Source organism: Rhipicephalus microplus, chromosome 2 (assembly GCF_043290135.1).
Source record: "Rhipicephalus microplus isolate Deutch F79 chromosome 2, USDA_Rmic, whole genome shotgun sequence".
Classification (NCBI taxonomy): Eukaryota; Metazoa; Arthropoda; class Arachnida; order Ixodida; family Ixodidae; genus Rhipicephalus; species Rhipicephalus microplus.
In genome coordinates, this window is record NC_134701.1 from 59,815,584 (window position 1) to 60,082,000 (window position 266,417).

At 45.1% G+C, this 266,417-nt stretch overlaps 2 protein-coding genes, 1 long non-coding RNA gene and 1 other non-coding gene across 4 annotated transcripts; 1 reads left to right on the forward strand and 3 right to left on the reverse strand.

The window, feature by feature from the left end:
• Positions 1–18,434: 18,434 nt before the first annotated feature.
• Positions 18,435–18,507, reverse strand: TRNAT-CGU (transfer RNA threonine (anticodon CGU)). Its single transcript has one exon. It is a non-coding gene; the product is annotated as a tRNA-Thr (tRNA).
• Positions 18,508–53,248: 34,741 nt separating this feature from the next.
• LOC142784940 (uncharacterized) lies at positions 53,249–58,528 on the reverse strand. Its single transcript, XM_075883319.1, has 2 exons — positions 58,173–58,528; positions 53,249–53,837 (listed from the first exon to the last, which is right to left on the reverse strand). The coding sequence occupies exons 1-2, from the start codon at positions 58,509–58,511 to the stop codon at positions 53,559–53,561; spliced, it is 618 nt and encodes a 205-aa protein (XP_075739434.1). The 5' UTR covers positions 58,512–58,528; the 3' UTR covers positions 53,249–53,558.
• A 19,181-nt stretch (positions 58,529–77,709) lies between these two features.
• On the forward strand, positions 77,710–239,012 carry LOC142784945 (uncharacterized). The gene is made up of 4 exons (XM_075883328.1): positions 77,710–77,879; positions 100,302–100,484; positions 210,809–210,925; positions 238,715–239,012. Exons 2-4 carry the CDS (start codon positions 100,329–100,331, stop codon positions 238,913–238,915), a joined length of 474 nt encoding a protein of 157 aa, XP_075739443.1. The 5' UTR covers positions 77,710–77,879; positions 100,302–100,328; the 3' UTR covers positions 238,916–239,012.
• Positions 175,155–178,635, reverse strand: LOC142796259 (uncharacterized). The gene is made up of 2 exons (XR_012893667.1): positions 178,082–178,635; positions 175,155–177,357 (listed from the first exon to the last, which is right to left on the reverse strand). It is a non-coding gene; the product is annotated as an uncharacterized LOC142796259 (long non-coding RNA).
• Positions 239,013–266,417: the final 27,405 nt, after the last annotated feature.

Consider the following 266,417-nt stretch of genomic DNA (forward strand, 5'->3'; position numbering starts at 1 on the left):
AATAAATTAGTTAAAGGGGTTTATTGAAGAAGCTGAGCAAGCGGGTGGTAGCCCGAAAGGAACGCAGGCATACCCAGATGACCGTGCTCGATCGCCAATCTCGTGCGTTTTTCTCTTGTTGATGATAGTTGAGCCGATGGTATCATCATCTTTCTTCTTCACTATAATTCATATAGATCATCATCATCATCAACCTGACTACGTCCACTGCAGGACAAAGGCCTCTCCCAGATTCCGCCAGTTAACCAGGTCCTGTGCTTGCTGCTGCCAATTTATACCCGCAAACTTCTTAATCTCATCTGCCCCTCTAACCTTCTGTCTCTTCCTACCCCGGTTGCCTTCTCTGAGAATCCAGTTAGTTACCCTTACTGACCAGCAGTTATCCTGTCTACGCGCTACATGCCCGGCCCATGTCCATTTCCTCTTTTTGATTTCAACTATGATATCATTAACCCCGTTTGTTCCCTAATCCACTCTGCTCTCTTCTTGTCTCTTAAGGTTACACCTACCATTTTTCTTTCCTTTGCTCGCTGCGTCGTCCTCAATTTAAGCTAAACCCTCTTTGTAAGTCTCCAGGTTTCTGCTCCGTAGCTAAGTACCGGCAAGATACAGCTGTTATATACCTTCCTCTCGAGGGATAGTGGCAATCTACCTGTCATAATTTGAGAGAGCTTGCCAAATGTGTTTCACCCCATTTTTATTCTTCTAGTTACTTCAATCTCGTGGTTCAGTTCCGCGGTTATTACCTGCCCTAAGTAGACATAGTCTTTTACACCTTGAAGTGCACAATTGACTAAAGGTAGGCTGGCAACTATAGTAGGCAGCCTCTGAGGAGGACAGTGAAGTAGTTCTGTGTGCGCGTGCTCTGGTGCTCGCGTTTCTGGCCCTTGGGTTACGAAAGTAAAATGCCCTGTTTAGTACCTGCGTACCTGTGTCTTTGTGACATTTTCTGGTGGAGGTGCGAGGTACGGTAGATGATACGGTCCCCTGAGAAAACCCCTGACGCAAGTCTATCGAGTAGCTAAGCCTAGCTTACCCCTGTGCATGTACGTTCCAGCCGTCGTCTCCAGGGACTCGAGCCACAGCACGATTTGCTGCCTGAACGTCAGAGGACTATGAATCAAACACCGCCTAACGTCACCGCCATGTGCACAGGAGCACCAGTGCACATGGTTATCAACCAGCCCAAGACGCCGAAGACATTTCACTGAGCTGCTTTTGAAGATGCCGACGACTGTCTCAAGCATTTCGACCGGGTCGCCGTCATCAACAATTGAACCCCAGAGCGTAAGCTACGCTATGTGTTTTGCTTCCTGGAGGACTCCGCGAAAATGTGGTTTGAGAACCTTAAAGCAGCGCTTACGTGATGGGATGAGTATCACCAGCAGTTCCTGAAAGCCTTTGCCCGAGAGGACAGGAAAGAGACAGCGGAGCGTGCTAAAGAGGCAAGGGTTCACGGCCCTAACGAGAAGGTGACGACTTACGTACAGGACATGGATCGGCTTTTCAGGCGTGTGGAGCCCTTTATGTCCGAATCCACGAAAGTTCGCCACATAATGCGTGGTTTTAAAAAAGATATTTTCGCCGGCCTTTTTTGAAACCCACCTGCGACACTTGCCGAGTTCCACGAGGAAGCCACTGCCATGGAGAGGGAACTTCAACAGCGTGTCAGGCAGTATAACCGTGGTGTACATCCAAGTGAGGTCACTTCTGTCACTCTCGGCATTGATACCAGTGCGTTGCGAGAGCTTCTCCGGGCTCTCATTAAGGAAGAGCTATAAAAGATGCAGGTGACTGCTTCACCTGTAGAGCAGCTCCCCATTGCAGAGATGGTACGCGCCGAGCTACGGCAAGCCGTTCACGCTCCCCAACCGTCCGAGGCACCACGACAGAGGCACTGCGTCGAGATGAGCTATGCGGAAGCACTGCGACGTCCTCCATTGTGCAATTCAACCAGCGTATTGTACCCCAATGAGCGACACGCTCAGCCAATGGAGGTAGGCTTCCATCCACGCAACTCGCCGTTGATCGCCGAATTAAGACCGAGAATGAGTGACATCTGGCGTACACCCGACCTCAGGCCCCTTTGTTTCCACTGCGGGGAAGCCAAACACGTCTACCGAACGTGTTCATACCGTCGTGTGGGTCTCCGTGGCTTTTCGCCTAATGCCCCTTGTCCACGACCTCGCGAGCGACCACTGGAAATAGAGTTTCATCTCTAATCGTCGTAGTATCGAACATCGGTAGCAAGAGCCTCGCTCGTCATCACCTGCTCGCTACAGGCCACCGAGCCCAGCCTATTCACGGGGCGCTTCGAGACGCGGTTCACCCAGTCCTGCAAGTCGGGAAAACTGAGTTCAGCGACCTCTGGAAGTGACGCCGCTGACGCTGACTCTACGGAATCTCCTTCACTACGAAGATAGCGACGGCAGAAAAAAGATGTACAGACGCAGTCAAACGTTGTATGAAGAGTGGTGACATCAATCAATGCGGTGGCTGTGAACGACGAAAAAGTAATGGCGCTAATTGACACTGGAGCAGAAACATCCGTTATAAGCATGAGTCTTGCCTGCAGGCTGAAGAAAGTACGTATCTGCGACCAAGTGGGCTGGGTTGCATATACGTACGGCAGGAGGCCGTCTTCTCACTCCGGTTGGACGGTGCACAGCGCGAGTCAGTATTCACGGAGATGCGTATCTCGGAGATTTTGTAATACTGCCAAGTTGTTTGAAGGACCTAATTCTCGAACTGGACTTTCTGCGTGATAATGAAGCCGTGATTGATTTGCAAGAGTCGCAGGTGACGTTTCCTACGGCACACGCTTTAGCGCGCAACCCTCGCGGTTTACGTCAATACTTTGAGAATTGTTGACGATGTCGTCACGTTACCGGCGAAGAGTAGCGTGTTGACCTTGGTGACCTTCGACGTTTTTGATGAATTCAACAACTATGAAGGTATTGCAGAGCCAAATATCCCGCTTCTGCTCAAACGAAACATCTGCATAGCCCGATGCCTTGTTCGGTTAGACAATAAGTGCTCTCGAGGTCTGCTGACCGACTTCAGCAATGAGTTTCAGCACGTTCCTAGAGGCACTACTGTCGATTTCCTCAGTGAAATCGCCGACTTTTTCGATATCGGCACATTGGATACGACTTCACCGCATGCAAAAGATTGTGCTGACCTGGGAAGCCACATTCATGTTATTCTAGACTTTCCAGACTCACGAAAAGAGTGGCTGCTAAACATTGTGAGGGAATTCTCGGACTGATTCTCCACAGCATCGAAAGTTCAGCGTACCACCGTTACAAAACACCAAATGGTTACCGAGGAGTCGGCGCGGCCTCTTCACCAACATCCATACTGTGTGTCCCGGAAGAAAAGAGAAGTGATTAAGCGTCAAGTTCAAGAAATGTTGAGTGACGACGTCATTCAACCCTAGACAAGTCCGTGGGCGTCACCTGTTGTCTTAGTGAAGAAAAAAAAACACACTACGCTTCTGCATCGACTATCGACGGCCTAACAAAGTCACAAAACGCGACGTTTACCCCCTTCCACGAATTGATGATGCCTTAGGCCATCTACGTCACGCCCAGTTCTTTACATCATTAGATCTCAAGCCATGGTACTGGCGAATTGAAGTTGACGAGGGCGACCATGAGAAAACCACGTTCGTGACTCCTGACGGGCTCTACGAATTTAAAGTGCTGCCTTTCGATCTCTGTTCCACTCTTGCCACATTTCAACGCATGATGGGCCCTGTACTAGCTAGACTAAAGTGGCAGACGTGTCTTGTATACTTGGATGATGTCGTTGCGTTTTCAAGCACGTTTGATGAGCATCTTTCAAGGGTAAAAAGTGTCCCCACTGCAATAAGGAGAGCGAACCCTACTATCGAGCTCGAAAAGTGCTACTTCAGCTATCAGGAACTCAAGTTTCTCGGCCATGTGGCCAGCCCGGGGGGTATTCGACCAGATCCGGAGAAGTTGGCTGCCGTTGCCAATTTCCCTCGTCCTGAAGACAAGAAGGCTGTTCAGCGATTCCTCGGACTCTGTGCGTACTACCGCCGTTTTGTCGAAGGATTTTTGAAAATTGCGGAACCTCTTACAAGACTTATACGGCCAGATGTGCCTTTCGTATGAACGGAAGAACAGCAACAAGCCTTCGTAGAGCTACGCAATCGACTGCAGACAGCTCCAGTGCTGGCACATTTCGACGACACTGCCGACACCGAGATCCACACAGACGCAAGCAACGTAGGAATCAGAGCCATTCTAGTTCAATGGCAGAACGGCGCTGAGCGTGTGATCGCTTACGCGAGCCGCAGTCTCACAAAAGCATAGGCTAATTACTCTACCACCAAAAAGGAGTGCCTAGCAGTCGTTTGGGCCATTAGCAAGTTTCGACCATACCTATATGGCCAGCCATTTCGAGCAGTGAGTGACCACCATTCGCTCTGTTGGCTTGCCAATCTACGCGATCCATCACGCCGCCTCGCCCGCTGGAGCCTCCGCCTTCAAGGGCATAAGCATACAGATGCTGACTGCCTGTCTCGTGCTCCTATTTCCCTGAAGTCATCTGACACTGAACAAAATGTACCGTTTCTTGGCATCGTCGATGCGGGGCGGATGGCTGAGCTTCAACTAAGGACACTGAGCTACTTCCTGTCATCCAGCATCTTCAAGGAGAAGACGTTATCGTCCCACCCCGGCTCTCACGTGGTTTAACAACGTATTGCCTGTGGAACAATGCTTTCTACAAGAGAAAGCTTGAGAGCTGCCAGGAAACTTTCCTCCTTGCCATTCCATCGGAACTGCGTGAGGAAGTTTTGCAGGCGTGCCACGACGATCCTTCGGCCGGTCACTTAGGCTTTGCTAGGTTATTAGCGCGAATCCGCCAGAAGTTCTACTGGCCACAGCTGTATTCGTCAGTTCAGCGCTATGTCCGCACCTGCCGTGACTGTCAGAGGCGCAAAGTTCCACCTGCAAAGCCCGCCGTTTTCCCCCAACCTTTATATCTACCTCGAGCACCATTTAAGCAAGTGGAAATGGACCTTCTTGGTCCATTTTCTACGTCATCCTCAAAACATAAGTGGATAATCGTCGCAACCAACTATCTGACTCGCTATGCAGAAACCAAAGCTGTGCCTAAGGAAACAGCAGTTGAAGTCGCAAGATTCTTTGTCCACGACATTGTTTTGCGCCACGGTGCACCTGCTGTTCTCATAACCCATTGCGGAGCAGCGTTTACGGCAGAGTTATTGCAACAAGTCACCAAGCTGAAGTGCACCAACCACCGGAAAACAACAGCTTACCATTCCCAAACGAACGGCTTAACGAAGAGGTTAAACAAAAGACTGGCCGACATGGTATCTATGTATGTTGATGTAGAACACAAAACATGGGATGAAATTTTGCCGTACGTCACGTTTGCTTATAACACCGCTGTGCAAGAGAACACAGACCTAACACCATTCGAGCTTGTTTATGGCCGTCGCGTCACAACACCATTAGACGCTGTGCTCCACGTAGACCAAGACGCCAGCGGAAATGACAGCGCTGACGACTTCGTATAGAAAGCCGAGGGAGCCCGCTAGCTTGCACGGAACCACATTCGCGCGCAGCAAGATATCGACGCTCGCCGTTACAACCAAGGCCGAAGGAACATCCACTATCAACCAGGTGACTATGTATGGGTGTGGACACCGGTTCGACATCGCGGGCTTTCGGAGAAGCTATTGCGACGCTACTTTGGCCCTTACGAAGTTGTGCGCTGCCTCAGTGACGTGAATTACGAGGTAGTTCCCTAAAGCTCCGGCACCAGTTCAAACCGAAGACGTGTACGTTTAGAAGTACTCCATGTAGTACGGATGAAACCATACCACGCCCGCGAGTTATCAACACTTCGAACTTTTTTATTGTTATCCACAACAGCGTGGGCTTAATTTTTTCATTGACGTGATCATTTTTCGGCCACCTCTATCATCTCAGTCAATAGACCCGGATGGTCGCTCTTGAAAGAGGAATTGACGCAAGGTAGGCTGGCAACTATAGCATCCAGCCTCTGAGGAGGACAACGAAATAGTTCTGTGTGCGCGTGGTCCAGTGCTCGCGTTTTTGGCCCTTAGGTTACGAAAATAAAACGCCCTGTTTTGTACCTGCGTGCCTGTGTCTTTGTGACACTATTAGCCATCTCAAAGCGCTGCTGTTTTCTGAGGTTGTTGTACATTACTTTCGTTTTCTGCAGATTAATTTTAAGACCCACCTTTTTACACTCCTTGTCGAACTTCGTAATCATGAGTTGCAATTCGTCCAATGAGTTACTCAGCAATGCAATGTCATCGGCGAAGCGCAAGTTAGTAAGGTACTTTACATTAACTCTTATACCTAACTGTTCCCATTATAGGCTTCTGAAAACCTCCTGTAAGCACGCGGTAAATAGCATTGGATAGATTGTGTGCTGCTGCCTTAAACCCTTCTTGATTGGTATTCTGTTGCTTTTTTATGACGTACTATGGTAGCAGTTGATCTCCTGTAGATTTTTTCAAGGATGTTTATATATACTTCATCGACGCCCTGATTCTGCAGTGTCTGCATGACGGCTGATATTTTTACTGAATCAAACGCCTTCTCGTAATCTATGAAGGCTATGTGTAGTGGTTGGTTATATTCTGAGCCCTCCTCTGTTACCTGATTGATAGTATGAAAGTGGTCGATTATTGAGTAGCCTGTTCGAAATCCTGCTTGTTCCTTTGGTTGATTGAATTCAATGTTTTCTTTACTCTGTTAGCAATTGCCTTTGTAAATAGCTTGTATAATACAGACAGCAAGCTGATTGGCCTGTAATTCTTCAAGTCTTTGTCATCTACTTTTTTATGTATTAAGGTGATGTTAGCGTTCTTCCAAGACTCTGGGACTCTTCCCGTCAGAGACACCTCGTAAACAAGGTGGCTAGTTTTTCTAACACAATCTGTCCTCAATCTTTCAGAAGATCTGATGTTACCTGATCCTCACCAGCAGCTTTGCCTCTTTGCATGCTCTCCAAAGCTTTTCTGACTTCTTCTATTATTACTGGTGGGGTGTTATCTGGGTTGCTGCTAGATATTATAGTATTAAGATCGTGGTTGTCCCAGATACCGTACAGACCTGTGTAAAACTCCTCCGATATTTTAACTATTCTATCTATATTGGTACTTATTTTTCCTTCTTTGTCCCTTAGTGCATACATACGATTTTTACCTACTCCAAGTTTCCTATTCACTGTTTTGACGCTTCCTCTGTTTTTCAGAGCATGTTTAATTCTCACCATGTTATACCTTCTTCAATCGCATAACTTACGCCTAATAATCAACTTCGAAATCTCTGCAAGTTCTCTTTTGTCTGTTGTACTTGAGACTTTCAAGATTAGACGCTTCTTAATGAGATTCTTTGTTTCCTGAAAAAGCTTGCCAGTGTCCGTTTAACTACCCTGCCTCCAACTTCCACTGCACACTGCGTGATGATACTCCTCAGATAATGATTAATTGTATCTACGCTAAGGTTGGTTTCCTCACTAAGAGCCAAGTACCTGTTTTGAAGTGAGACTCTGAATTCCTTTATTTTGCCTCTCAGTGCTAGGTCACCGACTGGCTTCTTGTTTATCAGTTTTTGTCGTTCCTTCTTCAAGTCTAGGCGAATTCGAGACCGTACCATTCTATGGTCACTGCATTCTACCTTGCCAACCACTTACACATCCAATCACTATATTAACTCCTACCGAAAAAGATGAAGCCATCCTGGCAATCTAACACGTGGGGACAAGCGGGTCGAAGTAGGGTTTGAGACGGTTTACGTGAACAATATGACGTCTACGCCGACAACGGTCGCTTGGTGGCGTGAGGGGTTCAATGTCGTAATTCACGGTCGAGGTACGCTAGACTATGTGGTAGGAACCATGATATCTACAGAGTAGCTTAGGTGATACACCAGGGGCGCAGGACGGTACATGCAGCCATACGAGTGCTTCAGAAATGAACGTTGGTGCAGAACGATGGTCGTCGTCACGGGTCTCCTTCTGGCGCTGTTGGTCGGCTGTAGTTAGCCGCATGGCTAGCTTGCGGCTCTCTTCTGCGTAACGAGCGGCTTCCGAGAGAGGCGAGCATTCAGACGGATCTGATTATTTTGGCTGTAAAGTGTGGATAGTGTGCGATGGTTGGCGACCGTACAATAGAAAAAATGGGGAAAACCCGGTAGTGACTTACGTAGCGTTGTAATACGCGTATGTCACAAATGCAAGAACGAGGTCACAGTTTGTTTGTAAAGAAGCGACATGCGCCACGAACATGTCTCCCAGAGTACGAGTTAACTGCTCAGTACTCTTCCGGTGTACATTATGGTACTGTTGAAGAGGTGCTTGGATTACATTGAAGAGGAAAACACGCCCACTGTCACTGAGGAGTTCGGGAGGAGGACCATGACGAAGTACAAAGCGATTGAGTATGAAAGTTGCGACGTCTTGTGCTGCAGCTATGGGAAGAGCAGCAGGTTCAGCGTACCATGTAAGATGATCCACAGCCACGATGGCCCAATGGTTGCCTGCCGTTGTCAATCATAGTGGCCCGTAGAGGTCAATTCCTACGAGGTTGATTGGGTGGTCTGGGCATGGAAGTAGCTGCAATGAACCTGTTGCAAGATATGGTGGATTTTTCTGCCACTGACATTCGTGGCAGCCGCGAATAAACGACGAAGGTAAACACTCCACAACAGTAATACCTTTTTTCAAAGCGCTCGTAGGTCTTGAAAACACCTGCGTGAGCACATTGGGGGTCGGAACGAAACAATGCGCAGACAGTCGAGCGCAGCGTTCGGGCAATGACGTGTAGCCATTTCCTACCATCTTCTGAATCGTTGTGCCGGTACAAAAGGCCATCCCGAATACTGAAGTGTGGAGCCTGGCAGCTCAGGGTTCGAGTGGTTGGAAGTGTCGGTGCTTTGGATAACGCATCACGAAGCGAAGCGATTCATGGGTCATTGCGTTGTGCAGAAGAGACAGTGTCCTCGTCTGGAGCTGACAACGCGTTGTCCGAGGAAACACATGCAATTTCCGGGGATAGGGGAGGTCACGACAGTGCATCAGCATCAGTATGCTTGTGGCCGGAGCAATATACGACGCGAATGCCATATTCTTGAAGCCGAAGAGCCCAACGAGCAAGACGACCAGATAGATCATTGAGTCAAGACACCCAGCGTAATGCGTGGTAGACCCACACAACATCAAAAGTATGGCTGTGAAGGTATGGCTGGAACTTGACAAGCGCCCAAACGATTGCCGAGCATTTTTTCTCAGTCACGCTGTAGTTCGATTCAGCCTCGGTGAGAGTTCTGATGGCGTAGGTGATGACATACTTAGCGAATTCAGGCTTTCGTTGCGCGATATCCGCACCGAGGCTGACACCACTGGTGTAGGTGTGGACCTCAGTTGCTGCCGTAGGATCGTAGTGACGCAGTAATGGTGGTGAAGTGAAGAAATGACGAAGTATACAGAAGGCTTACTCACAGTCGGAAAACCATAACAAAATATCAGTGGCGCTTCTTATAAGTTCGGTGAAAGGCGCAATTGTGGAGGCGAAGTTGCGCAACACCGGCAAAGTAGAAGCACAATCCCACGAAGCTCTGTAACTGCTTCATAGTCAATAGTTTGGGAAAGTCAGTGACAGCACGTAATTTAGCCGTGTCTTGAAGTATTCCGTCCTTTGATACGACGTTGTCATGAATCATAAGTTGCCGAGCAGCAAAGTGGCACTTCTTGAGGTTAAGTTGGAGCTGAGAATTCTTGAAGCACGTGATAACGTGTTTCAGGCGTTCGAGGTGTGTGGCAAAGTCTTGCGCAAACACGATAATATCCTCGAGACAGCATAGACATAATTACCACTTCAAACCGCGAAGAACTGAGTCCATCATGCACTCGAAGGGGGCAGGCGCATTGTAGAGGCCGAAGGCGTGACATTGAACTCATATAGACTGTCAGGCGTCACGAAGACTGTTATTGGTCGATTGGCATGTGCAAGGGGAACCTGCCAGTACCCTGACCGCAAATGTAACGATAAAAAAAACTCGGCTCCTTGTAAAGTATCAAAGGCATCGTCTATCCTGGGTAAAGGATACACGTCTTTTTGAGTGATCCTATTTAGGCGCCGGTAATCCACGTAGAACCGATTGGAACTATCCTTTTTAACGAGCCCTACAGTTGAGGCCCATGGATTTTGTTAAAGTTGAATGACGCCGCGTTGCAGCATATTGTCCACCTGTTCGGTGATATATTGGCGTTCCACCGCAAAAACACGGTATGGTCGTTGCCGTAGTGGCGCATTGGAGCCGGTATCGATGTATTGTAGAGTGGTAGAAGTACGGCCAAGTGAAGGTTGAAGAAAATCGAAAGATTCGCGGTACAGGTGCAGCAGTCGGAGGAGCCTAAATTGTTCAGATGGTGACAGTCTGTGTGCGATCGCTGGATCAAACACTATCGAAGCCTGTAGATCAGAGTGGTCGCGGTGAAGCCACTTGTGGATGATTATTGCTGCATGGTAAAAATTTGTCCATTATCAATGGCTGTACGCATCCAAGAGATTTGCTTTTAAACAGTTCAATGGTATACGAAAAGGGATTGGTAAGGCAGAGAGCACTCGCTCCATTAGAAAATGAGAGGGCCGAATAGGAGAGCAGAAGTGGTTTCCAACTTAGAAAGAAGCTTGATGGCTCAAAAAATGCTACTTAATCACACAAGCCGTCGGAGACCGCAGAGAGAAAAACAGCTGTTGCCGGTGCCATGTGAGTGTATTCTTTGACAACTAGCTTGTGCGCGGCTTGATTCATGTGTTCGTAGGGCTGCTCGAAGAACAAAAGCAGTTCGGGTTCGGAACGGGCACAATCTATAATGGCGTGATTATGCGATAGGAAATCCCACCCAAATATGATGTCATAAGAGCAGGAGGAAAGGACGATCAACTCAACAATGTAGTGGTCCTCCCCAATTGTGAGTGGAGCAGTGCAGGCGGCTACTGGTCGAAGAGGTTTTCTATTTGCTGCATGTAAGGACATCCCTCAAGCGGTGTGGTCACCGTTCGGCGTTTGCGGCAATGTTTAGCGTCTCTAACAGACACAGCGGCACCAGTATCTACAAGAGCGTATGCATAGGCGCCGTCTACAAGAACTTTGACGATATTTGACGGCAAAGTGCGAGGATTTGAACGTTTCAACAGCGCAGGTCTGGGATCCTGAACTGCGACGGCTAGTTTCCCTCAATTTGGGGGGCTGGTCATGGACACATGGGTGACAAGGTGCGATGGTTGGTAGATGGTGAGTGACGTGACAAAATTGCCGGATAGTCACGGGTAGACGCGCTTAAGTAATGACCCGAGCTTTCGTAACCAAAAGGGGGTAAGTCCAAGTAGTCGCTCCATGATCGGACGTTTTTGTAGCCGAGAACGTGACGATGGCAGTACCAGGAGATATGACCAGGGCCGCCGCATGCAAAACAGATCGGCCGGTTATCGCACGTTGCCCAGGCGCTTGCAGCGAGGGGCGCCGCCCACGTGGCGTACGGCTGAGTCGAGGCTGTGGTAGCTAGAGTAGGAGCCCATGCAATGGAAGACTGAGTAGAAGCGGTGGCATGCGGCAGTCCATTTGACAGCGAGGGCTGGTGTGGCTGCGGCCTCGTTACTTCGTCAGCATAAGATGCGCGGCGACAACTTGCTGGTGAAAGGGCACTGGCATTGCCTGGGAAATCTGGTCCTGAAGCGCATGTCGGAGAATGGGAACCAACGGGGTCGGTGGTCACTCTTGCTGCGGCTTCGGGAGCTTTTGGCGCTGACATGCGACCGCCTCACGCACGAAGTCTTTCATTCGTGCTGGAAGGCGGGAGTGGTAGGGCACGACGTCCAGTGCAGCGAGTGGTTGGTTAAGCTGAAGTATACGACAGGTGAGAGCTCGTTATCGTCGCAATTCGTCGTAGCACTGGCACAGAGTCACCACTTCAGACACCGTGCCAGGAGACTTCACAAGGAGCATTTGAAATACATCATCATCGACACATTTCATATTGTGCTGGATCTTGGCACTTTCGCTCATTGCGGCATCGACGCGCTTGCAGAGATCGAGTATGTCTTCAATATAGGCGGTAAATGTTTTGCCTGGTTCTTGTGCCCGCGTACGCAGGCGTTGTTCTGCAAGCAACTTCCGCCCGGCCGGGCGAACGAAAACCGAGGATATTGCCTGCTTGAAAGCGGTCCTGGTTTTGAACTAGGATTCGTGGTTTGTGTCCCACAGCTTCGCCACATTAGCCAAGTAAAAGTTGACAGTGCTAAACTTAGCAGCATCATCCCAGCTGTTTGGTCCACTTAATTTTTTGTAGGACGACAGCAAGTCCTCGACGTCATGGGCTTCGGTGCTCGAAATGATCGGGGGGTGAACCAGGCCGGGGCAAGTAGCGGCCGCGAGAGGTGCTGTCTGTTGGGCAGCGTCAACTTGCACGGTCGACGGCAGGGTGCGGGATTGGAGTTCCAGGGCGTAGATGACGTTGTTACCCATTATAATCCACTAAATTGAAAGGGGGTTTATTGAAGGAGCTGAGGAAGCGGGTGGCAGCTCGAAAGGAACGCTGGCGGACCCAGATGATGGTGCTCAATCGCCGATTTCGGGCCTTTTTTTGTGTTGGTGATAGTTGAGCCGATGGTATTAACGCATTTCTTCTTCTATATACGTTAAACTAGCAATTCACACGTGATTCCGAACTGCGATAGTGTGAGCACGCCCTCCCACTGGGTATTACGTGCGCACCGTCTTGTCCGATGTGGTGTACACATCTGTGTACACCGCCTCGTTGAATCATCTCGTCTGCCGAACATCTTGTTTTTCGTACTGTCTCACCGCTTCGACCGCTGGCGTGCAGGTGTAGCCCCAATATCCTTATTGCTTCTTATACCCTTTTGTGAAAATATTTCCACCACAAAACGCATAATTTCTTGTCTCCTTAGACAGGTAAGCCAGTTCTGTGGCCCTTGTTCGTGGGTCTGTAGAGCAATAGCTCGGAAATGGTCGCCAAACATTAGAGGCTCGTACCTTGCGAGAATTCCTGGACCGCGTTCACGCCCAGCAGAACAGTTTGTTCAGAGTAGCAGTGTTATGCTAATTCAAGAACCGAGATGGTCATTTCATCTGTGTAGAGCACCAGAGCGAAAGGACCATTTCGCAACGATTGCACAGATCACGTCGGCTCCACATACTTTCGGTGCTCACGCCAGTTATTCTAACCGTATTGAGATATTTTTTACAGGCGGGCAGAGCGAATTTCCAGGATTATTTTAACACGAGTTCGGTCGTGATACTCTGTTGGGCATGCCTAGGAGAGCCTTTGGAAATCTCAAGAACGCCATGCACCTATCTGGGCCTACTTAAGGGTATGTCGATTGCGGGCTCAATCCGGTTCATCGCTGCCGGTCTCCTGGCTGCTCACCACCATGCAGTACATTGTCGACGGAGAGGAAGCGTCTCCTAAGGAACTATCGAATTGTTCCTGGCAGTCGCATGGTCTTTGTACACAAGAGCGACGCCGCGAAGCACTACGCCTCATTGCGACCTTCGACGCCATCGCAGCGGAACAGTGCTTCGCCACCATGGCCTCGCCGTCGAGTCGCGACTGCTTGTCTACCAGCCGATGCCAGTCATGCCAGCCGCGTAGTTGGTCATGCTACTACTTTCGTCAGGCTTAATGAGCTTCAGCCTTCGCACTTATATTGCGCCTTACTGCAAGCAGCGATCCTGGAAGATCTCCCACCTGCATCCAATGGCAGTGTGCGGATCCACCCGGTCATCACTACTTTCAAGCTCAGCATCGCAGACTCGACTAAAGCACAAGCTAACCTACGCATCACCACCCTCGCAGTGTCCGGCACTACCCCCACTCTGCACCTTTATGCTCCGCCACTAAACGACCCCTTGTGAAGCATTCTATATTATGCGTTCCGCGACTTCATGAAAGAAGCCATTCTCAAAAATCTACAAGCTAGTAGCCCCACACTCTAAACCGCGTAAACCTTATTATAGGTACACTTTTTCAAATTCTAGTATACCTATATTTTAAAGGTTAAAACTAACTTAGATGCATGTAACCTTTGTTATAGAAATACAGAAAAATATGTAACCCTTATTATTGTACGTGTAAGCGTTCGAGCACCCAAATTGTTGGATGGTGACATTCGGTTAAAAATATAGATTACGTGTGAAAATCTCTGCTATGTTTTTGGACATGCGTGGCAGCTTCAACGCCGTTTACACACACACACACACACGCACACGCACACGCACACACACACACACACACACACACACACACACACACACACACACACACATTGTTACGTAGTTTATTTACGTATAGACCTACTGGAAGGTCGAGGAACGCCAGTAGAGCGAGGAACGTCAACAGGCCGAAAAAACAAACAAGCCCAAGCTCGAGGCGCGCGTGTGCACCCACCAACGCTGTGGTTTCCCGTTTCTTGCTGCTTCGTCGTCGTTCGCATAGATCCCTACACTATATATTTATATATATATATATATATATATATATATATATATATATATATATATATATATATATATATATATATATATATATATATACGGCTGATAGGGCCATTTATTTTGGTCGCAAAGAGAAGCGGTGGAGTGGCCATCAGGTTGATGATAGCAGCGTCGTCGTCTTTCCACTTCCTTCAGGTAGGGCGGCCAGCACGTTCAGCAATCTGTGTTTTCTTTTTAGGCATGCGCAACATTCCTCCCCTCGCAGACGAAGCCTGCCCGGCGAGGTAATTGATTTACTTTGTTGTGTACAATTTTAGTCGAGCGACATGCACTGCTTGGGTTTTAGCGGCTCTTCTACCACTTCTCGTGAGTTGAGGTATTGTGCACGTGACTCCCGTGATTTTGTTGAGAAAAACAAATGGTCCGTCATATGTGGCCAAGAACTTTTGGCATAACCCGCGTCATCATACCACATTCCAGAACCACACTAAGCTGACTGGATGGTAAGTTGCAGGCCGGTGGTGGACGTCGTGGCGTGCCTTAAATTTTTCCTGTGATGCCAAAGTGCGTAGACGAGAGATACGACGTGCCTGCAACGCAGAGGATTTTGGCGACAGGGAGGTTTTCGTACGTCGAGAATGACAAAACTGTGTCGAGTGTGTACCACGGTGGTTGCGCGTTCATCATGAAAAGGGGGCTATAGCTTGTTGTCTCGTGCTTAACCGTGTTGAACGCGTACTTTATAAATGGTAGCACGTCATTCCGGTTCTTGTGGTCAGATGCCACATACATTAGAATTGTTCGGTTGGTGCGCTCGGTGAGCCCACTTGTTTTGCGGATGGTATGGTGAAAAGTGACGAAGGTGGCACTCACTCAATCGAAGCAGCTCTTCTACTATATCTGCCGTAAATTGTCGTTCACAATCACTGATGATCACGTGAAATGGGCCATGTCGGAGGATAACGTGCTGCAGCAGAAACACAGAGACGTCACTGGCAGTTGTGGTTGGTATGGCCGCCGTGTCGCAGTAGTGCGTGAGGTAATTGACGTATACAATTATTCAGCCATTGCCCTTAGCCGACTTGGAAAAAAGCCTACGATGTCAATGCCCACTTGTTGGAGAGGTATGCTTGGAGGTGGCAAGGGCTGTAGAAGACCAGGCAGAGCAGTAGATGGGCGTTTTTGGCGTTGACACTGCGTGCAGCTGGCCACATACACCTCGACGGACTGACGCATTCCTGGCCAATACAAGCTTTCCTTAGCACGGTAAAGCGTCTGCTCACAACCTCAATGTCCAGACGTAGGATCGTCGTACATAACACTTAAAATCGCTGTCCGAACACTTTCCGGCACCACCTGGAGGAAACGTGCGCCAATGCTGGAAAAGTTCTTGCTATACAGGAATCCGTTAAGTACACAAAAATAGCATGCCGAAGGAGCTGTGCAGAGCGGTGATAGTCTGGTGTCCTTTTGCTGTTCGTCTGTGAAAGTGTTGAGGTCGGGAACCTTTGGTGACACAGAAGATACGAGGTGGTAGAGGTCATCGGCGTCACACTCTGTAGTACTCAGTGGCATGCGCGAAAAACAATCTGCGTCGTTGTGTCGTCGACCGCTTTTGTACGAGACTATGAAATCATAAACTTGGAGCCGGAGTGCCCAGCGCGCTAGACGGCCGCAAGGGTCCCGAATGTTGATGAGCCAACACAATGAGTGGTGGTCAGTGGCGACTTTAAAAGGGCGTCTATATAGGTAAGACCAAAACCATTGAATCGCAAATACTACCGCAAGGCATTCTTGTTCTCTTACGGTATAACTCTGCTCGGGCCTACTCGAGATGTGACTTGCGTATGCGATGACGTGCTCGCGGTTACCATAGCGTTGAACTAGGCCGGCACCAATTCCTGTGTCGCTGGCATCAGTGTGCAGTTTTGCTGGAGGTGACGGGTTGGAGTGTCAGAAAACAGGCCGCGACGTCAGGAGGAACTTCAGTTGATGAAAAGAGGAGTCGCACTACGGAGTGAACTCGAAAGAAATATTTTCACGTAGCAAACATGTCAGCGTATACGGGACATCGGCAAATTTAGGTGTAAAGCGGTGAAAATAGGACCAAAGCCCAAGAAATGTACGGAGCTTTTTAACAGAGAGTGGTGCACTGAAAGCTTCAACGGCTGCTTTCTTCTGGGTATCAGAACGGATGCCATCCTTATCGCGTAGGTGTCCGAGAACAAGGATTTGTCGGTCTGCGAAGTGGCATTTATTTGATTTAAGAACAAGGCCAGCGTTTCCCATGCAAGTCAGTACAATATCCAGACGTGATTTGTGTTCCCTAAAGGTGTGGCCAAACATGAAGACGTCGTCGAGATAGCGCATGCAATTACTCTGTTCATGCCACGAAGAACAGTGTCCATAAATCGCTCGAACGTCGCCAGTGATTTGCACAGTTCAAATGGCATCACGTTGAATTTGAAAAGGCCGTCAGGGGTTACAAAGGCTGTCTTTTCTTTATCTTCAGGATGCATAAAATTTGCCAGTAGCCTCTTGTTAAGTCTACAGAGGAAAAGTAAGACACCGAAGGTAGACAGTTAATGGAATCATCAATACGTAAAAGTGGGTACACGTCTTTTTTTTCGTTATGGCATTCAATCGGCAATAATCGACGCGAAATTTCCAGGATCCGTCTTAATTTTTAACGGGAATCACTGGAGCTTCCCATGGACTCGCCGACTTTTAAATGACTCCGTTTTAAATCAATTCGTTCACCTGTTCATTAATAATCTGCCGCTCGGATAGTGAAACACGGTATGGTTTTTGAATAATAGGATTGTCCAAACCCGTGTTGATTTTGTGACATCTCAGAGAAGCAGGGATTAAAGGCGCTTTATTCTGCGCAACTTTGAATGCGGAGACGTATACGGCACCTCCACCAATTTGTTACGCACAAAGAGGACCAGGATGTATATGGCTGAAGGGGTCGTTTACTTTGGTCGCGAAGCGAAGCGCCGGAGCGGCCAACGGATTGATGATCACAGCGTTGTCGTCTTCACCCTTGCTTCATCTTGGGGCGGCCAGCATTTTCAGCCATCTTCGCGTTCTTTCCAGGCATTTGCAACAATATAATGCGTATGTGTGTGGATGGAACAGAAGCTGTCCTGCATGCCCAAACAACATAGCACTGATTTCCACACAGAACTTTTGTTTTTTAGGTCGGAGAGTAACATTTGAAAAGTAGGTATTTATCCTACATTTGAGTAGGTAATAGGACACTAAGGGTTATTTATATACCCATTCACATTATAGCATGTTGAGGTCTACTTTCAATAGCACTTTATGTGAATGCTGAGGATGCCACGGTAGTAAAAGGAGATTGCATGCTGCTAGAATTATGCCACACAGTGTTTAAGGCTGAAGTGCAGCCTGCTTATTGCACCAAACAGATGTGCGACATGCTTAGCAAAGAGTCCAAAGGGATGCAATGAAACAAGTTTTATTCAAAAAATTGTGGACATTAAGTACTATGCCGAACTAACTTAGTTACAAGGACAAAACTAGCCAACAAGAAACAGGTATTAGTTTGTACTACATTGAAACCGAGGTAACAAAAAATAGTGCTAACAGCCCGGTGCACTTCAATATACTATGAAAATGTTCCTGCTTTCTTCACGAAAAAATGTCAATGACATAGAGAGATTAGCAATGCTATTTACTGGTAATACAAAAAAGGGGTTCTAATGTATGGAAGATATATATATATATATATATATATATATATATATTTATTTATTTGTTTATGTATATATATATATATATACATATGTATATGGGAAGTTATTAAAACCAATGGAATGTAAATAAGAAGAAACAAAAGTGGATGAAAAAATTACCAACTGTGAGCAGGAATCGAACCTACGACCTTCGAATTACGCGTTCGATGCTCTAACCACTGAGCTATCACAGCGGCCCTCCCTCCATCCACTTTTTTGGGTTTATCTGTGAATTTAGAAGTAGGAGCGACAGTCAGCGCCATCTATAAGCCAAACAACGAGTGTGAAAACACTCTTATGCGCATGTTTGGCATCACGTAGCACGTGAACTCATTATGAGCGGGCAGCTGATTAATTGTCTCTCTTATACAACCTAAACACACCAAGTCTGCCAGTACGAGACCCTCGTTCAATGAAATAAGGGAAAGAAGTGTATGCCTAAGGGCTCGCTTTTCCGTGTTTTAACACAATATTATTGAGATATAACAGACAGTAATGCCAAGGAATGTACAGGGGAAGTTATTAAAACCAATGGAATGTAAATAAGAAGAAAGAAAAGTGGATGAAAAAATTACCAACTGTGAGCAGGAATCGAACCTACGACCTTCGAATTACGCGTTCGATGTAATTCGAAGGTCGTAGGTTCGATTCCTGCTCACAGTTAGTAATTTGTTCATCCACTTTTCTTTCTTCTTATTTACATTCCATTGGTTTTAATAACTTCCCCTGTACATTCTTTGGCATTACTGTCTGTTATATCTCAATAATATTGTGTTAAAACACGGAAAAGCGAGCCCTTAGGTATACACTTCTTTCTCTTACTTATGTATATACATATATATATATATATATATATATATATATATATATATATATATATATATATTCGAAAAAATCACAACTATACAACTGATACTTTTCAAAGTTTAAGCATATCATAGGTTCATGAAACTTATGGAGAAAATAAAAGGAACCTTCCCTGTAAAACAACTAATTTTAAGACATAAATCTTTTTTTCAGCAATGCGAAAAAACTCTTCAAATGCTTGCACGCACCTGCCACACGGCCAACTTCAGAGAGTAGTAAAAGCTTCTACAATAACAAAAGCATTTGCGAAAAACAAGAAGGGTACTCCAGGCTCTTAGTTTAATACAATAAAAGAAAGAGGGAGAGAGCACGCTCCTGACCACCACTAGAAAGTTAAATCACTGCACTCAGACCGCCGGCAAATATGCGGATTTCCTCTGAACTGATGACAATATGGGGATGGTGACAGCAGGCTCTACTGAAGCCAGCGGCATCTATAAACTTCTAAAAAATTATGTAAACAATGTACGCGCTACACCACTACACACACACACACACACACACACACACACACACACACACATATATATATATATATATATATATATATATATATATATATATATTGAAGTACCACGGTTTCCCTTAGGCTTTATTTAGGCAACAGCAAGATGACGCCCATAATGAAGAGAGACGAAGCGAAGACTGATGATGGTAATTGGCAGATGAGGAAGGCGAAGTACAACGATTTCTTACTTTAATTTCCCCCGTCCACGGAAGCGCCGAGCCTCGCGCGAATTACGCTGTGGAACACATACGATAGGGCTTGAGACATGAAACGTGCAAAATCTCTGTCCCGCGGAAGCGTTGGTAAGTGGGGGCATTAACAGGTGTGATACAGTAGTTCACCGCTGAGGTCTGTTCTATAACATTGTAGGGGCCAAGATAGCATGACTCAAGCTTCTCGCAAAAGCCAGGTGTTCGTGCAGGAGTCAACAGAAGGTCATGCTCGCCAGGGCGGTAGAGAAGGACGCGATGAGTGGCATCGTAACCCTGTTTGCGGTCTTCTTGACAAGCTCCATTGTTTAAAAAGGCAAGACGATGGCATCGAGCAACGCGGGACAGAAACTGGTCGCAAAAAATGGTGAAGAGTAGATGGGGCCAGAAAACAATGAAACGTCGAAAGGTGAAGGTAGTTGGCGTCCGTATGCTAGAAAAAATGGAGAATAGCCCGTGGTTCGTTGAACTGACGTATTATATGCATACGTGACAAAGGGAAGAATGGCATCCCAATCGCGATGGTCCGGTCGGATATATATGGACAGCATGTCGCACAGCGTGCGATGAAATATTTCTGTTAAGCCATTGCTTTGTGGGTGATAGCTAGATGTTGTTTTATGAACTGTTTTTTATGCTTGAAGAATTTCACTTGGAATGCTTGAAGAAATACCTTGCCCTGGTCGCTCAAAAAACACGAGGGGCTCCGTGACGTAGGTAAGGGGCATTCAAACTAAACAGTTGATTGATTTATATGTGGGGTTTAACGTCCTAAAACCACCATATTAATATGAGAGACGCCGTAGTGGAGGACTCCGGAAATTTCGACCACCTGGAGTTCTTTAACGTGCACCCAAATCTGAGCAGACGGGCCTACAACATTTCCGCCTCCACATTCCAACGAAAGCTGCTACTTCAGAAGCAGTTCCTGAAGTAATCTAGGCTGCCTCAGCGTACCGGGTCAAGTGATCAACCACGGTGATGGTCCATCTTTTGCCGTCTGATGTAGTTGGGAGGGGCCCGAAGAGGTCGATTCCGGCGACAGAGAACGGCTCTGCTGGGAAACAAAGTGGTTGTAGAGTTCCGACTGGAGCAGTTGTGGGCCGCTTGCGGTGTTCGCAAAGTTCGCACGATAAAATGTACTTAGCTTCCGTCGAGAAAAGACCTGGCCAAAAGAATCGACTGTGGATGTCCGCATAGGTTTTGTAGCTACCCACGTGGCCTGACGTCAGTTCGTCGTGAGAAGCGCAAACCTTCAGTGCGTAGTGCGCGTGGTACGACGGGAACCCATCGATCGCCTTCAGGGAGGAAAATTTATCGGTAGAGCACATGGTCCTCTAAATTGAATAGCCGGAGTTGTTTCCGTAGCCTGGCATTTGGGGAAGATTAGGAAGATGAGGCAACGGTAAGCCGACCGATGAGGTCAGTGCAATAAGAATAGGCTCGCTGGTGAGGGGCATGAACTAGCAAACGGGTGTATGAAGGTAGGGAAGAAATAGATAAAATCGACGACGCGTTCTCTGCATAGCCAATTTGACAAGGGGATGTGCCGTGCGCTGAAGACTGCGTCAAAGACATCATGACAAAGCGTCGGCATCTTGGGGTTGTTTCCCGGTCTTGTAGATGATGTCAAAGTCATATGATTGTAACCGAAGAATCCAGCAGCCAAGTCACCCCGACAAGTTATTGATTGTGAACAACCAGCAGAGCATGGTGGTATGTCACAACCGTAAAATGTCGACCATGTAGATACAGAAAATATTTCTGATTGGACTGGAGAACAACCAAGCACTCTTTTTCGGTTATCTAGTGCCTCTTCTTTGCAGAGGTTAGAGCGCAGCTTGCATACACGACAACTTTCTCGCGAAAGGCACGGAGGAAGGAAGAGGTAAGGAGAGGCCCTGACGTCACTCGTTGTGAAGCCGCGATGAAGCCAGAAGTCGGCCATATTGAGTAGGCAAATTCTCCTCTCTTGTTTACATATGAATGCGAAGCAGAAGGCGCGACTCCCTCTCCGGCTCGGAAAGCACGTGGGCTGCGCAGCGCGTGTGTCGTGACGATCCGAAACTAATGGAACTGGGCTCATCACTCAGAGCCAGCGGGACACCTTCAGCGAAATCGCTTCGTCCGAGTAATAACAAAGAGTAACAGCTCGCTGACAACGAAGCAACTACGAGAGAAGGCGCGCTAGAGGCACTGACAACGGCGAGTGCTTTCACGTCATTAATTCAGCAACTGTACAGACAACACGATCGGTCGTGCGCCTTCTACGGTTGCATTCCGCCACGCGACTGACGCAGCGTCCTGCCACTGTGTCCGTGTTCCGCGTGAAACTCACCTGCGTCAGCATTCTGCGACCGTGGTGACTTAGAGCACGGTGCTAGTGACAGTTGAACGTGGTTGCTGTTACGTTGAGATTACATGCAATGCTGGTGGAGAGTGTACCAAGCGGAACAGAAAAGGTGTTTTAATACGCACATGCAAGTTGTTACTGTACACACACAACACGAAACTACGTATGTGCACATGGTCCTCACGTCGTCTTGCTGGGCTCAACAGCGTCGTCCGTTGTCACAAGCAGGAGCACTGCTCAACCGTCACTGACCTGCAAGGCGTTCGTCGTCATTCAGCTTCGTCATGGTGCCCAACGCCATTTCGCTGAACACTAACTGCTTCATCCGCGTCATCCGCCGCACGACACATGGATATGCACTTGTTCTACGCACTGTTGAAACCCCGTGATGGACAAAGAGATTTGTAAACGTTGCTAAGAGTAATGTAACAGCCAGACGAACACTGCGTAACCAATAACGCGGCTCAGAGCACAGATATTGTCCGCCACGGCTCAGCACGAGACCTGGGGAGGCACACATTCCGCCGCCAGCCGCGGCCGCTCACTGCTAGACCAGCTTCACTGCGCAACACGTTACCATAACAACGCCGCCATTGTGCCTAGTGAATATGGCCGCCATGATGTCATTTCCGCCACATTTCTTACGCCCTGCGCTGGCTGGGCATGCCCTCTCCTTACCTTTTTCCTTCCTCCGTGCGCAAAACGCATGGTCGCACTTTAGGAGTACGGCGCCAATTCCTTGTCCACTAGCGTCAGTGTGTAATAATGTAGGTGCCTTGTCATCGAAATAACAAAGTACCGGTGGGGATGTCAGTGCGTGCTTGAGTTCTTGAAATACGGCTTCGCATTGATCATTCCAGTTGAAAGAACCGGTACTAGCAAGGAACTTATGGAGAGTAGCGGCAATGGTGGCAAAGTTGCGAATGAAACGGCGAAAGCCTTATGTGAGTCCAAGGAAAGTGCGTAGTTCTTTGGAACGAAAGGGACGCGGAAAAGTGAGGACTGCGGAAATTTTGTCCGGATCCGGCTAGATACTATGTTTTCTAACAAAGTGTTCCAGAACTTTTATAGCTGTGTTGCCGAAACGGCACTTCTTTGTGTTTAGTTTAAGTCCAGCATTGGAGAGACATGTGAGCACTTCATCTAGGCGGTGCAGATGATCACCAAAAGTGGAAAAAACACTACGATATCATGAAGGCAGTATAGACAAGTTTTACACTTGAGGCTGCAAAGAACAGGGTCGATCATTCTTTCAAATGTGGCGGGAGCATTACATAGGTTGATTGGCATTACGTTAAACTCGTAAAGACCGTCCGGCATAGAGAAGCACTTTTCTCTGTGTGCTTCGTTCATTGAAATTTGCCAATAGCCAGACGGAAGGTCTACGGTGGAGAAGTATTCGGTGCCTTGCAATGAGCCAAGTGCATCATCTATACAGGGCATCGGGTATACATCCTTTCGGGTAATCTTGCTAGGCGCGCAGTAATAAACACAAAATCTTACCGATCCATCCTTCTTTTGTACCAACACAACCGGTGATGACCAAGAACTGGAAGAGTGTCGCATAATGTTTCTTTTTAGCATATCAGTCACGTTCTCCTCGATGATTTTGCGCTCGGCCAAGGAGACTCTGTAGGAACGACAGCGTACAACAGTCTGATTTTAGTGTCGATGCGCATGATGCGCATCTCTGGTCTGTGTTTGTGCCACAGCATTGAAGTCAAAAGAGGCCTGGTGTTTCGTTAGCAAATTTAGCAACGCCTCATGTTGAGAGGCAGAAAGGTCAGGATTTTTTTCGAGAGCAAAGGGGGAGGAAGTAACAGACTGGCCCTGTTATGTCCACATAACGTGACACTGCAGAACCTCCGGGTAGGAGGGTAGGCTCTGGGGTAGGGTTCAAGCCAAGGATTATCGCAGCAATGTCTTTGAACTGCACCAAGCTTGAGGGGAGTACAATGCCGCGAGCTAAACAGTGGCTTGAAGGGGTGATAATGACGTCACCATTGGCAATATTCAGAGAAAAGATGGTGATGAGTTGCTCCTGACCCAGGAGCAGTATGGAATCGGAAGCTGTGAAAAAAACGCAATGGTTCTCGTCGACGCGTTTGCTGCAGTGATCCGTCTTGGTCATCTGGACTACACATTCATGGCAAGAAATGATTGGAGATGCTGATAAGAGAAAGCTCTACCTAAAATTAGTGCTTGAGCACACAAAATAAGACAGCAAAGGTGCTGTGTTGGAGAATATCATCAAGGAAGACATGCACTGTACATTGGGCCGATTGTCTAATTATTGCTCCATTGACCCCAATGAAAGATGATCCAAGTTAAGGCATCTTCAATTTCCGCAATCGAGAACACAAGTCGGCACGCATAACTGAAATAGTTGCTCCCGTGTCCAACAAAGCTATTACCTGCACACCTTGCACAGTCACCAATAACACATTTGGCGGTCGTTCAGGAGGACTTGCGTGCTTTCGCCGCGATGAAGGTTTACCTCCAACAACTGCACTGTAGTTTTCCGATCGCTGAGCAGACAGTTGAGAGACAGGCCGAAGTGGTGAAACCAAGCGTCGGAGTGACCAAGGGGAGCGTGGTCGGGAGGCACGTGTATTATTGGTTGTGTTGAAACTGTGCACAGGAGACGGGGATCGGTGGTTGGAAGAACTGTAGGCATAATGGTAGTAACCTAGAGCACATGTGTCGTCACATTTAGAAGCGGCATAACGACGTTTATCTTGCGTCGACGTCGGCAGAACCGGGAAATGTGTCCTCGAATTCCACAGTAGTTGCAAATAGGCCGTGGGGCCCTCCAAAATGAGTGGTTGGTAGAGTTCGGTGGAGGGCAACTAGAGGTGCGAGATGGTCGTGATCAGGCACAGGTGGTGGTAATTGAGACGGCGAATGTTGCATTGCAGCGATCTGTTCGTATGAAGCGGGTTGGGCGCAAGGTGGAGCATGGTAGGTGCTTTGATACGCTGACCTTTCTTTCCTAATAATGCCACGCAGATCGCACTAGACAGGCTGAGCAGGAGCGTTGTTAGAAGAAGGTACAATGAAGGCTTGCGATTCTTCACGAATACTGGCTCAAATGATGCATCGGAGGTCCATACGGTTTGCCAAAGGGTTCTCAGATAAGTCGGATCACAAGCGGATTGGCTGTAAGGTATCAAGCCGGTGGCATACAAAGACGACGTCGGAAACCGTTGAAGGGTTGTGTGCGGTGAGGGTGCTGAAAGCGGTAGGTCCTATAACCTTCAGAAGGTGCCGGACAGGATCAGCTTCTGGCGTAGTGTCGTCGATACGGTGCAAGGTGCAAGCACATCCTCAATATAAGAAGTGTAGGACTCACTGCAATGTTGAACGCGTTCTGCCAGTTTCTTCCAAGCAACTTCTGAATGGATAGACGGTGTGCCGGAAATACGTCAGAGCTGGTCTTTTCACATGATAAACATGAGATGAGTGTCATGTAGCAACGTGACTACATGCTACGCTCTTGATACGCACGCGGCCGTTTCGCTAGCTTCTCATGCACCAAACACGGTATTACGTGACGCGACGGACGTCATAGGTAAATGACACATGAAAACATGATAATCACGACATGCGTGTCATGTAACAAGACTACATGCCACACTGATGATGCGCTCGCGGCCGTATCGCTAGCTTCACATTTGCCAAATTTGGTATTACGTGACGCCAGTGGATGATGAAGATATGCGACTGGCACAAACATGATAATCGCGAGATTTGTGTCACGTGAGAACATGGCTACACCACAGTCAAGGCGCCAATACATTTCGACGTGATGCTGTGCGCGTGCTCACTGGTGTTCATTTCGTCGTGTCACAACGGTGTTGCTACGCCCGGGGCCGGTCCTCACTAGAATAGATAAATAGATTGATATGGCTGTACCCTTTAGATCGGGTGGTGACTAATGCCACCAAGCCGTAATACTTAGTGAACAAAAAGTTAGATTTATTTTTTTCTTCAAGTAGAGAGGTTGACGGCTCGTAATTTGCAGTGAAGGGTTTAATTTTCACTCGTGCCTAGACATCAGCCGCTAATCAGATAACCTTCTTCCAGTTAATTCTACCCGCTTATAGTCTATTTTGCCCTCCCTGACCCTAAACCCCAGGGCTTTCAAAAACTCTGCGCCATTATCCTGAACTATAGGGTGAAGCCCTTTACAGAACATTATCAACTGTTCGGCAGTTTTCTCCTCCTCTCCACACGCCCTGCATACCTGTCTACCCATTCGTATTTGGCTCGATATGTCTTGGTTTGCAATACTCCCGTCCTGGCCTCAAACAGAAAGGAACTATCCCTAGTAATATTATACATTTTTTCCTTGGCAATTTCCTGTTTAAAGTTCGATAGATCTCTAGTGCAAACATCTTAATCATGCCAACTCACCTTCCCCTTCTTCCTAACCGATTGTTCTTTTTGGTTTGGCGCTCTGCTCTTTTCTAGTATTTATCCATCAATTTTCTGGTTCGCTTCCTCCAGTTTGTATCGACATTTGTTATGTATAATTAGCTGAAAACGTTCCTAGCCCGAAGCTCCTCCCCCGTTTCTTTCAGTCGCTTCTCAAGTTTTATCTTGCTGCTGGCTTGCCTGCCTTCAAATCATATCCATCCCGTATATCTTGTACTACCTGATTTGGGGTATTCCCGTGAGCTCTTAAAGCAAGCCTACCTATTCCACGTTTCTTAATTTCTAATCTTGCTTGAACTTTTGAACTCATGCACAAGACCGCATTGCGAACGTCAGACCAGGAAGCATGACCCCCTTCCATATTTTTGTCACAACATCATACCTATTGTAATTCCACAGTGCCCCATTTTTCATCACTGCTGCGTTCCTGTTACCTCAAGTCGCTACGTAAAATTCGTGTTCCCTTAGATACTCGGTCCCATTGCTTATCCATACACCCAGATATTTGTATTTATGCGTTATTTCTGGCGTGATCTCCTGTATCCTAAGCTCACTTCCTTCATTATCCTTAAAAATTATGACAGCTGATTTTTCCTTACTCAACGTGAAATCTAAACTATCTTCCTCATTAACGCAAATGTCCATCAATATCTGCAAATCTTGCGTGTTTTCGGCCATTAGCACTATATCATCTGCGTACATCATTGCTGGTAAAGCCTGTTCAATGAGTTTTTGTTTAAGAAAGAGAGGTTGAAGCCAAGTCCAATTCCCTCTAATTTGGCCTCTAATACTTGTTGATACATTATGATTAACGAAGGTGACAGAAGACACCCCTGCGTAAGCCCCCGTTTTACCGCTGTGGGCTTGGATGCCTGCTTTTCCCACTTTATAACTCCCTTGTTTCTTTTAAAAATATCCTTTAAAAGATTGGCGACTCCATCTTCCACACCTAGTGTGTGCAGTAGAAGCCACAAGTCCTCTTGAACTGCGCTATTGTGAGCTCCTTGATATCCAAAAATGCCAGCCACAGGGGCCTGTGTTCTTTTTCTGCTATTTCGATGCATAGCGTCAGTGACAACAGATTGTCTTGCAACCTTCGTGTTTCCGAAACCCATTCTGCAGTTCCCCAGCACCCCTTCTACCTTTATCCATGCCTGCAGTCTTTCCTTTATAATCTGCATCGCCAGCCTGTAGACCACTGATGGCACTGGTATAGGACGGCAATTGTTTATGTCAACTTTGTCTCATTTCCTTTATAGATCATGCTCTTCCTGCTACAATTCCATCAATTAGGGACTTCACCATCAATTATTGTTCTGCCCACTGCCTCTCTCAAAGTCTATTTAGACTTCGGACGTAATGTCTTTATCAGCACAAATGAAATAATATCTGCGCCTGTTGATGAACTACTAGGAACTCTCATCCAAGCTCTTTCCCACTCTCGTTGTAAAAATGGACACATTGTGCCACTTGATCCATCCTTGTTTGTTGTAACGCGTAAGGCACTTCTTTGTTGAAATTTTTTTGTCACCCTTGTTCCTACATATTCAATAGCTTTGTCCCCTTCTAGCCTAACACATTGAGCTCTACTTATAAACTTCCGCTTTGGGTTTGTCTCGTTTCATACAGAGTTTAGATGGTTTCAAACTTTCGCAGCTGCCTTTCTATCCTTTTTATGTACTCCGGCTGGACACTGAGCCCCCTTTTACTGTGACACAGAGGCATTCCTACTGCGACACTCTCAATTCTGCGCCGTCTTGTAAACAAGTTTAACAAGTAATATGTATTTTCTTGTAGTAGTAAGAACGTGTACCAAAAAAGAACTTCATCGTAGGGCTACAGGCTGAAGCGGCTTTCATGATCTTTCCCACAGCCTTCGCATTTGCTGAAATGTTTTATCCTTTCGCCACCTTTTCGCAGGATCTAGTGAACACATAATCTGTAAACCCTGCTCTTGGGAAACTGTGGATCTGATTATGAACATTGATCGATACGTTGTCCACACATGGCTTGCACACAGCCTCCTGTACGAAAGATGCAACCAACCTATCTTCAATCACTTTGGAATAAGCTGATGTGCAAGCCAAAGAGGCTTTTGCGACCTGGGCCTGTACTGCCAACACACAAGCATTGGGCAGGGGCGAGACAGCTGCGCATATTGCGCATGTTTTATGCGTTTCTGTTTTCTTGCTGGAAGCTGCTCTGAGAGCATAAAATTTAAGAAAGTTGCACCGAACTGCTACGAAACAGCTTCAAAAGCTAGAATTTTGATGCCAACCTCAGTTTCAGTGTGCAAAAAAGGGCGAGTTTGACTAATAAGACGTATCCAATTGTGTTTTTTTTTTTCACTTTGCACCTTTCTGGTGACAAAAGCTCCCGTGTAGCCACCATAATCTTGAACCTTTAGCAAATATGCGCGACCCCACAAAAATGTGCTGCCGTTAAGTGAGCGTGCTGCTTCTACTAGCTAGGCTGCGTGTTCTAGAGCCAGTGTCGGCTAGTGAATGATCACCGAGTTGGGTGGCAAGCATAGCGGAGTTTACTCTTAGGTTCTCTGTTGTGCGTAGCGCGTTCCTCCGGTCACTGTTGCGTTCATGTCGACGCCAGAGCATGCGGTCGCCTGCGAGTACGTGTTTGCGGTGAGTGAGTAATTGTAAAAGTAGAGTCATTTTTTCCTGCCTTCGACGCGTCTCCCAGATGCTCTGGCGCGTGCAAATGGGTTCTCAGAGTGGGTTTCCCGAGTGGCAGAACATGTGCAACCTATTCCTGGTGTACACCTATTAGCTACTAATTCATTTAGACAGGCGAGCTATCATCGCATTTTGCATTAAAAAAAGGCCAGGGAAAGTGAAATCCACACGTCGGTGTCTGCAAGTAAAGAGAAACACTTCGTTCCAGCGAAGCCGCGGTGACAAAACGAGAGTTCAAACCCACGTGAACGATAGTATTGGGCACCTCGGCGCTTTATTTATGACTCATGACGCATCGGCAAATACTTAACACAGTTTTCAGTATTGGCTATTTGGCACTGCTCAGTTTTGTAATCGAAACTCTCGATGAGTGCTTAAAGAGGCGTCGCTGCATGCGTGCCGGTCCTGGGCTACACGAGCATTTGACTTATTTAAATCAGTGTTTTGGTTGGCGGCTGTGTGACTTCGTTTTCTTTCTTTCTTTCGTTTTATGCAATAAAACCTGCCTCTCTATATTCAGCGGCTTGTTTGAGTGGACACGGATGTTTTCAACTCTGCTGCGCGAGCACTTTACGCGAGTCATGGAGCGGTGCGGGCAGCAATCGCAGGTCGATGTATTATTGGGAGTTCTGCATCGAGAGGGATGACCAATAGATAATGAAAAAATACATATCTGGCCAACTTTTGCTGTATTAATAACGCGTGGTTGCTTATGTGGCGAGGTGTTAACATGTCAGTATCACTCGATTATCACTTAGTGCCATATGAACGCACTTTACGGTATAGTCGATATGGTGAGATTTCATGGCTGTCGCACTGCCCTCTTGGAATCGATCCTGCATGAGGTGGCCGTGAACGGCAGCGCAGCATGCTTTTGTTGTCTGTAAAAAGCTCTGGAGGCTATCACGTCAGGTTTTTTTAAGAGAACAACTACTGTTACGTCACTAATATTCTTGTGCAATCACAATTTTTATTTATTTTTGAGTGTGATGCGTTTTTTATGTTTCCTCGGAACCTAGCTTTTAACAAAACTTTTTTGAAGTATTATTTTACATGTTTGGAGGGCTAGACAGATCACGTGCTATGTAAAATGTAGTGCCGTTCATACCCGGCGATAATCTGTTTAAAAGCTTCCTTCAAAATCTCTTTCAGTGTATTGTGTATTATAAGCCAAATAAAATATGCACTGATGCCCCAACGTTGTAAAACATTGGTATTTTTAAGCTCCCAGGTGAACTTAATGAAGGCTGCTAACTGCTCCAAAATTAAAATTTCGCTGCTCTAAACACTGCCACAAATTTAGTTTCAGCCTTCTGACACCTGTTTTAATAAAACAAATTATTTTGGAAATACTCTTTCATATGTTACAAGGGCTAGATAGATCACTTGGTATTTGGAAAGGCAATTCAGTTCACCAAGCTATGATTCCTTGGTGTCACAGAACGAGCGCTAACAAGAGAGCGCGCCGCCAAATCCTTGCGACAACGGGCGGTAGGAACGCCGCGAGGTAAAAAGAAAAAAAAAAGAAAGCAAACATCCAAGGCTCCCGGGCGCGCGCTCTCCCCGCAGAAGCACGGCTTCGCAGACGAACCTCCTCACCCCACAGCATCGGCCGGGCAAGCGCTAGAAATTTCCAGAACGAAGGAGGCGTGGCTACGCCGAGCTGAGTCACCCGACGCGGAGGGCTGACAAACCGTCTCGCCTCTCTCCAGCCTTCGCTGCGTATCGCGCCGACGAAAGGACGAGAAAATTCTGGAAAGTGGCGCGGAAGGTATTTAATCGAGCGGCCGAGACGAGAAAGCAGGTGGTGACGGAAGTTAACGCCAGAGCGCGTAGGAATTCCGCCGTGGAGTCGGCGAAGGTTCTGCCCGTAGTGACAGAACAGGAGGAGACGGAAGTGAGCGCCAGAGTGCGTAGAGAGTCCGCCGTGTAGTCGGCGAAGTTGTGGTCCGTAGGGACGGCTCGAGCTACAGGCAAGAGCGTGGGTTTACCGCTATCGAGCGAAGACGCGGGCAACAGCTGCGTGTGTGAAGCCGACGGGTTCCGGCGAAGAAGTTGAAGTTTGAAGAGTGGCCAATTGAAGACGGGAGGTTTCCTGGAAGAGAAACTCCAGAGAGCTGCGGAACGACAACAACGCTGGACTTTGAGTGATTGATTCTCGGAAGAGTATCATTCAGACTTTTGTTCCAAGGACTTTGGACTGAATAGGTTTTCTATCTCTTTAGTCCTTAAGTGTCTTGGTTGTTCAATGCATGTGACTGCATCGTAGTGCGTATTGTTGTCTGTGTCCGTTGTTTCAAGTGTGGTTGATTGTACTGTGTAGTACATTGTCTGTTTGGTGACGTATTGTATGTAACTATTGTGGAGTGTGCATACGTGTGTATTGTTTTTGATCTGCCGTTAATGAGAATATAATTTTGTTTGTTTATCATCTCTCGGCTCTGTCTTGTTCTTTGGGCCACAGCCGGCGTCCGCTGGCGCACCAATAAGGACCACTTCTAAATTGTCCACGCTTTCGTGGTGCGGTTCGGGGGGCCGATACTTCGGCTCTTGGAATTAGCCCGGCGATCGCCTCCCTAATAAACGGGACAGGTGTGACAATTAATCTGGCGTCCGCGAAACAGGACCTTTTGGTGCACAGTGTGTCCAAAGTAGTGAGAAAGAGCCTCGAGTTGTTGATAGTGCTATCGGAACGATTTTGTGTGTTGTTCAGTGTTCTCGTTAACGAGTGCAGGAGAGTGTTCCGATAGACTGATTTAGGCAGATACTTTTTGCACGCGGCAAGGTTTTAGTTGCGAGTTGCGAGACACAATGGATCTCGAAAAGTTAGTTGCTCTTGGTGAAAAGATGGGTCTTTCTGGCGCCGAACTACGGAAGTGGGTCACCCAGAAGGAAAAAGAAGAAAAAGAGAGAGCCAAAGAAGAAAAAGCAGCTGAGCTGGAAAGAGAGAGGTTGGCGGCAGAGAGGGGCAAGGAGGAAAAGGCAGCTGAGTTGGAGAGAGAAAGGCGGGCCGCTGAAAGGGCGAGAGAAGAAAGAGAAGCAAAGGAGCGACAGCTGAAAGAAGAAAGAGAGGCAAAAGAGCGACAGCTGAAGGAAGAACGAGAGCAGCAATTGAAGTTGGAGCTGGAGAGAGAGAGGTTGGCAGCTGAAAGGGCGAAAGAAGAAAGAGAGGAAAGGGAACGGCAGCGACAGCACGAGATAGAACTCGAGCGGCTCCGTTTGCAACAGCGAAGTGAAACTCCGGTCCAAGCTAGAGTGGAAAGCAGCGAACGAGAGGATCACGGCTTCCGCTTGAACCCAAGCAAGCTGCTCGTAGCGTTTGATGAAAGGAAGGACGACCTAGACGCGTACCTCCACCGATTTGAGACGATTGCGAGGAGCCAGAATTGGCCGGAACAGCAATGGGCAACTGCTTTAAGTACCTGCTTGAGTGGTGAAGCGCTCAGTGTGTACGGTAGGCTGACGCCGACCGATGCAGCCAACTATGCAAAGGTGAAAGCTGCTTTGTTGAAGCGATTTAGATTCACTGTGGAAGGATTCCGGGACAGATTTCGGACAGGAAAGCCAGCTGATGGTGAGACAGCTACGCAGTATGCTGCCCGACTTTGCCACTATTTCGACAGATGGATTGAACTTTCAGGGACAGCACAGGAGTACGATGAGCTTAGAGAGCTGCTAATTAGAGAACAATTTCTTACTAGTTGCCACCCAAGCCTGTCGCTGTACTTGAAAGAGAGGAGAGCTAAGTCACTCGAAGACATGCTTGAATTAGCTGATCAATTCTTGGAAGCGCAAGGTGGCACTAATTTGGCCAAGGTCAAGAAAGATTGTCCCGATGATTCGAAGAAATTGGCTCCTGAAGAAAAGAAGCGAGCACCAGAGAGCATGCAGCGATGTTTTCTGTGTAACCGAGTGGGTCATCGCGCGAAAAACTGTCGAACGATCTTTACGAGCCCTACGGTAGTGAAATGTTTTAAGTGTGGTCAGACTGGGCACAAAGCAGATGCATGTCGGAACGGAGTGAGTCAAACTCACCAGGTATCCTGTGTGCAAGCAGCACCGAAATCTGATAATAATGCCGTCACTGATGGATTCGTAGAGTTGAAGAATGGGGAGAAAATTCCTATGGTGGGGGCTGTAATGTCAAAACAGCCAACCGGTGTTACGAAAGGAATGCCAGCGCGGCCTGGAAAAGTTGCGGGCAAAAAAGTTACGGTGTTAAGAGATACCGGCAGCTCCACTGTTATCGTTCGGAGAAATTTGGTACGGGAAAGTGAGTTGACAGGCAGAACGAAACCGGTTTGCCTAATTGACCGTACGGTCCGGATGCTTCCCGAAGCAGAAATTGAGGTTGAAACCCCGTACTTCAGCGGGAAGGTTACTGCGTTATGCATGACGACCCCCCTGTATGACCTTGTCATCGGAAACATCGACGGGGCGCGAGGGCCGAATGATCCAGAATGTTTGGGAGAAGACCCGAAGATAGAGCCCTCGCCAACACAGCGGCCGCGAGATACAGTGGAGGAGCATCCCGTGACGGATCTCACTAGAGCCCAAGGCGAAGCCGCGGCGCAAGAGACAGCGAAGGAGAAGACGATCGTGTCGAATAAGTTCACGGGTCGAGCAACCGGACTTAAGTCGGCACGACCTCAACCGACTGACAGTGTAAAGGAGACGGAGTTGGCCAGCAGGGAAAAATGTAGAGGCATGATCAAGCGGGTAAATAAACAGACAGGACCCGTCGAATGTAATGATGCGCTAACGGCGTCGGAAGAGACAACGATGGCTGAGACGACGCCTCAGATATCGTCGTTGGAGAAGGCTCGCCGAAAAAGAACGTGGAAGCACAAGAAGAGATCGAGCGAGCACCGCAAAAAGGGGCGCCAGCGCTGTTCGAAGTACTCAAGATAGGAGCTGAGGTGGAATCAATGTGTTCGGCAGGGCTGAGTAACATATGTTGTGTTAATGTTCTTGTTATCCTGTGTCTCAAGTGTATGTCGAGTGAGTCAGTGTTCTGTGCGATGGTGTGATGTATAGTGTTGTATAATTGTTGGATAGACAGAACTTTGTACGTTTGTATTGTTTAGAATGTGTGATGAAGTGTTGTAGGCATGTACCTGTGGCTATATTTCATGTGTTGTGGAATTGAACTACAATGTACGATTGTATTGAGTGATATATTGTGAAGGTGAAGTGTCATGAGCGACGGATTGTGTTACAGTCTGTGAGAATGTGTGGTAACTGTTCGCGCTCGTCTGTGTGGTTTTTGAATATTATGAGATAATATTCTTAAAGTGGGGGGCAGTGTCACAGAACGAGCGCTAACAAGAGAGCGCGCCGCCAAATCCTTGCGACAACGGGCGGTAGGAACGCCGCGAGGTAAAAAGAAAAAAAAAAGAAAGCAAACATCCAAGGCTCCCGGGCGCGCGCTCTCCCCGCAGAAGCACGGCTTCGCAGACGAACCTCCTCACCCCACAGCATCGGCCGGGCAAGCGCTAGAAATTTCCAGAACGAAGGAGGCGTGGCTACGCCGAGCTGAGTCACCCGACGCGGAGGGCTGACAAACCGTCTCGCCTCTCTCCAGCCTTCGCTGCGTATCGCGCCGACGAAAGGACGAGAAAATTCTGGAAAGTGGCGCGGAAGGTATTTAATCGAGCGGCCGAGACGAGAAAGCAGGTGGTGACGGAAGTTAACGCCAGAGCGCGTAGGAATTCCGCCGTGGAGTCGGCGAAGGTTCTGCCCGTAGTGACAGAACAGGAGGAGACGGAAGTGAGCGCCAGAGTGCGTAGAGAGTCCGCCGTGTAGTCGGCGAAGTTGTGGTCCGTAGGGACGGCTCGAGCTACAGGCAAGAGCGTGGGTTTACCGCTATCGAGCGAAGACGCGGGCAACAGCTGCGTGTGTGAAGCCGACGGGTTCCGGCGAAGAAGTTGAAGTTTGAAGAGTGGCCAATTGAAGACGGGAGGTTTCCTGGAAGAGAAACTCCAGAGAGCTGCGGAACGACAACAACGCTGGACTTTGAGTGAGTGATTCTCGGAAGAGTATCATTCAGACTTTTGTTCCAAGGACTTTGGACTGAATAGGTTTTCTATCTCTTTAGTCCTTAAGTGTCTTGGTTGTTCAATGCATGTGACTGCATCGTAGTGCGTATTGTTGTCTGTGTCCGTTGTTTCAAGTGTGGTTGATTGTACTGTGTAGTACATTGTCTGTTTGGTGACGTATTGTATGTAACTATTGTGGAGTGTGCATACGTGTGTATTGTTTTTGATCTGCCGTTAATGAGAATATAATTTTGTTTGTTTATCATCTCTCGGCTCTGTCTTGTTCTTTGGGCCACAGCCGGCGTCCGCTGGCGCACCAATAAGGACCACTTCTAAATTGTCCACGCTTTCGTGGTGCGGTTCGGGGGGCCGATACTTCGGCTCTTGGAATTAGCCCGGCGATCGCCTCCCTAATAAACGGGACAGGTGTGACACTTGGGCCTTTGGTTTAAAGTCTGAAGGTTTAATTCCTGCGGCAGTTCTGTCGTAAAGTCAAATACGCTACCATTCTCTCTAAAGGAACACTAAAGAGCAAAACAATTTTTTACATATCATAAACTGTAATTTTAGAATCGGAAAAACACCTCAGTTACCGCGACATGATGCTTGGCAACAGAGAAAAAATGCAAGAAGAAAATTTTGGTGGCGATTCCACTAAGATTCCCGTGCTAAACACAGTGACGTACGAAATATCGAAGGCATCTACTGGGTCCCACATAGCTACAACTCAATAAAAAAACGAAATACATTGTCTTCAGTGGGTGCACTAGACCTAGCGTACGAAGGATTGGAAAATTTATTTCAGCTAATGTCGTGAAATTACGAAGAGGACTTTTTGAAATTGCTGCCAGATGCGAAAATGCAGGCATGCAACAGCTGCGCTGATTGTGCTTATTTGATAAAATTACTCAATTGTGTGCCGAGCTATGTCGAAACCATGAAATTTGCCGAAAGTGCGCCACGATGCACCAAAATGCTTCACCAGCCTCAAAATCTACTCAATTGCCCTAATTTGAGCGAAAAATGAAGATCACTTTAGCTACCTGTAGCTTGCGTCATCAATCTATGCGGGCACACCCTAACCCTAAACCGCTTTTAAGATAGCTGCTTGCTCATTAGGCCAAGACACTCTCGAAACGCGATCGGCCCGATAAAGTAATAACGTCGCGCGCCAATCGGTATGCTGACCGCACCAGATATTTACCGGTGGGATGACGCAACTTCAAGACAAAAAGGTGTTGCCGTAGCCAGCAACACTTCATAGTAAATATGAGTTCCTGGGGAGTAAGTGCGGCCTTGGCATGTTAAAAACCATTAGGAACTAAACCTGGCAGTGTGCAAACTCTCAGCACTTCGAGCTTGCACGCTTCCAGCTTTACATTATGCCGTCACCACGTCAGTTGCCATAGAAACGTCACATGCGAAAGATATCCGGTGCCAATGCCAGGCCAACAGGTGCGTGCCATTATTACCTTACCTGGTCAAACGCACGTTTTAAGCCCATTTGAAGCCCATTGCAAGATGTTGTTCCCTAAACCGGGGGGGGGGGGGGGTTCGAAAATTTTTCGGACTTGTTCTAACCTGTGCAGAAACACTGCTTGGGCCACCTTCGCCATAGTACATGGGTGGATGAGTGGCCTGCGGAAAAGCGTTATAAGATTTACATGGGGCTTATCTTTGTAGTCTCTAGACACTTCACAGTTTGTTCAATAAATAATGCATGTATACGCCACATAGTTGTGACTTTTCGCTAAAGTAACTTTTCGCTAATGCATGAAAAGTTACTGAAAAATAATTTGGAGTACAATATGACATCTCTGAAGCTTTAAAATGTCAAACAGTCTTTTTCTCTTCAGCAGTACAAATCTCTAGGTCACCATATTAGGGGATCCACATCTGAATTTGCAGAATATGTCACACAATTTGTCAGACATGGTGAGTTCTAATGTGGACCTCTCCATTGTTTGATGTGTGGGGTGAATTTAAAAAATACTACTTTGTTGAAATAACAGTGCTCATATTCACTGTGCATGACTTATGGGATGGTGAATGAGTTGCATATATACATCTATACATATATATATATATACATACATATATATATACATACATACATACACTCCTGTTGTGCCATATCTGATACCTAAACGAAGACTAACTGGCCCATTAAATAATAAATAATTACTCCCACTATATATATATATATATATGAAAGAAGTGTATACCTAGAACTCGTTTTTTCGTGTTTTGACACATTCTTATAGAGATAAAACAGACAACATTGCCAAGGAATGTATAGGGGAAGTTATCAGAACCAATGTAATGTAAATAAGAAGAAAGAAAAGTGGGTGAAAAATAACTCATATATATATATATATATATATATATATATATATATATATATATATATATATATATATAAAATAAATCTAAGCCTTCTTTTTTAAGCTGCTCAAAATTTGGTCTTTTGTGGTAAAAAACCAATGAATGCTTATTCTCTTATCCCCTGCTACAAACTTCGGTTTTAGTGATGCTAAAGTAACATCTTGCTGCTCGGAAAATGAGTCCTAATTCTATTTCGGCTGTTGCACCACTAGCAACTGTTTCAGCATGAAATTTACCATTCAAATTTCGGCAGTAATTTTTATCTAGAAATAATGAACTTATGACCCTGAAACTTGTAGCATCAGAGTTCTCAGACCGCGGTTCGTCAATTCAAATCAAGTCATTGTTTCTCTTCATTGTCCCGAGTCCCTGCGGCCATTCTGGAGGCGCATGCTCGCTTTTTTACGGCCTGTGTACAGGAAAGAGGCTATGCTTCTTCCTGTCACCACAATGTCGCTCCAAACCAACTCGCCACTATTCATTACAAAAAAACAATAGCGCACTCAAATAATGCTCAGGTTCATTTCTACTGCTGTACTTCCTGGTAGTACAACACATTAGAAACATGTTAGAAAGTATATATGACAACTCTTTCTGATACTTCAAGTAGTGATTAAACTGATAAATATTCAATTCTGTACGCATTTACTCTAGTGCGTCACGTTCAGAAGTCTCGGCCACATGATCCGTCATCAACTGGCAGACAAAATGACAGACAACGTAATCTTTTTTTTTGAGAAAAAAGTTTGAGAACGTTTACTCAACGTCCTCAAACTCAAAACTACGTTTACTCAACGTAGTTTTGAGAACGTTTACTTTGAGTCCACATGCTGGCAGCCAGTGCCCATGAAAATCATAAATTTTGCACATTCTTATTCAAGGTCTCACATTTCGTGCTTATTGCAATAAGTACTGTACTGCGAAAAGGTGATATTCAAAACATATTAGGGATGGTTACTATTTTTCACAAGTACGCGCGAGTAGCAATCGCAATCACAAGAGTACTTACAACAGTAGTAAGATTGACAATAAAAAATATTTGTTAAATATTAAAACACTAATCTTAGGAACATGAAAGAGCATGTACTGCCACAGTTTGAGAAAGTTGTAGTGCAGAAAAAAAGAGCCCCAAGCCGAAGCACACCACACTGAGTCCTTACAAACATACAAAATCCCAAGCCAGCACAAGCCCAGATGCAGTCTTTAGCGCAGATGAAAAGATGTGAAACATTTTCTTATGCAATAGGGCTCGCCATAAACGTAGGGCAACAATAAAATTTTTAGTTAATCAGAAAATTTTCTCATTAGTACTAATATATTTTCATTGGACCTAAAGAAAAAAAGTGCTGTTGGCAAAACTCTGTCGTAATTCTTTTTGCTGAAGTAGCGACATTGTTTCCAACCAGAATTGCTTTTGTGTAGGCTTGTAAACAAAGTCAGACGTCATGTCATTCTGATCCGTTATTATTTTTGCAAATTCCTTGAAGAATCCGGAGAAACTTTTCAGAACTAGTAAGCGCCGAGCCTTGTGCGTGACTCTTTCCCACACTTTCCAGGCTGCCCATTAGCAGTGAATCTTCAATATATGGCTCAAGAATCAACTGCAGATTGTAAAGGATCTTCGTTTGAGGAAGTTATTTCACTGATATGTTTATTAAGCACGCCATAGTGAAAGGTTTGAAACATTTTCAACATGTGGAGTTCTTTAACGTGCCCCTGAATGACAAATCCACCAACACGAGCCTCAAGCGTTTTCGAATTCAGTGAATAGAATGTGTTCGAGCCTGAAAGAAGACTTTTGTGCCTTTGTGTTTGCTTTTTCATTACACAATTTTAGTTGTAATAGTTATATTGGGTTTATTGGCGCAAGAGGTACTCAGGCTAAGCTGTACCGAACACAAGGTACCTAAAGATAGCCAGTATGTACATTTTATTCTAAAGCTTATGGAGGAATCCACTTTCTTTTAGGAAATTGATAACACAAGACAGTGAAAAAAGGGAATCATCTCCTAAAATTTCATTCGGGTGCATCGGTGTGTTGTGTTTGTATAGGGCTCTGAAATGCTTTCGTATTTCTGCTTCAATGTATTGACACGTGATTAGAATATGTAAAACCTTTATTGGCTGTTGATGTTTTTCAAATGCCGCAAATATTCTGTTCTAAGCAAAAAGTTGAGCGTGAGGTGAGTGTTCCCTTTGCGGAGTCGGCATACAATGTCTTCAATGAACCGTTCTTGGTGAGCACATGACTTCCATTCGCTCACTGTGGGCTTCACCAAATGCAGTTTATTACTCTTGCAAGAGTCCCATCTTTCTGCCTTTTTGATGATACTGCTACACGAATAGTACGTAGGTTATCTTTAGAGGAATCTTTGTTTGTTTAAGTGATGTATGTGCTGCTAAAAACGCACATTCTTTCGCCTTTTCGTTGCCTGGTATCCCTAGGGGCTTTGAACCAAACAGAAACGGACAGTAATATTCTCAATATTTGAAAACATTATATGTAGGATATCTACTAGTAAACGTTCGCACTCAGATTTTAAGTACAGCGCTTTTATTGTACCTAATGAGTCTTTGCATATGATTACTCGTCTCTATTCCCCAGTAAATATTTTTACTGCTTCCCAAAAGGCGTACATTTCAGCGCTGAAACTGGACATGCACTTTGGTGGTCTAACACTGACAGCGCTTTCTCCTGTCACAATCCTACTGCCAACATAATGTTTTGTTTCCGAGCCATCTGTGTATATTTCGGTATAGCCTTTGTATTTGTCCTGCATTGCGTGAAAATCTTGAATTAGGTGTTGTAGTGCGGTGTCGTTTTCTTAAATTGGGTCAGTGAAAAATGGCACATTTGCGCCAGGTCAGCTTATAGTGGCAGTCTTGGTGGTTTTATGGCAATCTTCAATGCGTCATCACAACTATTGTAGGTGTGGCAATGCTCTTCGAAGCGTAAATTCAATGATTTGATGAGGTTGTGGCCTGTTTGAGTATTGTAAGCCTGAGTGGCATCGCGTGATGCTGTCGCGGCATATATGTCGAGACTGCGACCCCATCCCTAAAACATAAGAGAGGGTTAAAAATAAGTGGCGCTAGCATGGCCGAGGTTCATTGCATTTTATGTACAAACTCTGGACTAGGGATGTTCTATAGGCACCATTTGATAAACGCAGACCAAGATTGTGTACGGGGTCTATACGGCGAACGTAAGGTTCCCTGGCCGAGCCGTAAATAATGCACCCATAGTCTAAAACGCTACGCACAACGAACGATAAACCTTCAATAGGCATAATCAATAAAAACCCCAATGCACATGGGATAAATCCTTTAAATTATTGACACTTCACTAGCCTTGATTTTAAGCGCATAAAATGAGCAAGAAAGTTCAGTTTACTGTCAAATGTAAACCCCTAAGAATATTTCTTCATGCTTTGTCATCATCGCCATGTTGTTTAATGTAATCTCTTGGTCTGGAAATAATGCTTTTTTCAAGGTAAATAGTAAAGCAACCGACTTTTGTGTAGAAAATTTGTAAGCCAATTCTGTCAGCCTAATGTGTTTGCCTATGGTAACTTGAAGGTTCCTCTCAGATGTTGATAGGTGAGAAGCACGAGAAGCAATTTGATGATCGTTAACATATAGAGAGTGCATGATTTTGGGTGTTATGAACATATTAATTGCATTCATTTTTACTACGAAAACAGTAGTGCTAAGGACGCAGCGTTGAGGTACGCCGTTTTTCTGGATAAATTTACGTGAAAGTACAGTGCCTAACCGCACCTGAACTGTTCTTTTAGTCATAAAATCGGATACACATTTTAGCATTTTACCTCGAATGCTTAGATTAGCGAGGTCTTACAGAATTCCGCGTCGACACGTGGTATTGTAAGCATTTTCTAGGTCGAAAAAAAACGCAAGACAGTGCTGCTTGTGACGAAAGTCTTTCGTATTTCGTGCTAAGGACCAACAAGGTGGTCAATGGTTGTGCAACTCCTTTTTATATCCACACTGATGATTTTCTATCAAATTTCTGGAGTAGAGAATCAATGAGGTCTGAAATTTATGATACTTTCGTAAGTTTTCACCAGGGAGTTGGCAAGAGCGATCGGTGTGTAGCTGCTAGGGAATGTTAGGTGTTTTCCAGCTCTCAGAAATGGGACTACTATGACAGTTTTCTATCGTTCTAGCATAGATCCAGATTGCTATACCGAGTTGAAAAATGTAAGTAAAACCTTTGTAGATGATTCGGACAGGTGTGCCAGCATAGATGTGGGTGTGTTGTCGGGGTCTATTGCCGTTTTTTTTTACCATGTGAGATTACGATGTTTAGTTCCTGTAGTGTTAGGGGTTTCTTGTAGGATTCGTTTGGAGCACCGGTGAGCGGTAGTTTCTGCTTCTCTGCAGATTTTTGTGTTTGAGGAATGTATTAGTGTAATTGGCTGAACTCGAAATGACGTACAAACGCTGCACTAATATGTCGGCTTGCTCTTGTGTTGTCTGGATATCTGGGATTGTGAGAATGGGTATTGTATAGGTTGATTAGTCTCCTCTGAATTTCCTCAACTGGTTTCACAATCGATTAGACGAGACAGTGCTATTTATGGAGGATACGTAATTGTTCCATGAAGTTTTTGAAACCTGTCTATGAATATACTGTGCCTTCGCTTTAGCCTCCTTGAAGATCACGAGGTCACTATATGTAGGGTGCCTCTTTAGGACACCCAAAGCTCTGTTTTGAAGTTCTTTGCTTCGGCGCATTTCATTGTCCACCAGGCAATTAGTTTATTTAGGACATGATTTGATGATCGTGGTATTGTTTCTTCTGCAACTGTAATAATGATGTCTGTGATGTTGTCGTTTATATCATCGATGTTCATATCTGGTGGGAAGGCGTCATCGAGTTTTGCATTCTCTAAAAATTGTGGCCCGTCCACAAGATGGATTAGGCAGTGGCGTGGTTTAGAGGTGATGGTGGGTAGTGAGGATGGCAGTTCGATGATTGCAGGTATGTGATCACTGCCGTACGAAGAGTCAAGGACTTCCCACTTGAACTCACTGAATATAGATGGTGAAAAGAATGCTAGATCGAGGCATCTAAACTTGCCTAAGCTTGGGGAAAAGCATGTTGGTGTGCAAGTGTTTAAAAGACAAATGCCATTCGATGAACTAAAATCTTCAATCAGTTGTCCTCTTTGGTCTGTTTGTCATTGCCCCACAGCGTACCATGGGCGTTATGATCTCCTACGAGAACAATTGATTCTGGAAACGGGGTGGTGATGTTTCCGAGTTCTTGTAGTGGTAATTGTTGTTTGGGGGGAATGCAAATAGATCAGATGGATATGGTTTTTTGCGCAATAATGCTGCCTGCCACAGCCTCACGAGTTTTTTTAATGTGATTGCTCGGGTGGGAATGCCGCTTTTTATTTCAATTGCAACTTCTCCCGATAAACGGCTACAATGTTGCCGGTTTTAAGAACATCTGTATACCCTTTTAGTATACGAGTGTGCTTTACACCCAGGTTTATTTCCTGGAGGCACAATACTATCGGGGAAATTTGATAAGGATGTCTTTAATGTCACCTAAGTTTTGAAGTGGGCATCGGACGTTTCAATTAATAATGAAAGACATGATGGAATTAAAAGGCAGCAAATATACTAATAGTGTAGATTATTTTTTAAAATTATGATAGGTGACATATGGTAAAAACAGGGTTCTTGAAGAGCGATTACCACTTAAGTTATCACTTGGACTGCTGCGTTATGGGGGTCTTGTCCCACTTGGTGTGTTCGAGAGAACACTGGTCTTTCGGTGTAGACGACATCGAGGTTTTAATGTCCACCTCCAGTGCCTTGTCAGAGGTGCTGGAGGATTGAGAGCCAGGCCCCTAGACGCGCGTCTCGGGTTTTGGTGTGCGACTGAGTCACGGGCTCTGTGCAACTTAAGCATGTAGGGCCGCCTTGGATGTCGGTGATAGAGCAGCACTGGCAACAAGGGGGCAGGTGGAGCTGCTACCGGACCACACACCGCGATCCCCGTAAGCTCCTGAAGCAGTTGCAGTGTTGCCCCTTGCCACACCGCACTGGCATAGCTTTTCTGAAGTGAGAATCCGAGCTTCTTTCTCGCTTCAGAGAAAGTTAGTTTTTCTTTGACTGTTAGAGCAATCACTTATATTTCTTTTTTCCAGCAGCGCCGCGATCTAGAATACGCCAGGTGATCGCCTTTGCAGTTGACGCAGCGGGGATATTCTTGATCTTTCTCTGACTTGTGGTCATTGATACTGCACTTGGCACAAGTGTCTTTACCTCTACAAGATTGCAAAGCATGGCCGAACCTTTGGCAATCGAGGCAGCACCTCGGGTTTGGTATGTACGGTCTGGCATTTATTTCCACGTATCCGGCTTCGAGGGAGCTTGGAAGTTTGCTTGTGACAAAAGTAAGGACTATGTGTTTTGTTGGAAGTTGTTCGTTTTTTTGTCTGATTGTTATTCGCTGGACATTAACTACAATTTGATCTTGGAAACCCTCGATGAGCTCCTCGTCGCCCAGGTTCACGAAATCTGCTTCCGAGATGAAACCCCTATATGTGTTTAGAGATCGGTGCGCTGTGAATGTGATATCCATACTTCCGCTACTGTTTATGTCACAAAGTTTCGCTACTTGTTCTTTCCTTTTTATTTCTATCAGGAGGTCTCCAGTGCTCATTTTCGATGCTTTGTATTTTTCACCTATTTCCTCGGCTAAGAATCTCGCCACCAAGAAGGGGGCCAGTTTACGCAGAGTTGTACTTCCTTCGCTATGGAAAACGTGGAAACAGATGAAGTCATTTAGGTTGGTTTGGAGATTGGAATGAAGTGGAACTTTGGTGTGACCTCTTTTAAGAGGTCCATCAGGGAGTTGAGGGAACACTTCCGCCACAAGATATTTAGAAAGTTCGGCAACAACACCAACCACCCACCATGGAGCCCTACAAAAGGACGCGGAAGAGCCTCATAAACGAGTGCACGATGCCAGTCGTATGCCGCTGCTATAACCTAGTATGATATACCAAGCTTGATTGACCAGACACAGCGCTTGCCACAAGGAAATTTAGAAGTAACAAGAAGAGAGGAAAAAACAGCAAAGATGTAATGTGAGAGAAAAATACGAAGGTGTAGGTGGAGAGAGAGAGATAGGAAAAGGTGACTGCCGATTCCCCCTGGGTGGGTCAGCACAGGGGTGCCTTCTGCGTGAAGCCAGGACCAAAGGGGTGTGTTGCCTGTGGCGGGGGGCCCTGAAGGTCCAATCACCGGGTGTCGCCTTACCCCCAGGATCTCCTTTTCCCCGGACACGACAAAGTCACGCGTGGCTAGGCGTGGGAGATAGGCGAAACCCCTCCCCCATCCTATTAGCTCGGGTTCGTGGTGTCGCTACACACCAAATGCCTGCTAACGCAGACGCCCTTGCGGAGATTACCCAATGCATCAGTGCCAAAAAATGCAGGCTGCGCCCGCACACACCTCTACTACTCTCACTGTTTCCTACAAATTAAAAAGTAATTAGCACGAGAAAGTGGCCGAAGACAGCTGATTTACAATGAAATGCATGCGCGACAAAAAGCGTTTCCAAGGGTTGGCTTTCGACGCTCTCATGCGGAGTGCGCTGTCACTGTATAGAAACAACTATAGTGTACTCGCGGCGGCTGCTTAGGCCATAAAAGGAGGGAACGAGCGAGCGCATATAGACGAGCCGTGATCTACCATCCATTTGTTAATATTGCTCCCTTCACAACTGTTCTGGTAATCGTGCATGTACCAGAGCACATGCTGCCAAACCATCTATATTTACTGTTCCGGTTAATCTTGTTGGCATCACTTAAAGGAGCACTGAGACGAAATTTCTATAGTTAGGTATTCTTGTTCTATACAAGACCACAGAAGACAATTGGTTTCAAGAAGAGAGTTCATTGCTGCCTGGGAAAGCATCACATATATATTTAATACCTCTACCTTGAAAAGACACTTTCAGTTTTGATCTCAAGCGGGTGGCTTCTCCTGAGATGACAAGGCAATGTGATGTTGCGGGAACTCAGCGATTTGCTACGTAGTTATCGCAGATAAGCGATCTGTTAGTGGTACTCATGAAATATGAGTGCATTGTGCCTCTTCACCATGACAGTGATTTCTGTGATTTAGGCTGCATAGAAGACTCCGTTTGCAAACTCAGAGGAACCTTGTTGACTATTCACGATTATGCCCACTTCATTGCTTGCCAATACACTGCAACGGAAAGTTTCGTATCAAAGTAACTATTTATGCACACTGGCTTACTATTGTGTGGTAAGTGGTAAACTACTTGCATACCGTGGATGCTAAAATTGTTCCTTTGAGATGCCTCAAAATTTTCTCGATACACCTTTGAAAGACACTAAAGCCGAAAACATTTTTCGTGTAGTCGTCAAGTATTATTTGTCAATCCAGGAAATACTGTTTGTACCGTGACACGACGCTTAAGTAAGAAAACGCGCGAAAAGAAATTGTGGGTGGAAGTGCCGCCTCGATCTTCTCGCACGAAACCCCGTGACATGATTAAATTTAAGCGGGTGAACTGGGTCTTACGTAGCTACTGAATCATAAAAGTTAAGTACACTGTCATCTGTTGGTGTGATGTACCTAAGATACGAAGTTTTTGATTTATTCATTCCGGCAATGTTGAAAAAAACAATACATTTTCAGAATTTGAACACTATGAAATTTGAAAATGAACTTCAACCCTAATTTTCTTCGTTGAATATGTACCTGTGGAATGAGAAGTCACGGTGTGTAGCACGTCAGTCTAAACTGAGACAATGTTTCTCTTTAGTGTACCTTTTATAAAACAATGCCAACTGCTGTTGCGACGCGACAGTCACTACCAACACTGCTTTGAAGCACTACTTGATTGTATATGCCTACAAAAGTAGATTTCAAGTAAAACATAACAGGTTATATGTGTTTCACTAACATCCTACTCTTATACTTCATTGAACTGGGCCTCTTCATTGCCCTATGTTATAGCGACTCAACAGTGGTCAATAGTTTTTTAGGAGCAGGGCTTAGCGTTGTTATGATCTCTTTGTTGTGCTTAATTCAGAGGATATCGTAATAGTCCTGTTGCAGAATCATGCGAAAACATCAAATGAATTTAGAGTAGAGGCTGAAGACCTGTGCTACCGTGTAATGGGGTTTCTTTGTGACAGATTTTTCATTTTTTTCCCTCGCTTGAGAATTGTCAACATAAAGGCAAATTAATAATGCCACAACGTTTCTAAAAATTTTTCTCGCACGACGAAATGTTCTACTGATCCGCATTTTTAATACAATGACTCTATTGAGGTTAAAAGCCGTCGCAATATTGTCCCATTGTGTTGAGCAACTTTATGTCAACGTTAATTTTCGGCTGAAATCGATTGAGAAAAAAGGGCTAGCACAAAGCTACACCATAAAAAGATCATTTGAGTTATCTACAAGTGGTTTCTGCTCTAGCAACCTCACAATTGTATGAAAATTTATTCATACACGTACCTCATCAATCAAGAAGTTTTATCTCGAAGATATACCGTTTGCCTACTAACCTAGTGGGTTCAATTGAGTACAGAATGGTTTCTTTTGAGTAAAAAATTGCGTCTTAACACTCTAGCCGTCTCGAGTTCTTTTGGGTTTTCCCCAAAGTGTTGATAATTTGTTTGAGTGCTGTCGCTCATCCTAGGTAATGTGGTCGTTCAAAGTTTTGCTATGTCGGGAATATCTTTTTCGAAGGTTTTTTGTCTGGAACCCACACCATCTAATCCGAAACATTGCTAGTATCGGGAACCAGCGCTGGAATTTCCATGGCCAGCCTTGCGGTAAGAGAGTGCCTTTTTAAGCTGTTCCCGTAGACGAGAGTAGCGGCTGCTAGAGGTGGTGCGTGCGCACATCGCCGTAACAAACCAAAGGGTGATGGTAGTACTGCTGCATATTCAAGTGCAACAATGTATAAAAAGGAAAAAGTAAGAAGGAAAAGAAAGACGTAGAAAGAGGAGGCCGCGTTGCATTCAAGTGGCCAGCCGAGCGAAATTCCGCTCTCACTCTCCTTTCTAGTGCTTTCGGGCTTGTTTCTAAACCGAATGGCACCTTTCCGCTGTTTTTATTGATTATTGAAGAGAACCACAAGTGCTAACCATGGCCAAACAGTCGAGCTTAAACAGTGTTTTGCCGGAAATAAACAAGCTTATTAAGTAACCTATGGCATGGTAAACGCTTTTATCTGGCTCACTGAGCGTTGCCCACTGAGCGTTGATTAGTAAACTTCAAGACTAGTATAGTTTCCTTGCGTCCATCTGTTTGACCATCACCACCGAACTTTCCTTGATGCCACCACGTGACGGGAAAGATACAATACACAGGCAGTCTTTTTTGTAAACAGTTCCGTGTAAAGGACAGCTGCCTTGTCCCCAACACTTATGCGGGACCACGTTCTGACGCCTCTAAGCTGTTATGAAAGAAACTCTCGCGGTGAACACTGGATGCCGAAGTGCCCCTGTTTAACCTAATTTGCACAAAAACAGGGTCTTGTTACGAACAAAGTTGTGGACTACACAAATTTTAGCTTTATTGAGCCAGCCGTGGCGGTAAGCGTTTTTCTCACTTACTGCCGTGGCTAAGTAACCTCGAAATTTATGCGTGCTAGAGAAGTATCAAATGTCTTCAATGTTTTGCGTTGTTCACTTTACCTAACACAAAGTTTGTTTTTTTCTGCTTGCCTGTGTCGGCCTAAAGTGAACATGTCTGTTCAACATCGATATTTGGTAGGCTTTCATGCGCCAACAAGATATCATTCTGAGGTACGCTGTAGTGTGCGTATCAAGATTGTGTTCGCTTGATGTTTCCCAATGAGCACATATCTGTTGGCTTACAGGTGTACTTTTTATATTTAGTCCCCCACCTAAATGCAGCCATTGTGGTCGGAGATCCATTCCGCGCTATAAAGCGTAGGAGCGCGACACCACCCGTGCCATGCTGTCACAGTGGTTTGCTTGATCAACGTCCACGTACATACATACCTCAGATGGGCGTACATACGGCGCCAGAAAAAAAGTGAAGCCGCAGCTACTATCTCGTTTTTTTTTTACTACAGAAGTGCGCTGTGTGGTATCGTCAACGCATGGGCTTTTATAGGCCGGTACTACCTTAGCACAAATTCCCAACCAGAAAATGATGACTAGGGAGTCCCCACCACTGCAGAACACTGTCTTTTCGATGCCACATGCATAGTTGCGGCCAGCTTTGCAGAGCTTCCTTTCGTTTTCATGCGCCATTCATGTGAGAGTAGCCTTCGGAGGGTTTTTCTTAAACCACAGTGCAGTATTACTGGTGCAATGATTTTTAGAGCTGTTCGTTCCAAATTGAAGCACGGCAGCGCCACACGTGCGTGCTTTTCTTGCAGCCGGTCGTGTGGTCGCGAAAGGCTGAGTTTTGTCGCGACTCTCTGCCAAGTGCTATTTTTTTGCGAGCCACCTATCCCGTCCTGGTCTCCTATGAAACCAGGACTTCGGATAGATACAAGTCCCAAAAAGCACGTGAAACTTCGGAGGTTTATTTAATGCGAAAAGAACAACATATGAATCCACATCAGCACATCTTTCATTGCATTTGGAGATACCAGTTTAAATATAATACATGAGCCTTGCAATATTCCACAAGTATCAGTGCTGAAATTGTGTTTCCATAGATTATTTCATCTTGTGCTGGCTATCTGGCGGTCAGGCATCCTCTTGTGTAGTATTAGCTGACGTGTGCCGAAGAATAATCCAGAGTTGAAAGTTCGTGCGGTCGTATGTCTTGTTGTACTGTTATAAATTTATACAGCCATAGGCTAAAGCTGCAGACTAGTTCACCTGGCTTGCAACTCTGTAAGTAATGTTCGAAATCATGAAAGGCCTTGTGTTTATTTGTAAATTAGTCAAACAAGTTTGTTTTAATCAACTTTCATAGAAACCTATTTTTAAATATTTTTGTCAGTGGCAGATTTTTTTGCCAAAATGACTGTTGAAGTATTTGTTCATTTTTCATAATGACCGCATGGCATGTGATCTGGATAGTTTAGCATAACGTCTGCTGTCATTGCTCTTATCGTTTTAGCTTGCATATATGTTATACTGCAGTGCTTAGAACTTATTTTTAGGTGTATATTTCTATTCACGTATACCGGATTCTGAAAAAGCCCAGCGTTTCATCAAGGCATGGCTGTTCAAATTTGTTGGCCTTGAAAGAGGTTAGAAAAGGAACTTCACCGATATGTTCATAGTTTCGCAGTTCGATCGCTGCTGCCCCTCAGAGCAGGCATTTGCGACACCTGTAATAGTTGGTTTGCTGCCCAATCGCTGATTTCAGAACACTGGACAGCCCACCTTCTTGCCTCATCTCCTCCTGCAGCCTCTAAGTTATCACCCCACTTCTGCTGCCCTGGCCAAACCTATCCCCGTAGAGCCTTGCTGAACTCACCTCCTAGTTTGGGCTGCATTACTGAACAGCAGTAACTTGAAAAACTGAACAGAAAAATAAATGGTTTGACTTGGTATGCTTAGACATTAACTTGTAAAAATTGTGTTCTTGTATTGTTATTTAGAGATTGCTTGTGAGCAGGATATTTGCGCCGGGCAGTGTTTTCAGTGATTGAGTTTTGGTAATACTTGGTGGAACAGTTTAGATTAGCATTTCTCGCAAGACTGAGAAGGAATATTTGAAGAAAACTAGACAGTAACTAGACTTTTGCAGTCGTTCGCCCTACATGTTGTGAGGGTATTAGGCAACGCCCAAACAAAGCATAAATGGACAATTTAGTGGAATCGCTTAATGTGTCTACACTAAGTCTTTCAGTGGTCAGTCGCCCTGAAGTTTACTACACTGCGAAGCTCGTACGGGACAGTTATAAGCTGCTACGCGTAGTTCTTGGGGCGTAATGCAAAGTCTACCAGCTGAGAAATGTCAGTAGTAAAAGGGCCATTTCAATAACGATGGCATAATGGCAAGGCAGTGGTAGCTAATACTTCTTGGAAAGAAGTCATGATTGTCCCGATTTAAAACAGGGCAAAGAACCATCCTTGGTCTCTGATTACAGGCCCGTTACCCTTACCAGTTTCTAGTGCAAGGTCTTCGATAAGATGAGAACTTGAATACTGGTACACTTTCTTGAAACAATCTACTTGAGCCACAGCAGTGCGGGTTTAGAAAAGAAAAGCCCACAATGGACTACAATACGTGTATCGAGGCACAAATTCGTGACGGTTTTCTGAATAAACATATTTTTTCTTTCCGTGTTTCTTGACATGGAGAAAGCCTATGGCACTATGTGGCGCTTTGGCATACTCCGAGACTTCTCACATTCAGGTGTGCACGGCAGTATGTTTTCTTTAATTAATGTTACTGTCTAATTTGATATTTAGTGTTTGTATGGATTCTCTATTACAAATACTTATGCAAGAGACAGAGTACAAAAATGGAGCTTTTTTGAGTTGTATGCATTTTAAAATCAGTTTGTTGCTTATGTTCAACCCACAAAATGTATTTTACCACACGTATGTCGATGACGTACAAATCAGCTTTGAATCATGCATTCTTTCAATAGGTAAACGCCAGGTTCAGTTGGGCTTGAATAAGTTATTGAATTTGGAAGATAAAAGCGGGTTGAAACTGAATCAACAAAAAAGCACTTGTGTCTGATTCTGCAGAAAGAGAGGTCTATCGTCTGATCGAAACGTTTACCTACATGGTCAATGTTTGTCTTTTAAAAGTGAGCATAAGTTCCTAGTTCTAATATTAGACAGCAAACTAACGTTCATAGTACATATTAGGTGTTATAAAAGAAGTGCTGGAAAACCTTGAATATTATAAAAGTGTTGTCATGGGCTTCAGGGCGTACTGACAAGAACTGTCTCATACGTATGCGCTTAGATAACGTTGCAATAACGCCAACTGCCCTAAAAAGGCTCGGCCCGTTTCTCCATTTTAAAATTAGCCTTTATACAGGGAATGTTTCAACTAGCCCTGAAAGCCTGTACGTTGAATCGAACGAGTGGTCACTACATCTTCAAAGACCCTACCTTTCATTTATATACTTTTTAAAAATAAATGTAAACGACGAACAGCCTACACCATCACTGGCTTGTCCAGTTTTACTCTATTTCAAAACTGCCTTGCCATGAGGCCGCCCTAGGCTCTTTGTGCAAAGGGTCTAGCTGAAGAGATGGGTGTGCCACTTTGTGAACACGGTTTGGCTGCTCCAGCTGTATATGTGGCGCCCTAGCAGCGGTAGCCCATATATTGTGATACGTCCCTCGTTGAAGTTACTAAAAGTGCGCCTATCGCACACGTTTATGCGCACTTCGTTAAAATTCAACATAAATAATCATGTCCGGAATTCGGCACCGATGCCTCAAAGACTCGCACTTCTGTGTCCTATGCCGCGGTTCGTTCATATTTTTATCTGCATCCAAATGCGAATATCTTCACTGCAGAGGCATACCCAGTATAATCGGCCATCAAACATAACAAACAATGGAAACTCTCAAAAGCTGTGATAAAAACTGATTCTCTGAGCGCGGTAACAGCTCTGAAATCCCTTAAACACACGAATGCTATTCTGGTCTCTGTCTACTCACTTAAATGCACGATCTATGCACAGCAACAGTCTGTCATAGTCTGCTGGCTTCTAGGACAACGCGAAATTCAAGAAAACGTTTTAGCTTATCAGCTCGCTGTTTCCGCCCAAGAGAATGCCACCATCAATACATCTACTATTCCTGTTTCTGCACTTGACCTGAACTTTTTCTATAAACGAAAGCTCAGGGAAATTTGCTGAGCTCATGGGATAAGCAAACCAAAAATAAACTTCACCTCATCAAGCCACAAATCACGAATGGGCCACCAATATCGAAGTCGCACTGCAAAAAAAATAACACGTACAAGGTTAGGAATAGGACAGAAACACAGTAACACTCACACCTTTTTTGTCTAGTGACGATCCGCCTCTCTCTGAAAAGTGTGGTGAACATCTCACCAAGCTTCATGTTTTAATACAATGCAAAAAAAACTGGAAGCAATTAGAAAAAAACACTTCACCTTTTCCTTCAGCCATCCAATTTTCTTGCACCTATCGATGTTTATGGGTAAAGAACCACTTTTTTCGAATAATCATTGCTCGCGTTTAAAAGTATGTAAAGAATTGTCTCGTCATATTTTCAGGCATTACTGCAGCTCGACCTCTCTGAGAAGAGCTCGCTGCTGCGATGACTACAATGAACAAAGCACCTGCTTTGTGGCTTTTGGACACAAGGGCGTAGACGATCGAGGCACTTGAATGACATACATATTTGAATGCCATACATGGTTTTATTATCATTACCTTTCGCCATTCGTTCACACTACACACATTTCACGTCATTGTCGTGATTTTGATACTTCTGTGTTCTACCCGCCTTAGCACGAGGAATTTTGAGGCCCTTATACAGCGGCTTTTCATAATCATTGTTCATATCTCTAGTCCCAAGACGTGGCGCTCTTTGACCATTGAAAGGCCCTTGCACCTCAAAACACCAAACATCATCATCAAAGTTTCTACGAAAAAAAAACAACACTCTACTAGCCTTTAAGATTATTTATTCTTTGTATCTGTTTCATCAAATACTCGACAATCGAACACCACCGGATGGAGCGAGTCCAACCAAACGCTTCTACATCACAAATCTTTGTGAGAGACTTTTTTTTCAAGGTAAAGTTTTACTTGAAAAATCACCCGAGTTACAAGTGTGCCCAGCTAAGCGTACACGAACGAGGCCGATGCTGGTCTTGGTCATGTTGATTAACAGTGTCGAGTTGTATGCCAGGAAATCCGACGCACCTATGAAATGGACGTAAATGAAGCAGAAGTGAGGGAAACCCCGAGTAATAATTTCGAAGGGGAAGAAAGCGATCCTATCAGACGAGATGCAGTCGGTGACGTGGAGGGCTGGATCTGTCACGTACAAAAAAGGGCCGTGTGAACCCTGGTGAAGAAACAGCACAAAGAGGCACTTGTTTAAGAAGCCCGACACACAGAGTTTAGAAGAGAATAGTGTGCGAGATTTTATAAGCAAGCAATATGCCAATGCTACTTGCAGATTATATCAATCAAATCGTCAGACCAAGAGACAGGCTAAGCATTAACAGACATGAAGAGCCAGCCTTGACGAAGCGATACACCAAGAAGCAGGGGCTAGCAACAACGACGGAGAGGGAAATGTTGTTGCTCCGTGTGCTCAGATTTCGGTGCACGGTAAAGAATCCCAGATGGTTGAAATTTCTGGAGCCCTCCACTATGGCGTCTCTCATAATCACACGGTATTTTCGGGACGTTAAACCCCTTTTATCAATCAATCAATAAATTTATTTATTTATTTATTTATTTATACATACTGCCAGTCCCAATGGGGACTATTGCAGGAGGGCAACCAAAAGATACTATAGATACACTTACATTGAAAAAGTGAAAATGTATGACTACAGATCTTATACAATATTACATGGATTATATGGGAGCATAAACAATGTGTTGAAAAACATTTAGAACACAGATTTGGTACATAATAGACGGTTATTAATAACATGCAAGAAATATCACTAAGAAACATGAAAGACTATTCCATGCGTACGACACTGATATACTTATCATGATCAAAAGGCACTCAAGAATTGAAAAAAAAATCTATTTAACTATGGGTGGCACGAATATGATTATTAAGCAACATCAAAAACGTTTTCAAATCTTTACTAATAATTATACAGCCGGGTAACCTATTCCATTCTCTAATTGACTGTGGGAAGAAAGAATACCTGAAGCAGCTGCTGTTGAAACGGTATTCCTGTAAAGTTAATGGATGTTTATGGCGTGACTGTATAGTTTGCAAAATTGATATGAACCTAGAGCTGTCGATGTTTAGCTGTTTATGAATGAGTTGGAAGAGCATTTTTAAACGTGAGAGTTGAGCGCGATTTCTCAATGTTAGTAACCCAGCTTTTGCGATTAATTCAGTAGGTGAATCGAGCAGACTGTATTTGTTGTAAATAAATCTAACCGCCTTTCTTTGTACACTTTCTAGCTTTTTAATTAAGTTATTTGTGGCCGGGAACCAGACTAAGTTAGCGTATTCTATTGTAGGTCGAATGAAGGTTTTATAGGCTAAGAGTTTTGTTTGAGGTGGTGCGGATTGTAGTCGTCTTTTAAGAAAAAATAATCTTTTTAAGGCTGAGGATGTAACGTAATTAACATGTGCCTCCCATCTAAGGTCACTAGAAATGACTAGTCCAAGATACTTATGCTGTTTCAGGGAAGTTAGTTGCGTGCCGCCAATAGTGTAGGCAAATTTTGAAATGTTTTGTCTACGGGTTATTCTTAACAAGGCGATTTTTTTACGTTTAATGTCATCTGCCATTTCGTGCACCAATCTGACACTGATAATAGAGCATTGCTGAGGACCATATGATCTGAAGGTGAGTTAATTTCTTTGTAAATAATACAATCGTCTGCGAAAAGCTTTATGTTCGTCCCGATGGATTGAGGCAAATCGTTGATAAAAATCAGAAATAGAATAGGAGCTAGGACGCCGCCCTGTGGTACACCTGAGGTAACTTCCGTTAGTTCCGATGTTTGCTGGTCTATTTTCACAAACTGCGTCTGCTTGGTTAGATATGCTCTAATCCAGTTTGTGATTGGTCCTTTACCTATTGTCACCTGCAATTTTTCCATGAGCTTTTGATGCGAAACCCGGTCAAATGCTTTAGAAAAGTCGAGTGAGATGAGGTCGATCTGCTTTTGATGGTCAATGGCCGATGACAATTCATGTATTATTTCGGTAAGCTGCGTAACGGTGGAAAGACCTCTACGAAACCCGTGCTGAGAAGGTGTCAAAATGTTCTCGTTTTCAAGGTAAGTAGTTATATGTTTAAGAATAATATGCTCAAATATTTTACAGATTGTGCTTGTTAAGGATATCGCGCGATAATTAGCGACGTCAGCTTCGCTACCCGATTTGTGAATTGGTATGACCTGTGCTATTTTCCAGTCATTGGGCAGTGAAGATTTTGTTAGGGACATGTTAAATATAATAAACAGATATTTAGTTACCCATTCGGCGTAACGTGTGAGAAACTCATTAGGTATATTATCAGGCCCTGGTTGTTTCTTGATCTTCGTTTTTAGCAAAAGGTCAAATATACCTGCTTCGTTTATACGGAGAGGTTCAATGGGGTCTACTCCATGAATTTCGAGAGGTGGTGGGATATCGTTATCTGTAGTGAAAACTGAGTGGAAGTAGTTATTGAACAGATTAGCTCGGTTTCTACTTTCTTCTGGAGACATTGTACTATATTTTTTATTTTTTGGATTTAGGTAGTTCCAGAATTTTTGAGGTGCATCATTAAGAAAATTAGGTAGAGTATAAGAAAAGTAGTGATTCTTAGCTGCTTTAATTTGAGACTTCATTGAACTGATGGCTTCCGCAAGGTTTTTACCAGTTATGGGATTCGATGTTTGTTTGAAAGACTTTCTTAGGCGCTTTACTTTACGTTTAGCATGAATAATGTCGCGGTTTATCCATGGATTGAATTGTCTTTCTTTCTTTGATTTAGAAGGTATATAGTGAGAGACGCAATACGAAACAATTTCTTTAAAGTTCTGCCACAACGTTTCGATATCAACATCCGGATTATCAGCAAGCTGCTCGAATGAGCTAAATTCGTATGATAAGTGGTCCAGTACACTAGTGTCATCAGCGTTGCTGAAATCAAGAAATGACAAAACTGAATTTGAATTCTTGATACGTTCATGCAAGGGAATCGAACACAATACTATCTTGTGATCTGATGTACCATCAGTTAGCTCAATGATGGCCTCATCTGCAGGAAAGTGGTCACTAATAAAAACTAGGTCGAGTATATTTGAGGAACACCCTTGTACACGAGTGGGCTCTTTCACAATTTGGGAGAGGTTGAATGTCAGCATAGTATCAATAATAATGTCAGACGAAGATGATTGATGGTTCATGGTGAGCCAGTCGATATCAGGGAGGTTAATATCGCCAACAAGTATAAGCCTACATGCAAGAGCGTGAATGTGCAGGTATTTATACAGGGAATGCATTGCTTCCGAGTGTGACGAGGGGCTCCGATAAACGCAACCAATTACCATTGGACAGGCAGTCAAGTGCATTTTACAAAAAACTGCTTCCACCCCATCGACATCGGGGAGGGCCGTGAAGGCGATATCTTTTCTTATTAGGATGGCCACGCTCCCCCCCGTGTAGCTCTGTCTTTACGTAAGAATACATAGTTGGGTGGCGTTATTTCGAAGTCCCTGACGTCACTTGACAGCAACGTTTCGGTGAGTGCGACAAAGTCGGGATCTGTGCTGAGTAAAAATGATTCTAGGCAGGTTGTCTTTAGAAGAATGCTGCGAACGTTTATGTTTGCGAACTTTACTTGGTGCGTGACTGAGTGTTGCGTGGTCGCAACGCACGCACATGGGATTCTTCGTTTTTTGGCTTAGGGTTGCGCTTAACAGGCCGAATGCAGTTTACATCATCGTCCCATTCAAACACTTCGTTGTTGATTTTTAATTTGTCAAACACAAGATTTATCTTGTCACCTTCTAGTTTCCTTGCCTTAGCTGCTTGCCACAGTTTCTTTCTGATGTCGCGTACACGGGGAGTGAAATCTTCCCCCACCGCGATCTTTAATCCCTTTACTTTATAGCAATTCTTCAGTATGGTAGTCTTTTCCCGGAAATCTAAAAGCTTTAGTATTATCGGCCGTGCTTTGTTGGCAGAAGGTCTTCCTAGTCTATGTATCCGTTCGATAGCCACGGGTTCTAATTCGAGTACCTTCTTTATTACATCTTCATTAACCATTTCAGCAAGGTCCCTGTCATTTTCTTTGCCGTTCTCTGGAATTCCATACAGTATAAGATTATACCGTCGCGAACGGTTTTCAAGGTCATCTAGCCTGTTTTCCATAGCAGAAAGTGATTGCTGTAATTTGTTTACCGCGGTTACACATGAGGAAACCTTCTCATCAAGAGCTGCTACTTTTTCCAGTTTGGATTCTATGACAGTGAGCCGGTCATTCTTAATTTCCTTGACATCATCAGCAATTTGTTGAATCTGTTTAAGAAGGAGGGTTAGGTCAGGTCCAGGTCCAGGGTTAGTTTCAACGTCTCCACAAAGTAACAGTAATTTCTTAATATGAGACAGCATTTCAGTCAATATTAAGCAGAGCAGCCCTGGGCACGGCAGCACAACTAGACAAAGGTTATTTGAGCGAAAGCATTTGCCGTAATGTTTTCTCACCTGGACGATGAAAACAAACGGATTAGACGTCATGTCAGTGATGCCGCCGTGCCCTATGGCGTCTGGATGGTTGCGATCCGGCTTTATACTCCAGTGAATTGCTTGTAGCGCCGTCGCTCCTCCGTCGAGGCCCGCCAGAGCACCAACTGCTGTCGATGAAGGGGGCGTAGTCCAGATATCGCTCAGGTGCGCATGTGCGGTTGACACGTTGACAGGCAGGAGGATAGCCGGTTGCAAGGCGTTGATCGCAGCTTGCCAGCCCAGTACATCGCACTCTGCCGGTATTAGCAGAAGGGTAGCGACGAGCTGGACGATGAAAACAAACGGATTAGACGTCATGCCAGTGATGCCGCCGTGCCCTATCAAATAAATCAGGGGCTAGCAACGCCGAAATCTCTAAGAACCCTTTTTGTGTTCTAACTCGTTATTTGTATATTCTAACGGCCTAGTTGCTGCTGTATAGCTCGTTTGAACTCGCTACCGCACGTGTCACTGAAACCGGGGCCACCGCCACCACTTTCTGCCACACCATCAGTTCACCCCGCAGATCCGCCACCGATAGGGGAGGCATCAACGTTCCCAGCTTACCTCTTGGTCGTTGCTATTGTAGTATTGCTGCTGCTAGTGCCACAGTCAGTGGCTTTTGTTTCTGTATTGACTGCTGTTGCCATGGTTAGCGAAGCTTCTGAGCTTCGATATGCAAAAACCAGTCAGTGATCATGAACGTGAGCATGCGCTAGATCTCGAGTGAGACTTCTCTGTACCGTGGCTCGCGCCGATCCTGGCCGAGGGTCCTTCACTGCCAAGGTGTGTGTCTAGCGAGGCGTGGTAACAGCTAGCGGTACTGCTGCTCTTGTAGCCGTTGATGCAGAGCTTGACCGCGGTGTATTCTTCAATTGTTTTTCCCACGGGTGCTGCTTAAGCAGATAAGGGGTGTTGTATCTAGCCTTGCGCTTGTGGCATCCCACGAGGTGACGCTTTCTATATAGTTGACACTTCAGATCGCATGAATGTTCCCATGAAGTGGGCGTTGCCGTAGCCACACCCATGGCCGTAGTCCCACCTACGCCACAATGCAACCTTGTTGGTTAGATTGCAGCACATGGCGACTCATTTTCCCAGGCTGTCACGCCCACAATACAGGTCGATATAATTCCTTTATAGCATGCCTCTGGCGAGCATTAATCTATAGTGCACCTACCTCGGCACGTAGAAGCCGTCGAAAGGTCTATTACGTCGTCCTTGTTTCCCATGCGTTCAGCGTGCAGCACGGCGAGATTCTTCATGAAGTTCTTGATGATGTTCTGAAGGCTCTTGTCACTATAAATGCCTCTTGCGAGTCTCCTAATTAGAGGTGTTTTTAGACGTGACTCTCATGACGCTCGCTTCAAACTCTCCCTCTCTATTTCGGTGTTTGGGGAAGGCTCCGTATCACTGGCCTCGGTCATTCGACGGAGTGTTGAGCACCACCCTCTTTGGTTTGAAGCGTAGGCAGATGGTGCCCTTTTCGACTGCTTCGCAATCTATCTTCACCGTTTTTCCCAGACATCAATAAAGTCACCCATCTTGTAGTCAGAAACAACAAACTGCCTCGGGGGCACACAACGATCTCATAGTGGTCTGTCGATTCTGTGTGATTTGGCGTCCTGCTTGCATCGAGTCTGCGTGATTTGGCATCCTGCTTGCCCTGGCTATCTGAAGCACTTGGTGATTGATCTTCCTATGCCCGGTCCCCACCAGCCGTTGAGGTTTACTTAGTCGACGTGGTACCTGTATGCTACCGCTGTAGTTGCTGCTATATCTTGGGCTTTGGATATCACACCATCCGGAGCCCTCGCCGAACCCGTGTGGCTCCAACTCCTCTCCTTCCTAAAACATATGTCAATGAACTAGTTGGTTTGCATTCATGGATTGTCAGTAAACGCAAACAGACATGGACGCAAAAAAACGAACATGAACGGAATGCTGACACAAACTTACGAATCCGGTTCTTCAACACGCACGGTTTCATTATACTAAAGTTGATATCATGCATTTTTAACAGATAGCGGCCCTCTCAAATGTCGAGGGACACATTAGGCCTAACCAGCTCTACCACATAAGCGGCCGGGCACTGGTCAATTTAAGCTTGTCTTCACCAATAACGTGATGGCACAGAACGTGATAAAAAGTCCAAAAAACGGGTGCACCTATCTACAGAACTGAGGTACCCACAACTTCCGTCGATAAATGGTAAGACAGATTTCACTAAACATTCCAAAATCTACCAAAGAACGTGGTAATATCACGAAGCCGGCATGGTACAATTCTACACTTTGTGGCCCCCTAGCAGTGTATTCCACCGATGTCAAAGCTAAAGTTCTTAAGTCAACCCGGTGTCATTCTATAAGAGAAGCGAAGCTTAGGCCAGCTTGATCATTACACGCCCTATCTTAGCATAGTTGAGTGTTCCTGGGTATCTGTTTACACAAATCACACAGCTACCATAGAGGCTCTCTAACGCACAGCCATGCGTTTTTCTTGGTGATAGACGGAAGCGCACCAACTCGCCCACGCAGATGTCATCAATGATCAGCCTTCACACAATAGCTGGTCATTCATTGCTTCTCCCAGTAAAATTTTAAATGCGAAAACATCTTATGCTTGGAGCACTGTCCGTTCTGTGGCGTGCGCTCCTGTGTTGCTCAAGTGCCGATTCTATCCCCTCGCGAAGAGGTGAGCGATGGGGTGGAAGAGTTGGAGTGAGCGTATAATAAAGACCCAACTTAGAAAAGGGAAACTTAAGTTTTGACAAGGGTACAAAAAATTAGCAGTGGTAGCGCATGGAAGTACCGAGGGCACCCAAGAGATGGCGCAGAGCTGACAGCTATACGAGTGGATTTGGGTTTCAGGAAGAAACATGGAAAGCAGAACACGTCTGCGACAGAAGCAAGTAAGAGATGGTTATAGTAATGGTTGCAGAAAAGAAGAGATAAAGAACTGAAATAGTCGCAAAATGACATCGTTCTGCCTGATGAGGCAAGGAGATGGAACACGAGTTTGTGTTTTCTTTGTTATATTCAGGTGAATTTATTAGAAGTGGATAAGGCAATAGGCTGGCATAGGATGAAAGATGTATTTTCGTTTTTATGCGAACCTGGTGGTACGCATGTCTCCATCCAGTTTTAAAAGGGACGCCCATAGCATTCAACTTATATTTCATACAAACCAAAATATATTTTGCTTTTTGTTTCACGCAAAAACGATTGCCGCTCTTTTCAATTTGTAGCGGTTCCGCATGCAAATCCGTGGTTGTCACGGCTGTTTCTTTATTCTATGATTGGCCTTTTTCAACAAAAGTGGACGAAAAGGCTTGTTTTAGGCGCGTCGATACGCCCAGCAGCAAACCAAAACCGCCTTCTGAAAATTGTACCTGTGCGTGTGAAGACTACTTGTAGCCGAGAGGCATATATCGGCAACCAGTAAAGACAATTCACGAGTGAGTAAAGAGAACATTTTTATTTATTGACAGCAAAAGGGAATGATGTCCAGTATGAAAAATAATTGTTTCATGTTAAAACCGTTACCTTTTTTTTTGAAAATGGCACGTCTTCGTCTTCAGGAGCAGAAATAATAGGAAATATAAGCGTGTCTCACAGGCACCATCATCTCAAAACAGTCATAAAATACAGCGGCTTCAATGAAAACCTCAATATGCAGCTCTTAATTTTGCGTAGAATGGCTGCACAATCCCCGTTTTATTGCATTACGCCATAGTGCGGTCAAGCAGTGGGAAGAAACAGCGGTGGTTTCTCGCAAAAAATTCTTGTTAAAATAAACTTGAAAGAAGCAAGAGCGTTCTAACACGCACAGAATCATTGCATCTGCACGTAGTTCACAAATACACAACACTGAACATCGGCAAAAAGGTGCCAGCGTGAAATCACCGACAAAAATTAAGAAATTCCACGCATCGGCACAACTAGGTCTCCTATCATTGCCGTTGACCCTACAGAGCTTGATGCCTTGACCGGCATGACAGCTCGTGCGGCACCATCCAACACAAGACTACCTACAATTGCTACAATTACTTACAAGGGTCAATAAAATACAATTTCAGAAAGAAAACGAAAAGCAGAGAATCACGCCAGCCATCGGATGAGACATAAATGCGCATATCCTTTGCCCTATCGTCGTCTTCTTCATGTTTTTTTTTTTGAGAAATAAAGAGATCACCACCACCCCTACCCTCGTTCAACAGTGGTAGTGCTGGTTTTTTTTCGTGGTGAGTAATAGGAGCATCCAGAGTAGAACTCAGATTGCAGTTCGATGATGTCAGATGTGCGAACGTGTGCGAATATTATTGTACTGAGATTGCGAAACTGGAAATTTAGCCCTCATATATATACTACAGACACAGAATTCCTGTGTTACCTTTCCAATGTGTAGGAAGGAGCAGCTTTTTGTAAAAATGATAGTTCTCTTCTCTTCATAACTACAGCGCCTCTAGCAGAGTTTTTTTGCGTCACAAAGAGTTGGATCTGAGCGGAAAAGTTATGCTTTTTTTCTTAGGTTGCAACCGGGTGAATTCTTCCGCCTTCTTTTGGGGATGGCTGAAAGGTCAGACTTTCTGAGGCCTGGTGTAAGCGCTGCGTTCACTTTGTTTTTCCTCTCCCGTTTCTCTCCACCACTACTATGCACTAGTATAGAATTCAGCACGTGGTCGCTTCCAGCGAACACTCCTTTGCATTGGCGTCATGAACGTTCGCGAAGCTGAACGTGAACGTCAATGCCTGCAAGTGAATCTCAAAGCTGCGAGGTGGCCGAAGCGCGGTAATTATTGAGTTTGACGGCTTAAGAGTCCCTGAATTTGTAAGGTATGGGCCCACTTTGGTTCGTTGATGCTTGTACCACAAGCAAGTCGCCGTATGCTACGCTTGTTGGAAGTTTGGACACAGGGTGGGTGTCTGTCAGGCGCCCGATTGCCTTGATTGTCGGAGATGCAGTGATTGGAATCCTGCAGAGTACCACAACTGTAAGCCTTGTTGCATGCTTTGTGGAGGTCGCCACATGACGGTGGATAAACAGTGCAGACAAGGGTACCAGGTTCTCCACGTCACCCGTGTTCGTCGACAGGAGCTAGCCAGGGCCGAACTAGCAGCGGAACAAGAAGCAGTCGAGGTGGTGCAGCTGAAAAGCGTCTCTCAAAGCTCTGGTAGACGCTCGCGCTTTGGGCACCGTGTGAAGTTGAGACAACGGTCACCGTATGAAAGTCCAGCCTCAAGGGACCGCTCAGCGTGTATTGGTGGAGGCGGCAGTGCAGCTGTAAGCGGACCACCTGGGCTACAAGGTCAAGGGTGGAACCATCACAGGCCAAACACGTGAGCAGAGCCAAGAGCATGTGAGCTGCAATCGGGATAACGACAGGATTGCACAATTGGAGAAAGAAAATCATAGCTTAAAAGCATTCATTAAACGGCTTGTTAAAGGGATAGCTGAACTGGAGAAGTTTACAGCCTGGTAACATCGCTAGTGAGGGTAGCAAACCAGATAGCTTGGTTGAGAAACCAAGGTCTGTGGAGGTTCCTAAAGAGAACGTGGCTGACGAGGAGACACCGGCTTCGAAAAAGAGGGCGCTCTTTATTGCGCGGGCCCAGGCTAAGGTTGATTCTGAGCTTTAAAAAATGATGGCAACAATGCAAGAAAGTATAAATCAGATCATAATTTGATTGGAGCGAAAGAAGAGAGAAAATTTCGCGGATCAGCGATTAGAAAAAAATCATGTATATCTTAACGAGACGGTGGCTCCTGCTATAGAGCGGGAGTGCTCTCAGTCGCTGTTACAGTAGGACAATTCCCCTAGTGGGAATAAACTCAACTTGAGCAAACCGAATTCACATAGCCAAGGTGGCGGCTTCATTGGATACCTAATTTAGTGTTTGGCAGTGGAATCGTAGGGGGTTCAATCATAAGAAGGCCTCCCTAAAACAGTTTGTTGGAACGGGCATTGTGAAACCTCAGGTTAACATGTTGCAAGAAACTTTATGATCTAGCGTACCCTTAACTGGTTTCAAAGTGGAGGTTAAAGATAATGAAAAGGGCAGATGGCTCACAACAATCATCAGCGAAAGGGTGTCGTGTAATAGGCATGATCTTCACATGGAGGATTGCAAGTTTGAATATATTAGAGTCGACGTGATTTTAGGACGGCAAGGAGCCAGTCAGAGGAGCGTTTCCCTGCTTAACTTGTACAGCAGCTCCAGGGACACGAAACTGTTTCAAAGCTCTCTTGAGCTATGCAGCCAATCTCGCTAAGGATGCACCGTTGTTTATTGGAGGGGACTTTAATGCATCCTATCATGTGTGGAAGTATGTCTATAGCAAAACTAAAGGCGGGAGACTATGGCAACAGGCCTTAGACCTAAATTTATGTCTCATTACAGACCCTTCGTATCCCACTCGTTGCGGCACGTTGAGAGGTAGAGATTCGACGCCAGATCTTACTTTTGTCTTTGGCGTGGTGGATTCATCCTGGTCAAATTCAAATACATATTTCAGCAGCAATCATTACATACTTATGATTACTTTAGTGCTGGCTCCTAAAAAGAAGCGATTATTTTGGCTGGTTAACTGGGATACATTTAGGAAATGAAGGGAAGAAAAAACACAAGACCAGGGGAATAAGTTGACCTTAGAACAGTGGACTATTCAGCTTAAGAGTAACGTTGAGGCAACCACTGAGAAACGTAAAACCGCTATAGACACAAATCAAATGGATAGTCGTCTGACGCACTTTGGAAGCGAAGCGGTCACTTTTTGCAAAACGGAAGGGTCAGCGGTTGAACAGAAGGCTTAGAAAGCCTATATCATAGGTTAATAAAGAAATTGAAGACCACTGTCTGGTATTGTGTAAGCAGCAATTAGATTAAGTATTCAGTTCAGTAGATGGTGGTATTAAAAAGGGAGGCACCTGGAATTCACTCACACATTTACTGGATGAGACCGATTGTAAGTCTATTGAGAAAACGGTTATAGGTCAGCTAGTCCATGAGGCATGCCGAAACTCATCAGAGGAAGAGGTGCTGAAGAATTTGGCTGAAAGATACCTTCTACTGCAAACCTGCCAGAATACATCTGACGTCCGTTTGGAATATAGGGGAGATGACAATGTATTTATGGATAAGGAATTTACTGGAAGTAATACAAGGATGACATTGTAGGATCCTAATAAGCAATCAGCATCGGGGCCGGATGGCATTTCTAATAAAATGTCAAGGACTTTAGACGAGGGGTCCATTGAGTTCTTTACATGAGAGATAAATAGCCGATGGAAGGACGGATCTTTCCCGCTGGCGTGAAAACTTGCGACTAATGTTTTCATACGGAAACTGCGCAAGAGCGTTGGGCTGGAAAATCTGAGACCGATTTCGCTAACATCCTGTTTGGGGAAAGTCACTGAGCACGTCATTTTAAATAGGTTAACGCATTAGGTTGAGAATCATGGGGTCTTTTCGCACTCGATAATAGAATTTCGTCCCGGTTTCTCGACTCAAGATACCATGCTTAAGATTAAGCATCACCTACTTGATCGGCGGACAAGGAATACTAAGGTACTACTTGGACTTCATGCGGAAAAAGCTTTTCACAATCCCCGACATTCCTTCATTCTTCAGGTGCTGTCAGACTTGAATCTGGGGCAACGGCTTTTTGTCTTTGTTAAGGCTTTCTTCGGGATAAAAAGGACCCGTCTCGGGTTGGGGGAGATCAAGTCTTCAGTCTTCAAATTGCGTTGTCGTGGAACACCACAAGGATCCGAACTCTCGCCGATGTTGTCGAATCTGGCGATGTCAAAGCTAGCTAACGTACTCGACACTGTCGAGGGTAATTGCTGTACTATCTACGCGGATGACGTCACAGTATGGAGTGTCAGTGGTAGTGACGGAGAGCTTGAGGCTAGGCTGCAGGAGGTGGTGTCGCTTACGGAAAACTGATTGGCTCGTATGAAACTCAAGCGCTCTTCTGAAAAGTCAGATTCGTTAATTTTCAAATTCAGGAAGTTAGCTCGTAGGCCGAAGAATCGGGTACCGGAAGTTGAGACTTGCATCAGAGTTCGTACTAGCAATGGGTCATTGGTACCAAAAGTCGATTCTATTAGGGTCCTTCGTTTCTAATTGAAGCAAACGGATCTAATATTATAACTATTCAGCGTATTACCAAGAAGACACAGGAGGCCATGAGACGTATCCAAATGATCTTTAACAGGCAAAAAGGATTAGGAAAAAAAGGTGCTATGGGCTTGGTTCACGCATTTATTTTGTGCCATTTTCGTACGTAGCTGCTATGGTAAATTTCAAAAAGGGAGAGAAAGACACATTGGAAGCTTTAATTAGAACAGCCATTAGGCAGCGCTCGGTTTGCCTGTGAGTACGTCAAATGACGTGTTGTGGCGGCTGGGTAAGCATTATACTCTTGGTGAAATCGCCGAGACTCAGTGTATAGCACAGAGAGTGGTTGCTGGGTAAGCCAGCTAGTAGGTATGTCTTACAGTCCATCGGAGAATCGGTGGCGACTCGTGAAGGTGCGCGCCTATGCGAGATAACCGTGAACATCACGACTAATATCACGGTTCGTCCGTTTCCACGAAATGGGCACCGTGTGCATAATGTACGGAGGTGAATGGCGAGAGCTAGGGATTCGTTGCTCGAGGCAAAGGATCAGGTGGAAGAGTCTGCGTTTGTTCACGCAGCTGAGTTAACGAGAAAGATGCTTACTTGGCGGTGGTGGTAGATAGAAAAGGGAGCGTTCGAAATGCCGCTTCCGTTTATGCGATAAATCCAAGGACCAGTGAGCAGGTGGCTATTGCACTAGCACTCATTTATTTGAAAAGAGTTTTAGTATTTAGTGACTCTCGCTCTGCAAATAAAGCCTTATCGAGGGCAGTTATTCGCGAAGCGGCTTACAGACTGCTGCAGCGTAAGGACATCACTCCGCATACCATTACTTGGTTTCTGACGCACATGGGGTCAGTGGAAGGAGCCCCACGTAACCTCAACTAGATGGCGCACAGGGAGGCACAAGGATTAGTGTGTTGTGCAATCCTTGGGGTGGTTGAATATCCCGCTCCTGAGTTTAGGGACCAGCGGTGGACGAACAACAATATAACCAAACATTATTACTTGGAGCGCAGGGAATTCTCCTTGCCACATTATAGACTTAACAGGCCACAGGCGGTTTTATTGAGACTTCTCCAGACGCGGACGTACCCCAACCTGGTCGTCATAAATAAAATAATTCAAGACTGTGAGGTTTCGATTTATTGAAGTAAGTGTGAGGGCTTGCTCAATTTTGAACACATTCTCTGGCTCTTCTCAGCAATGGTTGGCACGTCTTCTCATGGTGAACAGTAGTGGTAGCGAATGCTGCACAGTGACGCGCTGGCGGACCACCTCAGGGCTCTCCAGAGGGCCCGTGTCGTGGCAGAGGGCTTGTGAGACGGCTGTTCGAGATTGGAGCGCTTTACCAGAGATGGTGGTCACACAACCAATTGATTTTTGGGGTTTAACGTCCCAAAACAACCATATGATTATGAGAGACGCCATAGTGGAGGGCTCCGGAAATTTCGACCACCTGGGGTTCTTTAACGTGCACCCAAATCTGAGCTGAGGGTGCGGCGATGGCGTAGTGGTTAGAGCATCCGCCTCGCATGCAAGAGGTCCGTGGTTCAAATCCCGGTACCGCGCAGTTCCCAACCGGATTAAAAAAAAAAATCCGCGTGTTGATGGAACTGCATTAAGAGGCCTGGGGTGCGGCCTCACCGGCAAAAACACCGCCGAGAACGCACTCCCTCACCAGAGAAGGATTGGCCACCCTGGTGCAGTATCTGGCCACTACCTCCCACATGCTTACGTCAAATAACTCACGGCCCTCAGTCCCCAGCAGCTGCGAAGCAACTGACCACGGCGGCGGTCAGATCTGCAACGCAGCAGAGGGTGCTAAGAATCTCTGGATCCGGACAGGCCGCCATTGGAACCTGAACTTGGCAACGTTTAACGCTAGAACCTTATCTAGTGAGGGAAGTCTAGCTGTACTATTCGAGGAGCTAGAGGGTGTTAAATGGGATATAATAGGGCTCAGTGAGGTTAGGAGGACAGATGAGGCCTATACGGTGCTACAGAATGGGCACGTCCTTTGCTACAGGGGCTTGGCAGACAGAAGAGAACTGGGAGTGGGGTTCCTAATTCACAGAAACATAGCTGGCAACATAGAGGAATACTATAGCGTTAATGAAAGGGTGGTAGGTATCGTAATTAAACTGAATAAAAGATACAAGATGAAGGTAGTACAGGCTTACGCGCCTACATCCAGCCATGATGACGCTTCAGTTGAAAGCTTCTATGAAGACGTGGAATCGGCAATGAGTAAGGTAAAAACACAGTATACTATAGTGATGGGCGACTTTAATGCAAAGGTAGGGAAGAAGCAGGCTGGAGACCAGGCAGTAGGAGATTATGGCATCGGTACTAGAAACGCCAGAGGAGAGCTACTAGTAGAATTCGCAGAACGCAATAATTTACGGATTTTGAATACCTTCTACCGAAAGCGAGAAAACCGCAAGTGGACGTGGAGGAGCCCTAATGGCGAAAATAAGAACGAAATAGACTTTATAATGAGTGCACACCCTGGAATCGTGCAGGATGTGGAAGTGATTGGCAAGGTACGATGCAGTGACCATAGAATGGTACGGTCTCGAATTCGCCTAGACTTGAAGAAGGAACGACAGAAACTGATACGCAAGAAGCCAATCAATCAGCTAGCACTGAGAGGGAAAGTACAGGAATTCAGAGTGTCACTGCAGAACAGGTACTCGGCTCTTAGTGAGGAAACCAACCTTAGCGTAGATACAATGAATGATAATCTGACGAGTATCATTATGGAGTGTGCAGTGGAAGTTGGAGGCAGGGTAGTTAGACAGGACACTGGCAAGCTTTCACAGGAAACGAAGAACCTAATTAAGAAGCGTCAAATCATGAAAGGGTCAAGTACAACAGACAAAATAGAACTGGCAGAGCTTTCGAAGTTGATTAATAGACGTAAAGTATGCGATGTAAGAAGGTATAACATGGAGAGAATTGAACACGCTCTGAAAAACGGAGGAAGTGTCAAAGCATTGAAGAGGAAACTTGGGATAGGCAAAAGTCGGATGTATGCACTAAGGGACAAAGAAGGCAAAATAACTACCAATATGGATAGGATAGTTAAGATAGCGGAGGAGTTTTACAGGGATCTGTACAGTAGCCGAGACAACCACGACCTTAATACTATAAGAACTAGCAGTAACCCAGATTACACCCCACCAGTAATGATAGAAGAAGTCAGAAAAGCTTTGGAGAGCATGCAAAGGGGAAAAGCTGCTGGCGAGGATCAGGTAACATCAGATCTGCTGAAAGATGGAGGACAGATTGTGTTAGAAAAACTAGCCACCCTGTTTACGAGGTGTCTCCTGACGGGAAAAGTACCAGAGTCTTGGAAGAACGCTAACATCATCTTAATACATAAGAAAGGAGATGACAAGGACTTGAAGAATTACAGGCCGATAAGCTTGCTCTCTGTAGTATACAAGCTATTTACAAAGGTAATTGCTAACAGAGTAAAGAAAACATTAGAATTCAATCAACCAAAGGAACAAGCAGGATTTCGAACAGGCTACTCAACAATTGACCACATTCATACTATCAATCAGGTAATAAAGAAATGCTCAGAGTATAACCAACCACTATACATAGCCTTCATAGATTACGAGAAGGCGTTTGATTCAGTAGAAATATCAGCCGTCATGCAAACACTGCGGAATCAGGGCGTAGATGAAGTATATATAAACATTCTGGAAGAAATCTACAGGGGATCAACTGCTACCATAGTGCTTCATAGAGAAAGCAACAGAATACCAATCAAGAAGGGTGTAAGGCAGGGGGACACAATTTCCCCAATGCTGTTTACCGCGTGCTTACAGGAGGTTTTCAGAAGCCTGGAATGGGAACAGTTAGGGATAAGAGTCAATGGAGAATACCTTAGTAACCTGCGCTTCGCCGATGACATTGCATTGCTGAGTAACTCGGGGGACGAATTGCAACTCATGATTACGGAGTTAGACAAGGAGAGCAGAAAAGTGGGTCTTAAAATTAATCTGCAGAAAACGAAAGTAATGTACAACAACCTCGGCAAAGAGCAGCGCTTCGAGATAGGTAATAGTGCACTTGAAGTTGTAAAAGACTATGTCTACTTAGGGCAGGTAATAACCGCAGAACCGAACCACGAGATTGAAGTAACTAGGAGAATAAGAATGGGGTGGAGCACATTCGGCAAGCACTCTCAAATTATGACAGGTAGATTGCCACTATCCCTCAAGAGGAAGGTATATAACAGCTGTATCCTGCCGGTACTTAGCTACGGAGCAGAAACCTGGAGACTTACAAAGAGGGTTCAGCTTAAATTGAGGACGACGCAGCGAGCAATGGAAAGAAAAATGGTAGGTGTAACCTTAAGAGACAAGAAGAGAGCAGAGTGGATTAGGGAACAAACGGGGGTTAAGGATATCATAGCTGAAATCAAGAAGAAGAAATGGACATGGGCAGGGCATGTAGCGCGTAGACAGGATAACCGTTGGTCATTAAGGGCAACTGACTGGATTCCCAGAGAAGGGAAGCGGGTTAGGGGGAGACAGAAGGTTAGGTGGGCAGATGAGATTAAGAAGTTTGCGGGTATAAATTGGAAGCAGCAAGCACAGGACCGGGTTAACTGGCGGAACATGGGAGAGGCCTTTGTCCTGCAGTGGACGTAGTCAGGCTGATGATGATGATGATGATGAAATCTGAGCACAAGGGCCTACAACTTTTCCGTCTCCATCAGAAATGCAGCCGCCGCTGCCGCGATTTGAACCCGCGACCTGCGGGTCAGCAGCCGAGTACCTTTGCCACAAACCACCGCGGCGGGACATGGTGGTCACACAACCAATCGTTGACAAATTCTTTGAACATTCTGGCCAAACCTTGCTGCTGGGAAACCAATAACGATGCTATCACTATACGTTTAGCTTATTACGTCTTAACTGTGTATTTGTAATTTGTTGCGGAACATGACAAAATAGTTGTTAATTTTTGTATAGTGCTTTCATTTCTTTTTTGTGAAATGTTCTTGCGTAGTGTTTCACGTGTAATTAGGACAAAGCATTTATAATATGTTTGCACACCTAATCACAATGTTGGAAATGATCATTACACGTTTTGACGTTTTGTAATACTATATGACGATTGTATGGGTTTGGGAATGTGTATCGAATTGTTTGCATTCTCTTCATACCCACCCTATAAAAACATTCCTGATAGGATTGACTGTGCTGCAACGTAATAAATAAATAGAAACTATTGGGGCGAGCGGCAACATATATACCTTTATTGCATGGCGTCTATTATTGGGTACATGTCGTTTCCCTATTTGTTTGTGTGTTGGATGCCCAATGAAAAACGTTATACTATTGGCGTAATTGTCACAATTTTGCGCATTTACATTGCGCAAGTGCTTCTTTATCTCTTGAATGATGAGCACAACAGAGGGGAAGTAGATTGTGGGAAGCGACACGAATCTCGTACGAGAAAAGTACGACCATTTCGCAAACACAGAAAAGTTATTTTGGCATATTTCATTGTCTTCTAAATAAAGTATTTTCAATTTTCTTTGCAATTGCAGCAGAGAAACCGAAAGTGGTGTGCGCGAAGTTTGGCACACTATCGCCAAGCGCATTCCTTATTTTTGCTCTTGCGGGATTGGCTACGCGCACACAAAGACTGCCAGTCACGTTATGCGAAAATTGCGTCTCGGTGTTTTAGAAGGTTCACCATTGTTTTATATTGTATTGTTAAGAATATGAGCACCATGGTAGCATTACAGACTCTTCTAGAGCTTACGAGGGCGCTAGCGTTACCGCTAAATTATTTGACGACCCATGTAAATTGCCAACGTGCGTAACGCTTGTCTATTTATCGACAGCTGAAGCTCTGTTCGCCGCACCAGTGAAAGTTTATACAAGCGCTAGTTTGCAACTAAACCTACGCCTGCAGACGCCTTCAGTAGTTGTGCATTTCGAAGAATTCATTGAGAGAGAAATAAACGCCGGCACAACCACTGTAAGAAACGGCGCTGTCTTGTGCAGACTGACGGTCTAGAATAGGTTATTAGTTACGCGGGCTTGTGGCTATCCAAGGCAGAATGCCGTTATTACGCAACAGAAAAAGTGCGTCTTGTTTTCATCTGCGCCACGTCCAAGTTCCGTGCCTACCTCTACCACAGGCCCTTCAAAGTTTTGAGCGTCCGCCACGTGTGGTGTAGGTCAGCTATATTGGAGGTCACCGCGCACGATGGAGTCGGATAATTTTAGGTTAGGACATTATTATCGTTCACAAGTGTTGCAGAAAATTCTCTAACGCTGACTGCCTGGCTCGTGCCCCAAACGACCCACCGCCATCAATGACCTGGCTGACGATTGCTTCTTGCAAACGATAACTGCTGATGATTTCGATGAACAGTGAGCTGACCCGAAACTTCGGGGCTTAATAGAATACTTCGAGGGCACGACCGCCATTCTTCCAAAAGTATTCAAGTGGGCACTCGAATTGTTGTCACTGCGGAGCAGCCTTCTCCAAACTTGCTGTTTCGAGCTAAGTACGTTTTTGTGGTGCCTTTCGTTTTGCACCCAGAACTCCTCCGGGCCTCTCGCGATGATCTGATGGCAAGACACCTTGGTGTTTCCCGCACGCTCTGGAGGGTACATGAAAGCTACTACTGGCCATGCCTTACCACTGAGTGCACTCGTTAAGTGAAGACACGCCGCAACTGTAAGCGACGCAAGACACTGCTCACAAGGCCAGCGAGACTTCTGAAGCCCACCGAACCAACTTGCCGATAGTTGCAGAAAATTGGCTTTGAAATACTGGGGCCATTGCGACAGTGACTGTCGGAAAAAAGCAGAGTGTCATAGCTTACAACTACCTTAGCCGCTACACCGGGAGGAACGTCTTGCCCAAAGGCAGCGCATCTGAGGTAGCCAACTTCTTCGTAGAAAACATAATCCTCCGTCATGGTGCCCGGGAGGTCTTGCTCTCCGACAAAGGTACGGCATGTGCTGCGGACCTAACTCATGCGATCTTGGCTTACCGTTGGACAAGCCACCGCTGGACAACAGCATACCGCCCGCATACCCATGGCCTCACCGAGCTACTAAGCAAGACCATGGTAGACATGCTGACTGTGTACGTCGACGTCGAAAACAAGACGTGGGATGCTAGGCTTTCATACGTGACCTTTGAATACAACAGGGCGGTGAAGGCGACGACGCAGACATGCCCATACAAGTTTGTCTACGGAAGGAACCTGGCAACGACGCTTGACGCCATGCTCCTAAAAGTCCCGTTGGAAAAATCCTTGACGTCACTGTCTACCTTGAGGACGTCGAAGAAGCCTCACCACTCGCCAACCTCTGCATTAAGAACGAACAGACGACCGACAGCCGCCTTTATAATTTTCCATGACGCCTTGGGGACTACGAGCCTGTTGATCGTGTTTGAGTATAGAAGCCAACACGCCGACGCGAACTCAGCGAAAGACTTGTGCGACGGTAATTCGGACCGTACAGAGAAGTTCGGCATCATAAATTACTCGACTATAAGGTTGTGCCTGATGGCATAACGAGCTTTCATTGGCGCCGTGCATGACCTGAAGTTGTCCATGTGCGGCCGAAGGAGTAGCATACGTGAACATGACGACAGTAACTTTTTTTAAGTTGTTAATGTACCTACTTGCTGGCCTCAATGTTTATTTCACTTTCTTGCTGTGTTGATGGTATTTCTTGTTGCATGCGTTTCCCTCATTATTTCGCTTTAAGCATCGAGACTAGGTTATTTAAAGGGGATCGCCACGTGTGTTTTTTCGCTTTTGATGTATTTGCTTTATGCCACCAAAAACAATTCGTGACACTCAGTGCCAACCGCGACAAGGTGTTCTGGAAGCGTCAATATAATAGTAGGTCATTTGTCAAGATTACGTGAACAAAGTGAACATTACAGACTCTTCTGAAACATACGTGGTCGCTAGTAATAACATTGAAATATTCCGCGGCACATGTATACGTGCCGACGTGAGTCATATTGCCTATGAGTTTATTGAAGGCGTCGCTCTGATCACCATTACCAGTTCCAATATGTATCTCTGTAACCTGAGTTTTCATTACATGGCCACAAGTTCAGCCGAATAAAGAGTTTCCTCTTTGACGCGCCGACTGTTTCTTTCGTCGACGTTACAATCACATGATAATAAAAATTTAAAGAGAATAAATGGTGATATGTTACCATCTCCTCAGTGAAACGCAAAACAAATATAGCAACACGCAGCCATTGAGCTCGGGTGTCAAGTTCATCCGTAACTGCAGCATAAAAACATAAAATCAGTGTTCGCCAAACTTGAGAACCTAAATTTGGTATGAACTTGTCGAGTCAATATATGCAGAATAAGCAGTAATTGTGATTTTTGAGCTGTCTGTACCCACCAACAATTGCAACCAGGCGTGTCTAACATAGCAGTAGCCATGTAAAAGGGCCGCGTTGGTAGCAAGGCACGTGCTCATCGACTTGACACGCCGATTGTTAAAAAGCATGAATGCAGTCGCGCATTTTTCTTCGTTCAAAATATTCCGTCATTTTCGAGCGGCAGTGTCTGGATGCTGTTGTTATATTTTAGTAGCCACTGTAACTTCCATAGCGTCTCACCAGTAGCTCTTGTCTCCTATAGATGATTTTTGTTCTTTACAGAAGTACAAAACACAAAAATTGCTGCTTGTCTAAAAAGCATTCTGACACAGTAAGCGAAGATTAGGGTTTTGACGCTGATACGGCCCCTACAGTGCACACTGAGAGAATAGAAGCATATTTTGTAGACCAGTTAAGAAAGATGAGGACATGACATTGAATGGTTAAGGTTTGGAATAACTATTGTGAAAGGCCGAAGACGCGTAGCCTAGTATACGGTGGCCGCTTTCACGTCGGGGCTTTAAGACCAAGATATTCGTACGCCCTCTGGACAGCCCAAACATTTGATGTCCGGACTCCACTCTGCGGTATCCCACTTGTTGTACGATGCTGAATTTGGGTCGAATAGCCAAAGGCGCTGCTTGAGCACAGGATGTAAGGTGGCTAAACCACTACAATTTCTACGCGAGTTAGGTAAGAAAACGCCGGGATAAAGCGTGTGGAAAAGACAGGCTTAGAATACGTTTCGGTTTGAAGACATTGAATTAGGTGACATTGAATGTTAGTAGGAAAAGCTATGTCCTTGCTTCAGTAGCGGAGCTGGAAAAGCCGTATAATTGTTTCCGTCAGTATTCACACTAGACATGTTTTCCACTTTGACAAAAGATAGACGTCTGTATTCAACGCAGTCACAGCCAGATAAGCAGGTTTCACTTACGGAAGGAGAAAAGAACAAGTTGTTGGGATGTCTACACTGAATATCCCTGATTCATCTTCTGCGTTCCGGGATCTACTGGAACCTAAAAGTCTACTTGTATCATGTGTCAAGCAAAATGCCAGAAAATAAATGGGAAGTGCTGAATTCATCTTTTTATTTGCTAACAATATCACTGCGGTTCCAGTCGAGACATAGAATTGCAGGTTTATGTAAAAAAGGCATAGAGACTTAACGAAACCACATAAATTGGGCTAAAAAAACTTGTTCTGTAGGTCGTCATCAGATTTCAATATAAGTAGAGCTATAGAGCACGCAAGAAAATGCGGTCAGAGACAGCACACCCAATTGCTGCGCAAGCGCGTACATTGTCGTGAGACTTTGTGGCCCTGTTTCTCGCTACGTGAGGCACAAGGTCTACGTTGAGAACTAGTTATCCACCTCAAAGCTGCAGGTCACTCTATCACAGTTTAAAATTTTGTCACTCCCGAAGGTGAGCGTTGATCTTCTATAAAATTGACGCCGGAGAAGTGAAAAAGAGCTGAAGTTTGAAAGACCAGAGGCTGAGAGGAACTCACAACCACTTATAAGACATGAAGCTTCGGTTTGTGCATTGGTGTTTTATACGCGAAGTGACATTTATATCGAGCTTTGTTGGGACATATCCAGCCAAAAAACTAAGCACTGATTTACCTCCGACAAAGAACTTGACTAAATGTATTGCCCCAGCGCATTAAATGCGCACAAAAGAAATATAGGAAGGGGAGGGGTCGACCTGCCTGACTCACTGCTCAATTTTTACCACATACATTTCAGATCAAAGAAATGGCACTTTCTAATTTTAACACATTTTATAGACCTATCCGTAGTAGCAGCATGGCTATTTTACAGGAAGATGCAGGGGCAGTTTGGGAAGAAAGAAGTACTAACGCTGCTCTTTTTAACACAAAATTTCGAAATGCGTCACCTTGTACAATTGCCTACCCAACAAGCGCCCATGATGCCCTTTAAGTCAAGACATCTAATTTCAGGTTCAAGCTAAAAAAGCACGAGGAGTGGCTGCCACAGTGATAACAAGAGAAGTTCGTTCTTACCAAGTCGGTTATTGCCCAGAATTGATCAAAAAGAGACAAATATGTAGAATGCAGGAAGTTCAACATTCATCTGCGCCTGAATGCAGCAAACAACTGCTTCATTTATTCTTCGTATTGCGCTAAAACGCCACCGTCTGTAAAGCTATGTTTTTGTCGATGGCAGTAAGACCACTCAGCCATCATGACGTGCTATATTTGGCACAAAGCTGCATCATTATTACTACAGCCATTTAAATTCTGAGAGTTTTTGTTTACGTCAGGGTTCAATCAACCAACAATGAAAGTTGAAAATTAATTTTGAAATATATTTCTCGCAATTCGTATAGTTGAAGAATCTCAACATGTATTTGTCGAAAATATCGGACGCGTAATCTGCTCCTTCGGGCAACTCACAGAGTCCTCCTTGCGTGATAACTAGCAAGGTTATCCAAAAGAAATTCATACTAGTGAAACAAAAGTGTTCAGGACAACTCAAATGTTACCAGCAACTGCCAGTTTTTACCTACAAAATATCTAATTAGGCTAATCGCAAGCATCGTTATAGAAGGATATCGATGTCTGCTCGTGCACCGGCCTACTATATTCATGTAATCTCTTTCTTTTTTCTGAAAGTGTGAATTATGCGGAGCAAAAAACTCGATGATTGTATGTTATTAACATTGTGGGTGTGAAAGAAGATACACGGTGCCAAAGGATTCGCAGAGTTTTATGTATGCCCGCACCCTCTAGGTATATGTTATGTTATTGCACGTTGTGCTCTTTTACAATGTGTAAGCGTAATTGGATGAATTGAAATAACATATTATTATCACACCAAGAGAATTGTGTCCTTCAAAATTATTACCTTCATTTTTCTTGTATTTCTACTGAAATTGCCATTTTTTGATCTCCATAACATATTGCACAGAGAAGAGGTTAAACACTGCTGGCTCACGCTTTCAGGTATGTGACCCGTCCTTCTGTTATTAATTCATTAAGCCACACGTCATATCTAAACTACGACAAGCGTCACTATAACGTATCGGATGAAGTCCTGGTCCGCAAGCTCACCAACTGCCTAATTGTACCACCATCCTTATATGAGCATCCTACGCACCCAACCTATGTGCCCTACAACAATAGCCTGGTGAGTATTTACCTCCACTCATAATCATTTCTTAAGTGCACACAACGAGACACTGCATGCAACATTGAAATGTTCTACGCTTGACCAGAATTGCATGACGCTGCCGTACCATCCATAATTTACTTACTCACGACTGTGAATTCACCTACCTCCAAATAAACCAATTTGTAAAATGCGCTCAACCTTTCACAGGCCATTACAAGGAGTAGATGAATGGTTCACATGAAAATACAATGTAGCCTTTGTCAAAGTAGAAAATCATAATAACGACCATAGCAACAAATATTAGTAAATCTTCGTATTCAGAACAGAAAAGTAATACAAGATTCACTAGTTCAATTTAGACATTGTTTACAAGCAAATAAAGAGAACAATACCTAAGCCAAGTAAAGAGTACACAAAAAAGTAAAAAGAACACTGTGGTACGGCGTGCAAAAGTACTATTCTGCCCTTTCCAAACATTGCCCCACGCTTTTTATTGAAACCATTTCTTGCAGCAACGTCTTTTATATTTATTTATTTATTTATTTACAGATACTGCTGTCTCATGTTTGAGACATTGCAGGAGGGGTTACAATAAACACACAAACACAGCATAAAGAAAAACAAACATAACATTACGTAATTAGACGCCTGTTCTATAATGATCGCACAAAAGAAACTACAGCAAAATCAATAACTTCAAATACATAATTGAACACTTGTTCAACAAACAGCGCATGCGGTAGTTGTTTCAAAGTAGTTTCCAGATTCCAAGAGTCAACTGTGCACGGAAAAAAGGAGTATTTACAAAGTGAGCCGACAAAAAAATGAAAAGTTTTTATGTGTTACTGAAGGCGTGAGAAGTATTGCCTCCTGTGGTTACTATGTCAAATACAAGAATGGCGATGCGAAGAATTCAAGTGTACCTCCTTATATACATTTTGCGATTAATATAAAGCAAGGCAGCAGTAATCAAAGACATCAGCCACCGGTGAACACGTGTAGGAATTTCGACCGTCAGCACTGTGCGCGCAGGTTTACACAACAACGTAATCACCTATTGAGCACACTTTAACGCTGTGTTTAAAATGGTTCCCACCTTCAAGAAAAAGCTTTCCATGTTTAGTGCGGAAGTAACACTTATGTTTTAACACGTTGTGCTTACATAAATTCTAAATTCAGCATGGTGAAACAGCTGAAAATGTAAAGAAATGAATTTATGAAAATCAGAACGTGCCAAAACATGCGTATTGTGCCAACAGTCATCAAAAAAAAATGTGTCTGTCTCATACGGAACTAAGCAGTTATGTAGTGAGAAAAATATCATGTGCGTCTAACCTGCACGATTATCATATTTCTAGGCTTTGGTGACAAAAAGTGAAAACGTCAACTTTTGGCAGGTTCACTTAGCAAAAGTTGCCGCTTGTTTTCAATATTCTGCTTCAATGCACAGTTCCACCCGTGAACGAGGATCATAACAAAATACGTGAACATAACGGTTAGAAAGAAAGCTATCATTGTTGGCGTAACTGTAGGATGGGAGCATTCACGTTTTAAAAAAAATGGCTTTAAAAACTTGGGCCGAACTTCCATGTGCTTTAAAAGTATTAAATATGCTTGAAAATCACAAGGCTTGTCGATTTGGACCTTTTTTTTTTTGAAGCGGCACAATCTTTTTTTGAGCGAGATGAAGCACTGTTTCTCTTATTAGCTTGTTTTCTGTTTTCGGCTGAATCTCACCTCCTTGCTCCACACTGAGTCCTTGCCAGGTATATTGAATTTCTAACCTGCGTTTACGCTCTTTTTTGTCCATGCTTTGTGAAGTACCATGAATTTCCCGCTTGGAAAAACAGAACATAACCTAACGACTCCAAATTTCATACAAACCAACACTTCCCGCTCAACGAAAGCGCACGCAGTTTGAAAAATTGAGTCCTACAGCTGAGTAATAAAACTTTTGAACTAAACTGAAAATGCCATGTCCACAGGCAATAGAAAATACTTAGGCATTGTAGCGTTACGTAACAAACATACATAAAGCATTCACGATGCGATTGTCAGCGTTACGGAATAAAATCTTTCAGTTTTGTTTGCGGATGTGCTCACTCGGGGTCAGAAAATTAACACAATTTTCAAACGGCTCAACATAGAAACATGATTTTTTGGTAAGTATTCTTCCATAGACAGGAAGCTTGATAATACATTCATTTAGGTTCAAGAAGTTTGTTAATACATTCATTCAAATTTAATTCATATCATTCAGTTTGATAACACATTCATTCAGTTTTTCAAGAAGTTTGTTTTTGAAAATAGTGGTGAGATGAACTAACGCAATGAACGACGTCAGTGATATAGATAACGAACAACATCAGTCCTAACACTGACTCTCGTGGCCCCCATGGGTGGATCACAAGTAAATCAGAGTCCGTAATTATTATAGCAACAGATTGACAGTAAATAATATTATACGTTTGACTGAAATTGAATTCACCTGAATTCTTTGAAAGGTAAATTGTATTTTTGTCATAGGTTTTTGAGAAATCAATGATTAAAGTACCACGCTCCTCTCTGAACCTCTGTCATCGCGCCATTACACGTGTAAGTGCTTTTTTGCGCAGCCACGCCATTTGACTGAAGAACCTTCGAGACAATCCTACACCTTCAGACGCGATTACTCCCACAACGAGAACTTTACAGAATATTATGCAACGTACGAGGATCCTGGTGATAGCACTGACATATTCGACGACACATGTATAAATACCGACGCGCTTCATCACTTGTCAGTTGATGAACGACAGATGCTCTGTTCGCGGCTAACAGCGCTGTGTATATTGCTGTATCCTGACCTTTCATTCACCTGCCCCAGGTTCGGATGAATAACCAGCTTTATCGTCGACCTACAGCCTGTTCCCTTTGTCGGCAACCCGAACCCGTGACATCTGGTGGAGGTGCTTCCCAAAACATGTACCGAACTTCCCCTTCTGGTCGAGAGACCAGTGCACACCATCAAGAGACATCGACACTAAGGCTGAGCAGTGAGCCAGCCTCCGGCAGCAAGCACTACCTTCGAAATACGCGCTTCTACCCGACAAGAACAAGAAGGCTATGGACATGACTTCAACTGTGTTAACGATGACAGTCGCTGGGCCATAACCCGCAATCGTGATGCAGCTCCCCAGTGAGCCGGTGACCTTCTATTGATCGCCAAGTTAGGATACCGAATCTGGCTGGAGATACTCGAAATGTTCATGGCGTGTAGCAACTAGAGGTCCGATGATAAGCTGCGTCTTGTTTATTTCCACCTGGAAGACACAGCAAAGACATGGTTCGAGAACTGGGAATATACCACGACAACATGGGACATCTCTCGGACGAGCTTTCTTGCTGCGTTTTTAAGCGTTGTTCGAAAGGTAAAAGCTCTCCTTTGCTGGAAACACGGGCTCAACTTCAAAACGAAAGCGTCGCAATCTTCGCAAAAGAGATGATTCGTTTGTCCCACCAAACCGTCTGTGGCATTGCCTAGGAGAAGAATGTTCATTTGCTCCTGCGAGGAATAAAACAAGATCTCTTCACTGGGCTGGTGCGGCGTTCAACCATATTAGTTCATGAGTTTGTATTGAAGGTGATGAGAACCGAAAAGATGCTGCGAATTGGTGCCCACGAGTAAGATCGCCGATCAATGCTAGAGAGCGCAGGTGTTCACGCCTTCGGCTCCGATGACATACGCGAAACGATCCGACAGATCGCTTTTGCTGCGGTGGTCTAGCGCCTAAATTACCCGGCTGCTCACCAGCAGGTCACGGGATAGAAACCCGGCAGTGGTGACTGTATTCTTGACGAGGCTAAATTTTTCCAGACCCTTGTACTCAGTTTGAGTGCAACACTAAAGAACCCTAGATGGTCAAAATTTTCGGAGCCATTCATTCCGCCATCTCTCATATACATACGGTGGTTTTGGAACGTTAATCTTCATATGTTGATCAACAAATGCGACAGATCGCGAGAGAGCAGCTTAATAATCTGTTCCCTTCGTGAAAGCCACAAGTGGATTCAATGGCTGACATTGCCCACGATAAAATTTAGCGATCACTTGAAGTTAAGCGCTAGGCCTCACCCCCACGCCTCCACCAAGGGGCCGTGTGATCACATTTTTGTCGCCAGACACCGCTGCCACCAAGACCGACGACATACAACCCAACAGCCTCCCATCGGTGTGCACCGAGGAAAACCGACGTTTCGCGCACCCCTCACGACCACCCACCAACTACCACAGTGGAGAAGCTGACCCCACATACCACCGCTGCCAGTACCGTCAAATGGACCTACGTGGCTTAGCCATTTACGCACAGTCCCCACAGCATGGGCAGCGACCCCGCGCCATCGCTCAATACCTAACCGCCACAGAACGGGCACCTTGAAGTTCATCCCCTTTGCCATCTTGAACCCGACCGGTCACCTCACCGATGACAACAATATAGTAGCTTCAACAAGAGCTCTTCTGTGAGCCTATATTATTAAAACTAGAGCAGCAACCGATGGAGGTGGAGTTGCTGTACAATGAACTACTGAAGACCCTTCGCCGCCAACGTCACCGCCAAGAACGTCAACGCGAAGATACGTAAACATGTGGCAAGATAGACAGAACCCCGAAGTAGAAATTTTCCGGCTGGAATGAGAGCTAACAACACCGCGTGGAAGCAGCTGAGCAAACCTACTTAGTTGTGACTTGACGCCACGAACCAACTGCAGTGCACAAAGACGAATTAGTGACCTCGACGTATCATTCGACTGCCACAACGTTACCGCTCTCATCGACACTGGAGCCGACCATTTCATCGTCAGTGGGCCTTTCACCGCATGTTCAAGAAAGGAAAACAAGAACACACCTCCTACAACCCTTTTCCTCCGGCCTAAGCCTTTACCGTGAGCTGTATCAACTACTTTTCTGATAATGTCAAAGAAGTGTTGCTAAACGTCATAGACGCCCCCACGTTAACATGGAAAGTCTCGGCAAGTTTGCTTGCCGTGCGAACGTGGTGTCTAAAAAAGATCGTGGTTCCGAAGAACTGCGAGTCGCACTGGCACACAGCGCAGTGCATGGTCAGATGCGTTAGGGGTATCTCTTGCTATGAAGACGGGTGCTCTAGAAGACGTGTATTTAAACATCGGCCTCTCTTGCGACGTACACACGACCACACGACAGAGCAACCGCGCTTCCCGACGTTATCAAGCTTGTTGCCGACCATTGTACGTAGTCTGCACAGCTTGTTACTAAAAGAAAGGACCACCCTCAGGCTAAAGCACTGGACTGTTTTTGAGCTTATGAGAGAGCGCATGCACAACCATCTGTCAGCGCCTCATCAAACAGATGAATTGTATCAATGTATAGAGCCAGTATACCATTCAATAGGATAAAAAGGCTGCTACGCCACACGTTCACGTGCTCTAATATTAGATTACGAAAACATCCAGTGGTTTGGTCTGAGGGTGGTTTTTTCTGCTAGGCAGACCGTAAGAAGCTAAGCAGACCGTGTTCAGTGGTCGGCCACAAGCTTGATAACATGGGGACACGCGGTGGCTTCATTAAACACAAGATTAGATTCGTGTCGTGTAGGGCCTTCTTCATCTATTGCATTTCTCTGTCGTGTGGCTGTGTCTATCTCGGAGATGTTTAGACATACTTCTTAAAGAGCATCAGACTTCGTTGCAAGGGGGGCCCTCAACGCACCTTACTATGCACTGCGCTGAGTCTCTGTGTGATGGGCAGTACTCCGCGACAAAGATCTTGCTTAGACACCACGATCGAACGACGCGAGAACACGACGATGCTTTCCACATTACCGCGACTGCTTGTAGGTGCGTTAGCAATCTGTCTTTGGCCTTATCGGAAAGGGAAGTGATACTGTTCATGGAGAGGGGGCATGAATGTAAGGTTGCAAGAATGTTATGTTTACCATGAGTCATGACTACTCACCACACTCATCGTTTGCTCGCGGCCGTTTCGATAGGTTCACATATACCAACTTTGGTATTCTGGGACGTGAATGCATGAGAAAAGTGTATGGCCGGTGCAAAAACTATAGTTATAAAAAGCGTGTGTTGTTAGAACATGAGTGCATGCCACACTCATGATGCACTTGCGGCCAATCTGCTAGGTTCACATATGCAAATTTTGGAATTAGGGGAAGCAAATAGATGACGAAGGTGTGTGACTAGTGCAAACATGATAATCATGAGGTGCGTCACATGTAACAGCATGACTCGATGCCACGCTCATGATGTGCTCGTGACTGTTTCGCTAGCTTCACGTGTACCAAATTGGGTATGACGTGAAGTACGGGCGATGAAGCTAAATGACACGTCCACAAACATTCCAGACCTACCAAATTTTCTATCGCGTGACGTGAATAGATTACAAAGGTAAATGACACGTCGAAACATGATAATCACGGCAAGGAAGGCATGTACAGCAATATTTACGTCCGCCTGGTAACGTTCTGTTGATTTTCAATTCACATATCAAAGGTCCTCATTTGCGCTTCGAATATCATCTATTCCCACTGTACGTAGGATCTCTCATTTTTTAGAAAAAACAGACTGCTCACACTGCCCAATTGTTCACTGGCCACCTTGTATGTATAAGCCCCGGATCTTAACTTCCAAGGTAGTGCCAGTGGAAGATTGGTCGTGTGCGTTTTTGAACAACGAAAGTTCACAGCGCAGCGCGTAACTAAAAGCGGAATGCGGGTCCCTGTTTCAAATCGAAGTCTTCTGTCTTTGCACATTAGCAGCAATTTGCATGTTTCAGTAAAAAACATTCATTTAGGAATGCGTGCTTTGCGCCTCCAGAGGATTCTCTCCTGCGCATTCTCACGATGAGCCTCAGAGTCAACGTCGGTACCTCTGTATATGATAGTGAAATTAACTATGTCAGTAATGTGATAGCCAAATAAAGCGGATTGCGCATCAGGAGTGTATTTTTCGTAATAATTAGACACTTGTAAATGAAAAGCCTTTTGTCAAGTTTTTCTTACCTAAATGGCAGCATTTATGTACCCACTCCTTTTCACTAACGGAAGTTAGTGAAAAAAGTTCAGTGGTTTCGTCATAGCTAGTTTCATTTACGCCAATAGGCTCATCTGTAACGCAGTGCCGAGACTTATGACAGCTTTCTTCGGAAACTGCTCTGCTGCGTCCACGTTGAAAATGAGTGGAATTTGAATGGCGATAAGCAATGCTGTTGGCAGAACGCATGTCTCTGTTGCCATAAGTGATATGTTATGGTCTTCGCCACGTGCGACAGATGAAATATTGTCTATTGGTATATTTGTGGCTTTTTGAGACAGTTTCAATGTCGGCTGGTCATGCCTATATGTTCCGACATTTTTATATGTAAACTCTGAAAACTAACTTGGTACCGAAAAGCTTGTGTAATTTTCCAAATTCTTTGCTTACTCAACGACCGTCCCTCATTTGTGCTAGCTTAAGAAATGCAAATTTTAAACATAGAGAACATGGAGAGCTGCTCGGAACGACGAAAAAAACTTGAGTGTCTTCCCAGGTAACGCAGAAAGTTGAGTCAACGCAGTTTGAATGTTACGAATGTGAGGCAAAGTTAGACGGTAAAATATAACATTGCACCGACGTTTATAGTATTACGTTGCCATAACACAGTGTTTTTAATGTTGCAGCAACATTCAAATAATGATGTTGTCCTAATGTGTTGTTTTTAACAAGGCAACACCATTCAAATGACCGCGTTGCCCTAACGTGATGGTATTAATGTGGCAACAACAATCAATCACATTGGATCAACGTTGTATATAGACATCAAGCTTGTGTTTAACAGCGAACGTAGCGACAACACGGAGAGCATAATTGCTGAAACAACAATAACACACATGGCCACTTTTTAAACTTCGTGTACTCATTTGATTACTGGCTGACAGTGGCTAGTTACTGTGGTTGAGTAAGAAATAAAAGAAGCATGAACAATACAGACAACAGTTCAGCCTACGTTCGTCACACACTAATCTTTCTATGAATCTGATTTTTTTATGCAGCTGCACTCTATGTGATTATTTATTTATTTGTTTGACAATACACGATTGCCGTAGTGCAGGAGACAAAAACACCACCATGAGTCACGTGGCTAGGCCTCTATAGCTCCGCAGCATACGTTTTTCACCCAGAGTGACTATATTTGCACAAAAAAAGAAACTCAAGAACACAATCTTTAGGACTCCACATTTTCAGGCTACAAAAAGCCTGCTGTAAGCAGGCTTTATCTTAACATGTATGCATGAAAACTTGAAGAATAAATAATTTGTCTAATTTGTTATTTACTGTGTATTTTTAAACATTGCATGGGAACCAGTACATTATTAAGTGAGCAAGCAGTAGTTAAATCAAACTGTGCCTCCAATATGGCACTTCACCACAATCATTTTTAGAGTGCTTTCAGTATAATCACACAAGAAACAGGTCGACTAAAACAGGACCTACTTGCTTGCATGATGCAAGGCAACCGCCACTACAAACACTACGATTGGCAAGAATTATGGAAGTGGAACCAATGGGAACCATGGAGCTAGAAAAACAGCTGTTTCACAGAGCCCTTACCCTTGGGGAACACTAAAAGCAATGCATTGCTTTGAGAAAAAGAAGCAAACAGGAAAATCAGTAACTGTATATAGTAATAAAATAAAGTCATGGTCAAAAGAGGGAGAGAGGGAGAAAGAAAGATATGATATGACGAAAAGCACGGAGTTTCACCGAAAAGCAAGTATCTGGTTTGCTACCCTGCACTTGAGAAGGGAAACATAAAGGTAAGGAAAACGGAAAGACAGAGAACAAGAGAGCGGAAGAAAGCGAAAACACATACACACACACTAGAATGTCACAAACGTTCGGCGAAGCGGGTTGATCGCAGAAATTTTAGGAGGACGGTTGAAGTTGCAATGAATGTATAGACATGCCAAGTTTTCGGACAAAAAGGGTGCCCATTCTGGTTCGAAACTGCCTTGACAACTGTTTGCGATACTCAAGTATCCGGTGAGTCTTTGACAGATGAAAATGCAATAGAGCAGCTATTTCACGTGTTTTGCTCTTACTTTGATGAGAACTCGCATGGTCATGAAAGCATTTCATGTCTCCTTAATAACTTAATAATCGACAAAAAATTAAGCAATCATAAAAAAGTGTGTTATTCTCTCACTGCCAAAGCTATCATTCGCGGCACACACAACAAATACCAGGCCTGCAGAACACACTGTCTGCAAGCAAATATAAACATCGAATTGCACCACGATGAAATGCCACACTAATACAGAAGGACGATCACTCACATCAAACACAGTAGACACCAACATAGATCAAGCACCCCTGCTGAAAACACTGTGTTGAATGTGAAAGAGCACAGTAATCTGCAAACAATACCACCCACAGTAAATCTGAGAGACGCCACCAAGCAGATGCCAAGCCTGCAGAACAAACTATGCAGCACACAAATAACACCAACCACTGCAGTCCTCTTGCAATTTGTCCAAGGCCTGGCATCAGCTTTGCTTTGACTGTAAGGCTTATGTCGGCTTGAAGGAATTCACCTAATGGTTGCGATTCTCTTGCCCGAGTAGGTCGAGCGAGAAGACACACAACTGAGGCAAAGCTGCTACTGAGATACCATTCTATCTTTACATGACTTCACGCAGCTTTTTATGTAGTAGATGTAGAAGTAGCACAAGGTTTAAGCAGCTGTCTGGGCGACTGATACAATCGGTCAACTGCAGTGCCTTTCTGGTTGGTCGCAACACAAACGGCTGAGGTATATGTCACAGGTGTGCTCTTTTCTCCTTAACATGCTACCGTGCACTTCAATGCTGTAAGTTCTGACCACATTTTTCGTATGAAACTCGAGGCGTGAACGGTTGCAGTCCTAGTGGAGTCTTCTTCTTTAAAGGAAGCTTCAATGCTTTCTCTCAGTAGTAGTTCCTTACTAATTCCATTTTTTTTTCTACTAAGTCTGCTGGGGCAGGGTAGGTTTTTTAAGCAGCATGTTTGTCGTCGACAGAGTAGGTATGGTAACTTGTCAGCAGTTAGGCAAGCTTTCCTTTCTGTTCCAGCGTGATGTATATGCATATGTAGCACCACGTTTATGCAGGTGTCTGGACGACTATTACAATTGGTACACTGCAGTGTTTTTCGAGTTGGCCACAACAGAACGAAGGCTCAGCTGCATTTATCAAACTGTCAACTATTAAATTACACTGCGGCTGATTTGAGCTGGAAGTCGTGTGCGAGTTGATACTGCTCTTGGAACTTGGCGCACCCTCTACATTACAATTGTGAACTATTGTCGTTAGTTGGCAGAAATGGGGATTCATACCTGGGGAGGTCTCTTGTCTGATAATCTTGCCACGCTGCTGGTCATTGTAACATTCATGCGCTTCTAGGATTGAGGCAGTTTGGAAAGAGCCGAGACGTTATTTAGCTTGCCGTTTTAAGCAATGGAGGGTGCAGTGGGTATACCCTTTGTTGCGTGCCGGCGTAAAGTGTGCCTAAATGTGTTCATTTCTGGTTGTGGAGTTACCTCTGTTGGAGGACTGAAGTCTAAACTGTTGTAGCTAAGGGCAACAGGTCCGCCGGCTGCGAAAACTCGGCGTATCACCGTCCATTCGAAAGATGCAGTTTCTTGACTTGCAACAGTGAAATAAAGCTGAAATTGCTATGTGAACAGCATCCAGTTAACCCACAAATAGCCGATAATGCACTTACGCACTCAGATGTCTCTGTTGTGGACGTTATTTTGTGTAGGAAGATCCGCATCAAGTGAGCTTACGATGATGCTTAGCTGTTGCTGGTACTCTGCTTTTTTTACTAGAGGTTGTTGTGGTCAGCCACACTTGAACGACTCCTCACGTTTGACTAAGCCCACCTAACCTGACGCCTTTGACCGATAATGCAGAACGAAAACACACAAAAACACGTGCACGCAAATAAAATGCTCATTGCTACTGTGTTACGATGATGATGACAATAATAGTGAGCCAAAATTAAAACTGCACAAGTTTCGATTTCAACTTCATTTTTAAAGTGGTTTTGTTACAGTAAAAAATAGACAGGTAAGGCAGCATAAACGAGTGAGACAAAAGTTCGTAGGACAACGCTATAACCACACTCGTCACCTACTTTTTTTGCACCCTCATGTTCTGTTTTTACGATGCTTTCTACGTTGCGTTCATCAGACGTCACCAAAATAAGAATGCAGTCATGATGAAAAATAATATTACTATTTGCACCAAGACTATCTAAAATTACCTAGTTATGAAACAAGCAATAGCCTTGCAGATTAGCACTAGCTTTCTTTGTCTCGGAGGCTATGCATTGTCAACATCGGATCTCGCCTTGAATCATGGGCTGTTATAGTCACGTGATAGCATTTCTCGCTCAAAATAATGAAGGATTCCACAACAGTTCCTTCATCAGTACTGAACAATGTGAAAGTTTAGTTTATATACAGTCTGCGTTGCTGCCTTTATTGGCTTTGTGTTCTGTGGTGCCCCCTTCTGTCCGTGTACAACTAAAAAGGCGTTCGGCGGCGGCCACGGCTTCCACCTAAACACTCCTCACTCTGCATGATCGGTTAAGTAGCGGGGTTTGCAGTCTTCTCTTTAGCCCTTTTTGCCATAGCGTGTTTCGTTACACTAATTGTCACGTAAGTTACGTTCACAACCGGTGACACACGGGCAAATTTGATCGTGATTTGGCTTCCGAATCGCGGTTTGACTCTTGTTTCGGGCAAACTCGATCCGGAATAATTTGCACCGCTTAGCAAGGATCATTGTTGATCGCGGTCAAGAAATCAGACCCGTCGTCGTTCTATGCTCGCGCAATACCTGTCATCATGCCATACCAACCAGCCCAAACTGCCACACTTCGAAATCACTCCTTCTCACGAGCAAAAGTGCTCGTGTGACACCGATGCAATATACTGTATGCAACCAATATCATAAATGTGTCATCTTTACGTACATTCACTTTGAATATCTCGACTTACGTAGTGTATACGAAGTGTGCACTAAATAAAGTAGAACTATTATCAATTATTCTATTCTCGGAGAGTTGCTTGGCAAGCCTCTGCTTTGTGGGGTCCGGCACAGTGCGCGCATGCTTGCTTTTTGTTACACACAGCACTAACATGACCCAGTTTTAGACAGTTGTGGCACTGTAGTTACCTTCAAATGTATGGTCCTACAACGTGACGAAAGTGACCAACCTTCACACGTGACGGAATGCAGTCACCTCTGAAGGTCACCTTGATGCAACGGAATTCAACAAGTCGGCATACTAGGAATATGTCCGTGTCCTCAGTAGCTGGCTTCACCAGCACAGAAAGGTCTGCCTCCAGTATGGAAACATCAACGTCATAAATGACGCCCGTCGTCGTGTCACTATCCTGCGGATTGTAAGCACTCAGATTGAGGCCTCCACGCTCCGTGACAGTTCACAAGGTATGTAGCGCAGCCGGGTGCTAAACGTCTATGGGCAATATATACCAGAATTTCGATAACACAACTGTGTACAAATAAAACAGCTTTCATGAAGTCATTTTATGGCAAAGAGTCTTTGTTGCCTTTGTTATTGTGCTGCTAGAAGAGTTAAAAAAGTAATTCTTTGTTTCTGCTCAACCAGAGCTTAACATACAATTCACACCCTGACATGTCCCCTGCACATCACTTTGTAAAGCTTGGGGGTAACCAATCTATGCATATGGATCGGTTACCCTCAAGTCTCTATGCACATAGATATTTCTTTGTACACAAAACTCAATTATCTTGATTTGAGTCATTGGAGCCCCTACCTTTTACCTGGAGAAATAATGGAAACTAGCTTGGCATGCTCACTCATGAGTGCACACGGTCAATTCTTTGAAAGACATAAGTATGAGTATGAGTGAGTGACAAGCGGCATGAGAAAACCTTAGTACGAACATAAGTGATTACTTACATGAGTGCGCGAGCTCGCATGTAGCGTGAACGTGAGAGAGTGTCCATGAGTGGGAGTCAGTGTGAGTTTGAATACGATTGAATACACATGAAGTGAGTGAGAGATTGTGAGTATGAGTGAGTGACGGGTGATGTGAGTAGACTTTAGCATGAACATGAGTGAATGCTCATTGATGTGAGTAGGCATGAGAGGGCGCGTTGGTGAGTACTAAAGGAAGGAGTAGAAAAAAGAATCTTCAGTGTATGCGTGGATTTGAGTAAAGTGTGGGTGTAAGTCACATGAATACTTATCAGTGTAAGAAACATAAAATTTTGAGCAAGCCCTCACTTCCCCCTCTCTAATGGGAAATGATAATCTGACCAGATTCGGGAGGGGGGCACTTGCTCGGTCTTCGACTAGTCACTGGTGGTTATTTTAGACCTCCTGCAAAAGGCGTGTTTTATGTGCGAGTCTGAATATGGGTGAATAACAGGGAGTGTGACCAAATGTAGTATGACAATTATATTGTAGAGGGCACTATGATGCAGATTCGGTACTCACGCTTAGAAGTTACGTTTTCGTGCTAAACCTTCAGTATGTGTTTTTATACATTTTATATGCAACACTGTTATTCCTTTGATAAGATAACTTCTATTTACTCAAGCCTGTATTTTTGTAATCTACATATCCCTCTAGTATACATGATCCTATAAGACTGCAGTAGTGAGAAATAATGATATATATTCGGGATATCTCGGGATATCTCGGGATATATTCTCTCGGGATATATTTTCTCTCGGGATATCTCCAAAATATTCGGGATATCTCGGTGTACCAACAGTTCTCCATCAGAGAGGGTGAAGGTTCATCGCAACTCCTTTTCCCCAACAAAGGGAAAGGATGAAGCAGATTCTGCACGCGTCCCTATTAGGTGAAATCTATATTTCAGCTGAAACCTGAAACCTGCTTCCTCTCCTGTGTGAAACCTAAGACAGTACTTTCATGGGCTTCTCATGCACTTGAGGCTATTTGTCATGTGCGCCTTACAAATCCGTTCATTTACAAAGAGGTTGTGTAATACCCCTGTCACACTGAACATTTCAATGTAATTCAAAAGAGATAACATTTGCATCAAATGAGATTGTCGCTGCTACACAGAACTATATTATCCAATTAGAATCGAATGAATTAGGCCATTGAATAAGTTCGAGAAACACATTCACCTTCACAGTCAAACCAAATGCATACCTTCTACCCGAGAGACATAAAAGGTGGCATTCGCAGCATTATCGACATGACCTGCGTGCACTTAAACATGCTAATATTGTAGCTTTTCTTGGCATCTATCTTTTTGACTAGAATGCTGTCACGGATGAATTTACTCTCCACCTCAGTGGCACTTCGCGGCCGGTGCTGATGTGACCAAGCAGACACCTTTAGGCATGTGTATGCGTCCATCTGCAGTTATGACATCAGCTGCATGGGCGCAATGAGCACAGGCAAAGATGCTTGCTCTCACAAAGCTACGGCGTTGCCGTTGCCAGCTGGTCGCCCGCACGCGAACGTGCGAGACCGTTTTTAAAGCGAACACTTGTGAAACGCTCTGGGTTTTCGTTATGCGGGCCACTGAACCGCAAGCTATACTAGAATTGCATCTGAAACTTCGCGCTCTAGAAAACTTTATAGAGTCGAGACGTTCATTTCGCTTTTTTTGTCATGCTGTGCACGGCGTTTTGCTTGTGGTTATTTTATCGGCCGTGTTACAGTGTACCAGAGGGGCTGCGTCTACTGGTTAAGTGGGTGATCTTGGCTCATGGTGGTCATATATTCTGCAATATAAAATTTAAAGTGACTTTCCACATGTCTTTTAAAAGGAATAATTCAAGAATTAAACGGGTCAAGTGAGCACCCGTCCTGTTTACGCACTTCATTCGTTTTTTAGTTGTTATTTTGGCGTGAAATAGACTGATCAATTCAGCATAACTTCAATTTTTTATCCTTTTATATTTCCTTTCTTCAAGTTTTTTGGCCATTTGTTTCTGAGTGATTTACATTGATATCATGTACAATCATAATGATGCTACTTTTTTGGCCGCGGTTGATTGATTGATTGATTGATATGTAGGGTTTAACGTCTCAAATCCACCATAAGATTATTAACCCACAATCGGCGGATCAGCATCCGAGTACCTTAACCACTAGACCACCGCGGTGGGGCTTCTGACCGCGGTGTAGCACCATCAAAGACTGAAAGGCATTCGTCGATCCGACTGCCAGTTCAATCTAGTGACAATAAAAGTTCCAGTCTTATTAGTCTGCTTGCACCCTTTATTTTGCCCTATTTCCGCAAGAAAGTTTTCGTATGCTCCGTATACATTCCTTAAGAAAGTTTCTATATACTCCGTAAACCTTTTCACATTTACATATCTTCCAATATTTTATGTTAGAAAATTTCTTAATACATTACATCACTTCCATATCCTTCCTAATTTTAAGAAGGAACATTTTGTATATCCTACAAGATTTCTTTATCCTTCCGTACTTTCCCTAAAAAGAGTTTTGTATATGCCATACCACTTCCGTATGCTGCTCTAAAAATTCATTTTTTTTCGTATAATTCATAAAGGAACTGAACGGAGCTCATGTTTTTTCCGTAAGATTTCATACGGAACATTTAGGTAGGGTATGCGCGAAAATTCTTGCAAGTGTTTAGCGAATACAACACTCCTCAGAAGATTACAATCAATAGCATAGCGAATGCTGACCCTGCTCGAAAAAATTCATTATCGATTCCCTAGTGGGTATCAAGTAAGTGTGCTTGCAGTAGTTACCCAATGAATGTTTTGAAAGGCTCTGAAAGGCCGCTCTTCTAGCTTTAAACTCACTGTGACTGCGCTGTGCCTGGTAAATTTTTAATAGGCGCAGCACAGTAAAATCTCTGTTGATAATGGTAGACGGTTGCATTTTCTTCATTCAATAAAGATTTAACTTGTAGGTGTATACCATTTGAATGTAAATATGGGAGAAAAAAATCTTCAGATTTGTTTTCGCTTTTCACTTAAGGTGATGTAACTTGACACGGGAGCCGCAACTAAGAGCCTGAGTAGTTCTGTAGTCAGAAGTACTTATGCACAACGTCATTCGAGACTATAATGTGTATGTAATGCGCAAGGACATAAGCCTTTGCAGATGTAGTGTCAATCTAGTGGTTAATTAGGTGTCCATCAGGTCCACATTAGATTCTCGAAATTTATCTTCATAAGGAATTCACAGGACCTAATAGCAAACTTGGTATATGTGGTACTATGAATACGAACGGGAGCATTCTATGAGCGTAGCGTGTTGTCATGCTTTACATGACGCGCATGCCATGATTGGTGTGTTTGGAACTCATCTATTCAGGTCACCTAATACCAAGCATCGAATGTGAAGCTAGCAAAACCGCCACGAGTTATGCTGAGCGTGGCAGGTTGTCATGTTCTTATTTCTTATATTATACGCATGTTATGATCATCGTGTTTGCACCAGTCACACTTTTGTCACCCATGCACATCACCTAACACCAAATTTGGTGTATTTAGAGCTAGTGAGACGACCGCGAGCGCTCAATGAGCGTAGCATGTAGTCATGTTTTACATGACCCGCATGCTACGATCATTAGGTTTGGACGTGTCATTGACTTTCGTTTCCTGTTCGTGTCGCGTAATACCAAATTTGGTATATAATAAGCTCACGCAACAGCCGCGAGAGCGTCATGAGCATGGCATTTTGTTATGTCCTTACATGACACGCATCTCATGAGTATCGTGTTAGCACCAGTCTTATACCTTTGTCATCTATTCATGTATCATTATACCGAATTGGGTATATGGGAAGCTATTGAGACGACCAAGAGCACACCATGAGCGGGGCGTGTAGTCATGACTTACGTGACAAGCAAGTCAGTATTGCCATGCTTGGTCTGTTAGTTTTGTTTGCCATGCAGTCAGTCATACCATTGCAGTTGCAAACAATATCACTTTGAACGAAACCATCACAAAAGCAGAGAGATCAAGGTATGTAACTCATGACATTCATATCATATATATGACGATTTTTACGTTACGACTAGTCACCTGTGCTCGCCATAAAGTAATGTTATTTCATAACAACTTTGGTATGAATAGCACTATCGCAATGGCCAGGAAATTAAAAGTGCTTGGTGGATATATGAATAGAGATCTAGATGCGCAAATAGATACGCTCATAGTATCTAAAGGTTTTAAAGAATCGCTTCGCTTTTATTATGCGCTGGCTCCATACGAACGGAAGAATCAATCAAGGGCGAAGAAGCAAACATAGCCCTTCCTACATTGACCAGCTTAAAAACACTCCTCAACAACACTAAATCTGTCATCATCGAATTGGTACATGCCTTGGTGTCCCCAAACAGAAAACACAGCCTCCACCCCCCGCCCCCATTGGCAAGCAGAATTTTAGGAAACATCGCCGCCAGCAGCGATGTTGAAGGTTCTATATTCATTCAACAAGTCTGCATCCAAGGACACGCAGACAACCCGGTACCAAAGCCGTCCTTAGATAATCTGGGGCATTCTACACGTACTGGTAGGCCAGATTTCCTAGGAAACAAACCACTCCTAATCATTCGTGATGTAACGTGCCACCACAAACTAAATGGCAAAGAAAACCATCCCCGCACTCCCAACTAAACAAATCTCAACAAATCATTTGGCGATGGCTTCAAGGTCACTCATTCGTTTTCCCATACAGCTATCTACACATCTGCCCAGCTTTTTTCACATCAAATGACACCCTTTACAAGACACGAAACATGACTGCAGTTCGACCACATCAACTGAGGACGCAGCAAGGACCCTCCCCAAACCAGAGCTCATAGGCCATAGAAGTGTGGCCGCTTGGGATAGTTGGTATGGCATCTCGATATTTATAGCGCAAGAACAAAGCGACGACACAGAGACAAGAAGTACACGAAATAGACGAGCGCTACCTTGCCACTGAGTTTATTGCGAGAGCACAAAAATATGTAGTGGAGACAGTAAATATGAGATAAAAACCATATGGCACAAGGAGCAGAACACGAGCAAGAAAAAAACAAAGACAAAAATTAAAAACAAAAGCACAAAAAAACGGCAAAGAGAAATCTATAAGAAAACGAAACAGTAAGGTAATGATATAACTACTTGCGCGCACCAAAACCTTCAAGGAACCTGAGTTTCTTCTTGGACAGAGCCTTGGAGGGCTTGGTAGTACAAGGCACCTGTTCGCGTGCCATCTGCGCACCCTCGACAATGAATCGGGTGCGCTCATCTCTGTGCTTGTACAGCGTCGCCGTGTCCTTGAAAAGTAGCACAGAGTTGCACTCAGTGCAGTGCTGAGCAAGAAAACCATCTTTCCCGTTTCTCACATTGTTAGCGTGTTCTCTCAGCCGATCGTTAAGACACCTTCCAGTCGTTCCGACATAACAAGCACCACATGAACGGGGGTCCTATAGACAACTTCCCGGGAGCAGACCGCATACCTGTTTCTATGTTGAACTCTGTATCCCGTTGATGACTGCGTTTTCAGGGGGTTTGTATATTTGGTGAGGCTGATTAATTTGAACGGTGCCGAGAACAGGATACGAATTCCAACACATTTTCTGATGTTTTTGAGCCTGTGTGATATCTGGTGTTTGTATGGAATCACGGCTATCCTTTCGCGCTCTGTATCCGTGTTGCTCGGATTCTGTCTCTGCCTCTGCTCTGCCTTATTAGTCCGCAGGATAGTCTCAGTGACGGAAGCGATAAACGCGTCGCGGAAACCCGAAGCCAAGAAAGTTGAGCCTTGAAGCTCGCAGAGAGATTGTGGGCGCACGACCTATTTAAGGCATTCTCAAGACAAGTTCGTGCTATGCCTCGCCTTACTAACTTGCTGTGAGCGGTAGAAAAAGGCATTAGAGGTTTCTGCGCACGTGGTTCATAACAGCAACCGATGTGCTGTGAGCAAAAACCAGTGTTATATACAAAAAGTGTAACTTGTCATTCTCGGTCATTTCATGTGTCAACAGACGAGGCTTCAAACACTCTTTGAACACACCTATCGTTTGAGTCGCAAACGAGTGGAACATGAAAAAATTACAATTTATAAGAATCAAGAAGTCATCCACGTATCTGAATACTTTGACGACATGCGAGCCTTTTCACTTTTCCTGCACTTTTTTGCCCACTTTTGCCAATAGAAGATCACTGAATGTAGGTGCTATGCATGAGCTGATTGAAACATCCTTTTTTTGCAGATAAATGCAGTTATTCTAATAAACAAAAGTAGAGGTAAGGTACAGCAAAACCAGGTCAAGAAACTCTCGTGCACTGATGCCAATTTTTAATTTGAAGTTCAATTCCCCGAAAATTCCCACGTTATTCCTTATACATTGTAATACCTCATCGTGAGGCAGAGAATAGTATTGGTCCCTTATGTCAATTGAAAAACCAAAAAAGATTAGAGTGATTTGACTGTTTGAAAAACTCTATCAGTGCCTGCGAGTTTTTGATAAAAAATGGGTCATCAATCTTCAGACACTTGAGATGGGTCTGAATAAACAAGCCGAATTGCTTTTGCCACGTAACACTTTTTGTCACAATGACACGGAAGGGCATGTCAAACTTATGTGTTTTGGCAGAAAAAAAACGTGCTGAGCCCATTTTGTCACTTTTGCTAATGTGTTGCGCTAACAGTTTTAACTCTAGTTTACGACACATTTCCTTGGCCTGCCTATTTACTCTATCTAGACGAATGTTGGTACAACATTTGAAAACAAAGTCGATAGCTGTGACCACCTTTTTAAGGTACAAGCAATTACGAAGAACGGCGAAACAACCCTCCTTACCTGACGGCACGACACAAAGTTCATTGTCTCTAAGAAACTTGGTCGTCCTCCGCACCGGAAGGCTGTTGCTGGTAGGCTAACCCCGTAGGAGCACGTCGATGCCTTCTGAGATGCACCTGTCCGAATCCTCTGGTGAAGCATGGCCAGCAACAGAGTTATGTTGGTGTTATGAACAACGTTCACAGAAACCTCTACTTGCTTTTTCTTCCGCTCACAGCAAGTTAGTTAAGCGAGGCATAGCACGAACTTGTCTTGAGAATGCCTTAAATAGGTCGTGCGCCCACAATCTCTCTGCGAGCTTCAAGGCTCAACTTTCTTGGCTTCGGGTTTCCGCGACGCGTTTATCGCTTCCGTCACTGAGACTATCCTGCGGACTAATAAGGCAGAGCAGAGGCAGAGACAGAATCCGAGCAACACGGATACAGAGCGCGAAAGGATAGCCGTGATTCCATACAAACACCAGATATCACACAGGCTCAAAATATCGGAAAATGTGTTGGAGTTCGTATCCTGTTCTCGGCACCGTTCAAATTAATCAGCCTCACCAAATCTACAAACCCCCTGAAAACGCAGTCATCAACGGAATACAGAGTTCATCATAGAAACAGGTATGCGGTCTGCTCCCGGGAAGTTGTCTATAGGACCCCCGTTCATGTGGTGCTTGTTATGTCGGAACGACTGGAAGGTGTCTTAACGATCGGCTGAGAGAACACGCTAACAATGTGAGAAACGGGAAAGATGGTTTTCTTGCTCAGCACTGCACTGAGTGCAACTCTGTGCTACTTTTCAAGGACACGGCGACGCTGTACAAGCACAGAGATGAGCGCACCCGATTCATTGTCGAGGGTGCGCAGATGGCACGCGAACAGGTGCCTTGTACTAGCAAGCCCTCCAAGGCTCTGTCCAAGAAGAAACTCAGGTTCCCTGAAGGTTTTGGTGCGCGCAAGTAGTTATATCTTTACCTTACTGTTTCGTTTTTTTATTGATCTCTCTTTGCCGTTTTTTGTGCTTTTGTTTTTGTTTTTGGTCTTTGTTTTTCTCTTACACATGTTCTGCTCTTTGTGCCATATGGTTTTTATCACATATTTGCTGTCTTCTCTATATATTTTTGTGCTTTCGCAATAAACTCAGTTGCAAGTTAGCGCTCGTCTATTTCGTGTACTTCTTGTCTCTGTGTCGTCGCTTTGTTCTTGCGCTCTAACTATCCTCTTAGGCCAGCCACAACCCAGGGAGGCCTGGGAGATAACGCTCACGCTGACAAAGCTAGACAGCTAACTCCATGTTATCAAACACGCTGGTGAAGTGGTGACCAGGCATGACATGACAGCCATCTCTGCTTGCGAAACTAACGGGTTTTCTAATATTGTTGTTTATTCCTACTCAGAGCCGGACCCTACAATGTACAAGATTTTATCTACTCGCTGAAGTCGACGGACCTGCTGCCTGATGTGGTGAACCTCATCGCGTATCCGATTAACCTCTTGTGGGCAGTGAAGTTCTCCGAACAGGCACCCATGAATAGCTGACTCTTCTTGAATGAGCTTCATGTGAAGGGGTGAAAGATATTGTAATAAACGTGGTGCTTCTTGCATGCCAAGAACACATTTACTTGTCCACCACTTGTCAAAGAAAACGTCCACTGCTGTTTAACGAGTACATGTGAATGTTATTGAACTTTCACGTTGATGCATAAACACAGTAAATATGTTAACTAGTCGAACGCTAGAAAATGAACTGGTTGGTACGAAGCTTTGTGCTTTATTAGACACTTCGTATTCCTCCTTCGACTTTACTCTACGTCACCTCACGCCTGTTTTCTTCTGAGACATTATTACAGTTTATATATATATATATATATATATAATTTTAATTTTTCAGCTGTCCGTTCATAATAAGTTCACGTGCTACGTGACGCCAAACATGCGCATAAGAGTGTTTTCACACTCGTCGTTTGGCTTATAGATGGCGCTGTCTGTCACTCCTACTTCTAAATTCACATATAAAACCAAAAAAGTGGATGGAGGGAAGACTGCTGTGGTAGCTCAGTGGTTAGAGCATCTAACGCGTTATTCGAAAGTCGTAAATTCGATTCCTGCTCACGGCTGGTTATTTTTTCATCCACTTTTCTTTCTTCTTATTTACATTCCATTGGTTCTAATAACTACCCCTGTACATTCCTTGGCATTACTGTCTGTTAGATCTCATAATTATTATGTTAAAACACCGAAAAAACGAGCCCTTAGGTATACACTTCTTTCCCTTATTTGTTTACAGTTTATATATATATATATATATATATATAGATATATATATATATATACATGTGTGTGTGTGTGTGTGTGTGTGTGTGTGTTTGTGTGTGTGTGAGTGTGCGCAGTATCACCCTACAGTAGGCAAAGCAATTGCTGGCTTATAGAAACACATAGTGAATATCATCAGAAGAGCCAGGAAAGGGTTCGTTGTACCACGCATTCTCACTTCTTGCAATGAGCAATGACTCCGTTGCAGCCTTCACAGTGCTGCGCCGCTCGCAGGTAAATTAACTTGTTTTCTGTTTTTATCAACAGACCGAAGCCGCGGAATTCGCCTTATCTATGGGGAACTACATGGGACATTGCAATCTGACCCTTAACTATACGGTGTCGATAACCCTGAAAGCACGGTGGTTCAAGGCAAGTACTGGCTCAAAAGTGGGACTATTGGAAAGGTGCGACAACGTAACGAAAACTGTGGATGTTGATCCGTACTCTGTAAGTGGATGCTTTTAACTATTGATTTTTATGAGTTTTTGAGGGATATTTACAGCGATACTAAAGAGAAAATGCTTTTTCGCTTACTAGCAAAGTACAATTTCACAATCCTGAAAACACCACTCTTACTGCGACACGACAATTGATAAACGAGGGAACCCACAGAAAAAAACTTGAAGTGATGGCGTCACCTTGAGATTCCCACAGCTAACACTGTGACGTTGTGATAGTTTGAAGGCGTCTACCGGGTATTACGTAGCTTCTAATTGACAAAATTGAAGGAAATTGTAATCTGAAGGTGCCACAGACTTCGCCTGCGAAGTCTCAAAAAATTTCGACCAAATGTCGTGAAAATACGAAAAATACATAATGGAATTTCTTTAGTCTTTCATGGAGATCGCGGCACGAAGTTCGAAATCGAAACTTCAACCTTGATTTTACCCGCTAATAAAGAATTTATGAATGGGGAACTTGTAACATTAGAGTTCTCAAGGTGCTGCCTAACAATCTAAAGCAACTCATTGTTTCGTTAGGCGTCCCTTTACCAGGGGCTTCATAAAGCTGGAAAAATTTGGAGCTGGCGACATGAATACGCAAAGGCATTCGCCAGAACGCCTTGTGCTTCTGTTTTAATTCGCGGTAGAGAACCTCGGTAGGTCAAAACTAATCCGCAGAAATTTGTCGCAGCGTGCCGTATAATGACATGGTAGTTGAGGCACGTATTACTCAGCAGTTATACAATATGGTGCTGTCACGCATGCACAGCTCAATGTTACACCATTTGCACTAGAAATTTCAAAACCTAACTGTTATGCTTTTATAAAGGCCTTGCTGAGTTCGTAAGTGCTATCAATTCAGTGCGAAACTTGAAACTGCTACGTTTACCTAGTTTGTCAAGACTTAAAAAATGCATATGTGGACGGTTCGGTGTACTAAATAAAGCACGAGATTTAGCGAAGCCGAACTTTTTGTATTTGGGACAAATCGGTTGTACAAGACCAGCACAAAACACACGCACCTGTGTAGGGCATCACGCCAGCAGGCATGCGAGCAAATAATTTTAACAGTCTCTGGAGGTGGCGGTCAATCCCTTCGTGTGTGACGCCGGTGGGTCACTCCCGTGACCAGACGGGGAGTTAGCTGAAGACACATGTTGCGATTCAGAATCCGATGCGGCGCGCGACGCCACACGCCATGTACGACGAATCACGGCACATGGGGTGAACAGCCATCAGCTCTCAGGCTCCACTCACATACGGCCCCTCAGCTTGCACGCTCGGAAGGCATCGTATCCTCTTTATTAGGCGTCAAAAAAGAAGCTCACGCAGCCATGCCTTGTCGGGTAATAACATTGCCAAGAAAGCAATGCCTTTGCAAGTGACGAACATTGACACAGCCCACATTATTTATCGACTCCGAGAGTAGGCATAGCTAGGCCGCCGTTCTCGGTAGCACCACTCTCTTTCCAACGTGAGCTCATTGTCGAGCGCATCATTTTACCAACGCGATAACAACTCGTATACTTATAATACGCTTACACACGTGCAACTGGTTTATTCGACGGCCTCAATGTAAAAAGCAAAGATGGGGTTGAAACGGGCCGGTTCGCCGAGACAACAGTTGCCACTGTTTGTTTACCTGTGAAATGAACTTCCATCACAGCTCGAAGTCTCGACGTTGGTTCGGAAACGGGCGTTGCCTTGCAGAAATAGCAAACTTCAAGCATCACTTTATTCAATCAAGAGCTATTTCACACCAGAAACAGTTTATCAGATGGTTTTGATGCCACTGGCAAAGGCAATTTACAAGGGCAATCAGTTTAATCACAATGGCGAGGCATAAACTTGCGACGGGCGCCCACATTGTCACGCTCCCGCGTGCCATCGGCTGCGCCCTCCCTACCCGTGTGGTTGCCGCGCGGCCACATTCAGCAAGTTAGATGCAAGCGCACCGTACGAATAGTCGCAGCACGCTGTTCGATCCTGTTGGACTTCTGCCAGATGCGGCTGTTGGCACGAACAGCCATACGACAAATCGCATCCACATTCGCACTACGTGTGTCTCGCTTTTAACTCCGCTGTCATGTTGTTTGCCATCTGGATAATCCTAAGCTGGTCTCTTTCGTCATGGCTTGCGAGGAGACAATTCCACTTCACCTCCGTAAAGGGAGACTCGCTGCTCTCCCGCCACTTAGGGCATTGTCAAAGTGTGTGTTGGATAGTACATTTGGGGTGGCCACAGCGCGGGCACTCTGTATCTATGCCATCAATATATTTAGAGCGATTTATAGGCGATGCATACGCTTCAATCTGTAAGTGTCGTAGAGTGGTGGACTGAGGTCTTGTTAAGCGTGGGTGTGGGAGTGGGTACTTCCACCGCTCCAACTGGTATAGTTTGTAAATTTCATTAAAACTTAACAATGGGTCTCTGAACTAACAAGTAACGTCGTCATTCTTCGAGTGGTACTCCCCAGCGCGGAATGCGAGACCTCGCGCCCGGGAGTGAGCCAAGTCGTTGTCATTTGGAATGGTTCAATTTACGCACCGCCCAATGTGTGCCACGAACCAGGTTATGTTTTTTTCGTCTGACCAATTGGTAGCAGAGAAAACGCGCGCGGCTTCTCGACAAAGAGAGCCCGTCATGAAGGCCCGTGCGGCTGCGCGCAAAGCTGTGTAAATGGTGGTGAGATCCGTGGCAGCGAGAGCTAGTGTCACAGCGACTTTCTCTGCGCGATGTACGTTTTAATTCAATAAAGTCATAAACGAGAAGTGTTCGCCTTTGAATGCTGTAACTACCGAGACAAATTGGTCTATACAGCCGCACTGCACAGCGTATAGGAAGGCCACTTTATCCTCCGAAGCGGCTGCGGTACTCAGTTAGGCTCGCGCCCGTGCCTGACATCTCCCACGTTATTTGTGGGATGCATGTTTCGGGGTATTGGGTAAACTGTAAATTTGCCGCTCAGATCTTCGGGGAGCTGCCGCGGACAGTCTTGGAATACGAAATATTTGAGCCGGAGGTGGGCTAGTAACTGTCGCCCGGCTTCAGTGGAATACAGCATTAGGCCCGTATTCACAAACCAACCTGGACCTTACCTCACGTTTTCCTCAGGTTCCTGTACTCCCTGTGTGCATTAAAAGGACACATGAATGGGAACGTGGTAAAAGATAAAAACAAGATTGGATCAAGCACACTGGCTTACTTTCCTATTCAAGCGCAAGAAATGTTTGAAATCAACAAGAAAATCTTGAAGTAAGTTCAAGGTTGATTTGTGAATATGGGCCTTAAAATTTAAATACTTTTTGAGCTTCTACAATTTCGTTCACTGTGTTATGAATGCCTTAATTGTTGAACTCGGCCATGTGGGTGATGCCCGGCAACCTGAGCACCTGTTTAACAGACCGGCGGATATTAACGTCGAGACGGCGTATGTCTCCATTTCGCCTCAGGCAGGTGGGAGCCAATAATTAATGTAGCTCATGAGGAAAGCGTAGAACAGTCTGTGGAGAATCTCCCGAGATTGTCAGCCGCGCCCGATAGCTACTCTGTTAATTTAGCCATTGCATCGGCCTTCTTGGCAATATCATAAATACTGACGTCATTATGGCTATTGGCATGAATGACCATGAGTAGAATGTGATCTTGACCCACCATGGCGATGGGTGTACCATCCGCCATCAGGACGTTCTTGTTTATTCGTCTCTTCACGCTTCGTAATTCCGGGGTATAGGAGGAATCCTGATTTCTCTGCTGATAGGGAAATACCGGCCTGTCGTAAAAACGTTTGTACCAAGTTTACTGCGTCTTGCCGTCACTCCTCGATGTGACCGTCATTGGCGCTCGTACACCAGACGTAGGTTTTGTCTACGTAGGAGGCGTAACTTAGGCCATCGATCTGAGAGTTGTTGTCACAGATCGCACATGAAGAGATTGAACAGAAACGGAGGTATCAAGACCGTTTGGGGGTCTGCCCCTCGTTCCCAGGTTGAACTGATTTAAGCTCATCTTGCCGAGTTGGGTTGCAGCCATCCTGTAGCACAAGAACTAGCTAGCATATTTGTAGAAACGCGTACCTAACCATGCTTCACGATTTCAGTCGAGGTTGTGAGAGTCCTTTACGCGCTCGAATGCGTTCTCATGGTCGAGCGCTAGATTGGCACTAGTTTATACGGTGTTCTTATCCGTGAGCTCGTAGTGCAGCATCAGCATTACATCCTGCAATGACAGCGATGGACGAAAGCCATTTTGCTTGATCAGTGGAATCTGACGCTCATCCACAAATTTGTTGAATCGCTTGAGTTTTGCGTGTTCGGTCACCTTACCCACGTAGGACGTGAGCAAGTTGAGACGAAGTGAGCCTAGCGCTGGCAGTTTACTCGGGTTAGGTTTAAGTATGACGGTTGCGTCGGGCCATCCTGGCGGGACGTTACCTGTCTACCATATCCTGTCTATGTGCTCGGTGAAAAGTTCCATGTCTTCCTCGGCAAATATTTTGAAAAGCTCATTATTTTTGCCATCGGCCCTTGATCGAGCGGCAGTTGAGTTCGGAGACCAAAGCCTGAGCTTCGGCGCAAGTGAAGGAGCATTTGAACGTATCCTCTTCTGTATCGTTCAGGACAGGCGGGTAATTGGACGGGAAGGGGGTTCGGTACAAGGTAACGAGTAGCCAGCTCGCTGATGATTTGAGTGTTGGTCTTACCCTTGAGTTTCAGCTCTTGTATTAGTCTGAGTATCATGAATCTTTGAGACGCTTTCTGTAGTTTGTCGCCAAGTAAGTGTTTCAACAGGCTCCATTCGGCCCCATTTCGCATTTGACCATCAACGAGTTACTTTCTTTCATTGCTGACGCTCTAGGTTACGGCAAAGTTCGTCGATTTGACGATTAGGGTCAACTATCTTTTTTTAAAGGTTACGATTGAGCTTTTGCGTGTGGCATTTCGCATGCATTGATTTCTTAGCGTCGAGTAGGTGAGCTAGCCAGCAATCCATGCACTCGACCTCCAGTTCGGATTAAACGTCCTTAGTCAAATTTTTAACGTCGTATTTTAGTCGAAAAGGCATGGTAGGGTTTCGGAGTGAGTCTCATTGAGTATCCTGAGCTCTCTAAAGCAATACCAGTCTGTTATGCGAAACTCGAATTTTGTGTGTTGATTCTCACCCAGGTAGGTCCTCGTGGGTTGTCCCGCGTGCCTACTCATATTGAGTTGCAGTGTGCTATCGCGCGAAACCGAGTTACCCACAATAGGAGCGGAAGTTAGATCTGTTAAGAGTGTGAGTTTATGTGTGTGCATTTTCGAAACCAGGGCAGTGCGTTTATGAAAAGAGCCGGGGTACCCAAAGCCACGATGCGTGGCAATAAAGTCTCCCGCGATTATGAGCATGTCGTTCCCTGCAAATTTTTTCGCTCGCTGAAAGAGAACCTCAAATGTATATTGATTGTTTTGGGGTATGCTATATACAATGAAAATAAAGACTAGCTGTTTAAGCGTTGAGCTTGGGTTGAACTCAATCATATTGTGTTCATCTTTGAGATCAGGGTGGATCTCACGGTGAACATATGCGTACTTTTTGAAGATCAGCATCACTCTCCCTCGCGTCCCCACTCGATGATCCGCTTTGGTGCGACAGGTACGGAAAATGGGCTTGGTGGTTAGCGTTTCTTCTAATAGAATTACGGGAGGCCGATTGGCTCTAGCTTGAATGAAATGTTGCAAAGCGGCCTTATGCTTGAAACAGCTAAAGCGAATCCAGTGCCAAACTACAAGATTCCTTGTGTTAACCATGATTACTGCATATGGGTTGTCACATGAACCGTAGCGTGTTGCCATTGTAGTATTTGTAACCATGCGTGAAGGTCGGTGAGCTGGAGGGTGTGTGGGTTTATATCGGCAGCGTGTTCTGCTCCAATTTTTGTGCAGAGGCGGGCAGGAGCCTTCATAAAATTAGACATAGTAACGGGCTGGTCCAGGGGCCCTCGGCCACGCGATGCTTCACTGGGCAGTTATTAGCGGTCGGTTAGTGGAAGCGGGTTCAACGACCGAAGCGGTGGGTGTCGCAGTCTCGAATGCGTGTTGACTCGGCTGCTGCATGTTTCTATTTAGTGCTTCGGATACTGCGTGTTCTTTGAGCAGCAACGCTAGCTCGGGTTTTAGCTCAAAAATCTCATCGTCTTCATGCTGTGACAAGTTACTAGACCGCACGTGACCACGAGTCTGCCCATTACCGGCGAATTGGTCGACCCAAATAGGTGTTGCAGTCTAGTTCTTGGTTGTGGTGGGCAGGTGCTTCCTCGGTGGAGTTGGGGATGGTTGCTTGGGTGTTCGCTGTTGTGTAGCTAAGCCTCCTTGTGTCTGTTGGTTGTTGTTACGCTAGCGTATGTGGTGGCTTCGACGTCGTATGACGTAAGGTACTTAGGCATGTGTGGTCAGCGTACTGTAGGCGTGAGCTCAGAACGCCCACTAGGTGTTACGCACTCATAGTTGGGCTCAGTGGGTTGGATACCGCAGTGTTCACAGACTTTCTCAGATGAGGTAGAGCAGACGTCTTGTCGATGCCCGACGTGGCCGCAGTTGCGGCAGATGTCAAACTGTCGTATGTAGAGCATGCAATGCAGTACGAGCATGCCGCAGCACAGGTAATTGAGAACTTTAGGTCCATCGAAGAGAAAGATGACGGGGGTTGTAACGTTGAATCATCGTACCTTCATTAAAGTGGAGTTGTGTGACAAGACAAAAAGGTGTTGTAGCTTTGAGTCTTGAAGGTCAGCATCGAACCCTCGGACTACGCTTCGGCTGGTGGTGCCAGACGCCACTACTTAAGCGAATACTGAATATGTTCGCGCCACGAGAACAATCGCTCGTATTTTAGCGTATGCTTTGGCCGTTGGTAAGCTGGCGTGCTCATTACAAAGATATTCAGTGTGTCGTTGGTGCAAAAATATCTTCCTCGGTCGTCATTGGCACGAGTCAAGCAGCAGTAGTAGAGCTTGTAGGAACTTAATCTTCCAACAGCACTTCAACTAGGGCGAGTTGGTACATACTTGCATAGGCTTCAGCACAAATTAGACGTAGACAAAGACACAAAGAACACAGACGAGCGCTGACGAAATAACTCTTGAATGACAGGTAGTTACGGCAATCAAATTTGCACATGCCAAAGCTTTATCAGTGCGAAGAGTTCCAGATGGAAGGGGGCCTAATGTAGAAGGAATCTGTTCAAATGCACTTTCCAAAAGCAAATGAAGCAAATCTGTTCTAACAGCATTTCGCGCTGAAGACTACCCAAGTATTTACCAACTCGCCCAAATCAAAGTGCCATTGAAACATAATCAGAAGCATCCTCCTCCACGTTAGGAGGATGCTTGTGAACACGGTACTAATAGTGTGGGCCTATGCACTACCGTCAGTTCCCCTTCACCCTGGAGAAGTCATTTTTTGTTTTGAATTCAGATGCCACCCTTATGAGCTGCCTGACATATGCCTATCTGGACAAACAATAATGAAATGTAAAATAACTAGTGAACATCCATTCTACATACTATTTCTGTGATGCAGCCGTCGTGATTATAATCAAGCTTGCAGCCGTCACGCCAGATTTTCTTGTTTTGTTATGTCTATAGCACTTCATCGAAACCGCCTTGTAACATTCTAGAAGCACTTGTGACAATGGTACTTAATACACAACACAGTTTAATTATTTAGGCGATAGCCTTAGATGTCCTTAGATTCCTCGTCTATCGCGAAATATTATTGTAGGCATCCGTCATGGGTGGTGAAGGGTCGACCTGTACAAAATATACTGCGGTAAGTGGTGTGCTTGTTTCCACTGTCTTATAAGCAATCATAAGTGCAAAATATGGCTGATGGCACTTGCCCGACAGTTTCAACATTGGTGAGGTGCGGGTTAACTCAGGGTCGACTTTTGGGAGCCACGTAAGCTTTCCCGTCATACCATGCTGCTTACACTGTGAGAGGTGAAATCTGCCTGACGCTAACAACGAGACTGCCAAGAATAGCTTGACAATTTACGATCCGAATTGCAAAATGCGAATAAGTGTTGGAATACATTAGTTTGTAGTTTTATGATGTCGTTTTTTGTTAATTTCGCTAAGCAACGAGAACGCGACTGTGATATCCGCACACACACACACCTGCACGCACACAGAAACACACGCACGTGGACTAACGCCTTCTTAATACCTAGAGCTCCTTTGTCCTCGGTCTGCTATCCTTATTGCAAACTTGCCCCACCGTGGTGGTCTAGTGGCTAAGCAACTCAGTCACGGGATGGAATCCTAGAGGCGGTGGCTGCATTGTCGATAGAGGCGAAATGGCTGCAGGCCCGTGTGCTCAGATTCGGGTGCACGGTAAAGAGCTTCAGGTGGTGTAAATTTCCACAGCCCTCTACTATGGGGTTTATAATCATCATATGGTGCTTTTAGGACGTTAAATCTCACATATTGTCACCATAATTATGTTCTCATTGCAAGCACCTCAAAATGTTCAACCCCAGATACCGACATCGCGGACACCTGAATTTTACTGAAACGATCTGTATATTACTGTCGCGTCAAAATGCAACTGCTTTCCACAAACCAATGTTTGGTGGTGTCGGTCCATTTCTATCATAAAAACACTGTTAGCAAATAAGTGATTGATCGATCTGTGAAATTGAACGTCTCAAAACAACCATATAGTTATGAGACACGCTGTATTTGAGGGCTCTAGTAATTTAGACTTGCTGACCTTTCTTTGATGTCCACCCAAATCTGATCAAGTGGGGCTAAAACATTTTCGTCTCAGTTGATATTGTAGCTGGGAAGCCGGTATTCATTCCCGCGAAAAGGTCAGTAGCCGAGTACTTTAGCTACTGTTAGCAAATAGGCTGCATATAAAATTAGGAAGTCAACTTTGTTACCGCAGAGTCCAAGTGTATTATTTAGTGATATGCATGTACATGCATGTGTATATATCCATGTACATGCATGTGTGAACTGTCCTATTTATATATGCAGGGGGAAGACATAATTGCAAATGCCCGGTGTCCAGGAGGAGCTGCTTTGTTGAAACTTGCTCGTGCGAAGTAGGCGAGAAACGCTGGTCATAGCAACGCAGTGTAACCAGCAATGCTTTTTAGGGGTGAAGCTCATTTAGCCGTGGGTCGTGCGTCCCCGATGTACGTAGTAGTCGTCATCGTAACAGTAGTAGTAGCAGCAGTAGCAGTAGTGCGTCATAGTAGTACGTAGCCACCGCGATGGCCGGATTAGAGGAGCGGTACGCGTGCACAAATTTGAGTTTAGGAGGTAGCCCGCGCATGGTAATCAAGAAGATAGTTGTTTCTGATGAAATAACCTATGGAGGCGCGTATCAGGGACTTATTCTTCAATAAAGTATGCCTTAAATTTGATTCTCACTAAACAAAACTAGTATCAAAAGAACACACTTTGAGCACTACCTGACCAGAATGGGCTGCCATGCTAAACTCACGGGGCGCAATCTTTTTAGTCTAGCAAGGTTCGGCCTGCTGTGCACTTAACTAGAGGTTGTGAAAGATTGGAACTAGACACGAAGTGCAGGCCGTAAGAAAGTGCGGGCGTCCCTTACCGAAAGGCCATACATGGCACCTATATAGGTTACATGTGGCCACATGTAAGCATATATGTTAGCATATGTGGCCACATATAAGCATATATGTCAGCATGTGTGGCTTCAGTTTACCATATATCGATGTATATCTGGCGAGGTCGGTTCATGCATGGGATTACATACAGCCATATATGACACGGGTGGCCCTTATAAAGAGTCAAATCCGGCCTTATAAGGGATGCCCACACCATATATAACATATCAAGTGGATCCTTATATGTGTAAGTGCTCCCTTATACGGGATGAACCACGTATTTTTTATGCGAATTGTAATATATAACAAATTGTACACAAAGGTGACCTGCTTATTTTTAACACAACGAGAGTAATAATTATACACATTGTTTCTGCCATGCAAAAAAAAACAAAATTTCAAGTCAGCTTTGTGAACATGATAGTTGCAACTACGCATGCATTCGTGTAATTTAACTTTAAATTTCTTGTGGAATATAGGTTTGAAACAATACTTTACAATCAATACGATGTAAATAACTTTTACGAGAGAAGACATGTTTAAAAAAAAGGAATCGTGTCAGGTCACAAAACGCATTGAATCTGCGAAGCCTCGCTGTTATTATACAGCAATTTTATGTAGTAATATGTAAAAACAAAATGTATGCAACTTATATTGTTCACATTATTGCGTTGTTCGGAGTGGCAGCAAGAAATATTATTTCGATTCATTTTTAGCTTCCACATTGGTGGACAAAACTGCTGATTATTTCAAGGTTTTGATGGCTTTATGCTCCTTCCATATAACAAGATTTCAGTTAATCCTGTTGACCCCTCCCCCTTCTGCTATTGCTCTCAGCGGCGATTTACCATAATTTCATGCACAGTGAATTGTTTAGGAGAATATCTTCAAAAACAAAAAAAAGAACTTATGTGAAATGTGAATGCAACTTGCAGGCACTATTATGAATAAATTCAAGATGAAAGTTGTACTAATTTATTGCTAAAGTACATCTTGCGTTTCCTTTGGTTACGCATAATGTTCTTGGCTGTGCACATAGTAAATTTATCGAAAATTTCATGATTGCACTAGTAAACAATTATTTGGTGTAATGTTTGCAAGCGTCAAATAAATCTCACGTCATGCACAAATACGTTACTAAAGGTGCAACTTACTCACACGTAATATACATTGATTGGACCATGTATTGAAATTCTGAAGATTTATAGCAACGTTCAATGTAGGCTGCCGAGTTCACAAAACTTCTATTTGGTGTGGGTGTGTCATTACTTGGTCGATGTCACTATTGCGCACGTGCCATCATCAGGATTACCTTAAACATTGCCTTCCGAATACAATTAGTATGACGCAGTTTTGCAGGCTGGCTTGATGCCTAAGCCAAACTCTACTTATGTAAACAGCCCCTTGGTGTGCAGGCGCGTAATAAGTAATACTGCTTGCGAATATAAGCTTTCAACACAAACAGTGTGGTGCATTTACCCAAAAAATATATATGCCAGTACATATCCACCAACACATCCGCACAGTTACACACTTGCGTATGATGATTCATGGGCACCCTGACACTAGCATTTCCTTCATTTGGCCAGATATTTTCAGCCATGTCAGAATGATATGAGTGTGTTATTGTTATTTTACTATTAATAATATTATAAAATATTTATTATTATTATTGTTGTTGTTGTTGTTGTATCTCACAAAACGTCTACGTTTCAATTCCATACTGCTCTCAAAACTGTGTCGTTATGCAAGGTTTATGAGATCAGGGACCTTATTGTTCTTTTTGATAGCATGGTGAATATTTTCTACTTGCATTACACGTGCTGCCATGCTAGGCCTTCGTTCTTTCCCAGTTGGAAGAATATCTCTCGATAATCCAGTCCTCCTACAGCATTCTACAAATTGTACACTGCAATATATTGTGCTCAACTTGAGTACATAAGCATAACTGGTCTGGAATGGCCTTGCTAAATCCAGCAAAAACGCCACTGGGTCAGTTCAGAAAAAATATTAAGCACTTACCCCAATCGTTTCACTAGAATCCTTTCGAGAATGCTAGAATATTATCTTTGCCATCACTAAACGGCTGACGAAATCGGGCTGAGCTGTTATTTCTTTACAAGCTATTGCAGGGCGAGATATTCTGCCCTATTTGGTTGTAAATATTTTCAACCTCCGCGTAAGTTATCTAGAGAGAATCGACCGTTGCATGGACCGGCCAGCTTCTTCCAACACTCTCTCCTTTACAGAACAACGAGTCTCTCTAATGTCAATTTTCAGGATTCGTTATTTTTTTTGATAGTCTACACTCATTTTTGTCAGTGAGGGCTGCCCTGTCCTAACGTAAAATTGCACATGCACAGATTCTTCCCTATTACGTCTTTCAGGAAGCTTTCTGCGCGGTTGTGTATATTCCACATTATTTTTCCGTCCCATTCTATGAATATTTACTTTTTCATTTGTTGTTCCCATTATGCGTTGATTTCTTTTCGAGTGCTGGTTTTTGCTCTTTTTATTGGTTTGCTTTTCTGTAGACAGTCTGTAATGTATTGTTTCTTATTTTTGTTTAATGTTTTCGCGCGCAAGCACGAAAGACCTTATGGTTATTCCTGGATACGTTAAAAATGAATGATTGGTTATTGGTTGATTTAGTATTAATGTTATTAATATTAATCTTATGAATGCTAGAGAAGTAAGAAGAAAATCTGGTTGGAACGTGTCTTGGTAGCCAGCGTACATGAAGCAGTGATTTCAGCTCCACAATATGCCTGTCTTAAAGCTCTTGCACCTGCAGCTTTCTGCGTCCAGGGGAGGAAGTTGAGGTCCATTGTCCAAAAAGTCGCTTGACTGCACTGCAGCTGTTGACAGGTTTGCAAGGGGTGCGCCCAATAAAATATACGGAAAAGGGCGGCAGTCGGAGGGGTGGAAAATTCGGAAAACATTGTTCGAAGAAGTGCACGTAGGTGCCGTGAAGCCCTGCCATGGCCCACAGCATGCAGTCGACACAGCAGGAAAAAATTGCCGCTGTTCATTTCAAGTATAGACGAAGAAAATAGTTTGCGCAAACATTCAGTCGTATCGTAATAATCTTGCGTGAATAATTGTTAAAAAATGAAAGTCGTCGCCATTAAGCTCATAAATATTTCATTCCAGGGAAAAGCGCGTAAATTTTTTATCTCAAGAAGTATTGTATGTTTCATTGTCAATCCTGCACTGTATCCATCCGTGCCGGCCATTGTTGCTTTTTTGATCTCCGAAGTCATGGGTGCACTGCTGGTCAAGTTTGTCCCTTTTCATTTTTCTTGCTCTTCTTTCGTGTTCAACTACTGCTCCAATTTACACAAGATAATCACGCTGCTCTCAGGAATAAGCTTCGCTATGCGTGTTGAAATTGTGGACGGACGTGGAAATGCTTTTTTGTGTGCGTGTGCGTTTGTACGCCGCTGGATTGGCGATCGTCAACTTTTCGTGCGAAGAAAAGTGGACACACATGCCTGCCAAAAGCAATATGAATGGACGTACTGGCTTTGAATTGTGATTAGGCTATCAGGATTAACAGGTTTCTGAAAGACAAATCTCGGTAAAGTGGTAAGTTCATCATTTTCATTATCATCGCACGTTGGTCGTAAATATTATCACAACTAAGAAAACATAGCGCATTGCATGCTTTTGGAGTAAATAGCTTCATACTAATCGTGTATAAGTCAATAGGCTGTTTTGTTTAAGTGACAAGATCACACTTTCTTTTTTAATCTCATGCAGACCATGCTCTATTTAATCGAAAACACTACAGCAGTGAAATATGGGTTTCGAGCTATTGTACTTTTCATAAGTAAATGGTGTATATATAGTTGTCTTGTACTTTTCTTATTTAAACGCTGGAGGAATTACCAAGGATAAACTACAACTTGCGCAATTAAAAATAAAAACAGTTGCATATCTCCAACTCCAAGGGTGTCATGAGGTTTATGAGCACGCGTTTGAATTTAGCTTGTGTTTGAAATTGTCTTTCTTCGTCTACGTTCTCCTTGTTTTTATATGTACGCGTGTTTTGATAAGGACAGGCATTGAAAATTTGTTTGCTAGTTTAGTTTGGTTCTTCAAAGCAGGGTGCAATCCTCACGAATCGAAACGGAAAAACTTGAGAATAGTTCATAGTTTTGTTTCTGCCATCTACTATTCGGGTGATATAAGTGTAAATTTGACTAGAATGCATACATCACAGGCAACATTATCGTTACCGATGTCGCAACATCGCGTGGTTATCTTGAAGAACTGCACGTACCCGCATACGTAGTTACATAAAAAAATGTGATGTCACATTTTAATCAGCGAGCACTGTAGATAGTTTTACGCAAGTGGAAAAATAATCTGGTCCGATGCATCAGGGCTTGCTACTGTTCGAAAAAAGCTGGGGGACCATTAGGCTCCGTTTTTTAGAGCTGAACGCGATAGCATTATCCTACTTCTTGTGCGTCATTCAATCACTCAGTGTGTGCTTTTGATTGTATGATACTACATGAGCAACTTTAATTGCGGAATATTACTGTGTAATTCATAAAGATTAAAATGTCCTAATGAAGGTTTCGCATATGGCTGAATTTTGTTTAAAAAAGAGGTAGCATAGTTTAAAGCACGAGCGATATTATGTTATTATTGAGTTCTGCGAAAAAAGTGAAATAAAAACAGAAGACACTGGGACACAGCCCCCACAGACAACTGAAACTTTGTTGAAGAAAACAGACATACATAATCAGTTAAAAGAACGCGGGCGCTGAAAGAAAATAATTAGATAAGCAGACAGATTGTATAAAAGATGCGCTTCCAGAAAAGCCACCTCAGTAGCAAGCAACATAACCGAGAGTAATGTGACACATAAATCACCAGCTTTGTTTATCTAATACGCCTCTTCGATTTCACGCGCTACCGTGTCTCTGATTACACCTTTATCTAATATATCATCAAACAAGGGCACGCCGCCGCACTTTCTACAATGTGATGATTGGTTAGAGCATGGTTGTTCAGTTACAGAAGCTTTGTGATCCACAATTATATTATTGAATCCTAAATACTACTTCTCACCCCACAGTGCAGTGCTGTACACCGCACAATGTCCACACGTGGAAAGAAAATGATCAGATGTCTGCTCATCTAATCATTTTTTTTTCACCTCACATGTTCTTGTAAACGCATATATATATGTCTGTTTTCTCCAATAAAGTTTCAGTTATTAGTGTGCGCTGTGTCCAGGTGTATTCCTTTTGCACTTAAAATTTTTTTCGCGCAACTCAGTTAAGATGAATTACCAACTCGCCCAGTAGACCGTCCATCTCAATATTATGCGTGTAAAATGATTAGAACTTTATGCAACCACTACACAATCGTGAGGGAAAACGCGCAGTAACGTGTGTGCCTTTTGTAATGGTTGGCTGTTTTTAGACCGCGAAGTCACGTTGGTAATAAGGTGTTGTGATGCCCCATGACAATGCACGCTTCTATCACGCAATTTTGCTGCGATATAAAATGTTGTGCTGTGAAACCTACATACAGGATGCGTGTATTTTTTAAGCATGACAGTTATTTGTCTTGCATTTCCAACCAGAGGAAGCTTTATTTCCAAGCAGACGCATAGCTGTGAGGTAGAGCACTTGCTTGCCATTTAAATGGCCTGCTTGATCTCGATTCAACATCACTCATACCCGTAAGTTTATAATATTTGTTTTATTTATATTCTCTATTTTCAGTCATGGACAAGACAATTTTTCACTGAGAGCCACCGTTGCCCACGCCATAATTTGTGCGGAACAAGCTCTTTACCGCTGTTACAATAATGATGCATTATTGGCAGAATAAAAATTGGTTTACATTTACAAAAGACATTTTAGTGTCCCGTTGCCAAGAAATATCGCTGAAACCCTCCGTTCGCACGCACACAGAGACCTATAGACACCAACTTTTGAAGTCACAATATAGGCCATTCCTTGTCACACTACTTGTACACGACAAGCTTGCATACCAATCGCTTTTGACCGAACTCCTTAATGGTTGAATATCTACTCATTTAGGTTATTCAATGCACACGCAGTTGATATGGTCAACAGCAAGCCAATATTTTGTTTTGACTTGCTCTATTGGCACGCCAGAAAAGTTTTAAATAAACACACTGTGGAAAATCTCTTAACGAAACTCAGCTTCGGCTCTTTTATGCTATATATTATATTCAAGTCAGAATTGTTAAAGCGAAATATCTACTTGCATTACACTATGTCTTAGACCATGTTGATCGTAGGTTCAAGTGAGAAAAATTTCATACAAGATTGGCGTACTTCAAAATGATTTTTAACCAAAAGAATCAGAGATTGGAAACAACTGCCTTCTAGCAGTGCCTCTTCTATCTCAAATCATTTGTTTTATTTCATGTTAGAATCAGTGTGTTGCATTTATTGGGTGTGTTACACATTTTATTGATATATGTATTTGTGTTGAAGATTGTGGTTGAGGTGACTTTCATTATTTGTTTGGCTGACTATGTATCTTTTTCGTATTCTACTTTTTGTAAGCGCTCCCCCACTATATACCCAATTGGTGCTGTAGGTAATGTAGTTAATGGATAAATAAAGAAAATGTCGATGAATAAGCAATAGGTTTAGGCACAAAGAATGTATATCTTCAGGGAAAGTGAACTAACAGTCACATGTGCTCACCACAAGCTTTAAATATGTTGCCAAGTTGCATTTTTAGTAGTTGTTTGTTGAGAATAACTCGAATTGTAATAAAAATACCTTCAACAAGAATGTTGAGGGAATAATTACTGAATCTGTTTTGGAGACGGTAGTGACTGCATCCAGATCTTTCAACAAGCAGCTATATTTCTTGCTGAAGAATGATTTGCATGGCTATAATTTTTGCCGGCGACACAAACTGAAGTCATATAGATGAATAATGTGAATAGCTATATATAATGGTATCTATATAAGGCCATGTTTTACCTTATATGGATGCTTCTATATATAACCATATATAGAGGATAGCCATATATGGCCATATCAATCAATCAATCAATCAATGAAGCTTTATTTTCATAAATAGATATATGCAATTACAGGGATTATTTGGACCGATAGCCTAAAGTGGCTAGTGGACGGTCCAATACAATGTGCAACATAAAAAAGTGTACAGGTCAGCTCTGAGGTAACAACATAAAAAAACAATCATGTGATACAGATAACACAGTAATACATTTTTTCTTGCAGATATGCATACTTATTAGCTTGCAGCTAGTTTCTATACATAGGCACTTATTAAAAAAATACAATGAAAATCGAATCACACACACATGCTTACATGTCTTGACTCCACAGAAAAAATGATTTACATGCCATGCTGAAATTACGTGCCGTTTTAATCTCTAGGGGGACCGTGTTCCATATTTTTGTTCCACTAAACTGTATCAGTCTTTCTCCGTAAACATTAAAACATTTGGGCAGATTGAAATTACCATTCGAAGCATGTCGCGTATTGCGTTTAGGAATTGAAAAAAGATCAGCAGGCAAAGGTGAATTTCTATTAATTATGTTATTTACTGAAACAGCAATTTTGTAGTTACGCAACATCGGAACTGAGAGAATGCGTTGTGATTGGAAAATATTACTTACTGATTCACCTTGGCTTATGATTTTCAGTGTACGCTTTTGAAGTCGCTCAAGAGTTTTTAGATAACTGTTGTACGTCACACCCCACGATTCCAGACAGTAACCTATGTGACAATGACACAATGAAAAGTAGAGTGTGCGGAGAATAGCTTGTGGAAAATATTGGCGAGCTTTTATTAGAGAATAGCAGCCATAGGCTAGCTTTGCGCACACACTTTGTACTTGCTCATGCCAGTGTAAGTGTTCATCAAAAGTGACGCCTAAATATTTAAAACAAGGAACTTGTTGAATAGGAGTGTTGTTTATTGTTAGGTTAAGAGATTCAGCGTCAATATGTTTCCTACGAGAGTGAAACACCATATACTTTGTTTTAGTACAGTTAACAGTCAGCTGATTCCTGGCAAATCATTCCGAAATGTTCGATAAATCGGTCATCGCGTCATTTTGTAAATCTGCTAAGGAGTGTCCTGTGAAAACTAAAACAGTGTCGTCCGCGTACATCAGTGCCCTTGACCTTTGTAGGGATCGCGGGACATCATTATTATAAAGAGAGAACAATATAGGGCCCAAAACTGAACCCTGTGGCACCCCGCATTTAATATAACCGTAGGATGATTTGATGTCACCAATGACTACCTTTTGTTTGCGTGCCGATAGATAACTAGAAAAAAAATCAAGCGAGTTACCTTTTATCCCATAAGAATGCATTTTTTCCAGTAAAATGGAATGACTAATAGCATCAAATGCCTTTCGTATGTCTAAAAATACTGCTATTGCTATGTTGTTTTCATGTAGCGCGGAATTAATATATTGCGTAAGCATCGAAACAGCAGTTGAAGTGGACCTGTTTGCAACAAAGCCGTGTTGCTGGGGACAAAGTACATTCTGTTCACCCAGGAAGCGCCTTAATTGCGACGATATTAGTTTTTCAAGCGTAGTGTTAATACTACTCAGAACAGATATTGGTCTGTAGCTGTCCGGAAGATTCCGATCACCAGATTTGTGCACTGGTATTACTTTGGCGGTCTTAAGTATACTAGGATAAGTTTTAGAGGAAAATGCATGATTAAATATATGGCATAAGGGACCACACAATACATCAATATTCTCCTTTAAAATCCTTGATGATATGGCGTCATGTCCAGCTGCCTTGTTCCCTGGTAATATACAAGAACCTTGATACGTGGGTATATGAGCATATAGGTATAACAGGTTGTATAAGACCCATGTATGACTACGTCAGAAATTGTGCAATTAGACAATATAAGGCTCATATATGGGTATTTCATATAAAGTCTTATATGCCCAATTCCTAACGTATTCATATATGAGGATTTTTATATTGGTCCATATAGAGAATTTTTTGTAGGGATGCCATCTCTCAAGTCTGATTTCGCCACCTCTCGTTTAGTCTTCGGTGTGTCCGCTGGGTAGCGGTTTTTCTGTATAGCGAATGTATTATATAAAAAGATGCGAGATGGTGGTACTTGGGGTGTTCGCTAGATAGACGAATGAATGGACAGACGCACGGATGGAGGGACAGATAGATGAACGGACGATCGGGCGCACGGGTGGATGTATTCACGGTTGAGTGCATAAATGAAGAGACAGACGAACGGACGGATGGGCGCAAATATGGACGGACGGTGGTGGTACTTGAAGTGATCAAAAGATTGAAGCACGATTGGAAAAATGCACGGACTGAGAGACAGACAGGTGCACGGACGGACGTATAGAAGAATGATTGAACGGACGCACAGAGGCACGGAGGACTGCACGGATAGACGTACGCTCAGATGGACGGAAGCAAGAACGAACGAACGGGTGGAAGCACGGACGGACTGACAGGTGCTTCGCTTCACTCATCATCATGCACTCCGTGGATATACTGAGATTTTTCGAACAGATTCTAATATGTATAGTGAATTCGTGTTTGTAGTGAGGTGACCAAACGACCAACGCATACACAAGCCTGACCAAAGTCTTATGCGCTTTCAGCTGTCATTTTGTACAGTTGCTTAATGCGTGGAACACACCAAATATTTGAAGAGCTTGTTGCGGATTCTTTCATTGTGCGTGTGCCATTTTGAGTTTCTGTAAAATCTACACCGAGGTATTTAAACTACACAACACCTAGAAGACCTTCACTGTCGTTAGTATTGTAAGATAGTAGCAGCGTTGTGGTCGCGACGGCATTTATCAGACCGAATCGCTTGATCAACGCTTCAAACGAAGAAGACGCTTTTCGTGAGGATGATTATATACAGTTGAAGAAAATGAAGGTCAAACGCTGTTGATATAATGCTTACACTAATTCGCCCCTCGCGCGGAAGCGGCGAACGCGGCCGCTGTTTATTATAATGGGTACGTAGCACGGAAGGTTTTAAGCGCGACAGGTGAAAAACCTCCGTGCCACGAAAACGGCCATCAGAAAGCTTGACAACAGGGGTTACTCGGTTTACTGTTTACAGAACAGTAGGTACAAATACTTGGAGACCCATTCTGAATCCTTTCAATACCATATTTAAGATACCACTTTCAAAGATAACAACAAAAGGCATGGCATGTAGAGAGACACTAAAAGTTGGAAAAGTACCATTGTCGTTGGTGTAAACGGATCTGAAGTGCTCTTTAAGAAGGTTCGCCATAGATTTTGGATCAGCTATCTCTTTGCCATAGCCATCAGTTTTTTTTGCATTCAAATAAATTTGCCCAAATTATCTTTCAAAACTTCTCTGATGTTGTGGTGGACACAGTGGCACAGCTTATGCAATGTCGCCTAATCGCCTTCTGTTCCTTGAACATGTGATGCTGATTGCCGCATCATACCAACTGCAAGCGTGGAACCAGTTCGTCATCTGGCCGTCTGCGAACACGATTGACGCTCAATGGGACCACGCTATCGACTGCAATCTTGGGCACTGTGTACAACGGCAAGCAACACGGATCATGGCTGAACCTATAAACAGCCAGCTTCTACTTACGGCCTCAGAGAGCACAGCGGCACAACTTATGCAATGTCGCCTAGTCACCTTCTGTTCCTTGAACAGGTGATGCTGATTGCCGCATCATACGAACTGCATGCGTGGAACCAGTTCGCCATCCGGCCGTCTGCGAACACGATTGACGCTCAATGGGACCACGCTATCGACTGCAATCTCGAGCACTGTGATCAACGGCAAGCAACACGGATCATGGCTGACCCTATAAATCAGCCAGCTTCTGCTTACGGCCTCAAAGGGCACAGCGGCACAGCTTATGCAATGTTGCCTAATCACCATCTGTTCCTTGAACAGGTTAATTATTACTGTTGTTATGGCTACAAGATCGATTATCACTTTATTGTTGTGGTGCCATGCCCCAAAGTGATTTTTTCTGGCTTTGCATCATAGTGTCTATTGTTTTCGGCGATGTATAAATGAACCCCGGGCCAGAAACCAAAACGATGTTGAAAGAATTGTGGGATGGGCAAAAGGCAATAGAAGCTGATCTAGAAAGCTTGAGCAAGCGAATGAAGGTAGTACAAAGCAGGCTTAAAGCGTATAAAGAACAAGCGAGTACAATAGCTCAATTGCCAAAAACAGTTAAGGAATTGGAGACTACTCTTCGGAAGCAGCAGGAAAGAATAGAAAGCTTCGAGGACAGAAGTAGGATGAATAAGCTAATGGTATTTTGAGCACCGGAAACCGAAAGGAATCGGCTGCCGACCTTGAAGCGAAGATGCTCGTAAACGTATTCCAGAAAAGGTTTGGTGTCAACTTGAGTATCGTGGAAGGAATTCACAGAATAGGGAAGAAAAGCTCTAGGCCTCAGACGGTCATTCTCAGGTTCTATGACTAATGGGAAAAGGCTGAAGCTTACAAGCAGTGCAGAAAGCTGAAAGGCAGCGGCACATCTATATTGGATAACTTTTTCAAGGAAACATTGCCAAGGCGTCAAATGCTCTGGGATTCCGCGAAACAGGAAAGGGATAGTGGGCGCATTATATGCTTGAATTATGACAAGCTGCGCATGGACTCGGACGTGTACACGTGGCATCAGTCAAAGAATAGCCGCATAAAGGTTCAGCGTCCCGAAAGACATGCTGCTTTTGTTAGGGATGACTGACAGGAAAAAAATGTGATCCGAGCACATTACGCTTGATAACTTTGAATGCAAGAAGTCTGGCTAACAAGGTTGAAAACCTAGAATACATCCTGGCTAACTATGATCCTGACGTCTTCACAATTACCAAAACGTGGCTGCGGCCCGAAAGAAAAGACCAGGAGCTTGTGCTACCAAACTATAAAATCATTCACAGGGACCTAGCTGCGCGGGGGGGGGGTTCCATTAGTGATCAAGGCTGATATATACTGCGTAGAAATGAACAGCATTCCAACACACGAAAGTGTTTGGTGCCAAATTAAAGTAGGTAAAAGAACGATAATTCTTGGTACACTATACAAAACACATAACTCCCCTATTTCCTATCTCGAAAATATGCAGCGTTACTTAGAAGGCCTGAAGATCCGCAGCTCTCGATTTATTATTACTGGTGACATCAACTTGCCAGGCATCGACTGGTCGGAGCTTGGCGAGGAGCCTCGCGAAAAAAATCATTGTCAACTGCTCCTAGAAATAACTTTCAGTCATGATTTACAGCAGTTAGTTCAAGATTCACGCGCGTAATTGGGAGATCAGGATCGATTTTTGAAGTAGTGTTCCTGGACGGGCGTTTTGAAGAATATGAGGTATTAGTAAAGGCCAACATTTTAGATCATAAGTTACTTTATTTGCAAATAAAGCATACCACCTCGTGCTCAAGGAGTGAAAGCAAAAATACGCATGTCCCAAATTTTTTCAGAGCCGATGACGCAAGCATTATCGATCTTCTTTCGCTGTGTTTAGACAGCTTCAGTTAGACGATTGACGTTAATGATATGTGGGCTGAATTCAAAGATACAGTATTTCGCTTCATTGGTAGGTTTATACCATTAAAAATAAAACAAAAATAATAGACTTCATGGTTAACCCCTGAAATCGTACATTTAAAACAAAAAATTAGCAGTGAACGAAAAAAGTTAAAAAAAGACCACTGTAAAATTTTCGCACTAAGCGCTGCCTTGCACAAGAAGCTGACTGCTGCTAAGAAAACCTTCTATGATGTTACAGTGACTTGTTTTATGAAGGACGACGCACACAGTTTTTGTCGCCATTTGTCACAAGATAACGAGGGTCCTAGAGACGTTGTCGGTAATAATGAACTCTTGACGAAATTATCTCGTATTGCAACTTGCTTTAATGAGTTTTTTTCCAATCTGTGTTTACTGATAGTTCTGCAAATAATTTTTCAACCTTTACGATACAATTCCAATACATTTCAACAATGCCTGAGATAAAGGTGGCATATGAAGGTATTGAAGCACTTTTGCTTAACATTAAGATAAGAAATCCATAGGTCCTGATGGTATAACAAATGCATTTTTACGCAGGTATTCAGAATGGGTAGGCCACTATCTTGAATTATATAATAAGGCAACGCTAGTACAGAAACGAATCCCAGTTGATTAGCCAGTTGCAAAAGTTGTTCTAGTACCCAAATCAGGTGGTAAGCAAGGCAAAGGAAACTACCGGCTCATTTCATTGACGTGCGTGTGCTGCAAGCTTCTGGAGCACATAATATCAAAAATCAATGTACGGTTACCTTGAAAACAAGAGAGCGTTTTTTTTTCTAATCAGCACGGCTTGTGACGAAACTTATCCACTGTTACACAATTTGTAGAAACAATTATTGATTTTTCGACTGTACTAAATAACAGAAAGCAGATCGACTCTATATGTTTAGATTTATCGAAGGCTTTTACCCGGGTTGTGCACACCAACCTAATAAATAAGCTATTGGAAATGAATATGAATTATAAAGTTGTAGCATGCACCCCTCATATCTCACAGGTTGAACACAATACGTCGAAATAAATTGCAACAAATCAGATCTGCTAAACATAACTTCAGGCATACTACAGGGATACGTTTTGGGACCCCTAGTTTTTTGATTTACACAAATGATATTGCTAGTCACGTAAGTGACGACATTACCGTAAGGTTGTTCTCAGATGATTGCGTAATATACCGTGAAGTCAATAACCGGAATAATCAGGCGTCACTTAAGCAAGCTCTTACAGCTGTAGAAAGATCGGCCACTAATTGGCAGAGGAAAATCAATAAATCCAAATCAGTTACGCTCAGAGTTACGAACAGAAAAAATACGTGCACCTAAATTTAAATATGAGACGAATTTCACAATTCTAAACAAAGCTGACTCGATAAAACACCTTCGCCTAATCATTTCAAATGACTTAAGTTGGAAACCACACGTGAACAGCATTTCTGCAGCTGCCGAAGAAAAGATATGGTTCCTGCGTCACAAACTAAAGCTACGAACCCCGTCCGTTAAGCTGCTTGCATAATTAACCTACGTAAGGCCAACGCTAGAATACGCCAGTGAAGTGTGGGACCCCTTCCAGTCGGGGTTAATAAATCGGATTGAAAAAATACAGAGAAAAGCCTCAAGGCTAACTTTATCGCGTTATTTACCAAGTGACTCCGTCTCTGAAATGCTTCGGTTGCTTGAATTGCCTACACTGGCTTATCGCCAGAAAGTCGGTTGACTTAAATTTCTTTTTTTGTTATCAAAAGGACACCCTAATATTGAAACTAAACCCTAGCTTGTTCCCAGGCCTTCTAGCAATTTCAGATCACGCAATCACTTTGTGTATTCAGTAGCTAAATGGAACCTTGATGTGTATGCGTATTCTTTTTTCTCACGAACGATAAAAGAGTGCTATCAGTTGCGAGTACCGGTACTGAGTTCGAAGAACATAGTAAGCTTTGAACAGTGCATTAAAATATGTGGTGAACATTGAGTGTTACTATAGTATTGTACATATATTGCTATGTTGTTCGAAAATACATGGCGTAGTTACTTCATATTGCATACTCTACCACAGTCAGAATATATGTATGTACATTTTTATTAACAGCGTTGATATACTTTTTCTTTTGTGTACCTAATAAACTTCTGTCTTCTATACAATACGTTGTACTTGTTTTTGTTTTATTTTTACTGTACCCACCCTGTAACGGCTATAACGGCCAACAGTACTTGGAAATAATAATTGAGCTAGCTAGTGACTCACCAAAGTAGCCTTGTTTATCTGAAATAACAACTCCCTGATCTGAGATGTACGTTTTGAAATGTTCTCTTGAGATATCAACTCAGCACAATAGGACTTAGCCTTTTTTTAGTCGTTTGACCTTTCTTCTTAATTTCAATACCTCCCTAGATGTTCATAGATATTTGGTTTCAGGATCTTTACGTGTGCTATGGACAAAGAGTTCAATGCTTCTACCCACATGTCCAAAACCTTAATCCAAAGACATTCAATATATCAGTACTATTGGTAAAATCGTCAGAATAGAAAAAAAGATATCGAGTATCGGCTTTAGAGAAGGCTTGAAAAATAGCCACCTTGGTTTTTCAACGAACGGAAAGATTTGAAAAACTTAACACTTCAGCAAGATGTTCGAAAAGACATGGAAAAACTTCACAATCGCACTGGCTTGTTATATTTCCAGAAAAAAGGATGAACGATGACCCACACTGTTTTTGGAGCCACTTGTCATAAGATAACAGGTGTCCTAGTGACATTGTCGTTAATGATGAACTCGCGACGGATTTCTCTCGTATTCCACCTTGTCTTGAAGACTTTTTCCAATCTGTGTTTACTGATAGTTCTGCAATTGACTTTTCACCCTTTGCGTGAAAATCCTCATACATTTCAACAATGCCTGAGAAAGAGGTGTCATATGAACGTATTGTAGCACTTTTGCTTACTAATAAAATAAGAAATTTATGGGTCCTGATGGGTTACCAAATGCGTTTTTACACAGGTAGTAAGAATGGGTAGGCCACAAACTTGAGAATAGATTTAAGGCATCGTTAGTACAGAAATGAATCCCGGATGATTGGCTAGTTACAAAAGTTGTTCCATTACACAAATCAGGTGGAAATCAAGACATCGGAAACTACCAGCCCATTTCATTGACGTGCCTGTCCATGCAAAATTCTTGAGCATCTATCAAAATCAATCTACTGTTATTTTAAAAACAAGAGGACTATTTTTTCTAATCAGCACGGCTTTTCACGGAACCTATCAAGTGCTACACACTTTTTAGAAACATTAAATTACTTTTCGACTGCCCTAAATAACAGAAAGCATATAGACGCTATATGTTTAAATTTTTCGAAGGCTTTTGGCCAGGTCGTGCACGCTGTTGCGACTCCGGGTCCCACGGGTCTCAGTTTGGTGGTAGGTACCCGTCCTGGGACCCATTGTCGAACAAGTCAGTTGAGGCGCTCGTAAAAACCACAACAACCTATTTACATGGTTAGTAACTGAGAATTAGAAAAGAGGTGATCAAGTGATCAAGTAGAAGTCAAGAACTGTACATGAGAACGGTTGAACTGCAGCGCTTGAAATACACGAAAGTCTTCGGCTTATATATTGCCTTGTTGCCCACTCTGGGCACATTGTCCGTGGCATCCGCCAATTGGGCGCTCCATTGTCTAGGTGCTCCACCCACGAAGGAGAGGAAAGACACCACACAATGCATGCGGAGAGGGCACAGTCTACACGATGCCCAAATATGGTCACCAAAGCACTGCACCGACGTTTTCGCACACGTCACCAAGTTTCGCGCACGTCCGATGATTTCGGTTTCCAAGATTCTTCTTGCAGCTGGGTGAGGTTCGAAAAACCGGCTGCCAGTACATGTGTCAATCTTGCCTGACTGTTTGGGCAGGACAATGTAGTGGTGGGCCAGCATACCATCAAAATAAGCCACCCCATTCAGCCGATAATATGATGAAAGGGGAGAAGGAGGAGTAGTCAACTAATCCCTCGTCACCGAGGTGGGGTCCGGCAAGGGCTGCAGCAGATAGCGCATTATCCTTTTCTTCACCCCTACATTCTATTCCTGGTTGTTTGCTAGAAAATGTGGCTTAGCTGCACATATCCTGGGGCTCCGCTTCTCCTTACCAGGTGCAGCCACAACCAGTTTGGCTTTAGCTTTCAGCCTGAACTGCAAATACCATGCTGCTTCCGAGATTTCTATATCCCTGGTAACCTCTAAAATGGCCAAGTTGCCTCCTTGTCTGCCTCAAAAGCCTTGCTCGCAGCAGACACAATGGCTCTTTCTTTAGTCGAGCTCACAATGGCCTCTCTTGGCTCGTGTGCTTTTTTTGCGCGAACCAGTCCCGCACCCATCGTTCAGGTTTTGCAGAGAGGAAAATCTACCAGTCTTGACGGCACACCCTTGCTTGGAATGCGTCGAAATAGTTTCATCCCTTTCACAAAGGCCGAAAAACTTCAATATTGATAACGGTCGTAACAGTCTCTCGCGCGCTGGGGTGAAGATCTCGATGGGCTGAGGTTTGCAGCCACAGTTCGGAGAGATCAGCGCTGACGTCTGGTCTGGTGAAGACTGTCTTTGATGAAGTAGTGACCACCTGCTTCATTTTGGCTCAACAGACATCACATACGCATATGAAATACAACCACTCACAAAGTGAGCGCCAGACAATTCTGTCAATCCCCACCAGGCATACTTACCTTTTTACAACTGAATAAAGGAAGTACACTAGTTATTCTAAATTCCTCTCCTACGTATGAGTGAAACAGAATAACAGCATTGGAAGCACACCAAACCTGAAACCTTGAATAGCGGTGTCTTTAATGTATTCACCATAAGTTCTACGAACTCTGAAAAGCACAAAACAAAAAACCTAATCAATGGCCCTCGTCTAGGTCCGGAAAAAAAAATATTGCTGAACTCTCGAGAATGGCGTTCGCGTCAGGGACGGCGACCTAAACACTCAGCGTTGCCATGGGGTGTATCTCTCTTTGAAACGTATGTCAAACGTATACTTTTGCAAAACGAGCCTTCAACGCAGAAGGCGACCATTTTTAGAGAACAAAGGCAGTAGCTCTGAGAGGATAGTGCTCCACCTCGATAAAACTCAACTGTTAATCTAGTAAGTTAGTTTTCCGAGCTGCCTTCATTAGGCTCTTCCACCACCTAAACAGGACACTTTCAAAACAACGAAAAGCTCAAAACAAAGAATTCTCGCATAAGTTTCGTTGACGCACAAAGAAAAACTTAAGCCTTTGTGCAGTTCTCTGCGTACGCTATAACCCAAGCTCAAACGTTACCGTTATTCACGTCTTTAGTAGGACACACCTTGACAGACTCAAATATTTCAGATTAGATTCATCTGCATCCTATAATTGCCTGAAATGTTGCTCTAACCTCGACTTTCGGTAACGCGGAACGCTCCGCTTAACCTATCGCACGATACCCAAGCATTCTATCAAAGCCAAATGGACAGAGCTAAACATTGCGTAATAGTCTTGTTTGGTTAATGTTAAATTATCATGCTAGCCACTTAGATAAAGAATGCGCTGGGTTCTTTCAGGTCCTTTAGCTCTATTCGCACTTATAGAGCGCTTTAACATCTCCCGACCAACATACGCTTCCGTACCAACTAAAAATCTTCTAAATGCGCGTTTGTTTGCAAATGTTTACAAAAACCACAATATACCGCATTCGGCACGAACCCTTGGAAACCAGTTTTTTTTTACTTTCCTGAACAAAAAACTTTACTTCAAAGGATCAAAAGTGGAAGAATATTCAAATTATTACCTTCCAGAACTCTGCAGGTCGCATTCTGCGAAAAGCTTGCAGCTGACCTTCACGCTTACAGCCTTGCACGTGGCGGTCGTGTTCTCTGCAGCATTCGTGATCGCCAGAGGCCAGAATGAGCGCGAGCTCCTAGCCCAACTTTGCAATCTCGCCTCATTCCTGATTCTTGCCGGCTTTCTTTGGGACACCGAAGGTTCCTGAAGAGCGGGGGAAAGATTCGCCATTGTCCTTTGGCAATTGGTTCTACCCTGAATTTAGGACCAGAAGCCTTTCTTTTAAGAACTTATCGACATTGTTGTCTAAGCGAACCTGTTCCTTTCAACCGCACCTTCCTTCTTGAGGACACGTGTCCCTTTCCGCTACTCCTCTCGCCAATTTCGCCTGACCCTACGCGTCAAAGGACTTTTGATTGAATTGCCCGATTGCCAACCTTTCCTTTTTCGCTGCGGCGCGCCCTCTGCCTCCACCTTTTATGGTGCCGCGCGTCCCCGCTTCCTTGTTTTGCGGTGACGCTTACGTACAACCTTTCTTTGATTGTTACAATCTTGTCTGGTTGCGTCATCGGTAACTCTACAGTTCAGGTGTGCCTGTGCACCAGTCTTTCTGGAGACTTTGCCCTTTGGTTTTTCTGCTCCATTGCTCTGGTGGGCTCATTTATCTGCGCTACCCCTCACAAAACCAGACGCTGGGCCCTCCACAGGTCTGAACTTTTGGGAATTCACATCCTTCTCAATTTCCGGGTAGATTTTATTGTCCGGCCGATCCATTACGTGCCGCTGCACGAGGCATATCTCCAACACAGCACGAGCTCTGGTCATTCTGCTGGGTTGGGACTTTTCCTCGAACCGATCCTCCACCGACCTTGTACCTATTTGTACACCTACGAAGTCTCGCAATGTAGTTTCTCACCCTCTGAGGTATTTCCCACGCTATCTGTAAGAGATACTTTCAACAGTAGCTCGCCCTCGCTGGCAGTACTGTCGGGTTTCAGTAGCGTTATGTCATCGCTACAGTTAGGACTACCTTCGTCGTCTGTTCTTTCAACCTCCAAAAGGTCATTGCTTTGCAGAGGCTCGAGCGTGGTCTCCAGATCATCAATCTGCTCAATGACGCCACCAGGGCGACTGGAACCAACCTCGGTCTCACATGGAACACCTTTTGGACTTGCTACAGTTTGCATACCAGCCACCGTCCCGCTCTCTATATGCACTACCTTCACATCATCGGAGAGTCGCTTACTTTCACTAGGCGCACCTTTACTAACAATGACCTGTTGCTCTTTTATCTCCGCCGAAGGATCAGTTCACTTGTCGCACTGATAGAGACGCGTACCTTTCTCGGGTGGTACCTCACAAACAGCGGCTTTCTCGGTGACTTCACCCTGCATCGTACTCGCCACTTCACCGCACCTTTCGGGCTCTACACATAGTGAACATATACACGACCAAAGACGCTTCCGATGCTGTGCCCTAGTTATACGATTCATCCTTGCAATGTTTTCGTCTAATGCTCGCATTTTAGCCTCGTGTATACGTATCCTTTCGGCCTTTTCTGCCTCTTCTCTCTGGGCTTCTGCCGCTTTTCTCTGTTGAATGCTCTCGACATACTCTGAGAGGTCCTCATCGCTTGTCCCTGTCCCGACTATCCGCTCGATCAGTTCCATTCTGTTTGGGGAGTCCGACACATCTAGTTTCAACTCCTTTTTTATCGCTAGATCTACGGGTTTTCACAGGACTTCCAGATTCTTGACTGCGTCCGGTACCGTTCTCTGTTCCACGAATGATTCCTGTCTTGCAACTAATTAACCCTGACAACAACGACAGCCCTAGTTTTCTGCCTTGCCTCAAGTTACCTGTTAACTTAGTCTGCAAAAGCTTCCTTAAGCTATTACACGGAATCCTGTTCGTTCACTGTTAACCTTTGCCATCACCCACAGAATATAGCTTAAACAAGCTATCTCAAAATTATATGCCCTACGCAAGTTATCTGTCAGCCTGATGACTAAAATAGCTCTGTCACTTTTAACCTTGCCGTCACCCACAGACTATAGCTTAATCAGGCTATCTCACAATCTGCCTGACGCCAGTTACACAATGACCAAAAAAGCTATTCTCCCTACAGCTGTTACTCACACGTTAGTAAATGCCTCGTAAAGTTTAACAGAGAAAGTCGGCACTCACCAGGCTTGCAGTCATGCCTCCAGCGTTGTGAATCTTAGCAGTGCCTTCCGGTTGCCTATCGCAGTCGGTGACCTCGTGTTATCCCAGAAGTTCCGTTCTGCTGCCTCTCAAGTCGATGAGCTCGCAGCATCCAACCGTTGTCGTCGTATCGCCTCTCGAAGTCGATGGGGTCGTAGCCTCTCACTGCTGTCGTCGAGTCGTTGCTACCTGGTTGACGCCGTCTCTCCGCTCAATCTAGTGGTTGCGACCTGGGTTGACGCTATCCTACTGCTGCCATCCAGTGGTGGCGACCTAGGTTGACGCTATCCCACCACTGCCATCCAGTGGTGGCGACCTGGGTTGATGACATCCCACAATGCCACCAGTTGTTGCGACTCCGGGTCCCACGGGTCTCAATTTGGTAGAGGGCCCCCGTCCTAGGACCCATTGTCGAACAAGTCAGTTGAGGAGCTCGTAAAAACGACAACAATTTATTTACATGGTTAGTAACTGAGAATTAGAAAAGAGGTGATCAAGTGATCAAGTACAAGTCAAGAACTGCACAAGAGAACGATTGAACTGTAGCGCTTGAAGTACACAAAAGTCTTCGGCTTATATAGTGCCTCGTGGCCAACCCTGGGCACATTGTCCGCGGCTTCCGCCAATAGGGCGCTCCATGGTCTAGGTGCTCCACCCACAAAGGAGAGGAAAGACACCACACAATGCATGCGGAGAGGGCACAGTCTACACGATGCCCAAGTATGGTCACCAAAGCACTGCAGCGACGGTTTCGCACACATCACCAAGTTTCGCGCACGTCCGACGATTTTGGTTTCCAAGATTCTTCTGGCAGCTGGGTCTGTTTCGAAAAATCGGCTGCCAGTCCACGTGTCAAACTTGCCTGGCTGTTTGGGTAGGACAATATAGTGGTGGGCTAGCATACCATCAAAATATGCCACCCCATTCAGCCGATAATATGAAGAAAGGGGGGAAGGAGGAGTAGTCAACTAATCCCTCGTCGCCGAGGCGGGCTCCGGCAAGGGCTGCAGCAGATAGTGCATTATCCTTTTCTTCACCTCCACATTCTATTCATGGTTGTTTGCTAGAAGCTGTGGCTTAGCTGCACATATCCCGGGGCTCCGCTTCTCCTCACAAGATGCAGCCACAACCATTTTGGCTTTAGCTTTCAGCCTCAACTGCAATTACCATGCTGGTTCCAAGATTTCCACATCCTCAGCGACCCCGAAAATGGCCCAGTTGCCTCCTTGTCTGCCTCGAAAGTTTTGCTCGCAGCAAACACAATGGCCTTTCTTGAGTCGAGCTCACAATGGCCTCTCTTGGCTCGTGCGTTTTCTTTGCGCAAACCAGTCCCGAACCCATCATTCAGGTTTTGCCAAGAGATAAATCAACCCGTCTTCACGGCACGCTCTTGCTTGGAATGCATTTAAATACTTTCCTCCCTTTCACAAAGGCCGAAAAACATCAATAATGATGACGGTCGTAACAACATCAACTTAATAAATAAGCTAATAAAAATGAATAGAAATTATGAAGTTGTAGCGTAGATCCCCTCATACCTCACAGGTCAGACACAGTACGTCAAAATAACTGGCATCAAATCGGATCTTTTAAACATAACTTCAGGCATTCTACAGGATCCATTTTGGGACCCGAGCTTTTTTTTCAATTTACATAAATGATATTGCTGTTTACATAAGAGACGACACAACCTTCAGGTTGTTCGCAGACGGTTGCCTAATACATCGTGAAATCATTAACCAGAATGATCAGGCTACACTTAGCCAAGCATTTAGAGCCGTACAAAGATGGGACTCTAATTGGCAAATGAAAATCAATCTGTCAAGGACAGAACGGAAACACGAGGAGGTGGTGTTATGATTGCAGTAAAAAAAGATCTTCAAGCGCGTCTGCTTGATACGGGTTCCTGTATTGAAATTTTGTGGGTATTGGTCCAGCTTTCATGTGTAACTTGTGCCGTTGGGGTTTGTTACCGTCCGCCTGACTCAAAAGAAACCTTCGTTAATTGCCTAAACGAATCATTGAGCCTCGTATATGACAGATTTCCTGGCTCTCCTGTGATTCTCGCGGGCGACTTTAACTATCCTGGAATTAACTGGCGGACGGGCACAGCCGATAGCGGCGCAAGGATAGCTGAATGTAAGGACTTTCTTGACGTGATTTCGTCTTACGGTTTAAGCCAAATAGTTTCTATGCCAACACGGGGGGATGCTATCTTGGATCTTGTGCTTACCACCGAACCGTCAAACATGTCTGTTAATGTGTTAGACTGCATCAGTGACCATAATGTCATCCATTGTGAATTCAAGTTAACGCGTAAAGAAAGCGTGAATGAAAAGAAAACAATTTATGATTACGCACGTGCAGATGTTGAAATGATCTATAGCGAACTCTCGTCCTTTTGCGTAGAATTTTTCAACGGCATGCAGCATCGCGACAGCAATGAGAACTGGATGATCGTCTGTCACAAGCTAATCGAACTCAAAGAAAAATACATTCCAAAAATACACATATCTGTGTCTACAGGGAGCGCTTGGTTTACCTCCCACGTGAAGCGATGCATTAACAAGAAGAAGCGCTTTTATTCAAGAGCTAAAACCTTGCAATCTGACGATGCCTGGAAGGCTTATCGCGAACAGTCGCAGTTATGCAAAACCGAAATTGAGGCAGCAAAAGACAAATTTTTCAACCATGACATCTCCAACATGTTAACTGTCAACACAAAAAAATTCTGGAAAGTAATAAACCCCAAGCCGTCGTCTTCATGTTTCATATCGATAATGCAAGGCAACGAGTTCCTCCCGCCCTCTGAAGTCGCTACTGCGTTCAATTCCTTCTTTTGTTCTGTTTTTTCTCGTGAGCTTCCTATTACCGACAATATTCACCTCGGCTCCGTTACCTCCATCATGGAGGACATCGTGATCACTGAAAAGGGAATCGAAGCTGCTATTGATCGTCTTTCTAGCAGCTCTGCTCCTGGTCCAGATGGTATTTGTCCTAAACTGCTAAAGTTAACTAAACCTGTTATTTCTCCCATTTTTGCATGCCTTTTCCAGCAATCGATTCAGTCAGGATGCGTTCCTGACGGATGGAAAGTTTCTAAAATAGTACCAATTTTTAAATCCGGAGACCCGTCATCTGTCACCAACTACAGACCAATCTCGCTGACCAGTATACCATGTAAATTATTAGAGCATATCATATCATCGGCAATCATGAAGTACCTAACAAAGCACAACCATCTTTTCAGCAACCAGCACGGCTTTCAACAGGGTCGCTCCTGCGAGACGCAGTTATTCGAGCTGGTCTCTGACATTTACGAAGCTGTTAATGACTCATCGCAAATAGATGCCATATTTATCGACTTCGCCAAGGCGTTCGATAAGGTAGCTCATAACCGTTTATTACAAAAACTTCGCTATTTTAATATACATAGTCAGGTTGTGAATTGGATAAGGAATTTCTTAACCGACAGGTACCAATTTGTAACTGCCAATGAATTTTCTTCCTCACGATCACTGGTCAAGTCAGGGGTGCCTCAGGGCTCTGTATTGGGGCCTATTTTATTCCTGTTGTATGTAAATGACATCAGCAATAGCATTTCATCTACAGTTCGATTATTCGCAGATGACTGCGTAATTTATAGACGAATAACTACCACCTCTGATAGTGACGCTTTGCAATCTGACCTTGCGAAAATTGCAGATTGGTGTGAACAGTGGCAAATGGAGATAAATACTTCGAAAACTAAGGCTGTAGCCTTCACTAGAGTGTCTAATCCTAAGCTTACTCATTATTTGATAAATGACTCAGTCATCGCGCGTGCGCATACAATAAAATACTTGGGAGTTCATTTATCTTCTAACATTTCATGGAGTGACCACATCGAAGCAATCTGTAGCAGTGCATGCAAAACTCTTGGTTTTATCAGGCGTAACCTTTATTTGGCAAACAAGTCTACTAAATTATTGGCCTATGCGACGTTGGTTCGCGCAAAACTAGAATATGCATCTTTTATTTGGAACCCGCACCAGTCTTATCTCATCAACAAACTCGAAGCAATTCAAAATAAAGCAACCCGCTTCATTACCAAAGATTATTCACGAACATCAAGCATAACTAACCTAAAAAAATCTCTGAATCTAAGCACCCTAGAGAATAGAAGAATCATAGCACTTCTATCTCATTTCCACAAACTTTATCACTCATCATCATCGTTCCGCGTACGCCACATCACGGCCGCCCATCGTATCTTTCCGCGCCTGGATCATCCCTTTAAAGTACAACCCGTTTTTGCTCGAACAAACTTCTTAAGTAAATCCCCCCTCTTTCTCGCAATATATCACTGGAACAAGCTACCTGCCGACGTCGTTTCTTCCCAAAATCATGAAGATTTCATGAATAAACTTAAAAGTTATTTTAATGAAAGTTAATATTGTTCTTGTGCATATCTGTTTTGTTGTACTTGTTGTCGTTGTTCTTGTACGCGGTATTTCAATGAACGTGAATTATCCTTTCTTTGCATCCTTTTGTTGTTTTGAACACTGCGAAAATTTTCCTTAGAGTTTTGTTGTCCTGTTCTTTTCTTTTTTTTTTTTGTTTCTTTTTTAGTAGTACTTTCTTTATTCCTCCACGTAGCATCTCTGTACTGTTAAGTAATAATATCTCTACATATGTATGTGCATATTTATATCAATCGTTTGTATTTGTTATTCAAATTATACACTGTAATTGTAACAGCTTTATTGTGCTACAACTCCCCTATGTAATGCCTACCCAGGCCTTTAGGGTACTTGAATAAAAAAATCCAAATCAGTTATGCTCTGAGTTAGGAAACGGAAAAAAACATTTATTAAATGTCAATATGAGATGAATTCCACCACATTAAATGAAGCTGACTCGATAAAATACCTATGCCTGATCATTTCAAATGACTTATGTTGGAAACCACGCGTGAACAGCATTTGTGCAGCTGAAAAAAAAAAGTTACGTTCCCTTCGTCACAAACTAAAGCTAGCAACCCCATCCGTTAAGCTGCTTGCATATTTGACCTACATAAAGTTAGCGTTAGAATGGGCCAGTGCAGTGTGGGACTCCTTGCAGTCGGGGTTAATAAATCAAGTGAAAAAATACTGAGAAAATCCGCAAGGCTAATTTATCGCGTTATTTACTATGTGACTACGTTTTTGAAATGCTTTGGTTGCTTGAATTGCCTACGCAGGCTCATCGCCGAAAAGTCGGTCGATTTAATTTTATTTTTTAGTTATCGAAAGGACACCTTAATTTTCAAACTAAATCCTATCTTGTTTCCAGGCCTTCCTGCAATGTCATATCATGCAATCAATTTGTGTATTCGGTTCTTAAACGCAATCTTGATGCGTACGCGTATTTCTTTTTTCCATGAACGATAAAACTGTGGAATCAGTTGTCAGGACCGGTACTGATTTTAAAGAGCATAAAAAGCTTTGAAAAGTGTATAAAAATATGTCGTGAATTTTGAGTGTTGCTGTAGTATTGTACATATATTGCCATGTTGTTCGAAAATACATCGCATAGTCACTTCATATTGCTTACATTACAACCAATACAATAAATGTATCTTTGTCTTAATAAAAAATTTTAAATATTTTTCTTTGTGTATTTTTGAAAATACTGTCTTCATTACAACACATTGTATTTTTTTGTTTTATGTTTATTTTATCCACCCTGTTACCGCCATAACGGTCAAGAGTATTGGGAAATAAATAGATAAAAACACCTAGAATTCATTTAGAGCTTCCTTGAATCATTTCGTAGCTTTCGACTGCGTGTGATAAGTGATATTGAAAAGCAATGTCTATCATGGTATTTGCAGTAGCACCGTAGTGAATGATGTGTTGTATGATTTGCCAATCAATATTTGGCAGATTAATTCACCTGCCAAGTTTCTTCAGGTACCTGTCTTTGCGTAAGTTATCATATATTGTCTTAGCTCATAAATAATTTTGCTACCCTTTTACACCCTTATGTATGAAGTGTCATGAACAAGGCTACAAATGATCGATATGTGAAGTTTAACATCCCAAAACCACCATATGATTATAATAGACGCTGTAGTGGAGGGCTCCGGAAATTTCGACCACCTGGGGTTCTTTAACGTGCGCCCTAATCTGAGCGCACGTGCCTACAAGGCTACAAATGCACGGCATATTCGGGCAGTTTTGCTTTTACTGTTAGTATACATTAACCATCTTGATACCAGCAAGGCTCCTACTACTGGCTGCTTGCAAGTCTAGTATTGAATCGAAGCAGGAATTAATGTGACCGAAACACAGCTTTCATAGATAAAGCACGCAAACTACTATAAGGCCGAATATACAATAGGAGCGCCATTTGTTGAATAGAGTAAGGGCCGATTCTCCTGTGTCTGTTTTTTTTCCTCTGTGTCATTTGCGTGATTTTTCAACACTCACAAAGTGCACTGATTTGCCTGAACAAGGTAATGTTGCGCACATTGGTGTAGCCTTTTATACAACACTGCCCCCTCCCCCGTCGTGGCGCGCTCTTGCTCGCGCGCCCCGTAGCCGCACTGTCTCGCTGAGCGATGGAGTACCAAGTGACAGGGGAAGACATTGACCCTGAAGAAATCACGCCAGACCAAGGCTGGCAGACCACCTCGTGTCGCAGAGCAAAAAATGAAGGCTCCAAATGTGTGCCGTCATATAGCGCTTTGAAACGCAACGAGCACAAGCCCCGCAACAGAGAAAATGTGAAGAACAAGATTATTCGAGCAAGCCGAATGCCTCACCTACCAAAGAACGACATCCGCATTATCATTAGGCCCAGAGGGGGTCTTAACATCGCTAGGGTTGGCCCAACGACAATCGCTGAAGCCATTTCGACTTCGGCAGGTATCAGCCCATCGGAACAGCAAGCAGACACGCTCTGCCCCAACATTAAACAGAATATCTTAGTAGCAAGCACGCCGAAAAGAGAAAATGCTAATCGCTACGTGCGCGTTAAAGAAATCCGCATCGCTGACAAGACCTATGAAGTTAGTGCCTACGAAGCGGCACCACATTCTACATGCAAAGGTGTCATTCGAGGGATTCCCGTGCAAGACGGTTCGGTGGACATTGATGCGAAGATTGTCAACGACCGCAATCCACTAGCTTTGGCTGCCAAATGCATCGGAAGTACCACTGCAGTGATCGTGGCCTTCGATGGACATCGTGTGCCCAATTTTGTGCGATACGGATCGGTGCTACTTCAATGTACACTATACCGTAGACAGATAGATATTTGCTACGCCTGCGGTCGGCTCGGCCATCGAGCGGACGTGTGCCCGAACCCTGGAGACGTTATCTGCAGAGGCTGCAGCGTGCCGAACCCCGAAAAAGAACACCGCTGCACACCAACATGCAAGCTTTGCGGAGGAGCCCACCTCACTGCCGACAGGGAATGTAAAGAACGCTACCACATTCCATACGTGGTGCGCCGACGACGATGGGAGCGAGCACACTCGACGTGACACAACAGTTACGAAGCAATGAACGAGTTCTACGCAACCACTGACGACGACCAGGCCTCGAAGCTTTCTACAGATGGTCGATCCGATGGCAGCCGATCCCGGTCCCGATCCCGGAGTCGTCCCAGGAACCGCACCGTGCGTGTATCGAGGTCCCGGAGCCGCCCTCGGACCCACTCTCGCGGCGCGCGAAGTGGGACCCCAACCAAATCTATATCGCGAGGCTACTCCAGGTCTCGTTCTGGTTCACGTCACGGTTCCCGTTCGGGTTCCCGGCCCGGGTCACGCTCCGGCTCCCACTCTGGTTCCGGGCCTCATGCTGGTTCCAGGCCTCACCCCAGTCTCACCGGGGTGTCGCGTCAACGATCGCCTAGCCCATCGGCACCACCATCGCCAGGCAACGCCAACAAGAATAAGCGGGGACCTCTCACTTGGGCGGACGCCGTCCGGAGAAAAGGAAACACTACATCACAGGTAGGGTCGGGTTCACTCCCAGAGCATGATACACACAACACATCTTAGATAGCGATCTTAAAGCACGAAAATGCGATGATGAAAGAAACAATACGTAAACTCACAGTCGCAATTGCCGAACTAAAAACTGACAGAAACGCACGCGCTGCTATGCCCACAACCGACAACGACGACAACGCAGTCACTCCGTCGCAGCCGCAACCCGTAGGCGCCGGTAACGACGACGGCGAGAGCGCACTCAAGAAACGCGCGGTCGCCCACGACCAGCCAGCTTTAAAGGCAGAGTTAGACGACATTAAGAGCACGCTATCGGCGATTAAGGAAAGCCTTCGCTTTCTTGGCGAAAGCATGGCTCTCGTGCAGTCTACTCTCGCGGTACACGGTAATCTTTTGGGCCACGTGGAGCAATATCTTGATCACGTCGTCGCCCCTGCCGTTGCCGCGGATAAGCCGTTGTCGCAACGTACAGTCGTGCCCAGTCCACCGCATCACGCGGCCCTTATGCACCCGCCGGGTGCTGAGGCCAACTGCTAAATGCTTCAAGATGGCCAGGCCAATCGACGAGTTGCGAATCTGGCAATGGAACTGCAGGAGCTTCACCCACAAGAAAGCTTTCCTGCAGCAATACCTCCGTAGCCACGAAGCCAAACCTCACATCATGCTATTACAGGAGACTGTAGTACCAACCGCCACGTTTTCCGGATACCAGTGGTTGCCCGGCCCCTCGGGAAGACGCGGTATCGCCACCCTGGTCGCTAACAAGATTACCTGCACAGCGCACAGTCTCAATGTGCCCGAAATTGAGCACGTTATGGTCGAAATTCTCCCTGGCAACGTATCACAACAAAGCGTATACATGCTCAATGTATACAGTAGTCCCAGCCACCATAGACAAAGATTCACACGCTTGTTCCAGAAAGCTGTCCGTCTCGCGGGGCCTAACCCACTAGTGATTGCAGGCGATTTTAACGCTGCGCATATCGCCTGGGGCTACACGTACGACACACCCAAAGGTAACGAGCTTTGGAAAATGCGAATGACATGGGCCTTATTCTTATTACGGACAAGGCCTTCCCCACTCGCACTGGTACGTCCACGCAGAGATACTACGCCGGATCTATGCTTCGTCAAGAATATCTCCGACGCCCGCTGGTCCAACCTCGCGGTAGATCTCGGTAGCGACCACTTCATATTGGCTGTACACCTCCCCACAGTAAGCAGGAAGACCAAGTCGTACACGTGGGTTGACTGGGACCTCCTTCGTAAGACCCGCGCAGAACGACCTCCTCCTGATACCCCACCGAGCCTCGAGACGTGGACGGCCCAGCTGAAAGCTGATGTAAACAAGGCAACAAAAACTATCAGCACAGACCTTCCAACCGAAAAGATGGATAGTCGTCTCGCCCACCTACTAGAGGCCAAACAGTCTCTATTGGCCCGGTGGAAGGGCCAGCGCCTTAATCGGAGGTTACGCAAACGCATATCTCAGCTGAACAAGACCATGATGGATCACTGCCGCATCCTTTCAAAACAGCAGTGGGACGAAATTTGTAATTCGATCGATGGTCAGGTCCGAAATGGCAAAACGTGGAACTTACTCAAACACCTCCTCAATGAAACCAACACCCGCACAAATCAGCGTCATTCGATCGTGAAGATACTTCATCAGGCTAAACGGACAGTGTCACCGGAAGATGTTGTCAAGAACCTCGTGGAAAAATATCTCCCGCTTTCCACGGGCCCTGTGACCCCTCACCCTGATTACTCTGGCAGCGACAACACTACCTTAGACGCCGACTTCTCTATTGAAGATGTGCGCCGAGCTCTCCATGAGCTCAATGGCCGCTCAGCCCCTGGCCCCGATGGCATCACCAACAAGCTCCTACGCAACCTGGACGATTCCTCTGTCACTTACCTCACTGACACTATCAACGAGATATGGAAAAAGGGTGAGGTACCCGATGCTTGGAAACTAGCTCACACGGTTCTCATACCCAAACCGGGAAAGGCGCCGAGCCTAGATAACCTACGCCCCATATCTCTCACGTCGTGTGTGGGCAAAGTGGCTGAGCACGTCGTCCTCAACAGGGTTGGTCGATACCTCGAAGATAACGACTGCATCCCGCACCACATGATTGGCTTCCGACCAGGGTTATCCATACAAGACGCCATGTTACTCCTAAAGAATCAAATTCTAGATGGCGGGAACACTCGGGACACTCGCGCAATACTCGGTCTCGATTTAGAAAAGGCCTTCGATACAATAACGCACTCGTCAAACTTGAAAGCGATCGCAGGCCTCGGCCTAGGTCATCGATTTTACTACTTTATCCGCTCTTTTCTCACTCGACGCAGAGCCGTCCTCCGCGTAGGAGACCTAGTGTCGGAAGAAGTGGAGCTCGGGCAGCGGGGCACTCCTCAGGGATCCGTCCTCTCACCCACGCTCTTCAACCTCGTGATGATTGGGCTTTCCGAACGACTTTCAAAAATAGACGGGCTAAATCACACTATCTATGCGGATGATGTAACCATATGGTGCTCCACAGGGTCGAATGGCTTCATTGAGTCTGCCCTGCAAGAGGGTATCGACACCACCGAGTTTTACCTCGACCAATCCGGTCTCAGGTGCTCACCTGCGAAGTCGGAGCTGTTGATATATTTGCCCAAACGCAGGGGTGCCAAGCCCAAAGGGTGGAAACCTCCGGCGGAACGCAATATCACCCTCCACACCAGAGATGGTCGTACTATACCCCGGGTAGACACCATCAAGGTCCTCGGCATGATCATCGAGTCCCGCGGAACCAACACCCAAACAGTGCACAAGCTCAGGACTAAGACTGAGAATGCCATACGACTCGTACGTAGAGTAGCCAACAGGCACCATGGTCTCAAAGAAGATAACCTGCTGTGTCTCGTACACGCGTTTGTTTTGTGCCATTTTACCTACGTTGCCGCTATACACAAGTGGCTGCGTGCTGAGCGCGATCAACTCAATGCGCTTATTCGCAAGGTGGTCAAACGAGCCCTTGGCCTCCCTATCACCACTCCAACGTACAAACTCCTCGAGCTTGGCGTACATAACACGCTAGAAGAGAAGCACACGTTCACACAATTGAGAAGCACACAATTGCACACGTTCCGAAGCTCAGGAACGTGTGCAATTGACCCGACTCACTACCACCAAGGCAGGCCGCCATATTCTGCGCGAGCTCGGCTTCTTCTCTTCGAGGGCCAGGGACCCCCCAGAGTTGACTCTAATTCCCCGTGAAATCCGCGACCTTATCACTATCGCTCCCATACCACGAAATATACACCCCGAATACAATAGAGGCAGGCGCCTTGCGCGGGCGACCGCCATTCTGAAGCGCATAGACACGGAAGCGGACAACGTCTCGTTCATGGACGCCGCTGCCTATCGCAACAACCAAGCCTTCGCCGCGGTCGCGGTATCATCCGCGCAGCAGACTCTTAACTCAGCCACAATCCTCACCCGAAAACCCGAAGTAGCGGAGCAAGTAGCTATAGCTATAGCTATGCTCGACAGCAAACGGGAATTCATCTACAGCGACTCCAGGCCGGCCATCAAAGCCTTCGAACGCGGAGTCATCTCCGACCAGGCGTTACGTATCCTGCGCAATGCGGACCCGAGTGCCCTGAAGCACCACACTGTCATCTCGTTCCCCGCCCATCTCGGCCAGGTGCCGGGTGCCCTATCCAACCTCAACGAGATCGCCCATGATGCAGCGCGCGCACTTACTGACCGCACTGCCACAGGGCAACCTCATCTTGCTGGGTTAGATACCAATCGGGATGCACCAATTACGTACAATGAAATCACAAAGCACTTTTACTTGGAACGCCGCATTTTTCCACCCCCACATCCGAAACTTAACCGACCGCAGGCATTAACCCTACGCCTATTACAGACACACACGTACCCAAACCTTGCCACGCTTCACGTTTATTATCCCGATGCATACCCCAGCGACACATGCCCATCATGTGGACACACAGCAACACTCGCACACATGCTCTGGGAGTGTGGAACAACTCCTCCCGACTCTACTTCAAGCAAGTGGGAGAGGGCCCTCAGGAGCTCACTTCTCGCCGACCAGCAATGGGCCGTCCAGCAGGCCCACGAAGCGGCCGCCAGGTACTCCCTGTCGGTCCCTACGTGAGAGACGCCCGCTACGCGCTAAGCGCGTCCTGCAGGACTGAAATAAAGTTTTTTCATTCCATTCCAAAGAAGCAGCAGGTCTGTATTTTTTATTTACTGCGCGCCAGAGAGTTCCTCTTCTTTCTTGTTATTGCTTGCTGCATGAAAGCGTGCAGATGCGCGTATGCGCTGTCGTCTTCGTCTTCCTAGCAGTACGCACGTGGCAATATGTTCTCATCAAATAGTGTGACGCCCGATGCATGCATTGTTGTATTGTCTATCTCGAAATGAAAGTGCTGATAAAATATCGCCTGCGTGACCCTGAATGTGCAGTCTCTAACGATTCATAGAGCTAAGCAAAAAGTATCAGCTTAGCTTTTTTACCAGCATTCACTACAATACGTCGGTGAAGGTACGCCAAATATTGCTCCTTATTATTACGAATGCGCGTTCTTACTAGTACCTCATGCTGGCCTCACTGCACCGGCACAATGTTCACCGTGGTTCATATGCACTGTTAAAGAACTAGTATAACGCAACAAATCACTGCTGCAACAAAAAGAAGAAAAAGCAGCTCCCGCGCTATCAGTAGAGGGCCGGAGCTAGCGTTAAACCGCATCTAGCCGGTCTGAGAGCGCACCGACGCCATGAAGTCTCGTCGCTTAGACAACTTTGGCTGCGCGGTATTGCTGCGCGCTCGGACGCAGAGCGCGGGAAAGGAACCGACATCGTTTTACATGTCACTGCATGCGCTGGCGAAACACCCTCCCGTGTGTGTGCGTGTGGTGCGCGTGGCTTCTAGAACGGTAGAGTGTATTAGTCGGTGTTTAGTTTGAAATGTGCCAGTGCTCTGTGCTCGACCTGTGTTTTGTCAGTGCTGATTATTGCGAAGGTGCGTCATCCTGAATCCTGCACCTGTGAATTCATATTGTGGAGCACTCGAAGTGAAATAGTGAGTACCGCTCTCACGTTATTCCGTTCAGCGCATTGTTAACTCCGTGAGCACGAGAATAACGCCTTCAGATAATTTTGTTTTCAACTAGTTCATGACAAATCAGCATTTGTTTACTTTGCGAGAATATTTGTTCGAAATGTTTCATGGGGATGATGGCAAAGTGTGATTGTGGGCAATTTTTTTGTTTGTTTGTTTAGGTTATTTGGAGTACAAAGCAGAGTGTGCGTGCGCGCGTAGGTTCAGCGAAGAAATGAAACAGAGTTTTGCGGTGTCCTTTGTTGGCAGCCGTTTATATAGAGCCCACTTGTGATGCACACCAATTTTAGTTTAATAATTATACATGTGTGAGGACGGCACCTGTTAGCTCTAAGCATCAACCGTATCTAAGACGCAAGTGCTTTGGCATGTTGGTAGTTCATTTACTCTCTTTTTTTTCTTATTGCACAAAAAGACCGAGAACGGAAAACAAGGGGGTGGTGTCTATGTCATTCTTTTCGGTTCTTTTTCATTTTGTGCGAAAACACTAACGTGATAACTCAGGTTGTTGCATCTGGTGACAACATAGCATATTGCTTTGCGTTAGGTGTGCCTCGCGAAGTTTGCCTGCTTGCTAATACATTCGAATTTGTTGAATTTGTCTTCACCGGTATTTTTGTCACCAGCAACGTAGCGTTACACTTCCGATAGCCGTACCTGTGCAGTGGATCAAGCACTGAAGCTAGACTTTTTTTGAACAGATTTTTCGTCTGTGTGTGTGTGGTGGAATTGCATATTTGAACAGTGCAAACGCTTGTTTGAACATAACTGCTAACGTTCGAGCACATTTTATTCAGGTTGTTTTCATCATGTGTAATTTCAAAATATACTTGCTATTCAGAGTTTTATTGCCATCGCCTTGCTTTGGTGTTTAACTTCACTAAGTAATTCAGATGTTAAAGGTATTTTTGATATGTGAAGCGCATTATTAGTTTTTGTTGCACAAAAAACACTTTATTGTTATACATACTGCACGGTATCTAAGCATGCGTTGCAGGCAAATTGTAAGACTGGGCAGCATATTTATCTGAGAACACAACACGCACAGCCCCTGAACAGCCTACGCTGCATCAAGAAGGAGTTATGCTTTCTCAGCCTGCCAGCATGATTGAAACAAATGGCCCAAATATAGCAGCATGCAATAGACATTGAGTGAAAGTAACAGGGTCACTTTATTTCAATTTTTCCACCGAATTTCACTGCTATGGCAAATGTGTTTGGAAAAACATTGCGCTGAATTAATGCACTGAAAACAGTGAACTGCTTGAATATTCCGGAGACAAAAGGGTTTTGGTCACGTGGTTGCCTTTTAAACTTTCCAGACTGTTGTGTGAGCGTTGTTCGTGAAAAAGAAATATTTTACAAGTACCGCTCCTCTTTTTAAATACCATGTTTGGTACATGTTAAGTAAAGGGTCTTATGTAAGGCGTTCAAAACTAAGTAATATTAATACAAATTTTGGGCCACATACGTCTGCAAGAATTTAGCCAAAATGTGTTATGTTTGCATTTTCTCATTGCAATATTTCACTTTGTATGAGTATCTGAGCGGTGACTACTTACTTCACAGAAGAGATATTTTGATGAAAAATTATTTTTTGACATCTTAAGCTGTTAACCTCTACGAGAAAAGTTCATTCACTTCACAGAACTGTCATTGTTGTCTCTATCGAGACGCAATTCGCACCATGTGGTGGTTCAAATAAACATCACATTTTACCTAAATTTAAAGCTAATAAACAGTTCTTTGTATGTGACAAGTTTCATCATTACAATTTCTATTTCAAGAAATAAAATAATTTTTGAATTTTCTCATCAACAGCAATGCGGATCTTCGAGGCGTCGGCTGCCGTATGACCGAATGGCAAATGGAGAACTTGGAACTTCAAAAAATATTTAGGGGCAAAGCTCTTGAGGCCGTGGGTCGTTCCCTCCTATGTAATCGTACTAGTATTAGGTAGCCACTGTATGAGTTGCACAATACATAGCAATAGTGGTTTTCACAGCATGCACACGGACAAAATGATGATTCGAGGGGCGAATCGTTCCTCCGTAAATTTGTGCTTTCGTGCGTTCGTCTGTGCATCCATTCGTCCGGGCTTCCGTGTGTCGGTCTATCCATGAGTCCGTCCGTCTTTCTGCCTGTCCATACTGGCGTCAGACTGTCTGTCTACTGTTTGTGTGTCCGGACGGAAGAACGCTACGCCCCACTCATCATCATTCACTCCGTGGATTTGCTGTGATCTTTTTCTCAAAACATAAAATGCTATGACACACATGAGAAGAACTGTTTATTTTCTTTCGATTTAAGTACAAAGTATATTTTAATTCAACCAAAACATGGTGCAAGTTGCGTCTCACTATAGACAAAACAACTATTTTGTGAAATTAGCGATTTTTTCTTGTAAAGTTTGAGAGCTTGAGAGGTCTAAAGTATTTTTTCCTCCAAGTATACCTTATGTGGATCAAGTATTCATTCCTCAGATACTCATTCAAAGTGTATAATTGATATAGAAAAACGCAGATATAACACATTTTGGCTAAATATTTTGAGGTGTATGTGGTCGAAAATGTTAATAGTATACTGAGCTTCAAACACTTTACTCAAGCCCTTCACTCAAATTGTAGACAAAATTTGGCACGTAATAAGAGGTACTTATGAAATAATTTTTTTCTCACACATCCAGACGAGATTCCGGGAATTCCAGGAGGCAGCCACGTGACCGAAAAATTTTTTTTCTGCGAAACATAGCAGTTACCCTTTTTTAATGCAGTAAAATCAGCGCAATTTTTTTCAAATACATTTATTATGGTCGCCAAATGGCTGGGACTTTTGACGTAGAATGACCCAGTAGCCAATTCTTCATTTGTATAAGCGTGTCAATGTGAGCCAGTTCAAAAAATCTAGTATCATGCGCATTTTAATACGTAACTGCACAGTACGTAATTTTACAAGTTACCTGCACTGAATAACTTCTCAATGCGCATACCATCATGTATGCTCAGTGGCCTTGTGCTTTTGTGCAAAACAGATAAAATATGTATATGTTGTTACACATCGTACTGTATTCCTTTTCATAAACTAATCGAATGAGTACCATGGGAGATCTGCAGAAATACACATGCAGCTGTGTTGATGCATACTTAAGCATGGAAATTGACACTCACTTATATTAGTCGATGCATGCAGCTATTGTAACATTATTAACTTGGAGCAGCACCTTGTTATTACGCGAGCAAGCTGAAAGCGTAAAGTAAGGCTCATATCAACGGCTCCAAACGTATAATGATTATGCCACACGCGCTTTTTATGGCGTTTATTGCTCAGCATGCCTTTTCTAGCATTTCTCACTGCAGCGGAGCCCGTTGCCACTGAATATGCTTGCTATGCACTCAATTTTCACTTAAACATAAGAAAGCAGTCAGTAATGCAGTGTGCATGCTGTATAATGCACGCTTTGTGAAATTTCGGTCATTGTTCCTTGTGTATTCATTTTAGGTTTCCGGGAATGCATTTCTTGTACAGCAAGAACAGCTTCGCCCAACTTCTCTTGAAGGCACTAGTCATTCCAGCAGCTGAAGATAATTGTGCAAGCAGCAGTGACTTGTGGTTTTGCAGTTGGAAGTATTTCAACACTGACATTACATTAATACAAACCCATTTACACCACTTCGTCGAATGTTCTCATTTTGAATGTCAAAATTTATACTGCAAGACGTAATAGGTTGTAAATGTGACTCCTGAAACTCGCTTACTCTTTCTACGTGTTTTTTGTATAATATAGCTGTCATTCAACGTCATACCTCTCAGTCGTTTGCCCAACTAGCGCAAATGTTTTTGAAAGATGAGGGGATTTATTGTATTGGAAACAATAAATTTCTAGTATAGGAAGGGAAAACTTGGTCACGTGAGATATTTCTAAATTTCGCAGAATGCCGTCAGAGACCTGTTTGTCAGACTTGCAGTTTTTTATAATAAAGGCAGATGTTAACATATGGGCCTAATAGCTTTTGATTGGCATTATGTTCGGTTGACCCTTACGCTACAGGTTACTGCTTGTACTACAAAGGTGTGGTGCGTGCGCGCGTGTGTGTGTGTGTGTGTGTGTGTTTGTGTGCGTGTGTGTGTGTGTGTGTGTGTGTGCGTGTGTGTTTGTAAGTGCCTTCCGCGTCCTACATTGTCGCTTTCGGCCCAGTCTACCTACACAAATATACACTGGTCTTATGCAGCTCACTCAAGACCACAGCACCTTATTTTATCAGATGCGTGCATGCAGCTGTAAGTGCAGTGGGTGACACCAGTATCTTCCTTCTTCCCTGTCAGCCGCAGAAAATGTTCATATATGCTTCTCCCTGAGAACAATTGAGGCTTGGGCCAGCTGGTGATGAATATTTGATGGAATGAAGTGCTATGAATGGCTCTCCTCAACACACAAGACTAAGTAAGCATCACCTCCTGTGTCTCTGCTTTTGTTGTCCCATTAATCGCACTTCATTTGATCAAGTATGCTTATCTATATAACTGCCATCGTTTCAAGGGGGTTTTTAGTGGTACACCCCACTCGCATGGTGTAGCTTCCTCCAACACCCATAGTTTAGGGGTGTTTATAAACACCTATTAAAGTAGGGTGTATCGTTTCTTTACACCCTACAGTTTCAGGGTGTTTCTAAACACCCTATTGTTTAGGGTGTTCCTAGACACCCTACAAGGGTGTTGCCCATGTAACAAAACAAATACACTCCTAAGGGTGTAAAAATATTTAGAGTGTACATTGTCCTACCTCCTGTTCGCGGTCCTGGTGATTTTCCGGACAGGATGGCCTTGACGTTGGCAACTGGCTCAACGTGTATGAACGGATCAGGGCAGCTATAGGTGGGACCCAACAATCATCCTTGCCGATGCGCTTTTTTACTTCGATGGCCCTCCGCGGGTGTAGTTCGAGACGCACACTTTGAAAAATTTTTACACCCATAAGGGTGTATTCGTTTTGTCCCATGAACAACACCCTTTTAGTGTTTCTAGGAACACACTAAACAATAAGGTGTTTAGGGACACCCTGAAACCATAGGGTGTAAAGAAACGTTACACCCTACTTTAATAGGTGTTTAGGAACACTTCAAAACTAAGGGTGTTTCCCGGCTTGGCGGCTGCAATTCCGATGGAGGCGGAAATGTTGTAGGCCCGTGTGCTCAGATTTGGGTGCACGTTAAAGAACCCCAGGTGGTCAAAATTTCCGGAGCCTTCCACTACGGCGTCTCTCATAAACGTATGGTGGTTTCGGGACGTTAACCCCACATATCAATCAAACTATGGGTGTTGGATTAAGCTACACCCATGCGAGTGGGGTGTAACACTGAAACTTCCTTGAAACGATGGCAGGTACATGGATAAGCATACTTGATTAAATGAAGCGCAATTAGCGGGACAACAAAAGCAGAGACACAGAAGGTGACGCTTAGTCTTGTGTGTTGAGGAGAGCTGTTCTTAGCACTTCATTCCATCAAATATGCATCACCAACTGGCTCAAGCCTCAATTTTTCTCGGGGAGAAGCATATATGAACCTTCTCTGAGGCTGTCGGAGAAGAAGGAAGATACTGGTGTCACCAACGGCACTTATACCTACATGCATGCCGCTGATAAAATAAGGTGCTGTGGTCTTGGATGAGCTGCATAAGACCAGTGTATATATGTGTAGGTGGACTGGGCTGAAAGCAACAAAATAGGACGCGGAAGGCACTTACACACACACACACAAACACGCACGCACCACAGTAGCACTAGCAGTAACCTGTTGCGTAAAGTTCAACCGAAGATAACGCCGAAGCAACAAACGATTCGGCCCATATGTTCACAACTGCCTTTATTATAAGAAAACTGCAAGTCTGACAAACAGGTCTCTGATGGAATTCTGCAAAATTTTGAAATATCTAACGTGACCAAGTTGTTTTCTCTCTATACTAGAAGTTCATTGTTTTTCATTACAATAAATCCCCACAACTTTCAAAAACATTTGCGCTAGTCGAACAAACGACTGAGAGGTATGGCGTTGATTGAAACCTATACAATAGAAAAAAAACAAGGAGAAAGAGTAAGCGAGTTTCTTGAGTCACATTTACAATCTAATATGTCTCGCATTATAAATTACGACATTAAAAATGAGAACCTTCCACAAGGTGGTGTAATGGGGGTTGTATTAATGTAATGTCAGTGCTTAAATACTTCCAACTGCAAAACCACTAGTCACTGCTGCTTGCACAATCATCTTCAGGTGCTGGGATGACCAGTGCCTTCGAGAGAAGTGGGGCGAAACTGTTCTTGCTGTACAGGAAATGCATTCCCGGAAACCTAAAATAAGTACACAAGGAACAATGATCAAAATTTCACAAAGCATGCATTATACAGCTTGCACACGGCATTACTAACTGCTTTCTTTTGTATAAAAAATTGAGTGTATAGCAAGCATATTCAGTGGCAACAGGCTCCACTGCAGTGACAAATGCTAGAAAAGGCATGCTTAGCAATAAACGCCATAAAAAGCGCGTGTGGCATAATCATTATACCTTTCGAGTCGTAGATATGAACCTTACCTTACCCTTTCAGCTTTCTCGCTCAGGCAAATGAAAATGTGCTGCTCAAAGTTGATAATGTTCCATTAGCTGCATGCATCGACAAATTTTAGTGAATGTCAAGTTCCATGCTACAGTATGCATCAACACAGCTGCATGTGTATTTCTGCAGACCTACCATGATACTCATTCGACTAGTTTAATAAAAGGAATACAGTGCGGCACACAGCAAAATATACATATATTATCTGTATTGCACAAAAGAACATTGTCACTGAGCATAGATGACGGTATGCGCATTGAGAACGTATTCAGTGCAGGTAACTTGCAAAATTAAGTACTGTACAGTTAGTTATTAAAATGCGAATGATACTAGTGTTCTTGAACTGGCTCACATTGACACGAATATATACTGGAAAAATTAGCTATTGGGTCATTCCTCGTCAGACGTCGAAGCCATTTTAGCGAACATCTCAAATGTATTCGAAAAAAATTGCGCAGATTTTCCTTTATTGAAAAGGGTAACTGCTAGAATATTTCACAGACAAATAATTGTTTGGTCACGTGGCTGCCTCCTGAACTTCCCGGAATCTCTTCTGGGATTTCTGAAAACGATTACTTCATAAATACCTCTTTTTTTCCGTGCCAAATTTCGTCTGCAAGTTAAGTGAAGGGCTTGCGTAAAGTGTTTGAAGCTCAGTAAAATTATTACCATTTTTCGACCACATATGCCTTAAATACGTTTGCCGAAATGTGTTATGTCTGCATTTTTCTATATCAATACTGCACTTTGATTGAATATCTGAGGAGTGAATACTTAATCCACATAAAGTATGTTTGGAGGAAAGAAAATTTTAGACCTCTCAAGCTGTGAAACTACGAGAAAAAAATCGCGAATTTCTCAAAATTATTGTTTTATCTATAAAAAGACGCAACTTTCACCATGTGGTGGTTGAATTAAAATAGACTTTGTACCTTAATCGAGAGAAAATAAACAGTTCTTTTCATGTGCCAAATTTTGTAATAGCAATATATGTTTTGAGAAAAAGATCACAGCATATCCACGCAGTGAATGATGATGAGTGGGGCATAGCGATTGACCGTCTAGACGCACAAACGGATGAACAGACAGTTCGACGCAAGTATGAATGGACACCCGGACCCCGGACGAACGGATGCACAGACGAACGAACGAAATCACAAATGTGTGCATCCCGGCTGCGGCGGCTGCATTTCCGATGGAGGCGGAAATGTCGAGGCCCGTGTGCTCAGATTTGGGTGCACGTTAAAGAACCCCAGGTGGTCAAAATTTCCGGAGCCCTCCACTACGGCGTCTCTCATATTCATATGGTGGTTTTGGGACGTTAAACCCCCACAAATCAATCAAATCGAAACCACAAATGTACGAACGACCGATTCGCCCCACGAATCATCATTTTGTCCGTGTGTATGCTGTGAAAACCAATAATGCTATCTAATGTGCAGCTTATAAAGTGGCTACATACTACTAGTACGACTACATAGGAGGGAACGACCCACAGCCTCAAGAGCTTTGCCCCTAAATAATTTTTGAATTTGAAGTTCCAAGTTCCCCATTTGCCATTCGGTCATACGGCAGCCGACGCGTCGAAGTTCCTCATTGCCGTTGATGGGAAAATTTAAACAATATTTCATTTCTTTAAATAAAAATTGTTTTGATGAATGTTGTGACATACAAAAAACTGTTTATTTGCTTTCAATTTAGGTAAAAGTGATTTTTATTTGGACCACAACATGGCACAAATCGCGTCTCAATATGGACAAGAATGACAATTCTGTGAAATGAGTGATTTTTTTGTCGTAGAGGTTAACAGCTTAGAATGTCTAAAATATATTTTCATTAAAATATCTTTTTTGCGAAGTAACTAATCACAGCTCAGATATTCATACAAAGTGCAGTATCGCAATGAGAAAATGCAAGCATAACACATTTTGGCTAAATTCTTGCCGACGAATGTGGACGAAACATTGTAATAATATAACCGAGTTTCAAAAACCTTACATAGGCCCCTTTGCTTAACATCTACCAAACTTGGTATAAAAAGGAGCGGTACTTGTAGAATATTTTTTTACAAACAACACTCCAACAACATTCTGGGAAGTTTAAAAGGCAACCACGTGACCAAAAGATTTTTTTCTCTCCAATATATTCAAGCAGTTTACTGTGTTCAGTGCAGTTATTCAGCACGAGTTTTTTCAAACACATTTGTCATAGCCACAAAATTGATTGATAGATTTGTTGTGTTTAACGTCCCAAAACCACTATTTCATTATGAGAGATGCCGTAGTGGAGGGCTCCGAAAACTTTGACAGCCTGGGGTTCTTTAACTTGCACTCAAATCTGAGTACACTGGCCTACAACATTTCCGCCTCCATCGGAAATGCAGCCGCCACAGCCGAGATCTGATCCCGCGACCTGCGGGTCAGCAGCCGAATGCCATAGCTACTAGACTATCGTGGCGGGGCGACAAAATTACCTGGGCAATTGGAATAAAGTGACCCTGTTACTTTCACTCAATGACCATTGCATACTCCTAAATAAGGGCCATTTGTCTTAATCATGCTGGCAGGCTGAGAAAGCATAACTCCTTCCCCTGGCAGCGTAGGCTGTTAAGTGACTGTGCGTGTAGTTTTCCCAGATAAATATGCTGCCCAGTCTTACATTTTGGCTCCAACACATGCCGTGTAGTATGTATAACATTAAAGTGTTGTTTGTGCAACAAAAAACCTATAATACGCTTCACATAGTGAAAATAGATTTAAACTCTGAAGTACTTAGTTAAGGTAAATTCCAAAGCGAGGCGATGGCAATGAAACTCTGAATAACTAAAATATTTTGAAAGTTACACATGAACGAAACAATCTGAATAAAATGTGCTCGAACATTAGCAGGTATGTTAAAAAAAGCGTTTGCACTGTTCAAGTAAGCAATTCGACTACACACACAGACGAAAAGTCTGTTCAAACAAAAGTCCAGCTTCAGCGCTAGATCCGCTGCAGAGGCACGGCTGTCGGCAGTGTCACGCCACGTTACGGGTGAACGAAAATACCGGTGAAGATGAATTTAACGTAATTGAAAGTACTAGCAAGTAGGCAAACTTAGCGAGGCCCACCTAACGCGAAGCAGTATGCTATGTTGTCATCCGACGCATCAACCCGAGTTATCACAGTAATGTTACCACACAAAACGAAAAAGAACCGAAATGAATGACACGGACACCACGCCCTCGTTTTCCGTTCTCGGTCTTTTTGTGCAATAGAGAGTAAATGAACTCCCAACATGCCTAAGCATATGCGTCTCACATACGCTTGATGCTTAGAGCTAACAGGCGCCATCCTCACACGTGTACTAATTAGTAAACTGAAATTGATGTGGATCACGAGTGGGCCCTGTTAAATACGGCTGCCACTAAAGGGCACTGCAAAAATCTGTTCAATTTCTTCTCTGCCTCGCTGCGGTGGTCTAGTGACTAAGGTACTCGGCTCCTGACCCGCAAGTCGCGGGATTGAATCCCGGCTGCAGCGGCTGCATTTCCGATGGAGGCGGAAATATTTTAGGCCCGTGTGCTCAGATTTGGGTGCCCAATAAAGAACCCCAGGGGGTCGATATTTCCGGAGCCCTCCACTACGGCATCTCTCATAATCATATCGAGGTTTTGGGACGTTAAACCCCACAAATGAATCAATCAATTTCTTCTCTGAACCTCAGCGGCCCACGTTCACTCTGCTTTGTACTCAAAATAATCTAAACAAACAAACAAACAAAACTTGCCCACAATCACATTTCACCATCATCCCCGTGAAACAGTTCGGGCAAATATTCTCGCTAAGTAAACAAATGGTGATTTGTCATCAACTTGTTGAAAACAAAATGTTTTGAAGGCGTTATTCTCGTGCTCACGTAGTTAACAAAGCGCTGAACGGAACAACGTGAGAGCGGTACTCACTATTTCACTTCAAGTGCTCCCCAATATGAATGTACATGTCCAGTACTCTGGATGGCGCACCTTCGTAATAACCAGCACTGACTGAACACACAGGTTGAGCACAGAGCGCAGGCACATTTCAAACTAAACACCGACTAATAAACTCTACCGATCGAGAAGCCACGCGCACCACACGCACACACATGGGAGGGTTTTTCGCCAGCGCACGCAGTGACATGTAATACGATGCCGGTCCCATTGCCGCACTCTACACTCGCGAGCGCCGTAATCCCGAGTAGCCAAGGTTGTCTAGGCGACGAGTCTTCATGGCGCCCGTGCACTCTCAGACCGGCTAGATGCCGTTTAATGCTAGCTCCGGCCCTTTACTAATAACGCGGGCGCTGCTTTTTTTCTCTTTTTGTGGCAGTGATTTGTTGCGTTATACTTGTTCTTGAACAGTGCATCTGAATCGCAAAAACAGTGTGACAGTGCAGTGCGGCCAGCACGAGCTACCAGTCAGAACATGCATTTGTAATATTCAGGAGCAATATTTAGCGCACCTTCACCTACCTAATGTAGTAAATACTGGTAAAAATAGCTAAGCTGGTGCTTTTTGCTTAGGTCTATGTGTCCTTAGGGACTGCACATTCAGGGTCACACAAGTGATATTTTATCAGCACTTTCATTTCGGTAAAGACATTGCAAAATTGCATGCATCGGCCGTCACACTATTCGATGAGAATATATTGCCATGTGCGTACTGCTAGGAAGACGAAGACGACAACTCATACGCGCATCTGCACGTTTTTATGCAGTAAGCAATAACAAAAAAGAAGAGGAACACTCTGGCGCGCAGTAAATAAAAATACTGACCTGCTGCTACTTTCTCAGCGTTTTAATTACTCTTCTGTTTTCACGTTGTGACAATACATTTGTACTTAGTTTGCATTCCTTGGAACCAGACCACGGCTGAAAATATTTCATTAATGTTGTTTTGTCACTACCTACAAAATCTAGGCTTTGACCGAAGCACGTCTGCTGGGGAAGTTACATAAAAATAAAAAAGGGGATGCAAAAAACGGAGAGAGAGAGAGAGAGAGCTACAGAATGCATTTCGGCCTCCTGAGGAGAGCTTTTTTCGCAATTCAGTCAACAAGGCTCCCGTCATTGTGAGCAAGACTGCGTCAAGGTCACCTAAATGTCCTTATTCTGCATTTTTCTTTATGGTCGGTGCCCTCTTCCTAATTTCCATGACGCACTTAAAGGACTCATGAAGAGGAACATTGGCTACAGTGATTAAATAAAACGTGCCTTCAAAAAATACATGACGTCACTGTTCGTTTTTAAGGGACCTGATGGCCTGATCACGTGGTGGTTATAGCTGAAAAACTGTGCTGTTGTTTTTTTGCAGGTGGCGGACGTTTTATCTCCTGCTTTAAAAGCTTCGATCTTAAAGGGAACTGGGGGGGGAGTTTTCTATGCATGGCTACACCAATGTGCGCAACATTACCTTGTTAAGGCGAATCAGTGCACTGTGTGAGTGTTGACAAATGACGCATATTGACACAGATGAAAGAAACGGATACAGGACAATTGGCCCTTAGTGTATTGAACAAGCGGCGCTCCTATTGTATCTTCCGTCTTATAGTAGTTTGCGTGCTTTATCGAGGAAAACCTCGTTTCGGTCACATTACTTCCTGCTTCAATTCATGACTAGACCCGCAATCATCTAGTGGTAGGAGTCTTGCTTGTATCAAGATGGTTAATGTATACTAACAGTAAAAGCAAAACTGCCCGAATATGTCGTGCATTTGTAGCCTTGTAGGCACGTGCGCTCAGATTAGGGGGCACGTTAAAGAACCCCCGGTGGTCGAAATTTCCGGAGCCCTCCACTACAGCGTCTATTATAATCATATGGTGGTTTCGGAACGTTAAACCCCACATATCAATCAATAATTTGTAGCCTTTTTCATAACATCCCATATATAAAGGTGTAAATGGGGTGTTTTGAGGTTGTTTTATTTACGAACACCTTAAATTTGAAAATGGAGGGTGAAAATGGTGTTCATACGGGTGCTTTTATGCATACACCCGTTTTACACCTTTCAGGGTGTAAACGTTTTTGAGTGCACGAAGCTGACATTACCAGCTGGAACACTTTCAAGGAGAAGATCCGTGACCTTTTTGGGAGCACCGCTGCACGAAAGATAACTGTGCGAAATTAGTTGGCTACTCGGGCACAGACGTCTACCAAATCCTACGTCGCGTATATTGACGACGTCATCTCCTTTGTCGCCAGGTTGACAAACACATGCCCGAGCCTAAAAAGCTTTCGAATGTGCCTAAAGGCATCGACAACGATGCCTTCAACCTGCTTGTATGCACTAACATAACCACCATTGACGAAATCATCAAAGAGTGCCGGCAGTTTGAACAGACCAAGAGCCGTTGTATCACGCAAAGATCCACACGACTGCCCAACACGGCCGCAACTTCATCGTGTGAAGCCGCTCGCCAACCACTCACCTATGAACACGTCACCCGAATTGTTCGTCGGGAGCTTTAAGCTGCCTGTTCAGCTCCTATTCAACTGCCTGTTTGTACAGCTCAAGCCACTGACCCATCAAATCAGCGTAGCCTTAGGAGACGCAGGGGGCGCCGACCAGTGCGGACGCGAGAAGATCGGCTCCCGTTTCTGTTAATGTTTTCGTTAGGACTTTTGTGGTGCCTGTGCTCGAGCTGCATTTCATTCGACGCAGTTTCTTCAGAGGATCACGTCAATACCAGACTTGTTTCGGTGAGTGGTCCTTTTGCTGAATTATTGGAACTTTTCTTGTGGAACGCGCCGCGGCTCGGCTAACCCTACCGGGCTCAGCCTAGCGTCGACGGCGAGAGGCGGGAGAAAAGGGGCAACATGCCCGAAGTAGCGATGGTGGAAGGAGAGGAAATCTCTCACGAAGAAGCCAATCACCCGGGTTGGACGACAGCGCTGGGCAGGAACAAGAAAGCTCGTGTAGAAACGCCTGTTTCCGCGGGCAACGCATCACATGTGGGCTCGAAGAGAGGCCGCCGCACGGCAGCCCCGCAAGGTGCAATGAAGCGCCTCGCAGCTGCATCGAGGCTCCCCCGGCTGCCGAGGGACCACATACGAATTATAGTCAGGCCGAGGGACGGACTTGACGTCAGAAAAGTAAGCCAAATTAGGCTCGCACAGGCTATTGCCATGGCGGCTGCTCTTGCCCCGGCAGAGACGGAAGGGGACATCGTTTGCCCAAACATCGCCCAGAACATTCTCGTTGTCTCCACACCGGAGCAGAAGAACGCAAACGCCTACGCCGCGATCCAACAGATTCGGATAAGCGAAGGAATGTACCATGTGGCGGCATATGTCGCGGCCCCCGATAACACCTGTAAAGGAGTCATACGAGGAGTGGACACTGACATCAGCGAGGCCCAGCTCCAAACGATGATCGTCAACCAGCGAAATCCGAAGGTACTAGAAGCCAAAAGGATCAAGAACACCACCACTGTGGTAGTGCTTTTCGACGGCATGAATGTACGAAACTATGTCATATGCGGCGTCAGCATGCTGCGCTGCACGCTCTACAAGCGCCAAACCGACGTGTGCTACGCGTGTGGAGGACTTGGTCACAGAGCCGATGTTTGCCCCAACCCCAACAAGAGGGTGTGCAGGGGCTGTGGGCTCGTGTCTCCACCCGACGATCATCAGTGCTCGCCGAAATGTGCCCTTTGCGGAGGCCCACATCCGACGGCGGACAGAACGTGCAAAGAACGCTTTCAAGTTCCTTACGTCGTGCGACGGAGAAGACGACGGCGCCGAAAGCGCGTCAAAAAGTCTCAGCAACAGCTGGCCGAAGAGGACCGGTCAAGGGATTCCAGCGTGGCAAGTGCTCCCAGGCAGGGGCGTTCCGTCACGCCGGCTGGCCGCCGGCGCGACCGCTCCAGGGGCCGCGCTCACACCAAAGGGCGCTCTTGCTCCCGGGCACGATTCCAGGAAGTACCTACCTGGGCGGATCGAGCCAAGCCGAAGCTAGCGGCGCCGCCACCAGAGGTAACGCGGGCGCCATTGCCAGAGCATAGAGAAGACCCCAGGGTAGCTTAGTTGATCCAAGAGAATGCTTGCCTTAACGCAGAGATTCAACAGCTGAGGGCTGACCTTGAGTCGTTCCGCAAACATTACTCCTCGCAGGGTGAGAGACAACAGATTCCCCCAGCAGGGGACGTGCAGGCGCGCTCGGGAAAACGTAGGGCCTCACCCCCCCAAGGGGAGTGGGATGCTATGGAGACAGAATCCAACAGCAAGGCTCTGGAAAGCATGCAGCAATCGATTAAACAATTGGCTGATAGCATGACTACCCTATTGAAAAGGGTGTCGTCTCTTGAAGGTACACAGGCAGCGCTAGCTACGGGTAGCTCGCCTCCGATAGGCCCGAACAGGGCACAGTCGCCTGCAGGCGCGGTAACAGTCAACCCGACAGGAGATTGGCTGTCTCACAACAGTAATTATGGCGGACAACACTAATGAACTGGTCGTGTGGCAGTGGAACTGTGCCAGTTTCAAAAGGCGCAGGGCTCCACTGCTGCACTTTATTGCTTCTCAGGCGGTCAAACCGCACGTAATTATGTTACAGGAAACTCTCGGTGATGCGCTAACTTTCCCGGGCTATCGAGTCGTCTCGGTGCGCGAGCAAGGAAAGCGCGGTTTGGCAACCTTGGTCGCAAAAAAGTGCTCCTTTCAAGAACACAAACTACAGCTTGGTAACAGCAAGGCTGAGGTCATTATCCTCGAAATAATCCCCAACAGCTGGCTCAAGAACAGCGTATTCCTCCTGAATGTGTACAGCTCGCCGTCGGACAAGCGGCAGGGGTTCGCTTCGATCATGGCAAAAGCGGTGGCTCTGGCCAGGGGGGCCCCCATCGTGGTAGCGGGAGACTTTAATGCTCCGCACGACGCTTGGGGATACGCCAGGCAGTCCCCCAAAGGCAACAACCTCCTAAAGGCCGTATCTAGCTGTTCTCTTGAATTGATTACGGACCCGCAATACCCGACAAGAATTGGCACATCGGTGGTCCGAGACACAACTCCAGACTTGGCGTTCGTCAAGAACGTCGCCGGAGCAGGGTGGCAAAATTTGCAAGAGAATCTAGATAGCGACCACTTCATAGTGGCTATTACCCTAGCAGTCAATGCAGCTCCCCCCAGGGAGTTTAAAGTAACGGACTGGGATGCCTTTCGTAAATTGCGGAAGGAGGACCAGGATGAATACGACAGCTTAGACAGCCTCTTTGCAAGGCTCAAGGAGGATGCTAATGCTGCGACCAAGGTTGTCAAAACGAACCTGAGGGTTGATCGGATAGATGCACGCCTCGCGCATCTCTTAGAGGCTAAGAATTCCATCCTGTCCCGGTGGAGGACGCAAAGGCTCAATCGCCGACTTCGAAAGAAAATTGCGCAACTTAATCGCGAGATCGAAGCCTACGCTATTGAACTCTCCAAACAGCAGTGGAATGAAGTATGTTCTTCGGTTGACGGACAGATGAGAGTGGGGGCCAAATGGAACCTCCTCAAACAATTACTTGATGAGTCACAGTCGAAGGGAAATCAGCGATTGGCTATTGACAGAGTCGTTCAAAACCAAAAAGCGAAGGGAGTGTCCGAAAAGGCCCTCCTGAAGAGGTTAGCGGACAGCTATCTTCCGCTGGGCCCTTCCGGCGATGCGGACTATCCGCATTACAGGGGTGGAATGGTGGCGGAGCTGGACGCACCTTTCACTAAACCAGAAATCTGTAAGGTCCTCTACGAGCTCAACGGACGCTCTGCACCGGGCCCGGATGGAATCTCAAATAAGCTCTTACGTAACTTGGATGGCAAATCCATCGAGAAGCTTACCGAGGAAGTCAACAAGATCTGGGAGACGGGGCACGTCCCCGAATCCTGGAAGACAGCTTCGGTAGCGCTTATCCCAAAGCCAGGCTAACCTCTGGCTTTCGAGAACATGCGACCCATCTCGCTTACGTCCTGCGTAGGCAAGGTGGCCGAACATGCGATTCACCATCGGGTATCCGAGTACATAGAAAGCAGAGAGCTATTTCCACACAATATGGTAGGATTCAGATCTGGACTATCCACACAGGACGTGATGCTCCTTATCAAAAAACAAATCATTGACAACAACACCAGGGATACTAGAGGCATACTAGCTCTAGACCTAGCCAAAGCTTTTGATAATATCTCGCACAAGTTTGTGCTTGAGGCAATTTCGGTTATGGGTCTAGGGCAACGGTTCCACGCATACGTTAGGTCTTTTCTCAGGGATCGCAGGGCTACCATTAGGATCGGTCAAATACAATCCACGGAATTTACCTTGGGAGCGAGAGGCACCCCACAGGGGGCAGTTATCTCTCCTCTACTCTTCAATATTGCCATGAAGGGCCTCTCGGAGCGACTCGCTACGGTGCGCGGGGTTAACCATGCTCTCTACGCGGACGATATCACCGTGTGGTGCATGGGAGGGTCCGACGCCGGGGTAGAGCAGGCGCTCCAAGAGGCATTAGACATCACGGAGAACTTTCTAGTCGGTTCGGGCCTAAGCCTGTCATCGGCAAAGTCTGAGTTACTACTATACAGACCCACCCGACAAGGACTGAGGAACCTCACTCCTTTAGAACAGATTCCCATAGCTTTATACACACGGGATGGGCAGAAAATACCCAGGGTGGACTCCATCAGGGTCCTCGGACTCCTGCTAGAGTCCAAGGGGGGCAACTCACGAACTATAGCCCGCATCACCTCCAAGACGGAGAACATGCTTAGGCTCATACTCAGGGTCTCGAACCGCAGGGGCGGGCTGAGCGAGAGCAATCTCCTTCGGCTCTGTCATGCATTTCTCATGAGCCACATTAATTATGTCGCTTCGGCGTTGCGCTGGTCCAAAAGAGAAGAGGCAAGAATTGATACACTAATGCGCAAAAGCATAAAGCGAGTTCTAGGCTTGCCTATCCACACTAGCACCGAGAAGCTCCTACAATTGGGCATGCATAACTCCCTCTCGGAGGTGATCGAGGCCCAGCAGATGGCTCAGGTCGTGCGACTATCGTCCTCGAGGGCTGGTAGGCGAATCCTGGAATCCATAGGCTGCGGTCCTACGGCGACTAACCAGCGTAATGTAACACTGCCACCCTCGATCAGAGGCACGTTTTCGGTAGCTCCACTTCCAAGAAATGTCCACCCACAATACAATGTAGGGCGCCGCATAGCTCGGGCCCGTTCCTTATTAAAATCAGTTGCAAACAGACCGCATCTCGCGACCTTTGTCGATGCAGCCCAGTACGGGCGTTCGGATCGCTTCGCAGTGGTCTCGGTCGATCATAGTGGCACACTCCTATGCTCTGCCTCGGTTAGAAAGGTTTCGGCAATGGTGGCTGAGCAAATCGCCATCGCCATAGCATTGAAGGACCCATCGCGTCCTAATGTCTTTACAGATTCGCGTTCCGCAGCTAGGGCTTTCGCCTCGGGCTCGATCTCGCGTGAGGCAGTGGCCATCCTCGGTTGTGAGGGGGCTGCCGGGTTTCACACCATAACATGGTTCCTGGCCCACATGGGGGCCAACGTACATCCTGATGTCCCCAACGCCAATGAGTTTGCCCATGACCGTGCGCGAGGTATCGCTCACCGCGGCGGTCCCGGCGGATTCGCAGGCAGGGACGCCGGAAGATACAGGGACTCGCTACTCACTTTCCACGAGATCATGACTCATTATCAACTATCTCGGAAGACTTTTACACTTCCTCATCCTAAACTTACGTGACCGCAATCATCGGCCTACAGGATGCTCAAAACTGGGTCTTTCCCTTCGCGTGGCAGGTTCAGCCATTTTTCGCCCAACATCGAGCCGCATTGTCCGGACTGCGGTGAGGCGTATTGCTCATTACCTCATATGCTCTGGCAATGTCCTGCGTTACGTGACGCAGAGTTCAACAAAGAAGAAGACTGAGAGGAAGCCCTTAACAGCGGCGACTTCTTGGTTCAACTTCGGGCTGTCCAGAGGGCCTGCGAGAGGGCGGAGGGCCACGGTCTTCCAGTTCCTACGTGGGAGCGGCCCGCGACTGCTACGGACTCCCCCTAAACGGGGCGTTACAACGCAGTTCCTCAGGACCTGAATAAAGTTTTTTGTCTGTCTGTCTATCGTAGCCTTAATTCAAGCTGTGGTAAGGCAGGAATTCGCTATTCTGGTCTTCCGTCAGGGTGTTCCGTGACTCTCGCTGAAGTACGCCCATACCTCTCAGGATCTCCTCCATTATTGCCTTTCCAGACCCCTACGCCTTAGCGAACCCCTGACGACCAACCAAGCTGCTGTTTGTGTCATCAACCTGGACATATTTCTCGTTATTGCCGTCGCCACTGGTCCAACCCACCACGTCAAAGGTACCCTATTTATATGCAATCTACCACTTCTGTACGTCTAGCCACTACACCATCCACGAGCCTCCTCACGAGCCTCTCCCCACTGACGCCCCTTCTTCCGGTCGCCGCCAATCCTGCTCCCTGTCGCCGCCAATCACGCTCTCCGCCGCCTCGGCGCTTTTTCTTGCCAAGCTTTTCTGGACGATCGCAGCAGGAAAACTAAATATTGCAGCTTAGGGAGGTGAAGCTGCAATACCAACGATACCCGGAAACCCTCTACTGACGCTGCTCACACATCACAGTCTCATTGAAATAAAATTCGACAATGTTCCTGTTACTGCCCTTGTTGACACAGGCGCCCACCTATCTATTATGAGCGCACATCTACGCCGCCGTTTGCAGAGCATCATGACGCCCTCTACGACTCAAGCCATACGTGTTGCCGATGGTGGCGCTGTAGAAGTCGTCTTAATGTGCACTGCTCGTGTCATCATTGCTGGTCGTCAAGCCGTAGTCCTTTTGCCGTTCTAGATAATTGCCCGCATGACCTCATGCTAGGCCTTTACTGCATCTCGGCACACTCGGCTTTAATTGACTGTTCTTCTGGCACGCTCTGGCTCGACCTTCCCCTGCTCTCCGATGCATGTGAAAAGCCTGTCAGCCACTTGGGTCTAACCACTTTTGTTCGCTTGCCGCCTCGAGCTGTGACATACGTCTGTCTGTCATCGACCCCTCCAGTTCCCGACGGAGACTACATCGTTACACCGATAACAGACGCACGACTGACGCGCAGTGTTACAGTGCCACAGCATACCATCGCCACCATAGTAGAAAACTGTGTGTTTCTTCTCCTAAATTTTGGCCTCATTCCTCAAGTGTTGCCCTACCAGATGTCGATTGCTCAACTCGCTGCCATAAGAGATGATGTCATAAACGTTGTAGCTGTAACTGTTCCGGACCAAGCCGAAGTCTCATCATTACCCGGTTCTCCTGAGGGCATCTTTCGAAATATAATTGGACCAGACTTTTCGTCTGATCAGGTCGACGCTCTCTGGCACGTTTTGGCCTCCTACAGAGATATTTGTGATATCTGTGATCGTCGCGTGGGCCAGACTAATATTGTCAAGCACCGAATCAACACTGGTGACTCTGCGCGCATCCGCCGTCGTCCTTACCTCGTGTCCGCATCAGAACGAGCAGTGATTCAGAAGGAAGTGGACAACATGCTATTAGAAGACATCATCGAACCATTGTCTAGCGCTTGGGCCTCCTTAGTGGTCTTGGTAAAGAAAAAAGACGGCTCCGGGTGTTTCTGTATTGATTAGCGGCACCTCAACAAAATAATAAAAAAGACTTGTATCCTCTTCCACGTATTGACGACGCACTTGACTGTCTTCATGGCGCCACCTTTTTTCATCTCTCGACCTGTTATCTGGCTACTGGCAAATTGCTGTGGACTAAATGGATCGTGAGAAAACTACATTCGTTACCCCCGACGGCCTTTAGCGATTCAAGGTCATGTCGTTGGGTCTCTGCAACGCCCCAGCAACCTTCGAGACAATGATGGACACTCTGCTTCAAGGATTCAAATGGGCGACGTCCTTGTGTTACTTAGATGACGTGATTACCTTCTCACTCACCTTCGCCACACACCTTGAATGCTTTTTGATCATTCTATCAACATTCCGACATGCCCGCCTCCAGCTTCATTCCTCAAAGTGTCGCTTCGGTCTTCGTCAAATCAATGTGTTGGCCCACCTTTTTGACGCTTCTGGTGTATGACCAGACCCGGCTAAAGTACGCACAGTAATGAACTTTCCCGTTGCGCGCTCTATCCATAATGTTCGCAGTTTACTGGGCCTATGCTCTTACTTTCGTCGTTTCGTAAAAGACTTTGCGGCACTCGCATGCCCACTCACAGACCTTCTAAAACACGAAGTCCCGTTTTGTTAGGGTCCTCTTCAATCTAACGCTTTCTCTCTACTAATCACCGCTTTAACGACACCAGCGATACTTGCACATTTCGACCCAAATGCTCCTACAGAAGTGCGGACAGACGCTAGCGGTCACTGCATCGGCACAGTTTTGGCCCAAACACAGCGGGGCAGTGATCGTGTAATTGCATACTCAAGTCGTCTCATTTCAAAGTAGGAGCATAACTACTCTATACCAGAACAAGTATAGGTTGCCCTTGCCTGGGCAGTTTCGAAATTTCGCGCTTACTTCTACGGCCACCCGCTTCTTGTCGTCACAGATCATCACGCCCTCTGTTGGCTTTCTTCACTGAAGAGTCCTTCTGGACGACTTGGTCGTTGGGTGTTGCGTCTTCAAGAGTACTCCTACTCAGTTTCCTTCAAGTCTGCACGCCTCCATCTGGACGCCGAATGCTTGTCACCCCTTCCCTGTTGACCAACCAGATAAATCGGTCGGCGAGCCTGGCCCCAGCGTCATGTCCGTATCTAGGTTTTGTCAGATTGGTCACCAGCAGCGTTGCGATCCTTCTTTGCGGTCACTTATTGCCCGTCTGGAATCGGACCCTAATGACGTGTCACTCCGCATGTTCGTACTTCTAAATGGCACGCTGCACTGTGGTAGCGTCCAGCCAGATGGCCCTGAGCTACTTTTAGTCGTGCCTTACCATCTTCGTTCAGCGGTCCTCCTTGAGCTTCACGACGAACCAACTGCCAGCCACTCGGGTGTACCTCACACGTATGACCGCGTCCAGCGCCGCTTCTTTTGGCGTGGTCTCGCGTGGTCGGTTCGACGCTACGTGGCCTCCTGCGATAAATGCCAACGTCGAAAACGAGCTATCGCACCCCCTGCTGGACTCCTTCACCCGATCTTCATCCCTGTCGAACCTTTCTTCCGTGTTCGTGTACATCTCCTCGGACCGTTCCCTGAATCAAAGACTGAGAACAAGCGGGTCGCAGTTGCTATAGACCATGCGACCAGGTTTGCCATCACCAGAGCGCTCCCCACCAGTACTGCTACTGGCGTTGCCGACTTTTTGCTCCACGATGTAATTCTACAACATGGTGCTCCTCGGCAATTGCTCACCGATCGTGGACGCGCATTTTCGTCACGCGTACTCGACGACCTTTTGCGCTCTTCCTCAACGCAACACAAACTGACCACTTCCTACCATCCTCAAACAAATGGCCTTACCGAACGCCTAACTCGCACCCTCACGGACATGCTGTTGATGTATGTCTCATCTGACCACAATGACTGGGCTCTAGTGCTACCTCACGTGACGTTCGCCCATAACTCATCCTGCATGATACAGCACGTTATTCACTTCTTTATATGCTCTATGGCCGTAATCTAACCTTACCATTAGACACCCTACTACCGAATACTACACCTTCATTGAGCGAATACGAACGTTACGCTATCGCTCGTGCCGGCCACGCACGTCAGATTGCCAGCTCTAGGCTGTTGGCTTCACAAGCGACCCAGAAGGCTCTCTACGACAGCAAGCATATCAACGTCGACTTCTTACCTGGTTCTCTAGTGCTTCTCTGGTACCCATTTTGTCGTGTTGTATTGTCAGAGAAGTTGCCATTTCGGTACAAGGGACCTTACTGTATCATACGACGGGCAAAGGACGTTACCTATCACGTCCTTGCAGTCTCCGAGACTAACCTGTCTGCAAACACACCAAGTGACGCAGTCCACGTCAGTAGGTTGAAACCATACCGCCCTCCTTCTGAAGAACACGTATAAAGTGCACCGAGTCGGTGTTTTTGCAACTGGGGGGTATTGCTACGTAGCTAACGCATGAAGGGTGAACCATTCCGTGATTGAAAGACGACGAAAAAAACTGGTTTGCTCGCTCTGTGTGCTGCGCTCCGATTTTATCGGTGTAAATACACTGCCAAATAGTCACTCCCATCTCATTTTACGTAATAATACTTACTAAAGAATCAGGTAAGCCATATAAAGCACCTAATCTAAGGCTACCATAATTGACCTTTCAAAGGATACAATAAGCAACAATTGGCACATCTGGTATTTTAAACACTTCTATTGCTTTTGAAACAAAACACATACGCTACCTTCTTTCGAGCTGTGATCTCTTCTATATGCCCTAAAACCCCGTGAAAGCATTCCGCTGACATTGATAAAATCTGTTAACCAGGTTCAGTTAGGAAAGCAAAGCCGGAATTCTGTGAGAGAAAAACTTCTAGCTCACCATTCTTATATACGACTCTTCGGCTATTAGTGTTGCGAATCTTATGCAAGCAGTCGTTTGGCCTATATTGTGAGTTTCTGTTTTCGTTTCTCTTCCTGTAATAGGATTTATTTTATCCGTCCCAGCTATACGTTACATCATCAAGTTATAGTCCTTGAACGAGCACCTAACTTTCGCACTTTTGGCACTATGAGCACTTCATTTTATCCGTAATTACCTCCTGATAATTCTAACTCATGTTGAAAAATCTGAAGATATAAATAGGTCACTATTCGTTATGTTTGTTGGATGCCTCGGGATAATTACCTTTTCTTGATGAACCAAGATTTTGATGATAATCGGTTGTACGAAGTTTTCAGTCTTTTCACCTACTCCAAGAATAATTTCTATACAATTGACTAGTAATGCTTGATTGCGTTGGAAAACTTTGTCGTGTAATGTCTTGGCTAGTGTTTCCGTAGTCTCGGTGCGTATCACATTTAGGCTATGCTTCATTAAATTATTCCTGCGTCCCCTCTTTTCAAACTTATCGAGTTTTGCTTCAAGTGTCTTACATTGTTCCGACGATTTCACACTATTTTCCTCAAATTATTTTACTGCAGCCGACGAAGCTTTCATTGTAAATAACGTTTTTCAATGCTATCTAGCCAGTCTGCTAGAGTAGACATTTTTTCGCTGAATGTCTGCTTGGGATAACGTGATAGCTTCAGTTGCAGACTACATTTTACCCTGACCAGCCAACAAGTTACGCAACATATCGTTTTTTCCTAGGACTAGGATTTGATTCTATTTCTCTGCAAACTAGAAGATCTTTTGTTAAGTCACACATAAAGTAAAAAAAACCATTTCAACAAAGTGGGCAATGCAGCAACGGCAAGACGTGGTCGTCTCTATGATAGCACTTGTCAGGAATATCACAAACAACCTGAAATATAAAGTGGCACGAATGTTTGATCATGTTGTTGCCGCAACCGCCTCCGCCGCCACTGCCGCCGCTGCCACCGCTGCTGCTGCTGCTGCTGCCGCCGCTGCTGCCGCTGCTGTCGCCGCTGCTGCCGCTGCTGCCGCCGCTGCTGCCGCCGCTGCTGCCACTGCTGCTGCCGCTGCTGCTGCCACTGCTGCAGCTGCCGCTGCTGCCGCTACTGCCGCTGGTGCTGCCGCTGCTGCTTTTACCGCTGTTGCCGCCGCTGCTGCCACTGCTGCCGCCGCCGCTGCTGCTGCTGTTGCTGCCACTGCTACTGCAAGGTACACTGTCGAAGTACAGTTCAGACACTCAGACACGGTGCCCTCAGACACGTAGAGAGACGTCGCCAAGCTTAGGCGAGATGTCGTTGAAGTGACGAAGAAATCAGCATAGTTGTCGACACAAAAAAACATTCAACGCGCCTCGAGCAACGGCTCGAATTGGCGCAGCAGCATAATTCTAGATGATGCCGCTCCAACGCAGCGCATCCTCGTGTCATTGTAGCCTAGTAGAATGGTTGCCACCTAAAGAATGAAGTGGAACGGCTGTCTGAGCATGTTGTTGCTGCTGCTGCTGCAAGACCCACTGACCCTGCCTAATCCCACCTAAATTACATACACGTTAATTTGGCTACAAAATCAATTGGGCTGTGGCATACTGGCTTAACTAGGCTTTTTCGAAATATACTCTTGTGTATGCCGGCTAGTTATTTGTATCAATGAGTAACAATCGGTAATCAACTGTGTTGGTTACAATATATTGTTGTGACTATCGTTATTTAGGATAAGCTATTATTACCTTGTCTTGACGAAGCTTATCTGAATTATTGGCAAGGTTGCTGAAGTATCTATTCACACCGCATTGCTTAACCTAAACCTTGACATCCGCTTCGTAAAAGCAGCTTCACGCAGTGATTCTGCGATGCAGCGGTAGCGAAACATGCAAGGATTTTTTTAAGAGCTCACTCACTGCCAGTGATTGAAAAATGTATCACCAATTGCGAATAAAAATTGTGGCTAGAGGTAGTAACTGGCGTTGCGTATGCTGGTGCTGTCAGTCGGATGCCAGCGGTCGCGTTTCAAACGAGTTTCTCATTTTCTTCCTCACTCGCTGTTGAAACGCAAGCGAAGCAATCGCTGGCCTTTCGCATTTGCTCTGGTACTAAGTGGCAAACAGCAGACTCACAGAGGCAGAAGATCGGATACCACAAGAACAACGTGTTTACAGCACCATCCTCGCACTAACCACTGCACGCCACACGACGCTTTTGAACCAATGTGACCAACAGGCGGCGGGGTGCCTCCACTCTCGAAGCGCAGGCGCGCGCACATCGATGCACCCTACCATTGGTTATATAAGTACTCCCTTCCAACGCGCCTTCTCTTTCTCTAATTAATCATGAACGGTTTACGTGCAATTTATTAAAAGGCAGGTCAACTACGCGCGCAGATGAGCTCTCGTAAAGCTCAAGAGAGTGACGGCGGCGAGAGCGCCGATCGGATAGGTGGAAGAAGGGAATGATCGCGGTCGGGTGCGCTCCTCACCCTTTAACAGCCGCTGGTCGAGGGCAGTTGCAGCCGTAGTTGGGAAAGTAAAGATGACTTATCTGTGGACGCCTCTTCCCTGAGGGAACCGGGCAAGCTGCAGACCGAAGTTTGACATTTGTCACCCAATGAGAAGATGGTGCAGCTCAGCAGGCCAGACAACAAGCGGACCCGCAGTGTAAGGCACCATAGGTGCAGCAAGACGACTACGCCTTCAAGAAGACCCAAAACAAAGGGTTCCCGAAGATGCAGCAGCAGCTGCGCTGAGAACAACAGTACCCGGGCTCCTGCTGCTTCCCGTAGGCGCGGGAAGCAGCAGGAGCACGACGACGCCGGCAAGTGGGCCCAAAGGCTGCAATAGCACATGAAGTGGCGGCAAAACGCCGGACGTGTTCGCTACATGAGGTTGGTGGCACTGATGCTCGGTTCAAGCGCGATTTCCTTGACCGCAGGTATAGGCACAGCTGCAAGGTAGGCTGTCACCTGTGGTTTGACAAGCAAATGAACATCGTCGACATTAAAATTGAGCAGACACGAAATAACGCCATTGTTGTGCTGCAATGAGACTTTGCTGCTGTTGAAGATCAGTACTTAATTTGCTCTAACTATAAAACGAAGTACGTACCTCATTACAATATACTACCAAAAATCAGCATTAAAAGTACTGTACCCAAGTGTTGTCACTCATTTGCATGTTCGAGTGCCCTATTTACGGTGGATTCATGGTTAACCATAAAATCCTCTGGTGCTTCCCTACTCATCAGCATCGACCTCGTTCAAAAGCCGTGATTTTTTGGTATTACGCAGGACTGTGCAAGAGGAAGCTTGTTATTTATGTAGGAGTAAATCAGTTATTTCTAAACTACTGTGGCAATCTAGGCAAATACAGGCAACAGAGGGGCGCTCTAGTACTATTCTACTCGCCATTTTTTACTCGTGGTTTGTGTAGATAGAAGTTGACAGATGAGTGCAAGAAGAACGGCAGCAATAATGACATGCATTTCTCAGATATTGGAATTACAAAGCTCAAGATACAAGAAAAGTGTTCCTATGCTCAATTCAATTCTTGCTGGATCCCCTGGCTACGTTTTGCTCGCCCCAGCTAGCACAGCCACGTCGGATGGCTGTTCCCATTTAGTTATTTTATTTAATTTTCAATACTGTGAGCCCTATGGGGCTGTTACAATCTGGGGCACTTTACAATACAGAAAAATACATGTATTTTGCATAAAATTATGAGAATCATAGCACGAAGAGCACAGTGCCAACTAATAAAGGTTTGGACACTATACACAGTGCTTGGGAAATACACCGGGTATTTCAAGAAATGTGTCCACTATTCAAGGTAAACTGGTGTGAGCAAATACAGACAACGCAGACTAAGAAGAGATAGGGACAAGCGCTTGTCCCTGTCTTTTCATTTTCGGTATTATTGTTTGTATTTGCACACACCAGTTTACCCTGAATTTTGAAGGAACTCGCCAAGCTACAAGTTTCAATGTCGAATATTAAATAAAAATTTAGCGAAGGCGCAATTTTCTTGCTGCCTTTACAGTTGCTTTCTGTAGCAGCAGGCATCTTAAAAGGCTCAAATACATACCTGGAACACTAATTACGAATGTAAAATAATTATCTTTTTATTAATGTTGTTAGGCAACTGTCAAATGCGAAAATTCAAGTATTTATTGCGAGGGTCCAACTGCCGCTAATAAATTTTGGAAAGATGGCCTCTGGTAAAGAGTGCCAGGTAATGAAATTCTCCCCAATCCTAAGGCGTAACTAAAGGCGAGTGCGCGTTATTTCTACATCGTTCATCGACTGACTTCTTTGTGTGGGTGTGTGAGCTGTGCTCGCAAAAACAGCATGCATGACGTAGATACGTTTACGAATAGGGGAAACCTGCACCCCAGTAACCACTGTTTTGAACAGAGACATCATTGTTGTCATCTGATTTTCACACTCATGGGTATTTCGGTTTCGATTTTTCCACACAATTTAGGATTTTATTTTGTTATAGTTAAAACTGAAGACTGCTTTTCCAACATCTCAAAGTGGAAATGGGCTCTTTGCATTAGGCACTTCCGTTCTCTCATTTGACTGAACTGCATACCTTCAATATTAAAAAGTAATTATTTTAAATTTTCATACTACAAGTCAAGTCAAGTCAAGTTTATTAAATATTTCAGTTGAGTTACATGGTTAGCGTTATTACAGTAGGAGGTCCCAAAGTTTCAGAGAAACTGACAGGGGGACCCCCTATGGCTACATGGATGGGGTAATTACAAAAAATACAGCAATAGTATACGGACTTGTGAGTAATGGTGAATAATGTTGATTAAAAATAAAAATACCATCAATACACAACATAATGGTAATACTCACTATTGAAATATAACAAGGAAATAGTCAAAAGCAAGTGAAGACAAAAAACAATAATAATGAACTCAGCGTGACAAATGCAACACATTTCAATATCAGCGTTACCAATTATACAAAGGCAAATTGAAGTAGTAAAATAGCACAGAACTGCGGATAGCTAATAACAGGTAATTACACAAATCGGATAAGTTGATTATTCCTGAACGTAATATTTTTTACTGCGCGAAATGAAAATATGGATGTTATGCGATGATTTCAATTCGAAAGGCAATGAATTCGAATTGGCTATGCTTGTAAATAAGGTTGAGAACTTGCCGTAGTTTGTCTTTACGGCTCTACATGATGTCTTAAACCCTCTTAATATGCCTGGCGCTACCTAAAAAGCAACTGAAACGACAGTGAGCAAAAAAGCTTAAACAATATTGCACACACTCCCGAAACAACCTGCAAACAAGATAACAGCAGTTCAATTATGCATTTCTAAGAATAATTATGATATTGGCCAGTGAGTGAGTGGAGATATTCTTCAAAATTCACGACCGAATTCAAACAACCAGACATTTCCGGGCTTAGTTATTTCTATTGATCAATTCGTTTGCTCAAAAGAGAATACATGCCGACCTGGGCCCGAATTCACAAAGCTTTCTCTTTGGCTACGCATTTTCTTAGCCAAAAATTCTCTTATCTGGAGGGATTACTATAGCGCGGGTATGAATTTAACTTATTCGGCACTTAAGAGGGCAAGGAGGACCGACGATAGCCGATGAAACGACAAGGAAAGAAAGAAGTGTGTGCCGATAATATCAAGGTAGCACGCAAAGTGTCTAGCATCGAGAGTATACGATGATAGCCAATGATTTGCTGCATCTAAGTTTCAGTTCCGCGAGCGTCTGCTACAGCGCTTTCGGGATGCCGCATACGTTGTAATAGACGTTTTGGTGGGCGGTGCAAAGCCAAGCACTCGCCTTTAATCAACGACTGTAGCTAAAAAAAATAATTGCTTGATGGCCTTAAGCCACCGAGCAATCCATGCACTATCTCGCCAAGTACAAGTAAACAACACTCCAGGTGCACCACATAAATGAAACCACACATAAATCGATGCATGCAATGTTTGAAAATGTGCCTTGAATGTCTTCCCTTATTTAAAGCGACCACTTACCTTACATTTCATTGAAGCTGCGCTGCTACTTAACTAATTCCGTGCAATCTAGCACAGTATAGTGGTGAACATAAGGGTGTTTTGTACCTATAGTCAAAGGTAGCCTTTGTTACAATATTCTTATTACAAGACACATGAGCAACTTTGGTGCCTGCAGACGAATTGTGCTAAAATAGATAACAGCAGTAATCAAATGAAATTGTGAGCGCAATTTCGCTGGTTCCATGCACCGCGGCATTTTTATAAAGCCGGAATGCGAGAACGTGCATACGCTTACGCTTAGGTATATGTCTACGTAAAACGAGGGAGACTCGTCGGGAGGTGTCTCAGTGCTAATGCTTTTCACAAAACACGGTGCAAATATTTCGTCCAGCGTTGTTTGAGTGCGCAAACAAAGCAAGGGACGTGTATACGAGTCTTGAGGTTGAGAGACGTTATCACACGTGCGAAAAGGATGAAGAGAGAGAGAGAGAGACTCTCGTTTCGGCTTCGCGAAAGCTTGAAATTGATAGATAATAAAGACAATTTTCTGGCCCAGCAGACGTCAGGGAAAGTCTCCGCAAAGCAGCGTCAGATGCTCGGAGAGCATAAAAAAGAGGAGTACGCGTTATATGGGAGTGACAGCCACTCAGAAAGCGAGATGAAGTGTGACTGTCCTTAGATGTGAGAATCATTGCTAATTAGGAGAGTTGAGTTAATGAGCCAAAACTTTCCTAAATAACGATAATGGAAGCAAACTGAGCATTCATCTAGTGAAAGTGACACTAGTGACAGTGAACTCATAATAGTTGATTAGCGTTGTCACAGGCTGTTATATATTTTTATTTTCTTATTTATATTTGGCAAACTATGAGAAGGTAGCCTACGTTAGAGCCGGCTATCCCAACGTCATGACAGTAATGTACAAGAATAAATAGCGCACGGTTATACAGTCACATGTGGCGGTTTCTATCTTCTAGTAACCTTGGGCAAACGCATTCTAACGATTTTTTCTATTTTTGACAAAGTTTCACCGGACGTTTTTGCATTTGGCTTCATTCGAAGGAATGACGATATATCAGCAATAGGGCGAATGCAAGCACTGCTGCAGTGGACGAGCGGTTACAGCGCTCAACTACAATCTACGAGGTACTTGGTTCGATTCGCAGAATCACTGAGAACTTTTTTTTTCAAGAGGTTGCCCGGCCTGACATTATGCGTGGTGGCGGGTACTAATTTTTTGAGAAGTAGGCTTTCGCACTTGCTTCTTTCACTCCCCTTTTGACCCAAAAGCGCTGTATTGTGCTCCTTCAAAAATTAAACAATTTAGGGTTCATAATTTTTTCCTCCATTCTCTCTTATCGCAAAAGTGTCCAGTGCTGAAATACCAAATTATACCTGGTATATTACTTTTCACGTGTTTGGATATTCGACCAGCAATCAGTCTTCACGGTGTTTTGAAGAAAATCTACACATGCAGTGAGCTAACTGCTTGCAGCCAAGTTGACTGCCTTTGTAGGGACACGCTTTCGTGCTAATTTGGTGGGCACCATCACATGCAGCAAGACCAAAGAGCACGGACAGTTAGCGCTGACGCGAACAGAGTGATTAGTTTGTGTCTTCTCTCCCGCTATTTGTCATGCTGCACGCTTCAGTGTAATGTCGCTGTCAATGGTTAAAATGAACTATAGCAGTTAATCGAGTTCTGCTGAGAGGGTCCCCTATTGTCCAGAATGGAACAGAACAATGGCAATTTGATTTGTGTGATAAAGAGATACCCTGCTTTTGGTTACTAGAATAAATTTCTAAACTGAAGTTTATTTTTATTAACAACAGTTCCAGTGCAGATGAAAGGTGCATGGACAAAATTCGTGTATTCAGCTTGACTAGGTTTGTGACCTTAATTGTAATTGCGAACCGGTATCACAGTATGCATAAATATTACACACATATACAACCACGGGTGATAGCTTGCTTATTCTGATTAAAATTGAAAGGTTGAAATCGACATATTCAACCAACGCAAAGTGTACGAGATATGCCATGTAGAGTAGCTATGCTCTAAACTCATCTTCGCAGGTCCGTTCCATTTTACCCAATTTCTTGCCCATGACTGTAGGTTGGTAAATAAAACAACTTCTTCGAACACACATATTCTGTGTAAGGTTACATTTATTTTTATGCAGTACAAAATAAATTGAAATATGTAATGGCTCAAAAGAGAAATAACTAGAAACAAATTCAGCCATATCATTACCAAACTTACTCACCAATGATAAACGGATTCTCATTTAAAAGATACATACATACATACATACACACATACATACATATACGCACACACACATATACATATGTACACCCATACATACATACATACACACACTCAGGTGTAAATATTAAAATGAATAGCTATAAAACAACAATTCTTATAAACTCATTTTGAATATACTACAGAAAGTAACTTACGAGAGAAATCCACCGGCACTGTTATGTCTGAACACGGTGTTTCTCGAACCATCTCGCAAAAGCTTGATGCATAGTTTTTCGCTGATGCCCAGTGACAAGCACTCTTTATAAAAAACACAAGAATAAAGCCCTTGACAAGGTCATGCTAAAGAAAAGGGCTGTGCATCAATATTTTGTACATGTCTGCAATATCCCTCTATTTACATAGCTTGGCTCATTCACAAGCCACTAACAAAGCATGTTAGGACACTTCGGCTGAAAGTTGGCACAGCGCGAGTAAATTCTAGACAATACATGAATAATACAAATATAAGCTACTAAGCTCCTTGGTGCAAACAGTGTTTATATTGACAGCTATAGGTGCCATTTCGTTTCCCCAAAACACTTCTCAAAAGTAGAATCAACTTTATTTAGCTAAAAGTTTCTATTCTGGCGCGTCGTGGCGGCTCAACGGTGGAAGTGACTTTTTCGGCCAAGAAAACAAAGACTAATTATTTTTCCAGTTCGTGAATTCACCCCATGCTAACATTGAGGCAGCTGGTAGGAGTGCTTTTGGAGAGAGGAAACCACCACATTCCCACCAGTTGTGGCCTTGGGTAGCTACTTCACTTGGACAAAAATGATGAAAAACACTCCTCAAGAAGACTTCAAAGTTTGCACACCAACACAGTTCCCATACAGCTGTCTATTAGTCTGCTTGAAAAATATTGAGTTTACTGGTGGGCAAAGACTGTACACTATGTGAGGTGATGCTCCAGTGCACTGCATGTATGTCTTGCTGCTGGCCTCAAATGCGATGTTGCTCAGTACATATGTGTAAAATAACAACTAATACTGTGCCACTGCCAAGTAATTATGGGTCATTTGCATGAAACAGGGACCACAATAAAAGAACATAACATTTGCCTTCACAACGTTCAAAAACTGTAAATAAATTTCCACAGAGTTTTCACAGTTCATCTGAGGATAGTAATATTGGTTGTAAACACATTCTTACTTCCACTAACAAACTATTTTAAGATGCCAGATTCAATATTAGAGTATACCAGCACTTTTGTAGGGCTAAACAATTGTACAGGCACCTAGGAAAACACAAGTGAATGCATGCTATAGCTACATAAAAAAATAAATACTTTTATTTCTAGTCTGAGTAGAGCTGCATAGATGATAAGTCACTTGCAATACATTATGAACAAACCTATCCGAGCAAAGTATACATTTAAAAAGTTACACTTACACAGTAGATAAGTAGACTGTTGAAGGACGGACAGGCAGTGGGATAATACCCAAGCACTAAAATCTACTGTTAAGATACACTAGGAGTAGTGATGATCCTCTTCCTTCCAAATAAAATAATCCACATAAATTCACTTCCCAGAGCTTATACACTCATGGCATCATTGGTGCTATACAAATGAGTGTACACTGAAGGATTACATCGACTAAGTACATGATTACTGCATCCATGGCTTTACTTCTTGTACTACAAAGAATGCAAACACAGTTACCATTGGCGACCATGGATGCTGTGATTTCTGGCATGCAAATGTAGAGGCACGCAGGCACTTAACACACATGTTAAAAACTTCAGCTCAAAAATATTTGCCCACTAACACTACAGCAGCCTTTAAATTAGTGTCATAGTTTGGTAACTTTCATGCAAAATTTAAATAATTTCGAATGCAAGCAAAGGAACTGCTGAATAATGCACTGCTAAGAAGTTAAGCAGCAGCTGCTCCTGACATCACAATGTGCTCTTTCTGCTGTTGTAAACTTTGAGCAGGAGAACAGTCACTGGCAGTCCCTTTATACTTGTTGGTCTTCTGTGCTCTGTTCTTGATACACTGTACATGACCGTGGAGCACCGAACCCCTTGTTACTGCTGGAACTTAGAAAAATACAGATCATTGTTACAACCATGCTACATGCAAGAGTGTATAGTTGTCAATTATGTGCTCATATTTACAGATATTGTATTTTCAGAAGCTTTCCGATGGAGGCGGAAATGTTGTAGGCCCGTGTACTCAGATTTGGGTGCACGTTAAAGAACCCCAGGTGGTCGAAATTTCCGGAGCCCTCCACTACGGCGTCTCTCATAATCAAAGGTGGTTTTGGGACGTTAAACCCCACAAATCAATCATGTATTTTCAGAAGCCAATGACAAGCCTCAACACACAAACACACACACACAAACAGTGAAGGCTGAAAATATATTTTTTATGATACAAGAGCAAAACCACAATGTTATAGATGAAGGCATGAAACTTCTGACAGGCATAAAAAGCCAATAGAGTTTCTTTTATTTCGACTTTACACTAGGTGCGAGAAGTAGACCACAAATAAGTTCACTAAGAAACACAAGTTAGACTGCATTTCAACACAACAGCCAATGTTGATAACTATAAGGCTATCTAACATAGCCAGCTCACCATACCGCATATAGGAGCAAATGGGCAGTCTAGAAGACACAAAGAACTTGTGGATTATGAGTGTGCTTGTTTCTGACATCTATTATTCTAAATGAAGAAAACCTTTCAAAAATACACTTCATCAGGGGAAATAATCATACACAACAAACACAACGGGCTCCTACAGGTGCCACCAACACTCACCATTATTGTTGATACCAGTGTCTTGCCGGATGGATATGCTGTGTCCTGCACAGAACACCAAAGGAGCGCTCCATGACTTGGATTGCATGTGTGCTAGCTGCATCGCTCTGCTGCTGAAATAGGCTAGCCACAGTCAGAGAAATGAGAAGCCATGGCTTTGAAACACACTGAACGTCCCCTTTAGAGATCAACAATGCATACTTAGGTCACGTACAATTTGTAGAAAAATATATATCACTATGCAATCGTGGTGAACATGTTCGGCTGAAACACAAGCAACAGCACTGAGAGAGAAAAAGCTACATTAGGTAAAAGATGCAGTTACTGGCCTTATGTCATCTGAGGCTTCTTCAATAGGTATTTCTCCTTGCAAGTTGTGAACAGCCAGGCAGTTTTCACCCACTTGCTATTTCCGACCAGAGCACTTGATCCACAGAGAGAGTCACAAGCTGGAGAGCTCAATAAGGAATCAAAGTATTTGTGCTCGTTTCAAAGCACAAGCTTTTGAGTCTCAGATTATTGGAGTTTCATTCATAAGCTGCAGGCTTTCAGCTTTCAACGTTCTCAATTATCTTACAATTTAGTTCTATAAATGTTGAATAAGAATGATGTGTAAGAATAATACAGGTATCCACTGAAAGCAACCATGCTTGGGTTTTCAATTTGTGCACAGTAAGTGGTGTTCACGTAATCGTTTGTATTAAAAAAAAACTATCCTTGCAGCCAGCCGTTAGGCAGTTTTGTGCCCTCGAAGCTCCCAAGCAGATTGCAGTCCTTCCAGATGAGGCTGCCATGCATGCTTCCACGCCACATCCGCTGAATGATAACAGTCCGAGCAGTGACATAGGCTTGCACAGTTAGGGAGAACGTGTCCTTCCTATTTTTGTACAGGTGCTCCAAGTAATGATGAGGATTGATGTGCCAGAATGTGCAACCGATGCATCACAGGACCTTAACAAACCAATCTCTGCGATCTGTGAAGAGTTAAAAACAAGATATTTAAAAACAATCATTAAAAGCACTCACTTCTAATACTTATTTGAGGAAGCTATCACTTCGTTAAAGTGACCAAAGTCTGCTATAATCACTTTGAAATAAACTGAAGCCTCATGTAAAGTTTACGTACCGCAATATATATGTCCTACTGAAGTATAGTACTACCACAGTGGTAATCGTCTATAGAACTAATTTTCCAAAATACCATAAATTTCTAAGTGCTACCTGGCTCCTGAAAAATAAATTCACATTAACTTTCCACCTATCAAACGTGGTCAATCGACAGGCCCAACCTCATAATCAAACAAGAGCTCACTTGTATCAAATCACAAAAAACTTTTTATGTGTTTGCTCCATAATATATGTATGTATATAACAGTAGTAGTAAATTTTTCATGCTTCAACTTACCATAGAGAAACATTACATCTGATGGGCTTAAAAACTTGCACACGTTATAGAACTGCGTGAATTATAGTACCGGTGAAATTTAGTTCTGCAATGTGAACTCACCGATGGCAGCATTTAGTGGCCGTCGGTGTCATAAGGAACCAAGTACGGCGAACAGGCAAAGGGCATCTGCAGACTGGAAGCTGCAAATGACAGCAATGAAGGGCTGGCCAGGCGTGCACGTCCATTGATAAAGTGTAAGAACTGGCCATGACCGGCTGTTGTCAAGGCTCTAGTGCCGTGCAAAACAATGGCCAGACGAACTCGGAAACCTGTAGTTAGGCGATATTGGCCTACAACTTCATCCAAAGCAAGGCACCGGTGAAATCTTTGCTTTTTTTGGGGGGGGGGGGGGGCTGGAGGGAAGCTTGACGTTCACGGGCTCTCGCTGCCACATAGAACTCTTAATTTGTTACCGAAGAACAGTCTAGGCACGCTTCCAAAGTAACACGATCCACAACAGAATGTAGCATCTCGCTGTTTTGGTTGATCACATCACGGCGCTAGGACTATGGTTATCACAAAAAGGAGAAGTGACGACTTAACAAACAAAAGCGCCAAGCTGCCCCACCACGACTTCGCAGTGCAAAACAGTTATCAACGCTGTCTTTCAAGTTTCGGTCACACGAGCACAGCTTGTTCACAAGTCTTGGAACGTCAACACAGCACCACTGTACACAACGAACATCGTTTCACTCCCAAACAGTACATTGCTCTCCTGTAAATAGAAGCGTGCGGGCTAACTAGTGGCGGAGCAAGAACCGAGCGCGTAGTTCATACGTTTCCGTACGTTGGGGTCACTCAAGTAACGTGTCAAAACGCTGTCAATCCGAAATGTCGCACAGCAATAAACTGAGAGACTGGAAAGTCAAGCGAACGAACTGTTACCGGCACACAAACACACATTGCAGGCTTCTCGAGTGCCAGTTGTCGTCGATACATCGACGCCGATCCCCGCTAGATAACCACACCGACGCACAGGCTTCGCTGCGCTTCACCGTACACCATTGCACTGCCACAGCTTTCCGCACTGCTTACACGCACCGAAAGAGCGGCTGTAATCACAACACATCCGGTCAAACGCTGAAGTAACTCGTGCGAGAGGCGTTTGCTGAAAGTCGCACCGACCGATATGCTGTTTACGACGCCATATTGTTTTCGATAACTGCGCAGCACATAAGATGATAAGAGAGCTCTTAGAAAGTACTTGCACTATTTTCACGGCGTGAAAAAATTTTCTCTTATGTGCGAGGGGGGTGATATGACGAACTGGACAGGCGTGCCAGATGAAAGAAGTGTTTTGGCAACGTCACGGAGTGAGCTGATGTAGAGGGTATTGCTTCACAACTAATCACAAGCTGTGCCTGTCGGCCAAGCCGTCGTCTGCTCGCGTTTGTCGTCTGCTTCGATCAGAGCATGCGACAGGGGATTCGCCTTCGCAACGCTATTATTCTCAGGTCAAGTGGTCGCTACGTCGCACAAAATACATGTCAGTGGCTCGCTCTACCTTTGAATGATGTTCGTGCGCCAAGTTAAATGGCTGGTAATTGGCGCAGGGATGAATTCACCCAAGGTTTGCTCTAGAATCGTGGGGGTTTGCATATTTTTGGTGTCATACAAAGTTACTAGGGTCATTTCATTCCGATTGCTTGCCATAGTATCACGGTTCATATCGGTGTCTGAACAGTGAAGGTGAAGATGCATGATTTGTTTGTAGTTCCATGCGTAATCATGCGCACCCCTAATACGCTTTGGTTTACAAAGTACGCTTTGTTCCAGATCGTCCCAAAGTGTATCGACAGCTGTATTTCAGAGATTGCAACCATTGGACAGTTAGAGCCAATGAAAGTACACTAGAGCACAAACTTTAGGAACCACTCACTGAAAACTTCCTCTCATTTTTATTTCCAATAGCGTGCAAAGAATGTGCTCCCATTAACCTCTTTGGTGGTAATTTCCACCAATGAGGCAAGGATCTCGAGTCACACTTTTCATTGGATGAGATGGGGCGCAACACAACAACATAACAAATAAGGTTGATCCTATGCTATGTCGTGTTCGAATGCACCGACCATTCACGTATCACATTGGTTTTCATCCAACCACAAATCTTTACATGCGTAGTTTTATGCCATTGACGCCCAATAGAATTCTTCAATTACTGCGACTTCGAACTTATTGGACGATGGTGGTTGTCAACACCATCCACTGCGTACAAGGGAAACAACACGCGAAGCTCAAAGCGCCGAAAGAAATAAAAACGCACCAGCAGTCATCAGGCAGCCCTTGATGGGCGTGAATTAACTCAAAACCAGCCAGGGCACCAAAGTATACCGCTGCGGCAGCAGGTTCTAAGTAGCCACATTGTTCCTAAGAGTGGTCCGGACCACTCTTGGGATTTTCTCACAGCCATGCTGTTTTTACGCACAATTTCGCTTCGTGAATCCGCTTACGAGCACTTTTCGGTGACGTAAGCAAATATAGCAACTGCATCACCATCGCTGACATGTTCCCGGGCAGTCACAGCGCGCTTTATTTGCAGCGGCCGATGTGACAACTATGGCCTCTTACGACGTTTTTTCGTTTCGTGAATCGACTTACGCAAGAAAATTTCTCTTGCGCAAAAATGTTTTCGTAAGTGAGTTTTGTGAATCCGGGCCCTGATTACGTAGGCTCTAACAACAAAAGGGAGGGAGGATCGAGGTGACCCTCTGCCTGGAGACTGCCACTAGAGTCCAGGATCAATGTTTAGCATACCAATATACAGTTGATGAAAACTGTTTAGCCTGGTATTTTTCTGTGTGAGGCTAAACTACAAATGTTCGCCTTATCAATTATTGCAGTAGTGGGTTCAGTCATATTGTGCTCAGGGAAAATAAAGGGTGCAGCAAGATGACGACGTAAATATATAGCGTATGACCAAGAAGTATATACCCCATGCCGACCTGAACACGTACGGTCTAACAACATAAGGGCGGGAGGATCGATGTTACACTGTGTCTGAAGACTGCAAGCAGAGTCACGGGGCAATGTTCAGCTTACCATGATACAGTTGATAAAAAATTTTGCTTGGCTGTTTTTTGTGTGAAGGCTAAACTAGGAAGGTTCGCCCTATCAATCAATGCTGTGATGTGTTAAGTCCTTTTGTACTCAGAGAAAATAAAGGGCGGAGAAACATGTCAAATTGGCTCGATCCGATTTCTTGGAGTAAGCCGGTACGGATGCGCACTATTTCTGCACACTGCAAGGAGCAGCGAAGAATTATAGTGTAAACGTCATAAGAGCCTTGTTTTCATTTACGTCATAACATTCGCAGCTTACGCTAAGCCGATCCACTAAATATTGGCAGATCCCACGCACAGTGAGAATCGATGATATGCGAAGCGTGAATGAGAAATGTTGATATTGCCACGTTCCATTTCCCAAGTTTGTTATCGTCCCAAAACACTACACAATTCTCAGCGCAAACCGCGCCTGCAGTTTTCGAGAAGCTTCCGGACTGTAGTAGATCATTTCGATAACATCACGCATACTCTGCGAGCTGTACAGATTATTCTGAAACCTACGCCACCGCCAGTGATAACGCTAGAACATTCGACGGCAAGAGTATAAATGCCGACGCGCTTCGCCGCTTGTGAGTAGCTGATCGACGGCCGACGCTTCGTTCACTCCTATCTGTGAAAGAGTGCTACTGTGATAGAACTTTCCGTTTACCGGGCACATACTCGCCCAAATAAACAGTTAAATCCCAACATAATGTCTCCTGTCTTCGGCCACGCCATGCCCCGTGACATGTGGTGGACGTGCTTTTTTGTTCATGTAACGGACGCCCCCGTCAAGCCGTGAACCCAGCCCACGTCGCAGAGAAGACACCGACGCCAACCAGGAGCAGCGAACAAGCCACCGACAGCAAGGGCTACCACCGGAGTACGGGCTTCTACAAGACAAGGCGCGGAAGACCAAGGCCATGACCGCGACTGCAGCGACAATGACAACCGCAGCATCCCAGCCCACGATGGTCATACATCAACCCAGAGAACCAACGAATTTCCATGGGTTATCATTCGAACACCCGGAGTCCTGGCTAGAAACTTACGACCGTGTGGCCGCCCTCAACCACTGGGACCATGACGAAAAGCTCCGTCGTGTGTTCTTCTATTTGGAAGACACTGCGAGGACCAGGCTCGAAAATCGGGAGTCCACGCTCAGAACGTGGGATGTTTTCTGCGGCGCATTCCTGCAAACGTTCACGAGCATCGCTGGCAAAGAGAGAGCCGCGGCTTCATTAGAGACCCGGGTTCAGCTACCAAATGAAATTGTCGCCATTTTCACGGAAGAAATGACCCGCTTATTCCGTAACGCTGACCCAGACTTGCCTGAGAAGAAAAAAAGTTCGTTTCCTCATGCGAGGGGTCAAACAGGAGCTCTTCGCGGGACTGATGAGAAATCCACCGAACACCGCCCAAGAATTTGAAGACGAAGCGACTACTACCGAAAAGACCCGGAACACGCGCACCAGACAGTATAAATTGTTGCCTGACTCCAGAATGCGCTGCTGTTCAAGCCAGTAACTCCGAAGATCTGCGTGAAACGATCCGAGTGATCGTGCGGGAAGAGCGGCGCAAGCTGTTGCCTTCGGCGCAGCCTCAAGTGGATTCAATCGCAGACATTGTGCGAGAAGAAGTTCGGCAATCGCTTGGAATTCCCCAAGCACCGCTGCCCGTGCCCAAAGCTATGAGCTACACCGCTGCGGTGCGCCAAAACGCTCCTCCCCGTCCACGCCAAAATGCCGTCCCATCGCACTTCCTTCGACAGACGCCACTGCTGCCACCACCCTCACCGACGCCATACCGTTCATCAGCGGCCCAGCGCAGTGCGCCGAGGAAACTGACATCTGGCGCACCCCTGACCACCACCCGCTGTGCTACCGCTGCGGCAAGGCCGGACACACATACCACCGTTGCCAGTACCGACAGATGGGACTGCGTGGCTTCGCCGTCAATGAACCGCGTCCACAGCCAGGAGAACGGCCACGTGACATCGCCGACTACCTGACAGGAACTCAGTGGACACCACGAAGCCCTTCGCGTTCGCCGTCGCCCAGCCACCGCACGTCACCGCACTACCGGCAGTACTCTGGCCCAACGCGGGGCTGGTCTCTTAGCCCGTGTCCGCGAAACTAAGGGCAGCAACCGATGGAGTTGTGGTTGCTGTGTGACGAACTACCGAAGATCCTCCAACGACGACGACGCCGTAAGGGAGCTTTCCAAACACAACGCCAATCAGGCAAAGCCCTGACGGCGAAACCTCACTTACCGAAGGTGACCTGACGACGCAGCATGGAAGCAGCGGAACAAGCTGACGCAGCCGTGACCCGACGCCACGCCCTAACTGTAATGCGAGACGGCGAACTAGCGACCTCGACGTTCTTATTGACGGCCACAGTGTGACTGCTCTTGTCGATACTGGAGCCGACTACTTCGTCATCAGTGGGTCGTTCGCCGCGAAGTTGAAGAAAGTTGGGACAGCTTGGGAAGGCCCTGAAATCCACACAGCCGGAGTTCATCTCGTAACGCCTGCAGGAATCTGCACAGCGAGAGTCACCATTTATGACCGTATTTATCCTACAGACTTCGTAGTGCTACAGCGTTGCTCGAGAGATGTCAACCTTGGCATGGACTTTTTATGCCCCCATGCTGCTGTTATCAACCTAAAAACAAAGTCAATAACGTTATCGCAGAAGAAGCACTACCGCCACGCACGCCGTCAGGAAACCATGCCTTGAATGTGCAGGAAGAACAAGTCATCATTCCGCCTCGCTCAAGCATCATTATTTCAGTCGGCACTCCAGAATCACCTGACTTGGAAGGCGTCGCTAAAGGCAGTCAGCATCTGTTGGGCACCCAAAATATTTGCGTCACAAAAGAAATTGCAGAGCTGCGGGGAGGCAAAGCAACGGTTATGCTCATGAATTTCAGCAATGAGTACAAACGTGTGAACAAAGGAACAACGGTCGCATAAAACGAAGAAATTGTCGAAGCCACCAGTACTTTCGCCCTCGCCGATTCTGCGGAACCTGCTCAGAGGAACAAAGCCTCTCCCATAGCTTTCAATGTCAATCCCAGACTTCCGAACTATAAGCGAGAACAGCTCAAGGTTCTGCTCCTGCAGTACGAAGATTGCTTCTTGTCGTCATCAAAAATTCGGTAGACCCCAATCACTAAATATCGCATCATACCCTAAGAAAATGCCAGACCACTCCGTCAGAGTCCGTAAAGGGTTTTATTTATGTTTTTTATTTATTTATTTATTTATTTATTGATACTGTAAGCCTTAACAGGCTCATTCAGGAGTGGGAAGAAATTGTACAGATTGTCATCTTCACATCAGACCACAGAAAAAAAGTGAACACGAGAAAAAATAAGAATAAACAGTACAGACTACTATAAACAATTACAAATTACAACTGTACATTTAGTCGAAGAGCCAAGAAATAAACTAGAATAAAAACACCACAGGCTGACAGGGAAGAGTGCATATTAGACACAGATCTGAGAATTGAAACATCGAGTGGCATACAAATCAAAACGCACATTCAATGAAAAGTTGCGCCATTATTCTACAACGCTGCAACTTACTGATCCAAAAACTTTTCAAGATTGGTAGTGAATGATTCGAGAGATTCTGAGGACACTATATCACGTGGCAGGTTATTCCATATTTCTATTACTGACGGAAAGTAGGAATAATTAAATGAATTGCAACGGGAGATGAAAGGCTTGATACTCTTGTCGTGGTTTGTTCTGGCGGAGCGCTGATATGGTGCTTTCAAGTACTCGTGTTTGTTGATGTTAATGTTGTCATGATAAAGCAGATAAAGAAATTTTAGTGCAGCTATGCGTCGCCGGATCGCCAGTGTTTGAATGCTTGCCCTATTGCGGAGCGCGGTTATGTTGACATCTCGAGAATACTGAGAATACACAAATCGGAGCGCTTTATTTTGTATTCCCTCCAGCTGGTTAAGAAGGTAAGTTTGATGCGGATTCCAGATTCAACTGCCGTATTCGAGGATTTGTCGTACAAGGCATTTATAACTTGTTAGTCTAACTTTGGAAGGGGCTAGAGCGAGTTTTCTGCGAAGAAATCCCAGCTTTCTGTACGCTTTTGTGCAGACAGCTGCGATTTTGTGGTTTCGACGCAAGAACGTGAGGCCACGAACAGAAAAGTTGAAGAAATGCTGCGGGATGACATTATCCAGCCGTCCAAGAGTCCATGGGCATTTCCCGTAGTGTTAGTGACGAAAAAGGATGGGACCCTACGTTTCTGCGTCGATTATCGCTGCCTGAGCAAAATCACAAGAAAGGAAGTGTATCCTCTCCCACGAATATACGACTCACTTGATCGGCTCCATAACGCCAAGTACTTTTCGTCAATGGGCCTCAATACTGGCTATTGGCAAATCGAAGTCGATGAAAGAGACCGAGAGAAGACGGCGTTTATAACAACGGACGACCTCTTCGAGTTTAAGGTGATGCCCTTCGGTCTTTGCTCAGCGCCTGCACTTTTTCAACGCGTTATGAATACAGTACTGGCAAAATTGAAGTGGCAGACTTGCCTTGTGTACTTGGACGACGTCGTCGTGTTTTCCTCGAGTTTCGACAAGCATCTTCAGCGCCTTAAAGCTGTACTTCAACCTATCAAGACGTCCAGACTCACACTGAAGCCAGAAAAGTGCAGATTTGCGTACGAGGAGCTCTTGTTTTTGGGGCACGTTATTAGCAAGTCTGGAGTTCGTCCCGATCCAAGGAAAACAGCCGCCATCGCCTACTTCCCGCCGCTCACTAACAAGAAGGCGGTGCGCCGATTTCTTGGCCTGAGCGCCTATTATAGGCGGTTCGTGAAAAACTTCGCCCGCATCGCCGACCCTCTCACTAACCTTACCAAGGCCGACGTGGAGTTCAAGTGAGAAACGCCGCAGGAACACGCTTTCCAGGAGCTTGAACATTGCCTACAGACGCCTCCGTTACTTGCCCATTTCGACGAATTCGCCGAGACAGAAATACATACTGACGCAAGCAGCGTAGGGCTTGGCGCCGTTCTTGTGCAGAGGACTTACGGATTTGAAAAGGTTATTAGTTACACCAGCCGATCGCTATCCAAAGCAGAAGCCAATTATTCCACAACAGAAAAGGAGTGCCTCGCCATCATCTGGGCTACGTCGAAATTTCGCCCCTACCTCTATGGCAAGCCCTTCAAAGTTGTGAGCGACCACCTTTCCTTGTGTTGGCTAGCCACCTTGAAGGAGCCTTCAGGTCGCCTCGCACGATGGAGCCTGAGACTTCAAGAATATGACATTACTGTCATTTACAATTCCGGCAAGAAACACTCCGACACCGACGTTCTCTCTCGTGTGCCTGTCGACCAACCACCACCCGACGACCCGGATGACGACTACTTCTTGGGAACGATAACTACCGACGACTTCGCTGAACAACAGCGGGCCAACCCGGAACTTAAGGCCCTAAAAGAATACCTCGAAGGCAGACCGCCGAAGTCCCGAAGGTATTCAAGCGCGCACTTGCGTCGTGCTTTCTGCGAAACGGTCTTCTACAAAAGAAAAACTTTTCATTGCTTCGAGCTAAGTACCTCCTTGTGGTGCCTTCAGCTTTGCGACCAGAACTCCTGCAGGCCCTGCACGACGAACCGATGGCAGAGCACCTCGGTGTTTCTCGCACGCTCGCGAACATACAAGAAAGGTACTACTGGCCACGTCTTACCACCGACGTCACTCGTTATGTGAGGACATGCTGGGACTGTCAGCGACGCAAGGCACCACCGACAAGGCCAGCGGGACTTCTGCAGCCAATTGAACCACCTTGCCGACCTTTCCAGCAGAATGGTATGGGCCTACTGGGGCCGTTCCCGACGTCGGCTTTCGGAAACAATTGGATCGTGGTAGCTACCGACTACCACACCCACTACGCCGAAACAAAAGCCCTTCCGAAAGGCAGTGCATCCGAGGTAGCTAAGTTCTTCGTCGAAAATATCGTCCTACGTCACGGCGCCCCGGAGGTCCTTATCACCGACAGAGGAACGGCATTTACTGCCTACTTAACTCAAGCGATCTTGGCATACAGCCAGACAAACCACCGCTGGACGACAGCGTACCACCCACAGACCAACGGCCTCACCGAGCGGCTTAACAAGACGATCGCCGGCATGCTGGCAAAGTACGTCGATGTCGAACACAAGACGTGGGACGCCATTCTTCCGTACGTGGCCTTCGCATACAACAAGGCGGTGCAAGAGACGACGCAGATATCTCCATACAAATTGGTCTACGGAAGGAGCCCGGCAACGACGCTCTATGCCATGTTACCCAACGTCACCGACGAAGAAAACCTCGATGTGAGTGAGTACCTTCAACGCGCCGAAGAAGCCCGACAACTCGCGCGTCTCCGTATCAAAAATCAACAGACGACCGGCCGCCGCCGTTACAATCTTCGACGACGCTTCGTGGAATACCAGCCCGGTGAACGTGTTTTTGTGTGGACGCCGATACGCCGTTGTGGACTTAGTGAAAAGCTTTTGCGACGGTACTTCAGACCGTACAGGGTCGTTCGACGTCTCGGCCCACTCGATCACGAGGTTGTCCCCAACGGCATCACGAACTCTCAAGGATGCCGATGGCGACCTGAAGTCATCCATGTCACGCGCCTCAAGCCGTTTCATGCGCGTTAAGAAACTGAAGTAGTGTTTTTTGCATTATTATTGTAACGTAATTTATTCATTGTACTTTCTTGCAATATTGTTGTACATTAATCTTCAGTTAAAGCATCGGAACGATGCCTTTTTCAGAGGGGGGCAATGCCACGTTCCATTACCCAAGTTTTGTTATCGTCCCAAAACACTACACAATTCTCAGCGCAAACCGCGTCTACAGTTTTCGAGAAGCTTCTGGACTGTAGTAGATCGTTTCGATCAGATCACGCCTACTCTGCGAGCTGTACAGATTATTCTGGAACCTATGCCACCGCCAGCGATAATGCTAGAACATTCGACGGCAAGATTATAAATGCTGACGCACTTCACCACTTGTGAGTAGTTGATCGACGGCCGACGCTCCGTTCACTGCTATCTTTGTAAGCCTGCTACTGTGATCGAGCTTTCCGTTAACCGGGCACAGGTTTGCCCAAATAAACAGTTAAATCCCAACATAAAGTCTCCTGCCTTCGGCCACGTCATGACCCCGTCACAATATGTTACTTACAAATCAGCGCTACGTTACGAGGTGGAGGTAAATGAGGCCGTACGCGCCCTATTGCAAAAACCAGCACCATGCCTAATTATGGGCCCAGTATGGCGCTGGTGCCAGCACCTCCCAGTGTAGGCATTGGGACGCTGGAGTGGCAGCGTCCCAGTACTCTGCGCAAAATGGCTTCCCAGGGATGAAGCAGGGGTGCCCATTTGCCATAAATAAATAACTATATAAGTAAAATACCGTGCATTCACAATAAATATAAAAGAAATAAAAAAACACTGCTTTTCGTGATTGCAACTTGCTACCTCCAGATCTTTAACTGAGTACGCTAACCATTACGCCACGCCAGAATGTGCCTGAGGGGGGTTGTAAAACGACTATCTATCCGAAGAATGTGCCGTTTACCTTCATGTTTACAAGTTCCATAGTCAAGACTGGCACATTATTGCTTTCCAAATAACAATTGTGTATTGATTCAACAGTGACGATTGGCTTTCGCGCACCGAATGACGTGCAGATATTAGCAAGAGCGCAAAGATTTTTGCAGCATCTACAACTTAACTTTGAAAAATCTGAAATTGACTGGAGGAGCAGCCACAGATTGTCAGCTGTAGCTGCCGAAAGTTTTTTTTTCCTTTGATAGCCGTTTCCATCTCTGGTCAACAGGTACAGATGATTTACATGTCTTGTTTGGTAGATATCAACGCACACGAAAGAATACTAAGTATTTTTTTCGCGCAAGCGACGATGTAGCAGTACACATCCGGCGTGCCAGATTACATATTTGCAATATATCGATTCCTGCAACTAAGAAACCGCCGGAGAAATGACTGTTGCAATCCGCTAAAAAGGTATTCCAGTATGTTGGTTCACTGACGCGTACCGAACTATCTACTCAAAATTGCGCGTTCTTACGTACGAGTCAGAAAAGTACCGGCTCCTGCGCTCAGAAGGGAGCTTCCGGTGACAGCCTACGTTGCTGAAAGCACGACACATCGATCGCGCCACTCCTTGTGCGGGCACCGCACACGGGTATAAGTGGTCGATTTAGGCTCAGGGACGACTGAAAATAGCGCTAAGAAACGGGGACACAAGAAGCGCTATTTTCAGTCGTCACAATGCACCAACAAGCACAAATTTCAACAGTGTTAGGCTCAGGGATGTCTAAACAGTACTTTGCAGTTATTCTTACACTCTGAAATGCGTAGTCAGTCACGTCATTCAAGGTGTGTTTGATGTTCTCGGCTTCAGTCATGGCTGATTTGACACGCCGGCAAAGGTCGACCACATCTTCGATATAACTGGTGTAATTTTCACCATTCTGCTGAGCCCTACTACACAAGCGCTGTTCGGCCCATAGTTTGCGAAGCACTAGACGGCCAAACAAGTCCGCAAACGCCGTTCGGATGGCCGACCAGATGGGTAGGTCTTTCTCGTTATTGCAGTAACACAGACTGGTGACGTCGGTCAAATAAAATTGGACGACGGTAAGCTTGTGCACATCGTCCCTCTTTTGCGCTTGCTCACCAGGTCGTATTCGTCGAGCCAGTCTTCCGCGTCCTTGTCATCGGTTCCACTGAAGGTAGGTGGATCGCGTTGCCGAAAGGAGCCGAGACAGACAGGAGCTGTAGTAGTTGGAGCCCAGGCGGCCGCCTGCTGATCGTCGTCCGTGGACATAGTAGCAACTGGAGGAAATGTACGGTTTCGCAATTCCAGGATTATGCGTTACCCAGCACCTCCACCAATTAAAGTGAGGCGTTTTAGAACCACATTCTTTTATATAAAAGGAGAGTGGTCACGACAAGTCAAGTGGTGATGGTGGAGCCAGCCTGTGTACCCAGCCAACCAAACGTCGTCTTATTCACAGACTGAGTGATACTCTTTGCCTTTCTGAGTGGCACTCATCTTCTTCACTACAATAACAAAGCTACTTTGACGACGACGGAAAACTTCTAAAATTTCTAGCAGTTCTAAATAGAAGATGCTGCTTCAGTGGTGCCGAGACTTCCAACGACGAATGCATGTTACAAGGATGCCGTAGACATGCTACAGAAGCGATTCGTTGAAAAGACGCACCACCAACGGGAATATATCACAAGATTGCGCATTTTGACTCCTGTTCGTGCATTCAGTGACAAAAGAGCCCTGCGACAACTCTATGACCAAGTGCTCGTCTAGATCCAAGAGCTGGAATGACTGGGTGTGCAGCGGGCGTAATTTTCGTCGGTGCTCTGTGACATCATACTTCGAGCATTTCTCCGAGACGTCATGGTCATATCACCGTACTCGTGCTACACAAGGGGCTACGGATAATGCTGCTGATCCTTCGGGCTTGAAGGTCTCCAGACCTTCCTTTCAATAAAGCCGGAGAGCTGGAAAAAACATCTCCAAAGAGAGTGAATGGGATAGCATGGCTTAACTTAGGGCGATTCCTTAAGCCTGTAAAAGCCATAAGAAGCCATTCTACGCCATTTGTTCTCAAGATGAAACCGACGGGGTCAGGACCTTGTCAAGCTCTTAAGCATTTAGTCTAGTCCTCCACCTTATCTAAAGGAAATAAAATCGTTGATTGATTGATTGATTGATCGACTCACAATTTTAAGCATTGCGAAATATGTGTGTTTTGTTCATCTAAGCAACACTCCACGGAAGCCTGTCCTACCGACAATTCTCAGACGCAGAAAAGAAGTGCTCTCACCTGATAAACTGCTTCCGTACCACGTAAGTACACAGGGCACGCGACTGTAAGCGGAGATTCTCGTGCTGAAAGTGCAAAGGCCGCCGTGCCTTGAGTAAGTGTGACCCAAAGAGGGCTCCTCCGGACTCGCACCAAGTCTCGCGAATCGACTGTGTTAGTGCGACAGTTTGCTCATTACTAGGGAGAAGACGACGAAACAGCGAAACATCTAATGCTTGCGTCTTCCTGCAAACATTTCAATCTTGGGCGGTAATCGAGCACAACTGTCCCTACGTGCGAGGTGTATTCAGCAGTAGTAGTCAGCGGACCTTTGTAACCGAGAAGTTGTAGCGGCATTTTGGTTTAAAGTGCGTTGGGTCTATAGACATGGCTTTTAACACCTTCACCAGTGCCTCAAACCAAGCTGCTAAAAACCGCCGAGTAGGGGAGCATTGCTTACGAAGTCAGTTTTTTTATATAAACGTAGTGTTCAGTGCCATTCAGTTTCCGCACATCTACCAAGATATTGAGGAAACGAGAATGCTAGTGCCATTTGTCGCTTGTTTTAAGAAATTGGGAAGAGACTTAGCCGATGAGCTGGCTCACGCATCAATGATCACGCAAAGTGGGGTCACTGTGCTGATCGGCTATGATCCAATGTGGAGAGTCCTGACCGATGAAGTCTTATGGTGCGAGAACGATTATTCACCGATTGCCGTGAACTCAAAGCTTCGCTGGACTTTTCATGGTCGCACCACCCTTTTTACATCGCAATGTGTAACGGCGAGAATGATGATTTGCGCTTTGAAAGCTCTTGTAGGTGAGTTAAAAAAGTTTCTACGGACGTTCTGGGAACTCAAGCACAATGGCATATCTGACACAGTTGACAGACCTAATAAAGCCACCAAGGTGATGCTGCAGTTTAAACGCAACATCACATACTGCGATAGAAGATATGTTTTGGCATTACTTTGGAAAGACAGAATTGAGCTCTCGGGCAAGAAGCTGTTTGCTGTTCAAGGTTTTGTGAGCTACTCACGCGTCTAGCAAGGCAAAAGGGATTCTTAGAGATATACGACGACATCATACGCGAGTACGTACGAGTGGGACACGCTGAAATCGTCGATAACATTAATCTGGAGCCGAACAAGTTGTACTACATTCCACACAAAGGAGTCATCCGAGAGCGGGCGTTGACTTCTAAGGTTAGGGTGGTTTTTGACGCATCTACTTATGATAAGGAATGGAAGTCCTTCGAAGAACGCCTTGAAAAGGGAGACTACTTCTGTCAAGACCTTGGGAAAATACTTCGGCGTTTCAGGACACATTCCATAGGGGTAAGCGCCGACATATACAAGGCATTTCTAAGATATCAATACGTGAACAAGAGACAGACGACTTTCGATTCCTGTGGTTCGCCGAAAGTGACTTGATGGGTTGTCAGCTCGAAGAATAAAGGGCAACGCGTGTACCCTTTGGAGCTACGTGCAGCCCATTCGTGCTCACGGCCACCATCCTTCACCTTGTGGGGAGAACACAAGGTGTCATAGCAAAAGCGGCAAACAGAATGGCAGAGTCGATTTATATAGATGACCTGGTCACGGGTGCTGACACGGAAGACAAAGGTCCATTGCAAGTGGACCTATGCAAGTGGTCCTATGCAAGTTGAATGTTCCTATGCAAGTGAACCACGAATTCACCACATCTCAAGGTTCCTCTTGAAGTGAAAAAAATCTGCCAGTAATGAACTTTATGAGTACTTCATAAGTACTCATGAAGTACTCATGAAGTACTCATTCATAAAGTACTTCATGAGCAATCTGCTAAAGTTCTTGGCGTTGCCTGGAGTTCCAAAAAAGACAAGTTTGGCCTCTCTGTCAATAGAATGTTAAATTTTATGAAAGAAAAACTTGACACTATACGGTTCGTTAAGAAGTAAGTGTCGAGAATATTTGGACGTCTCGGAATTGTTGAACCATACATTATTGCCAAGTGAATACTATTTCAGAAACCATGGACATGCGGAATAAGCTGGGATGCGCAACTACCTGATGACCTGCGGCAAAAATGACAAAACCCTAGTCCGATAGCTTCTAACTTTTCGGGAAGTATCGATTTTTTGCTATCTCAGCGGACGAGGCAAGTTGCCATGTGAAATTCGAATGCATGTCTTCTGCAACGCCAGCGCAGCAGCACACGAAGCTGCAATCTACACCGTCACTGCTATGGCCGAATGATCTATATTGCTGATCTCCAAGGCGCGGGGGGCTCCTATTAGAGAAAACAGCGCTACCAAACCCGTAGGTTTTGGGTGCATTGGTTGGTTCGAGACTGCTGACATACGTGAGCAGGGTACTCAACGGCATTAATATAAAACCCACTACAAGGACAGACTCCAGGATTGCATTGCAATGGATACGAGGAGACTGCACTAAGTAGAAGCAATTTGTTGCAAATCGCACCACAAACATCCAGTGCCAAACACAATCATCCAAAAGAGAAGCTATTTGATGTCGTCACGGGGTCATGGCGTGAACGAAGGCAGCAGACTCCAGGTAGAAGCAAAAATCATTTATTTGTGTTGAACTTGCGGCCACGCAAAAGGAAAGTAAGACACTGGCACTGATAACAGCAAACAGAGCATCAGTCGTCGATCAACTGACACGCGGCGAATCGTGCTGGCTTTTGTATCCTTGTCATAGAATGTTCAAGCGTTATCTTTGGCGGTGACGTAGGTTACCAAATATTCCGTGATCTCGAAGTGGGCGAAATCTGAACGAAATGCTCTACTAAAGCCTCGAAGCTCCTCGAAGAAGTCAGGCGTGGTTTGCGCTTAACGTGTGTAACGGGGTGGTAACTCAGCTTGAGGAAAAGAACGTGGCATTGCCCCTTTCTGAAGAAATCATCGTTCCGATGCTTTAACCAAGGAAGAAGGTTGAAGAAGGTGCAATAATAGGGACAAAAATAAATACAGCAGCAACAACAAAATGACTTCAGACGCAGGTCCTAGATGACTTCTGGCCGAGTACGACGCCGTGGAGAGTTCCTAATGCCTTCGGGAACGACCTCGTAGTCGAGTGGGCCGAGACGTCAAGCTACTCTGTGCGGTCCGAAGTACCGTCGCTGAAGTTTTTCACTGAGGCCACATCGGCGTATCGGCATCCATACCCAGACACAATCTCCAGGCTGGTACTCAACAAAGCTTCGTCGAAGATTCCAACGGTGACCTTCGGTCGCCTGGTGATTTTTGATGCGCAGGTGGGCGAGTTCACAAGCTGCTTCCGCTCACAGAAGTTAAGTGGTGACGTCGAGGTTCTCTTTGTCAGTGACGTTTGGAAGCATAGCGTCGAGGGTTGCTTCCGGGCTTCTTCCATAGACCAACTTGTACAGCGTCATCTGCGTCGTCTCCAGCATGGCTGTTTTGTATGCGAAGGTCACGTACCGAACAATGGCGTCCCACGTCTTTTGTTCGACGTCAATGTACATAATCAGCATGGCGGTGATTGTCTTGTTTAGCCGCTCGTGGAGACCATTTGTCTGTGGGTGGTAGGCAGCGGAGTGGCAATGGCTTGTCTGGCTATGTCTCAAGGTGACTTGAATCAAGTCACCAGTAAAGACCGTACCTCAATCGGCGAAGACATCCTCTTGGGCTCCATGAAGAAGGACGATGTTCTCAACGAAGAACTTGGCTACCTCTGCGGCGCTACATTTGCGTAGGGCTTTTGTTTCGGTGTAGCGGACGACGTAGTCAGTAGCTATGACCATTCATTTGTTGCACGAATTCTACGTTGGAAACGATCCCAGCAGATCCATCCCAAATTATTGGAGTGGTCGGCGAGGCAGTTTAATCCACCGAGGAAAGCCTGCTGGCCTTGTAGTCGGTGTTTTTCGTCACTGACAGTCTTGGCATGTCCTCATGTAACGTGCGACGTCCACGGAAAGGCGTGGCCAGTATCACCTTTCTTGTATCCTTGCGAGCGTGCGTGAAATACCAAGGTGTCCTTCCCTTGGATAATCTTGCAAGGCCAGGAGGAGTTCTGGTCATAGAGCTGAAGGCAACACATGGAGGTACTTGGCTCGAAGCGGCGAGAAGTTCTACTTTTGCAGAAGGCCATTCCGCAATGAAAATGACATAAGTGTCCACTTAAATACGTTCGCAACAAAAGAGGTCCTGCCCTGAAGGTATTCAATTAGGGCCCCTAAGTTTCAGGTCTGCCCGTGGGCATTCAGCAAAGTCGTCGGAAATGATCGTTCCCAAGAACAGTCATAATTCATGTCTTCGGGCGGCCGTGGGTCGAAGGGGGCTCGCAACAACCAGTTGGTGTCGGAGTGGTTTTTGCCGGACTTGTAGTGACAGTAATGTCATATACTTGAAATCTAAGGCTCCATCGCCCAAGGCAACTTGAAAAGTCCTCCAAGTTGCTAGCCAACACAAGGTGTGTTGGTCGCTTACAACTTTGAAGCGCCTGCCATGGAGGTAAGAACGAAACTTTGACGTAGCCCAGATGATCGCAAAACACTCCTTATCTGTTGTGGCATAATAATTCCCAGTCTCGCGTAGTGGTTGGCTAGCGTAACTGATGACCCTTTCCAGTCCGTCTGTTTTCTGCAGAACGACGACGCAAAGTCCTATGCTGCTTGCGTCAGTATGAACTTCTGTTCCGACATTATCGCCTAAATGCGCGAGTAATGGAGGTGTCTGAAAGCGGCGTTTTAGTTCCCCAAAGGCTTCATCCTGTAGGATTTCCACTTCAACTCAACGTCAGTCCTCGTAGGCTTGTGAGTGGCTCAGGGATGCGGGCAAAGTTTTTGACGAAGTGCCTGTAATAGGCGCACACGATTAGAAATCTACGCAAGGCCTTTTTGTCTGTGGGTGATGGAAATGCAGCAATGGCGGCTGTCTTCTGTGGATCGGGTCTTACTCTAGACTTGCTTATCACGTAGCCCAAGAACAAGTTTCTCGCAAAGAAAGCCGCATTTTTCTGGCTTCAGGGTGAGTTCGGAATTCTTGATGGCTTGAAGTGCAGTTTAAGATGCCGCAGATGCTCGTCGAAGCATGAGGAAAACACGACGACGTCGTATAAGCAAAAGAGACAATTCTGCCACCTAAATAATACCAGCACTGTTTTCAAAACGCTCTAAAAAGTTGCAAGTTCCGAGCAACGATCGTAGGGCATAACCACATAACCTTGAACTCGCAAAGGCCACCTGGTGCTATAAACGTCGTTTTTCTGTGGTTGCTTTTGTCGACTTTGATTTGCCAGTAGCCAGTCTTGAGGTTCACCGAGAGAAAATAGGACAGAAACGACAGAAAGACGACGCCTTGGAGTCGATCCAAGGCGTCCTCTATTCGTGGGAGAGGATAAACATCTTTTTTTGTGATTTTTGTTGAGGCAATGCGTGTCAACGCAGAAATGCAGAGTTCCGTTCTTTTTTTTATCACCAAAACCACGTGTGGCACCCAGGGAGTCCTAGACGGTTGGTAGATGTTGTTGGGTAGCATTTTGTCGACTTGTCTTTAAACGTTGTCGCGTTCTCCCGTCGAAACTTTAGGGCTTTGCTTTAGTGGTCTGGCAGTTTTCTCTGTTCTTATTCGATATTTTGCAATGGGGGCCTGTAGAATTTTCGGCGATGACGAAAAGCAATATTTGTATTGATGGAGCAAGGTCTTGAGCTGTTTTTGCTAAAGGTTCGGGAGGCTGGAAATGGATTGACTTCGAAATATGAGGCAGGGGCTACGTTCCTCTAATAAGGTTCCGCAGAATTGTCGAGGGCGAAAGCACTGGTGGCTTCCACAATTTCTTTGTTGTATGCGACCGTCGTTCATTTGTTCACGTGTTTGTACTTATTGCTGAAATTTCTGAGCATAACCGGTGCTTTGCCTCCCTAGAGCTCGGCAATTCCTCTTGGGACACAAATATTGCGGGTGACCAACAGATGCTGACTGCCTTCAACAGCGCCTTCGAAGTATTGTGGTTTCGGGGTGCCGGTGGAAATGATCACGGCGGAAGTGAGAGTGAAATCTCAACGTATGAGAACACCTCAAACGACAATATCATAAGCAATAGTGTCCTACTTATTGAGAAATCAAGGCAAATGCACAAGAACACAGGCACCGCAGTAGGACATTTCCAAAATGAACCCTATGACTTCAGACAGACCAACCACAATTATTCACTAGTAATCAATCTAACGAACTAAATAAAGAACTTTCCATGCATCAAGAGACGCAATAAATTGCTGATTGTTCGTTTTTGTTTGATTCATGGAAACAGGAACCGCCGGACGTTATTATAGAAAATTGCACGAGTGGCTCAAAAATTCAATTTTCGAGTAGTTACACGGAATAGGTTGTGCCATCTAGCGGAGCACAGTTGAAACAAAAGCCCCTGCAATCTCGGAGCCAATGGAGGGAAATTGATCAATGACCGTTTTTGTCGCTGTGGCTCCCACTACTTTCGGTCTGCTGCAACAAGCGCAGTAAAGCCGGGCAACGTTGTGCATGGCAACAGTGAAGTGAGATGATTGATTGATTGATATGTGGGGTTTAACGTCCCAAAACCACATATGATTATGAGAGACGCCGAGTGGAGGGCTCGGGAAATTTTGACCACGTGGGGGTGAAGTGAGACGGCTGGTCCGTCCGCTTCTTGAGATGGTAACTTGAAGTGCGCTAGCCCATTGCGAACCACTAAAACGCGATTTTGTTTCAAATTATGCCATTCCTTAGCACAAACGTAACACTAGGAGGTTTGTGAACCACCATTTCAACAATCAACGTCGACCTCTCAATTGACTTTAGTGTCCCTTCAAGTCGTTGCCAAGGCATAGAGCACAAACGTGTTCCAAACACGCGGCATTAAATGCGGTGACAGGTCAAGTTCAAGAAAAAAACAATTCTAAATACGGGGTAAAGGTGCTGCACAATTTATTTTCTGTTTACTTTGACGGTTTCAGCTTCTTGCGATTACAACCACAAAAATTTGACCCTTTGCTTGAGCTGGTGCGCCCCGCCATCACTAAGCCAAGTATAACGTGATGGCCATGGTGCTATTGACGCAAAGGAACGCATTCGCTTGTATGCAATGGCAAAAGACCAGCGCAATGAAAAAATAAACAAAAAAACAAAAATAGAGCATCGCTGATTGGGTTCAGTAGCTTTGCGACTGCAGTCGCACGACTGAAAAATCGGTTTGGAATCGGCTAGCCAAAGCAGTCACCTCGCCACTTAAGACACTGGCACTGATAGCGGCAACAAGAGCGTGAGCCGCTAAAACTGACCAACAGCGAATCTTGTCAGCATTTATACCCTTGCCATCGAATATTCTAGCGTTATTGCTAGCGACGCCCTAGGTTGCCGAATAATCTGTGACGTTCCCAAAGTGGGTGTTATCTTAACAAAACGATCTACTGATGCCTCGAAACTTCTGGAACATGGTAGGTGCGGTTTGCATTGAACGTAGTGTAATGGGATGATAACAAACTTGAGGAAAGGAACGTGGCAATATACTCCCGAGAAGGGTGGCATTGGACAAAGTTAGATTTGGCTTAGTGTCGTGGCATGGTCCTGGGTGGCCACAATACAAAACTGGCAAGTGGCCTCTTCAACCTAAAATTTCACCTGACATTGGTGAAGCTCCCAGTAGCGAGGTAGCAGCGGTTCAAATAGGGACAACAGCACAGACACTTAGTGCAGTTATTGCCATTGAGCATTTCAGAAAAACTTCAGCGCCGGTTGCGAATATACAGCTTGGATGTTCATATTGTCACGGGGTCGTGACGTGGCCGAAGACAGGAGACTTCGTGTTGGGATTTAATTGTTTATTTGGGTGAACCTGTGCCCGGTACACGGAAAGTCCAATTACAGCAGCAGTCTCGCACAGATAGCAGTCTCGGACTGATAGCGGCGAACGGAGCGTCGGCCTTCGATCAACTACTGACAAGCGGTGAAGCGCGTTAGCATTTATACTCTTGCCGTCGAATGTTCTGCGTTATCGCTGGCGGTGGCGTAGGTTCCAGAACAATCTGTACCGTTCGCACAGTGGGCGTGATCTTATTAAAATGATCTACTACAGTCCGGATCCTTCTCGAAAACTGCAGGCGCGGTTTGCGCTGAGAATCGTGTGGTGTTTTGGGACGATAACAAAAACTTGGAACGTGGCATTGCCCCCCTCTGAAAAAGGTATCGTCCCGATGCTTTAACTAAAGATGAAAGTACAATAATAATGCAAGAAAGTACAATGAAGAAATTACAATACAACAGTAATACAAAAAACACTGGTTCAGTTTGTTAACGTGCATGAAACGGCTTGAGGCGCGCGACATGGACGACTTCAGGTCGCGATCGGCGTCGTTGAGAGTTCGTGATGCCGTCGGGGACAACCTCGTAATCAAGTGGGCCGAGACGTCGAACCACCCTGTACGGTCCGAAGTACCGTCGCAGAAGCTTTTCACTTAGTCCACGTCGGCGTATTGGCGTCCACACCCAAACACGTTCACCGGGCTGGTATTCTACGAAGCGTCGTCGAAGGTTGTAACGGTGGCTGTCGGTCGTCTGTTGATTCTTGATACGGAGACGCGCAAGTTGTCGGGCTTCTTCAGCGCGTTGAAGGTACTCGCTCACATCGAGGTTTTCTTCGTCGGTTACGTTGGGTAACATGGCATCGAGCGTCGTTGCCGGGCTCCTTCCGTAGACCAATTTGTATGGAGATATCTGCGTCGTCTCCTGCACCGCCGTGTTGTATGCGAAGGTCACATACGGAAGAATGGCGTCCCACGTCTTGTGTTCGACATCGACGTACATTGACAGCATGTCGGCGATCGTCTTGTTAAGCCGCTCGGTGAGGCCGTTGGTCTGTGGGTGGTACGCTGTCGTCGGGCGGTGGTTTGTTTGGCTGTATGCCAAGATCGCTTGAGTTAAGTCGGCAGTGAATGCCGTTCCTCTGTCGGTGATAACTAATTACCCTTTCAAGTCCGTCAGCCCTCTGCACAAGAACGGCGCCAAGACCTACGCTGCTTGCGTCAGTATGTATTTCTGTCTCAGCGAATTCGTCGAAATGGGCAAGTAACAGAGGCGTCTGGAGGCGATGTTTAAGCTCCTGGAAAGCGTGTTCCTGCGGCGTTTCCCACTTAAACTCCACGTCGGCCTTAGTAAGGTTAGTGAGAGGATCGGCAATGCGGGCGAAGTTTTTCACGAACCGCCTATAATAGGCACACAGGCCCAGAAATCGGCGCACGGCTTTCTTGTCAGTGGGCGGCGGGAAGTCGGCGATGGCGGCTGTTTTCCGTGGATCGGGACGAACACCAGACTTGCTGATAAGGTGCCCCAGAAACAAGAGCTCCTCATACGCAAATCTGCACTTTTCTGGCTTCAGTGTGAGTCCGGAAGTCTTGATGGCTTGAAGTACAGCTTCAAGGCGCCGAAGATGCTCGTCGAAACTCGAGAAAAACACGACGACGTCGTCCAAGTACACAAGGCAAGTCTGCCACTTCAATCCTGCCAGTACTGTATCCATAACGCGTTGAAAAGTTGCAGGTTCTGAGCAAAGGCCGAAGGGCATCACCTTAAACTCGAAGAGGCCGTCCGGTGTTGTAAACGCCGTCTTCTCTCGGTCTCTTTCGTCGACTTCGATTTGCCAATAGCCAGTCTTGAGGTCCATTGACGAAAAGTACTTGGCGTTATGGAGCCGATCAAGTGCGTCGTCTACTCGTGGGAGAGGATACACGTCCTTTCTTGTGATTTTGTTCAGGCGGCGATAATCGACGCAGAAACGTAGGGTCCCATCCTTTTTCTTCACTAACACCGCGGGGGATGCCCATGGACTCTTGGACGGCTGGATAATGTCATCCCGCAGCATTTCATCAACTTGTCTCTTCATGGCCTCACGTTCTCGCGTCGAAACCCTGTACGGACTCTGACGGAGTGGTGTGGCATTTTCTTCGGTTATGATGCGATGTTTCGTGATTGGGGTCTGCCGAATTTTCGATGACGACGTAAAGCAATCTTCGTATTGCAGAAGCAGGGCCTTGAGCTGTTCTTGCTTATCGTTCGGAAGTCTGCGATTGACGTCGAAAGCTATGGGAGGGGCTTGGTTCCTCTGAGCAGGTTCCGCATAATCGGCGAGGGCGAAAGCACTGGTGGCTTCGACGATTTCTTCGATGTATGCGACCGTTGTTCTTTTGTTCACATGTTTGTACTCATTGCTGAAATTCGTGAGCATCACCGTTGCTTTGCCTCCCCGCAGCTCTGCAATTCCTCTTGCGACGCAAATATTTCGGGTGACCAACAGATGCTGACTGCCTTCAACGACGCCTTCCAAGTCAGGTGATTTAGGAGCGCCGACTGAAATAATGACGCTTGAGTGAGGCGGAATGGTGACTTGTTCTTCCAGCACATTCAAGGCATGGTGTCCTCACGGCGTGCGCGGCGGTAGTGCTGCTTCTGTGGATAATGTTATCGACTTTGTTTTTAGGTTGATGACAGCACCATGGAGGCATAAGAAGTCCATGCCAAGGATGACATCTCTCGAGCAACGCTGTAAGACAACGAAGTCTGTAGGATAAATATGGCCGTTAATGGTGAGTCTCGCTGTGCAGATTCCTGCAGGCGTTACGAGATGACCTCCGGCTGTGCGAATTTCAGGGCCTTTCCAAGCTGTCCTAACTTTCTTTAACTTCGCGGCGAACGACCCACTGATGACAGAATAGTCGGCTCCTGTATCGACGAGAGCGGTCACACTGTGGCCGTCGATAAGAACGTCGAGGTCGCTAGTTCGCCGTCTCGCATTACAGTTAGGGCGTGGCATCGGGTCACGGCTGCGTCGGCTTGATCCGCTGCTTCCATGTTGCGTCGTCAGGCCACCTCCGGTAAGTGAGCTTTCGCCGTCAGTGTTCGGAAAGCTCCGTCACGGCGTCGTCGTCGTCGGAGGATCTTCGGTAGTTCGCCGCACAGCAACCGCTCCTCCACCGGTTGCTGCCCTTAGTTTCCCGGATACGGGCTAGGAGACCGGCCCCGCGTTGGGCTGGAGTACTGCCGGGGATGCGGTGACATGCGGCGGCTGGGCGACGGCGAACGGGAAGGACTTCGGGGTGTCCATTGAGTTCCTGTCAGGTAGTCGGCGATGTCACGTGGCCGTTCCCCTGGCTGCGGACGTGGTGCATCGACGGCGAAGCCTCGCAGTCCCATCCGTCGGTACTGGCAACGGCGGTAAGTGTGCCCGGCCTCGCCGCAGTGGTAGCACAGTGGGCGGTGGTCAGGGGTGCGCCAAACGTCGGTTTTCCTCGGCGCACTGCGCTGGCCCACTGGTGTACGGTAGGTCGTCGGTGGGGGTGGTGGCGGCGGTGGTGTCTGGCGACGGAAGTGCGACGGGGCGGCGTTTTGGCGTGGACGGGGAGGAGCGTTGTGGCGCACTGCAGCGGCGTAGCTCATAGTTTCTGGCTCGTGCAGCGGTGTTTGGGGAATTCGAAGTGATTGCCGAACTTCTTCTCGCACAATGTCGGCGATGGAATCCACTTGAGGGTGCGCCGAAGGCAACAGTTTGCGCAGCTCTTCCCGCACGATCGCTCGGATCGTTTCACGCAGGTTTTCGGAGTCACTGGTTTCAGCAGCAGCGCATTCTAAAGTCAGGCGACGATTATACTGTCTGGTGTGCATGTCAAGGGTTTTTTCGATGGTGGTCGCCTCGGATACAAATTCTTGGACGGTGTTCGGTGGATTCCTCATTAGTCCCGTGAAGAGCTCCTGTTTGACCCCTCACATGAGGAAACGAACTTTCTTCTCCTCAGGCATGTCTGGGTCAGCGTGACGAAATAGGCGGGTCATCTCCTCTGTGAAAATCCCAACCTTCTCATTTGGTAGCTGAACCCGGGTCTCTAGTTGAGCAGCGGCCCTTTCTTTGCGAGCGACGCTCGCGAACGTTTGCAGAAATGCGCCGCAGAAGACATCCCACGTTCGGAGCGTGGACTCACGATTCTATAGCCAGGTCCTTGCTGTGTCTTCCAGGTAGAAGTACACACGACGGAGCTTTTCTTCACTGTCCCAGTGGTTGAGGGCGGCCACACGGTCGTATGTTTCTAGCCAGGACTCCGGCTCTTTGAACGATGACCCATGAAAAATTGGTGGTTCCCTGGGTTGATGCATGACCATCGTGGGCTGGGATGCGGCGGTTGTCATTGTCGCTGCAGTCGTGGTCATGGCCTTGGTCTTCCACGCCTTGTCTTCTAGAAGCCCGTACTCCGGTGGTAGCCCTTGCTGTCGGCGGCTTGTTTGCTGCTCCTGGTTAGCGTCGGTGTCTTCTCCGCGACGTGGGCTGGGTTCACGGCTTGACAGGGGCGTCCGGTACATGAACGAAGCAGCACCTCCACCAGATGTCACGGAGTCGTGACGTGGCCGAAGACAGGAGACTTCGTGTTGGGATTTAATTGTTTATTTGGGCGAACCTGTGCCCGGTAAACGGAAAGTCCAATTACAGCAGCAGTCTCGCACAAATAGCAGTCTCGGACTGATAGCGGCGAACGGAGCGTCGGCCTTCGATCAACTACTGACAAGCGGCGAAGCGCGTCGGCATTTATACTCTCGCCGTCGAATGTTCTAGTGTTATCGCTGGCGGTGGCGTAGGTTCCAGAACAATCTGTACCGTTCGCACAGTGGGCGTGATCTTATCAAAATGATCTACTACAGTCCGGATCCTTCTCGAAAACTGCAGGCGCGGTTGGCGCTGAGAATCGTGTGGTGTTTTGGGACGATAACAAAAACTTGGAACGTGGCAATATTTACAGACCCCTGCTGACGCAAAACAGAAGAAATTAGCCACCTGACAGCCACGGACGTACTTCGGGCTTAGCACTAGTGGGTTAAGCACGTTCAAAACCAAAAAAATGACACCATATCCACGAAGTGAATGATGGAAAGTGGGGCGAAGCATTCATCCGTTAATTCCTTCTTGCTTCCGTCTGTCCATGCGTCCGTCTGTGTTACCATCCATGCGTCCATCCGCCTGTCATGCGTGTGTTTGTTTGTGCGTCCGTCCCTGCGTTCCTCCATGCACCCGCCCCTGCGTCCGTTCATGCGTCCATCCATGCATCTGTCTGTGTGTCCGTTCGTCCATCTATTCAACACTCCAAGTACCACCATCTCGCATCTTTTCATCATAGATTCCCCATATAGAAGCACCGCCATCCAGTGAACATTCCAAGGACTAAACGAGAGGTAGCACTCGCACACTTTTTAACGGTTTGCGCTTTGGGTCTACATCCCACCTTTAACCACCTCAAGTTCATGGTATATATTAGTTCACTGTATTCATGGCACTGCAGCCCAACGCTCGCTAAACTTTTCTAAAACCAAGGAGGTTACGCCTAGCGAGTATAATGTAGCAACCTTTTCCTGTCAGATAGTGCTCAATGTACATGCCAATGGCTGCTAATGGTAAATGAGAGACAGGATAATTAGGCTTTTACTTTCTTATGGCTTGCGCTTCGTGTCTACTTCCCACCTTTAACCAACTCATGTTCATAGTATATACTAGTTCATTCATGGCACTGCGGCTGAACGCTCGCTAAACCTTTCTCAAACTAACGAGGTTACACCCAGCGAGTATAACGTAGCAACCTTTCTCGTCAGATGGTGCTCAATGTACATGCCATTGGCTGCTAATGGGGATCGCAGCGTGCGCGTTAACTAAAAGCCAAATGCTCCCGTCTTTCATTCCCCCTTAGCAGCCATTGGCATGTACGTTGAGCACTATGTTTTATTGTTCAACAACGCACAGAAGAAATCTCTCACCTGCACCACCTTGGAGGTCAAAATGTTATACTCGTTACACACTAAATCGGCAATTACGGACGAACGGGTGCCGCTATAAGGAGCTTCGCCCCTAAAATTTATTTCTGAATTGAGCTGCCCAACACGTGATTGTATACTATGACCCACGTCGCGCGTTGCCCACCTTCTACCTGGCGGTGTACTGGAGACGCTTACTCAGTTTCGAGAGTGCTACTAGATTTGTCGCACCCGTATTTTGGTGAAAAAGTTATACGTAACTGCAACGTGCTCCGACGATTCGCTGCCAGACCAGGAAGTGTCCTGACAGCGCCTTTGCCAAGTGGCCTGATAGAGCCAACGCCAGCCCACGCTTAGCACGCACGCAAGAAGACGACGTGAAGTGCTGTGTGGCCCCTTTCACCTGTGCTGTTTTGCGAGCAATTCACTTTGAGCTCGTCTCAAGCATGGCTGCTGAAACATTCATCTCGTGCTTACGACGGTTTGTCAGCTGAAGGGGATTGTCCAGCGTAATCTATTCGGATAAAGCGAGGACCTTCAAAAGGATATAAGCGAATTTATAACGCCTATTCAGCATGTTCAAAGATTAGGACGTCGCAAACCACGTAACCGTCAATGGAGTTTTCGGGAAGTTTATCGCTCCGAACGCACCATGGTGGGGTATATGGTGAGAGCGGCTAATCAGATTGCTAAAGGCTTCGTAGCGTGAGATTCTCGGTAAAGCCTGCCTCAAGTACGAGAAACTAATGGCAGTTCTGGCAGAGGTCGAGGTAGTAATCAAACCTAGCTAATAAAATTTGTCGAAACAAAAACAACGGAACTGTGCACGTTAACTCCATCTGATCCACTGCTTTGACGTCGACTAACAGCGATGCCTAATGATATGGTTTAAAGTGACGCCAGCTAGGAACGATCGGATACCATTCGCCGCCATGCCTGCACAGAACTTCGAGCGTAAGAGTTTTCGAAAGTATGGCGGAAAGAACTTCTGCTGTAAATACGACCTGCACATTTCGCTCGTAATCAGCGAGCCACAAACTTAAACGAAGGTGGCGTTATTTTTATGCATTCCAAGACTTCGCCTTGGCAACTATGGAAAGTTGCGGAAATTGTTCCTGTTTTTAAACACTTCGATGTACTCGTCTGCTCTTGCAAGGCATAAGAGCAAGGCGGTTGAAATGTGACAAGGCCTATACAAAAGCTAAACCCGCTTGAACTCCGTGATTGACTTTTTTGCACAGCCAAGAATGTTGATTTGTTGTGAGCACTGGCGCACCACCACAGGAAGAGGATGTAGTAAGAACAGCAGGAAAAAAAAACGGGGGGACCCACAAGGTTCGCCTTTAGGCGTTGAATGCGATAGCAAAATCCGGCCCCTAGTGCACCCTTCAACTACTAAGTGCATACTTATTCACATGTTTTGTTACATACACACGCACGCACACAAACACGCACGCAGTATACTGGACTAGCGCGCGCTATTATCGCCGTATGGGCTTGTTTTCCTCGTGACGCCTGTAGAAAAAAATGCGTTAAAGGGGCCTTGAAACACTTCGTAATTAACCATTGAATGAATTCACTAGAAAAGCCTATTGCCTCACGAGTTCAATGCCGCAAAAAGTTTAAGATTTCGTTCAGTGTGACTGTAGTTACGAAGCTTTGTCGCATGCTGCAATCACATTATCTTTTCTCTCGCCCGACGAAAGCACTGGTAGCTAAGCAGGAAGGGATGGCAGGGCACAGAAACTACCGTGGCTCGTCACCTTGAGCACTTGTTTTTCCTTCGGATGCACTTCTTTTGCAGTGTGATCACGAGCGCGTGCATGGACAAGTAGCAGTCTCCCGGGGCTATCTCGGTAACTTGAATTTTCGGTCACAGACGCACAGACGATTTTTCGCTCACAACCAACGGGGCTGACGTTGGCGGTGCGTTTTTCGCGACACGAGCTCTTTAACGTTACCGCGTCAAAATCGGAGTGCTCCAAGGATTATTAGGGTGAAACTGGCCTCATACTTGTATATAAATACCTGTGTCTATCTACACCGACGGAAACGAGTCTTTCCACGGCTGCACCGTGCCTCATCCCCAACACATAAATACTTATTCATCATTTCTTGGGGAATTCCGGCACCTCCGATTTCGTAAGTGCGATGATGAGCTTTTTCGCGTGACACTAATGATCATCGAAGTTCATTTTCAAGTATCATAGTACACAACTGTGGTAAACTTTTTTATAGATTCATTGAGAATTATTGTTCCTGTGTGCTCATTACAGGACAAAATAGCAAACAAACGTCTCCAACGAAGATAAATTAAAACTACATGTGGATACACGATAGCGGCGATATCATTAAAACAAAACAAAACTAAGAGGAGTTCCGTCAATGAACCTTGGGGCAGCCCCCAGTTGACAGGCAGTCAAGCTGAGTATACGTCGGCGATTTCAACAAGTCGGTGCCTGTTACACAAGCACGCCTCTATTGATTTTAGGGCCAAGAAGTATACACCATATGTTCTCAGTTTTCGTATTAGTTTTGCGTGGCAGACTTTGTCAAACGCTTTAGAGAAATCTAAGGCAATACCATCACCCTATTTCTGGTTTATAGCAGAATAAAATGAATTTGCTACAGGCGCCTACGTAGGAGAGCTCGCACACCGTTATTGCACATTGTTTTCTACGTAACGTTGACCTCGTTACCAAACTGACAAACGGTGGGCCTTATGCCTACATTTCTTGTGCGCGAGTGGGCGGTACTGCATTAACATGAGGTGTTCCAGCTGTTCTTTAAAACAATCCATGTAGTACCCTTCTCTGATTCAAAAAAGAGAATCAGAAGAATGACCAGGACGGTGAGGTTCAGTGAGCCACCCAACGAACTTCAAGGGTGCCTTGCACCCCTTCCACAACACTGAAAAAATTCGGTTGCACGCGAAAGAACCCCAGGTAGTCGATATTACCAGACCCCTTAAGTGCAGCGTCTCTCTTATTCATATGGTGGTTTTAATATGTTAATCCCCACATATCTATCTGCTAACAACACCCAAGAGACTACCGCCTTAGCGAAAAAATATTACTTGCAACTAACAAAAGCAAGACGAGGTATCAGAAAGCAAAGTCAATTTTATGAGCATCCTACCCACCCAAGCTCAAAATCTATGAAGGAAATGGTAGCCAGCGTTTCTGACGTGTCCATCGGGCACATTTATCTTTTGGTTGCAGCCGCGGCTGTTCGAGGTTCAAGAAAGAGCACATAAAATCAATATAAAACACTTCATATTATCAGTCCTGATGGCACCTCGAAATTTTCCCTAGGGTTGCATTTAGGCAATCATAGGCTTGCAGGCGTTCTGTGCCCCACCGCGGTGGTCTATTGGGTAAGGTACTAGGCTTTAGACCCGCATTTCGCGGGATCAAATTCCGGCTACGGCGACTGCTCTTGCGATTGAGGCGGAAATGTTGTAGGCCGGTGTGCTGAGATTTGCGTACACGGTAACGAACCCCAGGTGGTCGAAATTTCTAGAGCCCTCTACTACGGCGTCTCTCATAATCATGTGGTTGTTTTGGGACGGTAAACCCAACATATCAATCAATCAATCAGGCATTCTGTGCTATTTCTGCCTGCAAAAGCTCTGGCGAGTGCTATTATGTGTTGATGTGGTCGGCAGTGATTTGATGTCGTGATTAAAATACTCAGTTATTTGTTATTGGCACCTATGGCAAGGCTGAAGTTATCCTCAGCTAACACTTTAAGCAAAGCATAATTTAAAAAATGGGAGCATCAAAAGTGTTGGAGTGCTTCTGCGTGAGCAAAGCTTGGCTTAGCGGATTAGATACTCCACTCTAGTGGTACGGGTGATAGTGACTTGTGCGCAGCTTAGAATATATGGCAGCAATTACTCGACGATTCAGTTTTTTTTTTCTAGCGGCAAGAGTGCGTATTTTATACAGAAAGATGACATGCGGTGGCGGTGACTCATGTATAGCTGGCGCGTCAACAAAAAATGAAAGTTTTTCACTTTCATAACTTCCTTCGAGTGATGGTGATTTGGGTACAGATGTTTATTTTGCCTCCAGAAGTGCAGAGAGTGATCACTGTGTATTCAGCAGTATTACCGGTGATGATGAAGACAATTAAAACGGAACACCACGAGGTTTATTCAGTGAAGCCACTTTGTATTATTCGTGTTGTAAAATTTTGCTCGGAGTTCCAAATCTTACACCTTGAAATAGCTCAAGGATGCTAGCCAACACAAGTAAAGAACGATGAGGCGTCTGCAACTTTTCTTTTTTATTTATAGTTATTTTATTTTATTACCAGGAAATACGCTGTTTTCATTATAATGCGCAAAAATAAATTTTATTGTGTTTAATTGAAGAAGTGTGTGCAACAAATATTTTTTTCACTATCAACTAGCTTTGTATTATAATCATATAGAATATCAGCCATAAAAAGTAGGCCCTTTCTTTGACATATTTTTAAAAACTGAAGCACCCATAAAGATAAGAAAACAGAAGTGAATGGTGTAATGCAATACTTGTTTTTCTCTTCACGTTTCCCTGAAGGTGTGCAGTGGGCCAGTGTCGGGACGCTACCAGTACGACAAGAACTACATGTCCGCATTATTCACCAACAGTACTCATGCGTTGACTTTCGAGACTGAGCAGAGTATAAAAGCAAAGGTGAGCTCTTCTAAGAAAACCAGTTAAAAGGCGTAAGCGCGAGTATTAGATAGAAAGACTACGCCCAGACTTTCAAAAGCCAAAAGGTAACTTTCAGGTATCGGTACAGAGATCTTCAGAACGTGGAGTATCTTAGCATGCTTACATATATTTTGTAGCTTATTACATGAGCTTGGCGTTACAGGAATTTATTTATAGTTCGACAAAGCCTGTCTACCGTCCAATTTTGACACAGGCAGTACATTTGCACTTTTCGAAGAACTTTTTCGACAAATCGAACTATGACGTACAATCTTTTTCACACTTGGTATAAATCCTGTAGTGGGTGGCTTCGCGATGTGGCCATGATGCGGCCAGGGCGTCAATCGCGCTGCAGCAGCTCGCGCATGCACTCACGCTTGAGCGACATAGTGCTAAATGGTAGAACCACGTTTTCTGCTATGGCAGCGCGAACTGGCCGTGTTTTCGGATAGACGACTTCCATCATGCCGGCGGGAACTGAGGCAAAATCGCTCATAGCGTCACTGTGCGCCTTACTGCCGTCCAAAATGGGCGCCGTCAACGCTGGCGCGGGGGACATGACGAGGTAATAATTGAAGGTGGAAACTTCACGCGAGTATTTCGGCGCTGGTGATTGAGTACTGATTCTAGTAATAAATGCCGTCGAGAACAAGCATGTTCAGGTAACTATCTTCACCTACAGCATCCCTTGACTTGTTCTCGATTGTTGAACGCAAAGCTACTAACGCCGTGGGATGTGTGTCCGCGTTCTATGTTGTAGTTGTTGTAATAGTACACTAGGTAGCCACCTCTTGCTTAGTCCTTGGCAGGTCCGCTGGATGGTGGCTCTTGTATATCATGAATATATGATGAAAAGGTGCAGACATACAATGAATGAACCAACGAACGGATGGAGAGACGGTTGCAAGGACGTAAGCTCTGACTGACTGATGGACGCACGGAAGAACAGACAAACAAACAGACTGACAGACGAGTAGATGGACGGACAAACTGATGAGCGGACGCATGAAAGGATGGACTCGCGGACGGAGAAAGCATGAAAGCACGTATGAACGAATGAACAGACAGTCAGATAGACGAGCGCACGACCAGTCGCACGGACGGACAGACGAATGCACAGACACACGCATGCACAGACGGACGGAAGCAGAAATGAACGGACGGACGAGCGCATGAACGCAATGACGCACGTTTCGCCACGCTTATAGTCATGCACTTCATATACATGCTGTGACTTTTATATTGTGATGGAACACGTAGCTTCATAGCAGTCGCTGTGGAGGGCTACATTTTAGGGGCGACCTCCTTAAAACGCGGTATGTGCCTCCTCGCTGTATGTAGTAAATAGGCACCCTTTGTAAAATTCTCGGAATGTCCGATATATGGTGGTGTAGGTGATGAAAATACATAATTTTCTTTTCGACTCCTGGGTGCCGTCTTCTTAAACTGATAATCGTTGGTTTTGGAGATTTTTTATGTCACAACAGAATATGATCGGGGTCATGAAACGTTGAATGTGCCAGCAAAGCAATTTCGCACGTGTGAGTTCGCAGTAGCACTGTTTGCTTGATAAGTACGATGACTAAACTGCAATGTTATCAGTCCAAGATACCTGCGCTTGAGTGCGTTTGGAAATTTGTGTATATTGCCGCGACAGGTTAACCACGTTCAAGTAGTGCGCCGCGACCATCATGGCACGAGCACCAGGCCAGACCCGACCTGCATGCGCCACGCGCTCGTGTGCTATGACTACAAAGAAGAAGAAGCCATTTGGTTCTGTGGAATTAGACTGACTTGGACTTTGGCGACCATAGTCACTTGAAGTTGTGGGCAAAATTTTACCCTAATAAATACATTTGTTTTATTAGCCTGTCTGTTTCAGCACCGCTATATTCCTGGTAGGGGTGCGGGGTGTGAATCGAAGCCCCAGGAGCTCAAGACAGCGTAGGCTCGCTCAGCTCAGTCGTGTTCACTGCACACAAAAAGTAACGAAGACGATGGATGCCACCACTATGACTAGCCAAGTAACACCAGCACAGGTGTTCAGCCAACTGCCCCAGCCGCAAGTATTCCATTGTGACTCACGAAGACGTGAAAGATTGCTTGTACCTGTTCGAAAGAGTGGCCAGCTTGAAAGAATGGGATGAAAGTGAAAAGTTCCGCGGTGTGTAGCCCACGTTGGAAGACTTCGCTAAACCAGGTTTGGAAACCGTGAAACCACGTTGTGTACCTGGGAGGTATTTCGACGACAAGCGGTGGCTACGTATGCGAACACACACCAGAAAGAAACGGCGAAGGCTGCTATTCAAACGAGAATCCAGCTCACAAACGAGAGTGCTGAAATGCGCATAGAGAACATCGTCCACCTGCACATGCTTGCGAATACCAGCATGGCTGAGGAGAAGAAAAGTCGCCTTTTAACGCGAGGGTCCAAGCAAAAACTGTTAGTCGACCTCGTTCGCAACCACCAAGTGCAGTTTCTTAGTTTTAATCGGAAGCGACAGCCATTGAAAAAACACTGGGACAGTAGGCTCGGCAGTAAAACAAGAATCTAAACTGCGCATCTGCACACGCATTCTCTGGATACGTGTGAGACGACATTTAGGCTTAGCGAGAGTTCTTTAGATCAGTTATTAGAGAAGAATTCAGTAGATTGCAAATGCCCCAGACTGCAACTGCACTATGTGCTACCGACTTTCTTCGAGATGAACTGAGGCGGGTCATACGAGAACCAGAGCGTGAGCTCCACCCAATTAGACCTATTCGAACATGCTCGGAAGTTCTCTGGCCACCCATGGTACATAGTGATGCAGCAGGTGCGATAGCGGCGACTCGTTTTCCACCGACAGCACGCAGCGCACCTCGTCCACGGTAGCCAACGTCTGCCTATATGCCCCCAGGAGCTCGTAACATACCTCGATATATGGAGTTTAGGTCCCGCAAAACTAACGTCTGGCGTGATTGCGAGCCCAAGCCTCTGTGCTTTCATTGCGGTGAAGCAGGTCATCTGTACAGATTCTGCTTTTACCGATGGGCTGTGTAAAGAGGCTTCCCGTCATAGACACCATACCCCCGAAACGGCGAACAACCAGCAGAGGTGGAGAAGCACATGTCCAGGCACCAGTCCTCGCACACTCGATGCGAACATCGTTCACGGTCATCATCATTCATGCGCTACCGGTCACCCAGCGCACGTGCTCCTTCAAGAAAGCCTGATCAGTGTTCTCCAAGTCTATTCTCGAAAAACTAAAGCAAGTGACCTGTGGTGGTGAGGCCGCTGATAACCTTAATTACAAATATCTTCCAATATGGCTGCAAGATGACGACGATGTATTTCCAGTAAATAGGTGCAGCAACGAAAGCGTTACTTCAGACGTGTGGTTAAACTTCAAAAGATGGGACCTGAATGCCTTAGTCTACACCAGCGCTGATTATATTAAGCCACAAGATGGTGAAGAAGCTGAAAAAGTTGTGACACAGTGGAGTGTATTACGGACACGCACGGCAGGCGGTCACATTATTACGCCCCTTGGCAGACGAAACTCAATACTTAAAATAAGGGGCTTTATTTACGTTGTCGATTCCATTGTACTGTTAGAATGTTCAAGAAAAAGCATTATAGGAATGATTATTCACAAGGTAATGGCACCGTATTCAACCTGTGTAAGTTCAGCGCGTCGTTTTCAACTGAGCGAGCTATGCCTGTAGGTAAATCTGAAGAACGACGCCTAACTGCTGTACGCGTTGTTCGCGATGACGTAACTCTCCGCCGCGCTGCAGTGTAAGGGTGCTGGTGGATAATGAGGAATTGCACAACCGCCATGGTATAACGGATACAAACGAAGGGCTGTTCTTGAAGAAAGGTTTCTGCGTGGCTCGTGAAGTTGTTCACTTGAGAAAGGGCGGTGGAGTATTCGTACTCACAAATTTCTCCAAAGAACTTCAACACACCGCTCAAGACACGGCTATTGCATGGTTACACGAGGTCTGTTTGGTGACTGAACTAAGCAGCTTAACGACGTAAACCACTCGAAGGGTGGCCTGCAGTTACAACACATTCGTAACCGTCAACAAGAGTCATCGGGCGAGTCAAAATAAACAGATTTATGTCTTGGTAAGGGAATTTCGGATTGCTTCTCAACTGTCTTGGAGGTTTTGCGTACGTTCATTACGAAACGCAAAATTCTAACTTAAGTCGCCACGAGAACTATATGCCTGCAGCCATATAAGGTGTCACAAAAAGAACGAGAAATTACAAAGAAGCAGGGGGAGAAGATGCTTTCAGATGATGTCATCCAGACTTCCAATCGTCCATGAGTGCACCCCGTAGTGCTCGTCCAAAAGAAAGACAACAAACGTACACTCTGTGCCGACAACTGGAAACTGAACAGTGCAAATAAACGAGATGTCTACCTTCTGTCACGTATCGACGTTGCACTAGATGGGCTGTGATCCGCATAGTTTTTTTCCTCCTTGGATCTGAAGTGGATTTTAGAAAACAGAGGTCGACGAGCGGCACCATACGAAAACGGCAGTTGTAACACCAGATGGCCTCTACTGATTCAAAGCGCTTCGACTATGCCTGTGTTCCACGCCAGCGACGTGTCAGTGAATGATGAACACTGTCCTCGTAGGATTGAAATGACAGTTATGGCTCCTCTAATTGAATAGTGTGGCGGTATTTTCTGCGACATTTGACTAACAAGTAGAGCAACTACGCACAATAAACGAAGCCATCCGGTTAACAGACTTGACAATAAACCCCAATATCGCCATTTCGGCTTTGGAGAGCCGCGATTTCTTGGACATGTCATCAATTTTGACGGCGTTCGTCTGGATTTCAAAAAGACAGCCGCATTTCTGAGGTTCCCCACACGAAGAGACAAAAATCAGGGCGTCACGTTTCAGATTTAGGTGCCTACTATAGATGGTTTGTGGAAAACATCACAAAAATTGCGGAACATCTTTAAAGACTAACAAGAGACGACGCCCCCTTCGCTTGGGAAAGCGAACAACAGAACGCTTTTGACAAATAAAAAAAACGGGCACAGCATTCACCAATCCTTGCCGATGTGATGAGACAGTTGACGCTGAAGTTCATACCGATGAATGCAATATCGGCGCCATCCTTGTCAAGTGGCAAAATGGTCAATAGAAAGTGGTAGCCTATGAAATCTGTAAACTCTCAAAAGCTGGGACAAAATACTCTGCAACTTAAAAAGAGTATTTCGCAGCCATCTGGGCAATAAGCAAGTTTTGTACCGACATTTATGGTAGACCGTCGAGAGCTATCACTGGCGAATATGCCCTATGCCGGCAGAAAAATCTTCAGGCACCATCACGTCGACTAAGCAAGATGGAGCTATAGGCTGCAGGAGAATAACATTGTTGTAGTATAAAAATCCGGGTGAAAGCATAGCGATGCTAACTGCCTGTCAAGTGCCCCCGTTGATCCAAGTGTAGATGAAGACTTCGCGTTTCTAGGCGTTGTCGAACCATCTGAAATTGCTGAACGACAACGAGATGACCCTAACTTCCTGGCACCTGTCCTGCGGGCACCTGTCCTCGCATATTGTCCTGATGGTTCTCCACGTTCTCTCTTTCAGGAAGTCTTCTTTACAAAAGGAACTTCGAACATAACGGAAAAATATTTTTACTAGCCAAACACACATAGCCATGCGAGAGGAAAATTTCTATGCATGTCCCGATGAGCCAACATCTGGACACATTGGTGTGAGCCGAACACTCGCCAAGACTTTTCTGAAACACTATTGGCCTGAGTTGCTCGCATCTGTGCAGCGTCACGGGAAAACGCCGTAAATGTGAATGGTGCGAAACTCCATCCGTGCAACCAGACATCCTTTTGCGGGCAATACATTCTCCATGTGCCACATTCCAACAAGTTGGAATGGTCAGCCTAGGACCTTTCACAACATTGTGCGCATGAAAAGTGGATAGACGTAGCCACAGACTATCTGACCGTTACGCTGAGACTGACTCTCTGTCAGTGCAAAAGCTACCAAACTCACCAAGTTCTTTGTCAACAACCTTGTCCTTAGGCAAGGCGCGCCCATCCGTAATAATGGGGGTGCTCCTATTATTACGGATGGGCGCACTTCTAATATGGCCCACCCCTAATAATGGGGGTGCGCCCATTATTACGCATATCGAAACATCCTTTACTACAGACATAATTCAATGCCTGATGCGCGTGACAACTACCGGTCTTACAATAACAATGGTGTATCACACTCAAAATGGCTTAACCGAATGCCACAACAGACCTCTCACTGGCATGCTCACAATGTATCAATGTTGATGTTGAACACGAACAGTGGGATGAAATATTACCCTACATCACATTCGCATATGGTAGTACTGTTCGAGGAAAAACCCACGTTATGCCTTTTGAACTAGTATTCGGCCGAAGAGTAACCACCCCGGTATGCCATGTTGCCACTATGAAACAAAAGCAGCTATAATCATGACCTAGATGACGTCTTGCAAAGAGCCAAGGAAGCATGACAAATGGCAAGGTATAGAATACGCCGCAACAGCGCGTCGATTCTTGTTGGTACAACAAGTGACGCTATTTATCAGCCTCGTGACAAAGCGTGGATATGGGCCTCAGTGAGCCGCCGTGGACGCCTGGATACCTTCTTTGCGAATACTTAAGCCCTTATGAAGTACCCCACTGTATCAGCGACGTCACTTACGAAGTCAGATCCGCTGGACACGAGAGCTCATGAAGCCGTGATGTCACGCAGGTGGTACAAGTAATCCGTATGAAGCCCTTTCGTGACAGACCGTCGGAAAACGAGTGAGAGTTCGCATGCATTCTCTCACAGTCTCAAGCATCTGGACGATGTGTCTGAGGACTGGAATAATAATGCGACAGGTTGGCCACGTTCAATGAGCGCGCCGCGATCATCGTGGCACGAGCAATAGGCAATACCCGGCTCGCATGCACCACGCGTTCGTGCGCTCTGGCTACGATGAAGAAAAAGAAACAGTTGGATCTGTGGAATTCGACTGACTTGGACTTTGACGACCATAATCACTTAGAGCTGTAGGTATGAATTCCCACTAATAAATACGTTTGTTTTATTAGCCTGTCTGGCTTTGCACTGCTACATTAGAATAGGAAGATGCGAGATGGCGGTTCTTGTAGTGTTCTCTAGGTGGATGGATGGATTAACGGACAAACATATGGACAGACGGATGAATAGACAGACAGATGTGCAGAAGTACGTAGAGAAAGAACGACGTATGAATGAACCCATGGATGGCTTGACACACACAAAGACAGACAGACAGACAGAGAGACAGACAGACAGACACAGACAGACAGACAGACAGACAGACAGACGAGTAGAAAGGCAGACGGACGAGCGGATGGAAAGACAGACGCTACCATAGGACGGACGCACGCGCGCAATTGTGGATGTACGGACAGACCCATGGATGGACGGGTGGACGGTTAAAAGGACAAACAGACGGACGCTTCGCGCCACTCCTCATAATTACCTCCGCAAATGCGCTGTGGTTTTTTTCTGTAGCGTGAAAAAAATAACACGCATGGTGCGTGCCCAATATAGTCTTTTCCATCACAGCCTGCTGCGGTGCACACAAAAAGAACAAATATACGTGAACGCACTAAGCACGGCGGTGCTTCGACAGCAAAAACAAAGTACGCCGTAAAATACTGTTTCTAGAACCCCGATATTGCCTAATGGAGCTGATAGATTGGCGTCGAACAACGTTAAGTATGGAATGGTGGCCTAGTTTCTGCAGCAACGGTGAAATCAGCAGGATACCTGACGATGTGGCGCTGACCATGTAGGTTAACACCACGCTGAAGAAGTGCCTGCGCATGTGCAAGCTGCTGCGGGCGCGCGACTACAGCGCTGGCCACACCGCGACTCAATTCGCTCAGAGATTTCCTCATAATGTGAAGCAGATTGTACATAAATGTTCACAGCAACCCCATGCCAGAAAATATTTAGGAAATGCACGAAGTCCGAGAGTTTACAGTATCTGAGTTTAGAATCAAGTTCAAGACAGCCTGTCGGCTAATGCTGATATCACCGATCACACAAAAATTTTTATTGTAATTGTTAAAGTAGTTCAATCACCCCAAGAAAACAATGAATGAAAATGCGTTTTTATGCTTTCGCAATCTCCACACTAATGTTGATAAACTTCTTGATTTCGAATGAAGTAGGGGAAGAAAATTTAGGAAATGAAAGGCCGTCATTCACAGTTCTTTAACCAGACCAACAAGTGGTTGTGGTGCTCTATTTCTGACACGCAGGTCACCGTAGAGTGACGTAGAATAGAGGGAGTGTCAAAAGCGCTGCGCGAACACATGGAGGAATGTGGGCCTTTTGCGGTGAACTCTCGCGCCGCAGCGCTGCCATGCCGGAACAGTGGGCTTTCTGTGTGGTGAAAGCAGCGTAAAAAGGGCGGGCGTCTGCAACACGCGATATTTTGGCAGCTGTTAGCCAACGTTCCGGTATTATGAACAAGATTAATTAATGCGTGGTTCCATCACTATACTGTAGCGGCTCACGACGCGGATCTTGTATACATTGTTTTACCTGTTTTGTCACGGCAATCATCCACACTAACGCACCTGTTTGAAGAACGCGATCTCTGGTCTCCCCTCTTGAGTGAAGGTACCTAATTTATTTTCATGTGGAGTGACAAACTAAATGCACTGCAAGACAGCAGAAGCTGCAGAACGCAAACATAACCAGGAGAACGTATGACGTGACAATGTGTGTTCGGTAGCTATCCGGTCCATTCTGGACGCGTTCCAAACTGTCTCGCCTGCGTTTGACCCCGCTCCCACCTTCCTTTCCTGCTTCTGTTAAAGAATGGCTCTTTCTTCGTTTGCGTGTTTCAGTGATCGGCCACTCCTTTGTATGCTCTTACTGGTTCACGTGAACACGTATCTTCACAAGTTTGTATGCACCCAGTAAATGGAATAAGAATGGAGTTGAGTACTCCATCCTACTATCCCTCAAAAGGAAGGTAGATATTAACAGCTGCGTCTTGCTGGTGTTTACGTACGGAGCAGAAACCTGGAGGCTTACAAAGAGAGTTCAGCTTAAATTTAGGATAAAACACCTTGCGATAGAAAGAGAACTGATGGGTATAACCTTGAGAAACAAGAAGCAAGTAGAGTGTATCAGGGAACAAACCAGCGTTAAGGGTAAAGTAGTTGAAATCAAGAAGAAGAAATCGGCATGGGCCAGGCATGGAGCGCGTAGGCAGAATAACCGATGGTTATTCACGGTAACTGACTGGATTTCCCGAGAAGGCAAACGTATGAAGAGAAGGCAGGAAGTTAGGTGTGCCGATGAAATCAAGAGCTTTGCGGGTTTGACGCGACAGCAGCAAGCACAGGACTAATTTAACTGGCGTAACAATACAAAGGTATTTGTGCTGCAGTGGACGTAGTCAGGCTGATGATGATGATGATGACGACGACGATGAATAAATGAATATCTTATGGTAAAGTGCTTGTACGCCCCATAACATTTATTTACTTCGTGCAATCGATTTGCTAAAATGCCAGCGTTCTTAACTCTGCAGTTTCAAGCACTTTTGTGTGAAAAGGAATGTTTCTGTTGGCGTGGCCACGGCACCAAAAGCAAAAACAGACTCGCCCGATTATCCAGTATTCTTCACTCGGTTAGTTTGTGGTATTGCTAAATTCACAAGCTTGTGATTCCCATACCAAATTATGGTATTATTATGGTGTTTTGAACACAAACTGACTTCGATCGGCCAGAAATCATTCTCACGATTTGCGGTAAGCTGATTCGTCTGTGGCAGGGGTCGCAAACAAAGTGATCAGTTGCACCTACTTTAAGATTTGGGACTTCTATGCGTGTTGAAGAAATGACCGCGAAGGTAAAACACACGAAAAAAATTTGAAACTCAAGAGGTTCCTTATGCGTTCACCTGAAACGACTCTACGTCGAAAGCAACATTTAAATTTGTTTTCATCCGATGCCTTTACCCTTCCGCTCCCAACTCCGAAAGCTTACTGCAGCTTATGCAGTTTCGCACAGCCCCCATGAGCAATGGCAGTGCGAGGTTTGTGCATGTCATCTGGTTTTACATGACCTCCGTGATTGGGCAACGCAGGTAACGAATGCAAAGTGACTCTCAGGTGATGACGTCATCGTATGACACGCGCTGAATGACGACAAGATGACTCAAATTTTATCTATTTGAGACATCATCACATGATATTTGAAGCAAAACTTCGATTTGGCTTAGTTGGATCATATCCATAATGAAATGTTCATGCAGGCACACGAGGAAAAAAGAAGAGAACACAAACGGGCGCAATTTAACAACTGGTTTATTTTTTGAATACATTCCTTTTTGCATCATATTGCTTTTGCATCATTTGTGGTGACGTTGGTGTGCGGCGGTTAATTTCTTTGTTTTGTAAGGCATCTAAGTATTGCACCCAAATAAAAACAAGACTAACCAAGGTGAATAATTGATAACAGTGCAACAGCATGGATACGCCTGAGTTGATGTTACAAGCGATCACCCTGAAACAAGTAAAATTTTCAGCCACATGACCGTCGCAAGCAAGAAGCTTGATCTGCCTATCAGGCCCTTTTTATAATTATTGACGAGATCACAGACACTTTGTGTCAGTGGATGAGAATTTGTTGAGCTGTGGTGGAGTACTACAAAGCCCAAGAAAAAAAATGGTTGAATACGCTATATGGTAGAGCTAGTCAGAAAAAAAAAGAAAACACATCAGCCAGGTGCCCTGTTGGCGCGCACTAAATTACCAAGACAACAATTTCACTGCACGCAACTCTCCGTAAACATATTTTTGTGAAATCTCTGATCCTGGTTATCACCAAGCACGCTAAAATATCTGAAGTTAAAGATAGGTTGTTTGACACTGATCTTATATCGTATGTTGAAGACTCGAAGCAATGCACGCATTTCGCAGAAACCTTCGGCGATCTCTGTAGAACCGACGCATGAGGCTGTCAAACAGCTTCCCTTCCTCTCTCTTTGCACACATATATAATGTAAGCACGTTCCAAGCACTTAATCCTTCTCACTTCTACACATCCATCATCATCGTTCCCTTTCGTTAGAGTTGTGAGCTGAGTGAGACATCGCGGAATAAACGCTTCTGCTTGCCCTGTCTGATCAAATCTGCCTGCGTCTTTCAGAGTAGTGAAGGTGGTTTAAGAGCGCAACGTCTTCCTACGTTGATTTCCCACTTTGAGCTCCAATCTGGTCACCGCTTGCATCCGACTACCCACAGAAGTGTGCAGACATTGAACCTAACACCTAGCCCTGACACTACAGCCCCTATGCCAGCGGCTGCCCGCTCTTCGTCTACTGTCATGAGCCCTCAGCGCGAACCGTCGATGTCCGTGGCTCTCCGTGGTGACGGCGTCAAGAAATTGCTCGATCTTTACAAATGTGTGGGATTGGGCAATCTATGGACCGAAACAGAAAAATTGAGCTACCTCCCTTTCTTTTTGACCAGCTAGCCAAAACATGGTATTTCAAAACATGGATGACTTCGTGGATTTGTCAACATTTGCCAACGAAATGCCAAACATCCTCGGAATCTCATCGGGTTCTTCCGAAACCGCGAAACAGAAGCTGGCTGTGCATCTTCAACTTGCACCTGAGTCATACACTTCGTATATCGAGGATGTTCTGGCCCTCTGTCATCTCGGCCCAACTGCATCACACGCCTTGGCTGCTGGCAATACCACTACGGCTGAAGACATCATTATGGCATGCCCACGCCTTGACCAGTTGTGATCCCTCCGGCATCAACAAGACAGCGATCTTAGCGTTATGCCTCCCTCTGAATTGAAAACCCTTATGCGCACCATTATCCGGAAAGAACTTCGAGACCTCGAACAGCAGCGCTCCACTGTCACCTCCACTCCGTCCCCACCGTTCGACTTGCGGATTGTTGTTAAGAAGGAGTTATTGGCAATGGCAACCCCAACACCGCCCGTCACTCCGCCTGCACGTCCGATTCCCACACACGCTGATGTGACGCCCAGGTCGACACCACCAGCGTCGGTTGCCCAAACAATGATAGCCGCATATGCGGAGATTGCTGCCGGGTCATCTAGCTCTACTAACATTGCTGGTGGCCATTTTGCTGCTGCGGGCGGTTCAATGATTGCTGTACCCTCGTGTCCTTTTTGGCGTCAATTCCGTCTTGTTTGCTTTAACTGCGGTATAAAAGGCCGCATTTCTCGTTACTGTGGTCGGCGCGAGGAAGAGCAACGACGAGGCTATGCTGAGTTCGAACGATACCGGTTCCGAAGACGAGAACGTTCTATTCCAGACACCTACCCGTTCACGCAGTACCGGCGTCCGTCTCTTCCAGTGTCCCCTATTCTACTTAGGGAATACCGCTTTTCCACACGGCGCTCTCCATCGCCCTACCGCCGCTCCGCATCGCTGCTTTGTCCTACCACCTCCCGTCCTGTCGAACAATCTTCGGAAAACTAAGGATTGCAGTTTTTGAAAGGAAAACAGCGCCCCATCGAACGTGAAAAATACATCCTGTTCGCCCAGTCAAAATGTTGTCAGTGACTCTTGAAAATATTCCTGTGAAAGCTCTTGTTGACACCGGTGCAACCACTTCTGCTTTGCGTAGTGACTTGTGCTCGGGGCTCCGCAAATCCGCTCCATGTTGGACCTGTTTTGCTAGGCGCAAATAACGTACGGATTCAACCTGATGGACAGTGTATGGTTCGTGCTTCCATCGATGACATACGTCAGCGCATCGAGATGATTGCGTTACCTACGTGCGTTCATAAACTTATCCTTGGTTAGGACTTTCTGCAATCTGCTTCTGCTGCTGTATAATTTAAAGAGAATGTCATTTACATCAAGGATACAACGGGTGCACACCTTCCAGTTTCGTCGCCTTCTATCTCCAACTTGGTCAATGTTAAAGACTGCGTCCTGTGCCCTGGTCACAAACACAGGATAGCTGTCGCATCTACCCAAGTAACTGATGGTGGCTCGCTCTTTTCGCGGCACTTCCCCTGTATTTCTCGTCGTCTCTTGCCCCCTCCGGTTTTCCAGTAGCCGCGCTTTTCTGTCTGCTTGTGACACAAATGCAGAATCTATGTGCTGCTGCCCAAGGGAATGACAGTGGTAAAAATCAACATCTCCCCAATGACCTTCATCGCGACTCTCTGCTCGTCTTCGTCACCAATACTAGCTCCAGGCTCACTTTCTTTCTCTTTTTGAGCTGTAATTGGATCAGACCTCACAAATTTGCCCTTTTAGCTAAGCACAAAGCCTGCTTTGAAACCTGTGCCACAATACTTGAGTCACACTTCTGTGGCGGTACACCGTATTGAAACTGCCGGTTCTCGTGTGATACGCCGTCGGCCAAATCGGGTTTCACCATCAGAGAGAGAAATCATTGAAAATTAAGTGAAACAGGTGCTATCGCGAAAGATAATAGGCCGTCTTCAAGTTCCTGGGCACCTCCAGTCATTTAAGTTAAAAAAGAATGGCACTGTTCCTTTCTGCATTGACTACCAAGCGTTAAATAAGGTCACATGCAAGGACGTATATCCTATGCTTCGAATCGATTACGCTTTAGACACACTGCAAGGGGCGAAATATTTTTTGAGCCTTGAATTATGATCAGGCAACTGACAAATCACCATGAACGAGGCTGACAAAGAAAAAACTGCATTTGTTGCGCAGGGCGGCCTTTATTAATATAATGTATTGTCATTTGCTTGTGCGACGCTCCAGCTACGTTTGAGCGCATTATTGATATTCTTCTTCGTGGCTTAAAATGGAAGACCTGCCTCCGTGACTTGGATGATATTGCTCTTTTTTTCATCTACATTTGCCCAACATATTCAGTCATTAGACGAGGTACTTCAATGTCTTTCCAAGCCTGGTCTTCAGATAAATACAAAAAAGTGCACATTTGCCCGCAAAAGTATCAAAGTGCTAGGTCATGTCATCTTCAAATACGGAATAAAACTAGATCCCGAGAAAATTGCAGCTGTGCTACAGTTCCCTCGACCATCCAACCAAACGTTGTGCAGCTTTCTTGGTGTCGCATTCTATTTTAGTCAATTTATACGCTACTTTGCTACCCTAGCGGCTCCGATAAATAAGATATTGGCCACTGCTACTCCTTTCTCATCGTCCAATGACTGTGAGTCTGCACTTGAAACTTTGAAAGAACTCCTGACTTCCGTACAAGTGCTGCGCAGCTTCAACGAGAGAGCGCCAACTATATTCCATAAGTGCACAGAGAATTGGAGCAGACCTTCTGCCGCGTGATCCCATCTTCAAATAACAAGCCGTGAACTACGCTAGCCGGACTCTGTAAACAGTTGAGTCGAACTACTATTACGGAGCAGGAGTGTTTGGCTATCGTCTGGTCGATACAGAAATTCCGCCCAAACATATATGGTTGTCACTTCACCATCATCACCGACCACTACGCATTCCGTTGGCTCTCATCAATAAAGAATAAGACAGGACGTATAGCGCACTGGATACTGCGCTTGCAAGAGTAGGAAATTACCAACACTTAAAAGTCCCGCAAATGTCACCAGGATGCCGATGTGCTGTCCCGGTGCGTACTTTCGCTCTTTCCATCAATACATCTACCGCATCGCTTTCCTCACAACGCGTATTGCTCGCCTCGCTGGAACTTTTGCAACTAACTTTGAGCTCCGATTCACGTTCACTTCAGCTTGCAGATTCCTTCTGTCGGGCTTTTTTTCATCGCCTTCACGGTGCCACTAAACCACCCAACAGCCGCTTGCGTCGCCAGCTTCGACAATTTCGCCTCGAGAACGGTTTGCTGAAGCACTACATTTACTAAACCACCGCTAAGAATAGTGTACCAGTTCTTTCCCACTGCCTTTGTTTTCGAGTTTTAAAAGTACTCCACAATGATATTGCAGCCGGTCATCTACGCTTCCACAAGGCGTATTATCGCATCAAGACGTGCTGCTTTTGGCCTGGGTTGTCCACAACGGTGGAAAATACGGGAACTCGTGCGCATCGTGTCACCACCGCAAGCGCTCAATATCCCCACCGGCTTGTTTCCTTCAGCCTCTTCTCTGTCTGACCACGCCATTCGAATTTGTCGGAATAGACTTGTATGGTCCTTTGCCACTGGCGTCTTGCGTTCACCGTTGGATCGTCACTGTAGTCGACCATCTAACAAGGTACGCCAAGATTTCACATCTTCATTATGCTATTGCCACAGAAATCACCGAATTTTTCTTGCACTCCATTCTCTTGCCTCACGGAGTCCCGCGCGTTCTTTTGAGTGACCGTGGCAAAGACTTCATTTACAAGGTATTCGAGGAAGTCCTGCGGGCGTGTAATCAACGCATAGGACCACTTCTACATATCATGCGCAGATGAATGGCCTTCCCGAGCGCTTCCACCGAACAATCTCTGACATGATATCTCTGTACTTACATCCCGAGCATAAATACTCGGATGACATTTTACCGCTTGTCACCTTCGTGTACAATACCGCGATACAATGATCAACTGGCTACAGCCCGTTTTTCTTCGTGTATGGTCAGCGCATACACGTGAGCTACGCTAGCCGGACTCTGTAAACAGTTGAATCGAACTACTATTACGGAGCAGGAGTGGTTGGCTATCGTCTGGTCGATACAGAAATTCCGCCCAAACATATATGGTTGTCACTTCACCATCATCACCGACCACTACGCATTCCGTTGGCTCTCATCAATAAAGAATAAGACAGGACGTATAGCGCACTGGATACTGCGCTTGCAAGAGTAGGAAATTACCAACACTTAAAGGTCCCGCAAATGTCACCAGGATGCCGATGTGCTGTCCCGGTGCGTACTTTCGCTCTTTCCCGACAATACATCTACCGCATCGCTTTCCTCACAACGCGTATTGCTCGCCTCGCTGGAACTTTTGCAACTAACTTTGAGCTCCGATTCACGTTCACTTCAGCTTGCAGATTCCTTCTGTCGGGCTTTTTTTCATCGCCTTCACGGTGCCACTAAACCACCCAACAGCCGCTTGCGTCGCCAGCTTCGACAATTTCGCCTCGAGAACGGTTTGCTGAAGCACTACATTTACTAAACCACCGCTAAGAATAGTGTACCAGTTTTTTCCCACTGCCTTTGTTTTCGAGTTTTAAAAGTACTCCACAATGATATTGCAGCCGGTCATCTACGCTTCCACAAGGCGTATTATCGCATCAAGACGTGCTGCTTTTGGCCTGGGTTGTCCACAACGGTGGAAAATACGGGAACTCGTGCGCATCGTGTCACCACCGCAAGTGCTCAATATCCCCACCGGCTTGTTTCCTTCAGCCTCTTCTCTGTCTGATCACGCCATTCGAATTTGTCGGAATAGACTTGTATGGTCCTTTGCCACTGGCGTCTTGCGTTCACCGTTGGATCGTCACTGTAGTCGACCATCTAACAAGGTACGCCAAGATTTCACATCTTCATTATGCTATTGCCACAGAAATCACCGAATTTTTCTTGCACTCCATTCTCTTGCCTCACGGAGTCCCCCGCGTTCTTTTGAGTGACCGTGGCAAAGACTTCATTTAAAGGTCTTCGAGGAAGTCCTGCGGGCGTGTAATCAACGCATAGGACCACTTCTACATACCATGCGCAGATGAATGGCCTTCCCGAGCGCTTCTACAGAACAATCTCTGACATGATATCTCTGTACCTACATCCTGAGCATAAAAACTCGGATGACATTTTACCGCTTGTCACCTTCGTGTACAATACCGCGATACAATGATCAACTGGCTACAGCCCGTTTTTCTTCGTGTATGGTCGATCTGACTCCTCGGTTTTCGACAAAGCAGCCTTCTTTACACATGCTCGGAGCTGCGGGTCACTCCCAGAAAAGTTCGCAGCCCGAGTCACACAATGCCAATAAATTGCTCGCAAAAACACGGAAGCAACCCAGAAGGAGAAAAAACGTCGCTGTGATAGCTAACGACGCAACGTTGTCTTTAATACTGGTCATAATGCTTTACTATCGATCCCGGTTGGAGCGTCAGGGCTTCGAACACACACACACACACACACACACACACACACACACACACACACACATATATATATATATATATATATATATATATATATATATATGTGTGTGTGTGTGTGTGTGTGTGTGTGTGTGTGTGTGTGTGTGTGTGTGTGTGTGTGTGCAGGCATGGTGGTTGAATGGCCGTAACGTTGTAAGTAGTCAAGTAGATCCTCCGTGAGCGGTCACAGCGTTGTTTATTACGACGTTTCGGCCTAGAGCTGGTCTTCATCAGGATTGAGGGTACAGTTTGTTGGTGCCCTGCTTTATACAATCTTGAATCAGAGGGGGAGGAAAGAAAAATGAAAAAATGAAAAAAGAAGAAATGGAAAAAGAAAAGAAAAAAAGCAGAAAAAAAGAATATAAGGTGGACTTTCCCGGGTGCCCTCTTCCACTCTTCCTTCCCCTTCCCCTCCACCTCTCTTCCTTTACTCCTTTTCACCTTTGTCTGTCGCCTGTGTATCCTTTTTTTTACTAACGCATTGTTCCCGACCAGACGGCGCCTCCTGGCTCTGGCGGTTCGGTGTGGGGAAAAGGAGCTTTTTAAAGAAGTTTGAGCCTTAATTAATCCGCACCCCGTCCACATCTCATCGTAGAAATAGAGGCGCCGCGTATTGCCGTAGAGGCTGGCAAGCGGGTGCAATGGCAATTATCGCCCGCTTCTGGATTACGCTTGCAGTAGGGGCCTCCCGACTGTGCACAGGGTTGCTGTGTGGCATGTCGTGTTTGGCACAATTGATTGGATGGTGAGGTAAAAACAGGAACAGACGGCAGCTGTACTTAGGAAGAGTAGTTACACTTGAAAGTATTTTAAGTTGTCTAGTGCGCTTCGCAGCTGCAGTGTCGTGCACTCAGTTATTTTCTCATTATTGCCGTTATTGTTTTCTAATGCTTTAATTTCTGCAAGTGTACCGGATTCTCAATTAATCCTCTATCGAGGGTGTTAAATCAGTGGATAAGGTATGACTCTCATTGTTGAAGTTCTAGGTTTGATTAAAAAGCCGTCTGTAAGAGCGTTACTGATAGTTTGTCGAGTGCATGGTCGGGGAGATTAAGATGTTTTGATTGGGGTTTATTTGGGGCTGAGTTCGCAAAAGCTCTGTGATTGTTGAAGCGAATCGTTAATGGTGTTTCTGCTTGTCCGCTGTACTGCATACTGCACGCGTTGCATTCGAGTAGGTATACCACATTAGAGGCATCGCCTGTTAGGTGTCCTCGAATGTTAACAGAAAACTTAGATTGTGTGCGGGTTGCTTTGTGTGTTTTCCGCATCGCTTTACATACAAGACATCGTGATTTTCAGCAAGGTCGACATGAATTATGAGGGGTTGAGGTATTGATTTGAGAGTGGACAAGTGTGTCTTTGATGTTGCGTGGTCGTCGGTAAACGACGCCAGGAGTGGATGGGAATGCACGTTCTGGACGTTCACTTTGTTCTAGAATGTTGTAATGTATTTTAAAAATTTTGTTTACATTGGGGAAACTTGTGGGTCTTGTTGCGGTGGTCGCTTTCATAAGTAAGTCATCATGCTTTTGTTTTCTCGCTTTTTGAACGGCGTCATCAGTTATATGTGGAGGATATTTTTGTTTATCGAGCATAAGTTTTAGCCTCTGTGAGCTCGTGTCAAAATCAGCGTCTCTTGAGCAGATTCGCTTAAACCGGTGAGCCTGGCTGTATGGAATACTGTTTTTTACAGTGGTGGCGCGGGCTATATATATATATATATATATATATATATATATATATATATATATATATATATATATATATATATATGACGTATGAAGGCATGGTAGAAGCCGATGAAGAAGAAGTTCTTGAGAATAAACATGGCGTATGAGCCAGGCCACGTCTCCCGCATGTAGTGTCACACGAGTCGACAGGATGAAGACATGGCGGCCACTTCATCAACCAGCCACCATCTTCGAACGTCTCAGCAAGACGCAGTGACCGAACGTGGACCACAAAAGTACATCCCAACTCTACAAAAAGACCAGCATCATGACAGCACCATCAGACAACCTTGACATCCCCAAGTACACCGGATCAGCGAACGACGGACCCGTACTGGACTGGTTCAACCTTTTCAAGCTTCACGCCACCGCTGCATCCTGGTCGGAATGGGAGATGATCATAAACTTCACTGACAACATCTCAGGTGAGGCATTCAAGTTTTACCTTACCCACGTCTTCGAGAACGATGAGTATTGGAAAAAGATCAAAGAAGAAATGATCAGTCGTTTCAAGGAATACGATGAAGACCTGCCCATACTTCATCGGCGGAAAGCTTTTCAACTCGCCCATCAGAGTTACGCGAAGTCTTCCCGCAGTAAGCCTATTTTCCAAACGAGACCTCAGAGAAAATATGCCACCATTGTACCATCATATGACTCTTCCGGAAAAACGTCACGCATTCGAACACCGACTGGTAACTTGCACGTCGCAACAGACAAGGTAAAGGCTCCGTATACCGAAAGGAATTTAGACCATTTAGACCAAAAGACTTAACCTAAAGCCGGCTTTCCGAAGAACAATGAAATCGGCATTTTCAACGTGTTCACTGCACCACAACACTTCACATTTTACTGAACCACCCGAATCCCTTGATGCTTCTTGTCACACACAAGGCTCAGATGGTTTCGAGTGTGCGACGGAATTTACGCGTGATGAGCTAGTGAATCCTCACAATACCAGCCCCTACCCTGACGTTCCGGACCAGGGTCGTTCGACAGACATTGTCAGCCTAACTACGCTGCAAAAAGAAAAACATACGCCATCAGAATCACCTGAAGCCATGTCTGTTGTGCTCTCATCGTCAAGTGATAACACACATGTTAGTCAAAGCACTGCAGAAATTTCGAATTCACCAACGCCGGCGCATTGTCAACTGACAGAAGCATTTACAATCAAGGATGACTCACAACCATCTTGGGAGCTTTCTCATCAGCCCCTCAGGCTGCTTTCATCGCAAGACAAGCCTAGCAGTACAGTGTCGACTACCGACAATCTACTGATCACATCACCATCTAAAGAAAGGCAGACTCATGTTCCTGAAAGAGGCCCATCTGACGAACTTTCACAAGAAGACGAGCAATTTCAACAAAGGCAACTCCATGAACTCCAAGAACTGCAACGGCTACTCGAACAAGAACAACGATCAAGTGAAACCTCCTCACGAGTACACTTGTCACTGAAAGGTCATCAGAGACAACATCAATGAAAGAAGCTAAGACATAGTCGATGCCTAAGCCATCTTCACAGAAAGCAACGTCGACAACATTTTTTGCACCAGTTCTCAAAGCCATGTCTGCGATCCAACAAACTGAGAGAACGCCACAGAAAGTTACGAAAGAGACATGAAGCTACTACGCATACAGCGGAGAAAAATAATACATCGTCCCATCATCCTCGGTTCGCACGCGCGCCGACTAGAAGCAAAGCATGTATTGCCACGACGGCGCTGGATCCAATGCCACAGACATCCGTCAATCCAATGCTACACAGATTTCAAGCCTTGTTCGTTCTTCACAAGACCTCAAGTCGTGTCATCAGCAGTGGAGATGTGCAGGGCAGGGTTATGCTATCCAGGGCACAACAGCCAGCCTCGTCCACCAGAGCTACCCTAGATATGACCGGACTGCTGCCCTATACTGGGAAGCTTTTGTGCGAGTTAAGCAACTCCATCCTGAAATCGAACTACCACGCATTTTGACATTCTTCACTTTATGCTTTTTTTGTTTTGTTTGTAACTCGCGCATGCTTTCGGGGGGAGGGGGAATCATGTGACGTATGAAGGCATGGTAGAAGCCGATGAAGAAGTGCTTGAGAATAAACATGGCGTATGAGCGAGGCCACGTCACCCAGTCATCGTAGCGTCACATATATATATAATTCATTTTTTTTATTTTAGGTCTAGGTAGGTAGGTGCATAATCTCAATATTTGAGTCATTTTTTAATTACACTTTTACATTTTAAACTTGCTGGATTTTTGTTCATGCAGCTAATACACTTGTACAGTTAAAATTGGGTATTTGGAACTTTCATGGTATCTGGGTAAAGGTAGAGTGGTTATACCTTTTTTATGCACTAATTTCTGAAGTATAGTATAACATTACCTGACATTCCTTTTCTTCAGTTCTTGGAAATTACCTCAAGCTTTGCGCTTGTAGAGCTTTGTACGCGACATGAGAAGTAAAAATAAGCAAACAGTATTAAGTTTGTACGCCTGTTCCAAATTTTCTTTCGTTTTTCTTACGTCTTTTCTATATGGTCTGTTCGTAAAAATAGCGCTAGTCGAGAGTAACAAATTATCGAGTAAAGCGGCTTGCATATGGCTAGTAAACCAATGGTAACCATGAGTGCCGTTGCATGTATGTAGTGTTGAGCGAAGCGATCCCTGCACGTTAGTATATTTCAGTTGAGTGTGCATGTAGGAGACCGTGCGAGCAAGTTTCTAGTCGTCCCTGTTTATGCTTGCTAATTTTTCACGTTTTCACACACGCACCGACGTTCTCAAGCTCTATCACTAAAGCCAGATTACACTGTTGCCGCTTGAAACGAGTTTTTGTATTTTCTTGTTGCCCCAGGCGCATTCACAACGCTTAAAGGCTGGTAAGCTCCCCTCGCATCGCAATAATAAAACTGAGTAGATTTCCAGTGTGCTGTGTGGGAACACAGCGCAAAAAAATTATAGCGCGTAGTAGACGGTCTCGCTTTCCGCGCGCTTCCAAGTGCGGATAGCCCAGGGCAGCGCCGCCGCCACCGGTGTCCGTAACCGCATCACGTGAAAAAAACCTAGCACTAATGACACAGTGGGGCTCGAGCCCAGGTCCGCTGAATGCCCGCTCAGTATTCTACCACTTGGCTACACCGGTGCTTGTGACTTGTTGTCTAACTTGATTAAGGCAGGCATACAATCGGAAAAGCAAACGCGTTATTACGACTTATAAAGCGTTTTGAAACAGCGAAAGAAAAAGCAGTCGTCGCACAATGCGAATAGCGTAAGTGTGGGCCATCCAAAGCTCCATCCCATCAAAATGCTTATGCTTTTTCCCCTGTTAACTACGGTGCATACGCATTTCTGCCAGAACTCCATAACTCCTCAACGTCGTCAGCCCTTTGGCACAAAATTCCTTGCCAGTGTTTAGCTGATACCGCGCTTCTCAAAAAATGACAAAAAATAGCATAGCCAATGCCGGCCTACTACCCGAAAAAATTGTAATAGTGACCCAGTGGGTATCAAGCAAGTGGGCTTCCTGTAGTTACCCAATGAGTGTTTCGAAAAGTTTCTAAAGGCCGCTCTTCTAGCTTTCGCTGTAACTTTGCTGCGCCTTCTACGCAGGCCTGCTGGTTAATTTTTTCGAGGTGTAGGACAAAATGTTTGGCACCCGTTTGCTTGAAGATGCACGTTCAAGAACCACACGCAGCCAAATTATCAGAACGGCATCTCCCATAAATACGTCATGGTTTCAAACCGTTCAACCCCACCAATTAATATGATACCTTTCAACAGACGACGATTAGCGGTTGCGCGCAGGTGAACAAGGACGTGCTTCGCCACTATCGGCCACGAGATTGAGCGGAGTCGCCACCTGGCAGCAGCTGGCTGCAGCGCCTCTAAATTACCAATGCCTCCTAAATGCCGTATGCGCGGAGTGTAGATTGATGTCTGCTTTGTCTGCTAGCTAGGCCATCTTTTCGTATGCAAGTACGTTATGCACATTTTTTTAAAGTGGTTTGTTCGGCAATATTAGAGCGAGCTTAACTGCTTCCACGAAGGCCTTAGACGACGGACGAAAGAGTTTGGTCTTGCTCGTTTGTAATACACGTTAATAAGAAAAGTGAGTACAAGATTCGAGACTACTAAGTATTGACGTTGTGGCCTTTATTCACCAGATCAATTCAGTGTAGGTGCCACTTTCTGCTCCAAGAACATCGTGAAACACCAGTACTTAGCATCGACCCAAACATGAATAGTAACTATTAGCCGGTGTGTGAATGCAGCGCTTATTCACTCCATTATAAACAAAAAAAGGCTCTAGGTAGTAAACGTACGTGTTGTTGTTAGGTATATAACTACGTCACTGCAGTTTATCGAATATGCGATCAGCTTTTGTTGTGCTTATCTGGCCGTTGTACCACTACAGAGAAATATTACTATCAAGTAAAGAATGATATTTTGGTGCCTAAGCTGTACTTAAAACAGCGTTGTGGTGCGCAATTTCAGGTTGTTGTGCAATTTACCCTGAAACACTCGTGCACTTGCCGTTAATGCAGGTTGCGTGCCTTATAATTAGGTTTTGTAGTTTCATACAAATTCTCACGTTTTTCTTACCGTGTGTTGAGTGTTTGTGTGGCACTGTATGTAACTGCAGGAAGGCGGTGGTCATTTTTATTCAAAAGAAAAAACTACCTCGTTCCATAAGTTACCCAGAGCTTATGGTATCACCCTCATGCATTTACTTAATGGATGGAAGCTTTCTTCTCAGCTTTTACCATAAAATATTATACTTTTACTTGCACAAGTGCCTGTGCGTAATTGATAAACGTTAACGTAGGGCAAAGGGCTGTCAGCCACTGAGCTCTCCCGACTGGACTTTTTGACTGCCCACATTTTTTTCAGAAAATACAAAAATTCAGAAAAAAATGCTCCAAGTCCCCGATTGGAATTGTGAGGAAATTCTAATGCATTTCGTAGCCTCCTAGCGGTGTTTCGAACGTCAGAACCCATTGTTATAGTCGGCGACAACTTATTTTGGCTTTGGAGCGAAGACTAGACAGCCAAATCTCGTGGGTGAACGTAGTTTCAGAATAGCGCGCGCATTTTTATGGTCAAATGCAAAAGTTATCCATTTACTTTCTACGTGAAGCTATTTGAGACAGAAATCAGGTAACATCGGTATGATACTCATATTTTGTTTTACTTTATTCAATCTGACTTCGTGGTTATAACGCGCGAAAAGGTCCCACTTTTTACACGTGCCTCAAACGCTGAGCGGCGTCTGCGTCTACAAAGAACGCTGCTGGTGCCCCCCGTCACTTTCCATAGCGTTTTAAAATGCTATGAAAAAACTATACAAAACAGTAGCTAAAGATGCAAAAGCTCTGAAGTGTTAGCAGATTATGGTACACGTGTGATGGCCGGAAGCGTTGAGTCCGCCGTTATGCAATGCGAGAAGCCCCGAAGACCTCATGCTCGACGCGATGCTGGTGGCGTTGCGACGCTGATGTGTCTGGGAGCTGGCGCTTGATGGTGAACCCAGGCAGGTGGAGCTAACCTGAGTTGAATGTCTAGCTGGCAGACGTTGATTACAGACGAACGGCTATGTTTAAGAGGCTGACTGATACAAAGCCACACCAAACTTCTGGACGATGCTCTTGTTCTGCCCCATGTTGTACGTGCAGCCAGACTACTTAGCAGGACTTTATCTTGTTGTCACACATTTCTAGTGTGGTCTCGCCGATCTAATAGAGGCGTGCAGCTGACTCGCAGATTTCTGCTTTCTGTTTACGCCTGCGATGACTGAAAGGTCTGCAAGTGGTACATTTACAATTCATTTTGGTACATGCCCGCACGGTAGACCCGTGCGGGCATGCGGTGCCGTGGTATAGGCACCCGACAGTGGAGCAAAGGGCACGACAAGCTCTTTAGGCCGCCTCAGCATCGTTGGTACCAACCGCCAAGGATACTAAGAAAATGGAACGCTCACTGCACACAGTGACACGCTGAGGTTTCAATGCCCTTTTTGGCACGTTTCGAAAGAATGCTCTCTGGGCAGTTATATAATAAGCCGTGACCCCCTTGCTCACAACTAAAATGAAAATGATATGCAGGTGCAAGTTCGGTTTTGCTGCGCCTACTTGCTAGGCTGTGTGTTCTAGCGCTGTCATCAGATCTCGTAAACTGCAATGCCAGGTGCCTATTTGGGTCTGGCTGACGTACTCAGTGAGCAGACACAAATATTTTATTAATCATAAGCAACCATTTAATTACGATGAGCACAAGGGCATGAGATAATAAAAACGAACAAAGCGGTCAAAAGGATTTCTTTGGATGAAAGGTTAACGAATTCAAAAGTAAAAATTACTTGGCTCTAGAGAAAAATAACATGCAAGTACTAACCAACAAACAACGCAGAATGTTACTAACAAAAGTGGACACGAAGGTAACAAAAAGACAAACAAAGAGACAAAAAACAAACAAAAAGACAAACAAATATTATTAAAAAGAGATCATCCTCTCGAATACTTCTCGTGCAACGCGGCACACACTAAACAATATATAAAAACGGGGGTGAATAAAATAACGGTTGCAAATACGGAAATCTCAATAAACAGTTCCCTGCGCAGCCAGCAGGCCCAGTTCGTGTTTCACAATTGGAGTCGACGGACTGCCGCTGAACTTCTCACAGACTTGGCATGAGACGAGGGCGCCCGGTGTTGCAGCCACCTCAATACATTACACGAGACACTCCGTACTCACCACAAACGCGAGAATTGCGCCACAAATGACAGCCTCCTTTGCTTGTGCAATGTCAACTGGCGAAACAGTCAAATTCTGTTCAGGGCGTACGCATCACCCTTCAATTGATTGATATGTGGGGTTTATCATCCCAAAACTACCATATGATTATGAAAGACGCCGTATTGGAGGGCTTCGGAAATTTTGACTACCTGGGGTTCTTTAACGTCCACCTCAATCTGAGAACACAGGTTTACAACACTCATGCCTCCATCGGAAATGCAACTGCCGCAGCTGGCTTACGAACCCGTGACCTGCTGGTCAGCCGCCGAGTACATTAGCCACTAGACCGTCGCGGCGGGCTGCATCCCCCTTCGAGCTTATCTTCCCCGTACAACGCCGTGCCCCCTTCACTTTTTGGTAGAGATGCAGTGCAAATAAATGGCGGAGGAGAAGGGAAAAATCCATACAGTCGCGGCTTCACGTTGCTCTCTTCCCCCGGAATACATCGAAATTGTGGTATGCATGAAAGCAGAAATAGCACAGGCTAATGTGTAGCATAAAAAACAAAAACTGAAAAGCTGAAAAACTCGGTGCACAAAAAATAGTCAATACCACAAAAACATATCTACAGCTATATTCAAATAAGGTTGCGTACACAAAATATATTTCAGACGATGCGGAAATGCACACATCAACGAAATATGTTTCGAAGAAATTTACAGGAAGGTTCACGTATCGAGGTGTGAGAAAAGCCAAACTTCTTGAGCAAAGAAGGCAATGTATAGCTTCGAGTTAGAAAGCTGTAGTTAGTCCGTACGTGAGCTACAGACCAATACTCGTGGTGCCTTGTAAAGTAGTAAAAATGTTGGTGTGGAGGTTAGCGACTTCACATCAGAACAATATGCCGTGTTCAATCTGTGATTTGTAGAGCTGTAAAAGATGATTACGGTACATGTTGTTTAAGTACATGATACGATAGGTGGTGAACAGTGGTTTATAATGCATTCTGTAGCACAGGTCAGCAATTGCTCTAAGCGTGTTTTTCTGCATTTAGATTAGTTTACTAATATTTTGTTCAACTTCCCCATAACAATATGCAGTATTTTAACTGTGACTCAAACAGAGCGTTGTACAACGTAAGCTTTGCCTTTTCAGGCAATAGAATCTGGAATTTTACTAAAACACCAACTACACGTGCAAGCTTACTTTAATGATGTTCTATGTGATTATCCTTATATCTATTATCATACATGATAATCATTACATTCGCTTTATGTGGATCATGGTTACATGTTACGCTCATGGCCTGCTCGCGGCCTGTTCGCTAGCTCCACACATACAAATTTTTGTATCACGTGTTGTTAATACATGATGAATGTAAAGGAGATGCCTAAACATGATAATCATGGTAAACAAGTCATGTGAAACATGATCACATGTTACACTCATAGCGGGCTCATAGTCGTTTTCCTAGCTCCACATATAAAAAATTTCGTACTACGTAACGTGAATAGATAACGAAGGTAAACGACACATCCCGAGAAGACGACCATGCGATGAAAGTCATGTAGGGCATGATTTACGTCCGCCTGTAACGTTGTGCTCATCTTAAGTGACATATCAATCTTCCTCATTCAAGCTTCGCATATCATTATTTCCACAGAACGTGGGATTTGTCAATTTTTTCGCTTCATGAGCACGCAGCCGAGATTTTTTACCACGTAATAATATAATCGAATCAGATAAGAACGACTGATAGCTTGCCGTAACTAGTGTTTTCTGGGATGGGTGATATGACATATTGTCGACCCCACGCCCCCTTTCTGCAGGCCTTTGAATTTGGAACTTCATACAACCAAACTTTGTGTTGTTTTTTTGGTGTGAATATCACAGCACTAAAGTACCAAAGTGTGCCCAGAAAAAACATTACCGTTCGCAATTTCTTTTTATTTAAAAAACAGTTACCTAAATTGTGTTAATTAGAATATTTTTACCACTTATTTCGAATATGATATAATCAAAACTATTGCTCTCCTACGTAGAGCCCCCGTCGAGCAGTCAGTCGGACGCAAGTAAATAGCATAAAACCTGAAAGAAGAGTGTTTGTACGTCAGGTGAAACACGAAAAGTACACACAGCTAACAATTTTCCTTCCTCTTGGTTTTCTTCATGCAGCTGTGCGCCCTTAAATCGAAATTCCTCAAATTGAACTTCGGCATCTCTGTGTATGACATCGACGCAGACATGGAGGACAAGAGCTGCGCAACAGTCCAATACCGTGGCCGGTATGAACGGCTCAAGCTGCTCAAGAGGATACTAGACTTTCTGAAAGGTTACACGGCAGCGAATATGAAAAAGGAGTGCGAAAATTTGTGAACGTGATGAACAGTGACTCTCAAGTGCAGTGCCACATAATTGAGTGCGATAACAATTGAGAGAGTGGCATCCATGCCTGCTTTGTTATAGTAATAAATATGAGACCTAGAGTTACGTTAATATACTTCTGACAAAATGTGTACACGCGTAGTTTGTCTAGTCAGAAGTATGCTCTTTCCCTAATTTGGAATTCACCATGTTACTACGTGTGTTACTGTATATCTGTATGACCGAAGTTAGATGGCACCATTTAACGTGTGGCTTGCCAGTTCCTGCTAGCATGTATAGAATGCATGATTGGCGCAGCATTGACACTTGAGCTGCAGGTGAATTTTGTGAAGTAAAACGTAATGACAGCTATTCCTAAAGCCGCGGTCTACAGAAAACAATAAGAGAGAGACTGTGCTTCATTATACTTTACCCACTAGAAACCACTTCATGCTCTTACGGTGATTCATAGGCATAAAAAAATGTGGAAAATTCTTCTCACTAGGTTGCGCAAAGCATCGTACAGCAAAGGACGGCGCCATCGGCGCGAGCTGAACAACATATTTGTATATGTTTCTGTATACAACATGGTGGCTTTCTTTATTTCTGCATTCCCCGACACGGTGACCTTGCAGCTAAGCCATACTCGGCTGCTGGCCCGCAAATCGGTAGATCGAATCCCTGCCGCGACGGCCACACTTTCGATGTAGGCGAAAATGCTGTAAGCCGGTGTGCTTACAGTTGGGTGCACGTTAAAAATCGCAGGTGGTCGATATTCTCGGAGTCCTGCACTACGGCATCTCTCATAATCGTTTAGTGGTTTATTTATTTATTTTTGTCAACATTTTCATTTTCTACCTTTTTTTCCTTGTTTTATTTCTATTTTGCTCTCTCTCTTTTCTTACTGATTCTTTTACTTTCCTAGGTTTCTGTCTCCCTCTCTCTCTTTCTGTTTTTGCTTACTTCCTCTTGCTTTCTGCTTCCTCTCTCTGCAATTTATTTCTTTCTTCTCCTTAAATTCCCGTAATCTGTTTTTTTTTGTTCACTCTGAATTTCTTTTGATTTCGGTCTTTGTCATTCACTAGATGGTCTTACTCCCTCCTCCTCACCAACACATATTTGATCATCCTCCTCAGTTCTCTTTTTCATCCCATTATTATGAGTTGAACTACAAGGCTAAGCTATGCTCCGTTAGTTTGTCGGGATAGCCAGGAGGTCAAAGTGCTCAACTTCGGGTCCTCGGTAGGCGGGTTGAAATCTCACTCTATCACGAGAATAGTTATTTTTGCCACCTTGGCTATCTCTTCACAAGTTCATGTCGAAACCTATATTTATTTTTTTTCCTTTTACCTGGCCCTTACCTCTTACATCGCTTTGTGTTTCTCGATTGACATTTACCAGACAAATTGACACAAGTTTATCAATGAAGCATTTTTTTGCATACTGGAGACACTTTCGGCACCTATCTGTATAGCCGCCTATGTCCGGATGTTCTCATAATTCCCCCTTCACTTGGGGTACAGCAGAATTTGTACGGGAAAGTAAGATAGTTCGACAAATGCCACGCGCTGGTCATGACATGAATAATGTCATAATCTCGTCCCGTACAACGTCAAACACTTTCTAAAACACAGTGGCACATGCTCAGGAGCCTGTATGTGCCGCAGGTGATAGACAGTTCATATCTACCCAAAAACTGCGAGAACAACATGAGTAATATTAACGCTTGAACTCTAAATAAAGCTAGACTAGGCAACGTTGACCACACAAGTGGAAAGTTTAATTGTCAGTCTCCCAGCAGGAATCGAGCTCAAGCCTGTTGCGTGGCAATCAAGCAATTCACCGTAGAGCGAGGCCAGGTCTCAGAAATATGTTTTAAGTAGACCCTAACGTTCTTGAACCATCAATTCTGGTTGCAGTACTGGCTATTAATTTTTTTATACATCGCATATGTATACCTAAGATACAGCCGTCATGTGAGGTTGCTGTCAGATGTAGTCAGATGCAGACCGCTGAGGTTGATTTGTGTAGCAGTGTTAAGGGCTATCATCCTTGAGAGCTCCAGCGCAAACACTAGCGCATGATATCAACTTGCTGCTTCTAGCGTTGCTAATATCCTTGTTGATTTTGGCATCGTTATACAACTGTAAACCATTGCTTCTATAAAACATATGCGGCTGTTTAACGCATATGCGCGCGTTGATTTTTACATATCTTAAGCGTCACTTTATAAAGTGTCGCTCAATAAAAAAAATTGAACACATTCAAGTTGCATCCACATGCCCCACATAACATTGACTCCAAAGCTACGTGGCCTCTGCCGAACTTTTCGGGTTGAAGCAGAAGACGAGCACAACGAAGGGTAGCGAGCTGATGTATGATGCTTGTGATTTTCTGCTACAACATTTTAGGCCGACATAGAACAGCTTCAATGTTGAAGGAAAGTTGATGAGCAGGATAGTTGGTATCGCAGACTTTAGCGCGTTGAAGTGCCCTCGCAAGCGCAGATTCTCGCAGCAGCTGCCCTGTACCTTGAAGGGTATATATAAGGTCGACGTCTTTTATTGTATATATTTTGTCTACAATTTGAATACAATATCAGTCTGCACTTCTTTTTGTACCGTCTTGCTTTTTCCCGTCTGTTCGCGCTGTCAAGATAAGCCTCAAATTTAAAACATCAAGTTCAGAACAAGAACAAACATGAAAGAAAAAGGAAATAAACAGTCATCTCCACGAAATGAAAGATAACGAGTGGGTGAAGCCCGATCCTAATGTCTATACGACTGCTTTGTTGTCACCGACTAGTATAAATGACGATTGGACCGAAGCATGGACGCATAGGCGTATCTGCCGGAGGTGCAAGGTAGGTGCTGCCCCCCCGCCCCACTAATTTCGGCAGTGTTTATTGTCGGCAGCCCACTTAGAAAAGAACTGAGGGAAAATTTTCATTCACTGCAGCAGTGACGTAATTATATATCACCAGATTTCTGAACATTTGTTTCTAGTTTTCTGCTGAAAAGGTTTTTTTTCCTAGTCGCGTGGTCATGAACTGTAGGCTTTGTTCATTGTGGGCTGTGCGCTTTCACGCCTTGCGATCGGACATTGCAGAGAAAACTACCGCTTAACAGGGGTGCTAGAACATTAGATCACTCTGTCATGTTTTTAATAGGGTTTGCTAGGCCTCAATTTTGCCTTAAAGCTGACGCAGGTGCAGGTGGGAACAAAGTGAGAAACGCTTTATGGACCGACCGATCGTGAGCTGTTCCCGCCTTTAGAATAGGCCGGTATCTTAAAAACGAATTAATTGAATAACGGCTGCTCTATATCTTAGCTGCTATGAGTCAACGAGAGGGTGGAAGTGTGTTTAAAGGGGCCCGAGTCGGGAGAAGAATAAATGAATTGTACTTTAGCCTCCAATTTACCAGCGTCGCCTGATAAATCGCAGGTCGAAACAATCGTGGTGGCTTGCAACATTGCGATAGGTACGTTAGTCGAATCGAGCAAAGAGGGATGCTCAGTATTTATGCATGCCTCGTGACTTTATCGACTTTAGCAGGAAGGTAGTCCTCAGCCTTCTGGATAAAAAAGACCGACCACTTGCGAAGGATTTCATAGTTTACAGAGAGGCCTACATGCGCATAAGCGGCTCAACATGGGCAAATTACAACTGAAAATGTTCATTAACAGCACATTAATTCATGTCGCCAACTGCTGTAAAAGCCGACGCCAGAATAATCACCGGGAATATTCCTTAAATTGCGCTCTTAGGGAGATACTGTTCCTCAATGGCGTAAAACTTTACCATAGTAATGCACTGTTAATCAGACATTTGTAATCTTTACTCAACAAAACTTCGCAGACATGCGACATTGCGCATTCCGCAGGTAATTTGACAGATAATTTCAGTTAAGATCATTGCAGTGCACACCGCCTTACTTAAACCATCTGAGCTCCGAGGTGGTCCGCAAAACAACAATAACACACGAGAACATAACGAGGGCAAGGCGCAAACTAATAACTCAAAATTTATTGGAAAAAACGAATATATGTGTGCTTAAGTGAATACACATTAAAAATTCATGACCAAACAACGAAGATCTCGAGGGCGCTTCCAAGGAGTCCAAGTCTGTGGCAAGTAACGTGACCGAGAGTTTCGTGACGCAAGAAATACCGGCCTGGTGAATGGAATACACTTCTTGAATTTACCTCCCGGTCCCGATTTTCTCTTCCCCTCTTCCTCCTTCTTCAATTGTACGCACTACCCCATCCTCCATCCGGGAATGCAATGCCGTGTCAGCAGTTACGCACGCAACAGAAAGAGAAGTGGTAACGTGGAAAGAAAATAGAGACAAATAGAGACAAAAAAACTATAGAAATAAATAGAGAAAAATTAGAGAAAAAAACATGAAAACTGAAGAACAAAGACAGGACAAAACATACAAAAAAGGCTGCCCAGGTGCGCACTATCTTCATACTTCACACCAGTATAGTTGTTGTTGTTGCTTTTTTGTTGTTGCTGCTGAAATGCCACAATTTTATAAGTTCTGACTTCGCTCACGATGTGAACGCGTTTAAAGACCTCTGTGATTCAATCCAAGATGTCCTTTATTTTCATACCTTGGTACATACCAACAATGCGATTGTGAGTGATGACCACGGCTTTCCGAAAGGCCGTGCCGATTTCAGCTGCCCGCGAAACGCGTTATCCTTGCTATTCGTCACATAATTGCAAGGATCACGCTCACTGCAGTCTGGAGAACGTCTGAATTATTTGGGTAGCCTACAAAGTTTAATGAGAGTTCTGGTGCCAATAAACAATACATATGCTGGCTTGGCAAAAAACACATTCAAATAATCGAAGTTTTCAAACAATCGTGTGCCGAAATAACAAGCTTTTGCTTTACTATTGGTCTCTAAACGTTGAAACTTAGCACACGCTTTATTTTCATGAATTGTCTGAAATACGTAGCCATCTAAGATAATATATTCATTTAAAAAGTGAGTACTTAAGGCTTCAAAGCAATTGGGTTTTAAGACGACCTTCATACTCATCCTATTTACACTGTTGAACTCAGATTCTAGTTTGATGATGGGATGGTCATTTCAAAAAGGGCCTAATTGTGAAAGTCCCCGAGGAAGAGTTTTAGGAAATTTTATCGTTATAATTCGCATAGGTAATATTGAAGCAATGACAACAATAACTATACAATTCATTTACATAATAACAACTTTTTTTGGAGATAAATAAATACAAACTTCACGAGAAGGGCTAGTGCGACCCAAGCCAGCGTGATTTCTGGGACTCAAAACTACTAAATTATACCATGCCAACACTTAGGTCACTGTGTCGTCTTCAATCTACTTGTGTAGTGCCAGCTACAACTCGGATGGTAAAGACACATACAGCGGAAACTCGATTAAGCTTTCATTGAGCACAATAATGATGTGCACACACACGCGTTCGCGTTTTTGTTGTCTGCCAGATCCCTTTTGCATGTGCGATATTTACACGAGACAAGTGCAAAACACACCAATGTCACACTACGGCGGGGCACGAAAACTACGAGTGTAATAATCTATTTTCAAACTGAAACCCGCAGCGCACAGCACAAAGCATCATTGTAAGCTACTGTTTCACAAATATATCGGTAACAAAACTTTAGGAAGTCAATGCTCAACTCTTTTGAATGATGTCAGATATCACGAACTGCCCGAGATTTGCATATAAGTACCGGGCCTGTACGACGAAGTGAGGACAACGTTCGCCGCCCGCAATTCCATACAAGTGTATATATATATATATTGCTCCCACGGTAGCTCAGTGGTAGCGCAGAACGCATTATTTGAAGGTCCCAGGTTATGTTCCCGCACATGGCAAGTTATCTTTTCACTCACATTTCTCTCTTCACAATTACATCACAATTCGGCCTAATAACTTCCCCTCTATTTTCCTAGGCGTTATTGTCTGTTAGAAATTAATATAATGTGTCGAAATACAAAAAAAAACGAGCCCTTCAGTATACACCTCTTTCACTATATATATATATATATATATATATATATATATATATATATATATATATATATATATATATATATATATATATATATATATATATATATCAGATCTAACAGACAGTAATGCCAAGAAATATATAGGAGAAATTATTAGAACCGATGTAATGATGATGACGATATGTGGGGTTTAACGTCCCAAAACCACCATATGATTATGAGAGACGCCGTCGTGGAGGGCTCCGGAAATTTCGACCACCTGGGGTTCTTTAACGTGCACCCAAATCTAAGCACACGGGCCAACAACATTTCCGCCTCCATCGGAAATGCAGCCGCCGCAGCCGGGATTCGAACCCGCAACCTGCGGGTCAGTAGCCGAGTACCTTAGCCACTAGACCACCGCGGTGGGGCAGAACCGATGTAATGCTAATAAGAAGAAAGGAAAGTGGGTGAAAAAAAACTTGCCATGAGCAGTTATCCTGCTCACGGCAAGTTATATTTTCACCCACTTTTCTTTCTTCTTATTTGCATTACATTTTTTTCCAATAACATCCCCTATAATTTTCTAGGCATTATTGTCTGTTAGATCTCAATAATTAGGTGCCAAGACATGAAATAACGAGCCCTTACGTATACATTTCTTTACCCTTAGTATATATATATATATATATATATATATATATATATATATATATATATATATTGCCACCTACTTCTAGTAGTGGGTCGTATGCCAAGGTGAAGGCACACACCACAGAGAAAAAGAAGTGCGCGTGGACCCCCGCTCTGGCAAACAAGCCCAACCGACGCGCTTGGTTAGAGCCCTGTTGCTCGGACATCAATAAACCTCAATAAAGGTGAAGGGGAGAAGGGCGAGAGAGATGAAGTGGAAGTGGAAAGAAGACTGGAAGGGGGGCGCCCGAGGGGAGTCCCCCTTATATTCTTTTTTTTCTCTTTTTTGCTTGTTTCTCCTTTTTTTATTTTTTATTTTTTCTGTCCTTTTCCTCTTTCCTTTCCCTCTGATTTGAGATTGCATAAAGCTGAGCACCAACAAACTGTACCTTTAATCCTGATGAAGGCCGGACTCTAGGCCGAAACGTCGAAATAAACCACGTTGTGACCGCTCACGGAGGATCTACTGGACTATATGCAACGCTACGGCCACTCAACCACCATGCGTGCATATATATATATATATATATATATATATATATATATATATATATATATATATATATATATATATATATATATGCATTCGATGCTACGTGATCTAAACGGCGTGTGTTAGTATTATTAGACTTTATTTTCATTTCTGAGTACTTTTTTGGTATTATTTATTTTTATATTTTTTGTTTACGTTTTTGTTTGTTCATCCTTTACAAGAATACCCATTCATTTATTTTCAGTATGACTGGTTGTACAGTGTTCTGCAAGAGAGGGCAGGTGGAGGGAGGGGGAGAGGGCACATTAGCTTTCCAACGTGGCCATTATTTTCCGAAAGCTGGAGCGAGTCGTATGCTTCTTGTGTGTGTGTGTGTGTGTGGCCCGAGGCCGCGGGCCAGACGCCGAACCACGTTAATTTAAACTCGATCCATGTGTGGGATGCGAGCAAGCGGCAACATGTTCCACATTTTTCCATTTTTCTTGGTCGCCTCCGCTGGCGGCGCGTCTTACTTATACCCAGTAACAATGCCAGAATTACCCGCTCGTTCCCGGCGGCTCTCCGTCGCTCCTTTCTAGTTCCTCTCCCTCTTCTGCTTCTTGTTGTCTGTTGCTACCTCGTTCGCCCGTTTGTCTCGTTTTTTTTTTTTGAGGGTCTTCAAACTGTGAGGGTGACCCTCTGCTACGGGAACTTGTACCATTTCTCTTACATCCTCCGAAGAAAGCTGGTCCACCAGCCGAAACTGTTAGGATTAAATAAATATTTTATTGTTTTGTTTCCTATACTGCACTGTTCTCGAAGATTATAACTTTTATTACGGTAGCCGGAAGAAACTCTGATCCTCTATTTCATCTATATATATATATATATATATATATATATATATATATATATATATATATATATATATGATGAAGGGTAATCCTGATAAAGGCCACACTCTATGCCGAAACGTCGACATAAACCACGTTGTGACCGCTCACGGAGGATCATCTGGACTATATATATATTTAAGGAAGTTTTTATAATGAGCAAAACGTACTTGAGAAGAGAAGAAACAACTTTGTGGTTGTCTTAATTTCAGTACCAACGGTTTTGACCGGCGCACCAATCTTCGTGAGGGTTTGCAAACATGTGTGGCGCAATGCGAACATGCCGCATCGACATGGTGGTGCAAAAACGAAACAGGAGAGACCGACGAATTCGTGGTGTTTTACATTGGAGACATATGCTGTGCCCAAGAGTTTTTTCTTCGGACAATTTATTCTTCGTCTCATTTGCTGGAGCAAACCAAAAAGACCAAAAAAATACGTGCCATCGGCATCGACATGGTGGTGCAAGAAGGAAAGGAGGAGAGTGACGAATTCGTGGTATTTAACAGTGGTCACATATGCTTTGTCGGACAGTTTCTTCTTCGAAAGTTTCTTCTTCGTCTCATTTTGCTGGAGCAAACCAAAAAGACCGAAAAAAGAAAGAAAAGGGAAAGAAAGAAAAAGAGAAAAAAAGAAAGAAAAGAAACTTGGTTAGGAAGAGAAAGGAAGACAGGGATAGGGCGGCTTACGCGACGCATCTTACGCGACGGAGGGAAATTGTGGGTGAGCTTGGATGACAGGCAATTACCTGTAGCAAGACGATGGACTCCGGCATGGAGAGTGCCTGATGCGGCGGCCCCTTCTGTGGTCAGTTAGAAAAAGGAAAGGAGAACCACGTGTTTTGTTTTCACTGAAACTATTTTGACACATTCTATATGTGGGGGAGTGGGGGGAAGATTTTGGGGCAAAGATTGTGAAAGCACAAAACGCGCTTTGGAATGTAAAGCCGCCATCTAGGGCGGGAAGGCACACGTCACTATGACTGTGTGCGTGCCTAAAGCCCTTTCGTACTGCTCCCCGAAGCGCCTGTGGTTGAAATTGGCTGGTGCTGGTTGAGCTCTGCCACTTACAGATGATACGGCAAATATAGGTTAAACAGAATGGCAAATAAAATATAAAGAAAAGTGAACAGTGAAAATCAAAGAAATAGTAACAAATTTTACGGAATGGGTGAGATTTTGCGAGAGATCTGTGCATAAATCCAGAAACTCGGGAAAATGCAGACAGACAAGAAGTAACACAAAGTGAAATATTTATGATAAAAGAGTATTAAAATATTAAAGAAATAAAAATCACACAACAAAGGTAAATATACGAATACTACAAGAAAAAAGTATTTTCGGTTGGTTCATTCTTCGATAACTATTGGGCACCTTTGTTGAGCATATCGAGGAATAATATTACTATTACTATTTTAGAAAATAGCAGTTACAGTTAAAATGAGTTTGTTAATTTAAAAGGTAATAACCAAATTTTAAAAATTAAAAGAAAATATCTTTTTTTACTGTAACTATTATTTTTGAATATAGTAATATTATTATTAATCCCCGTTATGCTCAACAGAGGTGCCCAATAGTTATCGGGGGCATGAACCAACCGAAAAAATTTCTCTATGTACTGTTTCTATATGTATCTTTGTTGTGTGATTTTTATTTCTTTGTAATTTTATTCCTATTTTGATCTTATCTATTTCATTTTTGTGTTACTTCTTGTCTGTCTGCATTCTATGAGTTTCTGGATTTGTGCACATATCTCTCGCACAATATCACCCATTCCATTATGTTTGTTATTATTTGTTTCATTTTCACTCTTCCACTTTCTTTATATTTTATTTGCCATTCTGTTTAACTTATAATTGCCGTATTATCTGTAAGTGGCAGAGCTCAACCAGCCCCAGCCAATTTCAACCACAGGCGCTTCGGGGATGAAAGGGCTTCAGACACGCACACAGTCATATTGGCATGTGCCTTCGCGCCCGAGTTGTCAGCTCTACTTTCCAAAATGCCTTTTGCGCTTTCACTATCTTTGCCCCGAAGTCTGCCCCCCCCCCCCCTCCGCCACATATGCAATATGTTAGTATATTTTCAGTGAAAACGAAACACATGGTTATCCTTTCCTTTTTCTAACTGACCACAGAAGGGGCCGAATCAGGCACTCTCCCTGCCGGAGTCCCTCCTCTTGCTACAGGTAATTGCCTGCCATTCAAGCTCACCCACAATGTCCCTTCGTGACCTTCAAAGACGCGTCAAAGACGCGTCACGAATCAAACCTACGACCTTCGAATAACGCGTTCGATGCTCGAACGCGTTATTCGAAGGCCGCAGGTTCGATTCCTGCTCACGGCGGGTTATTTTTTCTTCCACTTTTCTTTCTTCTTATTTACATTCCATTGGTTGTAACAACTTCCCCTGTACATTCCTTGGCATTACTGTCTGTTCGATCTCATTAATATTGTGCTAAAACACGGAAAAACGAGCCCTTAGGTATACACTTCTTTCCCATATATATATATATATATATATATATATATATATATATATATATATATATATATATATATATACGTCCAGCTTGGAAGTAACGCTAGCTCCAGTATAACAAGGGAAAATAGAGTGCGACGCACGTTTGTTTAGCACGGTATATTTGCTGACTGACGTTTCGGCTCGTGGACCAGGCTTTGTCAAATTAACAAGCACATGTCAACGGTCATTGACCAAGCCCGCCGGATACCTTTGTTTTAGACACATTAGACGCATGGGGAGGACACGCTCTTAAAATTTATGGATGGATTCAATCATTTCCATCCGTCAAGCAAGCTTTCACACATTCGACAAATTCTTTTAACTTTCTCGATCTCACTGTCAAACTCCCTGAAGAAAAAATTGGTCTCACAAATGCACTGCACCACCTACTGATAGAAACCAGCTTCTCCATTCCAAGAGCAGTCGTGTGCGACATTGTAAGACAGGTGTACCTTATAGACAGACTCACCGTTTTAAGCGATTGTGTTCCGATCATGAACATTTCTAATCTAACTGCGAGCCACATAAAAGCGTCCTTATTATACGATGGTATCCAGCGGGCATGGTTGATGACGCTATTCACCGAGCACACCAATTGAATAGAGCCCACATTCTTAGCGAAAACCGTTTGCCTGAACAAGGTGCTGGCACTAATCTGGTATTACCTAGCTCGGCATCAGTGTCAAAGGTTCTTTCAATACACAAACGCCACCACAACAATCTTATCAGAAATGAGCATCTGAAAAAAATATCTTTCCTGAACCACCTCACATAGTGCACCGGCACTCGAAGAATCTCCGCGATATGCTAACATCGTCAAGATTAAACAAACCCACAAAATCTGGTTATGCACCTCGCAAGAAACCATGCCGCAAGGTTTGTCTACATATCCAAACCACACAGGAAGCCATTAGTACGTCGTCAAACTCCACCCTTAAAATTTGTGGCTCCTTTAATTGCGAAAGCGCTAACGTTATATACTAGCTCGAGTGCACCGTCGGCCAAGAACAGTATCTTGGCCATACAAAAACATCATTCAGAATACGCTTCAATAACCATACATTTCATACGAATACGCGAACTATTGATTGATATGATTGATTGATATGTGTGGTTTAACGTCCCAAAACGACCATTAGATTATGAGAGACGCCGTAGTGGAGGGCTCCGGAAATTTCGACCACTCCTGGTTCTCTAACGTGCACGCAAATCACCAATACTCAACCTTACCTCCCGCTTTCAAAACATGCTCGCTTACCATGGAATTATTACGAAAAAATTAAGGTCACTACACTTCAATTGGGCTTTCATTCTCACCATGATCGGGAAATTCACGAGTCACACATCACCCACAAATTCAACACCGTGTCATCAGGCATAAACAAAAGTACAGGCACACTTTCTAGCGTGCCTACTAAGCATTATCAACCTTAACTCATGGCCCGTAGCGTCAACGGCAAAGCTTGTTAAATAACGTCTCTAATTCTTCTCTTATCGTGTATATTTGTGTATTCAAGGTTTACAATCGCTTGCATTGAGTAATCACCGCCACTATCACGAACCTGGATGCAAGACTGTATTTGAACACGCTGGTGCAATAAAAGCGTCAGGTACTTAACTTATTAATGCCACAATGACTGAGCTGTGTATGTGACGCACAATCTGGCTCTAATATCACGCGGTGTTTTCATATTTTGATATTCATGCTTTCATTGTAGGTTCATCGTTATCTATCGCCAAGTCTTACGGGTTATGCTGTGCGTGCGAAGAAGTGATTTCTGTTCCCTAAAGTTCTACATTTTTATACATATATTTATGTTTTTTCCCATGATATCTAACTGTACTGTCTTGAACACTTCACGCTATTGCTACGAATTGTCTGAACGCTGATATACGTCGCCGGTCTATATATGTAATATTTGAGTGAATTCACTGACTCTTTTTTATCAATTGGAGAATTTGTACGTGTAATCATCGTTTGTATAACTTCCTCATTTGTAGATGCAATCATCAGTGTGTGCCAGCCTGAGCTCGTTTCAAATAACGCGCTTCCTCATAAGGAGAGGACGGTGCTTCTCGATCCCCAAGTCATCTCGTACGTTATCACTCGAGCGACGCTCGGGTCACTGCCTACTACCACCTGCAATGGCAGTTCAAGACAATCATATTTCGTCCAACACCGCTGGCCCACTGCAGCCTGCGTCATGCACCCCGGCCATCCACAGCCACTAGCGTGATCCACCAGTGTTCTGGGTTTCCAAAGTGATGGCATTGAAGAATGGCTACATACCTACGAACTACTCAACGAGTTGAACGGGTGGGATACTCTACACAAGTTACGTAGCGTCCCTTTCTACCTGACTGTTGTTGCGAAAACCTGGTTATGGAACCATCTTAAGACCTACCTGACTGCGACACGTTCCCACGGCAGCTTCTTCATGTTTTTGGTGTTTGCACTGAGGCATAAGTGTTAGCGCAGAGGCAGCAACGAAGAAGCTTGCTGAACACTTTCAACTGGCGGGTCAATCATACACATCGTACATTGAGGATGTTCTTGCTTTCTGCAAGCGCCTAAACTAATCTATGCCCCAAAGTGACCAAGCACGCCATATTTTTCAAAGGAAACGTATGTTTGCGGATATTTACGGTCTTTACGTGTGGCGACAATGGCTGGCACACTGGCGGGCTGGGACCAGTCGCTATCCACTTCGTAGTCTTTTCTTCAAGGCAGAGATTCTCTACCGCTTTATGCTACAATCCCACTACTGCCGTGTGGCACTACCCCGCGGCGTTAAAACGCCGACCCGGCGCTTGTCACGAAAGCAGAGTGTTGAGTGACACATAAGGCTGCAATCTTACGACGTGCACAACAGTAGATGGTAGTGGCGTTGAGTGCGCTTCATTGACAACCTTCTGTATCTCGTAGGTGAAGTTAGTGACCTTGCGTAGGACTTTGTTTGGTTCGTCCTAGCGAAATAAAAGCTTTTCTGAGAGGCCGATATGACGACATGGTGTTCACAAGAGTACTAGAAAACCGGGCGCGTACGGAACTTCATGGTGGTGACGATCGTAGCGATCTTTCTGAGAGGCTTGAGATAGTATGCGTCGTTCTCGGGCAATCTGTCATGCTGCGTTGGCTCATTCAATGGCATCGCGGACGTATGTAACAGGGGAGCTTGCACCAGCGTGAAGGAGTGTATCAAGAGGCAGAGAGTGTTCACGTCCGTAAAGAAGGTAGAAAGGGGAATAGCCTGCGGTGTCATGTCTAGAGGAGCTGTAAGCGAAGGTGACGTAGGGTAACGTTGCGTCCCAGTCACGGTGGCCTGGAGAGATATACATCGACAACATGTCGGAGATAGTGCGATGCAGGCGCTCTGTGTGTCCATTAGTTTATGGATTGTATGCCGTTGTGAACTTGTGGTTCGTGGATCAGGAACGTACAATATCTCGGACGACGGGAGATATAAAGTATTCGCCTTTGTCAGTAAACGAGCTGACGCGGAGCACCGTGATGCAAAATGATGTCATGCAGTAGTCCGGGAACCCATTCGTTCCCGGAAGCAGCAGTGGGAAATGGCCCGAGATGGTCGAGCCCTACCCGGTAGAATGGTTCAGCAGGGATCTCACTAAGGTGAAAGAGGCGACCTGGAAGCGATGTTGGTCGTTTTCAACGTTGCGAAAGGTCGCAGCTTGCGACATACTTTTGCACAGAGCGATAAAGGCATGGCCAGAAAAACCGGCGCTGGACGCGATCATAAGTGTGGTTGAATCCCACGTGACCAGCGGCAGGTTCATCGTGAAGCTGTCGGAGAACATCTACACACAAATGGGAAGACATGACGAGAAGGTGGTCAACACCATTGGGGCGCATGTTGTGGCGGTAGAGAACCGCTTCCATGAAGGAAATACGAGTTCAGAGAAGTGGGTGGAGTAGCGGAACTCAGGCTTTCTTTGAGAAGTATATTCTAGTCACAGCGTTGCTCAGAAGCGATATCAAGAAAGTCTGATATTGATAAGACGCAAGCCTCACGGTATCCAGCGTCTGGCGGATGCGCTGGATACCGTGACAGGCAGTCGGCATCCTGATGGAGGTGACCAAATTTATACACGACCGAGAAAGTGTATTCTTGGACGCGGAGAGACCAACGACCAAGATGTCTTATAGGATGCTTGATTGACGAAAGCAAGGAGAGTGCATGGTGATCAGCTGCAACAGTAAAACTGCGGCCGAACAGGTACGGGCGAAATTCAGCGACCGCCCAAACAAGAGCGAGACCCTCTCTTTCGCCGGTGGCATAGTTATCCTCGGCAGGGGACAAAAGGCGGCCAGCGTAGGCAATGACGCAGTCATGTTCATGCTGACGCTGAGCTAAAACAGCACCAATTCCGTGGCCACTGGTGTCAGTACAATTTTTTGTGGGTGCGGTCTTATACAAGCGGGCTAATATTGGCGTAGTCGTGAGGGCTTGTGTGAGCGCCGAAAATTCAGCACTTGGAGGCGATTTTCAACTAAATGGGATGTCTTTTTTAGGAAGCTCAGTGAGAGGCCGTGCATTATCGGCAAAATTCCGGATGAAGCGGTAGAAATAGGAGCACAAACCAAGGAAGCTCGGGACATCCTTACCAGAACAGGGTACAGGAAAATGAGTCACTGCGCGAATTTTATCCGGATCGGGCTGTATCACAAATGCGTTAACGACGTGACCAAGTACAGTTATTTAGCGACGGCTGAAACGGCAATTGGAGGTGTTCAGCTGTAGACTAGCATTGCGGAATACTTAGAGAATACTTAGACTGTTGCTCAAAATGGCTCGCAAACGTTGGTAAAAAATAATTTTGTCATCTAAGTAGCACAAGCATGTATACCATTTGAAGCCGCGCAAAAAGGAATCTATCAAGTGCTCAAAGATGACCGGCGCATTGCAAAGCCCAAACGACATTAATTTAAATTGATATAACCCATCGGGGGTTACAAAAGCTGTTTTTTCTCGGTTCCGTGGTTTCACAGCGATCTGCCAATAATCAGATTGAAGGTCAATGGATGAGAAACACTTCGCGCTAAGAAGGCAATCAAGGGCGGCATCTATTCTTGGTAAGGAGTAAACGTTCTTCTTAGAGACCTTGTTGGGATGTCTATAGCTGACCCGAAACCACCGTGTGTTGTCGTTCTTCTTGAAAAGCATGACCGGAGATGCCCATGGACTAGATGAGTGTTCGACGATGCTTTTCGCGAGCATTTTTTCGACCTCTTTCTGGAAGACAGAGCGTTCGGCAGCGGCGACACGGGAAGGGCGGCGATGTATTGGGTTGGCATCACTAATGTTGATGTGATGGGTCGCAACTGATTACTGGCCTAAAGGCCGGTTGTCAAGATCAAATGTGCCCAAAGGACGTCAAGAGATGGTGGAGGTCTAGTGCTTCGGAGCGTGAACGATCTGGTGCTATCATTTTGGCAATGTCAATGCTTGAAAAGTTGGGCGCAGTGAGCAAATTGACGCGCGGAGTAGGTTGCTCAGCCGACAGTTCAGAGATATCACACTCTTGCAATGACGACACGACGCCTAGAATAATACCAGCAGGTGGCACATGCGTGGAGAAACCAAAGTTCAAATGTGACAAATAGGTCTCGTTGTGACGTACTCTCACCATTGTTCGCGGGACAGCAATAGAATGATTTAGCACAACGTCGGTAATGGGTGAAACGATATATTCACCATCACGCACAGAATATCACTAATGAGCTGCACGTAATTCGTGGCTTGCGGCGGAATATACAAGAACTCGGTGGCACAAAGGCGACTGAGCATCACAAGCAACAGCAGTGTAAAAAAGCAGTTTCAGCTGAAGAAGGCCCGTAGAGCAGTCTATAAGGGCGGAGTGCACAGAGAGAAAGTCGAGACAAAGAATCACGTCATGTGGGTACTGCTCAAACACGGTGAACAATACGACAGTCTGACGGCCAGCAATATACGCGCGAGAAGTGCACATGCCGAGAATGGTAGATGTGCTCCCATCGGCAAGCATTAGTGCACACTCAAGAAGAGGCGTGATTAGCTTTTGCAGTGTAATACGAAAAGCAGCGCTCATGCCTGAAATTTGTGCGCCAGTGTCTATGAAGGCTGTAACGGTTACGTTATCCAACAAAAGATTTAAAGTATTGCGGTGTGTAGGGATCATCAACAGAAAATTTACAGACCGGGTCGTTGATGCAGCGTCACCTCCAGGAGCTGCATGGTCTAGTTTCCCGAGGTTGAGGGCCCAGGTCGTGCAGGAGACCTGGAGCGAAGAATCATCGGCGAGAGAAATCAACGGCCTTGGGGTGATGGTGGCGGGCTGAGCCTTCGACCCTGAACGTTAGTAGCAGCATGCTGGGAATAGTACAGAGTAGAAAACTGGCGATAGTTGCCTTCAAAGCATTGTCATATCTCTGTGTTCCAGGATGAATTGGACGTCCAATGGTTGCGACAGTAACGCGCAATGTTTCCGGCGCGAGAGCAGTGAAGGCAGATCCGTCGATCATCCGACGTCCTCCATTCAGCATGGTTCCGGTAGGGGGAAAGGTAGCGTGAAGCGTACACCGGGATCTGGTTAACCGAAGCTGACCTGTCGGTAGTGCGAACAGCGCAAACGGGTGCGATGCCGAGATTTGCTATTTCTTAACGAACGACGGCGTGGATGCGGAAGACGGTGAATGGGTTATCTTGAGAACCATCGGAAGCAATGGCTGCAGGAGCCATTGCTTCGAGTTCGGGGCGAACAATGCAGGTGACGTTTTTTGATGATGCAGTTTGCGTGAACTTGGGTCACTCTTCGCAGGTCAAAGTGGTTGTAGTATTAGGCTGACACGCAAGCAGGCAGGTTATGCGACGGATCTTGGCGTGCTTGAAGCGCTGACATTCCTTCAGAGCCACGTCGATGGTGGCGCAATATTTAACAATCAACTGATTGAAAACATCATCGGCAATTTCCTTTATTACGTAGGCGATTCTGTCAGTTTCTCTCATGTTCTCATCCACCTTTCGACAGAGGCCCAACACGTCCTGTGTATGACACATAAGATTTCGTCGATGTCTGCACGCGACATTCCAGGTCATTCCTCGCGACCTGCTGTCTCCCGAATGGCCTGCTGAACAACTCGACAAGCTTCAGTTTGCAAATATCGCAGCTCATCAACTTCGACTCATCCGTCTCATACAAGGTGAGTGTAGTATCCCGCAAGCAAAATACAACGCATCAACGTGGGGTCCCACCTATAGTATTCACTCACGCACTCGTAGAATGCGACCCAATCTTCAACATTCACCTTGTCCTTGCATGTATTTCAGAAGTTTACGGGGTCTCGTGGAGGCAGGAGAATCAGAGGATGCAGCTGCTGCGGCTGCTGCTATTGCTCTTGTGAGTTGGCCTGTTGAGCCATTGCAGGAAAATGAATGTGGCAACCACTGAAGTTCCGTGCTGGTTTGCCGGGAGAGATAGAAAGGCGTACCCAGCACCTCCACCAATATTCCTACAAGGAAACGTATTTTTGCGGATATTTACAGTGTTTACGTGCGACGACAATGGGCGGCACACTGGTGAGCTGGGACCAGTCTCTAACCACTTTGTAGTCTTTTCTTCCAGGCAGAGACCATCTACTGCTTTATGCTACAACCTCACTGCTGCCTTGTGGCAATATATCAAATGCATAAATGCCATCGCATTAAACGCCCTTGTTTTGCAGAAATCTACCATGACTCGAGATATAATTATAATTTGCAGAGACTAGAAGAACTTGTCTCTTCGTTTCTGCTATCATGCCTCGGACATTTGTCTTCCTGCGGTCATCGACATCCCTGTCCTGGTCCACGACATTGTTCGTGAGGAGCTTCATGAACACTGCTCTTCCTGCGCTCCTTCATCCATTTTAGCCTCATCTCCAACCAACTTGCGGGACATCATTAGGCAAGAGATTGCATCCGCATCACATCTACCTTGTCTAACTGGATCCAGACATTGTCAGGTACCAACGTACCCCGCAGTTGCGGCGCTTGCATCCCCTACTACTGTTCTCGCGGCTACACCAGGTGGCCGCATACCCGGGGTTTCAGCGTCGCAACCGATGAGTCCGCAGCCGTATTCCACCGTGCAGAGTCTTCCTCGCCTGATTTGCTACTATTGTTGCTAGAGGGGCCATATATCTCGCTTTTGCCAAAGGCGCTAACAAGACGAGCAACGTCCCTATCAGAAAAATTGCCATGGTGGATACTGGAAAACATGGTGGGCGTAGTAGAAATAATAGTGGGCATGGTAGAAATTATGATGGATATGGTGGGACGTAGTGGAAAATATGGTGGATATGCCGGGACATACTGGTTGGTATGGTGTACAGATGACGGGTAAAGTGGAAATGATGGTGGAAAGCAGAGGCTAGATAAAGGGCAATAATGGGACACTCTGCCCACCATTGTGATAATGCTGGGAAGCCCTAAGCATATGGTGGGTGGTGCTTATTATGGTGGGCCACATTGTGTACCAAGCTGAGAAACTCTTCCCACCATGGAAATAATGCTGGGAAGCACTAAGCAGATGATGGGTGCTGCTTGTTATGGTGGGCCACATGGTGTACCAAGCTGAGAAGCTCTGCCCACCATTGCGATAATGCTGCCAAGCAGTGAGCAGATGATGGGTGGGCTTATAATGGCGGGCATTTTATATAGTGTACCAAGCTGGGATTTGTAGACTACATGTTCTACCACCATGATTTCCACCAAAGTTTAGGCCTACCGACCGAGCCCGTACAATTGTGCTATCCGTGCTTCCGGGTTTCAGAATACACAATTTAGACGATTAGAATGACAATAAAGCACAGCTATGGCATCACTTAACCTAAATGAAGCATTTTTCATTGTGTATGGTGTCTGCTCAAGAAACAAAAAAACATCGATGCGACGCGATTCAAGCACTCCCAGAGAACGTACTTCTGTGCTCACTGACAGCCGCCGTTCGCACTCGCCGGCACTTCTCTAGCTTTTGTGCGAGAAGTCAGACGTGGCAATTCGTATGCTTGGGGAACCAATATGATAGCGTAACGTTTCCGGCACACTGCATTCGTTTTGGCCAAGGTGTTATTTAGTTGTTGCTTTAGCGAAAGAGCTACAGCTATGCGCTGGCACGACCGCCCTCTACATTGTGCGAATAGCATCCCAATACTCAATCAAATAAATTAGGCGGGCGTATCTATGTAATGAGCCTAAAGCGTCATAAAGCGTGAGCAGATGTCGCCTTTTAGAACGAGCGCGAAGCGGATATTAAATTTGGCAGACCCCGCCGGTAAACTTTTGCTGCTCCCCAATCCACTTGGTTTTTTTTCTTGCAGTTGTGAGTTGTAAAAAAATAGCACTGGTGCCATTAACACAGTGGCAATCGTTACAGGCAGCAGTTGCTTGTGTTTAATAAATGTGCAACTTTTAGTAGCAGGTGCAGATCTCGTCTATGTTGTGCACAAGTCAAACATAACTGAAGTTGAACTGTAAATTTCTGTGACAACTAACTATTTACCACACAGCCAACCCCATGTTGGTATGGCGCAGTGGTTAGTGTGTCCGGATGGGAATCTGTAGGTTGCATGTTCGATCCTCCATGGCACGTTGTTTTTTTACGGGACGGGTGTTTTTCCTATACTGTATTTATAGAATTATTTTTTTTATTTTTGTGACAGCTCGTCACGGTGACTCTGACGCCATTTCGCGCTCAAGCGTTGCCGACTCTTCAGCAGCCACCATATCCACCATGCGCCATGGTGGGCGTTGCCCACCATTCACCCACTACATTAATCCACTATATTGGTGGGTGGTGGTTTCCACCATGCCCAGCATTCGTTTTTTTCCGATAGGGGTGGCTATGCTCCAGAGGAACGAGGATGCTTCCGTCCACTCCTGAACTACTGCAGTGCACGTCTTACCAGTCTTCCTTTAGGCCTTCGCCCTCTTCTCTTTACGGTATGGGTATGCCTGTGAACTCCCGTGAATCTCGCCGCCGCTCACCATCTGCAAGTCACCGTTTCGAGTCGCTGCTGCAACCGAACTCCAATGTCTGAATGCCCACTCGGAAAAGTCTCCAATGCAGTTTTAGGAAGAAAAACTGCATCCACCAGACAGCCAACAATTCCTCCAGACAGATCAATGCATTTGCTAATAGTGTAGATAGGAAGTATAGGCGTCAAAGCTCCAGTGGATACTGACGCAGCTATTTCAATTATTTGCTATTATCTTTGCTCCAGTCTCCACAAAGTGAGCAGACCTTACTCGGGCCATTCTCTCCATGCTGCGACAAAAAGCCATTACTCGCCCACTGACCTAGTGTACGGTCCGTGTTTTATTAGACGATATTCGTCATAATATTCACGTTGCAGCTTTCTTTGAATGCACCCACGAACTCATTTTGTGGTGGGACTTCCTGCCGTTTGTGTGCGCTGCTATAGTTTGTCGTCAGTTCCTCATTCATCTTAATGCCTTTGACTCTTTTTTAGCTGAACACGAAGGCTGCAATCACCTCATCACCGCTTTAGATTATGTTCTTGGTCATCCCGATGAAACGTTATTAGCGTTAATTGCATCAACAGTGCGAATTGAGACGTTCTTCTATTACCTCATGGCCACACTGTACATCGGAGCATTTTGATCATTCTGGTCCGTTTCTCTCAAACGTCTGCTTTCATTACTGCCCTAAATAAGACCAGTGAACTGTAGTTCTTGCCCTGTGGATCAGCAGTCATTAGTGCTATTCACCTGCACCCCGTTGCAATTGCTGCCCTTCTTAATCAAGGAGACATACCAGAGCCGAGCTCACCGCCACTCAACTCTCCCACTACTTTATTGGCAACGATAAGCCCTGTTGTTACAGCAGCCCAGATTCAAAATTGCTAAGCCTATTGAACTGACATCTCTCTTTGCTCGACGTTCATTCTGCTGTGCTTGGTATGACAATTTCTGCGACTCACCGAATTCAGACTGACGGCTCCCAAATTATTTACCGGTGGTCATACCATGTGTCTCTTACAAAACGCAAAATAATCGAGCAAAACATCTCAGAGAAGCTTCAACTGAATATTATACGCTTTTTCTTGACTCCATGGTCCTCGCCAGTTGTTTTTCTGTGAAAGAAAAACATAACAATCCGTTTTTCGTTGATTACCATGTGCTGAACAAAATAACGCGCAAAGATGCTTATCCTTTGCCGAGGATTGTTGATGCACTAGACTCGTTACTTAGCGCAGAGTATTTTTCCAGCCTTCACCTGAGATCGAGCTACTGAAACATACCAGTGCCTGAATCTGACAAATAAAATACCCCTTTGTTCACCCCTGATGGGCTGTGCTAATGCCTTTTTAGATAATGTCTTTTGGACTAAGTAACACGCCCCCTGCCTTAGAACGGATGACCGATAGCCTACTACGTGGCCTAAGTGCAAAACCTGCATGCTTATGCTGCTTCGACGACATCAAAGTGTTTTCGTATATCTTTTCTCAACAGCTGCAACGTCTCAAAGAAGTCCTAGATTGCCTTGCAAAAGCTAGTTTACGGCTGAATACAAAAAAATGACCTTCGCAAGCAAGGCGATCAAGGATCTAGGAGACTTAGTTAGCAAAAACGGTATTCGACCGGATCCTGAATATCTTGCCACCATCTTCGAGCTTTCCCGTCCATTGCGCCATAAAGACCTGCTCAGTTTTCTCGACGTGGCATCTTACTTTTGGCTCTCCATGCGCGACTTCGCGATGCTCGTGTCTCAGCTTCAACAACTGTTCGTATGTAAGGTTGCATTTGTTTTGTCCGAAGACTGAGAAAATGCTTCTCGGCGTTGAAACATGTACCGAAATCCGAGCCAGCACTCTTTCACTTCGATCTAGGCACACCCATTATGCTTCGTCCCACTGACGCTTATAATGAGCATATGCAGCGGTCTACATGTATGAAACGCCTTCCCGTTTCTGGGTGCACCTGTTCAACAATTTCTTCGTGTGGAACAACCTCAGCAAAATTACGAAAGTGCTGGTAAACATGGTATTTAATGACGGAAGCATCTACCCGCTTAGCTGAGTGATGGGGCCCTTGTTCCGCTGTCAAGCTACAGAGACATTCTGTGCGAGCTGGTCGCGTAATAGTGTCGTGCTTTTATTCCCGGCTACCAAGTCGACCGACGCATCGTCATTGGCAAGCCGTAAAGGCTGCTGAAAAGCTTGCACAGTTTTAGAGAAAATGAAGCCACTGCAGCCGTCAACATGATTGAAACACCTTTTCGTTTCTGGGAGCGGGTGAATACAGCACTGCATCTTCACTGTAAAAAGTCAAACGATGTTTGGCTGCCAGTGCTTCAGGCCCCCAAATATTGTTTCAATTAACAGATGAGTGTGGGTTTGTTGCCAAGTTGTTATTCAAATCCGGCGACGAACTAAACCCTGGGCCCCCCAGAAAATATCCTAACAAGGAATTACTACAGCTTTTTAAAACCCTTCACGATAAGTTTGATGCTAAACATGAAGAAGTCATGTCTGCCATGAGTGAAGTAAAAGAAGCTGAATTTTTGATAGAGCAGCAAATTGCCGATATCGATAATAGGCTCTCCACTGTTGAACACAGCTTTCGATCGTCTGAGGGGCAACAAGGGGAAAACGTAGCGCCTCAAATGGCTGTACTGAATCAACGGCTAAATGAATTTTAAGACCGTTCGCGTCGGGAAACTTTAATATTTTGCGGCATAACTGACACCGCTGCTCAAACATGGGCACAATCAGAAGAAAACGCTTGCTCAATAATATATTCAGCTTCCAGCATGAACCTAAACGACAGCGATGACCGGATTTTCCAGGCAAACAGACTTGGCCATTTTGTCACTGAAAAAACCAGACGGATTATTGTTCGGTTTTCACCTTGTACTCTAAGAAAAGCGATTCTGTCTTCTAAAAGTAATTTAAGAGCAATTCGTCTTGCCGTAAGCGAAAATTTTTGTAAGGCAACCAGAAGTATCACAATAAAGCTGTAAGATTTTGGCAAGAAAAGCAGCGAAGTTTCCTTCGCTAGGTACAAGTTATACATCAACAAAAAGTGTTACGTTAACTCCCACGACACCAACAGGGTCTGTGAATTGCATTTTGGCAATGCTCCAAGTAACACTCAACTATCGTCTAATTCTGCAAACTGCCGTTCTGGTGGTTCTTTTCAGACAAAGCTAGACATCAGCCACGCAGCCACTATTCTGAAGGCTTATCCTATTTGTTGTCAAATGCGTACAGTTTATTCAATAAACGCGACGCTCTAGCCCCTATTCTTGATTCATGTGCCGCTGACGTGAGTGCATTGACGGAGACCTGGTTGACCAGTAAAATTTTGAGTGATGAGTGGTTTCAGTGCGAAAAGGATTTTGCTGTGTACCGTCAAGACCGTGTTATAAAACCACGCGGTGAAGTACTGAAAGGCGTCGCCGATAATATAGTGTCAGCTAGAATTCCATTCATGACGTCCCTAGGTTTCGTATGCGTACGTGCAGTCTTACATCAACAAAACATAATGCTCTGTGCTTGTTATCGTCCGCCAAATGCACCAACTGCTTTCTGCGATGAACTTCGTGACGTTCCTAATTTTCTTGTCTCAGAATTCCCCCACTCTCTTTTACTTCTTCCGTGTTATTTTAAATTTCCTAAAAAAATTTGGGCTTCACAATATCCCTCTGTTGCTCGTTCCTTCACTGAAAGCGACTCTGTTATTAACTTGTGCTGAAACTCTAATCTTACGCAACTTGTTTCTGGACGTACTACAACTAGCGCTACTTCATCATATACTCTCGACCTCGTGCTCATCGACAATTCTAACATAGTACCTTCATTAACTTGTTTACCCGGAAGAAGCGATCACTGTCTTTTTTTTATTTTTTGTAAAGGGCCACGTCACACGCCAGAACAAACACTCCGAAACTGATGAGAGAATATGCGAGAAGTGATTACACAGCAATAATAATGAGCTTGCACGGCTCATTAACGAGTACAAGCCAGAATGTTTCAGGCGCACAGTAGAAGATAACTGGAATTTGGTTAAAAATAAAGCCACGTCCCTTGTTGCTAAGTATATTCCACTGCGCAGACTTCCCGTAAAGAGACGTTCCCCTCGGTTTTCGACAACACTAAAAAGATTATCAAACAACAAAAAATGCCTCTTTCGCCTTGCGAAACGTTTTCAAACATCTATTTGTTGGAATGCTTATGGTCACGCACCGCGTGCATATCTCATCGCATTAAAAAGGCGAAAACCGCATTTTTTATAACTTATTTACCATCACTTCTTTCTATTATTTCATCAAACTTTCGGAGAACCATTAAAAAAAGGAAACAAGCATTTGTTTTAGAGCTTCTGATGGCTGCGCTATAAGCAATGAAGAATCTTGCATCTTGCTAAATGACAACTTTTCAAAATCTTTTTCTGATAGCTATATTGACACGGAGCCACTCTTGTACAAAAACAATTTTTTTCCACATGGATTCCCTCTCAAGTGATGTTGCGGGTATCTTGAAATTATTTCATGGTTTGAAACTATCGTCTTTCTGTGGCGCTGATGAACTTATTTTCAAGTTGTTGAAAAATGCTGCTGCGTACTCCTGTGTATTTCTTATGTACCTTTTAACACAGTCTATTCAGTGCTCGACTGTGCCTGCAGATTGGAAGGTAGGGAAGTGGCGCCTCTTTTTAAATCAGGTGGGCCGCATTCCCCTCTCAAAACAGACCCATCTCGCTCACTGGCATTCCTTGCAAAATCCTCGAACATGTCAAATTCACTTACCTCGTTTCATTTCTTGAATTTAATGCATTTTCATTTCATTTCAGCATTGGTTTTGCAAGAACTAATGTTGCGAAACACAACTTGTATCGTTTGTGCCTAACATTTTATTCACTTTAGATAAAATCAAGTTCTTTACGGTGCTTTTTATTTTGCTAAGGCTTTTGACAAGGTGTCTCACCACTTAATTTTTTTTAAACTCAGTACTCCTAATATTCACCTTAACAATTAGAAGTAAATAGAATGTTTTCTAACTAGCTGTACTCAATTTTTAACCAAAAATAATGCTGTATTCTCCCACTGGGGCGTTACGTCCGGCGTTCCTCAAGGCTCTGTTCTGGGTCTCTTGCTATTTCTAATAAATATAAATGACTTACCTACCGTTATTATTAGTTTTATTAAACTTTTCGCTGGCAATTGTTTCGTATACAGTGAGATAACTAGTCTTCATGATAACCTCATTTTTCAGTCCGATCTAGATAACACGTCAAAGTGGGGCTCACAATGACTAATGTTAATATAATTCCACAAAATGCAAGATTATGACTGTTTTAGGTCGCTCAGATGCATTCATTCCTCTCAGCTATGCTATCAGTAACATCAACCTTGAATACGTTACCTCGTAAAGTATCTCGGCATTAACATAACCAATAGCCTTTCTTGGCATACACAGATTCACTACATCACTAACAATGTCAATATATCACTTGGGTACATACGTAGAAAATTTTCTAATGCACCATGTCATTGAAAATTGCTACTTTACAAAACACTCATAAGACTTGAACCAGAGTATGCGTCTTCTGCTTGGGACCCTGGTATAAATTGTTAAAACCATTATTGATTCCGTTGAAAATATTTAGCAGGATTCATTGTGTTAAAATATTCCTGCACAGCTAGCGTTTCACTAATAAAATCAGATCTCGTATTACTTGATTTGCAGCTTAACAGAAAAATTCATCGTCTATTCTTTTTCCCGAAAATTCTTCACTTGAACAACTTTACCAGGAGCTCATATCCCAACTGCCATACATATTGTCACGTCCTAATCATGAGCATAAAGCTTTCACTAATCTCTGTCGCAATAATCTTTTTCCCAACTCCTTTCTGCCCAAAACCACTACCAAGTGGAACCACCTTCCCTCGTCCATCTCCTGTATTGAAGACGCATCATCAATCAAAAGTGAACTGACAGATTGTTATGGGCCTTAAATACCATTTTTGTTGTTTAACATATATTCTCACTGACTTGTATTTTTATGATCCATTTTTACTGAGTTTTTGTTGTAATACCCACTCCCTTTATAACGCCTTTATGAGCCCCGAGGGTAATTGAAATAAATAAATAAATAAATAAATAAATAAATAAATCGTGGTCTGTGTGCCCTTCCCCTGTAATATGACAACACCGCACGCGAACGTGTCATCGCTTACGCCAGTCGTGCTTTGACTACTGGCGCGAATAAATACACAATCGCCGAACAGGAGTGCCTCATTGTTGTATGGGCGGTACAAAAGTTTGGTCCTAACTGCACAGCTGCACAGTCTTCCCCGACCACAACGCATTGTGCTGGTTTTCATCGCTAAAGAACTTATCGGGTCGTCTTAGTCACTGGGTGGTTCGTTTGCAGGAGCACAATTGCGATGTCCTCTACAGGTCTGGTAAAAAGCACCTGCTCTATCTCGCTGCCCGCTACTCAACCGTGATAGCCCACCTTCGCTACTTCACACCACAGCATTACCCATCGCGGGTCTCAGTTGGCTGAGATCCGACAGCCCCTCTATCCTTGTGTCGCATCAACGCGTTGACCTTCACTGCTGCAGTATATTAACACGCTTGAAGGCACATCCGCTTCTGAATGCGCGACTTTGCCGACAGCCTAAACAATTGAATATTTTCAATGGTGTTTTAAATCGCTATATTTACCACGCTGAAAGAAACCAATGGCTTCTTGTTATACCACGTTGACTACAACCTCAGGTTCTTCAGACATTTCATGATGCTCCTGCTGCTGGGCATCTCGACTATCACAAAACGTACGACAAAGTACTTAGTCTGTTCACCTGGCCAGGCTTCTCATCAGCCATTGACAAATATGTTTCTTCGTGTGCCTTATGTGGGTGGCGGAAACGGC

Bases quoted from the DNA above. Each gene is read 5' to 3' on its own strand.
- LOC142784945 (XM_075883328.1), top strand. From the start codon at position 100,329: ATGGGGAACTACATGGGACATTGCAATCTGACCCTTAACTATACGGTG. The intron at 100,485-210,808 runs GTAAGTGGATGC...GTTTCCCTGAAG, and splicing joins TGGATGTTGATCCGTACTCT to GTGTGCAGTGGGCCAGTGTC. The intron at 210,926-238,714 runs GTGAGCTCTTCT...TTCTTCATGCAG, and splicing joins AGCAGAGTATAAAAGCAAAG to CTGTGCGCCCTTAAATCGAA.
- LOC142784940 (XM_075883319.1), bottom strand. From the start codon at position 58,511: ATGACGTCTAATCCGTTTGTTTTCATCGTCCAGCTCGTCGCTACCCTT. The intron at 53,838-58,172 runs GTGAGAAAACAT...TTTCTTCACCAG, and splicing joins CGTTTGTTTTCATCGTCCAG to GGTTCACACGGCCCTTTTTT.